This window comes from Pseudopodoces humilis, chromosome 14, assembly GCF_049639895.1.
Source record: "Pseudopodoces humilis isolate 2021_Gansu_Grassland_sample_001 chromosome 14, ASM4963989v1, whole genome shotgun sequence".
Lineage (NCBI taxonomy): Eukaryota > Metazoa > Chordata > Aves > Passeriformes > Paridae > Pseudopodoces > Pseudopodoces humilis.
This window is the reverse complement of record NC_142213.1, coordinates 17,796,002-18,024,422: the sequence shown is the minus strand read 5'-3', so window position 1 is coordinate 18,024,422 and position 228,421 is coordinate 17,796,002. Positions and strand designations below refer to the sequence as shown.

The window sequence follows — 228,421 nt, the reverse complement described above, 5'->3', positions numbered from 1 at the left end:
GCATTTATTGCTGTTTTATTGCTGCACGCAGCAGCGGACCCTGTATTCAGGTCACCGAGCAGAGCTCTCTCATTCTTATCTGTGTTTCACGCTCCTGGCTATTTGCTTTTGCAAGTGCATCGAGTTACTTGACATGTGAACCCTGTACTATGATAGTTTCTTCAGATATCTTGTAATCTTGAAGCAAGAACAAGTAATTTTGAAGCAAGAATGAGTAATTTTGGGTTCTGATGAAATCTGTGTGAATAGGAAAAACTCAGCAGGGTGGGGTGAGCCCAAGGGCTGGCGATGGCTCCAGCACACCATGCCCAAAGTCTAATGTTAAACACCTTCACCACTTCAAAATGCAGGTGGAAAACATCTCTTCCAGGGATTACAGTAGAACCGCACATGAAGTGGACATTTGAGCAACCATTAACTGAGGACAGGTCAGCGGTAGGGCAGCAATCACCTGTAAAAGATTTTACTTACATTATGTTTTATTGGCTTCGAGGCCTGGAATTGTTCCTTAGAAGCCAGCACGGGTGGACAGGGCCGGAATAACCGCAGATGGTCCCTCAGGACGACACTCCCGGGGTCGGGGGGTCCCGGTGCGGTGTCAGCCCGGCCTGTGGCGGGGCGGAGGGGCCGTGAGGAGAGCGCGGCGGGGCCGTGAGGAGAGCGCGGAGGGGCCGTGAGGAGAGCGCGGAGGGGCCGTGAGGAGAGCGCGGAGGGGCCGTGAGGAGAGCGCGGAGGGGCCGTGAGGAGAGCGCGGAGGGGCCGTGAGGAGAGCGCGGCGGGGCCGAGAACGGAGCGCGGCGGAGCCGTGAGGGGAGCGTGGCGGGGCTCTGAGGGCAGCACGGAGGGGCCGTGAGAGGAGCGTGTCGGGGTTCCGAGGAGAGCACGGCGGGGCCGAGAAAGGAGCGTATCGGGGTTCTGAGGAGAGCACGGCGGGGCCGAGAAAGGAGCGTATCGGGGTCCTGAGGAGAGCACGGCGGGGCCCAGAAAGGAGCGTGCTGTGGCCGCTCCGCCCGCCCCGCGCTGCGGCGCCGCCGCCACGTGACCGCGCGGGGCCGGCGAGCGAACATGGCTGCGGCGGCGGGGTGAGTGCGCGGCCGAGCGGGACCGGGGCCCCCGGGCCCCCCCTCCCTGCCCGGGGGCCGGCGCGGCCGCTGGGGGCTCGCGGGGGGCCCGGTGGGCCGGCGGTGGGGCCGGGCAGGCAGGGCATAGGCTGGCGCCGGACTGCGTGCGCTGCACCCGGGGTTCCCCGAAAGGATTTCGGGCTCTGCGTGGGTCGGTGAGAGCTGTGAAGGGTCCCACGGGCGGGTTGGCTCGCAGTGCCTCGTCCCTAGGCGTGCATTATCCTTTAAGTTGTCTCAGGTTTGGAAGCGATGCTTAAAGGTGACTTGGATTACACAGCACTGGGGCTTGCCCACGTTTTATAACAAAATTCAGCCATTTCTTCCCGTGCTGCAAGAAGGTGCCATTATAACCGTATCCAAACGAAGGGGGAAGATTCCAGAGTTGCCGAGCACAGGTGAGGCCGGGGCCCGGCTGTGAGCCGGGGCTTTGGGGCGGTCGCTGCCCTCCCTGTGGGTTCCCCCCGGCTCTGGAGCCCCCAGCGCTGCCCGGGCGTTCCCTGCCCCGGGAGCCCTGCGGCCGCCCTGCCCTGGGCTGCTGGCAAGGACACGGAGCGGCGCCGGGACTTCAAGCTGTCAGCTTTACAAGAAACACCGAGCTGGCTGTGAAGAAAATACCTATTTTATACCTTGAACAGCCTTAGTTGCTTTTACTGTTTGGTTGTAGCACCTGTTTCCTCGTGCTGCTGTTAGCACGGGTCTCTTGCGCTTCACATATGAGATGTAGAAACAGCACTGGAAATTGTTTAGGCTTCAGGCTGATGTTGATGAATCTGTTGTTCAAAACAAACAAACAAATAAATAAGGCCCAGTCAATGAACAAGTGATAATTTACTGAAAAGTAGTTTCAGTGGTTTCTCATCTTTTATGAAATCTGGATCCTCTCTGTGGGATCTCAATGGAACAGTAATGGCAGTCCATTAATTTTCTGCTCAAAAAACCCAGAAGTACAAAAGGTTAACTGAAAAATGGTAGGAAAACCAGAAATAAAATGGGAATTTTGGTTACCAGTGTGTTCTGGTGGTTGCTTTACAACAAATCCAAAACGTTAGATGAATCATATAGTGCCAGAATGTACGCTCTGTAAGACTTCTGAAATAAGCATTGAAAATCAGGAGCTCGAGGCAAAAGAAAAATATCCTTTGAAGAAACAGATGTAGTTTAATGTTCCTAGCTATATTTCACTTGCAGTATAATAAAATAAAAGAGCTTGTCTGTGAGCTTGGGTCTAAGTGATCATAAAAATTGTATGTGACAGCCAGCAGGAAGCTGTCAGCTACTGTGGGAGGCCTTTACCAGACTGAGCAGTGGTTGAATGCTGGTACCAGACTGGAGAAAACAAGGGAGCTGAGCTTCTCTTGGCCTGTTTTGTTCTTGCAAGTATCCACTTTTGATACCAGCTAAGGTTTATTTGCAGAAGCTTGCATAGCTTCAAAGAGGTGTGCACCACAAAGCAGTGCTTCAATCAAATATACTTCTTTGAACTTCATATGAGAGTATGGGTTGAGTTTGCGGCTGGAGGTGCCAGAGTCCTTGTGCTAACAGAAGAAACTGACCTTAAGGGACCAGCCGATGTGTTGTATTAATTCAATTCTGCTAACTCCGCTGAAGCAAGTCCAGAGGAGGCCATGACATTGATCAAAGGACTGAAGTGCCTCTTGTAAAGAAGACAAGCTGAGAAAATTGGGGCTGTTCAGTCTGGAAAGGAGAAGGCTGTGTGGAGACTCACAGCATCTTCCAGTATCTGAAGGGGCTGCAGGGAAACGAGGGGGACTGTTCATCAGGGGGTGTAGTGATAGGGCAAGGAGTAATGGGTAGAAACTGAAAGAGCAGAAATTTAGGCTGGAAGAAATTTTTAACTGTAAGAGCGATAAGATACTGGAACAGGTTTCCCAGGGAGGTTTGTGGATGCCCCAGCACTGGCGGTGTTCAAAGCCAGGCTGTGCAAAGCACAAAACCAGCTAGTGGAAGGTGTCCTTGCCCATGACAGGGACATGGGACAAGATGATCTTTAAGGTTTGTTCCTACCCAACCCATTCTATGATTTGTGTGTCTTGTGGGATATAACTGGGTGATTAGAGATCACGGACTAAAATGAAAAACTTGTAGTTTCTTCCCTAGCGAGAATTTTGTGGCAGTTTTGTTCCAAGGCAAATACCATAGTTTTACACTGCTTACACTGTAATTGCATGTGTATTTGTAGGGTTGATACACATGTGAGGCAGCTAAATATGTGTACCCTCTCAATTTACTACAAGTCACTGAACAGACAGTCCTATGTCTCACATTTTTTTTTCCCATGATCTTGAGTATTATGGGAGTTCTGTTTCCCAATTTTTATTTGCCATGGAAAGCCGGGTGTACAGCCATACACCTTTTTGTACAACTTAAATGCCCCTGTCAGTATTGTCTCTGAAAAGAGCTCTCTGTGTTAGCTGTGGAAAGCTCGTGCATGGCTCATGTGTGCCAAGTTCTCTGCAGGCAAAGCAGCACCTGTGGGTGTTCTGCCGTGTTGTCAGTCCATCCATGGGGGTGCCATCAGTTTGGTATCCGGGTGCTTGCAGGAATAAAAAGGGAACAAGAGCTATGGAGGAAGAAAACTCCTAAAATATTATAGTTGAATATTCTCTCTAAAACCTAGCTGGTTTTCTCTGCAGGATGCCAGTTGTGAAAGTAGGTCTATTTCCTGGCAAGCTCACTCTGTCTGAGGTATGAATTAACATGAGTGCTCAGCAGAGAACCTGAGAACAGAGCAGGATTTGCAGCAACACTCAGCTCAGCCCTTAGGTCCTGCAGCCCTCGCTTCAGGGTCCAGCATGCTCAGCTGTTGTGATTTCTACAGCAGCCTTAAAACAGAGACCAGGGCCATGACTTTAAAGAAACTGTGCCACTCTAAAATAACTGCAGAGGCCATGCTCTGCTGTGGATTAATATTGTGGCATCATATTCAGACAGGGAAAATGGGATCTCTTATGTCCAAGGAAGAACACACTTAGAGAACACCTAGAGAAAATGTGCACAAGAACTTCCATTTTGCACAAGAATGCATTTTAGCTTTAGCATTAAGATCCCACTAAAAGGCACAATGGAGTGGCTTAGTAAAATTACTGGTATGAATTGCTACCTGATGTAATTATTTCTCCTTGAGTCTCATTTAGATTGTCAAAGGTTTTAAATGTAATAAAAGCATTAATATTAGACTTAAGGGAGATGAAAATGTGCCTTTGTAGCAGCTTCCTATGAACTCCAGGGTGTGGGAATAGGCCTGGAGGAGAGAGGTCAGAGTTCTCTGTCTTTTTTTTTCTGTTTTTTTAAATCACAGAAAAAGATTCCCAAACTTGTGAAGCAAGTAAAATTGCAATGAATGTGACTTTCTTCCTTCCTTTGAAGCAAAACATGAGACAGGCTGTGCTACAACCTCTGCCTGTTTTGTTGGTTTTTTTTTTATCAGCAGATACAAAGGTCTGAGAACATACGGTATAAGGGTATCTGATGATGTTCTCTCCTTCTTTTATAAATGTCCTATAAGGTGAGCACATGATTTCCAGGCCTTTGCATGTATTTACTCCAAGGGACAATCATGTTTGGAGAACAGCATTTTCAGCCTCTTGTGCATTGCTGAATTACTGAGCCACAGCTTTGTACCTGGAAAGCCTTACCTGTTTTTTGTTTAAGGTTCACTATCTGACTTAGAACTTCCAGTAGCTTTTGCTAGGATTGTATGAGCGTGCTTCCTTCAGGTGTGGGTACCCCAAAACAAAAGCTTATGCTGTGCTGATGTGCTGCAATAGGTAGTCTGCAGCCCTTGTGATGACTACCTGCCTTGGTGCTGCGTTGTCAGGTGTGTGTTGGAAGAAATAAAAATAAACACTTCTTTCTGGGTTTTGTGCACCATCAGCTGAACTTGTGAGCAGAGAGTTTGAAAATTGGATTAGCAAGAACAGTCTTTTACCTTTTAAAATTACTTATGCTGTTACATCAAGTGGTTATAAGCAAGTAAAAGAAAGTATTTCATTAGCTCTTTTATGCTGTGGTTGCAGTAGGAAATTATAGGGTTTACATTTCTGAGGTTGATAAAGTCTTTTAGGAGGTTATGCAGCTATAAATCAAAGGTTACCTTTCAGATTGCCTATGAAAGCTATATAATAATTAAGATGTGGGGCTTTGCTCCTCTAAGGTTAAATCCTTTGGTGGTTGGCTCATTTCTTGTCATCTTAACATAGTGACAAGTTAACTGCACCTTTCTGGCATCTCCTGTAAAGCACAGCTGATAGAAAGTCACCATCCATTCAGTCGTGGAGAAGCTGAGGTGGAGGGAAAAATTTGGCTTAAATAATAGGATTTTATGGATAAATTTTATTGATCATCTCTAATACTGAAGCTCCAAAGCATAGCTTTGCTATATTAAGCATAAAAAACCACCTCCAAAACAAACTGCATTTAGATTATTCTCACAGGATCTGGTTAAACTCCTCCCTCTCCTCCAGATCCTAGAAAAGCTGTAGTGTTTCTACTGGTAAAGCTCTGAACAGTGCACTTGTGGACCTGAAACTAATGTGGGTGAATCAGCCACATATTCTTGAGGCACTTTCAACATCTAAAATTACTTTGTAACAGCGAGTTCTCTGCTTTTAAACTGTATCCTTGCAGTTGAAACTGTGTTGAGTACAACCTTTCAGAAACTCTGGGCAGTTTCAGCACACTTGTGTTGACTCAGGGTCGAGCTGTGGTACCCAATACATGCTCCTGTGACCACATGTTTGAGTTCACCAGCTGAAGCTGCTTGTGTGAATGCAAAAATAAACATACATACATAGAAAAGAGATGGCAGATCCTGTGTGAGTATGGGAAGTGCTGTTGTCCCGTGTTGTGCTGTGTTAGGATCGGTGAAGCATGACACAGGCTCTCTAGCTGGCAAGTTTTATTATTCCAGATCTTCTTTTATAGACAGGTCCAAGAAGGTCTGGAAAGGTAAAACTCTCATTGGTCATTAAATCAATACATCACCTTCACTGGTCAATTGGAACACCACCCCTTGACTGTTTCTTACAAATAAACAACAAGGATCCAAACAACACCTGCAAAGGTTGCTTTCCTTCTCCAAAGACTGTTTGGATTCCTCCTTATGATTTCCCAGGCCACACTTCTCAGGCCAGTCTGAGAAAGTTATGTAACTTGCTTTCACACAGGCTCAACCTAATGCCTGAAGCCTAAAAACCTCTTATTTGACCATTGTCAGTTACCACAGTCCTGTGTCTGCTGTCCATCATCTTTTCTCTCTGTTCCCTGTTTCCCAGAAGGACTTGCTAGACTTAACTCCACTTCTGGTTTCAGCAACTCGTAGCTAATTTTCTTCCCTCCTGCTCTGCCTCTCCTCAGCTGACATGGGCTGCAGTCCTTTTGTGCTGTGATACCCAAAGGGGTGTAATGAGAGATGTGCTGTGGGCTGTAGCTGCGGCCAGCCTTGTCTGTTGTTTGCACCTTTGTAATAGAGTTGAACTAAACTAATGAACACTGTGCATCTAAATTGTGCTAACCACTGTCTTTGCCTTTAATTGTCAATTGAAAAAAATCTCTTCTAGACCCTCCTTTTGGCTGGGGAATGAGACTTTGAAAGTGCCTGTAGCGCTTTTTGCCTTGAACAGAAGACGACTGTGTGAGCGCCTGAGACAGAATAAGGATGTCCAGAAGAATTCACTTGTTCTGCTGCAGGGTGGAGAAGAAACCCAGAGATACTGTACTGATACTGGTATTGTGTTTCGCCAGGTAAGAGCTGAATCAAAACTTCAAATTAAGAAACTCTCTTTGCATGAATTTTTTAAATGATATTAAATTATTTTCTCTTTGTCTCTCAGATGTCCATTGTCTTGCTTCACTTCAATAAATTGGCTTCTTTATAACATTTCTTCTTCAGTTTTGAGTTGCTCTCACTTTCAGTGCTTTAGTGCAGGCTCATTATATTTGTTATTTAAAGGGCCTTCACCTGTTGAAGGCCTTACTGCTCAGCAGTGTTTGAATCTAATCTTGAAGACAGCAGTGGAGTATTTTTTCATTTTTTCAGTCTTGTCTGTGACCCAAAAAACAACCTTATTTGTGTAATGAAATATGTTACAGTGGACCTAAGCTAAACTAATTAATAGAAAAGTATATTTCATGATACAGCAGCCTGTATCTTGAAATTTATAACATGTATCTTAAATTAGACTCTTCCTTAAGTACCCAAGTGTTCTTCTGTCATAGATAGGACTTAACATGTTCTGGGGATGTTGGTGTAAAAGAACTCAAATTATGCATATCCCATACCCTGCATGGTTTCTGCAGCACTTTGTTTTGTGAACTTAATTGAGCTGTTGTGTGTTATGAAGAAACAAACCCAGTAAATTCTAATTTAGATAGTACATATCTTAATGTAGTTATTAGTCTGGTTTTAGAGGAGATGCACTTCTCAGGGTACTAGAGCATATGCCTGTTCTTACCAAAACTAAATCCTGTATTGTTAGATGTTTTGTTGTTTGCTTGCTTGTTCTTAAAATAACTCTTGGCTAAGGGCTGTTCCTAGTGCAGCTTCCTCTTCTCTGGGGAGGGTTGGGGTTTCACTTCAGCACACTGCCTTTGGAACCCAATGAAGCTTCACTCTCCTTTTGCCTTGTCTCTTGTGACATGATTGTTTCTCCCTGATAATACATTCCCTACTTCTAGATTGGAAGAAAGTATTTTAATGTGTGGTGTATGTTTAATGTGCTGAGTTAACCTCTTTATGGTAGTTTATTAATCTCTGATCCTTTCCAGTTGCCAACAAAGGGATTTGTATTATTCTAACTTAAAACTAACCAGTCTGAAAAGGTCTAGACTTAAACCCCTCCAAAAGCAAGAGTCCTCTTCCAGATATGTGGAAATAGGAATTAATATGTACTATAGTGTATTTTTAGAGCTGGTAGAAGTAAGGTCTAAGAATATATTTTGTTTTAACCTAGGAATCTTACTTTCACTGGACTTTTGGAGTAACTGAAGCAGGCTGCTTTGGAGCAGTAGATGTTGATACTGGAAGATCTATACTTTTTGTTCCACAACTCCCTGAAAGCTATGCTGTTTGGATGGGAAAGTAAGACCTGTCTTTTAACTGCATTCTAGTGTATCTGAGTACTTTATATAATGTAACTGCCTGTAGAGCTCCAGTGTTGTGTCTTTTAATCAGAGTCCACCAAATCATGCTGTGGGAATGCTATATACATAGAGTGATATATACAAACAGAGATACAAAACATGATCAGTTGATATTGATCATGTGATATGAAATAATCTACCACCACTTGGAGCACAATACCCTTAGAATTAGAACCCATGAATCTCATGGTAGCTCTGAGAGGAAGGTGAACCATAAGGAAAAGTCAGTATCTTGTGTTAAGCCAAATCAAGTTAAATAATAAAGCAGGCTTTTTCAAGCTGTTTTGCCAGTTTGCAGCAGCTTTAGCTAATGAAGCTTTCTGAATGGCATAAGGTAGTTTAGCCTCTGATAGGGTTTTTTGAAATGAACTCACAGACAGAAAAATGTGATTTTAATGCTGTTCTGTGAGTATGCCATAAACATTTCTCCATCTTCCTTGGTAGTAAATACTGCACAGTGCCATAGTAGTGGAGGAATTGATTTATTTATGTGTTCATTTATTTTCTCAGTCTTAATTGTATTTACACCCTCTACCAAACTGTAATTTTTGTATCATCTACATTGTCTCAGAACATTGGATTGCTTCTAATTTAATCTTCTGACAAGCTGCTTCACTTCTAATTGAAGCTATCACTTATATTTTAATGCTAATTTTGGGAAAAGGAAAACAGTTGTAACTGATCCCATGTGCTGAACTGTGCCAGACCATATGGCAGGGCATGGCTGCTGTCTTCTCTGAGAGTTTATAAGAATTTCACTGTCTTAAACCTGTCTGGGGACTGAAATGGTGATGGCATAAAAATCTTCATACTGCTGTCTGAAATATTTTAGCTGTGAGCCACACCTGTCTGGGAGGGCAGGTTCTGTAAGCCCCCCATGTGTACGGAAATCAGTTCCCACTTGGTGCTTGTTCCCATTTATAGATAAAGATTTTTCCTATCTTTAAGTTCTCTTCTGCAAGTTCAAAACAGCTGTTTCGTACCCACACCGATTGTGCCTAATATAAAAAAGCTTAAAAATATTATTGAAATTTCAGCATCTCATTTTGCATTCTCAAACAAAATATTGTGGTGTTTATAACTAGTGGCCTTTTTGATTTGTTTGTGCAGCACATGTTATCTGTCCATTTACAGAATTAAGTCTAGTTAAAAGTGATTTACTGTCATTGTGTCTTGTTGCAGAGTATAACAAATGGTCTTTGTTGTTTTCTAAATTCTTCTCCTTACCCTTCCTGAATTCCTGTGTTTGAATCTTGTTTTCTCTTCTGTCAGCCGTGGTCATGTACTTTTTCTGCTTGTCAGAAGGGGGATGGGTGAATAACTCATTTGTGAGTCAGTAGCAGTTCTGCTTCATAAGTTTGTTGGCAGCGGGTGCTGCACATAGCTAGGGGTTGTGTTTCTTCCCAGAAGATTCAATTTTAACTCAAAATTAGCACTGAAAGAAAAACACAAGTAAGTATGCCTTCCATCCACTGCAGTTTATTACTACAGTTTGCCTCAGAAATGCTTACTTCATGGAAGGCACTGTTTACCCACTGGAGAAACAGTCATTTAACATCAGTGAAGCACAAATCAGTGTAATGCTTTGCGTGGTGTTTGAGAGATTGGTATCTCACAGAGGTCTGCAGCTGGGCTGCTACTTCATAGCATGGGGTGGAGTTGCTTTGTCCAGTGTCTCTTCTTGCTTTCTTATTTTTAAGACAGATGTGGGAGTCTGTGAATTTGGGCAGAAACACATAGATTCTCTTAAAATTAATGAAAAAGGCTCTTTACTACAGTTTTACCACTGCTGTACAACTAAATGTATCATTTGATGTAGCGTTGTGCCTTCACTTCTGAAGAACACATATTTGAGTTGCTTTTGAAGCATAGTGTGGATAATGTGTCATTCAGAAGGGTTCATCTTTTTGCCTTGAAGTAATACAAAAATGAGGCTTCTTGCCTCCATTCAAACTGCAGTCTTAATTTGGCCAAAGCCAGTGCAGTATCTTAGAGTGTTTGCCTGGAGACCAGCAGACTGAAAGTTTACAAATGAGACCATGAACACCAGAATTTTTCCAGCCTCACCACTGCTCTTGTTTTTCTGAGTGGTGCTGTATGCTGAGGGAGCCTGGGGACTCTGCAGAACAGGTAGACATGGAGGTGGGGAATGCACCACTCTGGGCTGGGACCAGCCCACAACACAGCACTAAGCAGTACTGGTGTTGAGGGTGACTGCCACTTTGCAAGTGTTATGGATGCTGAATGTGTGTGTGCTCTGAAGGTTGGTAAAAATAGTTGTAAGGCTACCTTTCAGGAGTCCTTCAAGCCAAAATAACCTCTGCAATTTTAAAAGAAAGGAGAGATTTAGTTTAACTCCCAGACGATGGACCTTCTCTAAAGAAACCCAAAGCCTCCCAGGTGGCAGTTGCAGAATTGTATGAGGGTAATTGTAGGACTGGTGGTCCTACATTCATGGAAGGGATTACAACAACATTGCTCTGTTTTTAAATTATGGGTATGAGCATTTCTTCAGATGTTGGGCCAGCCAATTTCTTAGTTGTTGGCTGGAAAAACCTTTCCAAGTAAGAGAACCACTTTGCATGTCTCTTGACTTGTACCTCTGCCCCTGTGCCTCCATCATTTGTAAGGCAGGCACAGAGAGAATGACTCTGAGCTTAATGGGTGGCTTTTCTGCTCCTGAATATACTTCTGTTTTTAACTTTACAAGGAAGAGTTTAAGAAATTAATCTGGTAATATAGGATAGTAAAGGCTTCAGAAGTGTAAATTTTGTAAATGTCCCTCTTTTTTGGCACAGTCTTACCTAGTCAAGTTTTTGGTGCAACAAAGCTGTTAGCCATCATTTCTATTCCTGGAAAGCATTGAGTTGGTATGACTGCATGTCTTCACAAAGACTTCAGTTTTGCTAATTAATGCTGCACCTGCCATTTACCTCCTTAATTATAAATGACAGAACTAGTCAGTGTGCTGATTAAAGATATTTTATAAAGTAAAACATACTGTACAGCAGCTGCTTTATGTGGAGAGCATGCCAGAATAACTTAATAGCCTTGCCACATAGAGTGTTTTTAATAGAAGACAAAAAAGTGTTTAACCCTTTCTTGCTCTAACTTTAGAAACACAAATGTGTTAATGGTTCAGAGAATAAAATGGTGCTGTGGTGCCTAGTTAATGGTGCAAATTGCTGTGTTTTCTCTGAAGCTCTGCTGGATGGCTGGGAAATATTGCATCTTTAATCTGACATTGCACCCACTATAAGTAATGTTTTTCCATGAATTTGATTGAGAGATGTCTGTGTGTTCAAAGTTGAACTTTGGATTAGCGCTTGGAGCTGTAATAAAGCACAGTGAAATGCTTTGCAAATGTTAGTTATTTCTCAGTGACCTAATGAGGAAGCTCTTTAAAACATTGTAATAGGTTTCAAGTAGGTTACAACCAAAATCAGCCTTTGGTTTTGATGATTACACTTGACTGACGTCAGCAAAGCTGAGTGGTTTTACTGCCTTTTGAAAAAAAAATGCAGAAGTATATGTTTGGGGTTTTTTGTTTGTTTGCTTTTTTCCTCTAAAGACTTTTGTAAAAGAAGTAGCCCCTCAGTCTGTGTGGCCTTTTACCTTCTTTTTCTTATAGACTTTTTGTGACCATGAAAATTAGAAGCTAAGAAATAGATTTCTTGATCCCATCTCTTAATGCAGATTGGTGAGATTTTGTGGCATTTGTATTTTGAATAATGGTAAGTGTTAAATCGTGCACAGCATGTTATGTTTATCTGACTGTATCATGCTGATGGAGATTGGTGCATTAATTACCCTTGTTCTGGGAACAAGAGGGCAAGGTCTGTAGAAGGGAAGCTGACAGTGGGGACAGCTCTTTGGAAAGGGAGTGGAGTGTGTGTGGGGGTTATAGGGAATGAACTCCAGATTACTTTAATTGCTCTTCTTAATGTACATTTTGCAGCTATGAAGGACATCTTCTACGGGAGTTTTATTAAGGTGGAGCATACATGTCCTCTTCTCCATAGCCTGCTCCAGAGCTGTGTGGTTTTTTGTTTCACCTTCAGAAGTGATCTGCCATCTCCTGCTATTTTTTATTGTAATTTTTTCTCTAAAATGAAATATGCTTTTCTTTTTCTGTGTCTCACAGTTTGATCTTTTACTGCAGTTTGTCACTTCCCAGTACCCACTGAATCTTTATCTTGCTGTTTAAAAAAGACAGGTTTTAATCCCTTTAGGTCATCTTATTACTGTTTTCTACCAATTGGCATTGCAATTTATCTGCAAAGTTTGTTACCACCTGGAAATGTTCTCTGTGGGTCTCAAAACATACTCAGTTCTGCTTCTGTCTGTGAGCAGTGTCAGAACTAATTTCAGTCTTTGCAGTATCCCACTAATCAAGACTTGCAGTCCATTTCTGTTTATTGCTTTAACTTCTGGGAACATCAGTTTAAATGGACACAGCACTTTTCAGTGTGGCAGTTGGAGGTTTTCCCAGCCCAGGGAGTGCTCATCTTTTTATTTATTTATTTTAATTTCTGTTTTAGGCTTTTACATTTTCCTATGATGACCAGTCATTTGGTTTCAGGTTACATTGTAGTGTTTCTGTCCAAGGCAATTTGAGTTGATTTTGGAGAGTAGCAGTCTTGAGAGAGTTTTTAGTCAAATATTTTGCTATTATTCAGGTAGTACATTTGTTGTTTTACTCTTCATTTGATCCTTTCAAACTACACAATAAAGCTGGCTGCTTTTGATTGACAAGACTTGTGCAATTTCCTGGGGTGCTTATTTTCCATGAGTCCAGTTCTCTCCTTGTACAGTGATTTCCATTTCTTGTCCCCCATTCATTTACTATTGCATTTCATAGAATCATAGAATGGCCTGGCTTGGAAGGGACTTCAAAGATCAAGTTCCAACCTCCCACCATGGGCAGGGACACCTTCCACTATCCCAGGGTGCTCCAAGCCCTGTCCAACCTGGCCTTGGACTCTTCCAGGGGTGAGGCAGCCACAGCTGCTCTGGGCAACCTGTGCCAGGAACTTAGCACCCTGACAGGGAAAAAAGTCTTTCTAATATGTAATCTAAACTACTCTATTTTAGTTTGAAGCTATTCCCCCTTGTCCTGTCTCTCCAGGCTCTTGAAAATAGACTTTCTCCATCTTTCTTTTTGGCTCCTTCTGGCAGTGGGAGGCGTCAGGTCACCCTGAAACTTCTCTTTTCCAGGCTGAACAAGCCCAGTTCTCCCAGCTCTCTGCTCATCCTGGAGCCTCCTCTGGGCTCTCTGCAGCAGCTCCAGCTCCTTGCTGTGCTGGGCCCAGGCTGGGGCAGCTCTGCAGGTGGGGTCTCACCTGAGGGCCAGAGGGGCACAATCCCCTCCCCTGCTGCCCACGCTGGCTCAGCCCAGGGCAGGGGCTTTGGGCTCCCAGCGCCCACGGCCGGGGCAGGACCAGCCCCCACTCACCAGCACCCCCAAGTCCTTCTCCCAGGGCTGCTCTTGACCTGTTCATTCCCAGCCTGGATTGATCCTGAGTGTTCTTGAGCCTGAGCACTTGGTCTTGTTAAACCTCATGAGATTCCCATGGACCAGCTCCCCAATTTCTCTGTGGATAAAAATGACTTTTTCAGAATAATTTATGTCTGGATTGCTTTTGCCACTTTACTGACAATTGTTTTACCTAAGAGCACTGCTCAAATGCTCAGACTTCTCAAATGTTCTCTTTTGTCATTGTGCCAGTATTCTTATGGTCCACAAGCCTTGCTTGGTCTGGGATGAATGTGTAATTATTTTTATAAATCTTTGCTTTGTTATGGCTTTTTCAAACAGCTTAAGTTTCTTGTTGAGAAGGCTTGAAACCCTAATAGCAATTTGTATCAATCCATTGATTGGCCATCTCTACAGCACACACCTTTAAGTGAATGCTCCAGTTGACGGTTTTATAAGCATTAAAGGTCTTCTTTTCCCTCTGCTCTGTTTGATTCAGAGATATTGAGAGAAGAACCAGCACTAAGCAAATCTGTTCGATGATGCTGCACCAGAGTTTTTTAATATCCGGATGTGGATTCAAACCATGGATTGAGATAGCACATCTCATTTTGGTGGTGCTGCAGGGAATGTTGATAGCCCCCACCAGGCATTTCTTATTTTATACTTTATGTAATGTGCTACCAGGAGTACTGAGTTCAGTGATATAAACTCCTGATAACATTTTGAAATATCAGAGAATCCAAGTTGGTTTTTTTTATCAGGCGTGCTCTGTGTTTTTTCTACAAGGACTTGGCTGCTGCTGGTAGGAAGGTGAGCTGCAGCAAAAGAAATGTCTGTGGGGGTTTGCCAGCAGTGCTCCAACAAGGATCTGCACCTCCACTCTGCCTTCTGCTGTGCCACTGCCCAGCCTGAGGGCAGAGCTCTGCTTCTTATTGCCCTGCATTTGGGAGGGCACTTCAGTGAAAAAAACCTCAAGTGAAATACCTACAGCTGTTCCTCTATTCTTGCACTTCTGAAATTCCACATTCCTAGCTCTTGATGTTATTTTCCTTAGGTTTTTCATTCCCTGTGACCTGTCTGTGTGCTCAGGAAGGACTCTCTGACAGAGTGTGGTCTCTGTTGAAAAACAAAAAAAGAAAAAACAAACCTGACTGGTCTATTAAAATATGTTAGGGAAATGTATCATTAATATTAATGCTTCTTAAAAGTTAAATGTGAGTGCAAAGTGGGCAGATTGTGTTTCACTGCTGTGTTTTGCTGGAGCTCTGGCAGTCAGAGCAGGTGGCCACAACCCCAGTCCTGGGGGACACTTCTTTGTCTGGCAGGGACAATGTGACGTCGTGAATAGGGCACTGTGAGCAAGGGTAGGTTTTGTCTTTGCTTTGTGCCCATTGATGTGGCAAGTTCATTTAATTTCTTTGTGGCTTGGCTTTCCTTACAAGTTGTAAAATGGGAATGTTATCCCTTTTCTTCTTAAAGCTGTTCATCTGATAATAATAACATCTTATAATAATATATATAATGTCTTATAGTTATTTAACATCTTAATAAGGTCATCTAATGCTGCTGTAAAAATCAGTGCTGCTTTCTCTCATTCTGTTACCGATTAATATGGGAGCTGTGAGACATGCTACTCACATTCCAGAGCTTGCTATATTGCTTTTATGTGTGGGATATTAAATATTGCTTGTTCCCCCCACCCCAGTGGTGTTTTTCCAAAGTACAAGCAGAACATCTGCTATTGGCATATTCTGTATATAACTTCCTTTGTTAAGATGCATGAACTGAGACCACTGTTTGAGTGAAACACTTACTGTATACAGTGACCTAGAAAGTACACTTAATACCTTAACCACTATAATTCTCATACTCTTTTTTTTTGAGAAGAGAGCTTTCTAATGAGTATATGTCATCAGTTTAATGCTACAAGAAATTTTTCGGGGATTTCAGTGTGTAAACATTTCCTTAATCTCAGTTCTTTCTGTATAGAGCCCTTGACTCCAAGGAAGAATTTTGTTTGCAGAGAGGAATAAAGGAAAGGTTACCAATTGCAAGTTTTCTGTGTTTTTGTTGGGTAGCTCTTGACAGTATCTCTTAAATGTCTAATTGAGACACTGCTGCTTGGGGTAAAATTTAGAAAAGTCTAAAGGCTTGTTCATCCTTTGGAAACGCCTGTGGTGGGAATAGCTAAGCAGGAGCAGTGAGACTGTACACTTGAAGCTGATGAAACAGGGAGGTCAGTGTTTGGCTTTTACTAGGACTTACTGTGAGATTCTCCTCAGTGCTTTATTTCTGATTTCCTAAGTCAAATGGCCTGTATTGCTGCTCCTAGTTATTCTGATTCTTCATGATCTGTATAGCTCTGGAAAGTTCAGTCTCACATAGCCATGCTCAGACAGATGGGGCTTCACTTACAGTCCTGCTTGTTTTCCAGTCAGATCAGCTTGAGTTGTCATCTTCATCTTGATTTCTTTTAAAGTCCATTATTTTCTCAGACTTCATCTTACTGTAGGCTGTATCAAAAGGAGCAGGGAGTCTGAGTTTGCATGTGTGCAGGTAGTTTTGTCTTTCAGAGTGTAGCAGTAATCCAGGGAGATGTGGAAAGGGAATACCATTAAGGTAGTCAAAACATTGCTGGAGGTTATCTGTGATACCAGCAAGCCCATTAGTACTGTTTTGTTTTAAATCTAGCTTGATGTCTTCTAATCTTATTTGAGATAGTGAAATTCCTTTTGGATGTAAAGGTGATGGCACTTTTTTGGACAAAATCAGGAACATCTGCTGGTGTCTTTTAAAAGTGCACTGTGTTGTTCTTCCTAGCAGTTCTTGACACCCTCTTGTTTGGTTAATGCTTTACCATCTGTTAACTTGATGATATTGTAATGAGAAGGGAGTTTATTGGTGGATCTTTGACAGCATTAAAACTTTGCATCCTTTTTCCTCTTTCAGCTCTACATATGCTGATGTATTTCTATTCTTCTGCTTTAAATTTTGCCAAGGTTGTTACTCTGTGTTTGCAGTCTCTGAAATTTATACTCTGCTTTAAGCTCATTCTAGCAAGGACTGAGAAATGAGTTGTTGACTGTGTAGAACTTCCAAGTGCTGAAGATTATGCTTGTCCAATTTTCTCCTTGTTCATGTGCCTCATTTATGTGAGGAAAAATGTAATGTAATTCATGCTGTGTGTGTGTGCTGCAGCACATGTACAGGTGCTATCTGCAGGATAATGTAGGCATTCAATTTGCTCAAGACAAAGTGATTTTGCCATAAAGTGATGTTTTATATCTGTTACTCTGAATATGAAAGTCAGGGTTAAATGGAAGAAGCAGAAAGCTTTACTGTGAAGTAAACTAGTTTTAGCCTTTCTGTCTCACTGCATCAAGAATCATCCTCTCCTGATTTTGTGACACAAACTTGGACAATTTTTTGTGTATTTTAGGCAATAAAACTTGTCAAACCTATTAGGAGAATACTGTACCCTGAACATTATTGTGTAGAAGTCTTTGTTATTGGCCCATTCTGTTAGTGTTCCAATTACGTTAATCCTTACTTTTAATTAGTGCTTGTGAAAACGTCACTTTCTGGTATCTACCAAGAGCTGTGGATCCTAAAGCCAATAAGACTTGTGGGTCTTTAATTGTAGGAGAGAGTCTTTAGCATGACATGTTGCTTTCTGTCAGTGCTTGCTGTCTTCTTCCCTGACATAGTAGGAGTTCCTCAAGATGGTTGTTGCCTGGTTATTTTGAGATTCCTACAGCTCCTTTTTAAAAAACACACCAAATTAATGCTGTTGGGTGTTGCTGATGGGTTGGTTTTTGGTTTTAGCAGTTTTTTTGTGATTTGTTTTTTTTTTTGTTTATTTGTTTGTTTTGGGGGAGGTTGTTTGTGTGTTTTTGTTTTGGTTTTGGTTTGTTTTTTCTTACTAAAGCCAGATACAGTGATTAGAAACTGTAGGTATTTCCCATTATTTGCCCTAATATACATTCAGTGATAGCATGAGTGGTCAGCCATCCAGAATACTGCTTTGTTGTCTGTGCCATTTGATATTAAATTAATATTTCATTTTGCAGAAGAGCAGTTACATCCTATTGGTTCTCATGGTAGGCTACACCTATTGCTTTCTTTTACATGAAAAATTAACTTTTAACTATTACTTCCAGAATATCTGAAAAACACAAACAAGGCCAGGTGTGAGGACTTAAGGAATTCTCTGAATCCATTCAAATCTTAACATTAAAGGTGTACAATTTGTTTAATACTCATAGTGAACATATCATTTGGAATATTTTTCCCCTAGATGAATATTCTACGTTCTAGGCTATGCAGTAAGATAACTAATCTTGAACTGGGAGCTTCAACTGAAATGCCAAAGAAAAGCTAAATAGGACTGATTCAGGAAAAGCTGAATTTCATTTTAGAGCTGATCCACTGTAAAAACTAAAAACTGAAAATCTATCCTAGAATCACTGAAACATGGAAATACAGAGCAACCTTTAGGAATAAGTGTTAAATATATTAAAGTTTGGATGAATGTTTAGATGCAAATGAAAGCATATACATAGAAATGTGTATCAGCAATTAGGCTGCAAATATATTAGCAGGTGGCTTAGATGTGTTTCTTTCAGGAATAGCTATCAGCTGTTACAAATTCTGTTCACAGTTTTTCTTTGGCATTTGTGGTTTAGATCCGTCTCATTTTACCTCTCTTCTGAATACTGTTATGAAAACTAGAACAATTTTTATCATGTTGGTATTACAGCGCTATTGCTCCAGAGTCCTTTAGCATACAAAGAAATGTTGCTTAATGGAATTCTTACAGTAATGTCAAATTTGTCCAGATCTCTTACAATTTGTGTTATGAATTCTTGTGCAATGTAATGAACAACAGGTTTAAAATGTTTTTAGAGAAGACCAAGTTTTTATTTGATTTAAAGTAGAAACACAACATGGTTGATAAACTGCTGCTAAGAAATTGTGATTTGAATTTTGTCCAAATATGTAAAAGCTTTAAAATAATTTTTGTTGTATTTATAGATATAGATATATAGATATAGATATATAGATGTATAGAACTAGGTATTCATCTTACTGATGGATAAACAGAGGAGTCAGTGTTATATTCCAGTTTGAGGATCACATCGAAGTGGAGCCAATCCTAATAATGTGGTCTGGCAAAATCTGAACTGGTGTGATTTGGTTGTAATTTGATGAAGCATCTTGGTTTTTAAACATGCCATCATATACCATGTGAATTTAATTAAGCCAAATGGAAAAGTTTATTCTAAACTTGCATTTTTTCGCTAAGAATAATAACTGACTGGGATCTGTGATTGCTAGTTTTTAATTCTGTGCTCCCTGACACTTTTACTGGTGGTTTTTGTGCTTGATAAATGTTTGTAAGAGAAATGAAATACAGTTATTGTAAGGTATTAATTTACTCTCTGACTTAATGTTTCACACTGTATTTTTACAGTGAAAGTTTTGCTGCTGCTCCCCCACCTCTTTTTTCCCATTGCTACCTGAGAAGAATTTTATTTAAAATAAAGTTGTCATTTTTTTGTCATTGAAGGATGAATCTTCAGTATTTGGTGCTTAAATAAAACCATAGCTGTTAAAATAAGGCAGTGTATAAGAATTCAAATCTTCTTAAAACATAGCTTCACATCTTTGTGCCATTTTCAGCATTTCCCAATCACTGTGAAAATCTTGGGAGTAAGAAACCAAGTGGGTGATCTAGATGGGGCAGGAAAACATGGAAGAGAGAGGAGTTTCATGAGAAGCATCAGCAGAAAGTAGACAGCTTAATGTTTAACTCCAAATAACTCAAGCTTTTTCACTGGAAATTGGGATGAATTGTAAGTAATGAACTAGAGACAGTCTCTTGTTTAAGGAATCCTTTGTGGCTGAATATAAGAAAAATGAGGACCATATTAATATAAATTAATATCATTGTAGGACTCTTAAGGTTTTCTTTCCAATGGCCATGAAGTCTGTGATGATGAATTTTTGCCTAGATGCTTGGCTGTGAGTACATGGGCATGTTCCAGGAGTTTGGAGTTGCTTATTTCCACTATAAGAGAAAGTGATGACTCCCCTTATCCTGGAAGTTAACTATTGACAATTCTAATTGACACTGGTATCTGCTTGGCTGGAGTTATAAAACTATAGGGGAAGAATATTGAGCCTTTTTAGGGCTGATATGCATTATTCTCTGTGGTTTTTTTGCCAAATTGTGTTGTCAGGGAATCTAAACAATTTTGCACACCCCAAGCCCCTGCCTGAATGCTGTAAAAATTAGGTCAAAGCTTCTGTTCACATCTGTTTACAAAAGGGTTGGGGTTTATTTTTTTTTTATAGGTAAATAGGCATGATTCAACAATATCTGGGATCATATCTTCCACTTGGGTAATCCTTCTAATTAATTTATGGCTTGCTGTGGGGTTTTTTGCACATAGTCTCTGCAGTGATTAATCAGAATTCTAAAACTGGCAGCCCATAGCAGCGTTACAGATGACAAAGCCAAACCTTAAAGTTGTAACCAGTTAACTTACTCTAGCTTCTTGAGAGTCACTTGTAGAGAGAAGTACTCCTCATCCCTGGGAAGCGTCAGATGTACTTGAAATTATGATAACTGCATGTAACTTCTGTTTTTCATTATGCCAATGAGCATTTCATGGGAGATACCCTGTGACAATGGGGATCAGTGCTAGCTTTAGCCTGTTTTGCATTCAGATTGGATGAAAATGGGTACTGAGCCCTGTATCTGCTCAGGAACTCTGCACTGGTGCTTTTTACAAAAACTGCCATGCTGTGCATAATTACCTTTTGTTGATCTCCACTGGGGAAAAAATGGAAGAGAGTAGAGAGAATATGGAAAGGACCTTAAAGATCATCAAGTTCCAACCTCCCACCATGGGTAAGGAGATCTTCCACTATCCCAGGATGCTCAGAGCCCCATCCAGGCTGGGCTTGGACACTTCAGGCATGGGGCAGCCACAGCTTCTCTGGGCACCCTGTGCCAGGGCCTGCCCACCCTGCCAGGGAGGAATTCCTTCCCAGTATCCCATCTAACCCTGCTTTCTGTCAGTTTGAAGCCATTCCCCCTTGTCCTGTCAATCCAGGCCCTTGTCAATGTCTCTCTCCACCTTTCCTGTCAGCTTCTCCAGGTACTGAAAGATCACAATTAGGTGATCCCAAAGCTTCTCCTGTGCAGGTGAACAATGGCAGCTGTGGCAGCCTTTCCTCCCAGCAGAGCTGCTCCATCCCTCTGCTCATCCTGGAGCCTCCTCTGGGCTCTCTGCAGCAGCTCCAGCTCCTTGCTGTGCTGGGCCCAGGCTGGGGCAGCTCTGCAGGTGGGGTCTCACCTGAATGGAGCAGAGGGCCAGAATTGCCTCCTTTGGCCTGTTTTTCTTCTCTTGCTTCTCCTTCTCCCTGAACTTTGGTTGCTTTCTATGCTGCTTTTCTATATGTGACAGCATAGAATTTTTTGGCTCTAATACAGACTTCATGTACACTTTTTCCTTGCACCTCTGTGGTTCTGCAATAGAGTTGGTCTTAGAGATCTTCCCAGTGGGAGAGGCAGCTTCATCACTGGAGCATCATGGCTCCCATGGGATGGGAGTTTGTGGGAAGTATACATGCATTTATTTTTCCATCTAGTTGGAGGTGCTAAATGGCTGTATAAAAAAAGTGAGGCAGAGCTGTGAGTGCTTCAGAGTGGAGCTGAGAAGTCTGGCTCTCAACTTTGTGCTAAAAGTCTTGCTGACTTTTGAGTGAGATAGCAGGAAGATGAGCGGGGAGGTACACATCTGGGAATCGTGGCAACTTGTCATTAGGTGTGATGAAGTCAAAAGTATCTCAAAGATGACCTAGTTTAACAACTGAGAGAGAGGATGGAGGATTGTGGGAAGCTGCTGTTCTGTTTCTCTTAAAGTAGAGAAAAATTCCTCAGCCTTGAAAGAATGATGAGCCACTTTTGTTCCTCAAAAGAGTCATAGTGTACATAAAAAGAGATGTTGGAGGGATTAAAGCTGGACAGATTAAAGCTGGAACAGATTAATATTAACCATAACTGAAGAATTAAATTAGTAGCTGTGTGCTGTAGGCTACACAATTATAGAAGGCAACTAGCAACAAGAGGAACAAAAAAGAAGAAAGAGCTTGTGAAAAGAAAGAAATTTTCTTATTGGAGTGATGGAAAATGAGACCTATTCTTATTTTAACTAAATTAAATGAAGTCAATAAAATCCAGCACACTTGTGGGGATATTTTTGTGAAATATTTACTTTACATTAAAGAGTTCTTTGATTTAAACAATGCAGCTAATTATAAAAAGGTGCTTTGGATGTATTGCTCTAAAGAGCATATGTTACCATAAATTACCATTGGCCATACATTAGCTGGTTTGACATTTGGGATTCTTCTGATACCAGATAAATTAGTTAAAACTGTAAAAGAGAACAACACTGGAAGGTGCTAAATCTATTCATCATGTTTCTGGATTATTAAAATATTTCAGTGTGTGAGGAATGAAGGAAAAATCAGGAGATGCCTGTAGGAGAAACAGAGTATGCAAAAGTTGGAGGTAAGGGAACTATAATATAGAAAGTATTTAAAGATAAAGATGATAATAGTGGGTTTTTAAAAATGATATGTGAAATAAGCCAGGGATAAAAGATAAATGATAATTGCTTTGAAATCTCCATCACTGATAGGAAGAGTCTGCACAAGGGGTATTGCAAAAGGGAACATATAATGAGATAGTTTTGTGTTACTTTTGAGTAGCACTTTCACAGATAATAAATTTTTTGAAATCTGTGATTTTCTGCTTGAGAATTTCATGTTGTTCATGTCACAGCCCAGTACTGTTTGGAGCATGAAGAAATGTAAATGCTAAAGGAGAAGACAAGATTAAAAACATGGACATGAGGCAGTGCTCCAGCCTCCTGGCACTGCCAGCAGCTCCCAGTGCCTGTGGTGTGGAGCAGCTCCTCAAGGTGCTGAGCTGTGTGTCCCACCACTTGTGATGCTCCTCACTGCAGGGGTTGGAAATGCTCTTTGGCCTCCAGCCTCATTTGTTCTTTCCCTGGCTGCTCTTGTGCTCTTCTTGTGTAATGTTTACACAGTTGAGGCACCTCTTGCTCTCCTGCTGTCACTCAGGAAGCAAAATGCAGGGGATCCTCCAAGCTCCAGCACTTCCAGGCTTTTTTCCTCCTGTTTTCTTTACTCTGGAAGTAAAGAAATGGTTTTTGTTTTTTTTTTTTGTTGAAGGATATAAGGCTATATAAGGATATAAACAGGGTGATTTTATTATTTTGAGATCACATTTTCAGGATTACAGAGGTTGTATTTATTTCAGTGTTATCAGAGTCTGAAATCTCCTGAATAACTGGCTGCTACCACACAGGGAAGGAATGAGCAACTGTACAGCCTCTGGTACAGAAGACAGCAGGAGAGCCCTGGAGGGACTGACTGCAAGCAGATCCTTCACGTTCCTTTTGCCTTTAGAAAAATACATCTGGCTGGGTATCAGGAGAAAAGAGTGGAAGAGATTTAATTTTGGACATGGACCTATATAGTTGCCCACTGTAGACTATGACCACATAGACTATAAAGTTGCCCACTCTGTTGGGTTAGAGTAGTGTATCTCTGGTGTCCTGAGGAATAGAGGCAGCAGACCCACATCTTAATAGCCCTCAGTCTGCTAGAGCAGTTACCAGGATAAAAAATGAATGTTTTATTTGCTCTTTGAATGTAACACAGGGCAGGCTGGTCTTTTGTTATTTCCACATCCTTCCAAATTTGGTGAATTGGAAAGTTAGATCCAAATTTACATGGCAAAAGTCATGCAAAACAAAATTTTCTTGCATGGAATGGGAAAAAAACCCACTTTCATTCTGAGGAGACCGTGCTATCTAAACATGGACTGGATTAAAGCACACAGATTTTTGTAGCCGTGGCAACTTTCTTTGTAATCTCCTATTTTGAGAAATAGAGTTAAAGGTATTCTTAATAAAATGTTCCTCATATATGATTCTATTGTTGTGGTAGTAGAGAACATTATTTCTTTGTCTCTGGCCTTACTAAATATAACAGCAAAGCTAAGCCAAAATATTTCTTTTTATTGTTTTCCAAAGGATTCATCCCCCTGAATTCTTCAAGAACAAATATGCTGTGGATGAAGCCCACTATGTGACTGAGGTGAGTTGTCTGTGTCTCTGAATATTTTTTTCTGTGAATACAAAATCAATGAGTGGCAATGATTTTGGTTAATTTTAGTCCCCTTCTTACTGGATATCTTCTAACTTGGTGGGATCTGCTCTCCCTTCCCTGTGTACTGAAAAATATCCTTTTATCTTACAAAGCACTTGCAAAAATTTTTTTTTTAAGGCTGCTCTTTTGATCTGAACACAGTTCTTAATCCAAAGACAGTCTCATAAACATGTTCTGTGCATGATGAGACCTGTCAGTGTGTGGCTTTATCCAACTGAAACATGTTGCTAAATAGAATTTTTGGAATGTCTTGGAGATTTGAGGAGATTGCCGTCAAGGAGGTTTCATGTCCTAGCTGGAACTTGGGAGCCTACATTCATTTTATGCCTCCAAAAAAACATTGGGAAAAGCTACCTGCCTCACTCTTATTTTCTACAGAATCATCCTATTACTTGAATAAGCAAATATATTCACATTTCATAGTGCAAATGCCTTTCTTAGTTAGGTTTCTGATTTAATTTCTGGGCAGATGTTTGTACACTTGTGCACCTGGCCAGCAGTTGTTTCTTTGGTAGGAAGGCTCAGCAGGTGAGGACAGTATTCCTGCCAAGCTCTGTGTGTGACTTTCATGGAGAAAGTCTTGAAGAAGACTCTTCTGATTCTTCTGTTCCCAAAGAACACTAACTCTGGCTCTGTAGACCAAAAGTTTTTTTCTCATCAGCTGTGAAGAGGTTTCATTCCATTTTCATAATGAGTTCAGCAACAAAGTAAAGCTTGATCTTTATGTCAGAAATTGGGAATGGAGTGAGCTATGGAGAGGTTTATTTTTGCTGTGTGTGAGTTGGAGTCCTGTAGTGTTCAGGTGCTCCAGTGCTCATCTGTCAGATGGTGGAAATTGCAAATGGAAAACACTTGTTTTATTTTTAAGAATCACCTTTTTAAAAATCACAGTCGCCTTAGTCGTTTTGGGTCACTTCCTATCAACGAATGTCTTTATTGCAGTTCTGTTCTCTGCTTTTTTACTGCTTAAAAACTCCACTGATAAGAAAAAGAGCTCTTTATGTGGACCAGTAAATAAATTGAAATAAATTTTGAAATGAAGGCTGCTTTCAACCTGGACTGCATGTATTGAAGTGGGAAGCTGTTGAAGCTTGCAAGATAACTGTTCAGCTCTCAACAGTTCCTTCTATAACTTTTGCCTTGTTTGCCAAGGAATTGGTTTTCCACCATCAGGACACCTGTCTATATTTTATAGAATAGCTTTATGTCAATGAATGACCAACATCTGTGTGTTATCCTAATATTTAATGAAATTAAGAAATGAAAAAATAAAGGGTGGAATAGATATTTTTGAACTTCACTGCCATATACTTTGTTTTGTTAATGTTAGTAGTGTGCTATTAAGGTGCTTCAAAGTGGATAGAATATTGCTCCATGAGGCTGTGTCATGTGTTCATTGCCTCATGATATATTAATTCAGCACCCAACTGCTGCAGCTGCTCTGAAAGCCCAGCACTCTACAAACACAGTGATTTTGTTCTCAGTTTGTGAATGTTTGAAGGAGACTGAAGAAGATAATAAAAGGATTAGTCAGTGGAAGTGACCCAGCGAGAATAACAGTAAATATTCTTTGCTAAGCATTTAGCACATTGTAACATAATAATATTAATGCAGATGTTATGTGTGCAGGATAGAGCACCCTGGTGTTCCTCATTTCTGTGACATTACAACTTTTTGGCTCCTATATTGTGTCTCCCTAATGATGACAATAGACATGAGTTATAGTTGGTATTTATATCTTTAAAGGACACAGTGAACTTCATCACTGTGTTTCTGTCAATATTTTGTATTCTGCTGTCTCTTGTTGCATATCTCAGGTAATACTACAATATCTGAAAGGTATCAGATGAACATTTCTGTCTTTGCAAGTTGTTTACTGTATATACAGTGAATATTGATGAAATTGGTATTAATGTGGTTATGTGGAAGAAAAAAAGACAAATAACAGTAATCTGAAACCTCTTTTTAGATATCCAGTGTATTGGCTTCGAAGAAACCTGCTGTACTTCTCACTTTGGTAAGTCATATTCTGAAAGTACTAAATCCCTTCAATAAAGATACCAGTTTATGGAGCATTTCTTAGCACTGGCATTCTCTAGTTTTTCCCCCCCATCTTACACCAAGTTTGAGGTCACCTGTGTATAACAATCTAGTCTTCTGGCCCCTCCATGATTTCAGCATTTGTAGCTTCTGGCCTCATCCAGCCTGCATTCTGTCTGCCTAAAGCTGTATTGGTTTTCTGGGAAAACATGACAAGCCTATCGACCGTGGTGGCCTCCAACCCACCTACACTGACTCCTTTTTCCTTTTGTGCTGTTCTGGTCATGTCATGAGCATGTTTGGGCCTTTCTGTGGGAATCCCACAAGGATTCAGGGAATACATTTTCTGCATAGAGTGGTTTAGTAAGAACAGCTTCTGGGAGGAGTGAGGCAATATTAAATGCTTGCTAAGTATTTGGAATGGAGCTTGCTTGTTTCTTGGGAAGAGGCATGAATGGGTGGAGGTGAAGACTGCAAGTTTCTCTTTCTCCATCACCTCTCTCCCAGCTGCTCCCCTGCTTTACAGGTGTTTTGTAAACTCTTACTATCTGGTTTATTGTCTCCAGTCTTTATAAAAATTATTTGCTGACTCAGAGCTTTCCCTTACAACAAATGCAGTGGCAGCTCCTGGATTTCTTGTTTTCCCATGATAGAGCCCAGACAGAAATCTTAACAAAAAAATCCCTCCATAGGAAGTTACATGGCCTCAGATCTGAATTCTTTATCCATTCAGAACAGAGACCCTAAATAGTTTTCAGTCTCTCTTTCACTTATATTTGTATACACACATAAACACTTAAAAGATGCCCCCAATGGTTTAATTTCATGTTCTTTAAGAGAAATGAGAGAACTGGAATGTTTGACCTATCTTGTGCTTCTTACTGTGCATTTCTTCACATGGAGTTGTTGAATAGTTATCACTCTGGGAGCATCCTGTTGTAATCAGGAATTTTCACATAATTTTTGGCTGAGAGGAGGGTGCTGTGGTGCTTTCACATTCCTCCCACTGCTGTGAAGAAGTATTCAGAGAAGGGAAGTGCACTTCTCTGTCTGCTGCTGAATGGAAATCTGGTCCTGTCCTCCTGTGGTCTCATTCCAGAACTGCTGCTCTGCAGGGTTCCCCAGGCACATGTCACAAGTGTTCATGGCTGTGTAGCAGCCAAAATACTCTTGCTTATGCTGCTTGCTTGAATGGAAAGCTGTAGGGGAGCAGCAAGCAAATTTAAATAGTAACATTGCCAAGGCAGGGCATAATAATTAATTTTAATATTAAATTACTTTAGAAGAAACCTTGCCTATTTTTCATTCACTTGCCCTGCATAATTATACTGTAGGTCTCACACCTCCCTCTCAAGACATAAGGGCATTAGAAATCAATGCTTGTCTTTTCCTTAAGCAGCACATCCTGGCCTGAGTTTTCTGCTGGTCTCCTATGGAACTGATTATTTCTTATATTGAACTGTATTTGAACAAACAGTCAGGGTTTTTTTATTTATAGTGATTCAGGTAAACTTACGTGTAATTTTTCCCAAATACTTACTGCAATCAAGTTGTTCCCATGAATTAAATTTTAAATATATGTGTTTGGCTCAGAATCACAATCCTTTTAATCTTTTTCCTCCCAGCGTGGTGTTAATACTGATAGTGGAAATGTCTCCAAAGAAGCTTCATTTGAGGGGATCAGCCAGTAAGTGACACAGCTTTTTTGTACATTAATTGTTACATGGTTATGTTGAATTAATTTTATATTTCAAATTAAATTCCATTCTTTCTTAATGAAAGGATGTTGAATGGCAGATCAGATGCCAAACATTTTATTTCCAAAGAAATTGTGATACATGTTTCAAATTACTTGAAATACAGTCTTTTTTTTTTTTTTTTAATCTCTCTTGCATCTAAGTTAATTCTCTTTCTCTGTGTTTATACTGTAGCTATTTAAAACCAAATAAACCCATCCTCATACATCCATTTCCACTTCTGAGACTGGAATATTTGATTTTCAGATTGAAGGAAAATTAATCTTTAAGAGTGGCCTCTTTCTCTTACTGAGTTCCTTGTACATTATTAGTCTAGATATTAGGGATTCTGGTAATGCACAGTCTTCTGAAAAAATGTTACATTCGAGGTGTAAAATAAAATCAGAAGTCACAAAAAAAGGAATAATCATTTCTCTGTCTACAGGTGAGCTTTTAGTGTCCTTAATGCTGTCCTTTTGTGAAGTTTGGCTACTAGTGAGGTAAAAATGTCTTCCTGCATGCAGTATTTTGAAAGGGCAGTAAACAGAAATACATCACAGCTTGCTCTGGGATGTGAGGATGATGGCCTCAATGTTTAATGACATACAACTGTCTGTTTTGTTATGATATCTTTTAAAGGAGATAATTTTCTGGTTTTAGCTCATGACTATGGCAAAAAAGAAGCAGACCTTCCTCATGAAAAAGCCTGTTAAAATAAACAGATGTGCTGAGATGTTGAGGCTTTTTTCTATGATTGTTGACTCCCAGTCACCCCACTATATTTTTTCCATCCTCCTCTATCAACAGCATGTTAATTCTGCAGTGAAGATGGTAAGGCACAGAATTTGCTGCAAGTCTGGGCACTCGTTTGTATAGTCTGAGCTTGCTTTCTGCTGGGATCATTTCTTTGTGTCAAGAAATCTGGAATCTGATTTCACAATTACTTAATTCTTCCCTCTGTGTCCTAAATGGGAATTTAATGGTTCTGGTCAGGGATATTGGGAACAAGGTGCTGGGCATTTAGATAATGTGAGAGATTTTGGTTTCTTCAGGGCTGAGTTTTTTTGGGATACTCCCTCATGGGGAGTTTCACTTATCTTAGTCCTGTGTCAGGAAGAATATTCTCAAGGCTCATTAGGCTCTTGTTTCTTTTGTTTATTAATATATTATTAAAAGACTTGGCAGGTCTTCTCCAGACCTGCTCAAGTTTAACCCACCATCACCTGGCTCAAATGGCACAAAATGGCCTTGAAATATGCAGTTCTTTTATTTTTATACTTATTTTCACTTAATTAACAATAAACACGTAAATTTTATTTTTAGTGACTTAATGACTCAACACTTGTGTGTTGCACTGTGGTATTTTTCATTTAATCACTTATTATTACTCAAAAACTTCTAGAAGAAGAAGATGAAAAAGAAAAGAAGGATAAGAGACAATGGTTTAATTTTTTTATCTTGTCTTCTGTTTTTTAAACTAGTTGAAACCTTAAAGTTTAACTTTCTCACTCAGTGACTTACGAAAACTTTCTAATTTATACACTTGCACTTTTAGTTTTTCTGTTTAACTTTAACATCTGTTTTCATGGTGTTATATGAAATTTAGTGCTTTCTTGGGTGTCAGAGCCAGGTGTCAGAGTTGAGGGCACACTCTCTGTGCCTCTGACTCCAACATTTAGACATCTTTTGGTACCCACTGAGTTAAATATAAAGCATTCCACAATACAGGCAAGTCACTTCTAATGAGTGTTTGGTGTCCTTTCTGCTGTTACAACCAGTGTGAGTTCTGTGGCTTTGTCCATCTTACACTCTCCACATACATTTTGGAGGTGGACTACAAAATCTGTGTGGAGCAATATCTCCAGTTTTATGATATACCTTTCTCAAGAAATATAAACAGTTATTAACTTCACTGGCAATTCTTTATTGGAATGATGTAGAAAAGTGTTTGAACTACCAGAACCCCCTTTTTTACCCTGAATTTCACTAAACTCCGTTTAAAGAGTTTAATTAGCAGCCCATTCACTGGTCAGCATTAAGCTAGGAATCCACTCCATTTAGCATTTCATATGAGATTTCAATGGAGCATCTCCTACAACACTTAATGATATTAAAGCATTGCCTTCTCAGTTAGTGCTAAACTTTCTGTCTGGGTGCTCCAGGAGTGCTTCCCCATTCCTAGCAGGGATTTCCAGCTGTTGGCAGATATTTATCTTTTGAGATTTGGCATATGTGTGTCCCTCTCCGCCCCTGAGCACCAGGTCATTCATTCTGCTGCCTTTGAAGGTCTGGTTGGTACCTTCCCCTCCCAAGCTCACAGTGTGGAAGAGCTCACTGATTTTTGTTGTTGGATCAGCTCCCCTCTTCTGACAGAGACCATGCCTTCACACCACTTGTCACTGCAGCCTTTCTTTGAGCTCCCTGATTCTGTTTGTGTCTTCTCCTGGGCTGTGGTGGCTCTGTGAGCTCATGCTTGGTCCACATGCAGGGAGTAACTAATGCTCTGGAGGAGGGGGTGAGCTTCCTTTTAAACTTTGCTTGCCTCACAATTCTGTAACTGTCTATATAAGCCAGTCCATTTTATATTTGTTTTCAATACAGACCCAAATCAATTTCAACATTCCTGTTTTCCTTCTTCTCCACCTCTCCTGTGGCAAATGTTTCCTTTATAGAAAGATACATTTCAGATGTACTAATTGTTTCCAAGAGGATTATACCCAGAGCAATGTGTTCCTTCAAACTGTGCTTCCTCCTGCCTGCCTGTGTCCTCAGCTCAGCCAGGCTCTGCCCTGCCCATGATGCTATATTTTATGCCTGTTCTCCTGTTTGTTTTGTTTTCTGGCTTCCTGGCCAAGATCTATTTTCTTGCTAGGACCATTTTGTGTTTCTCTTACTCTCATATATCTTTTTTCTCCTAGGTTGACCTGACCTGGTGGGGTTTGGGGGCATGGGGGCATCATTTACTGATGGATAATAATGAAAATAATGCCTAATTTCCTGGAAAAGTTGAATCTTTTTGCTCTCTTTGCAGGCTGTTCATCTGCTTCTGTCAGAAGCTGTCTTTTTCTTGCCCTAGTGATGTTGCTTCCCTGCCTTACTTTTTGAACCTTTTGAACTTCTTCTGGAACATTATTACCTAAGCTATTTGGTTAATTTTTCTACTGTCGTAAAAAGTCATTTGAGACAAAATGACTGCTGTGGTCTTGGGTTATTTCTGTGCCCTGAAGATGACCCTGAAGTTATTTTTGTCATGCTAGCAATAGCTAAGCTTGATCCTGTCCTGATTTTCGAGTCTATAGTGGTGGATCATTCCATGGTCTCCGTGAGTTTATGTAAGGGGTGGTGTCCTTCAGAAGAGCTGGTCTGTTGCTGCAGGCTGTGGGAGCAGAGACCAGTGGTACCGGGAAGGTTCCCTGCTCTGCCAGGGGTGGCACCGAGGGTCAGTGAGGGACCAGCCTGGGACAGGGCATGAGACAGGAGACCTGGACCATTTCCTGCTGCTGCTTCTGGTAACTCCCCTCAGGTCAGCTCTGTTTGCAGCTCTTTGGGGTCCTGCACAACTGGATTGCTCACTTGCCCCAGAAAGCCAGATAGAAGGCAGATTTCTAAAGTAGTTCTGGTGCTTTCTTTTCTAGAAACTGATATTTCTATTTGCTAATAGAGGCCAGTTCTGTGTTTGCAGGTTTTTTTCCCAATTCATGGATCCATTCTTCAGACTGGAAAATGTTCAGGATTTTCTTTAATCACGTCAGTTTTGTACCCCTTGTAAAAATGCTTTGAGAGGATGTGATTCACTATACAGAAAATGGATTTTGAATCTGTAAGGTTGAACAGTAATGTGCCATATACTTTAAAACACTGTTGAATAAATCTTTTCTCACAGTGTTGGCAGGATTTTTTTCATCTTCAGAGTCAAGTGAAGTAAATGATGGACAGTTTAGGCAATGTACCTAATGTTCAAAGCTTTGCAGTGAATTCCTCTTTCCATATTGCATAGCCAAATCAGTTCAGTAGGACAAAGACTATCCATGTTGAAGAAGAGAGAAAATTTTAACGTTGTGTATGAAAATGTTTTAGATTTTTATCATGTAGACACACACAATGTATTCATTAAACTGACAAAAAGAGGTATCATTATACAGTGCTTTTATATAGGAGGTGTAGATTTCTGGGATTGTTTTAACTAATGAATTTTTCTTGCGTGTGAAAGGACAACTGAGTATGAAATCAATTTGGACATGCCTCAAAGTGTTGTATTTCTTAGTTCTGCATTGATTAAATGAGAGCATTAATATCTTACAGATTGCAACTGTAGCACATGCCAATTTGTTTTCTTCCTCAAGACCACGTATCTCATCATCTAAGTATTGTCAATTTGCAAATTGCAGAGAAATATGGAATTAGATTGCACCGCATAATCCTCCTAACATTAGGGTAGAACATGTTTTTTTATTTTGTTGAAGAGTAAATTGTTTGCTGTCTCTTGAGATTAAAACTTTGCTGGGAGGCCATGGTCAGGGGATTTTATGTACAGGTTTGTGCACAAATTATGTGAGTTAAACACCATTTGTATACTCATACTGTTGGTGGTGAAAAGCTCTTCCTGATGAGTTGAAGCAGTGACTTTGAGGATGTGGTTGGTTTGTTTAGCTGTGTTGTTGGCAGATGTCCTGGTTCTGGCCAGGCTGGGGTTAATTTTCTGCAGTGTCTGGGAGGGGGCATGGCCAGGCCAGGTGTTGTTCTGTACCAGCTCATGTCAGTGCTGAGGGCTGGGGAAGGGACACTTTTGCTTTGGAGAAGAAGGATGTTCCTTCCTGCAGAGAAATATTTTGGGAGGAATGGTCCCATTCCATGTTTTTATTGTCAAGGGTTTTTCCATGAAAATATTTTCTTTGATTTATACCTTTTATTCTTAATTTGTTGCTGTTCCTGTTCATTTTCTTATCTCATTGCTGTTTCCAGAAAATTATTCTTGTCTCAACCCATGATCTTTGCCTTTTGTACTTCCACTTGGAGGAGGGAGGGAAGCAAGTGGCACAGTGTTCTTTTATGAGGTTCATGTTTGGCTCATTTATCTTTTGATTTCATCCATTTGTGCTTGCAGTTAGTGATCAATTCAGTTTTTTGAAATGTGGATTTTCAGAGTCAAAGTCAGCTGCCTTCTGTAACTGCTCTTCCCTGTGCTTTACCTTCTTTTGTTACTTCCCAATAACCACATAGTTTACTCCTATTTGCATAGAGCTGGTGTTGGATACTCCAGTGCTGCACTGTCTCCTTATATTTGCCTTCACTGATCAGTTTTCTGTCTGACATACTGATGACATTATTGAGAGGTTTTGTGTCTGTTGTTACAGCTGCAGCATAATTCTGTGTCTTGGTTTTCTGTGCTGATGTCAGGTGCTGTGTTCTCGAGCCACACAGGGAGCTCAGGCTTTTGGGCTATTAGAATATTCATAGATTAATTTTACTATGTGATTCATATATCTTCTTCCATATAAATTTTATTTTATTTTATTTTATTTATTTTATTGTCTCTATACTATTTTACTATCTTTTACTTCTTACTTACTACTTTACTATTTCTTTCCTTCTACTATTGTAGAATTATTTCTGCATTGGTGTACATCAGTGATAATTTTTGAGATGGTGATGATTAAATTGAAAATACACCCTTTGGATACTTTCTTGTTTCCAAGTGACCAATTTTATTACATAACAATGCATTTTTCTGTGACTGGTGGGTGACTTTTTGCCTTGAGTTGTTTTTACAGTGATTTCTCATTAATACCCAAATACTGGATACCATACAGCTTGTCCTTATTGATGTTGTAATAAGTTTTTGGTTTGTGTCTTGGTGTAAAAATATAGAGCTACTAGCCTTCTCCTTATTAGGGTTTTATAAGTTTATGAGCATCTGTTTCTGAAAAAGAGAAACATAGGGGTTTTTCTCCTGCTTTCTCAGGACACAGGGAGACCCTAACACTATTAAAAGCTAAGTAACTTTTTTTAAAATTGGATTTGTGATTTCATTGGTCCCTTCTGAGGTATAAAGAATGGTTATTAACCTGGAATAGATTTAATTTTTTCCTTCAAAAATGCAGGACAATGAAGTTGCCTCATAACATTCTTTTGAAGAGCTGTTGGGAGCTGGTAGCATTTTAATTCTCTTAAATACCCTAACTGGAGAGCCAACAGTCCTTAGAAGACCAAAAAAATCTTTGATGCAGAACACTCCTTAGACATTTAAATTGCAAACAAAAAAAACCTTGTAACAATGCTTGAAAATCCATTTGTGTTCCACCTAATTACTCAGCTCCTTAATTTATTGGCCACTGTAGTGTTATTGTTTAGAGAGCTTCAAAATCATTCCAAGAAAAACAGTGAAGTGTCAGAGGCCAAGGCAAGCTGGAAGCTTCTGTTTTGCTTCTTGTGTAGATTAGAAAAGACATGGAGAGGTCATTTTTCTTTTCACCGTCCTCTAAGCAAGCTTGTTTATCACATGGACACCTTCTGTGCACACAAAAGTGGAAAGGCAGGAAACAAAGGATGAAATCTGCAATTCACTGGGTTTAATTTCACTGAAGGGTGTTGGAGGAACAAAGTAAAAATCACAATAATTTGGAAGGAACATCTGGAGGTCAGTCTGGTTCATCTCACACTCACAGCAGTGAACTGATAATCTAACATTTAATCATTGTTAAAAGAAGCATGTCTCAAACATACTGTTACACTGGCTTCTTCACATTCTCAAAATTATGTATCTGGTTTAGTCTCACATATTTCAAAATTAAATGCATTCTTCTCTCTGGGTTCTCTATTGAATTCCTGTACAATACTTGTTTTCACTTCCTTGGGGAAGACATGGTTAAAAAGAAGGAGCATATAATCTCTGCTATTGTGTCTGGCTGCTTTTTAATATTAGTGTCTTTGGCTTTTTTTAGATTTAATGTGAACAACAAAATTCTTCATCCTGAAATTGCAGAATGGTGAGTAACATAAAGTCTTTCTCTTTGAGTAGTGTTGAACATGCTTATACCGTGCCATTGCTTCAGAGAGATTCCCTCAGCAGAAGCCTCCTGCTTTACCACAGGAGTTTTAAGTTGATTTCATGTTATGGACTGGAAATAATGTACAAATGTAACAATAGGGCTGGGTAACAGCATTGAAAACCAAAGAATTTATGTAACATTTCTTAAGCATTGTGTCTGGATAGACATTTCTCTAGGATATGTTAGGGTTTAAGTCACATTTGTGTAAATATGAATTGCATGAATGGGAAAAGAACTGAAGATAATTTATGTTCTAGCAACAGAAATCAAATGTAGATCAAAACTCTGTCTAAACAGGTAGTATTCAATTAGGTGTTATTTCTTCTCCAGGATTTGTTTGAATAGCCTTAATTTTGTTGAATTATTATTCATATACCTGTACTTTGTAGTTCTTGGGGAATTCTGCTGTAGCCTATCTGAAACAAACAAACTAGATATGTGACTAACTGCATTTTACCAGTTTTCCTCTTTTGGCCAACATTGCTGACTTTGTGCACAGGATTGCTCCATAACTAAGGCTCTCTAGTTTTCCATTTCGGAAATTACTGAAGAAAGAACATAGTGGATTTTTGTTAATGAATTAGGTTTTTAATCTAAGCTTTTTTTTTTGTGTATTCATCTAGAAATGAGGAAGCAAATCCTTAGTTAAGACAGATAAGCTTAAAATACAAAACACAGGTGCACAGTGACTACCATTGTTGTATTGTATTGCATGCTCCTACATATTATGCTTTTTAATGTTTATTTTCAGCATGTATGCTGAGAACCATCTTCTGCTGTCTCCATCTACAGCTAATTGCCAGCTTGAAAACCGTGGAGATGTTTTTTGAACATCAGTGATTTCAGAACATTTAGAATTATTAAAAGGTCACGGATCTGTTGTGGCAGATATTTTTCATTGCTTGGCAGGACATAAAGCTGCAAAAGGGAAGTGGGGAGGATTTGTGTAGAGGTTGTTCCATCCCTGAGCTGTGGTTGGGGCTGGAGCTGTGGTAGTGGACTCATTGCTCCTGCTCCTGATGAGTGTAAGAGGATCAGGAGGGTAAGAGGGGCTGCTGATTTTTAGATCTTGCCTGTTCTGTCCTTCTAGAATTTGTGTCGTTCCTTTTCCTAAACAGGGAAGTTATGCTGTAGGCTTGCTGTCTGAATTTAAGAGGGGTGAGGAAGAGGACTGGAGAGGGCCCTGTCTGACTTCCCAGCTTTGCTGTGAAGACACAGCAGGACAACAGGGACAGAGGTGGCAATTTCACCTGGAGAAGGCTTTGGAGTAGGGCTACAGACTTTTTCCCAGGGTAGCTTTCAGGTTGTTTCCATCCACCTTACCAAGGTGTCATAAGCTTTTCTCCTCTGGGGTTTCAATTAAAGGGAGATTAACTCTCCTTTATAAAGCTCAGGTATGGGCAAACATAAAGTCCATGCCCTGGAGGTTGTACTGAGAGAGGTGGAGCACTGAGGCAGTAGAAGGGCAGCACTTGGAGCCAGGGTGGAAAAAATCATCTCTTCAGTGAATTAATTGTGAGTGGCAGCCTGGAATTCTGATTTAGTTCTTCCTGCAGCCTCACAGGTGAGGGATGCTTGGTATGCACCTTCCCTACACCTGGCTTTCAAGGAAAGGGAATTCTAAATAAAAAGAGGTCAGATTTGTATTCAGAAATGTTTTAAAAGGTTTTACTGAGTTTGGTGGCTTTCATTTTAAGTCAGAAGTGTGTTAAAGGTGGTTGTTAGGACTTAAGTGTCTGGTGAAGTTAACATGTGAATGACAGGTCATGTATATTAAAGCTTACTAAAGTAGAAATCTGCTTGGAATGTCAAGTTACCTGCCAAGAAAGTTTGTTTGGAAAGCAATATTTCTAGAGTTAAGAAAATTTTTCATTTAGGAAGATGAATTCTTTTGGGTTATATTCTGGGGTAGGAAATTGCACCCTTTGAATCATCTCCTTTGCAGGGATGCATTTCATTTCAGATTTGGCAAGCTCTGAACTACTGTGTTTTACATGGTACTTGTCAGAAAAACTCTGCTCTATGCCATGCTGTCAAACTGCCAGCTAGAGATGAAATGGCTGAGCTTCCTGAAGCAGCCAGGGAGAACTGGGAGCTACAAAAGGCAGCTCTAGTATTATACAAGCTTCTAATAAAATGCAGAAAAAATGGTTCCATACTGTCAAGAGGCAAAATGTTTGTGGTTAAGGATCTGTTGCCTCTCTTGCTTACTTTTTCAAGATCTCATAATTTTTTGACTTGGTATGGAACTTAAAGATAAAACAGAAGAATTCAACCTTACACTGGATTTCAGCAGTTTGCAGATGGTGTTCTAATTTTTTTTTTTTTTCATTTTATTGAGTGGGTGTATTTCCAAACAAATTTTAAAACTTTTATTTTAAATTTAAAGGCTTCAACTCCAAATTTCATAATGAATGGATATGCTAAGTATTGATTCCAGTGTTTTGCAAAGAAAATGTCACCTAACAGAAGAAAGAATTCAAACTTGTCCAAATTATCTCCTCAGTAATCAGGAGTTTTTTTTTACTCCAACACTTAGTCAAATGGCCTTTTGTTCCTGTAATTTGCCAGTGTCTATCATAATCATGTTGTTGCTAGAAGTAAACATTTAGTAAGTGTTTTAAAATTTAAAATTTAAAATATTTAGTAAGTGTTTCTCTTTGTGCTGCATATATATATATACACACATACATACTGTATTTTCCTGTAATCTCAATGAAAATGGGATTTGATAGTTTAATGTGAAAGATTTCATATGGTCTGTATTTTGCAGTATTTTGATGGAAAGCTATAATTATTTCTTTTTGAAAACTGATCTGTATGTTAAAGTCTTAAAAGTGTGCATTCGCTTTTTGTGTTTTCAGAGGTTTTTCTATCTATGCTGTAAACCTCTCAACATTTTTTTGAACTCCTGTCTTTGGTGTTCATGCACCTGTCTTTCAGAATTGTACTGTGATGGCTCTCCTTTTCATATGTGCATTGCTCTGTTGGCTGGCTTTGATGCTAATTCAGTCTGCAAGTTTTTATGTATTGCAGAAGAACATAAATGTATAAATCGTGGTAGAGAAATTTCTGTGGATAAAATGTGGAAAGGTAACAGCAAAGGTGAGAAAGGGTAAAAATAAGGCAGGCCTGTGAAGTCTGCCCACACAGACATAATCCTTATCTATTAGGTGGTCTGTAAATCTAATATTTCCAGAAGAAAAAGGAGGAGTGGACATTCCCAGGTGTTTTCCATGTATATCACAGAAAGGAGACATTAAGGATGCACACATGGACTAAAAAGCAGCAAAACAAGCCAGCTGATAAAACACTGATCTGATAACTGGAAACAAATACTTCTGGCAGCATTATCAGAGCTGCAGAATGCACATAGAGAACCAATTTATGTATCTTTGAGGAGAGCACTGCTTTAGGAAAATACAGTTACGTGAGTTTCAGCCTCATAACTGCCTCAAATTCTATATGCTCTTGAGCACTTGATTAGGTCATGCATGTAATTTGGTATCCAGACATTTAAAATGCACAAATGCACTTTCAGGGTTGAAATGCTGCTTGTTTATATTAAAAGTTTCTCTGTCCTGTTGGATGACTGACATGTGTGAAAAGACCAGCTGCTCATATGGCTAAGTGAAAATAAAAGCAGAAAATGAGTGTAAAAGGAGAATGAGGAAGAAGAAATGTTTTTACATTCGTAAATGTAAAATGAGGGGGGAGAAAAAAAAATGAAAGTTTTAGGTCAGTTCTGACAGTCAGAGACTTGTGCCTGTATTTCAACTAGATTGCACTGAGTGACCCCCCCTGAGGAGTGCTTTACATGTGGAACCTGGACATTGTGGCAATTGCATTAGCCAGAGCCTGGCTCATTATTTGTTCCAATTATAATATTAATGCGTTTATGCAGAGGCTGTAACTGATCCAAGAGCTGTTTTTAATAGAATGTTGAAGTTCACATTCATGAAAAAAAGTGGGATTTTCTTCCTATCCTTATTTTGGAAGTGGGGGAAAACATCATGAGAGCTGTGGCATGATTGCCCTGAAGTGCCAAGCACTGCTGTAAACCTGCCTTGGGGGGTTGCTGCTTTTTGCACTGTCAAAAGAGTGAGAAGGTGGTGAAATACAGGCTTTTCTACTACCCAGACATGATGTGGGAACTCCACCAACCATACCACCCTAGCACAGGAGCCCAGTGTCTGGCGTAGGGTGAAGCTGATTCTGTTCACTGCACAACTGTACATTCTCCCTCTTCTTCCTCCTGGTGGTTGGGTTTTGTTTTTTTGGTCTCAGAATGATTTTCTGTAAAGTATTTCAGTGCCTGACCTTGTGTACATGAAGGGGTTGCATTGCATAAATAGTCTGAGGCTGAGCATGAATTTCTATATTTGAACAGATACCTGAGAAGTTGTGATCTAATACAAATACCTTGATCCTGAAGTCTTTGGCCCAAGTCAAGGAAATGGTTTCTAACACTCTTTGCACTTGCTGTGGAGCAGTTACTAACTTTTATTACTAGCAGATTCCAACAAAGAGATTAGACAACTGAATTATGAAACAACCTATTTTTTGGGCAATTGCAGATCATGGATATGTACTGTATACTGAAAGTAATATAAGGGCACATCAAACAAGTATTAAATTATCCTGCTAGCACATGCAGTCTTCCAAGGAATAGGATTTTTTTTAAAAAAATTAAAAATCTATAAGCTTTTGCTGCCTCATTCTAACTGGAATATATTTGAGCCACTCTTTTTTATGTCTTGGCTGAAAGACAGGAGTGGAAGTTTATTTCCTCACTCATGGTCAGCAGATTTTACCATCCCAGTGTAATTTCTTCACCCAGGTGTGCCTTTTAAAACCTTGTACTTCTCATTCTCAATTGCATAGTGATTATTTTGTGTCATATTCCATTTGACTTAGAAAGTCAATCCACTCCCCTCTGCAGTGTTTCTGTTTGTAGAAGCATTTTGATCAAGATGAGGATTTTACAAAGGTACCTTTACTCTTGCCATAAGAGTTGTGTTTGGAAGGGAGTGGCTGTGCTGTAGTAAAGCACCATCTGTGGGAAATGCTGTAATCTCACATCAGAGGCACTGATGGCTGAGAAGCCAGTTTCTGGACTCAATAAAACAAACTACAGAGCAGAAATACAGTAAATAGTTTTCTACAGCAGTGTGAGGAGGAGCATGTTACAATAAAAAGAGGGGTCTTGGTGGCAGTTTCAAAGTATAACAGTTATGGTTCTTTGTAACTGCTGCAAACCCTGGAGTGCAGCTTGAAAATGTGATTGAAATATTTTCATGCAATTCAATAGATGTAGTTCTGTACTTTGTAAACAGTAAGTATGTACTTCACAGCTGCCTTTGAGATGGGCATGAAAAATACTAGGAATTCAGTTTGTGTAACAGTGGAAGGAGTATGTGGTGTTTAATAGAGGTTATGGAACTGTGTCTGCTTTACTGAGCATGTCACACTCAATAGCTGCTTTTATTTGAAATGCATGATAGAAATACATGCAGAGAAGAGTTAAACAGTGTATTTTTGACATGAGTTCAGAGGAGAGTATCAAGGCACATAAACATACGTGAATTCAGTATCTCATTAGGCACAAAGAGTAGGATGGGGTTTTTAGGGCATTGGCTTGTTTAGGGTTTTATGTTTTTTGTCTTCCTTTGGAAGCATGTGAAAGAATGGACATCATGGCTTTAATTACTGCTGCTGTGGTTTCTGAATTTCATGGTTTGGGTTTTTTAATACCAAACAAAAATAGCGTTTTTTTGCACCACCCCCTGCCCACCTTTTGCAAATAGGTGGGAGTTGGGATTGTGCTGAACAGAAATTCTGGAACTCTGGGAATTTAAATATGCAAAATAGTTTTAAATTGAGTTTGAAATTAAATCAAGCATGCTTGTAGAAATGTTCCATTTGAATTATTGTTACAGTTATGGTAAATGCAGAATTGCATTGGTTTTGTTTCTAATGCATTGTAGAATGAGCTGAAAAAATGTTGGTTGAACCACTTGTTTGTAAGTATTAAATAGGGCAGGATGATGTTTGAAATTCTTGTGACTTCCCTTTGTGAGATTGTTTTGCTAATGCTGAATCAATGCCAACAATACTTTGCTGTCATGAATACTGTAATAGGTGTTTGCTCTTGAGGTGTACTTGATCTAATCTTATTATAGGCGATGCATATTATTTTCAGGGCTTTTTCATTTTGCATTCTTTAGCTGTGAAGTTGCAGTCTAACATGCTATCTGTTGTTCTTCTCTTTAAGTCGTGTCATTAAGACAGACATGGAGCTGGAAGTTCTGCGCTACACCAATAAAATCTCCAGTGAAGCTCATAAAGAGGTAATGGATCCTTTACCGTTAATAATTTTTGCTCTTAGTGTAGCAGTGGTACTCAGAAAATGTCCCCAGCAACCCAGAATTGCTTAGTAATAAAATAATGGAAAGGCTGGATAGAAATAAGAGGATAATATCCCTCCTATTACAGCCCAGTAATATACCTTGCATTGTCCTTGAACTCACTGGTGCGTTTGTGATGTGTGAGAAATGAAGTGTGGGTAGCTCACCTCAGCAGAAGGTGACCTGCTTGCAGTCTGTCTGTTCTGTGTGCACAAATACCTGTGTAACAATGGAGAAAGAGAAGATCATGATTAGTCAGGCCCATGTGCAGCTCTGAAAAGTTGAACTAGCAGGTAACTGTGCCCAGGTCCTGGTGGGCTGGGGAAGTCTTTCCATGCGCAGTGTAGGACAGGGAAGGGATTCCTCAGGGTGCTCCTCAGAGCTGGGTTTGTCCCTGGGGCAGTGCTGAGCCCTGCTGTTCTGTGGCTGCCAGTGTGACAATGACAGGTCCAGGCTCTCAGCGAGGCTGCTCAGGTTGGACCTGGCACTACACCAGGGGAGCTGCACTGCTCTCCTGGTGGTGAGGATAAAATCACCTTGGGTGTCAGTGCTGTACTCCACAGAGTGATGCAGATCTGCCCCTGCATTCTGAGAGTGGTGATGAGCAGAGGGAGCTTAGGTAAAAGTAGCTGATGAGGTCACTGGCTCAGATGTTGTCTTGGCTCCTGCTCCTCAGATATCCAAACTATGAAGTAAGAATGTTTTAAAATGAATGTTGTAAAATTGAAAATTCAAAGGATAGTCATTTTGCATTTGTACTCCTTGGTTTTTCATCATCCTTGGATAATCTTATCACATCTGAGAGTACTGTTTTCTGTAGAGCAGCTGCCTAGAACTTCTGCAATACGGAAACAGACAAGGGAGTAAAACTTTCTTAGCAAATCTGAGAACAAGGATCAGATTTAAGACTTGTAAACCAGCAGTAACTCTAGTAGTTTTCTGTTGATTCAGATTTCAAAGTATATGAGAGACTCTCCCATTGTAGGATAATCCAGTTCATAGCTTTGCTTTGCCTAAGTAGAACAAAAGGTCTTGCTGCCATGTTCACCACAGCTTTCACAACTGAACATTGGCATTTTGATGAGCTGCACTTCATTAGGATATGGTAGTTTGGCAATTAAACTTGCTTTATTACTGGAGACTGCAGGCATTTTTAAAGATTAAAGTGTTTGATTCCAGTGTAGTTTTAAAATGCATCTGCTGATGTAAATTTAAATGAAGTACAGATGATATTTTTGTAATATAGGTTTCTCTGGAGATAGTCACAAGTTGTAAATTTATAAATATGAGATTCCCTCCCACTGTGATGGTCCCATGCTAATATGTATCTTACAGGTAATGAAGGCCGTAAAAGTAGGAATGAAAGAATACGAGATGGAGAGGTAAGAGTTCTTACACTAATTATAATAAAAAAGATAATATCTCTGTACTAGGGGGAAAAACAATAGCTGAGACAATGCAGTAGCATGGATTCAGTTGAGACTGAGAGTTCATTGGTGTTTTAAGGCCATTGTAAGCATTATTTTGTTGTTTTGAGGTGGTACTTCATCTGTTTCAAACATGTATTTGATGAGGGGTGATTATTTTTTGGTTAAGCGGAGCATATCTCTCTTCCTGGAGTTACAGTAATTTACAGAAGCTTGATGAAATAGCTTTTTCATTGTTTGAAGCCATCCAATAAAATGGTGTTTATGGTTAAACATTGCCTTTAGTCTGGTTATGCTTAAAAGACTGCATGAGTGGGTGTTTAAGAGTCTTAGGAAAGGCTGTGTTCAATTATATTTTGCCTGCAATTCCAAGGCAGCAGTACCTGTGCTTAGCCTGCACAAGGAGCTCAGCTCACACGTGTGGTGAGTGTTCTACAGCTGCTGAGAAGTCAATAAGAAAGCAGCACACATCTCTTATGTTGAGGAGAACGTGCTGTACAGGCATCCAAGAGGGGTTTGGCTGGTCCTGAGACACTGATGATGTGTCAAGATCTAAAGAAAACATTGCCTCCTCTCTTGAATCAACATTTACATGAAAGCATCAGCATTTATCATATAAAGCACGGTTTTGATCATCAAGTCCATTTATTTTTAACTTGTACATGGTATTTTCAATTTTCAAAGTATTTGCATAATGAAGAAATAGAAAATAGCAGTCATATGTCAGTTACTGTTCTTTCTTGGCAGTAGTTTTTCAAAGGCTTCTAAGTAGGCTAGAGCAGCACCCAGGGAAGGGACTATAAAGAGACCACAATATTTGTCATTAGGATTTCAAGGTAGCTCAAAAGACCTTAGAACATATGTAATGTGGAGAAACTAAAGTTACATTTAAGCAGTTTAAATTTCTGCAGATACTATAGGCTCATGCCTGTAATTTTTCGGTGCCTCAAATTGCATTTACATATACCAGCAGGTGACAGGGAAAAAAGAATATATTGTTTGCATTCAGTCCTTAACTTTATTTATGAACTTTCTTTGTGTTAATTTTACTCACTGACCATGCTGTACATGCTGATAGTCAAATTTTGGCTCTGAAAGTCATTAGCAATCAAAAATTTCCCTAGAGCAGAATTTTTTCTCAGGTGCTTTTAAATGTCATGATCCTGGCAGTTTGATTTAAATGTCATACAACAACTACATATATAAACATTCTTCTGTAAGTCTACAAGGTATATTACCTTTTTTCTCCAGGACTTTCGTTCTTCCCTGGCTAGCTCCTTCCATACACATCAACCCTTTGAAAAGATTATTTGTGTCTTTCAATTGAAAATAAAGAAATAAATTAAGCAGCTACTACACCTACTTAAAATTGCCTTCTATTCTTCCATACATCTTGATGGATTACACCTCTTGAAAGAGTTTGCAGGTATTTAGCTAATGAAAGAGGTCTTGGCAGACTGCTCTACTGTGTCTGCCTTGGAGACTATAATTAGAATTTCAGTTTCTTTTACTGGTGGAACTCATCCCTGCACTCGTTCCTTTAGGGGGAAAGGGCCCTAAAAATTTAAACGCTGTCTGCTATTCTTCTGTCTGCTAGGAAGAATAATGGCAGAGATCCCAAAAGCAATTAAAATTTTCTATTACTGGATGTAAGACCAAAGTGTTGCCTTTCTTTGTCCATTTGGTTAAACACTGGTAAATGATTTTGAACCAGTAATGTGTTAATGCTGAGATATATAAAAAATAAGTGCATTTAACTGCAACTCCAATCAGCCCTGACTTCTTTTCTGGTTTGATATTATTTAAATTTAATGCGTGGTCGGTTGACTTTAAGGAGACAGCCAAGGCAATTATCTACAAACAGTAATTCACAGCATGTATAATTGCATATAGTCATTTTGGTAGGTCAGATTCTGGGCTTTCTCTGAAGCAGTTTGTTTAGTATTTGTGCTTACCTCATATTTAATTAATCTTCTTTAATTAATGGCTTTTAATTACAAAACTGCTCTGTAGCGAATGTACTGTTAAAAATATGGTAAAATGGTAAAAAAGATCTCTTCAGCTTGAGAAGTGTGTGAGTAAAATCTGTGATTTCAGCAAAGTTGTTTAAGTGTGCCTCTATAGACAAAGATGTTTTGTGTGTATATATAAACACACTGAAAGTACTAATTAGGACCTACAGTTATCTGTTTCAGAGTGCTCTGAAGGCCTGGAGATAACTTCTCTAGATCAGTGTTCATCAATTTCTATATTTCATCTGTGTATTGTTTACCAAATGAAGTGTGGAATCTTCTGTGTATTTCTTTGTTCGTTCCCTTTTTATTAGAAAGAATATTTTTAAGTTTGGGATGGCTACTTGGAATGTCATTTTGATTGGGGAATGATGTGAAAGTGTGTGCTGTAGCATCAGGTGAGTGACTTCCTGCATCATGAGTTCTGGACACACAGCTGTTGCATGCATTGCCCATTTTTGTGGGGGTTTATCCTTTTCTTAATAGCACTGAAGGTGCTGTTTTTACCAAATGTCCAAAATATCAGAATAAGACTGTCCAACACTAAAGTTGTGTTAAAGAGGGCATCATTTATTCAGGCCTGAAGTTCATGCTGGAGATCCTAACCTAATGTGGACACATGGTTCTATGAGAGTGTTACTTAGGTACAGTTGCTACCTGCATATTAAAATTTAGTCATTCCCATAAACCCCACTCCATGTTCCCAGAGATTCAGTCCTTTGAAAGCAGCTTTTGCATGCCTTGCTTCTTTGCTAAAAGCTTCACAGGTACAGTACAATGAATTAACCCTTTTGTTTGTGTCAGTGTGATAGGAGTGTGTGCACAGTCCTGAGTTCATTAAGTGATGATGTGTTTATCACAGGCAGCAAAACCAGCCCTGAACACCCATTCCCTTGTCCAACACCCCCTGGATTATGTGACTGTCTCTGAAACCTCTGTGGCTGCTGAACATGGGAGCACCTGGGGGTTGCCATGCAGATAACTGTGACTGTAGTGCCCAAAACCCGGGTCCTGATCCTGCAGAGTGGAGCCTTTTATAACAGAGCAGCAGTGGCTAGTGCACAGGGGGCAGTGGCTAGTGCACAGGGGACAGTGGCTAGTGCACAGGGGGCAGTGGCTAGTGCACAGGGGGCAGTGGCTAGTGCACAGGGGACAGTGGCTAGTGCACAGGGGACAGTGGCTAGTGCACAGGGGACAGTGGCTAGTGCACAGGGGGCAGTGGCTAGTGCACAGGGGACAGTGGCTAGTGCACAGGGGGCAGTGGCTAGTGCACAGGGGACAGTGGCTAGTGCACAGGGGGCAGTGGCTAGTGCACAGGGGACAGTGGCTAGTGCACAGGGGGCAGTGGCTAGGGCACAGGGGGCAGTGGCTAGTGCACAGGGGGCAGTGGCTAGTGCACAGGGGACAGTGGCTAGTGCACAGGGGGCAGTGGCTAGTGCACAGGGGGCAGTGGCTAGTGCACAGGGGACAGTGGCTAGTGCACAGGGGGCAGTGGCTAGTGCACAGGGGGCAGTGGCTAGTGCACAGAGCAGCCAGCGTGGGCAGCAGGGGAGGGGATTGTGCCCCTCTGGCCCTCAGGTGAGACCCCACCTGCAGAGCTGCCCCAGCCTGGGCCCAGCACAGCAAGGAGCTGGAGCTGCTGCAGAGAGCCCAGAGGAGGCTCCAGGATGAGCAGAGGGATGGAGCAGCTCTGCTGGGAGGAAAGGCTGCCACAGCTGCCATTGTTCACCTGCACAGGAGAAGCTTTGGGCTGAGCTCAGGGTGGCCTTGCAGGGCCTGAAGGAGCTGCAGCAAAGCTGGAGAGAGACAATTGCCAGGGGCTGCAGGGACAAGACAAAGGGGGAATGGCTTCAAAGTGACAGAGGGCTAGATGGGATATTAGGAAAAAATTCTTTGTTGTGAGGGGAAATAATTGTGGGGATTTTGTAGCAGTTAATACTAAATTTAAACTCTGCTCTGCTGTAACGGCAATAATTTGGGGAATAAAATGGCAAGAAAGCAGCTATAGAGGTTTTTTTCTTGTTGGTTTACAATGCTTACAGACTATTTTTACACCTTGCCTCTCTTACCAGCTGAGGCTGATAAAAGTTCTTTATCCCTATTCTTTTCAGCGCTGTCCCTGATTCCAGAGCAGAGCCTGGGCTCTGAGATGAGTTGCTTTTGTATCTGTCAGTGTTAAATTTCACTATCTGGGGAAGTCTGAGAGTGCTTTCACAGATTATGGCTCTCATCTTTCATTTTTCTCTCTCTCCTCTGCTCCAGTGGAACAAACTGACAATAAAACACACGTGTTATTTCACTAAAAAGAGAGAAAATAACCAGAATAATTTTATTTTCCTTTGGGTATTTCCTTTTAGTGAAATGCTGATCATTTTAGCTAATCAGTATTTGCCACTTACCATTTCCTCATGATTTTGCTCTTTGAATATTTTTTTCAAAAAGTCACTGTATCTGCTGCAAATGACCTTCAGAAATACTTGAGGTTTTTTTTATGACACTGGATAGAATTTTAACTCAATTAAGTAAGTCCTTCATAAAAGTGTACATAAATAGTAAATAAGAATGCCCACTGCAGCTGACAAAAATACACAGGTGAATCTTTTAGAGTTGCTTTTTGGCATGGGAATGGTGTTGAATTGTATCATGACCCTCACTGGTATTTGTGTATTTTTATTAAACTACAGACCAGCACTCTGTTAGTCTCAAGCAGCATGTCAGTCAGCATGTCAGTGCTCAGTTATTGATATATCTTTTATGTCTTTTCCTTTTTTTATTTTTATTTTTCTTTGGTTTTTTGTGGTTTTTTGGTTTTGTTTTTTTTTTGCTTTTTGTTTTTCTTTTGTTTTATTTCTGTTTTAACAGTGTTGTGCAGCCTGCAAATGGCTTGGCTGCCTTATTTCCCAAACTGCCTTGCAATTAGAGGTGATGTGTTTTTAAATGTAGAGTGCTGCTATCAAAAGGTTAGTTTTAAAACCTTTAAATACATGAGAAATGGAGAGAGAGGTGGAAGGTGACCTTTCCCTGCATTTTAAAAACCCCAGTGCAATCCACTAATCCTCATTCCTTTGTTCCTTTTGTGGTAGGAAGGGAGACTGCAGTCTGGATGCTGGTTTGGTGTAAGATGATCCTGTACCTGATACTATTTATTTGTCTATGTATCTAGTTCTAGCACCAGGGTTGAAGGAAGAAGTGGATCAGCCACAATCTGTTTTTAGCAAGAAATCCTCACTAGGCAGCAACCCAGGAGCTTCTGTTCCACGTGGATGCACTGGGGCTGGCAGGGAAGGAGTAGCTGAGCCAGTGGTTTTGTACCTGTTCCCTGTTAGGGGCAGCAGTGGTTATCCAGGACTTCCTAGAAATGGTGATATGAAATGATTTATGGTGTCCAGGGCCGGGTAGGCAGCTTAGTGCAGACAGCTCTGACAGCAAATGCTGGGTACCTGCTAATTGCTTGGTTTGAGCTGCTGAGTCTCATGTGTTCAGTGCCCAGAGGGAAGTCAGATATAATGTGTTTTCCTGGAAGAGCAACTGGATTCAGAGAGACACTTCCTGCAGCCTTCCCCTCCTGCCCACCTTCCCTGCATACAGCTGGTCCTTTGATGTTTTAAATTAGGCTGTCACCACTCATTTCCTAATCCAGCTGAAGTAAGGTTGTAAATAGTCTTTAAATAAATCTAAATTGAAAAATTGCTTTAGAAAACCCCTGAGCATTGTTTCTCTTCTGTGACATTGCACAATTGCAAATGTGTGCACACTCGACTCAGCAGAAGTGGGGGAGAGGATTAGCTGTGAGCATGGAGACCTCCTGTCTCAGCACCTCATCTGCTTTAGGAGATGTAAATCCACTGCAGAAGTTTCAGCTGCCCCAACCCTGGAAAACATACACCCATTTCCAGTTGCTCTGGTCAGTATGGTCATGGTGGTTGGTGATAGACTCCATTAGCTGCTGGGAGGCAGCAGAGCAGTTTCAGTATATTCCCAGTAACCTCTCAGCATTTTCCTTTTCCAGGAGATCCTGGGGGAAGCTCAGATGTTCTTTCAGTCACCTCCTGGTACAAAACTAATGTTTAATTGCACAGGCCCCTCTTGTGATTGAAATTCCACATAATTGAGTTTTACCTTCTACAAAAAACCTGTGAACCTGGACCACGTGAGAGATTTAAAATAAGCCCCTCTATCATCACAGAGATGCCAAAGAAGAATTACCATGCTGGTATTGGAAAATGTTTGCCTTCAGAAAGAGAGCTGTGGCAGGATGTACACCACAGGTATGCATCCAGAACTTGGCTTGTGCCATAGCAAGAGATAACCCAACTTTGAATGCTGTGTCACTGTATGTCCTCACAGGGTTAGTAATATAGTAAATGTGATAATTCATAATTATCCTTTGATTATCTTTTTGTAAATTAAAAAGTAGTAGCATTTTTATTTTGATTTTGTAACTGATGGAAAATTGCAAGCATTATTAATTCTATGGATGTTTTCTACAGTGACTTACTATTAGTCACTGCAGTGACTATTACTGTATTAAAGGAAGAACAAGCTTTCTTCTCAAATTAGCAGTGATCTCAGTTTTTACTGACTCTAGTGTGGTATTGAGATAGTGAACTAATTAACATTGCTAATGACAAGCTAAGATTGGAGATATGTGAAATGAAACTCATTGTAAAAGACAGCAGGCTGAAATTATTATTTGATGTGGATTTTGTTCATGCTTGTTCAGACAAGTCAAAAGTAAAGATTCTACCATATGTGAGGCTTTATCTGCATTGTAAGGTTTACCTCAATATTTTTTTGCTAATTACTGATGAAGCAGAGAGATGAGAACTTTGTGTTTGTTGGCCATCTTTTGATAAACAGAATTGCTCATGGTAATGATCAGAGACCAGAAGCTCAACTTGAAAGAAATGGGTAGAATACCAAGACTGTCCATTAATGTCATGATATCACACACTAACCTGAAAATTAAAGCTATTTTATACACATGAAAAGAAAAAGAACAGATTTTGTTCCTTTCCTTTGTTCCTGCTGCATAAATTCTTTTCCAAATTTGTTCTTAGAGCATCCTCATCATCATAGTGTGCAAGTGACACCTTACAGCTTATTAAGCAGCATTTCTAATGTCTGTTGGGATGGCTCTTTTGTTTGGTTGATTTTTGTTTGGTTTTCTGTTGTGTACTACAGAATTGTGTACTATTTTGGCAGGTGGTATTTTGAGTGTGTGCATTATCAGCAGTTTTGAAACATGCAAGATCAGGGTTGTCATTACAGGATGATATGTAATCACAGAATCAAGGTTGGAAGAGGCCTTAAAAATCAAGCCCAGCCATCAACCCAGCACCACCATAAACCTTACACCACTACAGCATTTCCCAGTGCCAAATCCAGATTCCTCTTAACCACCTCCAGGGGTGGTGACTCCACCTTCTTCCTGAGCAAACTATTGATTCCACCACCCAAACAGTGAAAAATATTTCTATGATGGCTAGTCTGATTCTCCCTGTCTCAGTTTAAGGCCGTTTCCTCCTGTCCTCTCACTGTAAGCAGGGCAGCAGAGACCAGCCCCAGCTCCCTGCACCCTCCTGTCAGGGCCTTGGAAAGAGTGAGCTCTGAACCTTCTCTTCTCCAGACTGACTAAACCCAGCTCCCTCAGCTGCTCCTCATGGGACATTTTCTCAACCTTTCATGAGCCTTACTGCCCTTCTCTGGACACACTCCAGCCCCTCAATGTTGTTTTTCATGAGGGGCCCAGAGCTGGGCACAGCACTCGAGGTGGGGCCTCACCAGTGCCCAGCACGGAGGGGCCGGCACTGCCCTGCTCCTGCTGCCCACACTGGTGCTGATACAGGCCAGATGCCCGTGGCCTCTTGCCCCCTTGGGCACACTCTGGCTCACTCTGAGGTGTCTGGTGACCCTCAGGATGTGGCACCTGGCCTTGTGGAACCTCAGGCCATTGTCCTTGGCCCATGGATTGAGTCTGTCCAAGTCTCACTGCAGAGCCTTCCCATCCTCCAGCAGATCCACGCTCCCACCCAACTGGGCGTCTGCAAATTTACTGAGGGTGCTCTCAATCCCCACATCCAGATGATCAGTAAAGATGGTAACCAGGACCAGCCTAAAACTGAACCCTGGGGAAGCTTCCTCAGCTTCCCTTCCCTTAAAAATTCTGACTTTCCTGCACCTGACTAAATTTGGTCCAGACATTGTCATCATAAATTGAGCGCTATAATCTTTTATTATCCTTAAGGTAGCAGGTTTGCATATCCCAAATGACAAATTACTGCCTTTTCCTCTCAGAACAGTTCAAGTATTCAAAAATCTATTGAGGGCAAATTAAGCTGTGCTGGGACACCAACGCCCTTTTAACCTAAGCCCTCACTGCATTTCTGCTTGCTCTGGGTTGTTGAACACAAGTTCAAACTTTAAATATTCAATTTGAAACTGAAAGGGAGATTATGAGGCATTAGTGATTATGTTGGCACTCTGTCACTGAACAGCACTTATGTGTTGTGTGCTATGTGGGTGGCTGTGTATTTGCTAAGAAGCGTAACTGAAGATGAAAGTTTAATTATTTCTTCAAGGCAAATCCTTTCTCCCATGGACTTAAACTTGCATAAGAAAAATGAAAATTCATAAGGAGTTTAAAAACTGACTAAAATTAAAAACGATTTATTTTTACCCTATTTATTCTTCTGAATAATAAAATTTCCCCATGGGTTTTTGGAACATATGTAGAATAATTACACTGTAGAAGTGGTGCTTTAGCTCAGCTTCTGGAGCTAGGGCAAACATTGTGATTACGCTGCAAGCTTAAATCTGGGTCTTACAGAAAATCTCAGTCAAGGCTCTGTTGCCATCAAGTGCAAAAAACTGTGACCCATGGATTGGTCCCTGTGGGAGCAATTACTCTTTGCTGAGATTTTTTTTTCCAGCACTGAATATTATGAATGTCAAAAAAAAGTTTAACCCTCAGTACCTCTAACAGAATGTTTTCATTCCTGCTGGCAAGAATAAAAAATTTTAGCTTGTATTTGCATTATTTTATGTTTGAGCCAGGATTTTTTTTAAAAGCTTTTCTTTATAAACAACTGAAAGGTAGAATTGCTGTCTTTTAAGTTGCAGTCTGCATGCCTTGGTGAAGACAAAACTGGGCTGGAGCTGCCTGATGCTGCTTAACGCAGTGCTGTGCCCAAGCCTCTCCTGATGGGGCTCGTGCACGTTGGATGCAGAGTGAATTGATGATTAAAACCTCTTGTCTGGCGGTGGCAGCAGGGGGAGAGTGTGGAGGGAGTGTGGGGTTGCTTAGGAACACGGCTGGATCTGATTCTCAGCTGCAGCCCAGGGACACGTTCGGTGCTCAGAGCAGCGCGTTCAGCCGCGGAACCGATGGGGAGTGGGAGCTGATCTTGCCTTTGGGGAAACCCACGTCCTTTGGAGGAGGTGCAACGTGGGTGTGCATTTCTGCTTCCTTAATTCCGCTGTTTGTTTAAGACTTACCAAATCAAAGCGTGTCCATTATTCCTAGCACAAATTAAAATAATATTTTTCTATTCCCCAAGTAACAGATCCAAATGCAGCAGATTTCCTACCCGTTCCCTATTTTCTCATGTGTGTTCCTTGGTGCTGGATACAGTCTGGTCATTAACTGTGACAAAACTTTGATAAAATGGATAGGACTTGCATCATGTGTTCAAAGGCTTTTGCAAAGTGACAGTATTTGTGAGATGCTAAGAAGAATGTTGTGCAGTCAGGAGCACCATTCACTCACCATAATATTGCAGTGAGACATAAAGACAAATGGGTCCCAAATATACCAACCCTGGGACAGGATGAGTCACCTTTACTTGTACTTTTTTTTCTCTGTTAGTGATTTGTATTTATCACATTGTTTGGTACTTTTCCAAATATAAAATATTGATGATACTCAAAATAGTGTCAGGCAACATTAAGTGAAGAACTTCTGGTTTTGAGACATGAAGAGAGGACCTTGCAAGTAAAAATCCATAAGTTTTTTGCTTTCTAAAGGCTGCAGATTTCATTTGTGTGGGTAGACATAAATGATATCTTTTAATTATTATGTAGAGCTTCCAGTGAAATTTAACAAGTTTTTTTTCTTCCTAGAGGTTACATTAGGTTTTGGTTCAGTTTTGCTTAGCATGCTTAAGTAATTTTAAAAGTTTTTGTGAGGCCTTCCAGCAGGTCAGAATGTCATTTCAGATTATTGTGACAAGCATTGAAAAATTTCTTCCAAAATACGGAGAAATGCCCTGCTCTCTTTTATGAACCCCATTCTGTAGCCCAGGTGACATTGCCACACCTCGGGTGGAGCTCTGTGACCTCCTGCATGTTATCCCACTTGATGTGCACAGAATATACTGCTGCTCTGCAGGCTGCACCTGCATCTGTGGCCATGATTCCTGGGGGTTATTTTTAGCTAAATTACTTTGTTGTTTGCCAGGTGTATTCATTCCTTCAGGGTTTTCTCTATACATTTAAACCTTGCTCCACTTTCCCCTCCTGCTCGGTGACAGAGGAGGGGCAGGGTTATGCCATTTGTCACTGCTTTGATGCTCTGAGGACAGCTTGGAAAAATCAAGCATGTGTAGGAAGAGACCACTGAAGGATTTCACTTGAGTCTGTGTGAGACAAAGGCTGTGTGTTACAGGTTTGTGCTGGGCCAGGTCACTTGGCTGTGGTCACTGTGGTCACTTCACTGTGGTCATTATGGTCACTGTGGTCACTTCACTGTGGTCACTGTGGTCACTTCACTGTGGTCATTATGGTCACTGTGGTCACTTCACTGTGGTCACTGTGGTCATTGTGGTCACTGTGGTCACTTCACTGTGGTCACTGGTCACTTCACTGTGGTCATTGTGGTCACTTCACTGTGGTCACTGTGGTCACTGTGGTCACTGTGGTCACTGTGGTCATTGTGGTCACTGTGGTCACTGTGGTCACTTGGCTGTGGTCGCTGTGGTCACTGTGGTCACTTCACTGTGGTCACTGTGGTCACTGTGGTCGCTGTGGTTGCTGTGGTCACTTCACTGTGGTCGCTGTGGTCACTTCACTGTGGTCACTGTGGTCATTGTGGTCACTGTGGTCACTTGGCTGTGGTCACTGTGGTCACTTCACTGTGGTCACTTCACTGTGGTCATTTGGCTGTGGTCGCTGTGGTCACTTCACTGTGGTCACTGTGGTCCCTGGGGCTGAGTGGGGACTGTGGGTGCCAGAGGGACCAGCTCAGGCATGGGGTTCTCCCTGCCAGCCAGCACTTTGCACCATGTTCATCTTGACTGTCTGCTGGTGGCTTTGCCTTAATCCTCAACCTCTGAATGGGGTGTAGGGCTCCTGGCTTCTTGCTACACATCATGGCAAATCACAGATGTGCCCATTGTCACTCCAGATAAATGCCAGATCATTGCCAGGTGCCATTCATCTTCCTGCACTGCTTCCACCTGGGCTCACTAGCCCTCAGCAGCACTCAGCACAGGTCCCCAGGTCCCAAGACACTCACACATCCCTTCAGGTGCTTCCTTACTTGCCAGGGCTTGGGTAGCAAGGCTGGGTTGCTGCCAGAGATCTGCCATTTGGAGCTGTGTTCACTGTACTAAAACAAGAGGCACAGGGCTTCTCAAAGCTGGCAGTGATGAAAACGTGGCTTAAGGTATTTGCTTTTATCTAGAATGAACATGGGTGAAGGACTAAATGCACTATTGCATGCTGAAGGACTGGAAAATGGAAGTGCTTTGTTTGAGTAGTGTCCTTCAGCAGTAGTAGAAAGAAGACTCTTGGTCTATTTCAGAGATTAAAAAAACCCAGAAAATAAAACTTTCTCTGCCATCTTTCATACATCAGGAAGAAAGTTAGAAGCTGAGAGGGGTGTGCAGGATGCTTGTGTCCTTCAATGTATTTTTTCTTGCTGAGGCATAACTTTTACAGTGGCAGCAGTACTTCTGAATTTTCTTTTTCTTGAGGAAGAAAAAATATTACTTCCCTTATTTTTCAGGTGGAGTGTAGGTAATCACAACTGGGCATGTTGGTCTACACTGGTAGACCTGCATGCACTTTCTTTGACTCTTAGACTACTTTTTTGTTTTTTGTTCACTCTGAACAAGTATTTTGAATCCATGAATCATATACCTTGGTGATTCTCTTTAGAACTGGAAGCAGGTGGAAATTCATCAAACTGTTGAAAATGGGTCTGGGAAACAATGAGTCTCAGCTGCCATGGCAGGCAGTGCACTCGCAGACATTGCCTGTGGCCTTTGGATCAAATAGCAGAGAAATAGCTTCACAGTAAAGAGCTGAGAAAATTCTAACTAGGTAATGAGTAGTGGCTTCCTTTTGATTTACAGCATAGCTTTGCAGTCAATCTATAAAGCTTTGAAGAGAAAAAATAAATCTTTAAGGAAAAGGAAAGGGCCATACAATTAGTTGCAACTGTCTGCTTACTTGTCTTCCCTAATTCCAAGAGTGTGTGGTGAAAATGGATGATAGTGTGCAAAAATCTCAACTACTGGCCAATTCCTTTGTAGTTTCAAGCTGAGATACAGTTCACATCATGCTGCTTCATGGAGAATATTCAGTTTCATCTTAGCTGTAGATTGTGTGTAGATGGGTGTAGTTGGAGGAATTTGACAAGGGTTGCATGTGTGTTGTAACTTCCAGTTCTTGTGTATCAAACTCCTGCTCTGATCTTCTTTCATCTCCAGTATGTGTCTTTCTTCACAGAATTGAATGGTGAAGTGGATGTGATAACCACAGAACCACATTCAGCAGTATTTTTTTTTACTCAAGCAAATTACTACAGTTCAGAAAACTTACTCAGTAATCTTGCCCTGGAATTTGGATTTAGAATTGCAGTTTCTAATTGTCAAGACGCCATTTGGCTGAGATTGCTCAGCCATTAATTTGTTTGAAGTTGACACTTGAGTTGAAAGACTAATAGCTGCCTTGGTGCACTGCTCAATTTTAAATCTAATCTGTTAGGGAGTTTGGGTGTGCAGCAGCTGGGGATGCAGTTTGTCATTTTAATGGCAGGGGGGCAGAGCTGTTGTTTGGGGACCTGGGGGTTTGCTGTTCACATGCACAGGAGGCTTTTTGTGGTACATTAGTAAAACTTCAACACATACAACAAAGCTGATCTTAAATCTTTTAATATGTGTATTGGAGCGATTGTTTTCTCTACTCAAAATGATTTATCTAGGATTAAAAAAGAAACACGAGAAAACTTGTGTTTTCATCATCTGAAAAATTGAAAGAATTGTTCAGATCTACAGGTGTGACTCTTGTTGTGTGCAGATTGCTGTCAGTGTTCCTGGGTTGACATGCAGATAGTATCAGGGGTTTTTACTACATGTGACAGACTTCTAGAGGGATTTTAAGCAAGGAATTGTGTGGGACTTTTTAAAAAAATGGCTACTAACTTGCAAATATGATCTTCATTTCCAAAACTGGTAACTTGTGAACTGAGGTGGGGTTTTCATTCACAGCAATCGATCTAGCTTTGTTTCTTTCTCATATTTCAAATTAATTGATTTTTTTTTATTTATAATAAAATAGGTTTTCTTAGTTCACATAGGAATATTAATTGCAATGTTAATGATGGTATAGGCATGAATTAAAATGTTTCACCACCCCAAATTAGAAAACTACTATTTCTTTATGTAGCTAAATCTTTTCTTGGTCTCTTAATTCTTCATGTTTCCCCAGTCTGGCTCCTGCTTTGCTCTGGAATGATTTTGGGCTGGCAGTAGTCAGCAGACAATTCTTTTTTATTCACAGAATAGGCAGAGTGGGACGCAGAAGGACCATCCAGTCCATCTGGGCCTGCACAGACACCTCAACAATCCCACCCTGTGCCTGGGAGTGGTGTCCAAATCTCCTGGAGCTCCGACAGCCTCGGGGCCGTGCCCATTCCCTGGGCAGCCTGGGCAGTGCCAGCCCCCTCTGGGTAGTGGTGTTGGGTGGGTTTTTTGGTTGGGTTTTGGTTTTTGTTCTCCCCTAGTACTTTCTTGCCTGCACCAATTCATTATTTCAGTGTCAGGAATAATTAAAACTCAGGGCATAAACTGTGAAATATTTGGTGTGCTGTTTTTTACATAGCTAATAGATGTACTGAATCCCCAAAATATAAATCAAATCATGTAGTCTATTACACTTTACATAGGAGAAACAAAATATGAAATACTTTACAATGCAGAAAGTGCTTTGTTGCTCCTAAGGGATACAATTTTGACAATTTTATGAGGTTGCAATTTATTTGTGCAGTGAGTTGGCACATGGTTTTGATAAAAGTAATGTTCACAGAGCATTTTGCTAACAAGAATACTTTTTTAAAGTCACTGGTCTTGCTGATTTGTATTGTACAAGCAAGCTATCTGTTAAATTCCCTGGAAGTGTGCCTGTCTGAGATATACTTATAAACCATACATGGTAATGCTTGGTCTGAGTGTGAACATCTGAATAAGCTTTCAGTCTGTGCTGAGGAACATCTTTAAGGAAAAATAGAAAAGAAGAAGCCTATTAAGAGAATTGTTACTTTTTCCCGATGCAGGCTTGATCTTACACAAAAGACCTGGAAAAACACATTGGCCTTGAGACTTTCATGCTACCCCTTGCTGTGAAAAAATGGTCTGATGTGGCAGTTTGAAGAAAGGTGCAGTTGACAGGATTGACATTTCATTGAACAAATGCTTCAAACTGTTGTCTTGCAAGATATTCTTCTATAAATATGTGTGAAATCTTACTGCACCCTGGACTCAATGTACATTGCTCAAAATTCAAAGTATGGCTTTTTCTGCATGCTGTTTTTTTCTGAATGGGATGTATAGAAAAGGTGACATGGAAATTCTGTGCCAGCTGTGATTGTGTTTCCAACAGCTGACAGAGACTGTGAAGCAGAGAGCAGAGCTCTGGTGAGGCGCCCATACACATGTAGCACTGAAGAATCATGACTGAAAATACAGCTTCTCTAGTTGCCAGAATTCAGGTGGGATTAGACATCAATTTAAACTTCCAACTACATTTTTAGCATATCTGTTTGCATATCTTGTTTCTTTGAAATTGCTTGAACACACTTAACTGGCACCAGAGAGCAAGTCAGCAAGCTCCCTTTTCCCTTTCTCTTTCCCATCTTTTAATTTTTTTTTAGTCTCTCTTCAGCCACATTAAATATAGTAAACCAAGGAAAAGTGTCTTACAGTATGTATCCCATTACTTGAGATATATGGGATATATGATGTAGAAATGTTGTGAACAGATTACAACAGGCAGTAATGAACTTGGGACAGGACAGTTCAGAAAATAGTGGTGAAAGGAATGTGTTAAAAATATCATTTATAGAGAAACTTTAAAAAAATTGAGGTCAGAGTAGAAATTAGAAATACCAGAGATCAGAATTTTGCTTGTTATCAGCCTGATATTTTGCTTGTTCCCACAGAATATTTTGTCTTTCTAAAACCATCAAGGAATGACAATACCTTATTGCAGGGAGAGCTTAAAGACTCTTTTAGAGCTGAAAACCTGTGAGTTTTGAATGGTTAAGTTCTGAAAGAAATGAGGTTGTCGGAAGTGTTTTCAAGATCTGTGTACTTGGCATGGAGCTCTGTTCAATACTGCAATGTGCTGAGAGATTCAGGAGGGCTTTCTGCAGATACAGGAGCTTGTCAAAGCCTTTGTTAATGAGGATTTATACCAGTTAGGTGGAAAGAGACCAGAAGGAATACTGATACTTTTTAAAAAGCACTAGTTAGCCTCCAAAATGCATTTTCTTCATTGGCAAAGTTACTAGATTATGGAATGTCTGAAAGGTGTGATATTGTGAAACCAGCTGCATGGGTGAAAGGATGGAACTCAGTGCTCTAGTTAGATACTGTATGTTTAAAATATTATTTGTACCTATTTCAGATTTTAGAGGATGTAAGTGTGCACACACACATGCATATCTCTCCCTACAATATTTAAAATTGCTTTAAATAAGCCCTGATGAAACACAGCATCATGTATGCTTTAGCAGCTTCAGGAGTTATTGTTACAGCTATAAAACACATCTCTCTCAAAAGACTGTGTGAGTAGCAGTGCCCTGTGGGGTTATTAGCAGCTTCTGAAGATTCTTGCATTCCTCATCCTACAGGCAGAGTTTTGGAAAGAGAAGACACATAAACTTGTCCAATTTTTTCTTGTTAAGACCCATTATTCCTCTTTTATCCATACATACGAAGCTGGCAGAGGACTGTGAAGCTCTTAAGCATCCGTACCTGCAGAGGTGAGGAGGAGAACACCAGTGACTGTGGCCATCCCTCAGTGCCTCACTCCAACCCCAGGGCTTGTCTCATGTGTCTGCAGTCCAAAAGTGTGCAATGTAGAGCCTGGGAACACTGGCTGGGCCCCTCAGCACAGCGGTGAGGACCACTGAAATGAGAAGTACCAAGCAGCACATGCCAGATTTCAGTATCAGGAAATACAGGTGGGCATTGCATATTGCAGGGTATTTGTTTGCCTCAGCAGCACACAAAAATTTAGTGTATATTTGGTGTGTTGTTCTGATCTCTTGTCACAGGAGTCTAGGCAATATTAAAGTCAGTATTTATAATCCCATTCAAAGGTCTTGATTTTTGGAGTGATTAGAGAAAGGAAGTGCTACCCTGAGTCGAAGTGCAGGATTGTGAGGAGACTTGGTTGAAAGGTGCAGAAGTCTAAAGGGATTAGGGAAGATGAATGCTTATAAGGCTACTAAACATAAAAGCAAGCAGTAAATATAGATATGATCTTTACTCAACAAAAAATTTGCAAAAAATTTTTCATGACCTCGTTGTTACTGCAAAAATCCTACACAGAGTAAATCAAAAAGTAGTAAAAATGGAAACAGATTCCTCATGTTATCAGGGTTTTTGGGAAAGAAGAGTGGGAAATAGGAAGCAAAAGGATTGCATTTTAGTTATGAGAGCTTGAGAAGCCACTAGGATTTCATCAGGTTGGCAATTTGGTGTTTGTTGTCTTTCTTGTTGGTTTATTCCTCCTTTTTAGTCAAAGAAGATTCATAGCGAGGTAATAGTTTGAGAGTTGTGGATAGCAAACTCAGAAGCTGTAAAATGGTTTATACAATCATCTGTATTCCAAATAACAACAGATAGTTCTTAGAATATTGTATACTTTATCTTTTTTCCAGCTAGGAGACTGTATCAGATTAATCATCAGTGGTATTCCCTATTCAAGGAATATATTTGTTGTGTATGAAAGTCCATAGTAAATTAATTATGAATTGGCCTGAATGTACAATTTTGTCCAAGGCTAAAGAATCCTGTTGTGTGGGTGTGGGGGAATCAAAGCACAGGGCAGACAGAACAAGAGGAAACAGCCTCGAGCTGCACATGGTGGGGTCCAGCTTGGACATCAGGAGGAATTTATTCTTAGAAAGGGTGGTCAGACATTGGCAGGGGCGGCCCAGGGAGGTTTGGAGTCCCCATCCCGGGAGGTGTCCAAGGAATGCCTGGATGTGGCACTCAGTGCTCTGGGCTGGGGACAAGGTGGGAATTTTGTACAGGTTGGACTCAGTGATCTTGGAGGGCTTTTCTAACCTTAGTGATGATATAAAGTGTAAAAAAACATCACTAAGTTCCAATTAAAGTGCTAGGCAATGCCTAGGCTGTACATCCTGAGGTATGAAAAATACTTGGGTTTTTAATCCTGTTAATACATGTAATTCATTAATGGGGCTAGATGAACTTGCCTTGCACTGAAGTTCTCATATGAGAGCAGAACAGAAAACTAGATTTATAATAAATGCTCATCTAATAGCTGAAGTCAAGAAAACTGCCAGCTGAGACACTGCCAAGTCAGCCAGCTGGGACAAGGATCAGCATATCCAGGGTAAAAATGTGTTTCCATGCTGAGCTGCTCCAGGAGATGCCAAACAAGTCTGTTGGACCACCTTATGTTTTTCCTTTCATTATTTCTTGTCTCTCTGGAGACAGAGAAACTCCAATTCTCTCTACAGTACCTGTAACAGCAAAGGACCATCCTCAGCTGGATCTCCTGTGCAGCATTCAGGTGTGCCCCCAAAACCAGCCCAGGCCTCCTTCCTGCTCAGCTGCTGCCACAGCTGTGCACCTTTGGAGTAGGAGAGTCAAATCCCAGTTTGCTGTGGAGTTATTCAGATTGCTTTTGTTATGAGGTGGGGTTTAGTTATTGGTAGTCATTAAGAGGTGAAATAAAAGCAGAACACAACTCAGGAAATTACTAATTAAAGGAGCAGTACACATGCTTTTAAAGATTCTCAGCACGAGTTAGTGAATATAAGGAGAAGAAAATTTAACTCCTGGTAAATGATGGGAATAGGAACATGAGTCTGGGTAGTCTCTAAACTGCACTTCACCCCAGTGTGGTAATTGCTGCAAGTACTGGAAGCAGCTGGAGTAAATAGGTAAAACTTTTTTATTATCTCCCAAAAGCTGGGAGTATTTGTAAATTAGTTTGGCAAGATTCTGTAGAAAACTCACTCAAGAGAAACATGATAAAATATTATAAAATTAGTAGCACAATGAAAATTTTTTTCCAGTGGGTGAGCTTTGTATATCATGGTCTTCTTTTGGCTAGCTGTGATCAAAAAGATGCTTACTGAACTTGGTAAAGATGACTTGTAGCAGTTTGAAGAGTTTTTATTGCATTGATTTTTTTGGTGGGAAAGCAAACAAAATAGTTTGGAGAACTGCAGTTTATTTCCTTATTGTGTGCATTATAATAATGACATCCCTTTCTAGTTGCTAAAAATTCAAAAAGAGAAATTTAAACTCTGCATTCTTCCCTGAGAGTAACCACAATTGTTAAATGTTATCCCTAAGCCACTCCTCTCCCATTTTTCCTAATGAAGAGCAATTGAGGTAATTCCATTCACTTACCTGGAGAAGCCTGAAGCAGCTGTGTTTTCCCAAAGGCAGGCTTGGGCTGTGCTGGGGGCTGGCGAGCTCACCTGCTGCACGAGAAGCTGCAAGTGAAATGGATTCATCTATTTTCGTTATCCAAGCTAACAGGGTATTAAAAGTAAGACTGGAGAGTGAAAAATATATTGGATTCCTTTCAGCTTAGATTATCAAAGGAGCTGCTGTTAATGTAAGGAAATACTTCAGTTTTGAAAAGAGCTCTAGTTCCTCTTCTATACCACCTTTTCAGTAGAATTTAAAGTTATAAAGGCTAGATTTTTAAGGCCAACTGGATCTTTTTGGATAGAGTAGGAATCAGTCTGTAATATTTTGGGGATATGGGCTTAAATTTCCAAGATACTTAAAGTGCTTTCTGAAAAGACCATCTTACCTTCTTGGCTATTCTTAATTTAAAAGCCTTATTGTTAATGCAAGGTGGGCATGAGGAGATGCTCCTGTTGAAAAGGAGCAGCAGAAGTTTGTGCAATCTGTGTGCCATCTTCCTCCCTAGAGCCCCAGTAAAGAAACTGGTGAGCAGCACTGGTGGTTCAGCACACAGGGCATCAGTTTGGTGCAGTGAGTGTGGGGTGACAAGGGGAGAAAGGACCTCCAAAAGGGCTGGTCCTGCCTCTGCTCCTGAGCAGGGCTGTGGGATGAGGAGAATGTCATGAAGTGGTCTCTCTTGAAGTTCATGGACTTAATTAGCATAGGAGCATAAAATACTTGAATAAAAGTAATTTTCTCTTTGTTTGTTCTATTCCAAAGCTGCAGTGCTATGGAATACAAATGTGAAATTTCAGATACCAATAAGGGAGACCTGGGAATATTAATGGTAAAGAAGAAATGACAACTTTTCTGTGATCATTTGAACTCTTTACCAGTAGCTGGTTTTGGTTGTTTGGGTTTGGAGTCTTTTTCTATTCTATATTTTCTGGGGTTTTGGTTTCATTTTGGAGATGGATATTGGCAAACATGTTAGAAATGAAAGGGAAAAGAAAGTTAAATCCTAGAATGATCTCTGTGCTTTTGTTAAACAGGATGAGGAACTGCTGTGAAACATTTCACTTTGATTCCTTTCTTCATATGAATAATACTGATGTCCTGTCTTTATCCCCAGTGGGCATTTATCCCCAACAATCCTGGAACTTGGGTATCTGCTCAATTAAGCTATTTCCATTTGACTAGTCTGTTTTAAATACAGGTGGCATAAAACCAAATGTGCTACTTTGAAATCAAACCAGCAGGAGATTCTGAGTCAGAACTACAGTTTAATAGGAAAACTAAAATAAAGGCAGAAAACACTGGCTTAAACTGCCAGAGTCAGGATACAACCTGACACCCTGTTGGTCAGGGGGGTGGTAGCAGTGTGATTGAATGGTGGCTGCAGTCCTCTCAAAGGGGGAGCTGTGGTTCTCTTGGTGATCCTGTAGAAGGATTTTATCTTCCTCTAAGGGTCCAGTGGTGGTTATGTAGATCTTTGTCCTCTGGGAATCCACCAGATAAGGCTGCTTGTGGTGTTCCAATCCTCAGATTATATCCAGGTAGGAATGATCAGCTCCTCCCCCTGGGCACAGCATCTCACAATGGGATGATGGAATTTTATGAGTTGTGTAGTGAGACTTGATGGCTCATTAACAGAGATAGCCTCTGGAATTAGCAGGGATGGGTAATGGAAGGGGTAAAGAACACTGCCCTACCTGCTTTGAGCATCTTATGAAGATGTTGCTGGAATACATGCTTTTGGTTACATCTTACACTCTAACCTAAGACACCAAAGAATGATTTGATAGCATGGGGAGAAGCAGAAAATGTTATTTAAAAGTTAGTGAACTTTCAAGCAAAGCTGCTGTATTTTCTCCTCTCCCATAGTGATTTTCTGATTAGTTCTGTGCCAATCTTCTTTGCCTCCCTCGTTCTTGTAGACCTTTGCTCCAGTACCTGTATTAAGTAATTTTAATTTATTATCATAAGCCATATACAGTTTGCAATTCAGCAAAGTCCTTGTCACTTTGCTGTAAACCATCTCATGATGTGACCTAACCAGTTCTGACAGCAGAGAGACTACAGCCACAATGTAGAATTTTAAAGTTATTTGCAGTGCTTGAAGGTCTGTCTGAGAACAGTATCCACTTAATCCAGCCTAAATCTAGGGAGCTGTCTTCTGCTCCTGCCACTCTGTCTAAAGGCTGTTAATAATAGCTGTTCTACTCACCCTGTCTCCTGACTGAAAATCTATCTAGAGCTCTTGCATCTTATGAGGCAGATCAAAATTGACATTTTTTTATTGATGTTACTGGTTTCTGCTGAATAATTGAGGACAAATAAAAGTAACTGAACTCAAAAATGAAGTGAAAAAAGAATTTGTTTGGTAGAATTACCAAAGTCATCTGACATCTGTAGTTAAGTAAGTAGTCCTTCTAAAAATGCAGGTTTTATACATTCATATATATATATATATGTATGTATGTATGCAGGTATGTAAAAATGTGTGTATATATATAAACATGGTTTCATTATTAACTTTATTAAATGAAGCCATGATACAGACAGATCTCCTGTAGCAGTTCCATTTCTTCTTCAGTGAGTATTAAAAGTGAAAAACTGCACATTTGTTCCATGAGGAAATGAATGAATATTGTTGGCTGTTACTGTGTCCTAAGTATTTTACTATCCATATGTGTATGCAATGTAGAAATTCTAAAACATGGTTTAAACTTTAGCAGATCATCTGGTTCTGATTTATACTGGGGCAGGAGGAGAGGGAGCAACCAGTAGGTGCTGCCTGGGGTTATGGATGATATCAGGCTGAATTCATGGTGAAAAAAGCTTATTTGGCAACTACAACAGTGCTGATATAAAGTTCCAGTAGCAGTGGAGAAGCATTTAATTAATTCAAATTAATGTATTATGAAGGACATCTTATTAAAGAAACCAGGATTTAATTTTTTATTTAGTTTACATTTAGTTGATAAAGTTAATTCCATGGCTTATATTTAATATATCTAGCAGTGCATTTGACTTACTCTCACACAACGTTGGGATTAGCTGTATAACCATATTAATAAGGTACACATTCAGTGAATTTAAGCTTGGCTAACTGACAGGAGTGGTTGTCAGGAACGAGTCATCTTCTAACACTTGTTCTTTTTTCACAAGTGGAGTTGCAAAGGAGATAATCTGGCAGTACCAATGTCTCAGAAGAAATTTCTAGATCTCAATAAATCATGTAGGTGTGGACCTCTGAAAGTCAGTACGTTATCAAATGGGAATTGAGCAGTAAGATCGGGATCATTTGATCAGTTGAGCCTATCAATATAATATTTTTTAAATATAAACAAGAAAGTGGTCATAAGTTTAAGAAAAAATTTAGATGAAAGCTAGAGAATAGTGCACTTGTGATCTGGAAATAATTTAAATGTGAGAGTTTGCAAACAACTGAACATGTCCTCTGTGGAGTAAGCTCTCAGAAACAGCTAATGAGGCATTTCTATGTACATCAGAACAAAGGCTTAATTACCTCAGGGGGAATGACTCTGGTCCAAGGTAATGTTTTTTGGATGTCTCACTATATTACTTCTGTGTGGAAAGTCACAGCTAATGTCTTCTAATGTTAGCTCCATTTTGAAAGTGATGGGAAATAACACTTCTTTCTTGAGAAATATGAGGGCTACACCCAGCATTATCCAAGAATAGCTGTTTTGGTACATACAGACAATTCTTTAAGGAACATTCAGGTTCTTTTGGGGGCTACTTGGGTGCTTAAACAAAAGCCCCCACATGTTTAGTATCTGTATGGTGAAGCCAGGTGACATTGAATAGAAACTGAAGGGTACAGATAAGATATAAATGATAAATAAAGGAAATGGTGAATTCTACCTGTTTACAGAATCATCACTTCTTAAGTGGAGAACCAGCTTGCTCTGGCAAAGACTTTTTTAAGAAAGGACTTAGAAGTTAAGTGTACAAGTGCATGTGTCTGATGAAACCAATGTGCAGTTCCTAACCACCCTGAATTCACAGAATTCAGCAGCCCTCACTGCTTCCTGGTGTTCCATTGTCTTCAACAATCCTGGTCTTTTGCCTCCTCTTTTTTGTGTTGGTGAGACCTGTCAAATCTGATGGTAGGAGTGACTGTGTCCATAGCCTGTTATCGGGGTTTCAACACTGATTTCATCTGTTCTCACTTTGAGAGGAATGGCAAATAAAGTCCATATTTCTGTTTATATCTGCTCAGTTTACTGAATACAGTGAAAGGTGTTTACCTCTTCTGCATACAGGCACCTCCAGAGGTGCTGAAAGGTAGAGTGTGCTAGTGAAAAGATAATTGCCAGCTGAATCAAGAGGTATTTTAGACTTTATATTCCTGGCAGAATTAGTGGCTTGTAGGCATCCTGGATGACCTGTTGGAGCCACTCACATTCCTGTTGCAGAGATTTACGTGGCAAGAAATAAGAGTTGAGAATTTCTGTAGATCAATCCACTGCTGCTTGGATGTGCCTTAGACTCTGAGAATGCTTTAAGGCAGTGTGACTGTGTAGATCTTTTTCAACCATCTTTGGGGACGTGACTTCTTCTCCAACAACACCAGCAGCAAGCACAGAAGAATTTGTGGGATTAAATGTGGGAGATGTGGTCCTGGAAGTGCTGCCTCTGTGTGTTGCCCTGTTTTTCTGTGTGCCTTCATCTTCTTGTAGGGAGAAGGGAAGGAGTTGGTGGGTAACAAATCTTCTGTGTAGAGAGAACATTTTGATGCAAGAGCTGGACTGTGCCTCCCCACAGACAGGGCTCTTCTATGCAGTTTCACATCTTGACATAAACGGTTTCAATCTTTAAGCAGACATGCAGCATCAGGACAAAAGTTCTTTACTCTTTTAACAGTTCTAGACCTTATGCTGTTAGCTAAGGACTGGAATTCTTGTTTTATTTGCTGCTGGTGTAGGCTCTGCCATGAATGGAGTAACTGAAACTCAGAGTTTTAGGCATGCAGTGAAATGTTAGGCTCTTTTATAGTTGGTTAATACTATCTTTCCAATCCTTACAGCTTTAATTCTTTCTAATAAGATCAGTACATCTGCAGAAACTGATGAACATCGAGTCAGGCAATTTTCTGTGTGCCACTTAAAAGCAGGCAAATGGATTTGTCAAGCCTTGTGTGACAGCTTGAATTGTTGAAAGTTCTGTTGAGGGTGTACTTTCCCTTCACTCTCACCCAGATGATGATTTGTACTCTGCAATATGGATTAAGGGAATCACAATCAGTATTATGGATTTCTTCTTGAGACTTCAAGAGCTTAAGAGCTGTTGGAATCATCTCTCCTGAATGCATTTCATTTTGTTCCTCAGGTCTTGCAGTGGTATTTGTTTCCCAAGTTGCAACTCCTTAGGAGTTGACAGTTTCTTTAAAGCTTTATTACAAGTTCAGCTTTGCAAAACTCTCCCTGCATGAGCAGAAAACCATGCACGTGGGAGTTTCCAGGACAGCATGGAGGGGGTGTCTCTTGACAACACTTTCTGGTTCTGTTGGATTGGATTGACTTGAATTCAGCTCCCTGCTGTGTCAGGACAGAAGATTGTTGGTGACTCAACAGATTACTCTGGACACTTTTTGCCATATAATTTTAAGGTGTTGATACATGTTTTCTTTACTCAGAGTCTTTTGCGAAGACTTATAAGTCCTCCCTAGATTTTTACAACAGATATTTCATAGCCCCAAGAGTAGATCCTTGGAGTCATCTATCTCAGGCTTGGCTCTCAGAAGAGTAATTCCACTGGATTGAAGAGGCAAGTGTTTGAAATTCAGGAGACTATAAAATTGATTCTTCCATAAAGAAGTAATTTGTGGTAAATGGTGTAGTCCTCTGGACAGCCATTCACTCATTTTATGTGACTGGGACCCTTGAAACATGGTCAGAAAGATTAGAGAAGGACATCTCTGATCTGTTATTTATCAAGCCAAGAAAACTTTCTTTCTGACGATACAGCATCTGGAAGCAGACCCAGCCAAACATACCATCTTACTCAAGACCTCTGGGACCGAGATAAATGCAGTTTTAAGAAAGTTTGGATAGTGTTTGCTAGAAGATTCTGAAATACTTAACCAGCTTTTCTATCTTTAGTTGCATTTTCTCTGCTGGGGAAGCAGCAGTGCACTGTGTTACTCCAGAAAGCACGTGGGAGATCCAGGCAGGTTTGCAGGATTCTGAATTCTGGCAAGTAAAATTGTCTGGCATGAGCCTCCTCCAAGCAAGTATCTTCCCAATAAGATGATAGTCACCTCTCAGGTGACAGCTGGCATTTACATGCTGTGTCTTTGCTCTGGCAGTCTGTGTAGACTGAGAAGGAAATCAGAACATTTACTGGCCAAAGTGCCATCTTCAAACAGAAGCAGTTACTATAGTTAGCATTTAAATGAAGCCATGCATTAAATCAAAAGTCAGACAAGCTGTCAATATATATCTGATTACCTTCTATCATAATGCTATTTCTGGTATTGGCCTTATTACTGTCCTTCCCCAGTGCTTCTAACAGCTAAAATATTTCTTCTTGAATATTTGATCTTGTTTAATATTACTGTGTGTGCAGTCCTTAAACGTATTTGTCCTTGGTCTCAGACTGCCAAGGCATTGTGAGAGACAGGAAAACCAGTAATGTGGTTGGGAGAAGAGGTGGAATGAGGTGATGCAGTCTTGGCTGTCTGCTTGTCACTTCTGTTGGCACTACAAGGCTCCTGGGGGAACAGCACTCAGGTACCATTCATAATAAGTTTTGAGGTGTGTTTTCTCTTCCAAATTACTGCAATCCTTTAAAAAGTAATGAGTGTTCTTCATAAACCTTGATAAAACTCATTGCTACGTCAGCATTTGTTCTTGTTAAATATGAGACCTTAGATATTCCAAATGACCTTTCCAGACATGTTCTTTTGAGGAGATACAGCTCATATACTCTTAATAATAAGCTGTTCTCGTTATTTCATCAGAATATAAATGGACAATGCACTTTGTAAGGTAATAAAATATATTCTCTGCCCCAAAGAGCTTGCTTATAAGCAGAAATAGTCAAAAATGGAAATGAAGAGATAGGATTTATGTAAGTCAAACTAGACAGCAGCTCAGGTCTTGTTAGGTGGTTATTTCAGTATTTGTATGTTCAGTGACTTCGTGACAGGTGCCTGTGCTGAAAACATCTTAGCCATCACAGTGTTTTAAATGTTAAATATTTTTAGAGAAAACTTGAAACAAACTGAAATACCAGCAATTTCATTGAGATATCCAAACAGTAGAAATCAACATGAAAATTCAATTTCAACATGTCTGAGTCAGAAGAAATAGTATAATATACCTTTTTTAATATTTGTAGAGTACAATATAATAGGTAAACAGGATTCTCCTACAGAGTTACTGGTTTTCTCATGTCACATTCAGATCACTACAAGCAGTGAAGCTGTAAAACAGTTTACAGTGATGTACAACTACTTGGAACATGGAGAGCTTAGAAACAAGTTTAAAAACTGTAATTTATCACATTTTAGTTTGTCATAGCTAAACAAAATCTATTGCAATAACATGCAATTTTAAATGTTGAATTGCTATGGGATATTGAGTGTTCCTGACCAGCTTTAGATAGAGATTTGCACTGAAAACTGACTTAGCCATAGTAAAGAACAGTTAAACTTTTATCACTGTCACATTTATTAAAGTGTCAGTCTCCCATTAGTGCAGGTGATGGGGAGCTGGCTGCAGCCATGACATTGTGTTCACCTACCACCCTCCCTTCCCACATGGAGGCAAGGGGATACCCTAAAGAAATGAAAATAGATGGCTCCTCCAGTAACTAAAGCCTCTCTTGGTTCTTGTTGTTTCCTAAAATTGCAAAGTAATTAAATAGGAAAATTGGTTAATTGTCACCTATTTTTTCCTAACAAGCAGGCTTTTAGTAGCCTTGTGCTCTGAGTTGAAGAAACTTGAGGAGATGCTGGTGCAATAATAAGGATAAAGCATTTCTCTTTATTATGGTCAGTTATTGCTAATCTCCTTTTAGAGTTTTAACAGGGATTTATAGGGATTCATTTGTGGTTTAGATTTGGGGATAATTAAGTACCTTTCTGCTGCAAAGAAGAAATGGAGAGAGAATTGGTTCAAAGCTAGAAAAAGCTTCTAGCTTTGTACTATCACATATATTAAACTTCCTTTTATTTGGTTGTCACCCCAATAGGAATGATTAGTAGGTTGTAAAGAAAGAAAATGTATTGCATTACATCTATTAAAGCATGTTTTATATGTAACAGTAATTAAAATATAATTGAAATTATGAGTTCTTCTAATGATTGGCTTTACATAATGCATAGTTAAAGAGTGAGCATCTATAAATGTGTCTTTTTTACACACCCAGAAATGGTTTGCTGGCAGCATTTTAATTAAAGATGGATTAGCTAAAATGCAGCTTAATCATTCTGTCATCAAAGGATTTAGACCTCGTTAATTAGCTGTTGATAAATAGGTTTAAACTACAAAAAATTTAATTTAAAATATGCCAGTTGTGATCTAGAATTATTAGAGCTGGAAATGGAGCAACGAGTCTCAGAAAAATCTGTACCATCTCTTTCCATAATATTAAATTAAATATGAAATGTAGGCCAGTACAGAACTTTGTGCTGCCTTGTTAGTAATGGATGTGATTCCAAGAGCTCTTTGGAATTGGTGAAGAATTAAAACAGAGACTCTTTTGAGTGATTGTTGCGTTGTAGTGCGGCAGCAGGATCCGTTTTCCATTTATGTATTTAGTAAAGACTGAAAACTATTTGAGAATCCTTCTGCTCTGGAAAATGGATGAAAACAAACCCTGTTCAAGAGTTTGTATCTCCTCCCTGCTGCAGAGGAGCAGAGTTAGTACAGCCAGCCTGGCAGGGGCAGGAGTGGGAAGGAGCACATGGAATGTGGGCTTGGCACAGAAGGACAAGTTCCCTCCTTCAGACTGTGTGCTGCTGGTGCCAGTGCTGAAGCTGCCAGCTGGGGAGCAGTGAAGGGACCCTTTTCCCTGCTCTGGCCAGCTGGGGAGCAGTGAAGGGACCCTTTTCCCTGCTCTGGCACTCGGGGGCCGTGGCTCTGCGGGCAGCACGATGGTTCCGTCACATCAGCTCCGTTTTGTGACCTGCGCTGCTCTAATCATAGCTGGAGTTCCAGCCACAGCCATCTCGTAGTAATGGGCTTCTCCTGCCCATTACCTGCTGGGGTTCTTGGCCTGGCTGGAGCCCTGCTGTGGGTAATTCTTATTTGTGTTCCCTCTACCAATTTGTGTTCCCTCTCCCAGCCCCTGTTAGGGCAGAGTTGGCAGCTCTGCAGGAGACACGTCCTGTGCCAGCAGAGCGCACACCTCCTGCCTCTGAGCTTCTGCTTGCCAAAAACCAGAAGGTGAGGTACATCTTGACTTACAAGTCTGTCAGAGTTGACATTAAACCCTTTTATTATGAATAACTTAATCAGCTCAATTGCTATGAAACACTAACTGTATTTCAACAGGATTGATAGTGCAAGATTTCAGTAGCGTAACAGTCATAATATTTGAATCCACAATCAACTGGGTTTTATGCAGATGAATCAAACACTTCTGACAAATGATAGGTGAATTTTCTGAGTAGAGTTAAAAGAGTTTCAGGAAAATTGTAATTTGACAACCATACCTGGAGACATTTTTAAAGGCTTCTTAAGTGTTAAAGACTAACTTAGTGAAAAGTGGTATTTACAGAGCATTCTTGGTAACTGTCCTATCTCTAGGGTTCCCATCCCGTTGTCTTGCCAATCTTCTGGAAAAGCAGCAGCTGAGTAGGAGGTTATAGGCTTACATAACCATTGTTTGCATTTGAACATTGGTAATGAAATGGCTTTGCTGAACTATTGTGAAAAAGCATAACTTGATGAATTTTCAGAGTTAGAGATGTGGCACCAGTGTAGAATGAGATGAAACACAAATTAAGTGAGAATGTCCGTATGCACTTCTTTAAAATCACATCTTTGAAAGCTCTTGCTGTTCCTTCATACTGGAAAAAGAAAAAAAATTAGATTAAACTCCAATGGTTAGAAAAAACATCAGTTTGGATGGGAGAAGGGAAAATCTTAAAACCACTGCAGTATCAGAGTCATGTCCTCTGACTCAAAAATCATCCAAAAATTCTAGATTTGCAAGTTGATGGGGAAAATTTTTCTTCATGTGGAATAGATAAAAGGAAGAGCTGTGAAATTAAAAAACAAAAAGGAAATGTCTCTGTGTGTGAGGAAAATGCAATTCCTGATTCTCTGAATTCACCAACCTGTGTAGCTTAGACAGAAAGATGAATTATCAGCTCATGTCATATAAGCTCTTCAGTTATTCTTTACATAAGACAGGTAATTTATAATTCCCAATTATGCAATTAAAATGCTAATTACCCCTCACCTAAACTCTCTGTTCTTGAACTGATATTATCAATTACCTTCAATCATTGCAAATCATGTATGACATATGTGACAGTGCTGAGTTTTGTATTATTTATGGACTTTCTGTTTTGTGTGTCTCTGGTTTCCAGGTAGTATTAATGGCTTTACCTTGATGGAGCTTGCTTCCTGAAGGAATGTTATTCTTTCTGATCTTTGTTGTTTTGTATCTTAAAATATATCTGCATTTTAGGGTAATCTTACCTGTTCTGTTCCTGCCCTGAGCTCTGGCTTGTGATGCATTTTTGTACAGAGAAGTAACACACTTAGAAATCCCAATATGAATTATTTATTTTTATTTATAGATATTTATTACAGAGGTGAGCCCACTTCTGTGCTGCTTCTACACAGCTCTTCTTCATAAATGTTCTTATTGTATTTACATTAATGTACTGCCAATTTCCTGTGTCATACCTACTTGCCAAAGTTACACTTCTTCTGTCCCTGCTGAACTCAAATAACATTGGTCACTTTTAAGGTTCTATTATTGCTACATATAATGAAAACTAACTTATTTAAAGAAAACACAGCAAAAATGAGAACAGAATCTCGATGTTAGAACTCAGAAGGATCAACATTTTTTAATAATCACATATTATTTCTGCTTGTGCATGATACAAATTAGGACAATTGTAAATAGAGATGCTTCAAAGTATAGCTCCTTTCAGTATCTCTGGTTGATAGTAAGCTTCAGCAGCTCTCCTCTGTGAGCACAGAAAATAACCCAGCCAGGGATTTGAATGTAAAATTTTCATTAGGATTGGTGTAACCAGTTAGTTTAAGAAGTCAGTGCACACAAATGGTTTTGTTTCCTGCCATTCATGGATCTGCAAGTTCTGTTCTAAACAATTTCCAGGCATAAATCATTAAATATATTGTCTCCAAGGTGTAGAATAACTTTGCTCATCTGCTCATTGTGCTGTTTTTCTTGTTTGGCTGCAAGTTAGTAGTCCACTGTTTGTTCATTAATACTAAGTTGGATTATTCCTCCTACACTTCTCCACTCTATTTTACCCTTTTGCAGTGAAGTACTGACTTTTGTTTTTGTTTAACAATACAAAACAACCTCAGAGATGTTTTGCAGTACTGCAGTGTGCTGTTGTGAACTAAATGAAAATAGGATTAGATAGGCTAAGCCTTTAAGCATCTAGTTGCCCATGGAAAATAAATTACATTAGTAGAGTAAGTGGGTTAACAAAGAAAAATGCTCTGTTTTTAAGAACCTCACTATGTTTAGTGTGGGACTAAAGAAAGCACTGCTCACCTTGCTCCTGTTATTCACTGATGGGCTGTTACTGACACCTTCTTTTCTTTCCTCTGAGCATGTTTCTTTCAGCCTAGTTTGATATTAAGTATAAATGCTTTAGTAATCATGGGCAAATTATATGTACTGTGGCTCAACACTTTTGTGGGGTTTGGGTTTATAGCTTTCTTATGTGGAGATTTTTATGTGTCTAAATGATCAAAATAATGGTTTTCAGTCCTGGTATAACTAGGGAGATCAACTTTGGAATATTTGGCCTTCTGTAAACGCTTTAGAAAGGCTTTGGAATTTAGCCTGTGTTTAGCCTGTGCTTCATATTTATACCATACAAAAGCATGAGGGCACATTCTAGTTGGAATTCAAAAGTAATTCAGTGCACAGGTAACTAATAGATTTCACCTACATCTTCCAATTGAGGTCATAAAAAAAAGAAGGAACTACAGAAAACCCTCCAGGTTCTGTCCAGAACTCCCTTAAGTTACTGTGATTTCAAATTTATAGTTCAAACCCACCTGCTTGCATTTCAAGGCAGCTCTCAAGGGCTGTGTTCAAAGTACACTATTTTTGAAGGTTTCTTTTTATTGGGAGGCAACTTTCTCAAATATGTGTTTTCAATATAAACAACATGAGATACTGACCTAAGGAGTGTCCTTGACTCTTCTGCACTCGTGTGCTTCACAGGGCAAATTGACAGCAGATCTGTCTGACACACAACCTAAAAATCAGGTTCTTGAACTCCCAGTGCCCACAGGGGTCCTAGATGCAGTATCTGGGAATAATGAACAGGATTATTCAGTGGTTTCTCATCAGGGATGAGTAATTGTTCCTCCAGCCTAAAGTGATGTGGATGTCTCATTCTGCAGCACTTTGCTGCAGTCACTGAGGGTGTGGGACTGACAGATGTCACTGAGGAATGTATTGGGCAGTGGTATAGAAACTTGGTGAAGTTTTAATTTATTTATTTTTTTTGTGTCAGACATTGCTCAGATATTCTTGCTGCTTTAATTCCTTCTGTATCTCTCTATTCTCCATGTTTATTACACTTTCTCTAACTGCATTTCTCACTGGTTTTGTAAGATACGAGTCAAAATGCTCAATTGGATTTGTATTTAAAATTGGAACCTTTTTGATCTATAAGTGTCTTGGTTTCAGGAGTGAATAGCTTAAAAATGCAAATATTGCTTTCTTAGAAATTTCTTATAGCTCAAGAAGAGCTGATGATAAGAATTAAAATTAGAGATTATTTGTGTACTTACTTTGGGGAATAAAAATAACACTGCTCAATGTATGGATATGCTGTATTCTAGTGATGAGGAAGACCTGAAAATAAGCAAAATGTGAGAGAAATCAATACAGAATGTTCTATTCCTCCTACTTTGTGTCTTTATTCTGTAAATTCCTTTAAATTAGGAAAACAGTTGACATTAAACTACCTTATTTAATGCAATTTCCATTCATAGCACACACGTGACTGTAATTGTCAGTGTGCATTAGATAGCAGTAGAAACTGGACCAAAGATGACCATAAAACACAAACATCATTGTCAGAGTGATTTTGATAATTTGTCAGAAAGACTGTAGAAGATTTTACTTTAATGGCTTTTAGGCTGTTTTGGAGTTGAGGCTCTTTAAGCATTCTGGAGATTAATTTGAAAGTATGCAGTTAATCCATAGGATCTGAAACACAGCAAGTATATACTTGTTCAGTTATTTCTACTGGTGAATAACCCATTATTTCTGAAAGGGGAGTTTTCTTCTCTCAAGTCAGCACGGTCAGTGAAGCAGCTGAGACTCAGTGAGGTTAACATCACCTTGTGCCTCAGAAAATTTGCAAGGAAGGGAAGCAGACTCGTGTCAGATTTACTTGAGTTGATGGTGACTAATACTTGTTTCTTTTTTATATTGATGGAAAAAACTGAGTTTTAAAAAAACTGCCTTAACTCTCTGCATATTGTCAGTCAAAAAAAGTGATGGTTTTGGGAAAAAAAAAGAGCACCAAACCCAGGATGTTCCTCTACACAGCAACAGCAACAAACCAATTGTGTCCAAAGCAATCCACAGCCCATGGCAGCTCTAGCAAAGCTGACAGGTGACATGTGACAGGCCAAGGCACCAGGGGTTGATCTGTGTGCACCACTGAGGCCATGCTTGCATGATGATGATACTCCTGCCTTCTGGAGAAATGCTGCACAAAACATGGCAGGAAGCTTTGAAACCCATGTGAGAAGGAGAAGAGAAAGAGCTGCTTCATTTCTGTGCCTGTGTTGGTTGCATTAAAAGCTCAGGGCAAAGCATCCAGCACCAACATCAAACTGGCTGAGCACACATCCTCCAGTCAAAAAGACCAAGAGAAATTCAGGATACAATATATGCAATGCATGCAGAGTGCCAGATTTAATTATAAACCTTCCAACTATTTCAGACTTCATACTTTCGTGTTGTTCTTATGGGTAAAGATTCTTACAGAGCGTAGACAGTGAAATCTTGGTGTGGTGAGTCCAGTGGCAGAATCTGCATTAACTTCAGTGGAACTGGGACTACCTAAAAAGTCCTGGCACCTTCTCTAATTCTACATTTACACTTTCTAGCTTTGAAAAGCCAGCCCTTGTCATCAAAGGGATATCCAGTCCTTCACTTATCCATGCCATATTATACAAGGATGTTGGCTGTCTCTGATGGAAATTTTGGATTATTTTTTCTCATTGCATGAAAAAGTAAATTCAAAAAAGTGATGTGAGTAGTTTCACTCATCACCTGGCAAAGTTGTACCATCATCAGCTCAATCACACAGATAGCCCCTTCTTTCTTAGTCTTAAAAGGAAGTCCATGATGTTTGATGAAAACAGAAACAAAATTCAGGCAGCAGCTGCATTATACAAAGCATGTCTTAATTTATTTATTGCTTTTTACTGCTAGTTGGGAAGTACTGCAAGAGATGACTACCATTACTGGCTGCATAGTTTCATATTAATTACCACCATGAATATATGTTCAGTTGTCATATGAAAAAATAAACCTTGCTCTCCTGCATCACTGATGATGGAAAGATGTTTAGAGCCTTCATTATTTCATTTTTACATTTCATTTTTAAGCTCTTTATAAGGTTACTGGAAGTTGCTGTCTAGAGGACATAGTTTATTCAATCATTTAAGGTGAAGGGCTGTAAAATGCACTAGAAGTTGCTTTCTAAAATGTAACTATACATATATAACAATATAATTATTGTGCAAAATGTTTGTGTATAGCATCATGCCTTACAGGGTAAACCTTGCCTGCAAGGAAATGTTTCCATATGAAATGTCCATTTCTGTGAAAGAATGTCTGTGTCAGAAAAATTGTCTGTTCAGGTGATATATTTTATTGGCTCAATTTGGTGATATCTCTGCTGGGTTCTCACCGTGTCAGAGTTTCTCCTCAGCTTCTCTGGCATTTGACCTACTCATTGCCATTATTCATTTACAGGCCAAAACAAGCTTAGTGTTTTCTGCCTTGTAAACCACCACAGTATTGTAAACAGGGTATCCCTCTACTGAGTCTCTAAATGGAAGCTTTTCTTTTTTCATATGTGATTAATTTGTATGCTTTCTTTTGTTTCTCTTTAAATACCATCATTTTGTGTAATTTTTAAATCCAGTTTAGATTTACAAGCATGTAATGTCTTTACTATCTTTCGAATTTGAATTGTGTTCTGTGGCTTGCTGCTGAATATGGACAAAATCACAACATCTCTATTCTTTGAATAGCACCATTATCACTCTGTGTTAATGAAATGATTTCAGTATTGCAAGAAATGAGGGTTTGGAATTCATTCAGTATTACAGGGAATTGGATTGTAACTAGAACATATTTCAAAAAGAATAAAAGGATCCATGATATGTGCTTAGCTCGTAAAGCACCTAATCCCATATTAATTGTGCTTTAGGCACATCTGCCCTCATGTGAAGGGGACTTTGAAGATGAAAATATTGTAATGTTTTTTAAGGCCAAACAGCTCCTCCAGCAGGATGGCAGTGAAAGAGGAATTCCATGGGCTGTTCTCCTTCCCTTCCTGTCCCAAGCACACACAAATACAAACAATGCTGCATTGTACTGTTCTCTGTAGGCTGCAGGAGACTTGGCCTCGTGTTACCACATGATTTTCTTGCTCTTGGGATTGAGTCTGTGTTATTTTTCTTCCCCACATTTGGACAGGGAAAGATCATAGAGGTACCACAATCTGAAATTGAGGAAGTCTTACGTTTTCTCCATGTCTGTTGTGCTACAGACAAGAAAATATGAGACTGTCCATTCCAGCCCAGACTGTGATGCAGAAAGTGCCTGGTTTTATGTGAAAGGAGGGCTCTGCTGCCTTGTCTGGAGAGGAGGGTGAACAGTGTAGTCAGATGCAGATCAGGCTTAGGGGATATTTAGTTCAGCTTCCAGCAGAAGGTGCCTGTGAGGTGGTAAAAAATGAGAGGGCTTCTGCTGAAATTACTTCGAGGAGCTTTGACCAATCTGGCAAGCTCTTTCCTCCATGAAGGGCTAGTTGGACTTCACTTTTCCTGAATCTACATGACATATATTGAGGACAGCAGGACTGAAAAGAAGGATCATGGATGTGATTGTAGCTGGAATGCAGCAATGCAGTGATTTTCTCAATTCCACTTGGGAGATTTTGGTCAGCTTTACCAGCTTCAACGTTCTAACTGTTACCATCATGTTTGTTCTGTGGTCAGATGAACTCTCTTGCTAACAGTAATTTTCCTTTTGTTAGGAAAGCAATTGCCATTTGAGGTCACAGAGCTGCACTTGAGCCCCTGTTCTCTGCTGCAGAGTTGTTTAATGGCTCTGTGGAAATCGCGTGCAGCTCTGCAGGGCTGCTGAGCTGTGATGTGGGGCAATTGGAGTGTTCAGCTGAGCAGAAATGGGCAGAGAGCCTTGTTGGGCAGCTGGGGATTTACACCAACACATCTGTACTCAAGCAGAATTTGTTTTTCTCCCTGTCTTGGGGTGATTTTGCATAAATCATTAATTACCACCTCTGTTTCTTTGCAGCCTGTTCCAGCACTACTGCTATACCCGAGGTGGTATGCGCCACACCTCCTACACTTGCATCTGTGGCAGGTAAGAGGATGATTTACACTCAACTGTGCATCTTTATGGTCAGTTTCCCCCTGTGTATTTGTAAAATTGGTCCTTTTAGGCATGTCATGCAAATGCCACCAGAGTTCCAGCCTGTTTTCACTGGAAAAGACAAGGAGAGGTAGGTGGCTACCTCTGTCTCCTGAGGACATAACTTGGTAATAGATTCTGCTGCACTCCAGAGGTTTCCCAATGACTGCTGCTGCTGCCAAGATCATGTTTGTGTTCAGCCCTGTGCTGCAGTTGGATTTTTTTTATTAAATAGCATCATGGAGAAGGCCTTTAGAGCTATTCTCTGTTGCCCAAAAATACTTTCTTTGAAAGTATTTTCTTTGAAAGTATTTACACCTTAAGTATTTCTTACCATCCTCAAAATTCTTTGTCTCAAAGATTAGGATGTAATTAAACTAATCTCTTTGGAATTTGGAATTTTTTGCTCTCCTTCTTGCTGAACAGATAGCGTTGAAGGTTCCTGTGTTGGGGAAAGTAATATAAAAGTTCTGCCTGCAGCTGTAGAGACACACAAGAGAACAGTGTGGGATACATGCTGAAGAACAGCTGTGTGTTTCATGCAGAGATTAATCTTACTTAGTGGAATTAATCTAATCAGAGATGTATGACAGATGAGCCATATATGTTGGTGTATATGTTCCACTTGTTCTGCTGCTACTCAGAAAAATTTGCCCTGCACTGAAGTCACATACACTTAGAAAAGATAATTTTTATGTTAATGACAATAATGCTATATTGCTTCAAAGGTAATAAGAACAATTAACACCTTCACTTCTTTCTGCAGTTTGCTCAATTGCTTATTTGTAAATGCAATTTTCCAATTTATATGCAAAATTGCAGCAGGAGCATGAGCAGTTTTATGGCAAATTGTGTATTCAAATTGTCTGAAAATTTGCTCACTTACTTGTTTAAGTACTGTTGTATAACTTGAGAATTGACATCCCAGTGAAATGAGACTCCATCTCTAAACTTTTGACTCACTGTTGTCATTAGGAGCTGGCATTGTATCCTACCACTAGAATTAAAAGTGCAGACAAACTTGATTAAAAACAAAATAATTACATGAGATAGCAATTTACAGACCAAAGTCTTTGTATTCTATGTTCTGACTATGAGTGATGAAGTAAGAATGAATAATAGTAACAGTTTTAAGCTAGCTCCTAATAAATGAATTAATTCAATTAACATAATAATGGCAAAAATAATGGACATTTTTTAATACTGTGAAAATGGCATGCATTGTAAATATTCCACTTAACTACATTTACAGCTAAAAATAGCTTTTGAAATTAGGATTTTTGAATGTTTTATTCTGTTCATTCACGCTGAATTTTGTATTTTTCTGAACACTTAAAATGGGCATATTTTGACAGGATCTTTCCTTTTTAGATTACAGGCCTGATTACAGTTTCCATAGAAAAGAATAATCCTTTTAAATAAAAAATCAAGTTTGTTATTCAAATTTCTGTAAAAAGATGCTGATGAAGCTGGAAATCAATTACAAGGAGTAATCAATAAGATATTCCAGTACAGAAATAAATCACTTGCCATGTGATGGGTACCTTTATTTATTATCATCCCTGTGCAGTGTTATATTCTTGAGGAGATGCTAAATGAATATTTGGTGTGACCAAAACTGCTTAATGTGCTCAGTGTTATTATGAGAATGGTAACACACATTGATGAGTGTGACAGGGTGTTACCTTCAGGATTAGCCCTGTAGTTAGTGATACTTTCAAATGCTGGCAGCTGGGGAGGGGTTTGAAGTGCAGACATCACTAAGTGCCATGAAAGGAGGAAGGGAGCATTTTTTAAGCATACTTGGATATATTTGGCATTCATTTACAAAGTGCTACTTCCAAGTGGTGTCCAAAAGCTAATGAATTATTCACTGCAGTGACTTAGGGTACCAAGGAGACATTGTTCCAAATGGGAAAACGAAGGTAATCCATTCCCAGTGTCCTGGTGATGCCAGGGTGGGTGGCATCCACTGGGGAGCAGGAGCAGAGGTTCCAGCTGGAGGTGGTGGAGGCATTGCTGTCTCTGGAGCCACCACAGAAGCCACCATCAGCTGCTGCTTGTTACTCTCTTAGACTCATGTTCAGATCTTCCTGACTGATGTCTCTGGGCAGGTGACAGCTCTCAGTTATTAAGAATAACACTGTGCAGTGAAATGTCTTCTTCCGTCTGAGGGCCACCATAAGTGAAGCTTTTTGGAGCAGATTAGGATATTTAGTGAATCTGATTTTCTTTTTTTCCACTTCAGCACAACTTTTTAAGATTTCATGCCTTAGACAAAAAAAGGGGAAAGAAGGGTTAATGCTTTCTTCTGGGTTGATTCTATGATGATTTAAGTCATGATGGAAATAGGTCCCAGATTTAGTTAATGGTCTTTCGTTGTTTCTTTAGATGCTCTTAATAAAGAGCTACTAGCTACACTTTTTGTAGTGCTTGATGCTCAGCATAGTCCTATTCTTAAAATATTGCTGACATTTCTCATCTTTCTTCTAATAATTTGTTTTCAGGGTGCTTTCTGATCTAAAATGCATCTTGGGGGATTGTTTTCCTTTGCTAGTAATCAGAATCTCTTACTGCAATTTGCATTCTCAGTGGTGTTAATTTGCAGCTCTTCTGCTGCCTCGTGCAGTCCTTTCTGTAACAAAGCATGTCTTTGACACCAGTCAGAAGCAAGTTATTAGAGGAATAAAAACAGATACACAGAAACCTCTTGGAGGATTTTTCAGGTTGGCTGCCTCAAGGTGAGCACTGGCGTCCTCGTGTGCAGTGATTTTCAGAGGTGCTGACTGAAAAGAAAGCAGTGAAGCCAGTGATCCTCACCTCCCCACAGTGCTTCATCCTAAACCCTGACTTGGCTCTAATGCTTGGCCTTGCAGCTGTTGCCTCTGAGAGAAAGAAGCAGCTTCTAGTGAAGGCTCATTTGCTTTGCCAGTGGCTGGGGTTCTGTTTAAACTGTTTTAAAGCCACCTTGAAAGGCTCACTGAATCAGTGTGAACAATTTCTGGCTAGCTGTAGCATTTACCTTGTTAGGTACACATAATTTCTGTAGCATTTCCAGAAGCATCTTCCTGCCTTCCTGCCTTCATCTCAGGACAGTGGTAAAGATGCACCCTGGGGAGGAGATGGGATATGCACCTCTTAGCAGGAACCCGCTGGAGGTTCCATATTGCTGTCATAATTTGGGTTTGCATTCCTGAGTCAGGCTCTCCCACTCATCCTCAGCTGCAGGGCCTGCTCAGAGCCAGGGATCAGTCCTGCAGTGCATGTGCTGGATTGGTTTTGGGTGAAAAGCAGTCAGGAGAGCTTTCTGGAGCTGTGGTTGTTAGTGGGTGTTGAGCCCAGGGTATCTGCCCAGAGCCAATTCCAGGGGAGCAGCCCCTCTCACACCAATAAATCCCAGCAGCCAAACCCCTGAAGTGCATATGGTGTGCAGATCTGGTCTCCAGCACCAACTGTGCTCTGTGTGCTGTGATCCCGTGTGTGTGACACAGCCAAGATGTGCCTGACAGATCAGGAGCCTCCAATGCCAAGAAAGATTGTGCCTGCTTAACGCTTCACCAACGGTGCTGAAAAACAGATCCTTCACGCAGCTCCCATCACAGTTGGTGCTGAGCTTAACAGAAATATTTTGTAAACTAAAACCTTTACATTAAAATGTGCAAAAGAAACACCTCATCTTTGTATTTGCAATGTGTTTTGTTGAAAGCATCTGTACAGTTGTCAAATTTGAGTATATGACTTATTTATGCACTGGTATGGTATATGTCACCAAGGGTGCCAGCATATCTTGGTAAGTAAATGAGCTGTCTGCAAATACATAAGCATGGAGTCATGCCCTTAAGGGTCATGATAACTTTTTAAAAGTTGACCATAAATATGTGCATGTGTTGTTTGCTTTTCCTACTTTATCCCCAGTTTGGGAGGGAGATAAGGAATAGTGTCTGCAGCTAAAATCCTGGCAAACTGCTGTGGAGTGTGACTGTGCACCCCAGCTGTTGGTGGTTTTTTATTATTTCTTGTGTTTTTCCTTAAACACCAAACAGTGTCATGCAAGGTCATTCCAGTTCCTTCCACATGCCATCCTCCCAGAATTGTGCATTCTCCAGGTGGGAATTGCTGAGGCTGGAAGTGATGCTGCCTCCCCTCCCCATGCCGATAGCACAGGGGTGGAGCAGTCTGCATCCCTGTCACCTGGGCTGGGAACACAGCTCCCCCTGCACACCGTGGGAGCACACAAGACCTTTTCTTCTGATTGCACTCCATTGCCCTATTACAGATTTCTTCTTCAGATAGAGCAAACTAATTTTGAGAGTGTCCTGGTGTGGAAAATATTCCAACAGTGCTCAGGAGACAGAGCATCTCAAAGAAGCTGATGTCTGACTTCATCTTGTATACAGGCTTTCTGGGTCCATTTTTAGCTATCTGCACAGCAGCAGAGGTTCTCAAGTCCAGCATCCAGCAAGGAAAAAGCATCCAGCCAGTGGTGAAACTGTGCTTAAGCCATTGGACCAGCATGACAAAATGAATATGTTGCAGCCTTAGTTCTGTGGGGCTTTTTAACTCTTGATTTAACAACTTTTACCTTTTCTAATTTTTCTATTTGGAGTGTGTATAATTTTATGAAGTATACTTTGTATCAGAAAATCATCCCCATGATTCTGAAATATCATCTTTCACTGTCTTAGTACATAGTGATTCTTAAGTGCTAAAAAATACTTAACAATAAATACTTACTGTTTTCAAAATATCAGTGTGGAATTATTCAGGTTGTAAAAGCCCTCTGAGATCATCCAGTCCACCCAGCACTGGCAAGTTCACTGCTAAACTGTGTGCCCAGGTGCCACAGCCACATGTCTTTCTTAATACTTCCAGGGGCACAGTCCAGCCATTTAGATTGAGAGCTTACAGAAATCTACTACTTTCAACTTCATAATCATTGTTTATGAAATGATCTGAATGACTGATGATCTGTTAAATATCCAATATCACAAGTACTTAATGTATCTTGAAGGTTATCTCTTTTTGGATACAGTGCATGCTTACTGTTTTTGTAACTGCACACATCAGAAGTCTAACATGAGAAGTGTGTCAAATGTCACATTTACTCCAGATACAACAAAAGATTGATTGAAACTGAGCCTTGGATTCCTGTCATCCAAGATACAAAGCTGTTCCAGCATCATAACTTGAAAGAACCAAATTTGAGCAGGGTGACCAATGAAAGGTTTTGATGAAAGCTGAGGTACAGACTGGCAAGTGAGCTGGAGGGGTCAGAGAGAAGCTGCAGTAACCCTGTCCCAACATGTGTATTTTTAGATGTGATATAATTCTTCCAGCTTTTTGAAGAGAAAAAGCAAGAGCATGTATCTGAAGAGAACAGTAAAGCAGGTAGAGCTTGAGATCTTTATCAGCCTCTTAACTGACATTTTATAGACCCAGAGGAATATCAGTAGGCAAGAGAGGATGCCAAGGCCAAATGTAGGTCACCTAGTGGATCATGGAACTACAGAACAACAGAACAAGTGTCCATCCTTCTCTGGAGCTGTTTTATTCTTCTGAATCAGCAGTTTACTCTGAAAGGTTTCCAGGAGTAAAACTCTTTTCTTTGCATTGTGATTTTTTTCAACAGCAGGTAAGAGGAGAGTGACAGTTTTCATACCTGCATTGTGAGCTGTGAATGTTCCCCAAGCAGTGCGTCCCCTCCAGCAGAGACCACCTGTAGCCATGCCAGAGGGGAACTGGAGCTGTTCCCTTGGACAGCTCAATTTCTCCAGTCCCAGTCATCCCTAGAGTGTTTCAAATGTCAGATTTTACTCCAGTGGAAGTTAGTTTTATGCCTTAGACTACTTAACCTCAAATAGGGAAAAAGCGCACTAAGTAATTAAAAAAAACCAACCAGAAAATAATAAATGTGTGTTAAGTGAAGAATTACTTGTGCATAATTCTTTCCTTTACACTGTCATGGAGATAGGAAATATTCATATGAACTGTGCCATGGTCCTTCTGCAGCAAGGTCCTGTCCTGCAGCCAGAGCAGCAGAATTCCTGTGCCAAGCCCATCTCTGCTGCACAAGTGGTGGGGTAGCAATTGCAGCCCACACCAGGGCAGGGCTTGTGACAGCTCTCACAGGCTGCTTTTTATGTGAATACACTGATGCTTACAGCATGCCTTCTTGTTGTGTGAATATGTGGGTTAATGTTTCTTCTTCCACTAATAGTGCTAATTTTCTTTTTGCCTGTCAGTGGGGAGAACTCATCTGTTCTGCACTATGGCCATGCTGGAGCCCCAAATGATAGGACCATTGAAGATGGAGACTTATGGTAAGTAAAGGGTTAGAGTTTGTTTAATGTTTTTGTTTTGCTACTGCTGTTTCCATACAGGAATTGTGTGCACTCTTAGGAAAAGGATGACTGCATACTGATAAAAAGTCTGAATCTTTAAAATAGAAGGTAGCTTTGCATGCCAGATAATTCTGGTTTCTTCCAAAGGTCCTGTACACCTGCATCTCCAGTTGAAAGGGAGAAGGAGATACTGTTTCAAACACTTCTGGGCCAGAGGCACTTAGAATTTAGTTTAAGGAGTGGCTGTATTCTAAGTACAAGAGCAGTTGCAAAATTCCTCATTTGAGTTTGCTCTTGGGCCTCAGATCTGAACCTCAGCTCCAAACCTGGTGGTGGGGGTGGAGGATCAGAAGAGTGCTGGCTACTTTTAGAGAATTGCATTAAATTGCAGAATGGATTAGATCTTACAAATGCCTATGTGCACACTGACACCCCAACAAGAAGTTAGAGATTAGAATGTGTGAAGAGATCAAACTCAGTTCAGGTCAGGGAAGGGTGCTTCTAGTTCTGTGTCGTGTCAAAAACTTCTATAAAGATCTACTTAGAGTTTAGTGATGTGTAATACAGCTGCAAATACCATAAAGCTTTCTCTGTGTGCACTGCATGTCCACACACTGTATCACTGCAGGTAAAAGCAGAGTGAATGGAAGCACCAAACACATTCCCATAAATTGAAAGACAGACCTGTTTGTGTGATGTGGAATATATCAGATCATGACTTTGGTGCTTCACCTCCAGAGACATGGGTCAGAAAGCCTTTGTTTATAAAAATGCAAAACTAGTTTTGGAGAAGTTAATCACTGATGTTCAGTGGAGGGATTGTTCTGGATTACCCTTGTAGCCTGTGCAGGAAGAGTGTAGGTATGTATTTTCACAGTGGAATGTAAATGTATGAAGAAAAGCAAATTAGTATTATCATCGATAAGCTCAAAACCTATTATGGAAAACAAATTGAATCTCAGAATTTAAAAAATATGCCTTGTTGGCCAAAGTTGGCACATCTTCATCTGCTGCACAGTGAATTTATGGAATTACAGATAGATAATTTCTTTATAATATTGTAAGAACTTTTTTAAGAGCTTCTTGTGCAATAGTTAATATATTATCTCATCTGTGGTTAATAGCTTACTAAACCCATCAAATGCTAAAGTTAATTTACTGCAGAGCTATAGTTTTTATTTATGATTATGTTATGTTTGAGTAGATAATAAGCTATGAGCATATTTTGTTCAGGAAGGACATACCAATATAAAAGTGCATCAGCTGTGTCATTAATTAAATATTAAAAAGAAGGTGTGTAGCATACAGGAAATCTCAGCATATGTTACTGAGAGAAGATATGCCACCATGCATTATGATACCCTATATTAAAAACTACGGTCTTTAAACAGTGAGGGAAACCTCAGGGTGAAGGATATGTGTAGGAATCTTCCACTTACAGTCTCCAAGGACAGTTTTGTGGATGGCTTCTTAAACCCCAAGAGCTCATACAAGACTTTGCAAACCCTTATTTTCTGCAGTACTGGAAAAATCTTTACAATATGTTTGGGTTTTATCAAGCTCAGGTATCTCAGTGTCAGGAAACCATAACCTACCAAACATACATCGATCACTTCAGCATTTCAAAGCTGCTGAGCAGCCTCAGCAAAGAGAGCAGGGTCTACCAGAGGTTGGAATAAGCTGGGGCTGAAGCGGTGGCACTGTGCTCCTGCTGAGAAGGTGTTTGCAGGTGCAGGGGGTGTCAGCAAAAGCTGTCCCTGCTGCTCCAGCCACTGCCCTGCCTCTCCCACAGGCTGGTACTCACTGAGCACACTCTGCTCCACACTGGCTTCTTAGCATTTATTTTATTCTTAAGGGAGAATTTAAAAAAAAAACAAACATAAGAAAAAGTGATTTAATTTCTGTAAAGACAATTTAAAAACACACCAGTTTTCCACAGTTTAAAATAGTGTTTGAGGAAAAGTCTTGAGGTGTAGCATGCATGAGCAGCCTACAAATTCTGCCACTACTCGAGTGGTTTCACTGTGTGACTTTACAAATGTCTGATTTGGGTGTAGGAGGGGGGGTGTGTGTGTGCATACAGAGGAGACATTAAAATGACAGTGTGCTGATTTGTCTGTGTCTATTAGCATTTGTATATTGGCTTTCAATTAAGCTTTTTAATAGCTATGGGGAGCCCTCTGTTGGATAGTCTTAGGAAGCCCTGAACATGGGGAAAAAATAGACTTTATTTTTGGTGAAAAAGAGGTAAGAGCATTTTATGGGTTATTTCTGTTTCTGCCAGCGTTTTGGCATAACATTAATTTAACTATTCATAGAGTTGTATGTTATAGAATTGAGAGACTGGGTATTTGGTATGATTTTTAATAAATTATTCAGTAGAATTTAATGTCTTTTTCTTAACATTACTTAGTGGGTATGAATAGTGTTCATGGGTTTTGCAGAAATGTGCTGCTCAGTTTTTCTATGTACAAAGCAGTGCAGTGCAGTAAATATCATAAATAAGTCAACTAAGCACCTGAATATTAGAAAAAATACATTTGGAAGACTGAGGCTTTGCTTCTGTGAAATGCTTGAGTGCCTGCATTGTTTGCTCTTTTAAAAGTACAAGCAATAAGGATTTAGTTGTATCAAAAGAAGATCATGGGCCAAAATATTTGTGCTGTTGCATTTTTATATCTTTTTATAAGGCTGTTATTCTGACTTCTTCATCAAAAGCTGTGGCAGGTTTAGAAAAGCCTGCCTTTATGCTGTTCTTTTTTTTTTGAATTAACCTATATCAAGTGGGTTTATTGCATCTGTAAGAAACTGGTATGGAATTGCATCTCTGATGGTGCATCATAATCCACCTTTTTTATAGGCACAGCTTCTGGTCTAAAAGATCTCAGTGCAAAACAAAGGACTATCGAGGGAATTTCTGACACTTCTTGTTAATACCCACTGTCTTGCTAAGCAGGGCTATTCTTTTCAATCTGTTAAATATTGAAATAGCTATCTAACACAAAGCACTGTGATTGACAGAGAAAGAAATCAGTATTTTTAGGGAAGTTTAGGTATTCAGGATACAGATATTTAACTGGTATGGATACTAAAAGGAAATATTCCAATAGCAGCAAGTCAGTGTTTTGTATAAATGTTTCCTGTACTATAGCATTCTGTGCTGAACATTGAAATTATCAATTGGCTCCAAACCAAACACCTTCCCTAAGCAGGTATCTGTTGTCTTTGTGGTTGGAAAAGTCATCCAGATAATCAGGAGTCACCAGTGTAGTCACTTTATTAACTTTAAATAAAATCTTCTACTTGGAATGTTGCAAATCACAGCTTGCAGTGATGATGTATGGGGCTGTTCACAAATACTGATTTTCTTCTGTCATCTTCAAACTCTGACAGTTTGGATTGGAGCTGAGCCCTGGACTGAGGAGGTTCACTGCATCCTCTCCAGGTGTTGCATTACTATTTGGATGCCAAGACCTCTTCTGTTCCTGAGGCTGTAACTGTGTTTGGTAGTAGGGAAAGTGGAGTCAGAAGCTAAAGTACTTGTTGTAGTTTGCAATCTCTTGCCTTGCACACAAAAGACTTTCAGCTTTTTGGAAAACCAAAAGCCTTTCAAAGTTTGGTGAGGAGTAGAATGAAATGAAAAGCTGCTACTCAAGGAGACAATAACCCAAATAAATGGAAGGAGCAGAGATCTGAGTCCTTTAGGTGCAAATCAAGAGCAAATGTGCAGCTGGGACTGCTGCTCATCGAATGGCAGCCCCCACATGGCTCATTCTCCTGGGCAAGTGTCTCATGAGCAGTTTTGCTTTTGTTTACACTGCAGAAAGATACTGGTTCAATGCTTAGAGGGCCCTTGTGGGAGGTGGAAACTCTGGTTTCAACTCTCCTAAATGGATCTCTGACTTTGGCTGGCAGTTTTGACTTGGCCCTGGGAAACAGCGTCCAGAACGAGTTCAGTAAGAGCCAGTGTGCTTCTATGAACAGTGATGTCCCAACAAATCAGCATCTGCCATCTGGAAAATGAAAGCTTCCATAAAAATAATGGAAGCAAATTGCCTTGGGTTCTCCTTTCTGCCTGCTGCCCTTGTGGGCAGTGCTGCAGTGTGGAGTCACACCGTGGCTGTGGAGAGAGCCAAAGGGACACTGAACACCAAAGCCATGTGCAGCAGAGGAAGCCTGGGACAGGGAAAATGGCTCTGCTCACCTTTGTGGTCTGCTGGATTCTTCTAGAAACCATCAGAGATGGGAACCTGAAGTGTATATTTTGTGTTTTGATTTGAGAAGCTTTTTGAGTAAAATTGTATTTGATCTGCAGCCTGACTTTGTGGGTCCCTGGCATTGCCACGTGCCAGATGTGTGGCAGGAGTTGATTGTTCTGTTGCAGTTGATCAGCAGGCCTCCTGCGATGTTTGGCAAATAGAAAATGCTGCTGTGATCTTAAAATAAAGGTTGATTCTTCATCATGAGGCTTACACTTAAATAATAGAAATGTAAGAAAATCAGCCTGACCCCAGATGTAACTGAAATGGATACAGATATTACCTGAGGTGTTTTTCTGCAGGTAACATGAGTTGCAGGTCTTGGTATTTTTATGACATCTGACAAATTTACCTCAGTGAAAATTCAGTACTTTGTAAACAACTCTCATTGGCAGGTTCACTGCCTCCAAGCACTTAATGATATTTTTGGGGGTTAGTAGGTCCATTTTGGCTTTGCAAAATAATGAAAATAATTGTCTATTCTGCTGGAAAAAAAGGGGCATTTTTAACATTCTGAAATATCCTCCTAAGTTATAGTGTTAATGAACAGCAGGGTCTGTTCCACACCCCGAGGAACACAGACACTCGCCTGGGCAGGGCCTGCTGCAGCACTGGCAGCTGGAAAGGGACACTGGTCCTCACTGGAGCCAGGGCCAGAGTGGAATTTATTAACAGGGCTTGTGTGAAAGCATAAATAAGGGGAGTACAGCCAGCATCAACTGCTTGGGAAGTGCAGCAGACCTAAGAGAGAATCCATTAACCTTGTATTCACAGTGGGACTATCTATTATTTATAAAATAAAACCAGCTTTTAGAAGTTTAAATAGAAGCAGGTTGGATCATTGGATGGTGTCTTTCATTTTATTTGACTGTTTCTTGTAACACTCACATAATTGCTTATTGATTACTTGTTTCATTGAAATAATTTCTTGATTTCAATGACAGCATTGGGCAGAGTTACAGTATCATTGGTGACTCAGAGTGTCTCCCACTGCTGTTCCCATGATGTGCCACCACTGCTGTGGATGACAGTGAAAGAAGTTTTACCTGGAAATAGTTTTATCGTGTTCAGGTACCAGAAAGCTTTGTTAGTGTCACAAAACCAAACACATCTGTCATAAAAGTATAATCTTAGCATAATGTTAAATGATTTAAAAGTGTCTTGGCTATTTCAACAAGCATGGGTATTTGCTGAGTCAGATGATAGAGCTGGGGATGTGGAAAACTGTCTAGTATTGCAAAAAGCCTATATCTGATTAGTTTAACTCTGAGGCATATTTTTGTTTCTGCTTCTTTCTTTAATATCCCAGTGCAAATTTAGATCATCAGAATAATGCTGACAGCAGGGGGCACTAAAATAAGAGCTGTGGAAAGAAGTGAATTTTGCCCAAGTTTTCCTATTGGTAATGTCCTTTACTTGCCAGAGCAAACAGTCAGCAGCCTTCTGGGAGCACTGCCTTTATATGCATATGTTCTGCTCAAGTTGTCAAACTTGGGTTTGTTTCCTTCCATTTGGCACTTGTACGTAGCTTTTGGTGTTTTCTTTTTATTATTACCTGTGGTGCTCTCAAAAGATCCTCCTAGCACCTCTCCTATTGTCATTTCAGAAGCTTTGTTCATCACAGGGAGTTTTTCCTGGCTGCAAGTACAGGTAGTTGTGAAAGGTTGTTCTGGATGAAGCAGAGGGATGATGTTGAATGTTTGGGGCTTTTTATTTTTGATGACTGAAAAGTGACAGTTTTCAGGCTCCCTGGAGTGGCTGGTCACCCCAAGGTGAGTGAAGAAGGAGGGTTAGGTTGGATATCAGGGAAAAGTTTTTCCCCCAGAGGTGCTGGCACTGCCCAGGCTCCCCAGGGAATGGTCCCAGCCCTGAGGCTGCCAGAGCTCCAGGAGCCTTTGGGCAGCACTGCCAGGGTGATCCTTTTGGGTCCCTTCCAACTCAGCCTATTCTGTGATTCTGTGAAGAATGTCACAAAAGAAAGTTGCTTCTTGGAAGAGCTAGCCAGATTCAGTTGTTCATGGCTAAGCCTTCTATTAGCTAAAATAAAAGATGCTTTGCTGATTTGAATTCTTTGATCTCAAAGCATAATATAAAGTTTTCTAGAATCAAAATATTTGTCAGTTCATGTATAATCTATGTGTATTTATATTTTATATATGCAGACACTATGCTTGTGCAGTACACATACTGCATTGAAATGATATTTGCATATTTTTTGTAATATTATAGAGTTTTGTTTGTAGGAAATGCACTATTCTTATCTTTGGAGGAATGAGTAAGTGTAAGACTTTCTGTGAGTACTGAGTGGCTGTCATTTTTTTCAGGAAAATATTGGAAAATTTTCAGTAAGTCAAGAAAAAATTTACATGAGTTTGAAAAAGGTATTCCAGAAAAGATGATCAAAGTTTTCTGCATCTGTTTTCCAATCTCCTTTTTGGAATTCTCAGTTTTTTATCGAGTTTTACGATATCAACCTAGAACCAAAATTCATTTGTCCAGGTGGGGGCAATGTTGCATTTAAAAAAGCAGGAACTGACCCTCTTTTTCCATCAGATAGTAGAAGTCCTTCCTTTTCAAACCCAAGTCCTTCAGTGTCTGCTGTTATAACCATCTATCCTACAGTACAAAATATTGTATTTATTACTTCTTGAAAGCACTGCTTGTAAGATCTCAGGATGTTAATGTGTCAGATGTAAATACTCAACTATTTTATGTGGGTAAGACTAGTATTTTCATTTGGCCTTGTGCACTTTTATGCATTTTGAAGTTCAGTGCTGTAATAATATGCAAAAATTATGGTTAGCTTTCAGTCTGCAGTTTTGAAACAGCTTGTTGGTAGTAATGGTTTTGTTTCTAATAATAATACAAAGTACATTGCTCCTGCTTACTGGTTGATTGCAAAATTAACTGGCTATCCATTTCTGAAATAATTCCTTTGGCTTGATTCCTCACGTTTGATTAATATTTACTGTTTTCATCAAGTGTAAGTATTTTTCATTTTGTTGTACCAATGGACTATATTAATTTTATGCTAATTCAGAAAAATTGAATTTGATTAAAAATAGAGAAATGTATTTGCTAGAATTAACAATAATTTTGCTGTAATTGAATGTGTTCTGTTTGTACTGGTTAATTCAGGCTGTGAGGTTGCTTGCTGTCAGAAATGTGTAAGCCTTTATACAAAGCCCAGATCACTAAGTATTAGTAGTGTGTTTGCTGTAACAAATTTTAGCTTTCCTTTAAGTGCTTTATTATGGTCTTCCTTGTAATATTTGCTGTCTCTAATGTATGTGAAATGTCTTTTTAATTGTCAACTGTGAGTTTTATCTGTCATAGTTTTAGCGTAGCATTTCCAGCATATTCTGAAAAAAACCTGGCTGCTGTTGGACTTGTAATCTACTTTTTGTGGTGGTCTTTAACACAAATACACATTAAGTGTGATAGAAGATGGATATTGCTTGTGTTGGGTAGGATTCAGTAGCAAAATCTTTCTCAGTGGTGTGGGGAACACAACTGGATTGGTCAAAATGCAATTTTAGTGAGAGTCTGCCTGGCTTTTAAACCACTTTATGGCTCAGAGGGAAGGTACAGTTAGCCCCCAACACAACTTCTGTGTGCTCTTCCTGAACCAGATGTAATTCCCAGTCCTTGGATTCGGGTCAGCCCTAGATCTTCTCTTGTGTGTGTGCAGAAACTCTTTTGTTACCCCGTGGCAGAGGCACAGTCTGGCAGAGCCTCAGGAGGAGCTGCTGTGGTGCTGAGCCCACTGAGGAGTTGAGGGCTGTACTTCCACTTCAGGTGCTGCCATGAACAGTGGGTGTTCCTCTCACATAGGAAAGAAATGTCCTTACAGGCAAAACAACATGCTTGGCTGGGGAATAGGCAGCCTCCTCTTTGGAAATACTCATTGCTACCTTCACTACTGTGCTCTTGGCTTGAACTTTTGGATATGTCTATGGAAATGCTAGCAGCTGTCTTCTCAGGGGTTTTTAATTCAGCTTCTGTATTCTAAAACTCCTGTCTGTTTTGTTCCATTTGAGAACTGGTAATTTGCAGGTTGCTTGAACAATCAATGAAAAAAACACAGGCTGTCAAAAAAACTTCAGTGAACCTGTGCCATTGGACACTGGCCCAGTTTTCATCATGGAAAAACATTGGAGGTGTTAGCCTTTTACTTTCATGGACACATGTGTGTGAGCATGCACATACACACATGGAAGAGAACTTGGCAGTATTTACAGTAAAACCATTAAATAAACTCTGACCCTTCAGCTGTTCAGATGCTCTCTGAGGTTGTTTGTCAAGGCTGGGCAGCACAGGTCAGAGTGTCCAGAAACAGCTGCTGGAAGGCAAAGCAGGCTTTTAGTTCTGAATGTCAGCACCCAAGAATCGTGGCCTGTATTGGAAGTATCAAACTTCCACAATTCACTTTCAGTACCTTCCACTTCTCAGTAGGATCTGGAAATGGACTGGTTTAGTCAGCTGCAGAAGTTTAGTAACTTATAAAGGGAGCTGTGCTGTTCTTACCTGTGCAGGTGAGACACTCTCTGGTGAGGAGCCAGTGAGGTTTGCTGTTGTGGTGTTGATTGGGAAGTAGTCAGCTGCCAATACAGGTTTCTCCCTGAATGCACCCCTCTCTTCCCTGCAGCTCTGACTTCTTTGCTCCTTGTTTGAGCAAGTCAGCTGCAGCCATGAGTGCCCCAGATACTGCCTTTCCAATGGGGAGGCTCCTAAAGGATGGAAACCAGCCAAAACTTGGGGTTTGCTGCCATCTCTGCTGACTTTTCAGCAAGCTGTACCTGCTGAAGAGAATACTCTGCTGAAGAGAGTAAGTTGAGAGACTTACTAAACATGCCTGTTAAAAATGAATAATAATTAGGGTAGTAAAGACAGAAAAAATAAATCATCCATTCAGCAAAAAGACAAGTCAGATAGGTAACCCTTTCATCAGAACTTCCCCTGAGCCTGCTCCTGGTCTCTGGCACACTGTCAGCATGGATCTGGCTGAGGTTTTCAGCTGCCTTCTGCATCTTGTGGAGCCCTCATTGCTGCCACCTCCTTCCCCCAACCCAGCAGCAGTGGCATGGTGTTCCCAGTACTTGTTATTCCTGTGCAGCACCTCTGAATCAGAAACATCCCTCTGCTTTAGCTGAAACCCTGAGAATTTCACCTGGGGGCAAATTTATCTATGAACAAGCCAATCACAAGATTTTTTTGTCTCTTTGCTCTGGGCAAACTTAACCTTTTAAAGAAGGCATTAATGCAAACTGCATGGGGGTAGAAGAAGGCTTATATTTGACGTGGAAATTGATTGTTTTAGCGTAGAAGCTTAAGGATCTTGTCATAGATTTCTTCAAGAGATAAATGCTGTAAGCAAGGGACTCCTTCTTAGCCTGAGTATGAAAATAGCAATCTTCCTAGTATGTGTGGGTGTTTGCTGAACCAGCTCTTACATGCAGCTCATTTGGTAGATTCAGTGAGATTTAGATTTCATATCCTATGGGAGGAATGGATCTGAAGGTCTGCTTGGCACAAATTATTGTAAGAGAGGACACTCCCACACACAGTTGTTTTTTTCTCAGCATCAGGGCTGAAGCAGCAGAGCAGGAGCACAGCTCCCTGCCAGGGTACAGCACCCACCCCCTCCACACTGCTGGTGTGATTCTGTGAGCCTGTGTTTGTGATAGTGAGGGGAAACCCTGAGCAGTGCAGGCACCAACACCTGCTGAAGCTTTTGTGTTTGGTTGCTTTCTTTTCCTTTTCCTTTTTTAATCCGGCCAGCTCCAACTTTTGTGCATTCTTGCTACAGCCACTGAAGTCTCTGTAGTTGGAATTGTAGAGATAGAGGCAGGCAATCCTCTCTCCTTCAAAATTCAGTGTAGACAGAGATATTTATTTTTGTCACACTTTCTGTCTGAGCAGAGCTTGTCATCTTCTGTGACAAAAGTTTGAGGCAAGCCTCCCATTATCTTTAAGATAGTTTGGGGAAGCCTGTGAAGTGAGACAGTGGTACAAGATGATAAAAAAGCCGTAGAGAAGGTAGTCAACATGAAAAGACACAATTGAGGAGAAACAACGGGAGTGGGACCACATGGTTACCTGACTTGCAGCTGGGTGAGAGTAGTCATGCAGCTCTACCTGCATTTACCTGTGTGGCTACAGCCTCTTCTTTTGAACAGGAGGCTTAAACAAAAGCTTGATTTCTTGTGAATACCCAGAATCAAATTTCCTGCACAAAAATTATTCTCTAACACGTTTTTAAGTGCTCTTCAGCATCTCCATGGGTGCTAATGGCAAAAACCTGGCTTTAAACCAGTGAGCCAAGCGTGGATTTGAGAGCCAGTACAAGTTCCTTGTCTGCCATATCAGATGGAAGCTGTACTGAGGCTTCTCTTAAAAAACCCCTTCCTGATCATGGTAGGACTGTACACTACACTGTCCCAATTCTCTCTTGGGGTTTGTGATGTTATCTTACCCAGTGTTGCTTTTTTTAATTGATAACTCTTGGCTAGTCAAGATGCAAGTGTATGAAAAAGTATTTGTCACTTATCTCTCTGTTTTCTTCCTTGTGATATCATTTACAATATTTCATTCTTGTGGTCTCCTATTAAACCACCCTATTTCCAAATCAGTTGGCCTGTTGCCAAAACATATCTCATAGAAATGCTGATACCTAGTTCCCTTAAGCTTGAAATTGCCCTAGAAGTGTTTAACCAAACAAACAGTTGGATTTTGTGAGTGTGTGAATACTTAAGGATTTAATTGCTGCATGAAGTGCACTCTGTGAACTCGGAGCAGAATATGCTGAGATCACACAGATAAATCTCCAGCTGGGGATGACTTGCTTTTATGGCAATAAGAGGAAGACAAGACTCTTTGTACCTGAATTCCTGCTGTCCTAAGACTGGCTGGCACCAGTTCATCTGTGTGGCTGCTCATAGGTGTGTTGCTTAATAATGGCTCAAATCCCTAAAACCTCAGTAAATGTTGCTGAGTAAAGTGCTTCAGTATTCACACCTGTTTAACCTGAGGTGTGAGGAGGGCACGGTAAGATAGGGCAATATCAGTTTTCTAATTGCTAGTCTTGCAATCCCACCCAGGGGAAGGGAAGGTTTTGTCCTCAGAATAGACTCTGGGGAGGACGTGGGTTGCAGGCAGGTGATGCTCAGGATGACACGGTGTCAGGGTGCATTGCACAAGGACATCCACCTGCACTCACCCCACTCATCGCTCTGCCACATTAACAACTGCACACAAGTAATTATTTTATAACTATCATGAGGAGATCCACTTCTGAGTGCACAGATCAAGCAGATCTGTGGAGCAGGAAGGTGACAGCTTTATGTGTTAGCTCGTGGGAGTAGATGTAGGCTTCCCAAAAAATGCCTGCGAGAGCTTGTCTTTGGGTTGGGTTGGTGGTTGGATCATAACAATTCATACACATGGCTCAGATATCCCAAATAAAGTATTGCTTCCCATTGTGATATTGGCCATAATTTGCTTCATTGCCTGGCAGTTTCAAATTATTTGACAATAAAAGTGTCAGCAAGCCTATAAAAGTAAAACACATGCTTAAAGGAAGATGATGCTTTATTTTTAAAAAATGCTATACAGTGATTTTATGAAGAAAAGAACTGTGACTCTTTATAGTCCAGTGTTCAAATCTGAAGTGTTACGCAAAGTGTTTCATGGTGCTTCACAGTCAAAGGTTAAGAAAGCTAAAATCAATATCAAAATGCTTGGCTTGGAAGCAAAAAACATAACTATAAATCTGCATTTTGTGGTGCCAATATTCTGTGAAAGTAACACAGCCATGTCTTACTCATCCATTTCATTTCAGAGGGACAGGAGGGGAAAGGAGCTTTTGTGCATCACGTCGTGTTTCAGTTCCAGCATTGACTTACAAACCTGTACTCACTTTAAAATTGACAGGACTTGAAATGGTCGCTCCAAACTTCCCTCCTGGGTTCCTGCCTGGGGAGCAGAGCCCCAGCTGGGTTGTACATGGGAGAACCGCTGCAGGGACTTGCTGGGAAGGGCTGGGGAGCTCTGTCAGGAGGGACAAGTCCAGCCAAGCCTTTCTGCAAGGCTGTGCCATGTCACACACGTTTCTTCTTCTTTTTGACTATGATACTGGTTTATGTGCAAAATTTGTGGGTTTATATTTTTCCCTGTGAAAGGAATTAAATGCTCTTAGTTAATTTTGAAGGTGATTTATGAAGCAGGCAGAAGGCAGCTTGTATTCTGACACTATTGGCTGATGTTGGATTACTGGTACATAAGCAAGGCATTCTGTCAGTAGAGAAACTGGCAGGTTATCTGATTTTTCTTACACTTTGCATTGTCCAGTTTTAGTTAGTGCCCATACTTCAGTAGTTTGTACTATTTTTGCTATGCATCTTTTATTTATGGTATAGCTTCCAAGTTCTTCTAGGAAATCAATTGAAACAGTAGCATGGGATTTTCATGGGGTGCTCAGGTCTTCTGACTGTTAAATCTCCTTTATACATCATGCACTTTTCACCCTGAAATGGAGGTGTTTGTTGCTTTTGCTCCCAGCAAAATGATGCAAAGCAAGACTAGCTTCTCTCTCAGAAGGTTTTGAAAGAGATTGAGCTGACCTTCTCAGCTTCAAGCTAAATCAGTGAACAGTTTGACATAAAACCTAATGTCTCTCTTTGGTCAGCACCACTGCTCTATTCAGCATCCCTTTCAAGTGCCTTAGAAACCTGACAGCCTCAGACATATCACCTCGTTGAAATCAGCAATTCACAATTGTGTTCTTGCTGAAAAAGGAGTGGTAAAATGGTATTTTTAGAATAAAGTTTTTCATCACTGAGCAGAAAACTGAGTTCACAGTTAATCTTTGTTGTACAAAATGTAATGTATATGCAATGTGTATGTAATGATGACACACACAGTCTGCTAGATGTGTAGCACTTAATTTATCTAAAAGGGAAATATGATAGGCTTTGGTGAATGTTTATGATATTATTGCATATGTTGATCTGTTTTAAACAGCTCTTAAGAGGTAAGCTATAGATCAAGATGCCTGTAAGGCCTATTTTCATTTTTGCATTTAATTTGTTTATATTGCTGCTAAATTTGATAACAGTCCAAATAACATTAAGTAGTTCTTTCTGTATGTGACCCTTTTAAGACTGCACTACCAGACAGGTAATTTTGTACATGCGGTTGAGAACAAACTGGAATGCACTAATAGTATCTTTTTCACTAGCAATTTACCATCTAATTCCAGGGTAAAATAAATGTATTTTTTCTAAGGAACCTTCTTTTAGAATTTTTTTTTCTGGTTAGTCAACAGGAAAAGATAGTAGCTGTCATACATTTCATTTGATATGAATGTGCTTCACCATTTCTTTTGCCTGGCAAGCAAATATATGAAACTGGGATCTTCTCAGGCTCCCATTATTTTTTTCAGTGTAACTACAATATTTGGGCTATTTCCATGTCTTGGGCAACATTTTAGCTAATGGATATGTTCCCAACTGAAGTTAAATGGAAGAGAATTCCTGGTAAAAGCCAAAATATCTCCCAGATGTCCCATTTGGTTTGGATGCTTTCTCACTGAAGCATGCAGGCTGGATGCTGTGCTGTGATCTGTGGTGGAATTTGAAAGATCATCTTCCCTCATGTCTTCTCCTGTCTGGAAGCCAAGAAACCTGAACAAATGGTACTTCCTAGCTTGTGAGCCTTGTTTTGGTGTACCATTAGCTTTGTGATATTTTTTTTTTTTCCATTGCTCAGTTCTCCAGTAACTCAAAAACTATTTAACAGCCACTTGAGTGATGAATGGGTTTGAGAAAATGCTGATAATTGTAAGGTTAAAGACATAGGTAAAATTCTGCCTCTGGTAAGTTCAGAATAACTACTTTGTAGGTAAAATTTACAATAAAATCCACAAAGCATAGCAACTTCCAGTAGACATGTACAGGTTCTCAAGTTGTTAGTCACAGCTTTCCTGTCACCATGCTGAATATGGGCATTTACACTGGTAAATGCAACAGAGTTAGGCCACAGAACTGCTGCAGAACCCACAAAGCATCTTGAAACTTGATTTGCGACTTTGAAAGGGTCAGTCTGGGGTGTGTTCAAAGATCTAGAGCGGATCTGGTTCTTGTTGGTACATTACAGCATGTAGCAGCTTCTTCCATGATTCTCAGTTGCTGCAACTCCTTTTTTGTATCTGTAGATTTTTTTATGTGTATCTCTAGTTATTTTTAGAAGTGAGTCTAACCCTAAAATCAAAACTTAGGCAGTGTTGATATGGTTTCTGTTTTTGAGGTTTGGCCAGGCTGGCTTACAGTTTCTATGTTGGCGTCCAGTTGTGATTTTTTCACCCTGTGGCTCTGACATTTGCTGCCTGTTTTATATATATTTTTTAAACTAAGAACTTTCTGGATTAAGATTCCATATTCCATATTGAAGTGACAAATGTGGTGCTGTATTAGGTGTGTACACAGCTAACTTTGCAGCTCTCTGTGGCAGAGTTTGCTCCTGCAGCTTTAAGCCTTGCACAGCTCTGCAGCCACCAGGGCTGTTCCTGATGTTCCGGTCCTGCAAGTCTCTCTGCAGCTGAACCTTGCCCAGTTTGGGGAGGTTGGCAAAGACTTCAGGCAGGGCAGAGATTCACTCAGTGCAGAGATTTGTTCATGGAGGAAATTGCAAAGTGGATTTTAAAAGTTCTTGGAGTAAATTTTCATGAGTGTGTGTCTGTGTGTGCAGTGCAGCAAGACCTAACCTAACCCTAATCCTAACCCTAACCCTAATCCTAATCCTAGCCCTGCTGCAATATTCTTCAGTTTTCTCATGGTTGCCTTTGTTTACTTGCTGTCCATTGCTTTCAGTAGCAGTTGGGCTGGAAATGGTGATCAGCTACAGCAGTGTGGTAGCACTTTTTGAGGCAGTTTATATTTATCTTTACCTAGTCACATATGCTGCTTGGGGACAGAGCTACACTGCACAGTTTTCCTAATTACTGCTGTAATTAGGACTCAGTGGCAGGGAGGGTGCCCCAGTGGAGTGTCCTGCCTTCTTCTTGTGCTCTCTGACTGACCCTGCTGTGAAAAAACAGCAAGAGGAGGAAAACTCCAAGGTTTTCAAACACAGCGAAGGAAAATCATATTTCTTATGGTGATTAGCCTCTCGTAGCTGTTTGGGGTGGTTGGAAGAAGACTTAAATTCACAGATTTCAGCTCTGACTCATTACCATAGAAATCAGGAGGTCACACAAATACTGTATCAAGATCAAAGTCTTGTATGTATAATGTGCCTTCCTGTAGTCAGTATATGATGAACCAAGGGGGTTATTTGCTCAAGTGTTGTCTGGACCAAATGATTGTTTGGTTATTTACTGATTTCTGAGCCTGCTGAAGACAGTGAAAGCCTTATCAAACAGGCTTGAGAAGCACAGCACTGCAAATGTCTTACATGGTCCTCACAAGGGTGTGGAGTCCCACTTGCTGTTCTTGTAGATTGATTTCTGGCAGCTGAGCAATCAGTGGTGAGACATTTATTCATGTATAGAATAAATGTACTTCTCAAGGGGTAAGACAGTTTTTTTGTCCCCATAAAAGAAAGCACTTCCTAATTTCTTTTTTCTGCCTCTGATGCAGAAAGCTGTACAGTGTGTACTTTTATGGTTGGATCTTTCCATAATTCTTATTCCATTAACTTTTCTTTGTTAAGCGGGGTTCTGTTTTGGATGCTGGTGCTGTATGTGGTGCTAGCATTTTTCAGGAAAGGAAAAAAGGATTTACTTTTTCTTCTGAGAAGAATTCGTAAAAACTGCCACAGAGGAACTTAAAGTGGATTCGTCATGTACTTTTTATCTTCCTTTCTGTGTTCTCTGAACATTCCCATCCTGGACCAGCACAGCCCAGAAGGGTGTCCATTTAAGCCATATGGAATGCAGATACCCTTCTGCCAGGAGATTGCAAGGGGCTGTCACCCCATTTTACTTAGAACAGTGTTCAAGTAGGGATTATGTTGGTGTTCTACCAAAATGTAGATGATTTTAAGTGCAGAGCAACAGAAAGGTCCACTATGTTCTACTACTTCTTTGGAACTAATTTTTTATTTTTTCCCCTGTGTTTCCTTTTCAGCCTGTTTGATATGGGGGGAGAATATTACTGCTATGGCTCTGACATCACCTGCACCTTCCCTGCCAATGGCAAGTTCACTGCTGACCAGAGGGCCATCTATGAGGCTGTGCTGAAGGCATCACGGGCCGTGATGAAAGCAGTCAAGCCAGGTAAAAGATCAGTGCCTGTCAGCAGGAGTTGAGAGGTTTGGTAGCAGTATTCAGGCTGCCAAATCTATTATGTTTGCATATTAGAAAGTGTTGGAAGGGAATAAGATGATAAAATTAATTTCCATGATTAAGCAGCTCCTAAAATACAGAGATAGGATACAAAACATTTTCCATACACATTTAAAGACATAACATAGAAACAATTATTAACACAATTAATAATGTCCTTTAATCTTTTTTTTTTTATTATTATTTTAATTCCCTTAATCTAAGAGTGACAGTTGTTACTCAGATGTGTCTTTACACAGACAGCCATCTTTTTAGGAATCTTATGTGAAATGCTGAAGTCAGAGTTCAAGTGAGCACAGTTGTGCTTCAGTTTGGTTTAAGCATTTGCTGTATTTTATGTGTAGGCACAATAGAAATCTTCTGTTGAAAAAGGGGATGGAGTGTGCATTTTTGGGAGGGATAATTAGCCCTAAAAAGCTTTCAAAAGCACTGGCTATTGGGTACTTCACTGTATGCCTTTAAATTGCAGGCAAACTGGTTCAACAAATACACATTTTCATTTGAAACAACTGTCTGGCTTAATGAAAGCCTTATTTTTCTCTCATTCTGCTTTCAGGGCAGCAAATAAATGTTTTAAAGCTAGCTGCTACTGTGATTTTGTCAGTGGTGAAGGTACTTGAGCATTTCTCAGTATTGCTAATGGAACATCTTTGAGAAGAATGTACTTGATGCACAAAGCCCACTTATCCTTTAAATGTGCCATATTAGTCTTCAGTCGTCAGGCCTTGAGTGCATGTGCTTTCTGCATTTCCACTTGGAACAGAAGCAATTTTCCTGCTATACAGACTGGCAGCAGCACTGTTTATTTGAGCAGCTTGCAAGGGAGTGATGCCTTAAGTTTTAGCTTTCATATTACCCAGATTCTGCACTGCATTGGTTCATAACTCTGAACTTCACATGAAGTGTCAGCGAGTTCTGCTCAGAGCTCAGGCAGACACAACAATCCTTTCCCAGCCCCAGAACCAAGGACACAGCTGCAGCTTCAGGCCCAAAAAGTACAAACAGCAAATTGAGGAGAGCAATCTGGGAGGATGGGTCTTCATCACCTGAAGCTGTAATTGGACAATTAACCCCAACGTGGAAATGGACCAAAACTTATAAAAATGTGAAAATTCATGACCTGTCATCCATCTAGGGCAGAGCCTTGGCCTGGCTCATGTACTGCCCAAGGTGTATCCTGTGAAAGCCTTTTAATAAATACCTACTTTATTCCTTTAACACTCTCTAGCCTCTCTTTTAGGTAGCCTCTCAAGGCATCAGGGGAAATAACTCTTGATGCTTATCTGCAAAATGAGACTAGATATTTTGCTATTTTAATAACAATATGCATTCTTCATCATCTGCTGTTCCTCCTCTGAAGACTCGTCCCTATTCCTCTTCACAGTTTGTATTGCATTTCAGTGTCACCTTTAATTTCATGTAACATTTTTAGCAGTATTTTATGCTAATAAAATATACTGCCTTCAGAATTTGAGAGCCAATATGATGTTGTGCTCAGGATGGCGTAGAGAATTTTTCAGTTTGCTGAACACTTTATTTACAGTGTCAGAAAATAAGGACATACTAAGTTGAGTATTTCTAAGAAGTAGTTGCAAGGGTCTTTTACAAGCTTTGGGAGCTGGAGACCCACAGACAGACAAATCATTCTTAATCTCTGGCAGAAAAAGGGACTGAACTTTCTGTTCTTATTGTTGTCATGCCTGTTTGGAAGAACAGTACAAATGCATTTACACTCTTTATGAGACCAGTAATCATGAATTTTGTATCTACAGAAAAAAGTCTGCGGACTGGTTCATTGGTTTCATTTCTTTTGTACTTCAGAGTGAATGAAATGCAACCTGGACTCTTGAGTTACAGACCCCATTGAGAGTCTGGTAACATGCAAAAATTTTCTCCATCTGAAAAGTCTGCTTTTTAGGTCCTTTCTAAAATCTCCTCAGCATTCTGAAAAAGAAGAAATGGAACCCCTGATGTTGACAGGCTGCTGAGAGACCCCAGAGCCCCTCAAGGGGCAGTTGTCAGTGTCTGTCAGTGCTGGCCAGAGGGAGATGTTTCAGGGAGAGAGGCTGCAGCCTCCTTAAACAAACCTAATTTGTGAGCTCCTTGCCTAAAGAACTAGGATCTGCTCCTGGGGGAGCCAGGTACTATCACAGAGGGGAGCAGGAAATTATGATGTGAATTCACAAGTGTCTCTTCTCCCTGTAATGCTTTGGGTCTCCAAAAGAAGAGGCAGAGGAGCTTGCAGGATTAGAGGCACTGAATTTAAATCTAAATTTAAAATCCAGAGCCATCATGTTTTAGTGAGATTTTCTGGATTATGGAGCCTATATTCATTTTGCTGTTATTTTTGCTAGGCTTCATTTCCCAGAGCTCCTAAGATCAAAGGCAGCCAAGTTGAGGTGGCAGGAGCCATTCCTGGAGCAGGCTGAGCAAGAGTGGGCACAGCACAGTCAGCAGCTGCTGGAAATGGGGTTTATCCCCAGCTGCAGAGCTGTGCCTTGTGGCAGAGGGTCACAGGGCACATCTAGAAGTTGTCATCAGGGGGTTAATGATTCCTGGGGTCCTTCTGACTGCCAGATAGGAGTGAGTACTTTAGGGAGAGTCACTGACCAAATCCTGGGTTACATAACTGTGTTTATGGAAGGACACAGCTTGCCTGCAACCTTAAACATTCTGTGTAGCTGTGTTTAATTCAGAGATTTGTACTCCTTCTTTCAGTTTGAATCTCATATGAACCTAATTAACTTTTGAGTGCAGGTAATTTCTGAGAGATAATAGACCTCCTAATACATTCTGTTTATATTTCTATGTACAAGCAGTTGCTATAATTTTAAAAATACTCCAAAACATTGTATTTCATTATAGAGAAGCATTCATCTGACTATATTCTGTGCATGGTCTGAATGTGCAAGCAGCTCTAATCACATATATGGGTCTCTTTACCTTACAATTCCAAGAGCAGAATTCCTTCTGCAAGGCAAATAATATATTCTGAAAGTTAAGAAACACTCTCTGTGGGATTACAGCCCAAGTTCAGTGCAGTTGTCACAATTTCTGCCACAAACAAAATCTGTTTAAAATAAAAGGGGAGGAAGACTTAGTCTTGCATAAGCAGCAGTTTTGAAACCACTGAACGTGGAGCACTGATGAAGACAGTGATGCTTGTCACTGAAGGGAAAGTCAATAAAGTGCACTACTGTGGCAGTGGGCTGATTGTCTTTCCTACAAAGTCAGGCCTATGATCCAAGATTTCAAAGAAGAATGTTGCATTCCTACTTAGGGGATATTCTTAATAGTCCATCTGCATTAAATTTCCTCTTCCACAGAACTAAAATACAGGGGCAGATGTGCAGAATATTGACACTTTCATTTCCTTCAGTGGCTGAGGCATCATCTGTATCTTTCTCAGAACAGTGATTTGAGAAACAATTTGCTTTACAGAGGTATGCTACATAGAAAGAATAGTTAAAAAGGGGTGAAATTGTAAAGCCATGTGTCTCAGAGTATTCCAGAAGTTAGTGTCCTAATTTGTCTCACTTCTGCATTCTTTTTAATCTCATTGGACTTGCCAAAGGTTGAGGCACATTAAGTGCAGTCCTGGAGCACATCTCCCAGTTTACTTTCATCTGAAATTAATTCAATTCCTGCACTTCAAAATTCCACTGTGTAAACAAAAACACTGTAAGTGGGGACAGCTAAGAGATTTCTCCTCCCAGGATGATTGGAATTAAATGTTCCTGTAGATAAATTCATTGTTTCTCACTTTGCTGTCTTCACACCGCACATAGAACAGCAAGAGCTGAACTAATGAGCAGCTATTCAGTAATTTAGTTTAACCTTTTGTTCTGTGCATGGCCTGGAGCTGTTTATTGCCTACTGTTCAAAACCTGCTCAGAATCCAAAATTATCAACATCCTCACCAGTTTTTCTCAGAGTGCTCATCATAACAGTTCACAGGTGCTGGGCAGGCAAGTAAGTTTGCTTGCACTGCATCTTAATGCTGTGCAAGTGTGCAGCAGTCCCCCTTGTGCAGGCAGGAGCCAGAGAAGTTAATGTAAAAGCTATTTGGGATTCCAAGATGGAAAATCATCAGACTTTTTTAAGAGAGTTGAACGTTGCTCTTGCTCAAACCCCAGCTGTTACTTCTGTTACAGCTGTTGAGTGCCCAGCCTTTCTGCAAATTGCACTCCAGACTGTCAAGCCAAACTCTGGTAAAATGAAAAAAATTGTTAATGAAAAAATGTAAAATGAATTTTACAAAAACCCTGTGTTTGAAGCAAGTTGTTTAACATCCTGCTGGGAACCTGAGTCTGGTGCAAGAAAGGTTGCTGATTACCAGAGGCAACTTTTAGGTGCATTTGCCATGCTTGCCTGCTTGTGAAGTCTCTTGGGTTTTTTCTTGCTGTTTTCAACTTTTGTAACAGATGGAAGAGGAGTTATATAATGAACAGAAATCTTCAGTGATTTATCAGGAGGTGTTCTTGTCTTGGAGGTTGGAGTCTTCTGGAAACTGGGTAGCCCTAGAAGTAGATGAACTTGCATCTTGCTGTGGATTTGCATCTTGCAGTTGGTGGCAAGCTTTGCTTGGGGTGGTGGAAGCTTTTCCACTGGTACTTCTGAGGCTCCCCTCCATGTCTGTAGTAACACATGAATGGATGTTGCACTCTTGCTGGCATGAGGTCTTCTGTCCTTTAGCCAGCATTTAACATTGCAAAACATAGCCCTGTTCCTCTGATGAGTGTCATTGGAATTTTTTTTTAATTTTTCAAGATTTTACTGCAGGACTGGAATAAGCAGCAGCATCAAAAAGGCCTAGGTACTACTGAAATCCTGTGTAAAGAAGCAGATGTTCATGTCACTAAAGGACTGAATCGTAACACGTCAGCACCAAGGGTCCAAGCAAAGCTCACACATGTCAGTTGATATTGCTCAACTCTGGAGTCCTTGATGCTATAACCATAAAATTACTGCTTTTAGTGCAGCTCTCCCCCGCCCCCATAATTGCCCAGGCTTAAAAAAAGAGAACTGTGGTGGAAAAAAGGTATTGTGTAGCACACCTTCAGTAGGCACGAGGCTGCAGAGTGCAGTGGTGAAGGGCAGGGTGCCAGATCTCAGCTCTCATGCCTGTATCACCTCCAGTGGGCTCCTCTCGTGGTAGCATTGAAAGGCTGAACTGCAGGAGCAGATTAGAGTCTTTTGTGAGCAAGTTGGGCATGTCTGTTGATAGTGGAGAGATCTGAAGGATTAGAACGGGCACCTGTGCATGGTTCCCAAACCTGTCTCAGTCCATTCTTTATTTTAGTTGCAGAAGTTTGATCCAATGTCAATGTGTTAGCTTTGTTATCCATCATTTGTCACTGGTTACACCTGGGAGAACACTATTGTTTGCTCTTTGGAATTAATATCAATCTATTTGAAAAAAAAAGTGTGAAATAATTTGTTTTGCTGTAAGTCCCTCTCTCCAACCTCAAGAAAACAATTTGTTGAAGAATCATGATCTAACTTTGAAGTTAAACCTTACTCTGAGCCAGGCCTTGGTACCCTGCTGGTATCCCCCCTAACCTGAAGCTGTGTTGTGAACCATGCCAGTGGTGGAGGCCAAGGAGATGCTGGTGAGGATCAGTGCCCGTGCCCTCAGCTGTGGCTCTGCCCAGGGCAGGTGATGCTGCAGTGTCTCTGTGCCAAGTGCAATCATTCCAGCATTGGAATGCTTCCTGGACCAAGGTGTTACATCTAATAATGTTGGGAAGGTTTCTGTGGGGTGGCTTCTCTTTTATCCTTCAGCAAATGACTGTGTATTTATACCACCTGCAGCCTCTCAGGTGATTTCTGCTATTTATTGTTCAGGTTTTTATCTTAAGCATTTAGAAATGATTTATTAATAATTTCAATTCTATAATTCCTAGTCGATGAGGACAATATGGTTGCTACATATAGAAAGTTTCTGTTTATAGAAACATTGAAGTTTCTGAAATATATTAAGTTGCTACTGTGTTGAGAAGAACTAAAAAGGAAGCATGCCAATCTCAGCTTTGCAATTAGAGCTAGTTTGCATTAATGCACTAGAGCATAAACAGAGTCTTTAAGATTAATGAGCTAAATATTGGAGCAATCACATACTTTCCATCTTCATCCTTTTGCAATTGCATCCTGGGACCTCCAAGAATTGCTCTCTGTCTTCTCTCTAGACTAATGGAAAATCACAGAAGGGGAAGGAAGGGAGCTGGTTGTGCTTATCATGCCTGGTACTACTGCAAAATCTGTGTTTAAAAAATCTTTTTTTCAATCTTTTCAGCTATATACATTAATATGTGGGGTGCAAGGAAGAAGGAATTAAAGCACCTCGTTCTGTAAGGTTTATTGTCCTAAATTCCAGTTTCAAAAAAGATCTCCTTGTCTAGCAAACTGCTCCCAAGGAACAGTTGAGTAAGGCTAGGTTGGCAGCCACTCAAGTCCCTATCTCTACATTCTTATTATTTGAAAACTTGTGTATACAGAGTCCCCACTGAATCAAAATTGCATTCAGACATTAGCTATGCAGCTGGGAATATTTGCTGATTGATGTTTGTTTGTTTCAATAAAATGAAAAATAAAAATTAGTTCCAAATATGCACAGAAGTTGTTGTTCATCACATCAGTTTATGTGCAGTGTGAATTCCTCCTTGGGATACTGACATTACCACAGGGTTTCCCTATAGAATTTGTATCTCTGCATTTTTCAAGTTGGAGCTCATCTAATATGCAGATCCCAAAGTTCTGCATTTTGCTCTCCAAGACAGTGAGTTTTGCTTTGCCTCTGGCTTTCAGGCTTTGCTTTTCCAATAAATGCTTTTGAGGAAGGTCTTGAAGGAAATCTCAGTCCCAGGGCTAACATGTCTGATAACACAAGATGGAGGTTTCTCCATCTCAGGGCTGGAAGGTTCCTTGTGTATGGTTTTCCCAGAAATCCAGTTTCACTTAAAGATGTGGGTTCTTTAAGCTCTTAAATCCTTAAATTCCAGGATCAAAGATCAGACTTTGCAGACCTCATTGATGTCAGGATTGCCATAGAATCCTTGACCAAGAAAGTGCACTCAAGTACACTTCAAGTACAGTCAAAAAAATTTCAGGCAAAGCAGTCGACCTACATGCTAAGCAAATAAAAGATCCTTTTATAAATCATGTAGATACCAGCTGATCCTCAGAGCCTACAAAAAATGGGTATCCTTTTGCTGTAGATGCTAAATAAATACAAAGAAGTAAGTAAGTTCTCAAAAGACTCAGATGTTTTGAGGTGGAGAGGCCCAGGGGAGCAGGCTGGAGCAGCCAGAGAGCCCAGACCAGCAGTGTCTGGCTCAGAAATTCTCTGTAGCTGATGCTCCCTCCTCTGTCTTTGCTCCAGGTGCCTCACTGGGTCAGGTCTGGCATTTTGTGAATTTGAGAATAGGAGAAATACCATTTCTCTAATGGTAGGAGCAACCCTTCCACTCTGGCATTTCTTTGTCATGTTCAGACAATTTTGAAATGAACAATTTGAGATACAAATTGTATAATAATAATAATAATAATAATAATAATATTTCAGAGAGGACCCCTTCTGTAGGTCTGACTTGAGGGCTATACTTTGAAGACAGGAGAAACAATCCTTGGGAGTGTCAGCCACTCCTGCTTTCCCCTTGCTAAAGAGAATATTTGTGTATTTGTAGGTGCAGGATGCAGAACAGAGTTAATCCCCTGTGGGCTTTGTCCCGTGGGCAGCTGTAACTGCACAAGGGTTGAGCTGTTCTGTGAAACTCTGGCCACTTTTTGTGCTTTTCTCCTGATTTCTTCAGGTTTTCTTTATTGGTGTAACTTCCTAACTTTGCACTGGAGGGGTTGTCTTAGCTAGTTTTCCATCTACAGCCGAGAAATGTGAAGTAGAAGGACAAAGCAAAGAAGCCACTTTATTTTCTAGTGTTTTGCCTCCTTTCTGATGCTAAAGGATTGAAGCAGTAAAGCTGGTGGGGGTAGAGGGGTAAGGCCAGGGACTTTACAGGGTGAATTATCTGTATTTCAGTACAGCAGGATGTAGATTTTGGATGGTGTGTCCTCCTTTGGTACCTAAATTCTGAGGCACAATTCTTTCAGTGAGACTGGCAAGAGGAAGTTTAGTGACCCACTACCAGTTCCATAAATAACCTATTTAGACAACAAAAAATGCTGTGATTTGAATTCAAAGCAGTGGTATGTTTCCCTGTTCTATTTTCTAGTGAAAGGCCTCTAACAGAGAAAGAATAGTGGAGAATCCAGCTTAGGTAGAATAGCACTAAGACCAAAGATGAAAATAACTCAATTAAAGAACTGTTTAATAAAAACAGTTTAATGAAAACTAATAGCTAGGGTATATATTTGGCATAGCAGATCATTTTACCAGCAGGTGTTTCTGTTATTAAGTTGAGCAGAGTTGTACTTGGCAACATATGCAAATTCAAAATTTGCAGCTTCACAGATTACTGCTTCTTTTTGTCCACAACAGTTCTCTAACTTCTTTATAATTCAGATTTATTTTTGGTTTCTAATACTGCTTTAGAGTAATTGTCACTGTATCCAACTAGGATTGAAATCTATTATACGTAAAGAAAATAACTGTAACTGTTACTAATATTTATCCTCACAGGTAGAAGGTTCTTATTCACATGCAGTGGGTGTTTTTTTGCATGGAAATAATTTTGAGTTTTATTTTGTGTCGTGCAGAGCTGTGCTTAGTGGAACACCACGTGGTCATGCTTCTCTGTTGTGCTGTATAAAAGCAGTAGCTGATTTTGGTGAATTTTTAAAAAGAAACTGGACTGTAAATTGGAATTTTTGACAATAGCACAACAGGGAAGGGAATGAGAGTGCAATCTGGTTTACAGCTTGTATAATTTCAAGATGCCCATATGAATTATTCCCGTCTAGATTGTCATATTTTAGTCAAAGCACTGCTGATCATTATTAATCTGCTGTAATATCTGCAGCAAAACAATTTTTCTCAGCAATAAAATATTAATGACAGAAGTTGAAGATTTTATTCCAGTTCCTCTGAAGAGCAAATGCTTTTAGGGCATGTTGTAACCAATATTTGATATTCACAAATCTTGCTGAATGGCATTGCAGTATTATTTTTCTCTCCTTGCAGCTCAGAATGTGTTACTGTATTGAAAGGCAGATTGGAAAGTAAATCTTGTCAATGTATATTTTTAAAAGCTATTTTGAAATCTGCTCTCTCTTCTCTATTGAATGGAGTTGGCTATACATTTTTGCTTCATTAATTGTTCATTAATTAATGAACAAACAAAAAAATTGAACAGAAGTTGAATACTGACTATCTGAGATGGACCCAGCAAAGGTAGTCCAGCTTTCTGTGGTGCTTTAATTCTGCTTTTGTCAGTAAAAATGATTCAGGCATTACTACTACTTAGGAAATAAAAGCAGAAGGCACTAAAGGATGCATAGACAATACTGTCAATCAATCTGAAATTCTTTATTCTTTCAAAATATTAAATAAAAATGGTATGCTTGATTACTGCAGCTCTCATTGCTGGTCACGTATCCTAACCTTGTGCAGCACAGCAGTAACCCATGGCAAGAGGTGAAAGAAAAGGGAATATTTTCTGCCAGCTTCAGCAGATCTGCAGACCCTCTGTGGAAGCAGCAGTCTGCTGAAATGCCAGTTCTCTGCTGCAGACCTGGGAGCTGCTCCTCTGCTTTGGACAGGAGCTGCCCCACAGACAGTGACCACTGCAGCCTTCAGAGACCTAAAATAATGCTGGGTTACTCCCAAGGGTATAAAACCAGGCATTTAAAACAGTTGGGATTTCTGTCCTGAAATCCCTCTCATCTCAAGATACCTGAGCAGAGTCTGCAGGAGCTGCCATGGTTCAGGGGCAAACCTGCAGCTTTCCAGCACAGCTTAATGTGTGGGTTTTGTCACTGCTTTCAGGGATTCTTCAAAGGTAGGGCTTGCACAAGCAAATACATTTAGATGTCTTTACAGACTCAGCTTAAATTGACTGCAGGTTTTTTAGCCTTTCTGTATTGAATATAGAAATTTTGGTTTAAGGCCGTTTTTTATCCTTTTTTTCCTAATTGTAGTTCACTGTATATTGTAACATTGTACAATTCTGGTTTTAATAGTGACTTTTGGGGAATAAGCTGCCTGTGCCTTGTCTGACTTTTAGTACCTGCACTGATTTTCTGGCAGTGTTCAGGAATTGTGCTTGCTATACGTTGTAATTTGAGTTGCTGTGTAAAGTTCACAAGTCCTTCAATCTCGACAGTGCATCAGCTGTAGCTGTCAGAGTGCAAACCTGCTAGACAGAAATTGTGCTGTTTGGCCTGAGTCTTATCTAAACAGAGCCTTTTCTGAGCTTCAAAGATTGATAAGTTTCCACACCTCAGCCACTCCATCCAAGCACTTCCTTCATCCTGTCAATCTGCCTTTTTCCTTCTTCAGCATACACCTCTTGTGGAAGGAACATGCTGTAAAATCCATAGTGCCTGCCAGCACTGCTCAATCCCAACTGCATCCAGACATGGAAAAAAATCCCTCCCCTTGCTCCACATCTGCATCTGTTTTTATTGCTTTTCTTAATGTTTCTGCATGGCAGAATGTTGTCCTGACATTGCTTCTGATGAGTGGTGCAGGGTTTATAACTGGGAGGATGGAGTCACTGCTGAAAACCTCCATCCTACTGGTGCAAAGGAATTTCACAGTACAGCTGAATAGCACAATGCTGCTCAGCCTTTTGAAGAAGCCCAAATTTCAGAGATGATGAGGATCAATCTCTACTTCCCTCCAGTAACTTCCATCCCTGTAAGGCAGGTGCATCTTTCTGGGGAAGAAAGGGATGTTGAAGGAGTCCATCCTGGTCTGGAGCTGTGGCACAGGGCAGGGTCAGGTCTAGTAATCCCTGCAGTCAGAACTGTGGGTATTTGCAGGTGTGACACAGCAGCAAATTCTGTCTGGCTCCCTTTTGGGCTAGGAAAGTTCACAGGCTCCTCTTACCTGCACTGCATCCCTCAGCTGGGCACCCATGTACCCATCTAATGCTCACCCCATGAGCCATGTGCTCATCTGCACAGTAAATGCAGCTTTGAACAGCTTCCCCAAACATTGTTAAAGTGCAGAATTTGGGGGTTTGCCCCATGGCAAAGTTGCTTTACCTGGTGCTTCAAGACACCAAGTTCAAAACCAGAGCAACCACTGAATATTTGGTGTAGTGGGCTGGAAATAAAGCATGAAAATCACTCATATGACAGCTCTTTCTCTAGCATCCAAATGAAGAGGGGAAAGAGAATTTGTTTCAGTATTTAAATTATATTTTGGTTTATTTTTTAACTGGCTCTGATTGGAATTTCTAAAGAGCTATTGTTTTATGTCTGATATGGTCTGTGCCAGTTGGCAGATTTTAATCTGTTCCAATGGGCTGCTGGCTGGCCTGGGATTGTGTGCTCTGTCTGCATTTCAGTGGCACTGCCAGGGGACATTGGGCCTTTTGCCCTTGTCTGTGGACACTTGGAAATTAAATGTAACTTAACCTTAGCACAATTTGGGGAGAAGTTACTACAACCTTGCCATGCTCGTTTTTTTTTTTAGTAAGATTGTGACATCTCTGTTGGCAAAAGACCCCCACCCAACAACAACAACAACAACAAAAAACCTGTTAAATCATTTGTGGTTTAATCATTGTCACATTACAACCACAAAGTACCCTAAGTAGTGGCCAAAAAAATCCTGTTAGGCCTTTTCAGAGCCTTAGTGTTTCTGACCAAAATGGCTAAATACCACACAGTAATTCTAAATTATTTTTGTGTGCTGTTTCTACTTTATGTTCTCAAATGGCTTCTAATAAAACTTCAGATAATAATCACTGGGATAAAAGTACCAGTGAGTTAAGAGCAACTGAGGAACAGTTTATGGTGTGATGTGTTATAGCAACTCGTCTCTTTAATTCTACTGTTTAAAAATTTATGGTATATTCATCAAAAGATAGGAATGCTTTTGATTTCTGGTTTCACTAGAAGCATTTCTTTCTTTTTGGGGTGAGGGGACAAAGAGGGAGCAAAAATCTCCTCCATTGGTGTGATCAAAGAGGTCACACATTATTGCAGAGATCCTTATATGATGTTCCAGAGTCCTTGAACTTGGTTTTATCTGAAATTTTGTGGGGTTTGGCAAACAGATATCAGAGAGGAAATATTTTCAAGGAAGTAAAACAATATTAATTTTATCTTTTTCTTTTCACAGTAATATCTAAGAGTATCAGATAATGTTTAGCTTTATGAGGATACCTTTAAAAAAAAACTTCTGGCAAATGTAATGCACTAATTTGCCATTTTTAAGTGGTACCTCAGACATCTACAAATCTCCACTGTCCTGTTCTCATGGTGTCTGAAATACAGTAACCTCCCTCATTTTCTGTTGTTTAATTAATCCATGGTCTGTTTTATTTCGTTGTTGGACATCTCCAGTATCTGGTTGCTGCTGTGGTTCGTTCACTCTGTATCTCAAGGAATCTCAGGTGCTTTGGTTGCTGTAAAAGGTGGGTTTTGACCTGGCCTCTCTCCTAGGCATGTGCTGCAAGGCAGGTAACAAATCACAGCCTAATGAGCCTTGGGAGCTGAGCTTTCCTGGGGAGCCAGGCGCTGCCTGTGACCTGTGTTACCCAGGATCTCATTTTGCAGAGAATTAAGAAGGGAGCAGACACCTCATCAGCAGATTTTCCTGAGTACAGACTCATTTTGGTACAAGCTGTCAAAGTCCAAGGACCCTCCAATCTGACTTTTTAAACCTCATCTGTCACTGGACTGTAATTGGTTTATAAATTGGCTTAAAGATAATAACAGAACTAACCTTTCTACACAAAAAGCACGTCTGCAACTATCATAAAAGTTCTTACACAAAAAAGCACGTCTGCAACTATGATAAACTTCACCAAAGCTTAAAAATAATAGTCCTGAATACTACATGAGTAAAAGAGCCTAGTGAGTGGTTGGAGGGAGGTCAGTGCCAGCCCATGTTGCAGAACAGCCACTGAAGAAACTCACACACCCCATGGTAGAGTTGTGTGTGGGGTTTGGTTGGTTTTTAACTGCTCTTTCTCCTTACCAGAGTGCTGATCTGGTGCTTGATTTCTCCTGTCAGCTTGCAGCAGGGCACAGAGGTCTCTGGACCCCCAGTAATCCAAAAGCTGAAGTGCCTGAACATGAAGGAGCCTCCATGAACTAAGGATTCTTTTTACAAAATGTTGTTCACTCGGCACTGTTTAGCCGGTTTTTCTTCACATCTGCAAGTCTGCAATCTGTTGGGCACATTGTTCCCTGGCTGCCCACAGCCTCTTCTTTGGTATTGTTTTTTTAACATGCTAAAGCTGTCCATGCTTAGATGTGTGCTCAGACATCAGAGCAGAGTATGGACACCTCTGGCCTTGAACATATTCCCACTGCAGGTCCTTGTGCCATTTCCAGATTGTTGAGTTGCACATCATGTGAGAATTCCAAAAAGTTCTGTTCATGGCTTCTTACCAAGTTGTCAGCTTGATGAAGCTGTCAACTCTGATATTTAATTTTTCCTCCTTTCCTCTGCTTTTTGCAATTATTGGAAGTTCAGTATCTACAAAGGAAAATTAGGTTAACAGAATTTAAGGACTTCTACTTTTTAAGTATACTTACTAGTTATCTAAATGACACTTGAGTGCAGGCATGCCAGTCAGTCCCAGAGACATCTGGCCTTGCACAGACCATTGTATTACAAAGATTTCAATTGCCAGATCAAACTAATACCATTTTAGTTTTAAAATAACTTTAAAGGATCATATATTTGTTTATAATAAATGTTTACAGCATATGAATATACTTCTGTATAAAATGGACAAAGACATCTTCCTTGAACTTCAGTTGTTCCTTTCTTCAGTGGAATTTTTTGTATACTTTTAAGTAGTTGCCTCAGTACTGTAAAATTTTTTCTCTTCACAAAATTAATGTTTTTAATATTAAAAGAGTGGTGAGAAATGTTTGAAGATTTGCATTTAGATCCTCTTTCTTTGTCAAATTACCTGTTAAAGAAACAGGTAGCAATCTGTTTGAGCCTTATTATTGAAGTTTATTCCTAGCATGATAGGAATCCTCTCATATCAAATAAGGCAAGGGTATCACCATTTTTTAAGTGAAGACCAGAAAAATCACTCCACTTAATTCACTGTCTCTAGTCAGCTCAAAATATCTTCCTATTTTGTCTTAGCACTCAAGTAATAGTCTGTATATGAGTGTTTTATCCAGGGCTTGTAGGTTAAGTGCCTTGGAGGGGGCTGGCCACCACCCCATAGTCATAATAAAGCATGAAGCCAGACAATAGAATAGAAAGTGCATTCTATCTATAAACCCTTTGCTTTTTAATTAAGACTATTTGAATACCTACTTATTTGTAAACCAAGATTTGTATTATTTAGCAGGGTGCCTCCAGCAGAAGTTTAATTTCCCTCTGCCCAGAGCTGCCCCAGTGCTGTCTGCAGTGGGACAGAAGTGGAGCTGAAATATTTCCTATCTCTAGCAAAGCTGGTGGCACTGGCTAGATGATAAAAGAGTGATCCAGAGTCATTTTGCTGGGCTCTGTCTGAAGCACCACCCTAGCTCCAAGAGAGCCCAAAGCTGCAGATTTTCCATCCAGCCTCATTATTTATTTCACAGTAGAGCTTTTTCTTGTCCTCAGTCTCTAATGAAACAGATAAGATGAGTAAAAACCAAAACAGACAGGGAATTAAGAGTATGGGGGAGAAGGAGAGGAGAAGTAGTTGCACTTCAAGCCAATGAGAGATAAATAAAAAGATAAGGACGAGGGAAGGAGTTCTAAGGGATTTCTCAGTGCCTAGAAACACTCAGGATTTACAACCATGGCAGTCTTTTCAGTTAGGGCAATAGTGTCATTCATTTGCTCTGTTAAACTTCTGCAGACAAATGTGCTTATGGTTTTGGTGTTTTTATTTCTGATCAGTTTGATATTTGTATCTCTTTTTGTGTCTCTTCCTCAGTTTGATAAAGGTGACTGTGTGTCATTAAGTGGAGTCTGTGGGTTTGGATTGAGACCAGCAGTACCAGCAGAGCTGCAGAGGGAAGCTGAGCTCCCCTTTGCAACAGACACCTCAGCTCCACTTCTCTGACAGCTCAGCTTGATCCAGAGCATCCAGGATATGGCTCTGTTTTGTCTTCCAGCCATGGAGTTCTGGCCTTCATTTTTAACAAGAGAGGGTGAGGCTTCAAACAGCTGAGCAGGGTCAGATGTTGTTACGTGTGGCTCTGCAGTTATGGAGGTGAAAATAGGTGACATGTAGTAATACTCAGCTAAGAAATCGTGGGAGAGATCTTGAAAGAACATTGAGTGTCCTCAGAAAGAGGATTGAAGACTTTTAGAGCAGTTGGAGTTAGCTGCAAACTGCAAAAGCTGAACCTCAACTTAGACACAGAAATGCTCTATTCGCACAATTATAAAATAAACAGGAAAGCAACTGTGGTTCAGTAATACTTTTAGTGTGATATGTATAATATTGATGTGATGGATTATAGTGATTTGTCATTCAATAGAGTGGATCCTAATGTGAGAGAGCTGTGAAACACAAGCTAGAGAAGTGAAAATTGCAATACAATCAATATTCAGAAAGATAAATAATCATAGAATATATTGAACAGTTGTTAAAGAACAGCTGGTTATAGTTGTATTGGTTCATATTGAATGAAAAATCTAAGTTCCTTTTTAAAGTAGGGAAACCATTAAAGCAGCACATTTTGAGCAGGAAGACTGCACACATTCTGTGGGTGAGCAACACTCACTGTTGGCTTTTGTGAGGAAGCAGCAGCTGAGGGTTTCTCTGTGCCTGTCCCCTGCCTTGTGGCCTTGCTTGGCAGCAGAAGCTGTGTGCAGCAGGCTGCAGGATGGATCCCTGGCTGATCTGATGGGATCTGATTGATCTGAGCTCATTGATTACACACCCAGCTGTTCCCCAGGGCTGATGGGACGGTAAAGGTGCATTGGTTTGTGAGAGGATGCACAGAACAGCAGCCACTTGCTGCTCACTTTGATTCTGATCTTTAGATCAGAGCCATAAAAGTCAGCTGAGTGCTTTATCCAAGCACTCCCATAGGATGGTTTTATTTTGGTCTTTGAAGCCTCAGTACTTTCAGCAAAAAGTGATAATGTAATTAAGATATGACATTTATGTTCACAAGACCCTAGAGCTGCATGTTTAACTGGATTAAAGCAAACAGAACTTGGTGGGAGTTTGGCCTTAAAAATCACTTATTTCTTATTTGTTTAATCATGCCAGAATTGAACAAGGAAAATATTCTTCAGCTGTACCTTAGCCCTAGTTGTCTTGACTCTGCAACTGCTGCTCTGTTGATGATGACTCAGTGCCATGGTGAACTAATTAGGACAGTACTTTGTTACTAACAAAAGAGCTGCTTTCTTCCTCCCTCCTCTCCCCAGCAGTTTGTCAAACAAAATTGTATCCTATACCAAAATAATAGCAACCTAATGTATCCTGGCACTCTGTCTCTAGTCAAACAACAGCATTTTGTAATGCTGTTTCAGTACACGTACTAGAGGAGTTGTGTTTTACACAGCCCATTAACACAAGGGAATCATTAATTTCTGGAGAGTGTCTTTGCCAGAAAGATGTGAGCTTTAAATCTTCAATGTACGTAGAAAAGCAGTTTCCATGTCAGATGTTCTAAATGGGTATGATCATTCTTGAAAATAATAGGATTTTATCTTATTTTTTTGTTCTATGGTCTGCATTTTAAATAACTGCAATCTACAGCTGCCATTCTTACAGGAGACTCACTGATGCATTTACATCTGTGTGTGCTTGCTTAGATACATCTATTAACACCTTTTCATCTGGATGTGGATTATAAGGTGCTGCTGTTTCTCTTGTTTGTAGTTTTCTGGACTTCACAGACACATTAAAATAGTTTTGTCTTGTTTAAAGCGTTTTTGTGAAAATGTAGTTGCTCTTTCCACCTTTGTTTTTTTGATATAAACAAAGGGCACATGTGTTACATCTGTTTTTTGGGAGTTGTTGTTAAAAACCTTGTAGCAATAGCTAACTGAGCTGCCTGTTTGTGCTCTCTCAGGGGTCTCCTGGCCTGATATGCACCGTCTGGCTGACAGAGTCCATCTGGAGGAGCTGACTAGAATTGGCATTCTGAAAGGCAATGTAGATGACATGGTGAAGGTTCATCTGGGTGCAATATTTATGCCACACGGACTTGGACATCTACTTGGAATCGATGTGCATGATGTTGGAGGCTACCCAGAGGTTAGTGTTAGTCCTTTCTCAACTCCCCTGCAGATTAACCCCCTCAGTTCAACCACCACTGCTCAGACTTCGTGTGTGTTACCCAGTTGCATCTCCTCAGGGGTAGAGCAGATGTGCATTTAAGTGTCTTCTCTTTTGTAAATGTGGTATTTTATGCAGTTTACTCTAAAAAATCCATTAGTTCATTGAAACATGAATTATTTATGGGAAGAAGTCAACTGATGGTGCTCTTTGGGCATTCTTCATCTGTTCAATTTGTTCTACACACATTGTGTTGTTCCTCTGTGAGTCACTGCTCTGACACACCCAAGTGCCCAGTGCTGTGGCAGAGCATCTCAGTCTACCTGAGCCCTGTACTGGCAAGCTTCACCTGCTCCATTCCAGATGTGAGGCAGCTGCAGGAGCCCCCTGCTGAACCTGGGCAGTAAATCCTGTGTCACATGGAAGCAAGCTGGCTCAGAGCCCTGTCTGTGATGCCCAGTGTCAGCATGGGCACTGGTGTGGAGGTACTGTCCAGGAGTGAGAGCAGAAAGAAGAAACACCATCAAATCTCCCAGTCTTTGCAAATGTGAAAGCATATCCTCTTGTATTCTGAGTTTCTGCAGAGAACACAGAGTGATTATCTTTTTCCTTGAATTAATTTGGTGATCTGTGACTATGATCTGAAAGCAGAACAGGTAAAATTCTGTAACCAATTAACGGCAGTCGGTCTGCAATGATAAATGAATATGCAGTGAAAAATGATAAAAGAATAAAATCTCTATGGTGAATTGTACTCAAGGTTTGAATAAAGAAGGTTTACAGCAGCTTCAGAAAGATTTCAGAAGGATTGTGTTTGTGTTAGGTTGTGGTTATTTGAGGCTAACTGTTTAAGGATTTTCAGTACAAAAATGGATCATTTGTCTCCACTCATATGTAATCTTTTCTTTTGCAAGAATCTGCAAAGGAAACTAAGAACTTTATAGGTAAGGTTTAGGCATATTTTGGTGCTTGTTCATGTTGGGTGACCAGGCTACAAAACAGTTGCAATGGCTGGTTCAGTTTTGCAGGCAGGGGAGAAACATAGAATATTTGAGGATACTTATTACATTCACAATATAATTGCAGTTGACATACAATATTGTGATAGTGATGTATCAGCATCAGCTAATAAACTTACATGCAATAAAAATGAAACAAAAATCAAAAGCATTCCTATTCTGATTGTAAGGTTTCTGCACTAGCTGATACATAAAGGATGGATGCTTGTCCCTTTGTTCCTCCAAAGTGCATTCTGTTTGTGTACAAATGGAGACATCCAGCAAAGCACAAGGACTGTGCTTACATGGAGAGTTCATAAACTTTCAAACCCAGGACCCTGCTGTTGCATGCCTTTGCTTAGGTTGTTTTCACTTGTGTTGTGAATAACCTCCCTGAATTTGATGGACTTGAAAAACCAGGAGTGTGTTCAAGACTTAGAAGGGCAAAGAGATAACTAAATTTTAGGAACAAGTGAGAAGAATTCTAAGAGTGCAAAGGACCCTTCTTGATTTTGCCTAAAAGCTGTATTCTTTAATTTTAGAGCAGGTACCTTACTGTCAAAGGAGATTTCTAGAACTGATTCTGTGTGAGTCTGGAGCAATAAACCCTGTACACCTTCCATCTCTCAGCAGATTTCAGCAGTGTGGACTACAAGCTACGGAATAATTTTCCAACAATAGTTTTTGTTTTCATTTGACTGAATTTATAATTGTTATTATGGTATATTATATAATCTAAGGGCCATTTTTTGAAAGCAAACTGATCTAGCCACAGTTTTGAAAGAGCAACCTGTTACAGATAAAAATGGATGTAGGGACTGTACTGTCAAATGAGTTAGGCTCTCCAGCTTTCTACTTATTGCGTGTAAAAATGCCAGAGCTAAACACAGAATTTTGTACCTGAAAATACTAAATTTGTTTGTGTTGGCATGCAAATGCGTTCTTACGTGAAGAATTTTTGCATGGCTAATTTACTTTCAAAATCTAATCCTAAATAGCAAATTCCTTGAATGTGAAGCACATATGAAAGCTCACGAACAAATAGTTAATGTTTTGTATTTGCATATAGAAGTGCACAGAGATGGGTGTATGCCATCACCTTAGTTTGAAAAATTATAAATTCTGCATTCTGCAGAATAAACTCTTTAATTCTTTAAACTCTCTGTGCAGCATTAATTCCATCTCTGGTGGACCCTTCACTTCTCTCTGCCCCAAAGCAGGAGGCCCTTTGGCTTTGGTGAGGTACCTGGGGGTGGGAAGGGCACACCTGAGCCTGTCAGAGCTGGATCTCCTCAGCCTTCCCCGGCCTTGAGGAGCTCACAGGACTCCTGGTCCCTGCCCAGGGTGCAGGGATGCAGGGGATGTTCTTCTGCCCCTGCTCATCTGAACACGAGCAGCTGAGCACCTTTCCTGCAAGTGTGGGACGTGTCTGGATTAAATGGGAGAAGGCTTATTGTCCATGCCTCATTGTTTCATGAAAAGGCACATTTTGAAGGCATCTAGTGCACTCTGGAGAGATTTGTGGTGCTTTTTAAATGTTTACCAGCTAGCAAGATCTTCACAAAGATTTTTATAAAGCCATTTTGGTGTTTATTGCACACTGAGCCCATGCCCATAGTATCATGTTCTTTTTTCTAGCTGGTTAAAAAGCAACTTCTTTGCTTTTGGCCAAGAGAATTTCTGGGAGTATTACAAACGATTTTTTAAAAATAAAAACTTTCCAAGTGGATATTATTCCATTATTTTCCTCAAGTGTAAACAGTTACATTTGAAATAGTACAATAAACGTTAATTTCCTAATTTTTATCCGTCAGAAAGTTTTGTGTGTTCCAAAAAAACTATTTCCAGACATTGTTAGCTTGGATTAGTTATTCATTGGTAGCCAAAGATTTCTTTTTTCAAAATTGGCAATAATAAGTTTTCATCTTTTCCAGTAAGCTGCTTTCACATGCAGCATTGAACAAGCACTTTCTTCTTCTTTGACAAATGTTGTAAATGCTTGCAGATTTTTTGTGAGCTATACTCTGAGATATCAGAAAATATAACATTTCACTTCCTATTTTTTTCTGTGATAAAGAATAATGGGTTTTGGCCAGCAATGAATGTGACAACCTGTTTTTAGGATAGTGTTCAGAGCAGCATTCACAGCAGTGTTTCCCACTGAAGGAAGTGAAGGTGCTGGATTTCAGGGGTGCTGATCAGCCAGGAGCTCCCTGGGGACCGCGATTTTCCCCACGGGAACCCGAGCTCTGCTTTGAAAATCCTCCAGTTTCCTCTGAGGGTCCGACTGCAGCTCAAGCAGCTCTCAAAACTCAGCCCCAGTGGTACTAATCACTTCAGCAAATCTGGCCCTCAGTCAGACAGAGCTTGCTTCAAAGGGTGAAAACCCCACTGGGCTTAGCTTCTGCTGGAAAATTTAATCATGGAGATGGTTTTCTCACATTCTTTCAGTTGTTTCTGGGTAAATTCGATATGGGATATAAATGAAGGTTTGTGCCTGTTGCAATGAAGAAAATGTGGTAGGTGGCCCCAAATTTTCAGACCCTGAGGTAGATGAGGCTGAAGTTTTCATTTAAATCTAGGTTCAGTGTCTCTGGATGCCTGACTTGATTCAATTTCATGCTATATTAATTGACTATAAGGCTCTAAAGAATGCTAAGTACATTTGATGACTTTCTATAATAATAAGCCAGTTAATTTAAGTTAGGTTAATAACTACTGTGATTTTCGCATCTTACGAATTAAGAGTTTAATTTTGTTTTGTTTTTTAAAATTATAAGATTTACCTTGGTTTAAATTTTTAATTCCATTCTCATGAAAAGCTGATCCTTTTGTTGTTATTCTGCATCACAAATTAAGTTTGGAGGTCTGTTTTGGAGTTCCCAAATCCTTCCATCCCTGTGCATGCTTGGGGAACATCTCTGCTGTGTCTGGCTTCAACAGAAAGCTTGCTCCCAGATCCCAGATGACTGACTGGGAATTTGAGTCACCAAACATACTGGAGAATACAGGAATAATCTTGTTCTGGCAAAAACTACTTTCCTTATGTATCCGACTATGCTGAAGCAGAAGATTTCATTTTTTTGTGGTTAGCCTTGCAAATGATGCATTAATGTTTTTTCCTTTAAGAATCAGAGGATGAAGTGAATTTACCAAGAAGCCTAAAGCTGTTATGTAGGGCCCTGGTGGTGCAAATTGCTTCACTTGCCATAACCTTGCAAAGCCTCACTCCAGCTTTGGTTACCCAGGACCTGCAAACATGAAACAACCTGTATGAAAGTCACTCAGAGTGCCTTTACTTTACAAAGAGTAAAAGGAGAAAAACTTTCCATTAGTTTTAGCTTTTGGTTTTGCAAGGGATTGTACACCTTGAGAAAAGATTAGGAGAAAAAAACCTCACTGTTTCTGCTTCATGGGATCCCCTTGAATCCTTCTTTTTTCTTTATTCTTTGAATTCCTATATAGCAAAAACATACAGCCACTGAGCAGGCAGCGTGGAGGAAGGAAACAGATGAGTGGAAACTGCCTTTCCATGCAGAGCAGCACTGAAATCCATGGTGCTTATTATTGGAGTTTGTTGCAAAAGACTTTGTGTGCTAACAGAGTTTTTATCTGAATGTTTATTGTCCAAATATTTCTGAAATTTTAGCAGCAACTGATGGAGCTTGTGTGTTTTTGAGCAATTAATTTTAGGTGTAGTAGGAGAGAAAAAACAAAACAGTAGAGTTCTGCTTTCAATTACATGAAAAAAAGTAAGGTATCATTGGTATACTTTGGGGTTTTTGCTATACAATTTTCACTAATGGTATTTAAAGATAAAACCTTTCTTTTGAGACTATTGCCTACGTCTGCTTTCTGTGTGCCACAAGAAACTTGTTCATTGGATTTTAAATGGTGCTTGTCTTGGTTTAATTTTAAAACAGTGTTGTTGGTAGCTTTTGCAGTTCTTTCTCTCATTTCTCATAAAATTCATATGAATTTCTTCTAAATATTCTCCTCATCTTCCAGGTTAATGATTTGCTATCTCTTTTTTTCTCAAACTTAGGTTCTAAGAAAAGAGGAAAAGTATAGTCCATATATTTTGTTATTTCCATTATGATAACACTGGAGCTTGGTAACATCAGAGGATCAGAAAGCAAAAATTTATATGGGGAGTTCTGCTCAGAACCATGGTGTAGTGATAGATTGAAATTCAGCTCCAGCTGAATTATGAGGCAGCAGTGCTTCAAATAAGTGGCAGATGATTTTTCCTCATTCCCTGCAATAGAGGAAAGTTATTAGGTAACTTAAACCTGATCCCATGCTTAATACATAGAAAAAGAAGAAAACACTTCAAGTGTTATACAGTCCAAATAGCCAGTTAAACATCACCAGTTCTCTATTGCCCCAATATTAACTTTGAGCTGTGTCCCAAAAGCTCCAGCTAATAATTAGATTCTCCTGCAGAAGTGGAAGCTTTGATTTGCAAATGCCACGAGTGATATGTGGTGCTTGGGGCACATTCTGCTGTAACCTGCTGCTGATTTCAAAGGCAGGACTGACAGCAGTTCCTTCAGGTGACTACAGGCAGCTCAGGCTGCTGGGGAAAAGCGGGATAGATTGAATAAACTAATCTTCATTAGCAGCACTCAGCAAGTGAAACAAGGCTTAGAGAGAAGGGAGCAGGAGACACGTGAAATGGAATTTGAGACTTTTATTTTCCTAGTTGCACAGAGCTCTGTTCTTTTTACATTAAATGAGCTAATTAGAAGTTAGGTATATGCAGTGGGAGAATAGGGAAGAGTAAAAGAGCTGAGATTTCACTTTGGCCCTCATTTCATATTATCTAAATATAATGTTAGTATTCTGATTAATTTAAATACTTGATTGCACTTAGCTTGGTAAAGTGGTTAGGGCTTCACTGTACTGGATGTGTTCCAACTGGGACAGTCTGTCAGGCTCCAAAAAGTTCTGTGATGATTTAGCTGGAAAATAGAATGTGAAACTAGATTGTGTCACTAATGAATCTTTTACTGTGGTTCAGTATTTGCAGCTTGAGTACCTCAGGTGTTTCTGCCGTGGCTGGGGTTTGTTGCCATCACTGGCATGAGGAAATTTTGGGGTGATGCCAGCTTGCAGCCCCTGGTTTTGGCAGGTTGGGTGCCCTTGTGCAGCTTTGGACAGCACCTGGGGTTTTCTTCTGATCCAAAAACAAACCCAGGATCAGGCCTGAGTGGGTCTGGAGCTGTCTCTGCTTCTGATTGCTTTGCCTGGTAGATGCTGCCTGTGGAACAAGATCCAGCATGATAGACAGTGGAGTTCTTCCATGAACTCCACTGTGTATCATGAATGGTTCATATTACCCATTGAGTTGCTTAGGAGCGAGCAGTAGTTCATCTTTATACTGAGATATTCTGGGGATATTGCAAATTCTAGTCTTCCACAGCCCTTTTTCTGGGAAATAGGCAGGTTTGCATACTTCCTAATTCCCTGCTTATTCCAAAAATAGTAATATTTTGTATTACTTTACACTTAATTTGAACTTTTATTTTGCTTACATAGTAATAAAATCAGTTTACATAATAATTCTCTTGTTCCCTTGACAGTCCTTATTGCCTAGCCATGCTGGTTTTTGTTACCTTAGATGAACCATTAATTGGAATCCAATGTTCTTGGCAGGAGTGCAGTCACAAATGACAGTGTCATACATCTGTGCTTACTGGGGGTGGAGTGTCTCAATCTTAAAATGTGAGCAGAACCTCCAAATAAAGTCAGTCTTAGAAAACAATTTCAGATATAGTCTGTTGTTGCAATATATGGGAGAATAAACAGTTATTCAAAATTTCGTTTTCACAGAATATAACTGCAAGTCACTTTTTAGATGCCTAGGCAGTAATATTTAATGGACTATTCTGTACACTTTTGGGGGGAAAAGTATCAGCTTATACTTTCTCTGTGTGCAGCACTGTGAGAAGGGTCCTGCTCAGTGGCCAGGCCTCCAGGATACAATGGTGATAGAAACAGGTACCCACACAGCTGCTGAACCAGCACTCACATTTTCACTCTTCATTTCAGCTGACAGCAAAACAACATCATGGTCATTGTTGAAAATACAGCTGGAGTTGTTCAGCTGCGAGGTGTAGGGAAGGTTCCTCCTCCAAGAAGGAAATCCACTGATGGCAGAAGATTCTCACTGACAAATAGCAGTGCAAGGTTGGCCTGTTGGGCTTTGCTCCCAAGAGAGTTTGACCTGATGAAAAATGGCAAGTCTTGTTTCAGACCCGTCATCTTCTGTTTGGGGATTGTGGTGTTTCAGTCATTAAAGAGTGCTCCATTTGTCCTGCTTTTCATAAGCACCCACAGCAGACTGAGAGTTGTCAGCCCCTGGACCTGATGGGTTTGGTGGCTACCAAGGTGGCCATGAGTGCCCAGAGATCAGATGTCACTTGGGATGCTGGAGCCACAGTCTGATGTGTGTTTTAATCCTGCACTGTCCTCAGAAGAAGGGATTTTGTCATCTGCCCAGCTTGGTCACTGGCCCCTCTCTGCTAATTTCCTGTGCCAGCTCATTTTGCCCTTCAGCCTCGCAGCAAACTGGGTTGGGGCTGTCCTCTGCTCCGAGTGTGAGTGGCCACATACAAGCCACAGCCAGAACCTGTCTCTCTTCAGCCATTTCACACATCCCCTGGTGAGCACCCTGCTAGCCTCTGTTCAAAGGGACAAGCCCACCCACTGCTGTCCTGCTTGCTTTTCAGCTCTGGAAAGCTGAGCAATGTTACCCTCTCTTTGAAGGCCTGCTAGAGATGCTTTCATGTTAGGGATACAGCTGCTTCAGTGCCTGCAGAATCCAAAGACCTGGAGAGGAAGCCTGCAGCCAGCACAACCCAGCACTGAGATAGGATGGGGGGAATAGCAAAAAGACTTAGCAAATTCCTCCCAGAGAAGTTAAAATTTTGCTTTTGGGTGAGCAGCAATATTCAGGTGCCTTGGGCAGTCTCCCTGCATTGCTGAGAGACAAATCCAAATGTGCATTTTGGGTCTTGTTCCTGAGTTGCTGTTAGTTTCTTGAAGCAAGAGCTAAAAGCAGTATCAGCCTGCAAGCAGTCTAGACAAAATGCCTGCCATTGCTTCAGCAGCTGTACATTGGTAAATAAAAGGGGCTACTCAGGCTTTATTGTCACACCTGATGTTAAACACCAATTTTTTTAAGTAAAGGCAAAAAAATAGGGATGCTGTGCCAGGGCTGCCTTTAGAGGATGTTTGCAATTGTTTTCCTCGCTCTGTATTTGTCTTTCTAGCATCTGTCTTGGATTGACTGCCTTGAAAAAGGCATTTACAAGTGGAATTGAGAAGTGTACTTAAAAGCCAAATATGGGTTGTTTGTTGTAAAGTAGCCGATAGATAGTTGGCAAGGCACCAAAAGGTCCAGACACTAATCTAATTGTTTACAGCTCATGGAGAGATTAATCCACAAGATTGGATGCCCTCATTTCCTTTACACATTACAATGAATGTGTGAAATGCCAAACCCCAAGGAGCAGTATGAGAGAAAAAATGGCTCCATTTCAGTGCAGTTATTGTTTCAAGTTCAGAAATATATTGATTTTCATTGAGTTTTGATAAGAATACAAATTCAAAATGCCTTGCTTATTATCACAGTATTCTTGTTTCCTAGGCTCAGTAAAACAAAACCATGTTTTCTTATTTTGGTGTAATATATAGTGCTCTGCAAAGTCCAAATCGAACATATGACATAAAGCATATCAAACACACAATCAAAATGGGCAAACCTATGTCCAAATGTCCAGGCTGGTTAGCTTAGAAATCTTGGCTACTGTAAGATGCTGTACATTGGACCAGAATGAGCTCTGCCAAGGGAACAAAAGCAGCCCCAGCAGTGCTTGGGTGACCAGTGAGCACAAAGCAAAGCAGAGTTTCTGTAAAACAGGCTTTCCCTGAGCTCAAAGAGGAGCAAACAGCACTGCAGGGCTGTGTCCTCTCTGAGGTGCAGGGCTGTGTCCTCTCTGAGGTGCAGGGCTGTGTCCTCTCTGAGGAGGGAATGATCCAGTAGGATAAAACATGGGTGATTTCTGCACTGGCCTGGCAGAGCCACGGGAGCTCGGCTGTGCTGCCCCAGCACCGAGGGCTGGCTTTGTCTGGGAGAAAGGGGAAGCTTCATCCTCGTCATGCCACTCATGCTGACAGTGGTGCTGACACCAGTTACCCCTTCTGCCAGCGAGGGAAAGCGCCGTGGCTGTGGCCAGAAGTGGGATTTGGGAAAGCTCCGTGGAGAGCAGATAAATAATAATGCCGTGATCTCGCAGATGTGTTAACCTCTGACTCGCTGGCTAAATGTTCCATGAGCAGAGTGTGTGTGCAGGATTGCACATTGCAATCCTCATTGCTCACTTTGGTGGGCCTGTGAGCAGTTCATGGGTCATTACCATAATTTGTTGGGGAAATTTTGCTACAGTTGCAAAGAATTTTCAAGAAACTAATGGGATTGAGATATATTTATTCTGATATTGCAATACCTGGCACATTTGAGGGGAAGAAAATTAATATCCGGAACTAGTCTTTGCAGTGTTTCTAATTCCTTGACTAAGCACATCCTCATATATCATTTTATTTTGCCAGCTTTTGGGAAGAAGAGAATGTTTTGCTAGTTCGGACTTGTTTTGACTTAACTTTTAATAACACCAGTCAGCACCGTGTTGCCTGAAAGTCTGAATCTGACAAAAGTTTAGTTTAAATGGGCTGCTTTTATGAGGTCATGTGTAGACTCATTGCTCCTGAATCAAGATCATAAATGTGTAATTTTAATAACATTTGGTGAGACCAAGTATTTGCATATCCTTGGAGAAATTGTTCTCTGCTGCATAGTTCAGCTGTTTCAGCCATGACGTGGCAGGGGCATTTCAAGATTTGCGTGTCGCTTACAATACCATACTTTGCAAGGGAGGGTAGAGCAAGGAATTCTGCCAGTCATTATTTTTGCTTTGTAGTGCAGTAGTTCTCCCAAGGTAGAGAGTAACTGCACCAAGCATATCCAAAGCCAAGATTTCTGTGGTGCAAAATACACTTGGGGTGTTGAGTTGAAAACTGGCCATTGCTCTGTGTGAAAGCTAAATGAGGACTGATGGGAGGGAGGCAATTGCATTGCTAACTTTCAGTCCTTGATGATTATTTTTTATATTTTATGTGTCTTATGGAGCAGTCAGCATAGGAGGGCTTGATATAAAGTCCTCCACGTATTGCCTTGGTGTGTCTGAGGGAGAGTGTGTGTCCTGCAGGGCGTGGAGCGCATCGAGGAGCCGGGGCTGCGGAGCCTGCGCACCGCCCGCCGCCTGCAGCAGGGCATGGTGCTCACCATCGAGCCGGGCATCTACTTCATCAACCACCTCCTGGACCAAGCCCTGCAGGACCCTGCACAGTCCTGCTTCATCAACAGCAGCGTCCTGCAGCGCTTCAGAGGCTTCGGCGGGGTGAGTCATTCCTAGCGGATGTTTTTATTCATCGCTTTTCTCTGCGTTTGCCCTCACGACGTATCTGAGGAGAAGTCTTCTGGGAGTTGTAATGCATTGCGTGTAGAGCTGTTCCTGAAGCAGCACCTTGGGTCATTTGGTCCATTTGGCTCTGCAGACAAACTGGGGGGTTTTATTCTAATTTTTCAATGTGGTTTTATACTAGTGATTAATGATAGACCCATATTTTCCCATTGACTGAAACATCCTCTGCCAGCACCATGCAGTGGCTTGCCAGGTAGGTGTTTTATCTAACATGTGAAACACGTATGTTGTGCAATATGAGACTGAGTTCTGTAGTCCAGAGTTAGCTTCCTTGACAACAGCACAGTCCAGTGCTTCCTGCCAGGGCAGAAGAGCCTGATGCTGTTTAAGCAGGGGTGGCATTAGATGAAAACAACAATAATTGCTCTTACAGGATTATTGACAGAATGGCTGTCCTGGGGGAGCCTTCCCTGTTTTCCAGAAGAATGGCTGATGGGTTTCCAGAGCACCTGTGCCCAGACAGGCTCAGGCAGCAGTGTGCACAGGAGCTAGAGGTGATCTGGGCAATCATTGCCATGCAGCAGCTGCTGGGCAAGTACAGGGGCCTTGTTTGTGCCACTCTCCATTCAAAGCCACCCTTGCAGAGCATTCAGCACTCCCAGTGGGTTTTTATTTCAGAAGGGTGCCACATTGTTCTCTGAGCCTCTGTGTTCCTGCACAGAGGAGATAGAGCAGGCAGCTGCCATGGCCCATCCTCCCCGTGGCTCCTCTGCTAAGTGTCAGTGCAGTGAGCAATCACTGGCAGTGGTGGTGATTTTCTGGTATGAAAAGTCACTCATTAGGAATTGTCTGCTGCTGCCATTGACTGATTTATCACTGTACCCCAGCCTTGAGAGGGTGATTGCTGTAGCACTTTGGTCTGGGCTGCCTTGGAACCACCAGCCCTGACAGAAAAGTTGTGTGTGCTATCCCTGGTCGTGTGAGCCAACCAGGCTCGAGGGCAGCCACCCATGATGTGGGTGCAGCCTTATTAAGAGACACAGGACTTTACCCTTGCTGGTATTTAATTCACTGCTGAGGTCTGGGGCATTATCTGTCTCTGTGTTGTTTCTTTATCAAGATTTTCCAGCCAGACAACTGAGGTTCTGGTGAACAAAAGGCAGCTAATTCTGTATTTTCTAACTGAGCACATTCTGTGCTTGTGTAGCTTGACACTGCAATGGAAACAGATTTAACTGTCTTCATTTTCCTTGTAAACATTCAGTGGGAGTTTTTCAGCAATGGAATTGATTCCTGGTGAGCTTTCCCTGAAACTGCTCAGAAAAGCCCACATTTTTCCCAAATGTGAATGTCCACTGCATTTCTGCAGCCTGAGGTGTGCCTGTGCCTGTGGCTGCACAGAGCAGGAGTGACAGCATGGGATCTCTACCTTGGTCATAAGTTGCTGGATCAGGCACTTTTGTTCCAGAGATTTCAAGCAAACTTTGTTCCCTCATTTTTGCTTAGCTTCCTGTAATGATGACTTGTAAGGAGAGCCAGCCAACAAAGTTTGCTAAAAGAAGGGGCAGCCCAAAAACGATTGAGCAAAAATCTAAATCTCTGATCCCCCTGTGAACAATACATTTTACTTAGAAGGAAAAAGTAATAATACACACGTACCCTGAGCCAGATGTTGTCACTTGATTTTGTCCAGGAGAAGAATGAAAATAAAATCTGAGACTGGAATACATCTGAATATTTCTGAATTCTTCACAAAAGCTGAATTATAATGCAACCAAAATAAGTTTTTCCATCTTTACCAATTTGACTTGATTCTGCATAAATAAAAGATTCAATTTTTGCTGTGTAGAGTGCTTAGTTATGAACAAGATGTTTCATTCTAGTTTATCCAGAGTAAGTGAGTAATTCTCACAAAAGCATTCCAGAAAACTTTCTTCCTATGGGATTAAAAAAGATCTTGTAAAGCCCAGTGTTTTTACTGACAAATATTAATAGTACAATAGCTGTACTATTAATATTTGTCAGTAAATATTCTAGCTGAAGAGTTCACTACAGCCAGTCCAGTCTTCCTTTTAGTGTAAAAGTAAAATGCATTCTACGAAAAGAAATAAGTTGCCCATTTCCCTGTGCAGGAAAGCACTATAGCTCAGCACTAATTAAAATGTTCTTAATTTGCTTTCGTGTAATTCACTTCAAAAATGAACTAACATTCACTGAAGTAACACCACTGTAATTCTAAGTCTGTCCACACAGGGAATTTGTGGATTTTTAATAAATTCACCTCGAATTCACGTCTTTTTTGGGCTTTGGATAATTTTCTTGACTACGACAAGTCTCTGCATTGAGAAGCAAAGCTCTTGTAGTGTCCCAGAAAGGGGTAGGACTGTAGGCATTTATTGCACTTCGTGCTGCCATGAAGAGATTGAGGAGCAGGGGAGAAGGGCAGGTGAGGTTTCTGTGGCTCCATCTGGCCCCAGGCTCAGCCTTCACACTGTCCCTGCTGCTCAGGGACTCCTGATCCAGGCTCTCACCAAAGCAGCTCTTCTGGGCCAGGCACAGAAGTCCCACCAGAGGGAGGCAAGCAGTGGTCAGGGGATCTTGCCCTGTCTGAAGCTCTTCACTTGACAGCTGTTGAGGTCAGGCCTTCCCAAACCTCCTCAGCCACTTTTGGGACGTTTCAGTCCTGTGTGCTTCAGCTCTCCATCTGCAAAACCAAGGTCCAGTTTCCCGAGGTCATCAGTCCTGTGGGACAGGGGCTGCTGGACGCTGGCACCGTGCTTGGCCCAGGGCACCTTTGCTCTGCCTGGACTCTGCCCCACAGGCTCCTGAACAAACACAGATGTGCAAACAGAGGGATGTGCATACATGTGTATCGCTCAGGAAAAGCAGCTGAATCCTCGGGGAAGGGGAAATGCTGACTCCAAATGCTGCCCTTTAGGGTTTGACATTTCCATTCTTCATAAGCTGATTACTGATTCATGCAGTTCATATGATGTTTTCTCAAAGACACAGTAAAGCCATTCAGTCTTTTTTTGGCCTTACACATTCAGTCTCTGTTCAGGCTTTATGTTTCCCTAGGATTTGTAGAACTAGCACTAGACTTAATATCTGAAAACGATGCAACTTAGAGAAAATGCTGAAAGACAGATGGGTGTTAAATGCATTACTTTCTTTCGTTTACAGATTGTTCTCATTTAAAAATTAAACAGATTTACAAAGCAGGAACTTGAAGATCTGCTAATATTACAATATTTTTCAAAACAATAGTACTTCCCTTACTCAGAATAAATGCTAAACCAAATAAAGAACAAGATATTTAACTGCTTCTACCTTTGGTTCAGAGGGACATATTATTGTCTCTGTCCTGATTTTTATTTTTCAGAAGATTAGGCTCTGTTTCTGAATGTATGGTGAATTTGTACTGTGAAATTAAGTTGTTTATTAGGCAATAGACATTATGCTCATCTACTTTTTAACATTGCTTATTGTATCTCAGTAATGGTGCTACACAGCATTTCTTCAAAAGTTTCATAGGAAAGCAGTTGTCACAATGTACATACTTCCTTTAAAAGTTCTTCAAGGGAAGTGATAGGTGTAGGCAACCCAAAAGCTACTGCTAGTTGCTTATAAACCTTATTTAAACCCTTGTCTAATTAACTTAATTAGGTTAGAGTAAGACCAGCTGTTTCTAACCTGTATTTAGCTTGTAGTTTAATGCTTCTTTGTGAGCCTGGATGAAGGGACTGGGCACCTGAGGCTTTTTTCCATCTGTATCAGTTAATCTAATAAAATACATTGCCTCACCCTACTAATATTGATCCTCTTCTATAAAAATGCGAACATTTAAATGTGAACATTTAAAAGGAATGTTCTCTTGACATGGGGACTTGGTTGTGAATGAAACCTGCTTGTGCCAGGAAGACTACAGCATGGGATGGGATTCACTGAGCACAGAGCCTACAGAAAACACCTTGGCATAGCCACTGTGAGTAACAAGAGCAAAGTGCCTTCCCCAGCCCTGCAGCTGGGTGTGATGTAGCAGCTCTGCCTCCTGACCAGTCCCTCTGAGATACAGAAGTCAAACTCTGCTCGTGATAAGTTTGCTCTGTTAAAAATTGTTGGTAAGTGGCTGGCTGAGTTGGAATGAGTTCCCTTGGCTCCACAAGCTGCCTCTGTAGGACAGCAGCTGTAGGAACAGAGGCACAGGTCCTCCAGCCACACGTGTGCTCGTCTCTGGATGGTCCCATGTGTGATGGCCACATCCTGTCATCATTTCCAGGCAAGTGTCCCACTCTGAGGTCTTGCAGTGATAGTGTTGCTGCTTTCCACAGCCATAACCAAACAAATGATCAATAGATTTTTTTTTTTTAAAGGAGGGCATTTCACCAGTTGCCTTTTTCGACATCTGGGATCTGTCATCATGCAAATCTGGATTATTTAATTGGCCAAAATAGTTTCTTTTGTCACAAGCCTTGTATATATATTATCATCCAAAAGAAATTAATAAGTCTTCAGCCCCATTTCCCTTGGCAGGTAGCACAGGAGGCTCTGGGGAGCGTGGCTGTGTTAGTGAGTCAGGACAAAGTGCAAGGCTGTACAGAGCTGACAGCAGCCCAGTCTTCAACTCCTGTGCTGTCCTTGGCTCTCCCCCACTTGGGGACAGAGTTGGGTCCAGTTGACACCATGAGCCACATGGGCTGTTGCTGGAGCTAGGCAGTTGTGCAATCAGATCTATCTAGACAGATCATGCCACTACCCTTGATAAGAAAAAGGCATTTTTGGAGCAGTCCTGGCATTCCTGGCCACTGCCACTTTACAGGAGTGGTTTTTCAAAGTCTGCCTTTTCACACCAAAGAAATAAAGCCTCCCCTAGGATTTTACAGAGCACCCTGAAAGCTGGGGGTGCAGTGAGCCTCACACTTCAGTGCCCAACTCCAAACCACTCTGTAGCCCTGAAGCAAGCAGTACTAATGAACAAAGAGCCTGCAAACAGGGACAGCTCTGAGAGCAAGTTTCATAACCACTGTCCCCTTCTGGGAAAGGCAGTCCCACGCCAGTGAGCCTTGCCAGGCAGATCCAGCATCTTTTGTCCATTTGGACAGAAGACAAGACCAAATGACAGGGTCTCCTATGGGGAAGGTTTTGCAGGTCCTCTGAAGCTGCCTCTTGCTGCTGCTGGGTTTAAACTCAGGGTGAAGCGTGGAGGGTGTGAAGGAAAAGAGCAAATGAAACCATTTCCTTCCCCTTGAAAGCCTGTTCCTCTGCACTCATGGTGCTTTTAGGCAAACTAAAAATTATGCATTGAAAATGGGAAATCTGACTTCTCTCTTGTGGCAAGCATCCATTTCAGGTGAGATTCATCCAGCAGAGGAAGGGTTAGATTCTGGGGAAGGAAGAGGTGTGTTCCTAGGGAGTGCTGGGTGATCCCAGGGACTGGTGGTTCTCTGTGCCTCCATCCACACCCCAGAGACCATTTGGAGGTGCTGATGCTGAGCAGGCTGATGTGAAGTACTGGCTCTCCCACTTTTCACAGCAGATGACAGCTGTGGATCCATGGTCTCCTAGCAATGCTCCTCCTGTACAAGGAGTCACTGGGCAGGGCCCTTATCCTCCTCCATTTGGTCACTCTCAGTTCCCTGCCTTTGGCAGCTCAGCCCCTGTGTGCTCTCCTCATTCAGGATGTCTCACTTCTCACCTCCACCAGCATCTCCCTACCTGGACTCCTTAATCCCAGCTCTCTTTGTGCATTACTTGTCAATCCTGTCTCATCTCACTACACTTTCCTTTCCCTGGTCCTTTCATCACTCTTAACTTTCTCAGCTCCTTCCCCACCCTGATTTTCTCATATGGCCTAGATAGAGAACAGCACCTTGCCCCACTTGTTCTTCCCCACAATGGTCCAGCTTTCATCTGCTCTGCTCTTAAGTCAGTCCATCCTCCCAAAGAGTGCAGAAGTGAAGGCATGAAACACTGGGCTGGAAAACACAAACCATTTTTCTTGCTTTTTTGCTAGTGTTGCTGGTTAAGCAGATGAATTGTAGCTGATACCTCACTGTAGCTGGGGAATTTCAGCTCAAGCAGGGGGAGCTTTGTGAAGCTGGCAGTGCTTGGGAAAAGGCTCTCTCTGTAGGCAGAGTCAGTTCTAGCTTTGGCTGGCCTTCCCTCTGCTCTCAGACTTACTTTTGCACTGTCATTTTTACTTTCCACATCACTGCTGTGTCCAGCTCCATTTACACTGCCTGGGCTTGCCAGTGTGATGCTTTGGCTTTTGCCAGGTGTGTTCCTGGATTCTGGCACTCCTGCAGGGTCAGCCTGGTACCAGCAGGTTTTTAGCAAGGTCCACCCAAGCAGGCTGTGCCCAAGATCCAGCAGGACAGGCACACAGCAGGATTTGCCTTTGGATGCAGTGGGACCCTCCTGCTGTAATCCTTGGGTTATGTTTTGCTCAGCAGTCAAATTTGAAGCAGTGAATTTCAAAGCCCATCCTGGTAAAATCTGTTCAAGTGCAGAGTCACTGCTTGTGTTGCTGATCTCTTCTGCAGCCTTTCAGGCACACTGAGCATACAGAACCTCACAGCTTTCAAATGTACAGCTGTCCAAAATAAATGTGTAAACTCAGTGGAGTTTGTTTATTTAATTCTGCTTTATAATACACTTAACTTGATACCAAGTAAAAGAAATAATCTGGCAAAGACATCATTAAACAGTTTAATAAGGACTGGATGACTCATTTTGTTTAAACAAATGGATTATTTTGCAATCAGAAGTACAAATGTTAACCAGCTTTATTTTTAGTTGAAAATGTCAAGAGGTCAGAAACAATTAAAGCAATTGTAAGGTGGGAGTACCCAGGGTTTGTGTTCTCTTGGATTTGCACCTTACTAAAATTGCTTTTATTGCAGCTTAGCAACTTAGCAACATTCTTCTGATAAGATAACGGGAATGACTGGGTAGGCACATTTACTGGAAAGAGAAGATTAGAGACAAACAGAAATGGAGCACACTTTTCATTTTAATAGGAAGGGTTGAAGACCTGAGAGGATCTGCTTTTTCCAGGATTTGAAATTTAGTGATTGTATTTTAAAGAAATGTCTGACCTGCTTAGAACTCTCTCATCAACTCAAAATTCAATGTTTGGAATATCAGCTGCAACTATTTCATATTCTAAGTTTCACTTTGAAAGTTTATTGTGTTTAGAGAAAAGTTTTAGGTGCAAAGAGAAGCCACCTGAATTGCAGTTCAGCAACAGGACAGCTTTGAGAGCAGACACTGTGGGTGTCAGGAGGCACTGTCCTGAGCAAGCCAAGTGCTAGGAAAGCTGGAGGCAAATCCAGGGAAGAATTTTACTGCTCCTGCTGTCAGGGTGCTGAGATTTACTGGCTCTGTAGAGTGACATAGCATGAACTCACTGTTGCAGCACCTTGCTCAGACTGTCCTTGGTGCACCCAGTGCAGCAGAGGCACCCGAGGGGCCACCACACACCAGGGCTCACCACCAAACTTGTGTGATCCCAGCAAGGTGCCAGGGGCCCAAGGGGAGCTGGAGCCCGCAGAGCCCCGTGCCCAGGTGCTGCTGGTGACTGACAGACCATTCCATACTGGTGCTCACAGACCATTCCCTGCTGGTGCTCACAGACCATTCCCTGCTGGTGCTCACAGACCATTCCCTGCTGGTGCTCACAGACCATTCCCTGCTGGTGCTCACAGACCATTCCATACTGGTGCTCACAGACCATTCCCTGCTGGTGACTGACAGACCATTCACTGCTGGTGCTCACAGACCATTCCCTGCTGGTGCTCACAGACCATTCCCTGCTGGTGCTCACAGACCATTCCCTGCTGGTGCTCACAGACCATTCACTGCTGGTGCTCACAGACCATTCCATACTGGTGCTCACAGACCATTCCCTGCTGGTGCTCACAGACCATTCCCTGCTGGCAGTGTGGTTCTCACAGACCATTCCCTGCTGGTTCTCACAGACCATTCCCTGCTGGTGCTCACAGACCATTCCCTGCTGGTGCTCACAGACCATTCCCTGCTGGCAGTGTGGTGCTCACAGACCATTCCATACTGGTGCTCACAGACCATTCCCTGCTGGTGCTCACAGACCATTCCCTGCTGGTGCTCACAGACCATTCCCTGCTGGTGCTCACAGACCATTCCATACTGGTGCTCACAGACCATTCCCTGCTGGCAGTGTGGTGCTCAGCCTGGCTGCTGCCCTGGCTGCTCCCCGGTAACCGTGTGCTCCCGTGCAGGTGCGCATCGAGGACGACATCGCGGTGACAGCCACGGGCATGGAGCTGCTCACGTGTGTCCCACGGACCGTGGAGGAAATAGAGGCTTTCATGGCAGAAGGCCAGAGCGGTGCCAAATCATTTGACTGCCTCTCCAGCCAAAGGCAGTAACCTCCAGGATGATACTGCCTCACCTAATCAGCCATCATTCTGACTTAATGCTGCGGCATATAAAATAAAATGCATCTAATTCTTAATAGCAAGAGAGGCAGGCAGGCTATTAGCTGGAATAATTCATGTATTAAAAATGAAGATAGAGGGCCCAGGTAACTCAACTGCTGCTTGCAGTCAGCAGTTTACCTGACCAGCTAAATATCCCTGCTGCCTTATCACTGGGGCTTGTACTTCTGTCAGATCTCAGCTCAGATGTATCTTGCAATTAAATCTGAATTTTGATGATTGGGACTCTAAAATACCAAATGGAATATCTGAAAGCTGTCAGCAATTGTAACGCTCTGAAGTTCTTTTTTAAACTTCATCACAAGTGCTGTGAAAAACAGAAATAAAAATCAGTTGTTCTCAGTGGACATAATGACACATATTTTTCTTATGGATCTATATCCACTCAGTAAGAATCAAATTTTTATTAAAATTCACCTTGGCATAATTTATGTTGGCAACTTTGTGGTCATTATGCTTTTCTGCTCCAGTTCCTGCTTCTTTATCTGACCCTACTACCAATTTGTGCTCTGCAGAGTTTGACCCTAGTCTAGCCAGAGTTTTCTGCTCTGGAGAGTGGCGGTACTGATTCCTCACACACAACCCCATGCCCATTAGATTTGTTCATCTATTTTTTCCTTAAAAACATAGATTGCTATGGTGTTTGTGACCCTTAAAAGTTGAAAGAAGGGAATATCTTTGCTGCAGGGCTCATGGTCATTCAGCAGCATATGCTGTGCAGCATGATAGAGTTGTTTTTAACAGTTCAGTGTTAAGACTGTTCAGAATGAAATCATGTAAATTTTATTTGGGTACCTTACAAACATATTAATATTGGTCACAAAATGATTTTTCACTCTTGCAAGGTTTAAATTACCAATAAAAGCTTTTCTTTACTGTAAGTATTCATCAGCTTGCAGGATAATAAATACTATGCACCATAATCATCCTTGCATCATAGAATAGCACTAGGTGCTGGTAACTACATAAAAATAATCTTTCTCACTCTACATGCACATCAGAACTGTTCAATATTCAGATTCTGCTGCAGTTTGACTGCAAAGCCACTTCAGATCATCCCTGTGCTGTGCTGGGGGGAGCTGAGGCCACAGCAGAGCATCAGAGCCTTGGGTGAGCAGAGCCTGGGTGCCACTGCCTGCCAGGTGAGGATTTCCTGAAGGGATTGGCTGGGTTGGTACCTCAGCACCTCGGTGAGAGCAGCTCAGTTCTGCTGCTCACATCAGGCCACGGTGGGGGACAGGATCCACTGAGAGCCCTGTGGGGGGCACAGCACAACACGGGCTGGGATGGGGACAGAAACCACTGCTGCCTCTGTGCCTCCCCAGGACTGGATTTAGGCCTGAAATAATTTCCTTAAAAAGCATCATATACATTGCTCTCAGAGAACTCTTTTTGCTCAGCAAGTTGGTTTGTGTGACAAGAACCTGCTCTTCATTCCAACAGCCTGGTGATCCACTGCTATGCAGGAAACTTCATGTGAGAGACCAAAGAAACATTGTGAAACCATCCAGAGGACTTCATTCATGTCACTCAATCAATAAATAAGCCTGTTTACATTTTTTTAGGGGTTTCTTGACATTGGTTTAAAAGGGGCAAGTGTAGGAATTCTTGACTTTGAAGGGAAGCAGTTTTTTTCAGGAAGGGAGGTGTGAGATTCATCAGCTGTGTACTGTTCCTGTTTGTCTTTCTCAGCAGTCTGAGTTGCTGTTTTACTTTTGGATGGGCTATCATTAAAATGTGCTGCTGCACTGAAGTTCCTGCTGTGGTGTCTGGCTTCTTCCACCTCTGAAACTTAGTGCCTGCACAAGGACATCAGGCTTTGCTTTGGTGGCCTTGCAGGTATGAACACCGAGACTATCCTGGCACTGCTCTGAACTCATCTGCCCCCAAAACTCAGGGTTTTTTCAGTGCAAAGCAGTGCTCATGGCCTCAGCCTGCTCCCTCCAGAGCCGAGTGTTTTCCCATGGCAGGCTCCCACCCAGGGGATGGCTCAGTGCTCTGGGCACTCCAAAACCTGCTCTTGCTGGGGTTCTGCAGCAGCTGCTGTTTTAGAGCAACACTGAGCAGATTTGGAGAGGAGAGCTTTGGAACTGTTTGCAGTTCATGGGCTGGCTGTGCAGGATCCCAGCAGATGTTCTGTGCTGCTGCAGAACAGGTCGGGCAGCGCAGGAGGCAGAACTGGTTCTGTTTGGGGCGCGGAGCCCGGGGAGCTCCTGCTCCGCCGGCCCGGCTGCGGATGCTCCTCGCTCTCCCATTTTCCTTCAGCAGGCCCACCAACTTGGTGAATGTAAATTTCATCCTTCGTTCCAGAAGTTTGTTCTGTAATTATGATCACTTTTATCCACTTAAGCAAAAAGTGAATTAGACCTTTTCTCCTAAATTGGGGAGGAGAGAGGGAATAAACCTTTTCTAAAAAGGCAGAGTGATATTTAATACATTAAAAAGTGGTGTTTAATAATTTAAAGTGTATTAATGGGGTGAAAGTACAGGTTATGGCAAATTTTCTTTTTGACCAAGATATTTTGTACTCTTACCATCGTGTTTTCCCAAATGCCTTTTTCCCTTGGCACAAAGAAAGAGTTGGCACCGAAATAACAGAATGTATCTTATGCTGAGCAAATTTGTACCTTTAGAAACGTCTGAGCACTTCTGAAATGATACATGTAAATTGCTTCAGCAAATTGCTTCAGCTCCCTGGGGTTGGGTGTGCTCTGGATTTACCTGCCCATGACCTGCTGCAGCCACAGAGCAGTTCAGGAGCGCTCCTGGGGGCTCCAGCAGAGCCCTTCCCCTAACGGGACAGCCAGAAAATGGGAAACAGCTCTCCTGGTGAAATGTGGGCCGCTGTAACTCTGTCAGTACTGACAGGCACTGGATTCTGTCACAGACTGGAGTTAAGAATAATGTGTCAAAAGGAAAATTTTATAGGTCTTCACTGAAATTTTCTGTGCCTTGCAGTAGAGGGGTGAGATGGAGGTACTTTGCTGCCTCACAGCCTGGGCTGCTTCTCCCTGGGGGAAACTGCCTTTGGTCCTTGCAGCTGCTTTGGCAGGTGGGGGCTTAGAATGAGTGACCCTGTTGTTGTAACCAGCCTCTTGCTGAGGGAACCTTTAAAACATTGATTTGTTGTAAATGTGGCAGTGAGGTGCTTCAGAGCCCATTGCTCCTCCCAGGCCTTGTCCTGGTGCCAGCCAAGGACAAGGATCATTGTCCTGGTGCCAGTCGAGGACAGGGATTCTTGTTCCAGTGTCAGCCAAGGACAGGGATCATTGTCCTGGTGTCACAAAGGTCAAGGATCCTTGTCCTGCTGGCCCCAAGGCCAGGGATTGCTGTCCCTGTGCCAGGCAAGGCTGTGGCTGAAGCTGTGTGGGCATGGCAGTGGGGAGAAGACAGAGGTGCTGTGCCACCATTTCTGTCCCTTCTGGTCCTGTCCTGGGGCAGGACAAATGGAGCCATTTCTGTCCCTTCTGGTCCTGTCCTGGGGCAGGATGAACAGAGCCATTTCTGTCCCTTCTGGTCCTGTCCTGGGGCAGGATGAACAGAGCCATTTCTGTCCCTTCTGGTCTTGTTCCACTCTGTTGTCATTGGTGTTGCTGCTGTCGCTGTTTGTTCTGCTCCTCTCCCCTCCCCTATAACTGCAGTATATTTTCAGTCTTAGGTTTTTTTTTTCCTTTTTGTTAAATCAGACATTTAGACAAAACTGTAATGAGTTTCTGATTGGTTCCATGCAGCAGAAACCTGAGTGGAAGAGGGGAACAGAGACTATTGCACTGATTTCTCCAAGAGAGCTGTGTGAGTTGGGCAACTCTGCACTTGAGGGAAATAGAAAAGGGACAGGAAGAATGATGCCACTACAAGCAAAACATTTTTATTAACTTCTGGTATTTCAACCCTACCAACTTAAGATGCAGTTAGAATGAAAAAACATATCTGTAAAAAGTCTACCATAATCCAAAACAATCCATTGAAGTTTTCCACGTGTATTAAAACTTTAAATTCAATAAAGAACTTTTCAAGGTTCCATTCTCTAACAGTATCTTCATAGAGATAACATCCAAGTTCTTTCCCAAGTACAGTTACAAAGCAAACAAGCATCCTCCAAAATAATCTATGGACAAAGGTAGTGTAAGAGGGAAATTAAGACAGTGTAGTAATCTACAAGACAGACACACAGGTTAAATGTGAAATAACCATACCATCAATGAAATACTTAAAAATGAAAATAAATTAAAGTTATATCAAAGTTCCTGCTTTACTTTGTTTAAACCCTCAATATAGCACATAGCACTGCATTATGGATCATGGCAAAGACTAAGCAGTAGCAATAAAAAAAGTTGCTACAGAAAAACTTCTATGGAAATAAAACAAGACTAAAGATACTCCTTCACACAGCTGTATGATGGCTGTAGAAATTCCACTGAATCAGTTATTCAGACTAGGGCCATTTATTTTTAAAATCACCAAAGAATTTCTGGAAGATTAATGTCAGGCAGCAGTGACCCATACATCCCAGCTGAACACGTGCTGTCCTGCCCCTCTCCCTGCTAAGCCAAGCTGCACTTTTTGTTCTCCCCAATTCCTCCTTCCCAACAAGAAGGCAATTTTGTGGGGCACAGTTTTTTGGTGGCATTTAGAAGTTTTCTGAAAACAAACTCTTGTTCTCGTAAGGCCCCAGTCACTATGTGAGCAATATGAACACAAACTTAAATAAGAGGCTTTGTCAGTGTGGTGCTTTGCCTCTTGTACGTGATGCTTCACGTGCCATTTGCAGGCCAACTGCCTGTATCTATCACTGGAGTATATTGTTATTTTTCTGGTGAACACTGGTAAACATCCCAGCTCACTATTACTACAACCTCCCCATTAACTCTAACTGAGCAGGAGGGACCTATGAGGTGCTTCATAGGACTTGTTCTACAGATTTCAAGTAAAAAGCAAAAATTTTCCACAGCCTTTGCAGTTTGTAATATGTAATGGAGAAAACAAAGGGCTAAAATACATTAACGGGTATTTAATTGGTTCTATCCAATTACAAGTTTCTGATACTGCAGTGAGCCATCCTGCTGGATTCCCATTATGTGAAGTCTAAAATGGTAAGTGAATATTCCTGTGAAAGTGTTATCTCCTAAATATTACATTCCTTGTTGACTAGGAGTTCAGATCTGCATAAATCCTTGAGAAGAAAAATATTTAAAACAAGTATCTAACCAGTTTCTGGTTTAATTGTTACAAATCTTCAGTGTTAAATCTAAAAGAAGAAAATCTCCACAAAACAATGAATATAGGTACAGTTTTTGCTTGGTTACTGCATGGGCACTGCAGACAAGCTGCCCCTCAACAGTTTGTTTCAGAAGGTCGCAGGTGTCTACTGTCCACTGCTTTCTGGATTTGTTGTGCTGGTCTCAGTTCCAACAGGTTGCACATTATCTGCAAAATTGTGGGCATGCTCAAGGAACAAGTCTTTCAGTACACTCAGCTCCTTGGTCAGGAGTTTAATTTTTGCCTCTAAACGTTCATTTTCTTCTTTAAGCTGGTTGACCCTTTGCAGGGTGTCTTGTGCTTTTTGCTTGCTTTTTAACCGGCTCTTTTTCACAGCCATGTTGTTTCTCTCTCTGCGCTGCCGATACTCATCGCTGTTTCTATCCACAAAGGAGTTCTTCTTTCCCTGTTTGCTTGGAGGCACAGCTTTGCCTCCACCACCAGGACTGACTGGCACCAGCTGGGGAACCTGCTGCAAACCACTGGAGTGTGCTTGGGTGTGAATCACACTTACTCCGCTCGCATCTGTGGTGGTGTTCTGTTGGGATGTCTTGCTCATTTGGACAGGCTGTTCTTGGACACAGCAGAATTTATTAGGAGACTGAAAACTCTTGGGTTTCTAGAAGGTGTTTCCAACAGATCTTCACATGGATTAAGAGCAAGGTGAACCTAGTAGGGGAAAAAAAAAGCTATTAAAGATGCTGACTTCAGCTACAATCTTATACATCACGGGCTTTAGCATAAAGTACTGATGGTACATCTGGCAGTAACACATCACAACTGTGCTGGAAGTGGACAAGCTGCCAACTGCATTTCTGAAGCCCCAAACATATTTGAATTGGATGGAACTATTACTGGGTCATCTAGTCAAGCTGTTTGAATTGTTCACTGGCTTCACTCAGTTATTCCAAAGCCATCCCTGATGGATGGGTGTCTAGCCTAGCCTCAAATATCTCCAGTTTCACAACCTCTGTCTTGGCAACGTGTTCCACTGTCTAACTTTTCCTCCAGTTATACAATTTTCTTAGTTTTCAGACTGGAGTTTGCCTTCTGTGGCTTAAACCTATTAACAGCCTGACTCTTGACCAACAGGGATATTTGATCCTTGTCCTCTTCGGACCACATCTCTGGCTGTATCCACAGACAAATTTCTCCCTGATCTCTTTTCTATGGAGCAAAGGTGCTCAGCCTGTCCACCTTTTCTCAACCGTCTCACAGCACTTGTTTTAAAGATGATGCTCAAATTGATGGCTGTCTCAAGGCCTGCTAGCACTGAGTGGAAAAATAAAGCTATGGAAAAAGGTAGCGCATTGCAAAGGCTGTTTCTGGGTGACATTCCTACCACAAGCAGCGTGCTGAGCCTCTAACAGTATGGATCGAGCAGGTGGGACAGCAACACAGGGTGAGAGCAGTGTAAATCACCACACAGAGGACTGTCACCTATCAAAAGACAGCAACCACAGCTGACTCATCCACAGATGAGGCCGCCTGCCGTAGTCTGTGCGCTGGTCATTGCCCACTCTCCGCAGACAAACCATCCTGATGAGCAAGACATCCTCTCACCTGACTCACGTCCTCCCGCTGCTGAGGTCAGCCTGCTCCTGGCCCTACTGGTGGTACAAGGAAGATTCCACCACAGCTGCAGGGCCATGGCCCTGGCAAGGCTAACAGCTGGTCCCCTTCTCATCTCACAGGATGACTTCCTAAATGGCTGGGAGAGAAGAGGGGAAGGGCAACAGGATGGTCCTAAGCTCCTGAAACACCTACCTATGGCTCCAATGAAAAACACTCTGGGCAGTCAAATCAACATGGATTTGTCATGTTGAAGAGAAGCCATTTAACCAGCACCAAACAATCCTACTCAAGGTCAGACTGCGTGGCAGCGCTGCAGCCCAGCACTGTCACACACAGGAGCAGTGTGATGCATCCTCCAGAGGGCTGGGGAAAAGCAAACAGCTGCAGCAGCACTGGGCAGTGTCCAGCCCAGGAATGAGCCTCACATCCAATAACAGCAGATGGATGGCTTCACTGCCTGCCTGATGAATGCAGGGATGTGAGAGAGGTTTGTAAGCAAGCTCATGGGTGTCATTCTAAACTCACAGGTCCATCAGCTGTGTATTGTTCCTCAGCAGTCTGAGCTACTGCTTTACTTCTGGATGGGCTATCATTAAAATGTTAAAATTCAACTGTCTAGATCAAATGCATACTTCCTTCCATGATGGAGGAGCCAGAATGAGATGCAGCTGCAGAGTGTGGTTCAATAACATTCATGGAAAAGCCCACTAAATTTGGCTTGAATGTTACTCCAAATTAACACTCTCTAACACCAAGAGGTCTTCCCACTTGTGAAAATGTATGAGTATACCCACACCCTTCCTATCAAGAAATCTTTTCATTTTCCTATTCCAGGGCAGAATGAGACCATCAGCACATTCTGACATCTGTGGAGCTGGATCTGGATACAGTATCTAACACCTTTGTGTTACTATTTTCCCAATTTCAACTCTTAAAGCAACTTTTGCAAACCCTGTTTCAGACTCAGATTGTGACCTAACAAGCAGTTTGGTTGGGCAGTTAAACTGAACATCCAGCTAACAGGGTGCTCCTGTGCACCACCACCAGACTGGCAGGGCTAGCTGTAGTAGCTGTGCACGTGTAATTGCACAGACATTTTTAGTCAAGGTCTAAGTGTATGCTCCTCTTACAGCATACACTGGCCTTGTCTGCACTTTATTTTAAAATACAGGATTTCTGCAGCCCTGTAAGCATATACAATTTTCTTAGGTTGTCTGTGACAAGTAGATTTTTGACACCTTTTCCAAATCAGAGAGAATGCTCTTCTGTCCCCTCTGATTTGACACATTTCAGTGCTTGCAAAGCTCACCTGGACAGGCCAGTTAAGTAACCCATTCCATTTTCACAATCTGATTTTTGTGCTCCATAAGCTTCTACAGAGGAGGGGGTGGCTCCTGCCCCCAAAGGAACCCAGCTGACGTAACAAGTTTCTTCACATCCCTCGGTTCCATGTGCTACTCTTCTCTACGCTATCAAAACTATTTACTACTGCTTGAACACTTCTATCAGATTTCCCTATGTTTCAATGAAAAAATAATTTGTTCCATTAAACCTAATATTAATGGAGTATTTTAACTGGGCAGTACATGGATATAAGCAGAGAAGATAACCAGTGTCACACCTCTCAAGCAAGAATTCTAGCCCTGCCTGCTAGAACTGACCTCCCTCAGCTCCTTCCCACTGGAATTGATTTGTTTTTTATTAAATTACTATTTCTTGAGTGAAAGGTGCTCTTATCTGATGATCAGAACCCTTAACTGGGACAGGTGACACCTGGATTCCTGTCCTGCTGCTCTCCAGATTTTATATGTATTCATATATATTTCAATATTTGCATATTCTGCACCAAAGAATATGCAGAGCAAGCAGCACTAACTGTACTGCATCACAGAGTTACACGAGTGCCAACAATTGAGGCTTGAAACTCATTTTTGCACCTGATTTGGAGGCTGGATGCCTATTACCAAATGTCAGAAGGCTATCCCAGACAGCAACAGGGGCATCCTTCAGCAGGTACTGCAAGGAGATTTAAAGGCAGGAGGTACGAGAAATGCAGAGGGGACTCTCAAGAAGGGTGAGGTCCCATGGTAGCTGGGAGAGGCCATGACGTGGGGAGGCAGATGGGGCTCCAGTTCCTCAGAGCCCATGCAACACAAATGCAGCTGCTCCACACCTCTGCACACAGGTTGCCTTCCTGTGACGGGGTGACAGCCCCAGCACAGCAGGAGACAACTCCTCAGAGAGCCAGCCCAGCTTCCCAGCATCTTGTTCCCATAAAGCTGCTCATGAGCTTCAGCTCAGCAACAGCCCTAGGCTGGTTCCACCCAACACATGGTACTGTTTCCAGTGGCCAGTCAGAACTGCCTGCTTCTCTCCTTGGGCCACCGACTGGCCACCCAGGAAACCAGATGGCCACCCACTACAGCATAATAGCTGCTAGCTCAAGAGGTGTCTTCTCAGGCAGAAAGATGTTTCTTACTGTCTCACAGTACTCCTCTGGGACCAGTGAAGCAATGAAGGCCTTCATTTGCTTTCACACATACAAAAAATAAAAATAAAGACGTTAAACTTCCAAATGTTTGCTTTGGCAAAAAAAAAGAAAAAGTGTTTTGTCAATTAAATCAGTTTTGCTTTTTTTTTAACTTGGTTTCTCTCTGCTCCTATCTTGATATGTGACTGTGCCGATTCTGATCTTTAGTCAGAATGAATTTATTGCACAAATTCACAAAGCTCCCTTGTCAAACGCAAAATTGGTCCCAAACTGAACAGCAATAGGTGACCTCTCTTCCCTTAGACTTCACTAGGACTCAACAGGAATCGATTCTAGGTTCCAGTGACCCTGTACTAAGGACAGTGGCCCAGGACTCAGGCACTGGAGCTTTGCTGATCACCGAGAGCCGACTCCTGCACGGTTCACTCACAGGCTTGCAGGAGCTGATGCTAACTCTCACCTACTGCAGGCTGGCCAACAGCGCTTTGGAGACCGGGCAGCTCCATCCCATCATTTCTTGCCATAGCTCACGACATCACTTTTCCACGTTTATTTCAGAATCTCCATTTTTAATACACATCTTAAAAGAAAAACGCACTCTGACATCCTTAGCAGACTGTATCAGAACACATAAAGCATGTATTTTAACACGACAGAATCCCAAACACTGGGAGGCAAGGAGGTATCAAAAGACTCTGTCTTTCGAATTAAAACGACAGCTGTGATTTCTAACGATAAACTAATTCCTTAAAGCCGAAAGTTTTGCAGATTATCAGCGCTTATACTTTCCGAAGAGGCTCTGCATGGCGCTGCTGCGGAGCTGCGGCCGCTCTTCCTGCCGGATGTCAGCGCCAAGGCCGACGCGGAGCTCCCTGCCTGCCAAGGCTCCGCTTTGGAACTCGGACAGCAGCTCTGGAAATGCGTGAGGAGCCCGGAGCATCTGCGGAGCGGCTCGGCGGGGGGCGGGCGGGTCCGCGGCCCCTCCCGGCCCGCGCTGCCCGCCCGGCCCCGCCGCCACCGCCCCCGGAGCCGCCCCGGCGCGGCCCCGCTCCCCCCCCCCGCGCCCGGGCCGGGACCGACCGCGGGCACCGGGAACCGGCCCGGCCCTCCCCGGCGGGCCCGTGGCGCCGCCGCCGCCCTCCCCGGGCCGCCCGCCCGCCGAGGCCGCGCCGCTCCTCCCCCGTCCGAGCGGAGCGCGGGGGCGCCGGCGCTGCCAAGCCGTGACTTCACCGGGGGAGGGCAGGGGAGGGAGCCGGGGCCGCCCGCCGATTGCATCACGCGCTGCCGAGCGGGGCCCGGCGGGCGGGGGCGGCCGCGGCCCCCCGGCCCCGGCGCGCGCCCCCCGCGCTTACCTGAGCGGCGCGAGCGGCGGGAGGGGCCGGGCGGGCCGCGCTCGGTACCGTGCGGGCGCGGCGAGCGCCGATTGCGACACCGCGCGGGGCCCGCCCCGGGTGATGCAACCGCACAGCGATTGGCAGCGCGCGCGGCCAATCAGCGCCCGGGGGCGGGGCCGCGGCCCGAGGCTGCGGCTGCGGCTGCCCGGGGCCCCAGAGAGCCGGGCCTGAGACAGCCCGGCCGGAGACAGCCCGGCTGTGGCCTGAGACAGCCCGGCCGGAGACAGCCCGGCTGTGGCCTGAGACAGCCCGGCCGGAGACAGCCCGGCTGTGGCCTGAGACAGCCCGGCCGGAGACAGCCCGGCTGTGGCCTGAGACAGCCCGGCCGGAGACAGCCCGGCCGTGGCCCGAGGGAGTCCGGCCCGCGGCCCGAGAGAGCCCGACCATGGTCTGAGGGAGCCTGGTTCGACAGAGCCCGGCCACGGCCGGAGATAGCACGGCTGTGGCCCGAGGGAGTCTGGCCCGTGGCCCGAGAGAGCCCGGGCACGGCCCGAGTCTGCCCGCGGCCGGGCCCTTGTCGCGGCCGCTCGCAGGGTTTGTGTCCCTGCGCTGCTGCGGCCGCGCTGTGCCCGGACCCCGGGAGCGGGGCACCGGATCGAGAGGCCGCCCCGCCCGGGCCGGGAGCTGGCGGGGAGCGAGGCGGCCGCGTCCCCGCGGCGGTGGGAACCGGGGGCCCGCCCGTACTTCCAGGAGAGTCCGGCACCCCCCACAGCCCGAAATGGCGTGTCCCGGCTGGGTTCCCTGACGGGCAGAGCCGGGAGCTCGTCCCGGGCCCGGCGGGAGGTACAGCGCGGTACGGTGTGCTCGGCCGGGCCGTGACCCGGCACCGGGCGTGGGTTCCAGCCTCGGGAGGGCTGGGCTCCCTGAGCCCTGCGGGGCTCTTCCAACTCAGAAATGTTCCCCGATTCTGGTGAAGTTGGCCGGTGCCCCACGGGCATCGAAGTTGATGGTGGCGTGTTTCTGTACTGATTGGCATCTCCTAATTGTTCCTAGGCTGCTAATTAACACCTGGCACTGTATTCCCATCTCGATCCTTGCTGCCGTGTGGTTTGCCTCCGTAGAATGTTGAGATGAATGGGAAGGAATACCAAAAACATCCCAAAAAAGTATCAACAGTTCTCTTGACAACAGAAATTATGGCAAATTTCTAAATTTCATATATTGCTGGTTAATTTTTCTTTTCTAATTTAGTATTAGAAAAGAAATCCTAAATGCTGTCAGGCTAGGAAATACCTGGTTCATAGAGTCACAGGAAGATTATGCACCATTTCACTGTTATGTTTGTTATAAAATACATCACTTTTTGTGAAAAAAAAGTTCTTTTTGCCCTTATTCGTTTCCAGACACTTTGGTGAACATCAGTTCTGCCCAAACAAGCATATAGTTACTGTGTATATACACACATATGCTCACATCTCAAGCTATGTGTGAGCAAGGTGTGTTTGCAGCTCCCTGAGTGGGAAATGTACACTTCAGTACACAGGTGTGTGTGTTTGCAGTGGGCAGGTCTGAAAATCATCTGTTTATAAAGTAGGCAAGTTTGGAACAAGTTCAAGTGTGCAGACAGTGAAAACAGTACTGTTGGAAAAGTGGGATTTTTTTTTTTTTAATGCAGAGAAAAAAGTTAACGATCTATGTTTTAGCACATAGACCTTGAAAATGTTTTATGTCTGCAAAAGGCCTGCAAAGAATTAGATTTGTAAATTCAGTTGCAGAGCTCAGTAATATAGATACAATTGTTTATGTTTACCATTTTTATGGCTGTCTGATGTTCTGGAGGGGTTTCATTTTTGTAAAGCCCAGTGGAAAATAAACTATATTTGCAGAAAAATTCTTAGAGTTAGTCTGGGCAAACAGCTTTACTCAGCTCATTTACCACAAAGATACTTTTCCTTGTCAGTCATCAAGTATTTGCTTTACCTTCTCTAATGTTTTTGTGTTTCTTAATTGAAACTGTTACATTTTTTGTGACAATGACTCACCCATCTATAGCTAGACTGAAATTCCAGGTAAGCTTTAAACATTATCCTTTGCTCACAATAGTTAAGTAAATGTGTGCTCTTAGTATGCTTTCGTAGGATTTTAGAGCACTTTATGACCATTCATTCATTAATCCTCATCAAAGATAGCTGAGGAAAATCAAATGTAGACAAACTTATTCTCACAGTCTATTTTAAACGTTAAAGCTCACACATAATTCCCTGCGTGTAAGCCACTCCAGTGCTTGCTTGGCATTATATCCTGTTAAAGGAAACCACCACACAGTTTTTGCAGGATCCTTTTTCCCTGCAATATTACAGTAAAAATAGAATATCATGGAAGTTATCTAAAAAGTAAGCACAGAAATACATGGACAACTGGGATGTGGCATTGAAATAAACACTTTACCTGCTTATGTGCAAGTTGTGCCAAGTGAGCAGTAGCTCTGGAGTCGGGTGTCACAAGCAGCCTGATCCCTGCTGGGACATAGCCCCTCTCACTCCGATTTTGGGTCTGTTTCTACAGCAACCACTAACCCATATGACTATAGATAATGCTGTAATACTATCTCATTTTCACATGCATTCTCCAGTCTCATGATTGTTTAAAGACTTTAGTCCTGGAAAAAAATGACACTGATATTCAGTGTCTTCAAGTAATCTACAGCAATTCACATTTAGAGGCAGAACAGCCGTTGAGGAAAGAGAAAGTTTGGGAACTGCAGGCAGAAGGTATAAAGGGGAGAGGAGTACAAATGTTGTACAAATGTCCCTGTTTACTGCCCATGCAGTATGTTCCTTTAACACAAAAACATTAAGAATTCCCTGGTGCCTTTCACTTAGAGCAAAAACTACTTTGTTGCCCTTGGAATAATTTCTGTTGTGTCTGATTCCTTGTTCACACGTGTTTCCTCTTATCTTCATGGGCAATTTTCTTCTTTGTCTTAAAATAAAAGCCCTACAGACTCCTGGGCTACAACCTACACATTAAAAAATGTTTCGTTCCATAAGCACTTGCCTTTTTTTTCCCTCATGATTAAGACTTTGCTGGTTTGTTTTTGATTTTTTATGCTTCAGACTTGCAGATTTCAGTTAAAAGTTTACTTTTATGATGGACATGCACATGGACACATGATGCTGCTGATTTTTTCATTCTGATCTAACAGCTATGCCTTTGAATTCTAGAGAAGAAATCACTAATTTCTCCCCAGTGATTTAGAAGAGAGAGGAATAAATATATTTGTGTATGTAGTTTACAGGTGGAAATAAATAGGCTGCTCAGGTATTGTCTTAGGCTGCAATACAAGATGTGACCAGATGTGTTCTATTCCCATCTGTTAAAACCAGCTGGGGCAGTGTTCTTTATCTCTTCCACAGCCCATCCTCCCTCCAGGGGGAAATCTTCTGTTAATGGCCATGGAGTCTCACTGCATGACTGATACAATTCCATCATCCCACTGGGAGCTGCTCCACGCAGGGGGGAGCCAAGAATTCCTGCCTGGATATAATCTGAGGATTGGAACACCACAGGCAGCCTTTTCCCATTGGATTCCCAGAGGAACACCAGACCCTTCTACATCACTACTGGACCTTCAGAGCAAAACTACACCTTCTACAGAATCACTGCTTCAACAAACCATGTCTGTCACTCCAGGAGGACTGCAGCCAGCATTCAATCAGACTGCTACCAACACCCTGACCAACGGGGTGTCAGGTGTTCTAACAATGTCAGTGTTTTTTATACTACCACATTTTATTTTAATTTTCCTATTAAGTTGGGGTTTTAAACATACTAGTGAAGAACTGATATTCCTACTCCCATATCTTTGCCTGAGAGCCCCTTGATTTCAAAATTATAATCATTTGGAGGAAGGGGATTTACATTTTCCATTTCAAGAGAAGCTCCTGCCTTCCTTAGCAAAACACATAATTCCAGGCTGCGAGGAACACTCAGATGTATTTAAGGGCAAATGCACTGAATTATACCAAAATATAACCTTTTCTTGGTAACTGTTACCCCTTTTCTTGGTAATCTCAACCTAGATTTACTCAAAACTGGAAAGATTCTCTCAATATGATTATATTCCTCATGATCACCAAGCAGATGGCATTAATTCAGGAATATCCCAGAAATACAAGGTCCGTAATAGAGGTTTTCCATAATCTTATTATTGCAAATCTCCCTTCTCTTAACAGCCCTGCATTTTGGTATTACAATAATTACTTTTCGTGTTCAGGACTGGCCTGCACCAAGACCAAAATCCTATTGTTAGAAATCTGAATTTTGCAGAGCTGAGGCTATTAAAGCTTCAGAAAGAAGAAGGATCACTGAGTTTCTTTCCTCAGGACTCTGGCTATATTAAAAAAAAATTAAAGACAGAGAGAAAAAGCAATACGAATAGCTCTGCCTATTTGTTTGAAAAAGCTTATACTTCCTAAGCACAGAGTTCAGTTTTTCACTATATTTAATAATTTAAATGACAAAAACATATCTGTCAACAGCTGATTTTTCAGAGGTAGCCTTTTTGACTAGGTGAGGAGAAAGGAGAGATTGCAGAGTGGTGATCACTATTTCAGTATCATGCTGCTAATTCTAGCACTGACTCACTACACCCTTGGAAAGTTACAGAGCTTTTGCTCTAACAAATACAAAGTAAAGAAAGGAAGCAATCTGTTCTAATAGCAAACATCCATTTTGTTGTCACATTGCCTGGAGTTCATTTGCAGGAAAAATTGAGTGCCTTTGTTCTTTCTCTCTATGCAGCTAATAAGTCTTTTAACTAAGTATTTCCAGTTTCTAGTTGTGCATCTTCCAGAACTACTCCCCTTTATTTGCAGTTATCAAAATATCCATGTTATCTATCTAGAGTTACTTCTGAAAATCAATTATCTCAATTACATGTGCAAATAAATGCAATGGTTCTCAAATGGAGGAGGACAAAACCCCCCACAGCAGACAGCTGTTCCTCACACCTTCAATGGGTGACAGCAAAAGGAACCAGGCTAACACAGAAGTCTTACAGCATCTGAAAAATATAACAGATCAATGAGATATATACATCATATAGCAGAAAACTAATGCACTGATGATTTGTGTGCTTTTATAACAAACCCAAGCTGTCACTTCTATAGGCGTTGTGAGCCATGCTTCTCCAGCTACTGCTGCTCACGTTTCCCTCTGCAGCTTTGAGGGGAATGGCAGGGTTGGTACTTCAAGCTTGATGAACTGGTTTAATCTAGGTAGAGTCTGCAGTAGTGGTGCTGTGATATTTGATTTCCTAATCGCCATATTTTTGTTTCATGCTGTTATCAGGAAGGTAACTTTTTAAATCATGAACTGTTAGCAAGCACCTTCAGAATCAGCCAACTGCACATATAAAAGTGTGCCCATTTTTACAAGTTTCACTTTTTTGTGTGGTATTCTGGTTAGTAGGTTGGGTTCTTCACAGTCACATATCAGAGTCTTTTTTCATAGCTACAAAATACTGTTGATTGTAAATTTATATTTTAATGGAACCCTTACTCAATCTGTGCTGTCATGCTGAAGAATTTGTTCTTCAATACAAGCCAGCTCAGGTTCTCCAAAACCAATGTTCCATTTCACCAGATGGTACTTTGACCTGAGAAGTGTGCCATCACAGCCATGGCTTCTTGAGGGATTTGAAGGCAGAGGGAACCTGTTACCTTTGTTACAATTCTTTGCACATAAAAATACTGTCACAACATGTGCTATTTCACAATTTAGCATATATCATCCCATCTCTTCACTGTATTTCAGAGGACTGCTTAGGAGATGACCAATGTATTCTAGGTACATAAAGATGACCAGATATACATTTGAGTTCAGTAGCTACAAGTCTCTTTGAAGTGAATGAAGCAGCTGAGACTATCTGTGACCATCTATGGAAATATCAGAACGTGGAATTAGAAGCTTTCTTGTAAGTACTTGAATTTAAAAATATATCCCTGAAGAATGCCTGGTGTGTGAGGAGGCTTCTAGGTGTGTCAACCCAAAGTGTTCACATTTCTGGAAGATCATCTAACAAAAAGAATGAACACTATACTCCTTTACAGTTTTTTTAAAGGATTTTACAAACATGTGTTTGTGTTTGAGTGTTCTCTGGCTTTGATCTGATGTCTAGTGATCCAATAAAAACCAATATAGCCTTTGTTGTGAATTTCATGGGGCTTGCCTGGAGTTTTACCCCAGCTTCTTTAGTGACTGTACTAAACAATGCAAACTGCAAGTTTTCTGGTATCTACAGAACACAACTGTGGACTTCCACTGATCATTTTGGGGGTTTGCTGCCATGTGTATGTAAAATGTTTGGTAAGATAAAGATTGCATAGCTAAAGATGAGTAAAAACAAAATAGATAAATGGATTGAAAGGAAAATGCTATTTATTGTGTGTGTGTGCACATATAAAATCTGGTTCAAAAGAGACTTGTTAGAACTGAACAAGTCTGAGCGAGAATTAATGGCCCACACCTGGGAATAAGAGGTGAATTCTCAAGTATCCAGGTTTAGTAATTGCCACACCTGTCCTATATTCCCAAAAGCATAAATGAGGCCTGCAAGGATTTAGATAGCTTAGCTTCTGAATGCACAGTGCCATGGCTCTTTTCCAAGGCATCATCAGTCACCGCGTGAAAATCCCCACCCATAATTACTAGGGCATTATTTATCACAGGGTATACTCTAGTGAAGAACTTTACCTTATTCCTATAATATCAAGAAGAGTAAATAGTTTTAGTCATTAATTTTATCCAGACTTCAAAATGGTTCAGAACAGAAGCCTGAAATAAACACCCTTCCAGAAAAGCAATGAAATTGGAGAGGCATAGCTTTGTTTATGGTCTATGGTTTTGGAAAGATGAGGACACAAACTGCATTCTTATCAATGGTTTTATTATTCCCTGCAACCAAAATGACCTCTGAAATACCATGAAAAGCTCAAGGAACAGCCATTTGAAACACAAAACTGAGAGTCTGGCACCTGGCAGAGGACACTCCAACCTGACTGTTTACTCCACCTCAATTCTGTTCATAAACATGAATAGAAAATGAATTACTTATCATTGTACAAAATATATGGGAGGACAGTTTGAGAAAATGTATTGGCAATTGCAACATATCTGTCATTGACCTCCTGCTGCTAACACCGAGTAGAATTTTGGACGAGATAATGAGTGACTGATACTTTGGTCAGGCAAGCAGACTCTATCTTTGTCCCCACCAGAAAAGAAGGCAAGTGCTTACCTCAGCAGCAGTTCCTTCCAGAACGTCAGTTCTTTGCATTTGGTGAGTTAACTGTTTCTAGTCCTGACCCCTTGGCATTTAGCTTTTATATTTTTCAGATCCTGTACTGCTTTTGTGTATAACTTTAAACTCCACAGCCTGCCAGCTGCTCATTTCCCATTTGATTCAGACAAAACAACTCCTCTCTAGGCCTGAAACTCAAGGATGCCTTATTGTCTCAGGCCCCAGGAGATGTAAACAACAGTGAACTGGGGGGGACAAACTTGGAGTAAATTACTTTATTACCTGAAATTGTAATTGGAGGATTAACCCCTGCTATGTAAATGCATCAAACTTAAAATGTAAGTTGTATGAAAAGCTTGTCACCATTGTCTGTATTGGGTGTAGTCCCTCGGAGGCTTTTGACTGCCCAAGGCGCACCTTTTGAAGCCCTTCAGTAAATACCCACTTTTATTCTCTGAACTTTGTCTAGCCTCTGTTTTAGGTAGCCACTCCAAGGCATCAGTTCTCTTGCCTCCTGAAACAGAAACGATTTCCAAAGAAACAGTGGAGAACAGCTTTCTGCTTTGGCTCTGCCAGCCTTCAAACCTAATGCAGGCTCCCAGAAAAACAGAGCATTTGCACTTGCACTTGTAGACATCCAAATATCTCTGTCATTGTGAACTTACAAGACACAGTCTGGGTTTGTATTGAATATAAATTTGCAGACCAATTTGTAGGAAAAAACCCACTTTGTAGCATAGGATGAGTGCTCACAGGTGTATGTGTACTCCTAGCAAGAATCTGCACATAGGCACCCACTTCCAGAGAGCTCCAGCTTTGAAAACTTCTGCACCACTAGCAAGATAAAGTGGGATGCTGTGCTTTAGTGGTGCCACAGGCAACTGAAAAAACTCAGTTTTTCAAAACAGATGCCAATGCCTTAAACACAGGAAGTTTGTAACACAATATTTCATTTGTGTGAACACTGATTTAATGTAGGGGTATTTATTCAACACCAGTGTATGGCATTAGGAGAGAGTACTGCAGCAATCTGAAACAGCCCATGTGTCTCTGAATTCCCTCACATGAAGGTTGTAGTTCTCATGCCAGTTCACAGTCAGCTCTGACACCTCATGCTATAGCAGCACTGGTAGCTGAGCTATGGAAACTGAAGAGCTGCATGCTTTTATTTTCTTTCTGAGTGTTTTTTAATAGATTTCTGGAAAGGTTTGCAGTCCACTTAAAATTTGGTAAGTCACACATTTGGATACTCCCCCACCAGATGGATGTGATCCAAATATGTAGATCCAAGGACTTGGAAGGATTTCAGTGCTGCAAGGGAGATCTGACTGTGTAGCTCTGAGCCCACTGCAAGAAATAGGCAAGGGGCACTGGGGCAAAGCACCCTCCTGAAGACTGAGTTTGCAGTTGATATGTCACAAGGTCTGAGCTCTTCCTGCAGCATTTTCCACAGTTTGAACATATGGCATTTCCTTTACTAGGGACACATACATTTATATGGATTGTCTTCCATGAAACACTGGCACCACTTTTTTGCATATCCAGTGGAAACAGCAGCTGAGTTTGCATAGCTGTGTACAAGAGACAACTGCAGTCAGGAGTCCCACAGTGTCTTCAACTTCCATAAAAGAGAAGGAAATGGGAGCCTCAGACTTTATCAATGACACCCTGAGCTGGGTAAGTGGTGTTTATTTCAGTTTATCTATAAAGGAGAAGAGTAATTCCCATGTGGTCCAGACCCTACCATAGATTCAAATGATCTCTTGATGATTTAAATTAAATGTAAATGGTCCATAAGCCCTGCACTTAGTCACATAAATACTTCCATCTACTAAGCCTTTCTAAAATGTCCCAGAACATCCATGCTGGTGGGGAATAGCCCCTTTTTAAAGGGAAAATGCTGCCCCACCATCAGCTGTACTGTCTTACCCAACATAAATGCCAGCTGTGTTAGCTGTGGTAACTGTCAGCAGTTGTTTCTCTGACAGGGAGCAGCAGGGTTCTGTGCCAAGTTACACTTTCCTTGTCTTCTGCAGCTGAGTGTCAGACTGCAGACAACCAGCATGGATTCAGCCTTCCTTTGCTATGGGGTCTGTGCCACGTGGGATTTTAAATCATCATATTCCTTTTAAAATCATTTATTTCAGTAAAATAAAAGCAAGAACTATAGCACCCAACACTAAAACATGTTGCATGAATTCTTTTTAGAATCATGCAACTCATGTAATTAAAAATCTGGAATTTTTACCTGCTTTAAAGAGGACAGGAGTAATTTTTCTGAAATTAAATTTTAGTTTGCCAAGTTGAATTTCACTTTATATTTACCACATTCAAGTCATAAATGGGAGCAGCTTGTACTGCTCATATTCCCCATTAATATAATTATGTAACATTAATATAATCTTGGTGTTCGTCAAGGAATGTAGAATTTATACTCATATTAACATATTACATGTAAAATTAGCATCTAGCATAATTGTTTAGGCTTGAAAGAATTATTCAAAGTGAATAATTTAGAGTCCAAAACCTTATTCCCATTTCCTATCTTTAATTACAGCAGAAGGAAAAAAATAGACATTTTTGCTGCATGGAAGCCCATTTCATAGTTTGTTCATTTTTTACTTGGAAACACAAGTATTTTGCAAGGACTTTTTGTTTGGAATTAGAAACCTCTCAGCCCTGGGCTCTCGCTGAATGATTAGCCTTGATTATATTTAGCTCCACTATTAACTATGGCCAGGTAAGTCACACGACATTGCTGCTCCCTTCTATCTGAAGGGCAGTGTCTTTTCAGCATTATTTTTGAGCATTTATATATCCAAACCTTGCAAAAAACCTAGCACTGTAACTGGCTTTTTACTTTCTGAAATATTATTGCAAACAAAATACTTTTATGATTCTATAAAATAAGTAAAAAATATGATGGATTCCATCAAAATTAATCTTCTGATTGTATTTGTATGAGTTCTGATAATATTTATTTCAAGTATTCTGTAGCTCAGATGTCAGTTGCCTTTGAGCACTAAGCAGAAGGAATGGTTTATTCCAAACATCATCATTTGAAGTAGCCAGCCCTGTTTTCCTCCAAAATTTTGAAACTTTGGATTCTAGATTTTTATCTGTCTGTGATCCTTTCAGGAAAATCCTACTGATCATTAGACTTGTTTGCTTTGTGATTAACTCTTATTTCAATTAAGTTTAAGACTTGTTTTACCTAAAGCATAAGATTCCAGTTTGAACAAAAAAAAAAGTAAATATGAAGGTTTTAAAGAACTCACGTGGTGGTGAGTAAAGACTCCTTATTTCTATTAACAGGACTGGCATGCTGAATGTTCCTGTGGGCAACTTCTCTTTCTGTGAAGGCTGAGAAGTCAGAATAGCTGTTATCCCAGCAGGCAGGAGTGCCAGGTTCTTTCTCTGGATGTCTCGAGTGACCTTGGAAATCCCTGCAGGAAAGGAGGGGCCAGTGGCCACAGGAGAGCTGCTGCTGCCCTGAGCCTGCTGCAGGTCAGCTCCATGCTCACTCCAAAGGATGAGCTGCCTCCAGCTCTGGCCTTACTCCTAGGAGGGCCAAGGAAATCCTGATGCCAGAAGTGCCACTAGGATTAGCTTGGAACTGATGACAAAACTGTGTTCCTTTTCAAGCTAGGATTGCCTCTGACTCGATTCCTTCCTTCTGTTGCTCCCCGTGCTGGTGGTTGGTTTGATCACAGCTTGGATTCTTTGGTTATGCCACCGAGTGACTCTAAGAATTTGCTGAGCTTCCTTCCTTCCTGAGCTCCCTTTCCTCTTGCTGCCATTGACATTTTGTATTTAGTAGGTCAGCTCTTGCTTGGATTACTCGTGCCAGCAATCCCTGGGCTAAGAGTGGGATAATTAAAGAAAACTGAATTTATCTCAACAAGGGGGTCAGATTTCAAGACACACAGTGACATCTGCTCTGAGCAGTAAAATTGCTTCCTCTTACTTTAGAGTCAATACTTATAGAACCTGACATTTTAAAATATGAGTTAAGTGTGTTCCCAAAACTTTCTGCCACCGAAGTTGAAAGTGTTATGACATTAATAAAAGGAGGCTTGCACCAAAAGTATATTATCTTCATATATTAAAATTTTAGTCCTTAACTCCATGGGTACTTTGAGTATCAAATATTTGCAGGCTGGCAATCAAAAACTGTGAGGTCATGGCTTATCCCAGTGTCCAACCAGTGAATCACAATATCTTCACTCTAAGAGTAGTGGAAAAAGCCCAGCAGATCCCTGAGTTCTCTGAGGGCTCTCATGCTGAAGTCTGACATGGATTTAGCAATGTCTTCATCTGTGAAACAACAGCATGAGGCTTTCAGATCCATTTTGTACTACAGAATGTAAACTTTTACCACATTTTTACTCTTTAGCCTAATCTTGATCCTTGTGACAGTCTCTCCTAAAGGGGAATAAGTTGGATGAGAACACAGAATTTAGTCCATGTGAAGGTCTAAGTTTTATGGGACAGGATGTCCCATAAATATGTACTAAAATACATAATTAAGAAATGCTATAACTATTTTAATAAACTGATCTTTCTCTTCATTTCAGTCCCATTGCTCTCACTTTTCATATTTTCTTCTGATTGTACATTCTTTGTGTAGCAAAGCATCTCTTTCTATATTTCTGAAAAATGCATAACATTTTTTGGTATTTTTGTCTTTTTTTTTTTTTTTTTTTTTCCAGAAACTCAAAAAATAATGTTTACATTGCCAGCTACTTATAAGGAGTGATCTTTTTTGAAAATCTTTAGAGAACAGCAAAATGTAACATCTAAGTCAGTGGCAAGATTCCTCCTTACTTAAGGAGTCTTCTCAAGTACTAGCTCAGCTTTGTAGATGTGCATTCTCAAAACCAGATGATTTTGGATTGACTATGGACTGCCAAAGTTATGCTTAAAAACAACCTTTTGCATGAAAAGGCCAGGTATGAATAATGTTGCAGGATGACTACATGAATATTTTCAAAGGATTAACACACAGTCACGTACAAGAGACACACAAGGGTATTTTGTTCTTTGTGTTCCCAGAGGTGTGCTGTGAAACCAATGTAGTTGTTCAGCCTTACATGCCACTTTGGGTAGTACTGCAAATTGCTGTTTTAAGGAGAAGCTCATAATCATAATGTACTCTGGGTATCAGTGAATTACTCATACAGGTGAGGAGATGCTACTGCTCTAACTAGCAGGGTTTGGTAAACACTGATGCTAACCCAGCTGAGCAGTCCTGCTGACAACATATTAAGTCGCTGTTATTTCAGCCTCTAGTTTTAGGTGCAGTTCAGGACACTGAGATTTGTAAATCTAAGTTCCCTGCACAGCTCATGTAGGCACTTTGAGAGCATCTTAATTAAATGCCAGAAGTTGGTGTCATCTAAGTGGGGGGAAAAAAAAAAGTATAATTTTTCTGGATTTTCAAGGATTTTAAATCTCTGGGTTTGGACTACCTCTTGTATAATGCCATGAAAAGTAGCTAGCCAAAGTCTAAGACATAAAATGTTCAGAGAATACTTAGAGAACACCCCTAAAAGCACAGTTGAGAATTGAGTTTGGGATAAGATACTCTTTTACTGTCCTGCTGCATAATTTATATGCCAGGTAAAGGTCTGCACAGGTTCCTACTGGGATCAGTGAGAGTTTCCAATCCAGTAGACTAGGGCTAGAGTCTAGAAGAAAATAAGCTGTATTTTCTATATGTTTCTTTCAGCATACAATGGCAAATATCAAAAAGAATGACATTTTCTTGGCAGTTCACCTCAGAGATAAATTTATTTCAGATAAAAAATTGATCTATTTACATTTAAAAAAACAACAGACAAGAGGGCACTGCATGAAAGGATTTCCTTTGTAGGAACACAGTAGTTGAACTTTTGCGTGCTCATTGGTGGTGGTATTAGAAGGCTACTATTAAGGCATAGGAGAGATAAAACACTCAGCTTTGATTTGTATTTCTTGTATGGCTTGGCAAGTCATTCCATCTCACGGCTCTCTAACTATGAAATAGAGAGTAATAAACTGCTCCATCATCCAGAGAGATGGAGAATGAACAAATTAAAGATGATGAGCCACTTATGATGAGAGAAACCATTGAAGTTTGTAAGGTAAAGACAAAAGGTTGGAAATTTAGGTGTAAAAGAAAGGAGTTTATCATTTAATCAGAGGTGAAAGACTAAAGAGTGAGAATGGGTGATTGTGGATAGGCCAAATACTGAACAAACGGATAACTGATGCATACCACCAGGAGAATTACTGTTAAACATCATAACAGTTTTTGTGGAGGTCTTAAGGCAAAGTGATGGCCCAGGACTGCAGAAGAAGCAGTACACTGAGCAGTGACGAGCAAGTGTCACTTGTTTGGGGCTTTTTTTGGTGGTATTTCAACTGTATGTTCTTTAGAACAGGATTTAATCCCGTGTCTGAAAAACATCTGCAGTGTTTTGGGCACCGTGGATGTGGGCAGTGAAATGTGGTCCTAATTATAAGAGAGGAACTGTGTATGCAATGGCTCATTAACCATGCAAAGACTGTGAATGGATAAGAAACAACTTCACAGACTGATTGGTGCAAGATTAGGGTGACAAGCTGGAAACAGACTGGGCTGTGAGGCTCATTTGAATGGAAGTGAGCAGTTATCAGGTAAATGGAAGTGAAAAGATGCCCTCGGTCACCTAGCTTGGAAATTGCAAAGGACTGAGCTCTCAGTAGAAGAGCCAGAAGTCAGAAGAGCACAAGAATACCAAGAACTGTGACATGGTCACAGACACCTTGAAAACAAGGGGAATGGTACAAAAAAGAGGAAGATACGCTATCTTCCTCAAGTGGATCTGAGTTGGTTCACCTTGGAGTTGTGTTTCTCCAAAGGTGAAAAGCTGTAATGATAAGTCATTAAATCATCTGTTGTTGGACCAAAATACACATTGAAAAATGGTAAGCAGTCCCCAGCTGCCTTTCAGAGCTGAAGAGAAGGTTTTGGTTGACTTGTCACACACTGCTGCATACTGATCTGAGCCTCCAAGGCTTTGGCATATTAAGTCTTTTCCTTTGAAAATTGTCATGTGGGGCAGCTTTTATGTGCAGTATCACGTGTCTCCTCCCTGGGGCAGAAAACACAACAGGAGAGGGGAGAAGTTTGTGTTTCAGTGTACCACAACAAGTGAGATGGTAGATTGCCAGCTCTTTATTTGCATAGGAAACCACTGCTGCTCCATCCCTGCCTACTCCCCAGGTGCACTCAGGACACAGCTGAGGATATTATCCTCTTGTCACTCCATCCTTTCTGCTCCACAGTGCCCACCCCAATCTTCTTTCCTCCCACCAGTTCTGCAAGTGGGAGAGAGGAGAGGCTGGGCTCCCATTCACCCCAAGAAGTTTTGCGTGCAGACTCCTGCCTGGAGCTTTGTCAGTAGCAACAAAATATTCTGGTTTAACAAGGTAGTAAAATAAATGTGCAGCTGCACTCTGGTTGCTAACAGGGCTGCCACATGCTATGTTGTGCACAAACTGCCAGGCTGTGGGATCAGCAGGCAGAGCACCGTCCTGCCCATATCCTGCAGCCCGTGTGGAGCCCACAGGAGTGAGAGACCTGAGAACAACACAGGAGCAGAGCTTAGGTGAAATAAAGAGACTTCAATGTTCCAGTGCAATTAAAAACTCTTAATAGTCACAAATGCACTTGGTCCCATTCCTTCTCAGTTACGTTTTTCTGCTCAGTTTCCTTCCCTGAGCAGAGATGAGTGCAGCTGAGTCGGTACAGATGACTCTTGCTGCAGTTTTGAATTTACTCGCCCTCCCTGAGCTTCTGGACAGCAAGATGTGCTTTGGGATGGAAGAATAGCACCCTCAAGAGTTGACAGCGCTGCTTCAGGGAGCCACAGTGTGCAACATGCATCCTTCCTCTCTAAGTTAATCCCCTGGTTAAGCTCCCTGGTTCATGGAACTTCAACAACAAGTTTTAGTATTTGAAATACTTTGTATTAAATATTCACTTATATCATTGCTGATATGAATGTGGAAATAAGCATTTGTGCTCGTTTGGGGATGACCAAGTTCTAAACATTTAATTTGTCTTCACCCAGGGAGGGAAAATAAAAAGACAAAGATATGTCTTTTTTATAAGGCTGGGAACTTCATTTTATACTATATTAAAATAATTTGAACAGGAATTTAGGTTTCTATGTAAAAAATAGAAGATTTAAAAGTCCTTAAATAAAAGGGGTCTATGTAAAAAAAAAACCAACAAAACTGAGCAAACCAGTCCTTAAATTGTGGGGACTTGTTCGTTAATTACAGTAATTAGGAATGGAATCTGATCCTAAATGTTCTGATTTACTTTATTTTTTTTTTTTAATATGTAGTTAGGCCTTAATTTCAGAATGATTATAAAATGTGAGAATGTTTTAAAGACGAGAGAGGTGTGGATATTGTTATTAAATTACAAACTCAGTGATACACTTCTGCTTACACTTTCTTGGTTATCCTTCTGCTGTTTCATGCAGCACTGACATTTTGTTTGAAATGTTCATGGCCTATTCCTATTTCTGCTGAAACAGAAGTTTTCAAAGTCTTTGACTTTGGAGTCAGACAAAGCCTCTTGAAAACTCTGAGCATAAACTGCTTACCAACTTTTATTCCACATGATATTTCTCCCAGCAGGCAAAAGTAGATGATATATCTCCCAGCTCTGTGTTTGTCCCATTTCTGGAAATGGGTTCATCTGAATAGAACAAGCTGAATTTGGACAGTTGGGTACAGTCAGGGACATTTTACTCTCCACTCTGAAACAGCTAAAACTCACTCCCGTCATAGACTTGAGGCTTTTCCTCTGGATCAGGACTTTGCTCAGAGTTCTTATGAGTGTTTTCATTGCTTAGGTAGTGCTGCAGCTCCCTGTGGAAGCAGCCCTGTGAGGCACTGCTACTGCATTGAAACCAAGACATATAATTTTAGAAAATACTGACTGTATATAAAAACAATTTGGGAATTTTTTTTTTCAATTGATAAAGTGTACTTTGTAATCTGTAAATTAATGTTTCCATGTTTTAATTACAGAACCCATTCTCCTGAGAGAACACTGGAGTGTGCCAGCTGACTCTGCTGGCCTTCCATTTGCTCATGAAACAGAAGTTCACACCTGCATTGTGTGAAACAAAAACATGGGGTTTTGGTGAATTGTCATTTTTGATTCCTGTTGCATCCTTGTAAATTACTTTTAATTGCAAGAAATCTCTCAAACCCTTTCTGAGGAATTTACTCAAATTTCTCAAATTTCTGTTTTACTAAAACACTCAGAACTAAGAATTGAATTTTTTTTCCTCCAGGCATCACTATGTTTGATTCATTTTCCCTGCAGATGTTTCTGGAGCAATTTTAAGCTCGCACCTGCTCCAGCGGGCTTGGCTCATCCTTTCAAGGGGACCTTCAGGACCAGGAGAGCTGAATGCCCGTGGGGCTGCCCAAGCGCAGCTGGGTGTTTGCAAGAAGGGACAGACACATCTCTTCTGCGTACTGAGAGTGATGGCAGCAAGAGGAATTCCGTGCATCCTCACCCGGCCCGAAGTGAAGTTTGGGACGGAGGCTCCTGGGGAGGCCTGTACAGCGGAGCCACATGCAGGCGCATAGCGCGGAGAGAATGGGACACGCAGGATCCTCTCCAGTCCCGCTCTCGAGGGAACACTGATCTCCTTCAAAAGCCGCAGAAAGCGAGGCTGGGCAGGCTGCTGCAGCGGGGCCGGGCACACGGCAGCACACGGGGAGACCGGGCCGCTGCAGCGCTGTGAGGGAGGCTCCGGGCCCAGCTGCGCCCGCTCGACCCCGCTCAAGGCCGGGAGGAGGCCCGTGCCCGGCACTGGTCGGGATCGCTGAGTGTGCCTTTGGGGAAATCCGGCATTAAATTTACCTGCTCCATTGCGGGGAATGAAGCGGCCCGCAGGTGACCCGGCTCGGGCTGTTCCGTGCAAGCGGGGCAGCTCCCCTGGGCTCGGGGCCGGGGCCTGGCGGCCTGGCCGATCGCCTCCGAGCCGGGGAGCCTCAGGGGCCACCGGGCCCTCCGCCCCTGTCCGCCGGGCGCCATCCCGGACAGGTCCTGGCGGCGCTGGGGGCCGGGCTCAGCGGGTCCCGCTGTGACGGGCCGAGCCCCGCGGGTGCCGCCGGTGAAGCCGGGCCGCGCTGGAATGCGGCGGGGGCGGCCTCGGTCGGCTGCTCCGAGCCGCAGGGCTCCGCCGGCAGGTAACCACCGCCGGGGAGGCAGCGCCTGGGGTCCCAAACCCGACGGGGCGAATATTCCCGACTGGGCAACTGTGTGCAAGCAGGCGCGGATGGTGAACTTTGAGACTGTCTGCGAAGGGCGGCCGGGGAGCGCTGGGCCGGAGCTCTCGGCGCGGAGGCGGGAGCGGGCGCTGGAAATGTCCCGGCCGCGTTTGGCCGCTCTGCCCCGCCGAGCGGCCCCGGCAGCGCGGGCACAAAGTCCCCGCGCCGCTCCCCGGGCCTCCGAACAGCGCCGAGCTTCCTCGGCGGGACTCATCCCGGGCTCAGCGCCCGCCGAGCTCGGGGCGGCGGCGGGAGGGGGGAAGGGGGGGCCCAGGAGTGCGGGGCACTCTCCCCGCGGTACGGCGGCTCCCGGGGGCGGGCGGGAGGTCGGCTGCGCCCGGCCGGGGCGCTGGGAGCCGGCTGCGCGACGGTCAAAGGTTCCCAGCAGGAGGCTGGACACTAGAGGGCGATCCCCGGCCCTGCTGCGGGCTGTATATATACGGCACGCAGGACCGCGGCAGCCCACTAGCAACAGGGCAGGCAGCGAGCGGAGCGGGGCTGGGCCGGGGGACGGGCTCCGGGCGCACCGAGCCGTGCCGCGCTGCGCTGTGCCGCGACATTGCTACAGCCGCCGCCGCTGCCGTCCCGTCCGAAACCTGGATTGCAGGAGCCTTTCACCATGCCCGGCAGACTGTAGTTGCTTCATGGAGCAAGCCAATTTCTACGAGGTCGATTCCCGGCCCCCGATGAGCAGCGGCCAGCATCACCAGCTCCAGACTCCCCTGCCCGGCAGCACCTACAGCTACAGAGAGGCTTCCTCGGCTGCGGCACCTGCTGCGGGCGGCGCGGAGCTCGGCGATATCTGCGAGAACGAGAACTCCATCGACATCAGCGCCTACATCGACCCCGCCGCTTTCAACGACGAGTTCCTGGCCGACCTCTTCCAGCACAACAAGCAGCAGGAGAAAGCCAAGGCCATCCTGGCCGGGGATTTCGACTTCCACACCATGCACGGGGCCGGCGCCGCCGCCTCGGCGCCGGGGCACCAGCCGCAGCACCACCAGCAGCCGCTCTTCGGCTGCGTGGCCGGCTACATGGACGGCAAGCTCGACCCCCTGTACGAGCGCATCGCCGCGCCGGGCTTGCGGCCGCTGGTGATCAAGCAGGAGCCCCGCGAGGAGGAGGAGGTGAAGTCGGCGGCCCTGTCGGCCCTCTATCCCCATCACGCGCCGCAGCAGCACCCGTCCCACCTCCAGTACCAGATCGCCCACTGCGCCCAGACCACCATGCACCTCCAGCCCGGGCAGCCCACGCCGCCCCCCACGCCCGTGCCCAGCCCGCACCACCCGCACCACCCGCACCCTCCCGGCGGCCTGCCCACCGCGGGCACCCTCAAGATGATGCCCTCGGACCACCGGAGCAAATCGAAAAAGACAGTGGACAAGAACAGCAACGAGTACCGGGTGCGCCGGGAGCGCAACAACATCGCGGTGCGCAAGAGCCGGGACAAGGCCAAGCAGCGCAATGTGGAGACGCAGCAGAAGGTGCTGGAGCTCACCACCGACAACGAGCGGCTGCGCAAGCGGGTGGAGCAGCTCACCCGGGAGCTGGAGACTCTGCGGGGCATCTTCAGGCAGCTGCCCGAGAGCTCGCTGGTGAAGGCCATGGGCAGCTGCGCCTAGCGCCGTGCCGGGACCGGCCGGGCTGCCCTGGCCGCGCATAGATACTCTATGTACCGGCGCCCGGCAAGCGCCGCGGGGAGGGGAATGGGGGGTTGTTTTGGTTTTGTTTTGTTTCGTTTGTTTTTTATCGATTCACGACCTATACCAGAAGCCAGGCAGCTCTAGTATTAAAAGGTTTGTGCCTTAGAGATGACATACGAATAAGCTGAAAACATGGTGGGTTTTCTAAGGAGGAAGGCAAGGGGAAGAAAGAATTAAAAGACCACGTGTCTACACAGGGTAAATTACAGTAATAATAATAATAATAATAACAGCAGTAATAAAGCACACGTAGCAACCCAGATGTGCCTTAAAAGCTGGCTGCAGGAGCTCTGGGGCTTACTATGCCCTCCAGCCTTGCAGGGTGCGAGGAGAAGGACAGAGGGCCGTGCAGGCTCGAGGTTTGGGGTGTCCTGCCAGACCCCTTGCAGCTGGCCTGCAGTGCAGCAGGCAGGAGCAGCTTTGGGGAAGTCAGCGATGAGGACTTGAGGCTGAGAGATGTGCAGCACTGGACGCCGTTGGGAGCACTGAGGTGTGGGGCAGCCACCAGACTGCTGCCAGGACTGTCGCAGCCTGGCTGGGCTGCCTCTGCCGAGCCCCGTCCTCTGCCTTGGCTGGGAGCAGGGCAAGGGGCCGGCACCACTGCAGGACCGATGGACAGCCTGGGACTGGTGGAGCAGCAGCTTGCAAGAGTATGGTGAGCTCTCTCTCCATCGAAAGAAAGAGCAGCAATGTCTTGTACTGTATGTCACGACGTGGCGAAGCACAAATGAATAAATACCTATTGATGCGGGTATTTACTATGAACTTTCAGTGTATTTTGCTTTATTCCAGGACATTTAGCTCTTCTCCAAGTCTCTGTCTGCCCAAACTGTGCCTCATGTAATGTGAAAGCCGTTCCGTGTACACTAGCTATACTTTATTGCCTTACTTAGATCTTTGCCATCACACAACTTTCTTATCTGGTGACAGAGACTATGCCCTTGTGCTGCAACATTATTTTATTATTTGTATGGGTGGGTGAGTATGAGTGTGTGTTGCCTTCTTCACATTGTCCTGTATTGGCTGCTGCCTCCCAACCCCAAGGCAGGAGTGCCTGGAATGGGGCATGGGTTGTGGGGCTGCAGGATGCCTGGTGTGGGGCAAGGAGGCTTGTCCCTGGTGCTGCTGCACCTTTGGACTCTGGAGCTTCTCCCAGAGTGAGAGAAAAATAAACAAACAAACAGGCCCCCTGGGCATTCTGGTAGCCATGCGGAACATTTCTTCCTTGTGTCGTAGCTGCGTAACAGTTTGCCCAACTGAAGTAAGCCTTGACAAGAGAGAACAAGGTGGATGGAGCTGTTTGGAAGCATGACAGTGAGAGCACAGTGCCGGCAGCATGTGTATGTGTGTGCAGTGTGTGTATGGTATGTATACGTGTATGTATATGCACACACATTGGTGCGTTGGTTTTTTTTTTTTTTTAATGGGGGGGGGAACTGCATATAAAATTTGTCAGAAGCCCTGGTTACCTTCATAAATAAACAGCATATATTCTACCATAATGATCCGCCTCTCTGCTTGTTTCCAGCCCTTCTCCTGTAGCAGGAGCGCAAAAGCTCTCTTCTTCCTCCAGACCAGATCTCCACCGACTTCTGCATCCCCTGCCAGGGCTGGTGACTAAAACGCGTTAATGGAGTGCAACTCCCCGGTTTTCGCCCGAGAGAAATAAATACACGGTTGCCTTTAAGAGAACGGCAATTTCCTAAACGCTTGCGGTGGCAGATGTGTGCCCGTGAGTCACGCCTCGCTTCACCCTTTACCCCGCCGCGGCCGGGCCGGGGGCCTGTGGGCGGGCTGCGGGGCCGGGAGGGACGAGGGAGGCGCCGGGTGCCGAGGACACGCAGCCCGACCGCTCCCCCGGGCCCGCCCGGCCGGGCTGCCCGTGCTCCGCCCGGGACAACGCGGGTCTCAGCGGGACAAGCCCGGGGCCTGGCGGAAAGAGGCGGCGGGCAGGCCCGGGTCCCGCTCGCCCGGCAGCACCGCCGCTGCCCGGCCCGTCCCGGCCAGACGCAGCCCTCCCCTTCCCCGGGGAGTTTCGATCCTGGGGTCGGGCCCAGAGGCACCGCCTCGGTGCCCTCGGTGCGGGCGGGACGCGGGGCAGGGCGAGGGGCAGCCGTGAGGGGAGGGGTGGCTCCGCCTGGGCCGTCCCTTCCCGGAGCTGCCCCGTGGGGGCGGCCGGCCCTGAGGTGAAATATTCCCCCTGCGTGTGGCGCAGTGCCCGGGCGTCCTGTGAGGGGCTCCCCGGGGTCTCGGGGCGCCGCCCGCCCTTCTCTTCGACGGGGCTTGGTGTCCGGGCGGGCGGCCCAGGACTGCGCTGGGACTGCGCCTCAGGCGTGCGAGGGAAAGCGGCCCCTGGCCCCCGGCAGCGCCTGGCTCCACCTTCACCCTGGAGGGGCATCCAGCCGGACAGCCGCGCTCCCCACAGCTCACTGCTCCGTGGTGTGCCCACTGCCCTCATGTTGTGTACGCGCAGCGCGGCACATCACAGCAGAAATTAAACAACCCAGAGAGAGAGAACTGCATCCACGAGTGTGTGAGCCGGCGATGCGCGAGCTGTGAGGGAGAGCCTGGGCTCCCGAAGCGCCCGAGGCTGGTGCGGCTGCAGCCCCCGCGCCCTGCTGGGCCCTGGGCTGGCTGCCGTGGGCCGAGGCTTTGCCTCTGCCAGGGGACTCATGCTGGGCCGTGAGCGGGAGCGAGGGAAGGTGAAGCTGCTTTTCCGAAATCCACTGTGATGGTGTCTGCAAGCGCTCACTGCTTGGGAGGGGTGAAAGATAAATGTAAATCGGGATCAAGGATTTCACTTTTCAGTTAAATGTGGGTGCTGGGGCCCTGAGCTAGTAATTTTCCAAGGAGAGAATTAAGTTCTAGTGGTGTTGGGCAAAAATAATGACTTTTACTTGTGCTTCCTTCCTTCCCCAGCCCTGCAGAGCTGTACACCCGTTGGGTAGGATGTGCCTTACTCAGTAATGCTGTCCAGCGTGTAAAGTGGGGAAATGCTGTTATCATTTGAGCAAAGATTATTGCAGGGTATATGTGGGAGGGACTGTAATCTAGTGGTTAGAGCATGGGAATATAGTCCTGGTTGTTTGAGTTACGTTCTGAACTGTGACTCACCATGTGTGTGTGTGTGTGTGTGTGGTTTCAGCAAATCATTTATGGCCTCACAAAGCAGATTTTTCCATTAATTTAAATGAACTGTAGATTAAACTAGTCTTCAGTGGCAGAAGAATCAGCCATTCTGTGATTCAAAAGTAAGATCACCTGTCTACCACGTAGGTGTTTCAATAGTTATATAAACACAGAATGCCCTGGAATACTATGAAGGGTAAATTATTGATAGCAGAAAAGTGTTTAGAGAACTTTCCTTAAACACAGTGCCAAAGTGAGCAGTGTTCTCTAATCCTAACCCTAACTGTAGGCTGAGCCCTCGACAAGGCCCTCAGTCATGGCTCAGACAAAACAGTTCTTACAGCACGGAGCTTTCTGCAGTTTCTACGTGCTCTTTGCGGACTGCCTTTTGCTTTGGCAGCCCCATCCCAGCCCTTCCCAGCTGCAGATCTGCATTTTCTCTTCCTTTCAAACCAAACCCTTACCCTGGCACACACAGCCGAGCCTTCAAAAAGTCCCTAAGTCATTGCTCAGATGAAAAATGTTCTGCGAGCGACATGTCCAGGAGCGAGTGCCTTAGCGCCAGGGTCAAAGCCTGCAGTCCTGCAGTGCTCCAGGCTCACATGTGACACAATGCATTGCCTGTTTCAGCACTATTTGGGCATGTACTACAGCAGCTCGATGGTGGAAAAGATTTTATGCACTGTCCACTCCAAATATCAGCAGACAGTTGGAGCTGGAAGGGACCTCTGGGGACTGTCTGGAGAAGCACTCTCGTATGAGCACAGTCTGTGCTGCTGCCGAGGATGGCAGGCAGCAAGCTCTGCAGTGGCACACACTGGTAAGTGTGGGCAGGGACTGTTCTCACATGTGGCACTTCCACTCACCCCCCTGCACACAGGCACCCTGCACCGACATTAGCCTGGCAGGGACAAAGGCTTGATGGGCTCTGGCTCTGGGAGGGTGCTGTGGGTGAATGTACTCTGCAACATTTGTCTTCATGACTGCTGGGTGGTTTTTTGGTTTTCCCACCGGGCTTGTTCCTTTTATACACAGCACAGCTGCATTGCTGCCAAGCCCGTACCCATCCTGCCTCACTAGTGGGGCTGTGCAATCCTTCCTCTTGCACCCCTGTCCCTCACCAGTCCTAGACATGGGGCTGGGGACATGGACGGGGGGTGAGGCAGGGGGTTGGGCACCGACCGAGGCTGAGCAAGTAATCACATGTTGAGGATGAAGGGAGTAGTTGTCTGCTGGCACTGTGTACAGAGTTGAGAGATTGCTCATGACCATGGCGAAGTCCTGCTGCAGGTTGGGGGGGTGGCAGAGGAATGTCATGATTTCTCAGTCTTTTAATTTTTATTGCTGCCACAAGAGAATTGCCCCTGAGGAGCTTTCCTCATCTACCTGCTTCAGGAGTTTGGAGGAAAAGAACAAATTTCTACACTTGAGTGGGGCAATGAGAGATGCTTTGCTGGCAGGAGAAAGCAGGTGTTTTGCACTTACTGATTTGGGTTTATAGGTTGAATTGGCTTTGACCCAATTCAGTGGTGAAAAGAATGGCAAATATCTGAGTAAAGGGTGGAGAAACAGGCCCACTGCCCTGTCTTGGCGTAATAAAGTAAAAAATGATGTTTTATACATTGACACCTCTGGTTTTGTGTGTGTCTTTCTTCCCCTGTAATCAAATCCATGTTTATACACATGAAATTACATGAAATACAAACATCATACAAGTATCAGTGTTACAGTGTGGTTTGCTGTATCATACATAAAATGCATACTGCGTTTTAAAGCCAAGACTTAGTAAAAATAAGCATATCACAAGCAACTTCAGAAGAACCAGAAAGTCTGTTCAGATATTCCTTCCAGTCTGTATTATATTATTATTATTTTATGGGACCATTACTCAGTCTATTAATCCAAAGAGAGAAAATCAACCCATATCTCAAAGAGTTTATACCTTTGGTGGAAAACCAGCTTATGCTTAGCTGATTGAACACCTGTATATCCAGATTAACCCAGTCTGTGTAAGTAGCCTGAAATAAAAATCAGCTGTTTGGAATACAGACTTTTTTATGTCCTTTCCACTATTAGGTTGCTCCTTAGGTTACCCCTGGTGGGGCAAAGACAGTTATGTTTACACTACCTTTATTGCCAAGTACTTTGCTAGATACTTCCACAAACTCCCCTTCTATGCAGGAGAAATGGTCTGATGCCTTCAGGGCTATTTGGGTATACCTCTTTAATTGGAAGGGAATCCTCACAAAGGGAATCTGGTTAATTTACTCCCAGTAAGTGCAATTCTCTTAGTTTAACACCATTCTGTTTTACTGCAGTATTGCATCTTGCCTCTGAAATTAATAGGTAACCACAGAGAAAGACAGGTCTGGCAGAATGGAAGTTAGGCATTATATTATCCCATGAGTCACATACATGCAGAGAACCAAACAAGTGTCAGCCAATGGCTTTGAGCCCAAAATATGTCAAAGAGGAGATGAGTATCTTCATTTGTATTAAGTAGATAGAAGGCTTGTTGCCGTTCCCATTAGACGGGTTGGAGTTGTGCCATTGACTTCAGTGGGAACAGGATTGGGCCCATGTGGTAGAAGCTGGCTCTGGTTACCTGCACTGACTGTATTTTCTGTGTGGCAGGGCAACTTCTATTTTAACAACAGTTCTTTGTCAACAGAGAGATTCAAGACCTCCCCTAGTTTTAGGCATGACTCTTTATTAGTTCGATGACTTGACTTCTACAAAATGTGAGAATGCTCAGTAGAAGGCGGTGATGAATGCTTTCCTGAGCACAGCTTCACTGACAACTAGAGAGGAATTAGCGCAGAACCTTTTCTAGAGGGGTTTTGTGATTTTTAGTTGTTTACATTTAAAATAAAGAACCACATTTAGGAATTAACCCCGCTTTACACATTCAAACTACTTTCTCTGGCAAAATCATTTTGAAGTCAGGGAAAATCTTGGCTGAAGAGAGGCCTCAAAACATTTCAGAGCTTTCTTGAATACTGTGGAAATTTTGTGTCTCAGTTTTCTCACTCTGGGTATTCTTTCTGCAGCTCCTAATGCATCTGGCTGTAGACTTGCCTCAAGAACCAAATGACTCTTGAGCTGCTATTACATATTAGAGCCACCATATGATTTGTATTCAAGTCCCTCAGGGAGGGGAGACTATGTGAATAACAGTAAGTGCACACAAACCAGCAACTCTGAGATCAGGGCTGAATGCCAGATCTGCTGTGGCCACTAAGTGTCACATATTCTAGTTCTTATATAAAAGCTTATAATCAGTTCTGTCATAAAAATCTTTCTTTCTTATATTGTTGTTTGTACATTAGGGTTTTATTTGCTGTGGTGGAGCCATGTTCAGTTTGGTGGACTGGGAATGTATCTTCCCTAACTTTTTAAAAGTTATGTTCACATTTTTATTGATATGTCAGTTCAGTTAAAATGCTGATGACAGAGTCAGGCTGAAATGAATGTTGTTGATTCATAATTGTGAAAATTAGCATTTAGACTTCTCATAATCTAATATAAAATTTAAAAGGCTATGTGCCACTGATGTTTGCTTCATTCCAGTCAGAAACCCTCCTGTGCTTACTGGAACTTATGCTAAATATCAAAAGAATGGGATTGCCAGAGTTTTCATACCAAAAATTTCTTGACCTATCTTATTATTTGTTGCAGAATTGGCTTATTCAAATTTTTTCTGGAGTTCCTGTTGACTGGAATAAAACTGGTATTTGATTCCCTAGACTGCATTCTTAAGAGTAACACTGTGTATTTGGTTTGCTAAGTGAGGAGTGTATGTAACAGCTCTAGTGGCAACATTTATTTGGAAAAGTCAGTCTATGATTTCCACAGGACAGCAATAAGTTCTGATTTTAAGTGAACATGTAGGCAATGTAAATAAATAAAGCTCCAGGTATACTGCTTTCTGTTTGCATTGTGAGTAATAACATTTACAAGTATCACATCAACAATTCTGAGTTGATAAAAACAGTCTAAAGGCAGCATTTGCTAAGGGAAATTCCAAGTGGATATTTCATGAGACCATAGCAATATATTGATTATTATATAATATGTGAAGAACACCATTCATGTTTTTAATTTATTTCATGTAATATATTATGTAATGGGATTACCAAGTGCTTTAGGAAATCTGATATTTTAGCTATCAGTAATATAACTAACTTTTATTAGCCAATTTGTATATGGATTATTTCCTTAGAATTTTAAACAGTAGCAGATATTTTTTGACAAGACTGATGTTCATCGTGACTTTTGTTCAGTAGCTGGATGTATTCCTCAGTGTTACATCAGTGATCTGAGTTATCCCTGCAAGAGCTCACGTGCAGCCATGTATCCATTTAGTAGAGTGAAATTTGCTCTTTCTCTTTCAGTAGCAGATAGAAGAAGATTTTAAGTAATGAAAACATTTTGAGGTTCAGCTGGACAGTATGTATTTTGGTATTTGTATTTTGTGCTCACAACTGAGCAATGATTTTTAGAAGCTTACATATTTTAATGCAAAATGCCCATCATGGAATACGGGTATCTTTGATTTTGCTGGGCATTCCTGGTTGGCCTGGAGGAGCTTCCTGGAAGCACGTGGAGTTGTGTCTGTCTTTTCTTTTAGGATATGCTGTTAATAGAGAGAAAGTTTACATACTGATGTGGCTGCTCCTCCTTTGCAGATGCAAATGCAGCTGACAATGATGGAAGCTGTTCTGGTGCCCTGCCTCTGCCTGTTCTCACTGCAGCAGGGACTGTGCTTAGGAATGACTGAGGAAAAAGGTCAGAGCAAATGAGCATAGAAAGACCCTTCACATGAGCCTGTCGATGCTGTCTCCAGTGCTTCTGTACGTGTAAAACACACGTGAATGAGCAGGTTTTCCTTCACCAGCGTGGTGCTACAGCACAGGTCATTACAGGCACCCACCAGCAAGCAGAAGCATAAATGTCACTGGAGACAAGGAAGAATGTATTTGGAAGAAAATGTTATACTGAGAGAAGGTTGGAGAAGACAGGAGAAAAAAAGCTGCAGTTAGGATGTGAGGCTATTTAGAGTTTAATTCTACCAGTGGCAAAATTAGCGTTGAGTTTAACTGGACTGGGAGCAAATGTTCAAGGACAAAAATCCAGGAAAAGGAGAAAAAGGGTCCAAGAGGGAGAAAATGGACATCTGCTCTTGGAGGGCCTAGCACTTGAAAAGCCTGGGCATGTCTGTGTGCTTGGTGATGGCAGGCAGGGTGTAGGCATGCTGAGCCTACTTTATTTTTTTAGCTTTCATGCTATAGAACATAATTTGTTTATTTAGAAAAGCATATTTTTGCCCCAGACAGAGTAATTTCCCATGAAAAGCAAAAGTGCTCTTGCTGGAGGACTTCTAGGTATTATGAAATATGAGAACACCAAGAAAAGTTGCAGAAAGTTTTTGAAAACATATGGGAATTCTTCCCTCCATTTCTTTCATCAACAAGAGTCCCACCCATAATTCCAATGTAATGGTAGAGCAGAGTAAGGTAATTCAGGTTTGGAGTATGTTCACATCCTGAGCACTGCTTTATGATGCACAATATGGATTATAAGAGGAGGAAACACATGGGTGTTCTTTTCCTCCACACATTAAACACATCAGACTGGCTAGAAGCTGTCACATTAACACATATCTCAAAACTGGGAAACAGGCTTTTATGGAACATTTATCAGTAAAAGTGGGCTTGTTGTCACAGGGCTTAAAATGCAAAAGTTAGCTGTGATATTGCCATTTTGGCAAACCTGTCCCACAAGCCACTGTGAATCCCAGTGATAACATTTGCATGGCTGTGTGTGTATGGTGCAGCTAATTAGTGTATATTGCTGTTACAGTTCATATGAAAATTATTCTTACAGGCTGAAAACCTGGCACATTGTTACACATGCAAATTGATCTGCTTACATCTGTGTAAGCTTTTCTGATTTGTACACACAAAAACAAGTTTTCTTGCATTATGATTAAAGTACAGGTCAAAAGATCAAAAATATTTTCAAGCCAAGTTTTATTTTCTGGGGATCAAAATGCATAAGCTGTACTAGAGTTCCTTCTAAAATAAGCCTTATATATTTCATGGGTGGCTGCATTAGCAGAGCCTATAATCTGTTGGCAGATATTGCTTATGGACCTTTGTAATTTCAGTAATTTTATGTAGTAATAAATGGCCCATAGGCAGCTCCCTCTTCTTTGCCAAAATAATAATGCTGACTGTAGAATCAGGAAGGGAGGAGAGGAGAGGAGAGGAGAGGAGAGGAGAGGAGAGGAGAGGAGAGGAGAGGAGAGGAGAGGAGAGGAGAGGAGAGGAGAGGAGAGGAGAGGAGAGGAGAGGAGAGGAGAGGAGAGGAGAGGGAGAGGAGAGGAGAGGAGAGGAGAGGAGAGGAGAGGAGGAGAGGAGAGGAGAGGAGAGGAGAGGAGAGGAGAGGAGAGGAGAGGAGAGGAGAGGAGAAAAAAGAAAAGAAAAGAAAAGAAAAGAAAAGAAAAGAAAAGAAAAGAAAAGAAAAGAAAAGAAAAGAAAAGAAAAGAAAAGAAAAGAAAAGAAAAGAAAAGAAAAGAAAAGAAAAGAAAAGAAAAGAGAAGAAAGGAAAAGAGAAAAGAAAAGAAGAAAAGATGATATTTGAGGGTTTTTTTTCCTAAAATTTATGTCTCATTCCTTTAGCTTAGTACACTTGAGCTAGGGTTTGAAATTTTGCCTGTGTTCATGATTTCTAATAAAAAAAGATATTTTTCTCAGGCCAGGAAAACATGGTTTGCCTTGAGAACTGTGATCACATGGTAAGCTGGTGATGTTGCTGAATATCACCTTGCACAGCAAGGCAGAGCTGATGTCTGAGTCAGGCAGTGCAGATGTACCTGCACTGCTGCACGTGCCCGGGGAGTCCCCAGGAGAATCAGTGCTCCTTCAGTCCATGTGCTAGATGCAAAGATTCACCATGTGTGAATGTGAGAAACTCCCAATATTTCCAAGGCAGTTCTTGTTTAGCAGTGCACAGGAGTCACTGGGAGTCAGAGGATGGGGGCAGTGTGCCAGACACCATCCAGGGCATGGGAGAGTAACAAGGCCAGACTACCTTAACTGTGAAAGAGTGACTCAGCTGTTTCTTCAAAGTTTTCAGTTTCAGCAGAATATTTTCCCACTATGCTAACAGCTTTTCCACCCACGTATTGTATATGTGGCTTTGTGCCACGGAGGTATTTTAGGATTATGAAGCCTAGTGTAAAATTATAAAGTTAGGTGTGAAAAAAAGGTGCCTTCTGGATCTTAAAATGTATAGATTGTGTAGAGTGTAGGGAGTAGGCATGCCTTTGAAAAACTCAGGATGTGCAGGAGGTGTATTCCCATCTATCATTTATCTGGTTTTATTTATTCACCAGAACCTAGTCAATTATATTTTCAGACAACCTGTATTAACAGAAATAGAATTACTGAAAAATCACCCCAAAGTTATGGCATTGTTTCTACCACGGGGCATAGTCATTCACATACTTGGTATATTCTAGTCTATTTTTGGTCCTGTGAGTGTATGGCATTCCCAAACAGTCCTGCAGGGAAAATAAGAGAGATACAAAGGGAATTAAGCCTAATAAAATAAAAAAAAAGTTTCTTAATCTGTCAAGTGTATTGCAATATTGAATGAATTACTGTACTCAGCCGAAGATGAAATTGGATGGAGTGTGCTTGTAATATTATGCCAGCACATTGAACCATTGCATGCAAATCCATCCAGTCTGCTTTGAGCAAGTCATTTGTCAGTTCTTTATGCAAGACTGTAACCCTTGCTGTCACTGTGTGACTGCTGCATGAATCAGCCATGGGAGGACAGATTGAGGAGGAAGACAGTTTGGCGCTGGGGTTGTGCTTGGTCATTTATGTCTCCAAACAACATAGCTGTGGAATCCAAAGTTTTGCTCTATTGTCACAATTCTTTTTTTTTTTCATGCCAGAAATGCTGATACAGCAGCAAAAGCCTCTATCAAGGGCCTCACCACATGATGGGACTGAAGAAGAAAAAGAGCAGAAATCCAGGGAAGCCATGCTGGTGACCAGTAACCACCAGTCAGTGACAGATCATGTTGGAAAGCAGGCAGGGCTATGGCTTCTTTTGGCTCTGTGTCAGTTGAAGGAGCAGTAATTCATGTGTGATGTCTGCAGAACTCAGTTTTCTATGGTGTTTGGATTTTGGGGTTTGGGATTGTGTTTTCTTTTGGTCCTTTATGAAGTTACTTCCAAAGAAAAGCTATAATACAAAATGACAGCATATATTAAGCATAAAAGCATCACTGTCCTCTGGGAGTTGTCAGAAAAGAAAATGCAGAACCACTGGCACCCCATCCACAGTCAGAAGGGCCCTCCAGCATGTCAGCAAATCTCTGAGATCATTGCTAGACAGATCTAAGAGAACCAAAAGGACAAGTGACTTTGTCCCTGGCTAGCAGGAGGACACCAGCCAGGGAAAAAACCTCACCCTTTGTTTCACCCTCAGGTTGCAAACAGATGAGAAAATACATCCTCCCAACACCTTGATGCTGATCATATTTTGTCCTGGGTCACAGTGGGGGAACTTGGTTTCATACAGTAGTGTTCAGAGGAAGGGGAACAGCTGGAGCCAGAGCTTGGCATAGTTTATCTCTCTAGGCTGAGTTTGGAGATTTGTGAGGCTGAAATTCAAAGTGAAACTCAGTGGATGTGCCATGGGAACCAAAGCAAGCAGGAGGTTTGCATGGATCTCCGTAGAGTTGGAGCTGCCAAGTTTCGTATGGTACTAAAAAGAAAATTAAAAACACAGTGTCTCTGGAAAAAAAAAATCTGTCTGTGTCTTGAGGCGACTGTAGGCACCTTAAGCCAGCACCTGATTCACTAGCAATAGTTACCTTCAAGGCATTTCAGCTGGCAGACACTTGTCCCAGGCGCTCTAGGCCATAAGGGCTGTTTTCAGTTTAATCTACATTTAAAGTGGCACCTTATTGCAGACTGCTGAGTTCTGGCATTCCTGAGCTGTCATGGTAATAGGATTGTGCAGTCTTACTGGCTAAAGTTTTCCACTCCAAGTGCTGTAAATTAGGTTCCTAAATCCAGATTGAGATTCCTTAACGTGGCTGACAAATCCCACATGGGGCAGTAGGAACTGGCCGTGCTCGTGGTCAGCAAGCCGTGCCATTAGGTGCATCAACCAAGTCTGGCTGCGGGCATGCAGATTGTCAGATGTGGCCATCAGAGGAATGGATTGAGCCCAGACAGCAAACAGGTATCCCCAGAGGTCAGAGAGGTTCAAGTGCAGGGTTGTGCCCCAGTGGAGCTGTTTGGAGATGAAACTTCATAGTGTGGTGACTGTGTGAACTGTGATGCAATGCACAGGGTGGCTTTCAGAGGGCAGCTTTAAAGCAGATGTTCCCCTTCCTGTCAAGGCTGCCTTTTTACCCAGAATGACTACCAAAGCTGATATGTAGGCAGGAGGCAAGGTTAGCTCAAGTGATAGTTTTTTCTGAAATTTGTAAATAGAGTGCATTCAAAATCTAGCAAGTGGCAGAGAGCAGCAGCATGCCTGTCGCTTTCATCGCCTTCCTGTCTGTGCCACTTCTCCACCCGTGATCTAACTCTGCATATTTTTACTCTACTACCTTCTTCTGCTATTTCTATTTCTAGCACCCTGCTAGACTTGTATCCAAGCCAATCCAAAATTATTCTGAAACTCCCTGTGCTAGCAGCAACATGAAAGCAGAACTCTGCAGTGGCTTCGGCAGCTCTAGCAGGGTTTCACTAAAGTTGAGTGGTGTCAATCACTTCAGCCTTTACACTGGAAATGGAAATAACACCTGCCAAGAGAAACAGCTTGCAAAAATTATGTCATATTGCCTTTTTTTTCATGGGATTATTAACCAGCACTTGCAGCTGATGCACTTTTATTGCTTTGTTTTATATGGAAAATTTGTTTTCTTATTGTTGTTATTATTACTGCAAGATAACAGATAAGGCCATTGAAAGTACTTTGCTTTCACACAGATGAGGCAGAACTTAGTGCAGTGTAAAGATTGTTCTGCTGCAGTATGAAAGTGTCATTTTTTTTCTCCTATTTTCTGTAAGGAAGGACGAAAGAAATTTTCAGAGTGTACTGTCCCACCAAAAGACAAAATATAGAAGAACCAAAACAAATTCCCATAGAAACATGTCCATTCACTAGCCAAAAACCTATAAAGCTTCAGTGAAGCACATCCTTTCACCCCAAGAGCATAGATGAAAGACAAGCCCCTGGTGCTGACGGTGCCCCCCAAGCACCCCAGTGCCCCGAGTTGTGGTGCTGACTTACTGCAAGTCAGGGTGTGGAAGGCTCAGTGTCCAAAGAGGAGGTGCCACTGTCTCTAGTCTCAAGAGCCAGACTGGTGCCAAAAGCAGCACTGCTGTGCCAAGGCTTAGCCCATGGACAGGGAGGGGACAGCAGGCCAGGCTGCTGGGATGGGCTGAAGGGGTCATGGTCCAGAGGAGTGTGTGCTCCCAAGAACAGCAATGCTATACAATGACACAGCACTTTCTCCCTCTCCTTGTCCCTCTTCAACTAAGGGCTACTTTCAGATCTAACCTAGACATTTGACACATCTTGTTCTCAAACAGTGACCATGTTTGGTGTCTGAGGGCAGACTGAAAATACAGGTGTTCCTGAAATCTTCTACTCTCCCTTCCCTGCCATTCCATCAGAGCACAGAAACCTTACTCAGGACTTAGTGCTTGAGTCCCCTAAACATTCTGATGGCATCCATCTCCCCAGGGTCAGTGCTCTTGGAGATAAGAGAGTAGAGTTCCTTCCTTCTGGTTGGTGTCTAGGTCACTGTCTTTTGTTTTAGAGCATTCACTGAGGAAGTGGGAGACCTGAGTTCAATGCCTTCCTCAATCTGAGAGTGTTTGTCTCTCACTTCCCATGAGACTGTCCAACTGCCAGCTGACCAGCTATTCTGGGTGAAGGTCTTCAGAGTGAAACCATGCCCTCCACTAATGGCATGGTTATTCCCCCTGTCCCACTGTTGGTGGGCAGCTTCTGTTTGAGAGTGAAGGGATTAGAGCTCCATGGTTTGGGGAGCCTCAGGCTGCATTTGGTGTTCTCAGAGCTGGTTTGCAACACCCCATCCCTTAGCACACTCAGAGAAGAGGTGCCTCATCTCTGGATGCCCATGGATAGTGTAAAGTGCATCTCCTTGGAGATGCTGTTCTGGCCAGGTGTGGAAACATAAAGTGTGAATGTGAGCCAAGGAGAGACCACAGAGTACAGGCACATGAGAGCAGGACCTCTGTGACCCGAGTTCAGTGCCTGAGTGCTGTTAAAATCTAGCTTTATGCACTTGAGTCCTTTATTGGTGGTAACTCCTTAAACCCAGTCTACATTTGGCTGTTTCATGTGGACAGATCCTGTCAGATCAGTCAGGATCCTTTACTGCCACTTTGATAAACATTTCCAAGGTTTATTAAATGTATTCTGTGATGTTCATTTGTGGAGAAGGTAATTTGACAGTCATCATGTGAGAAACCAAGAGTTTGCCATCTGGCCTGGCAAGACTTTTTTTTCTCCTTACTATTAATTAAACTGAGGTTATTGCAAAATTTTATTATGATGGTTTTGATTTGTCCTGTGATAACACTGGGGCTAATACTGAGGTATGAAAAGCACCTTCCATGCTGGTGATCTGAATGGGAGGTACAGCTGAGCAGTACCTCTTTGGATTCTGCTGTCAGCTCTAATAAAGTTTCAGGGTCAAATCCTACTAGCCCTATTCAGGCACCTTACCCTGGGGTGAGTTCTTCTGGTTCTGGGGGATGGTTTCACAGGGAGGAAGACTTAGCTAGGGAGGGAAGGGGACAGTATCTTGGCCACAATAGTGGCCTATAACGTGCACTGGCAGAAAACCTTACCACAGCTTTCCCTGCCTAGTGAGACTGTGATCATTCATGGGAAAGCAGATGGGCAGTAACAGATTCTTAGAGCCCAATGAGAAAAGAAAGCAGGCAGAGGCACTAGGACAAGAGCTGAAATCATCTGCAAAAACAGCTGCTGATGACAGCTGAGGTGAGAAAGGAGGAAATGAAGCTTTCCAGGTGATGTGACAGAAGGTGGCTGTAGCTGGTATGGGATAGACAGGTGCAGTATGTGGCAGCTTGGAAACCAATTTCCAATCCATGCACAGACCCGTTTCAGGGCCCTTGCGTGTCACAGGTTCTCATCCATTCTTCCATGGTCCCCAAGCTGTCACTTGGTAAATATGCTAATAATGATAGGTTTGAGTGAGTTGGCTGGGTATGAAGCTGGTGAGTAGTCTTCTCCCAGCACTAACTCTAGATATAATTCCCTTCTCTGTCAGAAACTTGAGTGTTTCACTGCTCAAAAGTAACAACTTCACAAGACATTCAATAAAGTTTATTTTTACACAAGTCCCTCAAATCTGAGGGACTGGAGACAGTATCAGTTTGTGATGAACAGCCAAGAGAAGTAAATCATTCTTGGGTCAGAGTGAACTCTCATTTGAAGCAGCCAAGATGGCAAAGATGTTAATGAATCAGCAATTTCACAGATCTCTGCCCATTTAGAGAGTCATGTGTGTAAAAAGATGCAAAACCAGCACTGGGTCACAGAGCTTTCCAGATCCTTTCTGTTTCTTTTCTACTGCTGAGGGGGACCTCCGTAGAGGAGAGGGCTGAGGGTCTGGGCACGGAGCTAAGCCTAGGGATGGTCATCCCAGACCTTCTGCAATTGTGTGACAGCCAAGGAACGGGGTGATGGTGAGACACTGTTCCCTGTTCACCTGACATCACACCCAGGTGTGCTCTTCAGGGGAGGAGACAGCCACCAACAGACCCAGTGTTTGATAAAAGAAAAGGGAAGGGGAGGGAAGGGCATGATCTGTTGCACCATTACCCTGCTGCAGGTGCAGAACAGCTCCTGGATATTTGGGTGGTATGGAGCAGGTCAGCCCCACCAGGCAGCTGCTCTTGGCAGCTGATGGAATCATGGAATTGAGGAAGAATGATGCAGAAAGCTGTGGCAACATGATCCTGCTCTTTGATACCTGCATTGGACTCGTGCCCATGAGTCTGGGACCTCAGCAACCTATTTCCTCACTGTAGTTCCACATTATGGTCCTGCTGTCTGCTTGTAGGATTGTCTGCCCTTCCCTGCTGAAGGAAATAGGGCCAGCAGTGAAGGCCACTGTGTCTGTAGAGGACAGAGCCCACAGCTGGGTGAAACAGAGCTAGGAGAAAGTGGGGTCTAATCCAGAGAGCCTCTGCCCTTAGCAAGTGGAGGTTATACACAGCTGTGCCCAGGCTGTGAACAGGAAATTCTCCCATGCAAAGGGACTGTCAGCAGACTCCAGCATCCTTCCTTTCATCCTGCCTTTGCTTATTTTATTTTCTTCTATCACAGTCACAAAAGCTCTTCAGAAAGCTCAGTGTAATTCCATGGTTCTGTGAGTGACTGCAGAGTAACTGGACAGTGTGCCATACCTTGCAGAAACTCCCAAAACTCCTGCCAGGCTTGGGGGGAAGGGGTGGGGAGTGGGGGCAGGATTCTTCCTGCCCCTCTCTGATGTTTGCCAAATATTGTGCCAGGAGAGTGCAAGACCAGCAGGGTGTGCAGAGGACCCCCACCTTGGGGTTCTGTATTCTAGGATCTGCTAGCAGGGCTCCCAGAGAGATGCAGCATCACTTCCATTCCTGCCTGAATGTAAGCCCAGAAGCTGCTTCTGCTCTGGAATAACATGTAAGTGGAGAAAGCTGGCCAAGCCAGAGACTGCCTGAATTGTTTGCCATAATTTTATGGCAAACACACAGATTGTCTATCTGGGATGAAACACAGAGCCCAGATCTTCAAAGCACTGTGTGGAATGGCAGCTATGGGGTTCTCATTAAAGTTACTGGCCATCACATGGCAGAACTTCTGTGGAATGAGTGTGGTTGTGCAGAGGAATTGCTGGGGCTGGGAAGTGGAGGAAAATGAACTCAGCCATGCCTGCAAAAGCAGGACCTCACAGGGTTTCAGCCATAGGATCAGTGTGGTTTTTTGCAAGGAGAGATTGGAGCAGGTATCACAGGAGATGTAAAGGAACATGTGAAACATAAGGATTTATTGTCAGCAAATGAGATCCTTCAAATTTATTGCAAAGGAGTAATTGGATGAATATGATGGTGAAATTGGATGAATATGATGGTGAAGTCAGAGCATCCACCTTTCCAGAGAAGAGAAGAGGTTCTCAGAGAATGTCTTCACAAGGTGTGGAGCATGAGGAGTGAGCACAGACACAGAGTAAGAAATTGCCCACCTGTCAAAGATGAGTGATTGTATCACAGAGAAGAAAATTGCATCAGTCTGGTCACAATGCTTTTTGTCTTAGAAGACACTGATGGGTGAAGAGTCAGTGTTGACAAATTTTTTTTCATCCTATTTTGACATGAACTAACTACTATTATCCTAGTTTTATGACTGGGGACAGACAGCTTATGTGACATGCTCAGGATCACATGAGCAGTCTGTGTCAGAGTGAGAAACTGCACCTGGATCTCTCACTTGTGAGGCTGTTATTCTTAGGACTTTGTCCTTCTGACTTCAAGCAAAGATTGACTTTGTCTGTGTCCAGACTGACTTTGTCTCTGTCCTTTCTGTTCCTACAAATGGTTTGAACAAATCAACAAAACATAAAAGTCACTGCTTCAAATTGTACATCCAATCATCCAAATGCTGTGGCATAAGGTACCTTAGAGGAGTCTGCAATTAGTACAAGTAATTAACCCATGTTGCAAAAACTGTTAGACATCACCTGTTAAGAATCCAGATGAAACTTTCACCTTGTTGACCAAGTATGTGATGTTTTGCTTTACAAAATGGATTTGGGTGATATCTGCAAGATAAATTAACTTCAAATCAAGATGAATTCTACAAAACTCCTTGGTGCTATTGTCATGTTTTGGCCACCTCTGGAGGTTTCATACCAGTAGAGACAAGTCAGGGAAATAATTAGGTAGGAAAAGTAGTCATCAGCTTTGCAGAGGAGTTCCTTGTGGTTGTCAGAGTTTGCCTCCTTCGTTCAAAAAAGGTTTAACACAAAAACTGACATAAAGGAGTGGATAGCCATAGCTTGTTGGGACATTTGCAGATTTCTGGGCACGTTCCTGATCTTCAGCTTCACTGAAGACCTGCAGAAGTGGGATATCCCAAAGGAGCCATTTGCTATGGATCCCAAGGCACAAGATCCCAACAGTCCCATTAGAAGCCCAGCAGCTGCTGAAACCCCAGCTCTCAGTGGGAGAACCTATCCTTTTGATTCCAGTTCCAAACCTACTACTGACTTCTGCTGCTCCAGATTTGTGCTGTGGGCTGCTGCTTTTAACCTGGCAGTGTTGCCAGAGGCACTGTGCACCTGGCATTTCATGACACCAAGGGAACAGCCATTAATTGAAATTCATCAAGGAAACTGCCACTTCTGCTTGCTGTGGCTGTTTTCAGCTCTGAAGCAAAGCTGACAATTTCTGTTGGTTTCTCAGATCTCCTGTGGAGTTTTTTTAATTAATATTTGTGAGGTACTTAGATGTTTTCAGGTTTATGGTGATCCCAAGAAGTATTATTACTGTTGTATTATTAAGACTAATAATACTGCTAATAACCTTGGTGAGCCTGGCAAAATTCAGTTTGACTGAAATCTTTGCCACAGATGGAAAAAACTAACTTCAGGGATGTGAGGGGGTACGTGACTCAGTTACCAGTAACTTCTGTTTACAAGGGGCAGGAAGAGTGTATTTGCTCAAATGAAAAAGGTCAAGGCAGAGGTCCATTTGCTGTTTGTTAATAAGTAATCTAAAGTACAGCACAGCTTTACTGTAACAAATCAGCCTGACTTAGCTTTTCTTCCATCACCATTATTTTCAGTTCTGGATTAAAATACCTGTTAAAAATAGTCCACATTCTCATAGATTATTTTCAACATCTCCAAATCTATTGAGAGGGTTTATAAGTGGGGACAACAGCAACAATAACAACAACAAAATCTTTTCCATATATCTTCCAGTGTTTGTCTCAGGACACTGTAGGCAATCAAGATTGAAATATCAGATAGAGCATTATTTATCTCCTGGGAAATTCTACTTTAGGCTCAGACCTGTGCATCTTCACTATGGAATTGTGCCAGTCAAGAGCTGTGGTGCAGCTGGCCACTAAGTTACTAATGTAATTTAAAAAAACACCTACATCATCTCTGTAGCTGGCTCACTGTCAATTCAAACAGTTAAAATTCAAACATGGGGGCTACATCACATCCTTCTTCCAACTGAGCACAAGTGCACTTTATGCATTGTGACCCGTGTTCTGTCATTGTCTTTTGCAAAAAGAAACCCAGTCATTTTCTAAGAAATATTTGTCTTTAGAGACCAAGCAGTACTCTGGAAAAGAGATGGAGTCTGTCCTTTGTGGTTCATCTACTGGCTGCAGGTAGGATTCCCTAGAGAAGGTTTTGCCATTAATACTCCCAACACCTGCCAGCTAACCGCAGCTTCTCAGCTGTAACACTTTGTGCTCCTGTCCTTCAGCTGGCCTGAGGCACATATCTACTTCCCAAGATAGGGAATGTGATGGACACGGGACTGGAGCAGCCATGACCAAAGCACAGCCAGCACAGCACGGCTGGTGAGCCCCAGGCATGGCTGTTCTCAAGGGAGGGTGGCACCTACACACACACGCGAGATCACCTTTGGAAACAGGAATCCTGCAGACTGCAGCTTACAGTTCCTAGCTCCCTGAAATGCAATTTGGAAAGGCAGTGATCCTTTGACAAACCAACAACCCCTGCTGCAGCAGCCCCAGCTGCCTGTTAACCCTGGGGGAGGGAGAGAGGTTGTGAGGAAAGGTTGTCTCTGCAGAGCAGGTCATTTTTGGATGTGAAGTCAGAGCATCTCTCAAGAGCCAAACCTTTAACAGGATCTTCTGGAGTCACAGAGGGAGCAGGGCCTGCCTCCATCCAAGGCTTGGCCCCACAAGCAGGAGAGGGAAGGAATGGCTTTGTACCAAACTGGCCCTCTGCACCGAGCAGTGCCTCAGTGAGGCTGAGCAGCAGGTTCTGGTGTGAAGGAACAGCAGAATATTCTGGAAAGAACATATGTGGAATGTGTTGTAGAGCCTTTGGAACAGGAGTAAAAGAGGATTCATGCAACTGAGCGCTCACACACATCAGGAGGAAGCACCAGTGGCTCTTTACTGCCAGGAAAGGGATATTTTGGGTGCCCCAGAGCCCTCATGTTTGCCTTAATGTGTTCTTGACAGTAGGATGGGAAGGAGGGGAGTGGAGGACACACAGTGTCCTGGGGAAGCAGGCATAGCTGGTGCTGCCCTGGTGTCTGTGCCTGCCTGATGAGCTTCAGGCTGGCAAGCAGCACAGCTCACAGATCACTGAACTGCCCTGTGTGTGCAGGATGCCCAGCCAGGAAAACCTGGTGTCAGAAACAGGGAGTTAAGTGAAACTGGTGCTTGCTTTTATGAAAACTGGCTAAGCCAGGGGTTTTGGAAAATATCTTAAGCAAGGCTAGAAGGATGGTGACAAAAAGTTCAGATCCTGTGCCTCTGTGTGCTCTGGGGGGGCACATGGCCATGCTGTACATCACATGCCATGGTAGGGAGAGCAGGAAGTGTTACTGGATGGCAGACTTTTCAGAATTGGGATGCCACATGAAAATTCACCTTACACACTAGAGATACACATTTGCTGCAGTAATATGCACCCAGTGTGGTAGCATTTTCTGTTCCTTTCCCTGGATTGTGTGCTATTTCCTCATTTTGTGCTTTCTTCTGAGTAGCATCTGTTGTTTCAAAGCTGTCTAGCAAGTTGCAGGAGTCTTTAACAACACTGATTCACAGCACTCTTTCTCTAAAAACCAGGTGATTTAATTCTTCCCCTTACAGCAGTGGAAAAACTAGGATATACCAGGATGTACTACCTGAAGCAGTGGGATTATCTAGAAAATATTAAGTATTCCCTAACCTAAGCCTGAGTATTAGTCATTACTACCATGTCACCCCTCAGTGGCATCATGGCAGTGAGCTTTGGACTGTACAGTCTCTTGCACATGAATGTGAAGCTGAAAAGTGAGCCCAGTGCTGCCAGCACCACTGTAGAGACACACACTTTGTTCTAACTGGTAGCCAGGATGCCTGGGAAAAAATGCAGGTGCTTTCAGATAATCATAAGTAGCCTATTATCACAGAGGAGAGGAGGAAGAAACCCTGGGAATTTTCCCCATGACCATCTGTTAATTTTCCCCTGAAGCCATTACTGATTTGCACAGGGAGGCCCTGCAAGCAGAGCAGAGCTGTGAATCAGAGCTCTGCACTGCCAGTGCTGGACCAGGTGAGCTCCACTCTTGGGAAGCAGAACAGTGACCTGCTTCCTCAGCTTGTGTCTTGGAGCTTCATTCACCCTGGCAGCCTCAGAGAAAGCTGTTTTCCTTTTCCAGCCCTGCAGTATCCATAGCCCTCTGTAGATAATGGTGGTCTTGGGGTTGTTTTGCTTCTGTCTTGTGCTGTGGAGGAGCCAAACTTCTTAGAGCAGCAGCTGTGGTGATGCAGAGCTCAGTCAGCTTTTAGCTGGGGAGTTGCTAATATTGCCTGTGATGGCAAAGGCAGTGGAAATCCAAAGCTGAATTGTGGCACTAGCCATGAAGTCATGGTGGAGCTTGCTTTGGCTGAAGTGCACAATTCAGAAGCATATTCCCAGCTTTCTCTTTCTTCTTTTTTCATTCTTCTGAGGTATCAGAAAGAGGTTTTGCCTCAGATCATGGTGTGAAAGCAATGTGAATGGCTTTGCTCTTCATTGTGTCATCTCAGATGGAAGCCTGAGAACATTTATGAGAAACAACTTGACCTGTGGCTCTCTCCTGGTATTTTTGGTGTGTGTACTGGGAATGCTGAGTGGTTTCCAAAGGAACTTCCTCAGCACTGCAGAAAACAGGGAAATTCACTATGGAAGAGTTCTTGAATAAGTGACACTAAGAAAAAACCTCTGCTTTGCATTTATGAGCAAGACACAGTGTTTTTCAAGGTGCTTTTTGTGTATTTGGTCCAGGGCAGAATTATCAATTTCTACCATCACAAATTTAATTTTTGTAGTAAAAATGGAAACCAACCAGACCAACCTGTACACTGTCATGAATTTGGTCCAGATGGAAGCATGTTCAGCTGAATGCTTCCTCAGAGAAATGCAATAATTTGTGCATTTTTAAGGTAAAATAATTCCTCTATGAGCAATGCAAACAGACGCTGAAATAATTTTGCTATTTAAAAAAATAAATGCAATTTCTCCCCGTTTTTAGAAGAAACAAAGCTGTTTGCTCTCCCCCACAAACAGTCCTGAATGAGACAAATGCACCACTAGTGGTTAGAGCATTATCAGGGAGGAAGCTGATGGGATATTTGGATAGGGGAATGCTGTTTCCCTGTACAATAGCAGCAGTACAGATTTTCCCAATGGCTTTCTCACTTAGCTCATGTTAATTCATGATGTACCTCATGTCAAACACCAAGACCTGAGCTCCTAGCTCGAGGATGTGGTATATCCATTTGCAGATGCAATTGCAAGTTTTTAAAGTTATACTCTGATGTCTCTGTAGTAAGCTGTGTGTTTATTTCTAGTGCCCAGCTCCTGATTTTAGAGCCAGCAGTCCCTGCAGCGTGCCTGAGGCGAGCCTGGCACTTCCACACAGGGATCAAAACATTCAGGGTGGTGACCAGAGAAATTAATAAGGAAATTTTAAGACTTAAATGCTACTGCTGCAGTGATCCAAACTTCTGGAAGCAGCCTTCAGTCACAGCAAAAATACCTAATCTGAAATGTAGATCACCAGCAGGCAGGAAGGGACAAACAGGGTCACTGTTCTCAGCTGCCACCTCCAGCACAGCACCAAGGCAGCAGAACATTGGTGGGTGAAGTGAGCATGGTGTCCTACCTCCTCTTCCAGCATCTCTAAGGGAGTTTGAGCTTCTGGACCCTACTCCCAGGACTGTTTGTGCATTGTACATGAAGCAGTCACCAGGTAACATATAATCCCTGATCAAAGCCTCGGGGCATTTAGGCAAAGCAACACCTTGTTTCTTGATCCTGATCAGACATAGGTGTGAATTGGGCCGAGCTGCTTGGCCTTGTCAGGACTAGGGCAGTTCTGGGCATGCATGAAAGTGCAAATCTAGATCTTAGGAGCTTGAAAGTATTAAAGTAAGTTGGAGACTGAAGGGGCCAGATAGTGAGAAGGACGGAGGAGCTGCAGGAGGATGTATTTGACTTTTCAATCTAAAGTGCAGATTTCAGGTAAAACATCAGGTGCTCCAGTAACAAATTCCTCTTACAGGGAAACTATCGTTCTCACAGATTCCTGAAGTGGAAACTCATTTACATAACCTTCTTATGTACTTTTAAAGAAAGGTCCCATCCTAGCCACTGCCTTTGCTCAGATTTTTTTACACTGAGCTGCATGTGCTGAGCTGCACAACGATGGCTGCCATGAATAACTTGTTATTCTTACCAAGCATGACGACTGCTGCAGTGAAATCAAGAGCAACCTGCTCTAATGTAAACTGATTTCACATTGCTCCTGGCAGTCCCCAGCTACATCACCTCTGGTTTTTGGCCAATCTTTTTCTCTTTTTCCTTTTTTTTTTTACCCCCCCCACAGAAGACACGCCCTGTGCTTTCTTCTGAGGGTGTTTTATCAGGCTGGCTGCTGCACTAGTGTCAGTGACCTGCAGATGTGCTTCTCTGGTATTGTCCTCCACACATCCCAAAGTCACTTGGGCCCTCCAGCAAATAAAGATTCCAGCTGCCTGTCCACTGCAGGGATAAGGTTTGTAGTGCCTCTGATGATTGCACCCAGGCACACTTAACCTGCAGAGCACCCCAGATGTGTGGCTGGCTCCTGATGTGGCTGCTGCATCTCTGCATGCAAACCTGCATGTTTGGAGTGCTGCAGGGCTGGATAAATGCAGACAGAGAGAAGTTTATTCAGAATGACACTTCTGCCAGGCTGAACACGTGCAGACACCCAGTGGGAAGCAGTTGTGTTGTAAGGGAGTGGGGGATGTGGGGAGTGGGTTGTGCCATGGGAGAAGCAGCCCAATTTGCTGATCACAGTTGCCAGATCATCCCACGGATGTGATACAAATTACCATCGATACATAAATACCACAACAACATTTTAATGAGGTGTTTTCAGTAGCACTTGTCCAGGCTGGTAGTGTTATATTGAGGCTGGAGAAGTATCTCCAAAACTCCTTGGCTAAACTCTGATAAGCATGGTGTCACCCAAGATCCAACTGTGGTTTGTTTGGATAAGAGGTTTTGCTTGTTAGCTTCTGAACACACTTTCAAATAAGTTTGGGCTTTTACTTCTATTTATTTATTGTTTTGTGTTGGTGTCACAAAACCCCAACTAATGCAGAGATCTGCATTCATTATTTTTAATGCACAAATCTGGTGCCTTTTCTGACAACAATAAGCTCACAGAAGGGCTGAGGAGTGGGGGGAATTTGGGTCTGTGGTGACTCACAGGAGTGATCTGTGTCTCTCCAGAGACCAGCAGGTCTGTCTATGGACTGTGTATCTCAATATCCTGGCCCATTTTTGGGTGACACACCTGGCATTGCAGGCAGTGCTTTTGGAGGTCTCCCATGCCCTAATGTTTGCAGAATGGTTCTGCTGGCACTCAGCTTTGGTTGTGGTTTTGTCACGGCATCAGCCACGATTTTCCTGAAGTTCTGACAGCCTGGGCTGCTGGACAAATGGCTGCACAGAAATAATGCACAGCCCAGAGTGCTGCCTGGGATGGAGCTGAATGCAGGTACCAACCAGGGGTGTGAGTGTGAGTGTGTGAGTGTGAGTGTGTGTGAGTGTGAGTGTGTGTGAGTGTGAGTGTGAGTGTGAGTGTGAGTGTGAGTGTGAGTGTGAGTGTGTGTGAGTGTGAGTGTGTGCAGAGCTGCTCTGTGCCACAGGCACTCCCTGTGAGTGTGAGTGTGAGTGTGAGTGTGAGTGTGAGTGTGAGTGTGAGTGTGTGCAGAGCTGCTCTGTGCCACAGGCACTCCCTGTGAGTGTGAGTGTGAGTGTGAGTGTGAGTGTGAGTGTGAGTGTGTGCAGAGCTGCTCTGTGCCACAGGCACTCCCTGTGAGTGTGAGTGTGAGTGTGAGTGTGAGTGTGTGCAGAGCTGCTCTGTGCCACAGGCACTCCCTGTGTGTCCTGCTCTGTGCAGTGGCTGAGCACTGGAAGGTTGTTTCCCGCACCCCCGAGCTCTCAGGCTGCTCCACACCGTGTGCCAGGAACAGTCTGGGAGCAGAGATGGGCTGGGGTATCTACACAAACAAATCGTGCTGGGAGGAAAATCCTGGAGCAGAGGTTTGGTTTGGAGGTGAGATCTCAGGAGCTGCTTTTAATGAAAACAATGTTTTCGTTAGAAAGCCTCTCAATGTGTTGAGTTGCCACCACAAGAATGTGAAGGCTGCATATAGCAAAACAAAGCTGGGAAATAGTCTTCTGCTAGCTCTGAACTGAGGAAGGTTTTGCAAATTTGACTCCTATGTGGAGGCAGGACATCTTTTCTGTTTAGTTTTAAGATCTGAAAAATTCAGTATCTTTGATCCTTAAACACAAAATCTCTGAAGTGAAGTCTCTTGACTGTTTGAACTTGTGATGCATAGTCAGAATTCATTCATATTATAAATAAATAATTGGCAGGTAACCACAACAGTGGTAACAGCTTCCACTCTTTCTGGGGAATCATTAACTCCAGATGAATCTCCCTACTTAGCAGCTATAAAAACAAACCTAAAAGCCCAACAAAACAGAGACAAAATAACATTGGTTGGAAGGGACATCTGGAGGCTCTACACCAACCTCCTCAAAGCAGGGCTAACCTCAACATGAGCTTAGGCTGCTCAGGGCTTTGTCCATTACATTTTTGAACTCTCTAAGGGAGATCCCCAGTGAGGATTTCACCAACCTCTCTGGGCACCTGCTCGAGTTTAGCTGCTCTTATTTTGAATACCTTCTTCTATGATGTTCATTGTGATTTCTTGTGTTCTGGTGCTGTTTCCCTCTGCAGAGAGCCTGTCTCACACAGGCCAGGGTGTCCTTGCCTGTCAGCACTGCAGAGGCACGCTGCTGACTGTCACACAGCTTTAATCTGTGTCAGCTGCAGACTTTACATCTGCCCTTGATGAATTTCAACAGATTTCTTTCAGGCTTGTCTTCCAGGTTGCTGCAAACCACCAGAATGGCTGCCTTGTCCTCTAGCATAATGACACAGAACCTCAATTCAGTGTCCTGCAGACTTGCTGAGGAACCATTATTTTCTGTCATCCAGATTTGCTGGTGAAGATTTGCCCTAGTGTTGCCACTTGAGGAATACCAACTGTTAATACCAATTAAATGTCTAAATCTTGACCATTATTATCCTGCAAGCCTTCCAGGATAGCTGTGAGTTTTTTTCAGGCAGGTTGTGGGGCATCCATTCAGGCAATGCCATCCTAGATTGGCCCATATGGGACACAATGCCAAAAACCACACTTATTTTGAAACAAAATAAGAGACATCCACTGAGTACATCATTCCAGTACAGGTGACAACCACACCAGTCAGGTGCAATTTGTCCCTATTAGAGACACACTGGCTGTTACTGTCTAGCTTCCTGGCTCTGGACATGGCTCCTTTGTGGATTTGCTCCATAAACATTGCCAGGGAAAATGTACGGATATCTTATGTCAGACATCTTCATCTTTGCTTTGGCTAATCCCTTTCAGAACAAGGGTTAATGATGTGTTGGATTCCGGAGACCTTCAGCAAGAGCCTGTGCTGTTGGTTGAGGAAATTTTTGTTAGGGAGTGGCTAAGCAGGCCAAACCCAGAAGCTAGGTACCTGGAACACTCCTGTTTCTCCTCCTCTGGGACTCCCTTTGTCCCCAGCCCCAGCACCAAGGGACAATGGTCCTGCCATTGCTGCTGTGGTCTTGGTGTTACTTCAGAGCAGGAGCCCTGCAAGGAAGAAATGGGAAGAGCAGGGGAATGAGGCCCCTGTGTGTGGTGGGTACCACAGCACAGTGTGGTGGTGCCAGATCCTGGCCCTGGAAAAGATTAAATAGTTGGAGTAAAAGGAAAAAATAGGCAGGAAGAAAGGGTAAGGTCAGCTGCATGGAGTGTTTGGGGTAGGCATGGTCCTTTCTAGAGAGCATGAGAAGTTCAGTCTACAGGAAGGGCCAGGCATTTGCCAAAAACCAGTTTGCACAATTGGCATATAGTGGTTTGAATTCAGAGACAGCACTTGAGTTTCACTGGTTATAACTTTGGTTCATGGGTATCTGAATACAGGACTGAGGTCAATGGTACTGCTGTAGAAGAGAATGGTTGAAAAGCCACCAGACTGTGGAGCCCAAGCAGGAGAAACACTGCTGTGCCAAGCTGGCTTGCATCTGGGTGGCTTGAGACTTATTGCTGCCACAGGGCCCCAGCTGCAGCCACAGCAGCTGCTCCCAGCCAGGGCAGCACCTGTGCCACCCCCTGGATCACCCCTGGTGGAAAACAAAACTCCTGGGAACACTGGTCAGTACAGAGATGGGCTGGCCTCAGGTGGTCTGCAGGCTTCATTGGGACCTTCACACCCAGAAAGACTCAGCAGAGCAGACACGTTCTTTGTGACTGAATGCCATGGAATTGCACCTGAGCAGAGAGGCAGCACAGTTGTGGCTGGTAACAGCTCTGTAGGAACACTCAGGCAAGCAGCATCAGGCATGTCTTGCTAACTGGAAGAAACATCCATAATTCTGTCATAATTTGTCATATCCATGCTAATGTGATGGTAATTTTGTGATGGACTTTTACCTGCCTTTACTAGCACATCAGAAGACTTTGCACAGAAAAGCAAAAAGGATGTTAAAAGCAAAAAGTGCTGCTTGGAGCCATGTGCACTGATAATGAAGCAGACATAGCTTAGTTTCCTCTGCATGGCAGGCTGAGGATTCCAGGGTCCCAAGGTGAGTGTGAGCAGCTGCACACTGCAGCCCTTCTGCTTTAACAAAACCTGATTTGCTGGGTCACCCTCCTGGAGTGACACAATACCATTTAAAGTTGTTTGCTTATTACAGAGATACTATCAAAAGGTGTGGTGCCCTGATTGGAGTCTAGTGAGAAAGTAACACTCTTATTCACCCTCCCACCCAGCCACCCACCTTTGCAGATGGGCTGAGGGTCTCTCCTTTGCTTCATGACTGAAAGTGCTTGATTCACCCTCACCCAGCACTAATTGTGTTGCTGCCTACTGGAAGTTCCCATGTTGGCATCAGAGTGTTGAGCCTAGAACTCACTGCTAAGGTTAATTGCAAAGTAAGAGCTTGATTTCTTGAACTGTTTTATATTCAGTTACTTTGTACTCGATATAATTTCCTTGTGATTTTTTAAATGATCATTAAAATGTTCCTAATTGCTGTTACCCTGTCATGCTCTTATTTCTCAGCAGCTGTTTGCATGCAGCCTTCCCATTAAGCTAGAAAGCAGCTCTGGTAGCAAAAAATTTATAGCATTTTTGGTTTTTCCTTTCTGTTTTATAGAGTCCCTTTTGAAATTCTAGAGCCTACTGTGTAAAACACAGCTCCTACTGTAGGGGATTTGCCATCCTGAAAACTTACAATTTCATCCCCTTATCTTTGGGACAAAATTATTCCCTTGTCAGTGCAGTTCATATCGAACCAGTCTGGCTTGGCAGGTCTCCACTCGTTTGTTTAAGGTTATTTATTTTTATATCAAAAAGGTAATAAAATTGACAAAATATGTTTATTCAGATTCTAACCATACAGTTTACACACAAGCAAAACAAAAGATCCAGCACACTACCTTTTATTAATGGCATCAGTTCTGAGCCATTACAGTACCAGCAGCAGGCAACTTTTCCTCCCTTCACCTTTTGAAACCTCTCTGGCACCAGTGTCCCACACCAAGCTCTGTAGTTGCTCAGCATCTTCCACCAACACAGGCAATTGTTGGTGTGGAGTGGAAGGTCTTTCCCAGAAGCAAGGCAAGCACGTAGGGAGTGTCCCAGCCCCAGAGTGCAGGGCTCTGCCTGGGAAGGGAGGGCAGGAGGAGCAGGGCAAGGGTCCCCAGGGCACTTGAGACACTCAGCTGGCTGCTCCACCATAGCACAGTCTGCAGGAGGGCTCATGGGAGCCCTTCTGGCTGGGCTCAGGCTCTCTGGAGCCCGTCCCACAGGGGAGATGTTCCCAAACTCTTCACCAGGACCTGTGGTAGCCTCCCCTTGCCCTGGGTCCAAGAGAGCTGTGATCAGTGACCTGTTCCACAGAGAGATGCTGAACACAGAGGCCTTACCCAGGAAGTGGGCTCACATTTAGGGGTCAGATGTAGGATCCAAACAAGCTGATAAACACACTATGGAACACGAGCAGCAATCTCTTTAGCAAGATCTGGTTTTATGTATGTTCATCTGTGAGTTGGGATCAGAGTGAGCATAGGTCCTGGGGGATGGCTGACTGTAGTTACCAAAGAAGAAAAATGTGTGGGAGGATGGAATAACACTTGAGAAGAGAAGATGCATTAAGATCTTCACTGCTTCTAGCCAGTGGACGAGGATTCTCCTGATACAAAGGTACATAGGGCTGGACAAGGCCAGTAAAATTGTCTTTTAATGTGCAAGATCAATGGAGGGAAAAGAGAAGAGGCAGCAATGGAAGCTGAAATCATTTCACTCAATATATTAATATAGGAGTTCCACAACCTCTCTAAGTACTGTAATATCAGTGTCATGTGCTACAGGCATGTGAAATGTCACCTAACAGGGATGCTGCTTACGAGGCAGGGGTTAGGCCAGCCACAGCCCTGCCGTACCCTGGAATGTTTGCTGCAGCTTCTGACCCCAGCACTGGCACTGCTCACAGACCTGGGACTGTTTTGGGGTGCCTTACTGTCCAGAGGCTCTGCTCCCCACTGAGACCATGTGTGGTCTGCAGAAGGGAACTGGGAGTTGCTGTGCCCTCCTGAGCAGGATCTCTGCTGCCAGCCGCTCCGAGAGCAGCGCAGGTTCCAGAGCCAGCCAGCGCTCCAGCTGGGCACGCTGCACCTGGCATTGCAGCTTGGTCTGGCTTTCACAAGGTTCTCCAACAGCTTGCTGTGGGAAGTGCTTCTGGAAACCAATGGCATGGGGTACCCAAATCCTTCTGGTGCTGTCAGTGTCCCTGTCTTGCTCACTTCAGGCATGTCCCGAAGGTGCTGACCACCAGCGTCAGTGCCCGTGTGCTCTCAGTGCCAGCCCTGGGAAACGTGTGGGCATCGGCTCTTGGCCCAGCAAGGATGCACAGCCTGTGTGTTCCAAGTGCCAGTGGGGGCAGCCAGAAGCTGGACTTTGGGAGCTGTGTTTTTGTTTGACTCTGCCCCATGCTTGCCCTTGAGAGCACTGCAGCTGAGGTGAGGTGACCCTGGTTTGGGGAGTCGCACCCATGCAGATGTCCCAGACATAAACAGTGTCACCTTTGTGCTGCTTCCAGCTGAACAGAGACAGAACTTTGCCTCCCCTTCATGTATCAGGAAGGTCAATCTCTGCCTTTTTTTTAATGGACTGCCTTTTTTTAAATTTATACATTAAAAGGCGTCATAAAATGCTGTACTAGGGGTGCAATTAATGACTCTTTAGAAGTGCTGTGAGATTACTGGCTCTCAGAGCAGTAAATAGAAAGCAGGAAGATTCTGGAGTTCATTTCCAAACAGGTGAATGGGAACTCTCAAACCAGGAGACAATTAATGTGTCTGCAAGTCTGGTTTCTCCTTTCCCTGAAGGTGGGCATTAGACTGAGGTGTGCAACATTCACATCATGCCTCATCTAAAATTTGCCAATATTAATTTGTTGCTTTCTACTCTTTAGCAATCAAACAGAAACATTTCAGCTGGTTCTTCCTGGGTGACAAGGTTTGAGAAATAACCTTTTAGCCACTATTGCAACTGAAGTGAAATAAGTGAAAATGTTCTTAGGTGATACAGCAGCTAGATCACCTGAGCAGAGCACATTATCTCAGAATTAGCTGTGCTCTCCAGTGTGATCCAGAGAGGTCATTAACAAGAATGTGTATTAATTCTCTGAGTGATACTGTACACAGTGCAAAGGTAATGCTGCTCAGGCTTACAGGAGTGCATTTCCCTGATACAAAAACCTTTAAACTTGCCACTGCTTTATCACCACCAGTGGCAAAAGCTGCCTTGGCTGCCGTGGGAGCAGGCCTAGGCAGTAATGTCATGTTACAAAAAAAGGGCCAGGTTGTATCACCAGCACTGGAGCTGCTCAGGAGGCTTTTGACCCTCTAGTTTTGAGCAATGAAACCTTTAAATTCCAAACTTTGCACTGTGATGTTTAACCAGTGTAAAAATGAAGGTAATGATATGTGACAGACAAAGGTATGTTTTCCCAGTGAAGCCATGTTGAGTCATTTTATATTAATAGCAAAGGAACAAACCACGTTTTTACAACAATAGTTGGCAATATTTCTATTAAATAGCATTAGCCAATAATTTCTAAAACTGCCTGTTAATTACAGCATTCAGGCCTTGCAGGCAGTTCTATTTTACGTAACTGCCATCAATGGCAGACTGCAGCCTTTTGTCATAGGCAAACAAGACCATGAGTTACCAAATTACTTTCTAGGGTAAATCCATTGACACTGGGGGATTTTTTTTTTTCCCTTTGGTTTGGTGTGTATGGGTTAGATTTTGTGGGGTTTTGTGGGTATTTTGTGTGGAGTTGTTTTTTGGGTTAGGTTTGGGGGTTTTTTTGGTTGTTTCTTTGTTAATTTTGTTTTTTCCTGACACTGACAGGTAACATTCAAATGAGACAGATTATATGGCACAATGTCACTTTTACCCGTGGCAGGCACGGTGCAGGACGTGCTGGGCTGGCTTTGGGGGAGCTGGGGTGGATGAAGAGCAGGAAGGTGGCTGCACTTTAGGATTCTCCATCAGCTCAGATTTGTCCTGTGCATCCCTTGAATACAGAACCCTGCAGCACAGTGGGCAGGAGGGCTGCAGAGCTTCACATCCTAGAACACACAGCACAGGAGCAGATAAGGATAAACCTCTGGCAGGTAACTGTGGCAGGAGAAAAGTGATATTTATTGTGTACTTATCACTGGGACTAGCTGTATTTATTATTATTATTATTATTGTTGTTAGTGCTGCTATTGCAATGTTACCTGCAGCTGCCCAGTTGGTGCTGAGCTCCAGTGTAGTTAGCTCAAATGCACCCAATCCCCTCAAAAAAACAGCTCAGAATGCAAGTGACTTACAGTGGTGAAGAGGAGGGATAAAATCAAATGGATACAATTAGCTTGGGCACAATTTAGTCATTCTTTTCTTGGTATAATTATAAAATGGACACAGGTAGCACCAACTAACCTCAAATACCCTATTAGCCATAATTAACAATATTGCATAATAATGGTGTCAGTTTAAACATTGTTTAAACCTGATGCTTTGCTCAAAATTACCGTATAGCCACATATCTTGCACAACAGACTAACACACAGCAGTGTCTTGACTTCCATTTTCTATTTCATTGTGTGATCTGTGCATAGGAAAAGCTCCTGGCCACAGAGGAGTCAGTGGTATAGTGGTAAATAAAAGTGGGTAGATTCATCTGTCTGTGGTGTGCAAGGAGCAGGTAAATACTAGAAGTGCACAGAGCAGAAGTAGCTACAAAGGGAGTGCCCTTTGCCTGAATTTACCCTTGACTACACCACTTAGAAGAATTGCATAATTGATACAATTGAACCACATCAGTCCTTTATTTATAGAACATAATGAAATGGTTTTCAACATCCTGGATCACGCTGCATGGGTGATTGCCATATATGCACCCAAGGAGAATAAATAAAAACATTTCCCTAAGGTATTATGTCTCTTCACCTTCTCTAGTTGCAGCCAGGGCTTTTTTGGAGAGCAGTTCTGTGAGGAGCGCAGCACGTAATCCTGCTGTGCTCCTGCACAGGTGTCAGTCCCAGGAGTGCTGCCGTGGGGATGCTCCATGGCGCTGGATTTTCCCTTTCCCACGTCCTCCACACAGCATTCACAGGCTGGCAAAGCTTGGGCTGTATCCAAACACACCACAGGCCTGTCCAAGCTCCACAGCTTGGATTTGACACAAATCTGCCTCACCAAGCCCTGCGGGGTCAGGCTCAAGAACCCCTCTGTGGCACCTGGAAGCTGTTTCCATGATGGCCATGAATTATTGATAAGGAAAACAACAGAGCTACTCTGAGCCTGCCCTTTGAGCCAGGGGCTCACCATCAGTGAGCCAGCCACAGCATCAGGGTGTCTGATGGTCTGGCAGCACTGCCTCTGACACCTGACTGGGAATCACCACTCTGGTCCACAACACAGGCAGGAGCATCAGGTGCCTCTGAGACTTTTATGGAAAAGTTCCATAAAATAAAACAAAGCACCAATATTCTTTTATCTGTTGTTGTTGTTGCTATTATTAGAAAAATATAGATAATTTACATGTATTTCTCTTGCTGGCTTTTTTGTCCGTCTTTATACGATGTTCTACTGCTCCTATTGCATCATTTACATTTGGCCTTTATTTATGATGCTACCTTGTTTTATGTGTACACTTTATAATTAGAAATACTAATTGCAAGCTTGCCTACTACCTTCAGTTGGCTTTTCCAGAGCATTACTTGCAAAAACCTCACAATTACTCAGTTGTTTTCAACTGCTCAATGAGTGTTTTCGTAAATAAAAAAAAATAAAAAAACCAAAAACCCAAGACTGTATTTTAATTTTTCCTATTTCTAAGTTTTACATGATGCCCAGCTGGTGCATAGAAATCAACCACATCTAAACTTGCATCTTCTTAGAAGCTGTTCAAGGATTCATCTCAAAAACCCTCTTTTTCTGAATGAAAGTAAAGTATTACCTGCCACATAGAGATACTGAGGGATTCCCACACTAATGATTATATTAAATTTTAAAATTTTTTTGACACATGAAACTTTAGCCTAGGCACATTGTCGTATTTTTGATACATTTCAAACTGAAAAAAAGTCCATTTAAGTTAATGGTTCTACCAGAGGGAGCGAGTCATTTCCATGCACTCGCTGCAAACTTTGACACAATGCTCCCATTTTATCATTTGTTATTTCAGCTTTGCTGATGATTCAGTGGTGTTATTCCACTGAAAAACTGGAGTAACACAGCAGTGAATCAGGTTCATTGGCTTTGCACCTCAGTATCTAAAATGAAAATCCACCTACAGGTAGAATACTATCACACTGCAAGTATCTCACGGACTGAAATCTGTCCTGGCTTGCCAGATCTTCATCGGAAAAGGATTGCACAGGCTCAAAATTAAAATGCATGGTGACTGTATTTTAGTCAATGGGAATACTCATGTCAACTAGATGAGCTGGTTTTGGCTTTTCTCATTACAAATTGCTCAAATCAAAAAGAGCAGAGCAGAGGGTTGCTTTTGTTTGTTGCTGCTGTTTTCATTTCCTGGCCGCCATGGATGTAGAAAGCAGCACCTCTGCCACTTGCCCAGGAGGCTGCAAAGCTGGGGCCAGGGGTCACTGGCTGTGAGTGAGCCATTGCAGCGAGGCTGAGCAGCTGCAGGGAGGCAGATCCACCTGCAAGGGTGAGTTCCTGCAGCAAGGGGAGTCACAGCAGACACTGCCACTGTTTTACTGGCAGCCACCAGCTCAGCTTCACAGCGTGACACTTCAGCCCACACCATGGCAAGGAACGACAGAAGGTGTGTGCAAGTGTGATCACCTTATTGGGTTTTGTTCCTTCAGTGTGATCATGATTTATTAAATAGTCTCTATTCAAACTACCAAATGACTTCCCCTTTCCCTTATCATTCCCTTAAGGATAGCTCATTCTTGTTTTGTTCCCTTCCCAAAATCAGTCTTTAAGTGTATCTCATAGAGAAGTACATTCTTCCTGTGCCTGCAGATGTAGCCCTCTGCCTCGAGCACAAAGCTGTGCAGTTACCTCTCGTGCCCTGTGCTTAAACTGATTGATAAAACAATGCTTCCCAGTTCCATGATGGCCCAGTCAAATGTCCATTGACTGACAAACCATCATCACAGACGTCCTGAGCAATTAAAACTGAGTGTAGAGTTCTACTTGGAGGGGAGGGGTGGAGAGGGGCTCTGCTTATGCCAGGCGATTTCATGGGACCATAACTGCAAAAGCTCTTCTGTTTCTGCCACTTGGTACAAATGTCACCTTGGGTGGCACCTCTGCTGCCTGGCAGCACTGAGTGAGCCCTCAGGCACTTTGCCTGGCATGGTTCACACCTCCAGCCTGGAACTGCAGATGCCCAGGGCACTGGGGGCTGGGAGTGCCAGGCATGAGTGGTGTCACACAGGCTGAGGTCTTAGCAGTGACATCAACACTGAGACACTGCTGCTGGGTTTCACTGGGTCAGCACAAGCTTTTTCACCCCATCAAAAGCTTTGTCTTCGTGTCTTCGACCCAAAATCCACCCAGTGTTCGTAGGGGGAGGTTGGCACTGCCTTCAGCTGGAAGGTGCTGGTGGCATCAGGCTGCAGTGGCCACTGGGTGACACCAGGAAGAGTGCCAGTGTGCTGGGGACACCAGCACTGGGAAAAGGGGGCTGTGACCTGCTGCTCCCCTGCCAAAGTCACAGTCTCCATGGCAAGGTTTGGCTGCAGCAGACAGGAGAGAAGCGCTGTGTGTGATTGCTCCCAGGAGCAGATGATGCCTTCAGTCTGCAGAGACAGCCAGCCTTGACCAGCACTGAGCTATTGAAACTGTCAGAGACACCAGATGAACCCAGGAAAAGTGAATGGCCATGAGGTAAAATGTGAAATGAGCCAAAAAGGCAGAATCTTACAATAACACTAATGTAAACACTGGTCTGTTAACAAGTCAGCCAGCTCTTATCTTGTAGCAGGGAGATTGTTCTTGAGAACCTTGCAGAGTCAAATGAATTCATGAACCTCCATACCAAGGTACAATCATTAGTCAGTAAATGAATTACACATAATTATCTGCTTTGTATTTAATTCACTTGGCTTCTAGTTTCTTACTCTTCATGCAGTGAAACTCTCTCTCCCTCTCACACAAACACACTCCATGGGCAGGAGGTTTTGGAGGGCTGCCATGGTCCTGACTCACGAATCAGACTCCATGATTTGAACGATATTTATCTAAGCCTGCAAACAAAGAAGACGGCTATGTGTCCAATGAGAGAATAATTATTGTTATTATGTTTATAGAGCAACAAAGCTGGGAGTGAGGACCCTGGGGGAAAGGCGGCAGGAAGGGTGAGCTGGGCAGAGGCAGGAGTCTGTAGGCAGAGGTTCAGGACAGGTTTGTGCCAGGGCTTTCAGGGTTCCCTGCCTCTGAGTCACCTCTGCCAGGAATGGCCCAGCAGCCAAGGGCACTGGCCAGGGGATGCCTGGCCTGGCAGAGATGCTTGCTGGGAGCTGCAAGACCACCTCCCCAAGGGTTCTTGACGTGACACCAGGGAAATACTGGCCCCGCAAGGGATTTGGCAGTGGCTGAAGGGAGCTGGGTTGGCACAGAGCCCCCAGACAGCTCTGCTGCTGTGAGGCTGAGGGTGGGGATGAGTCTGCAAGAGATCCAGCCCTGCTGCACGGGGTAGCAGCACTGCCAGAGCAGCTCCTGCTTGCAGCAGGTCCTCTGTGTTCTTTCTTCTGCAGAAGTCAGCTGTACACCTGCATCCCCAGCTCCTTTAACTTACCCACCAAGGCAAAACTCCATAGCAGAAAAAGGCTGGTTTGCAGGTAACAGCCGCTGCCACAGAAGGATGTTTAAAAATAAAAATGTCCTTTGAAATGACATGTGGGTTCTCCCTGCCCCACAGGTTGGGCAAGGGAGCCCTGCTCCCCCACTTGGGAGAGCTTTGGCCACTGTGACAGTGGCAGTGTCATGTGTGACCCAGGCTTGATCCTGCCACGTTAGTGTACTCAGAGAGGACAGTGACAGTGAAGGGTCTGCCCGTCCTTCACGACTTGTCCATGACAGGTAATAAGTTTGAAACCCATAACAATTTGAAACCCATATTTCTAAAATGCATCTAACCACTCAAATGCCTCATCTTGGCTGGGGCTTCAAGTGTCCCATGAATTTAAAAGGCACCCTGTGTCCTGTTAGAAAAGAGGATCTCTGACCTGTGGCTGTTTCCACACCACACACCTGCACAAAACTCCTGATTTTTGTTTTTTGTTGGGCCCATGGAGACACATCTGACTTCTGGTGAATCTGTACAGAGGAATAATGATTGGTAGCTTTTCATCAACTTGGTTCCAACAGGCAACAGCCTTGGCCATCACAGCTGTGGCTCTGGAGACCTTGGAGGACATCAGGCTCTGGAAATGCTTTGGTTTAGGGACACAATCAGCTGTGGTAATGGCAGGCAGCACTTCTGTCAAGAAAGCTGGAAAAAGTGGCATTTATACTTCCATTAGCTCAGCTTGAGGAGGGTAAAGTTTGAGCCACTGTTTATTTATCTCAAATCATCTTTAGGTTAACAACATACAGCCAGGGAGACTGCAGGGCAAACAGCCAGATGAAGACATTGTCTGGAAATAACAATGAGTTTAGAATGAATCCTACACAGGGAGCAAGACATCCCATTCTTGTTCTTCCAAGATCACTGAGAAACAGTTCCAAATTTTGTCCTTATTATTGGAAGGGAAGCAAAACCAATAATCTGGATAGTTATTAATGCTTAAAAAAATGCCACTAAAAATGCAAGATAAATAATTTGATGTCCCTTCCAGCCAACCCAGTTTTAGAAGCCAGTTTTATCTCATGAGATGCTTTAACTGATTATGTCTGTGTTAATATCCTAAGAAGAAAAATGGAAGGGCTTTGACAAAGGAAGACTTGCCAATGCAATGACAGACAACAACACTTTGAATCACAAAGCATTTTTTAGAGGATGGGTATTGAAGCACTGGATTTTTAAAACTGTAGATAATCTTCCCACCTTAATTCCCTTTTCAGAACAATTTAAGTTTTCTGGAGAAGGTTAAAAACACCTATGTGCCAACATTAATATCCCAAAGGCAGAAAAAGGCTTTATAGGGGAGCAATCAAAACTATTCCTGAGACAATACTGCTCACAAGAAGGAAAATGTGATTTTATGGCTTTAGTAAAAACTGGGAGCCTTGGATCAAGGCGTTCTTAGTTCCTCAAAACTGGCAGCCACCCTTAAGAGAGCCAAGGCATCTCTCACTGGAGCATTTCTGGAGCAGCAATGGGACACTGTTTGCCTCCCTGCTACCCCTGGAGAAGCAAAGGACCTTGCCCTGGTCACCTGAACTCACAGAAGCACTTAACCCATGTTTAGCATTGAAAATTGCTGCTTCTCTTGCAGGCTATTTTAAAATGGAGACAGATCTTTGTGGCCCTGCATATGTTTGTCTTAAATACCAGTTTGTTTGTCTATCAGTTGAACTAATAAAAATATCACTGCACTTCAGCAAATTGCTGTGAGGCATTTTAAGACCTTGAATGGAGGGAGAAAGCAAAGCCATATTACCAAGCAGATAGTGAAATAACTAAGATTTCATAAATATTATTGTGCATGCAGCAGCTTCCACATCTTCCTCTCTGCTACAAAGAGGGTTTATATTATTACTACATAATACATTATAATATAATAAATATATATTATAAAGATAATAATATAAAGAAAGTAGCTTACCCTGTTTACAGTCCCTGAGCAATAATGCCATAAACTGGGGGCTCAATGTGGACACCACAAATTACTCTCTCTGAGCTGACAGAAAACAATCAGAAGAGCAGGGCTATAAATCACTGCATTTGTCACTTTGTCTCACCCATTCCAGCACACCTTGGACTTGATGTGACTTTAATTCTGAATTTTTTCTAATATGACAGCATGGATGGCAGCTGGCTCTGCACACCTGAGTGTGGTGACACCATGGCATGTCCCCAGAGCTCAGGGCAGTGCTGCTGGTCCCTGGCAGAGCAGGGAGGTTTCTGGGGAGTGTTGTTCTGCAGTTGCCTGGTGTTCCCATGAGCACGGGGCGTGGTGCTGTGGAACACGGCTGTGGAGCACATCCAAGCACCACAGAGTGCCAGCAGAGCAAGTTCAGGGCTGCCTGCACCCATCTGGAGAGATGGATTTATTCAGCAAAGCACAAGAACTTGGGTCCATTTCCAGGGTGAAGGCTGTTTATTTTGGTGCAGGATCAGTATGGAAAAATACATTTCCAATTTTGAGAGAGGGATTTTCCCAGTATACAAACTTTCCCATATTTACATAGTTTTAAATTATTGTAAGTAACAAAAGAGCACAGATTCAGTAGCAGAAATAAGAATAAAGCATATGGTTCCTGGATGTCTTGGGTTGTACCAGTGAGGCCAACACAGTATTTTGCAGAATGGATTAATGGATTATGGAAATTTTACCTATTTTTGCTGAAGGTATGTAAGTAACCTTGAGTGTCCCAGCTTACCAGACCTGTGACAATTACACTGCTGAGCCACCCTCATGTGTGCTTTGGAAGGCTTAGAAGGGGAGAGGGAGAACAAATGGAAAGAACCACATCCTCCTCCAGACCACAAATCATGCCTGTTTGTACCTGAAAGACCATAAATTTATCTGTTTGCAGAGCACTGGCAGGTTGCCTGGGAACTTCCATTAAAAGATGCAGTTCTGCAATGCACCTCACAATGTCAAAGGTGGTATCTTTAGCATGAGGAGGAAAGCTCTAAGGTCATGTCTGTGATAAAAAAAATAAAAATAAAAAAGAATCTCTGGTTAATTTGGCTGCATTAATCTTTGTGTCATTTTCCTGTTGCAGTCCATGCCACTTCCCAGCTTTTATATTATTCCATTTAGTTTTGTTGCACAACCCTTGCTCTAGCTTGAACCTATGAATTCATATTTTGGTGATGTGAAGCAACCTAGCCCTGACCTTGCCACGGTTCCTTACACACACATAAAGTGTCCTCTGAAGCCAGGCAGAGTTTGGCTCTGAAAGCTGATGGCAGGACAGGTCATGTCCTTTATATTCCAGGCAGGAATGTGTGCTCATGGCTCCCAGGCCTTTCCAGCACCTTCCTGATAGGGAGGAGACTCAGCCTGGGCTCCAATGTGCAGCTTTTTGCTGTCATCACACTCTGTAAAGTCATGAGAGTCCACCCAGCACAAGTAATGGGCACAGCTGTGAAATACAACCTTTTCTCAGGAACCCATTTCTGGCCCTGCCTCCTGCTGCCCCATGCCAAAGTTATGAATTAATTCCATTTACAATTGTTTTGCTCAACATATGGGTCCCAGATAGGGAGAAACAGCAAAAATAAAAGGGCAAATTTAACTCAATATGGGCAAGTCTCCGCTGCACTGGGTGTGGGTGCTGGTGAGCTTGGCTCTACAACAGAGACAGGACAAAAAGCCAAAGAGAGGAGAAAAACTGAGCTGGGAGCAGCAGAGGAAGATTTTGTGTGTGCCTGGAGAGGAAACAATGGGACAGGGGGAAGGAATTAAGGGAACCACATCCTCCTCTGCATCACAGCCCTGCAGTTTAAGTTACTCCTCACACTGGACCAACCCCTGGTGCCCTACTCCTCACCCTGCTCCCCTGTGACTGCTGTGCTGCAGCTCCATCCCATTAGATGTGTCTCACCCAGGGACCACGAGGGCAGCAGTGCTCCTAGCATGTCAGATCACATCTCCCTCTCTCTTTGTGATGACATTTTGATGTGTTCCCCACCCATTTAGGCCTATCACAAGCCCTGAGAATCAAGCTCCAGCCCCACAACCTCTGCTGATTGTAATGTAAAAGATGTTCTTCCCTTCCCTCTGCTTCTGACCTCTCAGCCAAACTAACCCTGCTCCAGGCAGATAAGCTCTCTCTGGAGGAAGCCTTCCCACCCCCTGCTTCCCTGCATGTTTCCTGGAAAAAGCTACCCAAGGGAAGGACAAAGGCAAGATGGAATTTCCTTGCACGCTCTTGTACCTTTATCCTCTCATATCTGCTTCCACTGGGTTTCGTGGGCTCATTCTCTTGTTTATGAACTGCTGCACATCTCATGAATGCAATATCAATTCTTTTCAATTATTGCTGTATTCCACAACATTTTAATATTCAACCCTGTGCACCCTTTGTATGTGCAAAGCATTTGTAACCAGTTACTGTTTATTTGTCCTAAAAGTGGTGTGAGGGAGGCAGGGATGTCAGCATGAGAACCCCAGCGAGTGCAGAGGATGGGAGTTACCAGCAGCTGAGTGTCTTTTGCTCTGAAGAACCCAGAAATTCTCCTCCATTCCAGTTCCCTTCAGACACAGCACATGTCTGCCAGTGCCCATCCAGTGAGGCACCTTTGGAACCCTCAGTGTATAAAATGAACAAAAATGGTTTAAAAGAGGTGTGTTTATAAACACACAGACACATTTATGTGCACCTGTAGGTATGGATAGGTGGGTATACATGCAGATAAACCCCCCTAATGTGTAATGCACAGCTAAGGCAGAACTGCAAATAAACCATAAGAAATTGTATATTATGTTGTAGATATGATATATGTCATATAGGGTTTATATTATATATACACATCCCTCTGAGATATAATCAGGTTTCACTTTGCTTCAGTGAGCCTTGGGCTATGGTCAAGGTAATCTATCTGAGTATTTGGGATTCCCTCTTTGGAGGGTGAACTGTAAATGTGCAACTTCCCCAAAAGGCAGAGGAACTTTATCCATTCCTCAGAGCACCTGTGAGGGTATTGGGGATCCATCAAGAGAAGCCTAAAACAACCAGAACAGCACCATCCTCTCAGCTAAGTCCTGTTCCCCTGAGGTCACCACGATAAATAGCACTGCTGCCTGGAGAGCTGCTGCTGCTGAGAGTGTGAAGGGACAAGTTGCACTTGGAAGTGTACAGTGTCCTTCAGCATTTTTTTGTTCACTGCAGAGAGAAAGTGAGTCATGAGAAACCTTAAGGTGGAGCACTCAAAACAAGGAGTGTATAAATGATTAGCTAGCAAGGGAAGGTCAGCACTAGTCCTTCAAGTCTGAGCATGTTCCATTAATGATGGCACATAAATAATCCCAGCTGAGTGCCTGTGGCTGCAGGAGAACAGCTATCACCCTCCTAGTCTCTGACAGCTCTCTGACTCATAGACTATCATCAATGAGGCTGATCTCAGTTTTCTTTAAAAAAAAGGGTAGTTAAGGTTATAGAAGTGGTAAAAAATGGAATTTGATCAACAGATCCAGTTTCAGGATGCACACATTTTCAACAAACCAAAAAAACATCACTACATGGAGAGCCAAACGCAGAGATGGAAGATGGACCTGAATTCTATTTACACTCGTGCAAGCAATGCAATTAATCATCTTGTCAGATAGGATCCAGCTGCAGAATCTTTATTAGCAGACTGATGGAAATGAAAGAGCATACACTGCCTGTTCTCCTCAGATCACAGGCTGAATTTAAAGCATTTGGTGATAGGGAAAAAACCAGTTGACCTCACCAGTGAGCAAGAGCAACTAGTGATTCACTTGGAGGTATCTGGCAAGAACACTGAGATCTTTTTTCCTAGAATGAACCACTGATTTTATAGAAAATCCTCTGTGAATAATACACCTGAGTACACTAAGAATGTGATCCTTAAATGCACTGACAGTTGTAGCATTGCCTGATGAAGCATCTAACTACTGTCCAAAGGCTGGAGGTTCTGCTATTTTCAGCAATATCAACTGTATCAATTACCCAGGGCATTGCTGTAGTTTATTATCCAACTTATTATGCAGTTTATTATCTGTGGCTGCTTTTACACATCTCTGACACCACATCTCTTGTACAGCTACCAAGTGGCTGAGTACATTTTTCACTTGGTACCTTTTGGTTGTAAGCTTCTCTTCAGATACTCTGCAGTAATTTTTTTATCATGAGTTGAACAGGTGAGCTGTGTGACAGAGATGGGGCAAATCCTTAATGGTGCAGAGAAACAGAAGCTTCTGTGGAGTGGGAAAATAAACATTCTTACATATTTAGTCTAAAGTGCTAAAATGCACTTAAGTAATTTCACAGACTTCTGCATAAGAAAGGATTGACTGCACAGCATTGGGTGAAGTAGTAATTTTTTTCAGCATATTTCTATTTAGAAATTCAAGAACACAATCCTAACACAGCCCAGCAATTAGGAGGACTACCAGGAAAAGTGAAATATATAAATATGGCAGGCAACATAACCATCAGTCTGCCTGTTCTCAGTGAGATTCTCATGTGCATTTTTCTCTCACCTGCAGTCAGCCTGGGGCACTTTGATCCCTGTGTCCAAGCAGATATTTGGCTGAAAGAAAAGGAGCCAGGTGCCCACAGAGGTGCAAAGCCAAGGCCAAAGGTTCTCAGTGAGGTGTGGGGGATGAGGATGGGTGATGGATGCACCAGGGCAGTGAGAGCAGGGCATGCAGAGCATGGAGGTGGATCCGTGGCTCCTGTCCCAGCTGGAACAGGGCAGGTGACAGGTGGGTGATGCCACCACAAAACCTGAATGTTGGCCCATCCCTGCCCCTCCTTGCTGTCAGGCAGTGGGTGGCAGGAGTGGGGATGCTCCTGCCCTCTGACTGTAGGGAAGGATGGAGTTTCCATCCATTTGGGTAAAGGTCTGACCCTGGACACACTTTCCAGCCCCAGAGCCCTCTGATTTACCAACACTTCCTCTGCAGCCACCACTTTCTGTCTAGTTCTCAGCTCCCCAGGGTCTGGCAGAGTGTGCCTTGCTGGTGATTTAATGAACTGTAGAATTAAAATGTAATTTTTCATTTTAATGAGGTTTAACTCTATGCAGAACTGTACAAAACTCAATTAAATAATTTTGCATTGTTCCCTGAGTACATTCATGGCTATACATCTTGTCTTAATGTAATATATTTGTGGATGTGGTCCATGCATCATTTTGATGTGAGAATCTTTAAATATTTTTTAAACAAATATTATCTATGGAGTTAAAAATCCTTAATATGAAGCAATCTTACCCTTCAGCATAGCTGAGATACAGGGGAGGTGTATTCTCTTCTACACAGCAATTACATCTTTCAGGATCCCCAAAATCTGATATTGAACTGGCAAAGAAAAGAGACAAATCTCTTCCTTTGGTAACTGGATGCCAACTTCCCACCAGTCAGACGACTTTGATTAACACTTGATCATGTCTGGTTTGCAAATTTATTTATCTTTTTGCTCTCAAAATGAACTAAAATATCAGAATATGTCCTTGAAAAATAACAGCAAAGATTTCTGAAAAACAAAATTTGTTGTACAAACAAGAACAGGTGAAATTGGGAGACAGAATTTGCTTTGTTCGTGTTTGTGGGGAGTGGCAGAAGGAATCAGGACCACTGAGGAGCCATGATACCAACCTCAAGTTGTAAGATACTCTTCTAGGCCGTTTCAAGAAATGTTATATTCTGAGTTTGCAACATTTTTCTCTCCATCCTGCAGTCACAAACTCACTTGTGCAGCAGCAGCTGGGACAAGGAGCCAGAACACGATGGCCTCCTTTAGACAAACTTCTGAAAAGGTTAAAATCTAAAAGGGATTGTGAGTTCTAGGCCCACATAGATACATTTTGACTGGAAGAGTATTTTTCATGTGCATTTGTACAGGCAAAGTGAGTGCTGAGATCCTGGTGTGCAGAAATAATGAACAGCAGTGCAGGAACTGCACTGTTTTATTCTTCAACAGGTACTACAGAGGGCTGTGTTTCCAAAGCAATTGTCAGTGAAATAGTGTCCCCATCCTTCTGTGCAAAACTAAACAAGACAGAGCAGAATAAAAGTTACAAACTAATCAGAGGTGTGGAAGCTGCTGCAGATCTGCCTACATTTAAATTAATAAATAACCAACTGAACTACTAAAGCAGTGCTATCATTCTTTGTTAGTGTGACCCTCAGGCTCATGCTGGGTGTTTGAATGCTCTCATGCCAAGCAGACCAGCGTGGCAGAGAGAAGATTGGTGAATCACAATTCACCAATACAATTCACCAATACAAATCTCCTTGTAATGAACTGCACTGAAAAAGAAATTTTAAACTTGTAAGCTCTGCCTGCATCACACAGGCACATGGCTATGAGACACTGACTGGGAACACAAACAACTTCCAGATCAATTTGTAACAGAGGCCAAATCCTTATTCCCTTCAAAAGACAGGAGGAATAACCCCCCAGAGCTGTCCAAGCTATTTCTTTCTGTCCCCTTTGTTATTTTCCCAAAGTCTCTGGACCTGAGCCAAGATGCCTGCTGTCCACCCAGGCCTTCCCTCTGATTTCCCTGGGGTTGGATGGGGCTGGTTTGCTGTCAGGGTTTGGTGCTGAGCTCAGTTTGCCATCACCCAGGCTCCCAGGAACCGAGAACAGAAGACCCCAAGCAACAAGAGGAAAGAATTCAGATTAAAGTTGGCTGGGACAGGTCTCAATATGTGTTTTGAGATAACTGCTAGTTAAGACATGGCTCCAAAATCCAAACAAAGGGGAGATGTCTTGGCACAATATCCCAGTATATGGTTGAAGAGCATCCTACACCATGGAACTGAAGGCTTTGGGCAGTGCTGCTGATTTAATAATATTAAGATACAAAATGGAACTGTGATTGAATTTGAAATATGACAGTATTTCTTGTTCTCTCAACTTTTTCAGTGTATATTACTACTTCTTTTCATCTGGGAGAATAGGAAATACAGACAAACCTTGAAGGTGTAACTTTCTGCCTGGACTTGCACTGCTTCGGGCAGCTGTCTGCAAGTGGCCCAGGCACAAATCCTCTGTCATCAAGAGTGGCACAGAGGGAATCCCAGCCATCCCCAGACTTACTGGCAGTGCCTTGTCAAATCTTGCCATGCATTTGTTCCTGGCCAGAACATCCTCTAAACATTTCTCCCTGCAGAGCAGCAGCCTTTGATTCTCCCATCACCTGTGTCACCTCCTGTTATGTAAAAATCTGTAAAGCACAAGGGAAAAAAAAGTCGATGCCTGCTCCAGTTGTCTGGTAAAGCCTTGTGTGTGAGATGGAAAGGTACCAGAACAACATCAGAACACAGCTCTGTTTGAGCCCAGGGTGTTTGACTAAAATAAAATCAGGGGGGGAAAAAAATACAGGAATAAGGTTTGGTTTAATAACCACAATAAACAACTACTAACATGTAGTAATCCAGAGGTTTCCATAAAGCCATGAACTTTGCCAGGCCACTGGGGATATCCACTGCTATCTCCTCAGGTGGGAAAGCAGGGGGACCAGGGGTATTCCTCAATTCCTTTATTTAAATGCCTTTATTCACACCTAGGAAATGCCTGCTGCTGACAGCAAAGCACAGCAAGCACAAGGAGCCACCCCCTTGTCACACTCAGGGAGGGAGGGGCACCCTGTGCACCCCAAACTTTTATTTTAGGATAATAAAATCCTAAAATATTTTATTTATGGATTTTAGGAGGATTTTAGGAGGATTTTAGGAGGATCAACCATTTTCTTTGTGGATATGTTTTGCCTTCAGGAGTTCTCTGCTGTTCCTCCAGGGCTGTGACTGCGCCAGGGAAGGAGGAAAGATTATTTTTTTTTAAATCATGCTTTTAGGTTTGTGCTTTATTATGGATGGCAGTTTTTATTATCCTTTTGAAAGGGGAGGGTCCAGTGGACCTTTGAGGATTTGAGTGTTTACATTTTTGTTTGTTTTTCTGTTTGGATGAGACAGACTACAACATGGATTTGAAAATAAAGTTTGTTAATACCCTGCTAGCTTTAAAAGAGAAGGTCTGGCATAGGCATCTTCTCTTTAGGGTTTTGATTTTTTGGGTATGAGCCCCATGGAGCAGAGGAGCCAGATCATTTGGCATTAATGCCAAGTGTGGCACGGTGACACTTCTGTTCACACAAATTCAGCACACACTGAATTCTGCAGAAGCACAGGTAAATATTTCATAAAACTGTAGCTGGAGAAACTAAGACTCCAGAAATTTGAAAGGTGGCTCTGTGAGTGAAAAACTGCTCTCAACATCCTATTGCCACAGGCAGACCTGGATCACTGTGGCTCAGGAGGATGAACCCTGAGAGCTCCTGGTAACAGCAGCATGAGGTGCTTCAGCATAAAGAGCAATGGTAAATAAATAGAAATAAATGATAAGTCAACCCCAAAATATACCTAACCACTGGTCCCTCACCCCTGCATGTTGGTGACTCACCTGCTGTGCTTCTTACCCTCATCAAATTCCTGTTTTGGCTGTTTTCTGCTCTGTTTAGTAAACTCTGATGTGCTAAAGAGTGCTGTAGGTTTTTTCCTCTTTGGTGCTGCGATGGGGAGCAGTGCATTCCCTGCAATGTATGTTCCTCATGTTCTTCTTCACTCTTACAATGACTCATTATTCGCTGTGTGTTTATGTAATATCATAAATACCAATCTCTGGTATTTATGCAGCATAGTATTTACTTGGGCAAGTTGCCACATGCACTAAAGAAGTAAACAAAGAGCCATTCTTCAGAGGGTTAAAAAAATCTTAAAATTAATCCAATTTTCCTTCATAAGGCACTCCTTGTTATTTTACCTAAAGTGGCTCTTTAAGATATACAGTATGATAAAACACAATTCCTGGGAGACGTAATTATGGTTCCTAAGAGACTGGTGAATAAACAATCAGGAAAAGAGTGTTTGTTTTCCCTAGGTTTTTCTTAACTATTAATGGAAGGCATAAAAAAAAAACATTGGGGTGGAATGTGTTGGGGTTGATAAATGGTAAAAAACATGAGGAGCACACTTCCCTGAACACCCAGGATTTCTGCCTAAAAGCAGTGCTATTTTATGTGATTGCAAATAATCCCATTTTCCTAATGCATTTGCAGTGAGGGCAAATACCACAGTGGATTCTTTGGTTTTTGTTTTTTTTTTTTATATTTACTGTACTGTGCACATCAATGGCACAATGTGTGTTCTAAAGTAAAGAGCTTGCCTTGTCTCACATTACCTTTAAGCATTAACACAAACAGCTTCCTTCGACTGAAGGTGACAAAATCTGCCTTGTACAAAATGTTCTGTCTGACACAAATTCCCAAGGAATGCCAGAGGGCTCCCATCCAGTGCAAATACTTTCCTAGGAAACCAGGGACACAGCCTTACACCTGTGTGACCACTGAGAACCTAGAAGGTGGCAAAAGCTAGGCTTGAACTGAGGAAAACCTATTTGCCACAGAATGTAATGGTGTTTAATGCAGTTAATTAATTAATAAATACTGGACACGGTGTTTAATAATACTGGTCCTCATGGAGTTACTCAGGTGGTTCATCACCTAAAACCAGAGGCCACTGGTCACCTCTCTACATCAGTAAATCAGACTGATGAAACCAAGCTATTAATTCAAATTGATGGTGTGAGTCTTCAGCTTGTCATCAGCAATGTGTAAGAAAATGATGAACTTTGTTGGACCCTCAGCTTCACATCACAGATCCTGGGCTTGCACCAGCATCTGCCACTGCAGGTTTTTAATCTCATGAATATAATGAGCAGGTCTTATTAATTTAGTAGAAACAGACACAGACCTCACATTCTTCCAATGGCAAGTGGATGTCAGTGATAGTTAATACTCATTTATGATCTACTCATTTCCTTTTTTAAAAAAAAGGCAACAAAAGTATTGATAAAGTCAGTTCTGTGCCAGATCTGAAGTAAATGCCATTTCAGGCAGAAAAACACTCAGCTCATGGCTTATTGCCTAAATAATGGACATCCCTTGCCTCTTTCTATCCTGCACATACAGATTTGCAAAAATGGCTACAAGAAAAATAAATGCACAGATGAATCTGGTCAAGCTAGCACATGTTCCTGTCTTAAGAATTTATTAAAGAAGTGAATAAACGTGCTCGATGTGGTAATTAAGCCCATGTAAATAACAAATCTTGCCTCTCTGGGGTTTTGTCTGTGCTGCTGTCATTAGGGGCCATGCAGTATTTCCAAACTGGAAGCAGGCCTGAGGTTAAACCTCAGCAAATTATGGGGGAAGATGCACAAACTGGGGACCCTGGCAGGAGAACCCAATCAGCAAACCAGCCCACTCATCACTGCTTCACTTCCTTGAGAGTCCAGGGAAAGGAGAGAGAGCAGCAATAAAACACATTGAATCCTACAATCTTTGGGCAGTCTCAGCTTGGTACCCACATTTCTGTAATCTAAAAAAAAAAAAAAATAAAATACAATTTACTTCCAAGCTCTTCACTGCCAGGCTCAAGCAAAGGTTTGTCCAGCCCTCTGCTGTCCTGGCATGTATGTGCAGGGCTCAGGGCTCAGAGCTCCTTGGCCTCCCAGCTGGGTTTCCTGCTCCTCGGCCTCTGGATGCTCCAAGGCCTGCTGAAATCTACAGAAATCATTTCCCAGATTTCAGTGGGTCAGTTTAATGTTCCCAAACCAGATGCTGGAATGGACATGTAGTGGCAGTGCAGCCCTTTCTCAGGCTGAACTTCTCCTTTGGATTTAGGGTCCATCCTGCCCTGGTTTTTCTAGCAGCTAACACCATTGGTGATGGAAGCCTATTTCTAAAAGGAAATGCCTTCTCTTCTGTAACAAAGCCCTCAAATTAATTACCAGCAGTGAGATGTCTTTGAAGAAAATCTGAATTACTGCTGTAGCACTGATGGAGTGGAATTCTGAGGGGCTCAGAGATCCCTTGCTGACATCTGCTGTAGCATGCAAATGATAAACCATAGCAATAACAATCGTGTTTCTCTTCTGATCTCTCTGGTAAGGAGGTCCATCAGAGATGCCTTTCTGTCCAGGACACTTTGTCCTGGAGAAAGTTTAATTAGTGAATATCCTGCAGCCACCCAGACAGGAGCAGGCTGGAGAATCAGAGACGAGCTCCACATAGGTCAGTACTGCTTGTGAGACAAAAACACTTCTCCTCTTGTGCTACAAACCCATCTTGTCTTCTGGCTACACTGAAGAGAAAATGATCACCCAAGAAAGACAGCACAACACAGCAAAATTGAAAACACATTTAGCAATTTGCATACCTTGCGTGCCATAGAACACCCCCAAATCCTGGTGGAAATGTGCATAATGTGCCAGACATCATGAACCCAGGAACTCCCCTCCCCATAATCCCTTGGGACCAAAAACTTTCTGATTGTTCTCCAGCTTCCCCATAAAAGCTTCATTGTTACTGCAGCCCAGCCTTTACCAGGAGTCATGGCATCGGGCCACAGCCTCCAGGGACACTCTCAAGCTGCACAAAACAAGTTTTTCCAAACAGTTTAAGTATTTCCCAGCCCAGACTCTCACATTCTAGTTGTTTGTGCAGGGACAGTAACCCACCAAGCCCTGCCTAAAATACTGGTTGTTTAAACTCCACAGAGACATTTTTTTGCTAACATTCCTTACTGCTGTAACCTCTTGACCATCTAAAACTACTATTAATGGGCAGATTCCATTATAGGCCTAATGTCAAGGAGCCATGCCTGCTGGAAAAAAAAAAAAGCAGCAATCAGACAATAGATATGTAATTGCTGCTTCCTCTGGACCATCCTTGAACTCAAAGTTTCTTAGTTTAATTGGATTTTGCAGCAGTCCATGAGGTAGGTGCAGCATCCTCTGAACAGCTCTCAGCTGCAGCAGTGTTTAGAGATGAAAACAGCAAAATTTGCTCAGGGGGAGGTGGCTTGATTTGGTGGCACTGGAGGAGCTGTGTCTCTTGGAGAGGTCTGAGCCACCCCAGAGCAGCAGTGCCAGGGCTCTGTATCAGTGCTCAGCCCCTTTGCTTGGTGCCCTCAGCACCCCAGCTCACGGGCAGCTTTCCGTGGTCGTATTTTGGACAGCATTTGTCCAATTCCTGTGTAGAGATTTTACCCTCTTGTCTAATCAGGCAGCATGATAATGGGAAGAGACCATTACAAATATAATTACATTACAATACATTGCTTATTGCACTTTAATCTGTCCCCTGGGAGCCTGGGAGTGATTGTGTCAAGGACACAGGCAGGCTGGGTGCAGGGATTTGATGGCAGCAGGTGGAAGCTGGGAGGGATGAACATCACTGGGACACTCTGCAGATGCTGTGACAGTCTCTGAAGGTACCAAAAGCTTCATGATTATGGCTCAGGCTCCCCTAATCCCAGCAGAGACAGCAATGGTCTCTTCCTCTCCAGTAGAATTCTACAGAAATATCAATCCAGCATGATCCCCTGCCTGAAGCTAAAGGCTGGCTGCCTTTGGGGATGTGATCAGCATCACAGCACACAGCAGCAGCAGCCTGCCCACTCCTCCTGGCCAGCCCCAGCACAGCCAGAGCTGCACCTTCCATCCCTGCAGGACAGCAGCTCCTCTCTCCTCAATATCCCACACCTTCCCCTTCATTCTACTCCTAATCAAGCTAATCATGACATTCATTTGCTAAATTGGTACTAATTACTGAAATGCTAATTAAAAAAAGGAATGACAAACCCATGGATATTGTTCATAATGAACTTCTCTCTCAGCACTGCCATCTCTGCCCTGAGCTGAGGAGCTCAAAGCCATTGGAAACCATTCAAAGTCACAAGCACAGGTCACAGGGACACTCCAGCCACAGTGCCTTGGCTTCCCCAAACATCCTGGGGAAAAATAACACCAGTTTGAGTCACCACTCAGCACCATGGAGTGTTTGGTGTTTTTTAGTGTGGGGCCCTTCAGAGAGTGACTTCTAGGTGACTTGCTCTGCAAAGATAATAAAACAAACAGAACTGGAACTGGAGAGGAATTTCTGGAGTGCTCAACACCAGTCCTGGCTTCTGCCATGAGTCCAGGCAGGCCCTTAAATGAGCCACGGGAGGCTGGTGAGTGCCAAGTAGGCATAGCCCTTTGAGAGATGCCTAAATACACACTGCTATTTAAGGAAATAAAAATGTGTTCATTATTTCAGCCAGGTGTGCTTAAATGACTCTAGTCCATCTAACCTTTATCTCCCAGAACCTTGAGGGCTTTGGGTAGGGACACAGACACTGTACCAGCCAGCTGCCCTTCTCACATGCTGCCAAGCTTTTCACTTTGTGTCAGTGTCCCACCAGGCAGCAGCAGAAAGCAAGTGTGCAATTGCAGCTTCCTCTAATCCCTCAACTCAGTTTGTTCTAATGTGCTAACACCAGCACCATAATTATGGGTTGTGTTTAGGCATATCTCAAGAGTTCCTTGTACATGTAACAGAACAGGAGAATTCATCCAGATCTCATCAGGGAAGAGCAGTCCTAAAACATCCAGGGCCAGACACAGAGCCCTGTGTAAAATGGGAAGAGCCCCAAAGATATTTGGTAATCTGGTGCAGATCAAACTTAATGTCTGGCAAGATTCTGGTTTTGCATCTTGTCCTTGTGCCTTTGCAGCCCCACTGGGAGCTGCTGTTGAGAAGCAGAGATGCAGGAAATTCCCTCACCAGGGTGCCCAGTGCCACTCCAGTTTTCAGTGTGGGCAGTCTTCCTTGCCTTGTCTTGTTTAGGGACACCCTGGAAGCTCAAAGATGCAAAGAGGGCTCCTGTGCCATCCTCCCCAGCCTGCAGAGCACAGAGGAGACCTGGCTGTTCACACCAGGCTTCTTGCCAGCATAGCTCTGTTGCTCAGAGGTGCACCACCTTTCCCTTCCTGACCACTGTAGTTATGGCAGCAAAAATTTAAATGAAACTCAGGTGTTGGAGTTGATCCTTTTCCTTGTGTGGGCCTAATGGCAACATCTTGTGCTGTTCAATAAGCTCTGTCTTGCATCTCTCATGGCACAGACTGAGCTTTGAAGAAGTTTTTTGGATCTTGCATAAGTCCTTGGCCAGGCAATGCGCATCCCTGCAGAAGGGGCAGCCTCTCCTGCTTGTGCCCCCAGCACAGCTGAGGTTTTGCTCTGCTTCAGGTCATTTGCTGAAGATCTGCACCAAAACACCAAAACCATCCTTGTTCCAGACACCAAAACACCAAAATCATCCTTGTTCCAGACTCACTGATGCTCTCTGCTTCTGAGCACTAAGCAGGGCTCTTCACGTGCTTTAGGATGGCTTTAAACCAACGAAGAACAGCTGATACAAGTAGCTGGTGGGAAAATAAGCTCATGGCATTTTTTCACCTAGAAACTTATCTCACCTTAATGCAAATATTCCATCAGTACTCTGGTGAGCCTGTTCCCCCGGTGGATCTGCTCCTGGCGGCAGAGCAGGGTGGAGCTGTGCCCTGCAGTGGGCTCTGAAGGTGAGTGAGGTCCTGTGCAGGGCTCTGCACCCTGCTTGCTCAGTATTGAGCTGCAATGCTCCTCTCACAATGCAGTGAACTCTTGGCTTTGAGAGGGGCTGTTGTGTGTGGGCACAACGTGACGGTGACAGCTTTGCAGTGGTTTTGGTCTTTCTGGAGATGGCAGGGTGGCAGTGTTACCAGGAAGGTTGGTGCCTCTTTCCTGACGCTTTTATGGAGTTTCTGACAATAGTTTAAGACACTTAATTTATAAATTTCTCAAGAGAGGTTTTTACTTCCCAGAGGACTGAAGCATTTTGAGCTCATCACACTGAATTATTGGCCCCAGATGAAGATGAAACCACGCAGCTGCCTGGACTGTAACGCTTCCATGAGAGGATGGAGGTGATGTCAAGGGCAGGCTCTGTCCAAACCTACATCCTAAGGATCACAGCCCCAGCCTGGAGCTGCCAAGAGCCCTTCCACTGAAGGAATAACTATTTACAATTGCTCTTCCTAAAGCTCCACTTGGCCTTTTATCTGACCACCTTTGATCTTCTCCACAACCCCTGGCAGGTCTTCAGTGCATTCAGTTCTTTATATTAAAGCAATTAATCCCACATGCAACCAATTAGGTTAAGACATAGTTTGATGGCCATAATATTGTACAGAAGTTCTACCAAGTTTTCAACAAGTAAGGGTGACTCCTACATGACACTTTCTAGTGACTGCAGCTCAGAAATATCCCAAGGAAAGAAACATATTCCAGAATTACCCTCCAAGCCTGAATGTCCCACTTGCAGACAACATGCTGGCTTTGTGTACATACAATAGGGACTCAAACCCTGCTCCTTCTTGTTGGGCACAGCCTGCAAGGCAAGAATCTCGCCAGACCTGTGTGAACAGGTTTGTCATCCAATAACCTCTTCACCTGCTACTGTCATTACTAACAACCCACACCAAATGCTTTGCTTATCAGAAGCAAAGAGGCAGCAGCACATGTGAAGTCCTTTTCCCCCCAAAGTAAAGCCTCATCCCTTTTGCCCAGGTCCCTAAGGAGGGGTGAAATGCAGGAGAGCATTTGCTCTTACTGCCTTTGCTGTGAGTGCAGTGCAGCCCTCACTGCTTGTCTCTCTTAAGCTGCAGTGCTGATGCAGCTTGGCCAGCACTCCTGGTGTTCCCCAAAGCCTTCAGTCTGTCAGGCATCCTCCATCTGGTCCTGGTGTCAAATAGATCACAGTTTTACATGGATGAAAAATGAGACTCCCTTCTGCTCGGATAACCCTGGGACTGCGCAAGACTTCCAAAATTCAGCGGGGGCACTGGAAGCGTGTCACCACTGTCTCTCTTGGCCTGTGGGATACAGGCTGTTGTCACTGGTGCATGTTGAAGTGTCCTAGAGTCTGTTCTCTTGGACTTTGCTCTGCTAGTGACAGAGAAGAGGCACATTTCCTCCTTTGGGTGGTTTCCCTTCAGTGAGAGGAGCCAGCACTAATGCCCAGTGCTGGTTTGTTTGCTGGCTCTCCTGCCAGGGAGAGGATCTCTTGTGTTTGGGGGCCTGGCAGCAGCAAGAGCAGCTGTAAGATATTTCTCTCACACCTTGAGAGCTCTTTCAGAAACAGTGTTCTTTCCTTCCTGCTCACACCTTGTCAAGGACACCCATGTGGACCTTCCAGGTCTCACCACAGCACAAAAGCACAACGAGAACCCCACGAGCAGCAGCCTCACAGACCATGGCTCTGGCACTAGACTATTTGTAGAGTTTTTGTATTCCAACAAAAGGTCTGGACAATGTGGCAATAGGAATTCTAATAGACTTCAGATGGAGAATTATTTAATGGAGCAGCTTTCCTCCAAAAATGTCGTTCTGTCACAATCAAAATGCTTGTGAAACTATCATTTTGCCAACTGCTTTTCTGGGGGAAGAGAAAAAGAGAAAAAAAGACAACATTTTTTAAAATAAAACATTTAGAGTTACTCATTTTGTATAATATATGCATTTTTAAAAGCTATAATGATCTAAATAAGCCTAAACTATTTATTTTTGTGGATTTTTTTTTCTTTGTGGAGAATTTCAACATTTTGAGGTTTTGTTTTGAATTGGAATGAAAACAAATTTCAAAATCTCAAAATTGTCTGTGAAACACAATTTCCACTCTCTGGCCAGCTCAAGTTTCAGGCTAGAGCATGTATAATAGCTCCCCTGCAGGGAAGCTCTTTAGGAAAAATGACTCTGAATGAATTTACTGGTGCAAACATATAGTTTGATAGATTTGTCAATTTGTCCAAGCCGATGTGTCCGCCCTGAAAGCTCCTCCAAGTCATAAGAAGCCTCCACAAGCTCCTGAAAGACTTATTTCTGAAAGGCATTGCTAGCTTTGTAAAATTGATGGTGGTCACTTCCTGGCATTGATATTAACCAGGCAGTTACAGTTGTCACTTATGTACAACAGACCACAGAATTGATACCATAACTATTTTCTTAGTCAGCTTTAGCTGGACACCCTTTAGTAGTTTAAACTAGAGATTAAGAGCTTTCTATTACATTTCCAATGTAAGTCCTGTTTGTTCAGACTACAATATTCAATAGAACAGAATCTATATACTACAATATTTGGGTGAATTTAAATATCTACAGCCTTAGCAAATAGTTCTGCCTCAAAAAAACCCAAACTACTTGCATTTGCATGTGGAAGGGACAGAAACCTACCAGTGGACAAATTAATTATTATGAACACTAATGGAGACTTACTGTAAGCTTAATTTTCAAGTGAGTCACTTTGGATTTATGGTGACATAAATGAGCTCATGGGCCAATCTGCTCACAGCAGCTTTATATACCATGCAGGTATGAAGCAGCCTGATACTGAAACACATTAACACCAACAGCTTGTACATTTATCACACATGCTTTAAAATAAAATAAAAATAAACCCAAAACCAAACATCAACCAAGCACCCCTGCATGCCATAGAACTTTCTGCTGCCTTCTTCTGGTTGTGCTTTACTGGAGGGAAGTTGGTGTGCACTGTGCTGAGGTACTGCAGGCTTTGTGTCAAGGTGAAAGCTGAACCAAACACACACTCTGCAGTCAAAGTTTGTTTATAACTCCTGACTCTGCTGGCTCAGTTATGTGGCAGTTTCACTAAACAAACAAGTAAAACACAGGTCAATGTCCAAATATTGGAGTGCAGCTCATTTAAGCAGCTTCAATGGTCGGTAGAGGAGCAAAGCTGTGAGTGGAAACAAGCTGCCTGCCCAGGAAACAGCAGGGAATGAAAGACAGCACATCAAATCAGGCCCAGGTGTGCCTGAGGGATTTTTTTGAAGATGCCTTCCACCAACAAGCTCAGGTGATGCAGGAAGTTATTGAAAGCACGTTTGGAACTTGATGTGTTTGTTGCAGAATCAACAACACAAATCTTTCAGTCCACAGTCTTGAGTTGCTCTATTGTGTGTTAAATCATCATGAAAGGAATTGTTCTCTAAAGGACTGGAGAGGGGAAACCAAACCAAATCATGGTAAATGTACCAAGGAATGACACAGAGAAGGCCAGCTGAATCAGTACTGTATGTGTCCTTTTTCCATCCCTCAGCTCAGCAGGATATTTCCTATGATCCCACTGAGTTAGCTGTTGACCTTGCATATATAAACCACCTCCTTTTCTAGACTTCCCATCCACCTTATACCCCTCAGCACAGTGATACAATCCCCATATAAATCCCTTCCTCCTCACCCCGTGCTGTCCAAGGAACATTTGCCTGTCTCTCCTGGGATGCTGATTTGGCAGGAGCACTGCCAAGGCACCTTGTCACTCCAGCACCATGAGCTCAGCTCAACAGCAACCCTTTCCCTCTTGGAAGGGAGCTGGAAGTGAGAGGAAAGGGTCTAGCAGGGCTCCTTGCTGGGAAGGGCCTATTTGTGGTCGTCTCATGCTTGATAGTATTTCACTTGTTTGATATTAGCAAATTCATCAGCTGGAGTCTTGCTCACTTTCCTCAGTGAAAAATTTCAATATACAGACTATTGTGAGTTGGAAGGGACCCACAAAAACCCATCAACTCTTAAGTGAATGGCACTCTTGGTTTGGTTCTGCTGTGCCTGTAGAATAGATTGCCTTTAATAAGAGTAAATATAAACTAGGATTGTCTGGCTTTGAACATTCCAAACTGGAACAAAAATAGAGGACATTTGCAAAATTAAAGCAGCCATACTTATGCAGATAAATAAGGGAAGTGGGCAGAGAATTGGTCTTGGGAAGATTGCAATACAGGAATTCTTAGATTCCTAGACAAAACCTGTTTGTGGTCAATACTTGAAGCAGGCAATTGGCTCTCCCATCAGCTCTTTCAATCGAGTGATGGTGGCAGAGCTCCATGTGGCTGGCACAGGGAGCTCCTTTGTGGCTTCTGCTGCCAGTCTGGCATGTGAAGGTGTGCTAACATATTATCTGGGCACCACAGGATGGAAAACACCAGGTTTTTTTTTTATTCTACCTGCAAAATGGGTTTTTCTACTCAGCACGTAAACGTGGGCAAACAGGGACGATGGCTCAAAAATCAGCAAGCATGATTAAAATGCTGAAAGGAGAAAAGAATATTGTTCAGCTGAGCAGGAGTGAGAGGCAGGCAACTGTCCAACTTGGAGAAACAAGGAATTTGTTTGGGGAGTCACAGAAATATTTGTGTGGAAGCCATGGGAGAAAATGAAGAAATTATGGTTTATAATAAATATCAAGACCATCTTGTGTCATTAAGATTACCAGGCTAGGAAATATTTTCTTTGGGAAAGCTCTGGGCTGCAAGTCTAACAGGGATTTTCTAACAGCTAAAGAAGAAATACATGTGTGGAGTAATTAAAATAGCATTAGATTCCCATGCAGAGCAGCGAGTATTACACAGGACTAAAAACCAGTGAGAGAAATCGAAATCACTGCCCCAAAGTCAGCTCAGCTATCCATGGTCTCTAACCTGCAACTGTGTCAGCAGGAAATAATGGGGAAAATTAAATGGTTCAGTACAAAACCAATAATGAAGTAAAAGAAACACAAAATCTGTGATATAAAATCAGTATGTCACTCATTTTTTTTTGTTGTCCAGCTCCTTTTACAACGTAGGAAAAGCTGGTTTGCAGTGCCACAGCACAAGAAAAGCTCACTGCAGGCTTTCTTGCAACTTTTGAAGCAGATAATCACGAAGTCTATTTTATATTTCTATTTTATTGGTAGTAGAAGCATCAGTAGCAGTAATGGTTGTGTTACAGTAGCCTTGAGAGCCATCAACTGCATCCCCCAGCCTGATGCAAAGTGCACTCTACAAGCATATAATAACAGATGGAAGAGTTTAAAACCTTGACAGTACTTTATGCAAAGTTTTCATTTAAAATCTGCTCCTTCCCAGCAAAGATTTATTTGTGTGTTTTTCTTTACCACTGAGAGGAATGTGACTACTCACAATGTGGAAAGCAAAGCACACGCAGGATGGAAATCAGAAACAAGTACGCAAGAGAGGGGAGATGGGGAACATTAACACCCCTGAAATCTTCATTTGCCTTTGTGTCCATGAAATGTGAAGCCCTCCCACACTCAGAAATCATGGCTGAGGACCCAGAGCATAAGGCTCCCTTAAAACTTTGGGCATTTAAAAATGGCAGCATGGTTTGGCTTCTTGTTTGACATCTGGTTTCTGAGCCTTGCAGTGCATCAGGATCACATCCTCAGGCTTTCCCTGGAACTGGAAGAATTAGAAATTTATTGTTAAAAAAAATAAAATGAGAAAGTCATGTGACTGTGTGCTTCCAGAAGCTGAGACTTGAAGAAAAAGCCCACCCTAGACTCACAATAAAATCATGAATATTGAAAACAGCAGACTTAGGAAGCTCATCCAAGCTTTCTGCTGTGCATATGTAAAACCAGGGTGTTGTCAGGACTAGTTAGCTAATGTCATAAAGCACTCATAAGAACAACGTTAGTTATTATTTAGGAGGAAACCAAAGTGTAAAGTGTTTTACATATAAATCCGCCCTTTAGAAGAGCAACATTAAAAACGCAAGATTGAGCTCTGGATTACTGAAGGGTAATAAAGAGGTTTTAAACACAGCCATAACTCATTCTGCATGAAAATGACTCAGCAGTGTCTTGACCAAGTTGGAAACAGGACCTCTGGAAGTGATTAGGAGTGGACTGTCTCCTTACATGCCTTCCTGCACTGATCTGCTGGGGATGGCAGATGTGCAGAGCAGCCCAGTGAAAGGAGCAGACGATGGCTCTGCACCTCCACAGCCTCTGTCTCAGGAGCTGAGGGAAGAGTGGTGGCAGTGGCTCTTCTGGAGTGACAGGCAATGTCTTGCAAAGAAGCAGATTGTGCTGTGAAACCCATGGTGTGGCCATCCTTGTGTCCCTGCTGAGCGATTTTGGTGCTTTCGGACTATCTGCAGTTTGGCTGTGTGGACTGAACACCCCCTCTAGCAGCCACAGCCCATCCAGGGCACTCCTGGGGTGCTTTTGGGCAGAGCAATCCAGTCTGCACTGCTAAGACCATGCTGCCATGGAAGCAGATTTGGGTGAGTGGGGACAACAGCAAGATTTTCTTCAAAAGCTACTGAGGGGAACCAGCCCGCTGCCACCCGCAGCTCAGCATGGCTGGTCTAAGGAACATAACCTCCGAGGGCAGAACTGAGCCTTCTGCAAAAAACATTTGTGCCAAGTGTTTTTCTTCTTTGTCCACTTGTGGGTTCATAAAAATATTGCCAAGCCCCCTGTCGGGGGTGAGGACTTGGTGACAGCAAATGCAGTCTTGCTGACACAAGGCTCGCTTTTCCTCTGCACCTTTTGCAGGCTCTTCTGAGGATCTCCCTAGCCCAGACACCCCCAGCTAAGAATTCCTAGTCTCAGTCTTTTGGAGCAGGTCTGAGAGCAGCAGAGCTCTGTTCAGTTTGATGGCAGTGAAATAATTCACACATGTTGAAACATTCATTTCCTGGCTTTGGCTGCCTGGGAGCTGGACCTGTCCTGAGCGCTGTGACACTGCTCGGAGGGCGCTCGCTGCTCCGCTCCCCTCTCAGATGTGAAGAGAGTTCTGTTGCTTTGTTAGGAGAGAGTTTAAAACAAACAAGCCACCACCAACTGCAGTTCATGTATATGGGTATGATTTTAAATTGCAAACAGGAGGCTACTTGGCTTTGCATAGTAAGCATTGTCTGGCAGTAAATTGTCTCCTCTGATCTCCCTGAGCCTTGGATTGCTGCTGTGAGATTGTGTCACAACTAGTCATTAATTATTTCATCAAATGCTTATTTTTCT

The 228,421-nt window shown here is 42.6% G+C and overlaps 3 protein-coding genes across 7 annotated transcripts; 2 read left to right on the top strand and 1 right to left on the bottom strand.

Moving 5' to 3' along the window:
• Positions 1-1,038: 1,038 nt before the first annotated feature.
• On the top strand, positions 1,039-138,174 carry PEPD (peptidase D). Of its 2 annotated transcripts, XM_005530118.3 has the most exons (15): positions 1,045-1,082; positions 6,701-6,884; positions 8,093-8,220; positions 23,898-23,961; positions 26,003-26,050; positions 27,699-27,760; positions 34,751-34,795; positions 41,133-41,208; positions 42,601-42,647; positions 78,388-78,456; positions 84,747-84,824; positions 101,230-101,378; positions 118,575-118,759; positions 129,051-129,242; positions 137,525-138,174. In XM_005530118.3, the coding sequence occupies exons 1-15, from the start codon at positions 1,066-1,068 to the stop codon at positions 137,672-137,674; spliced, it is 1,494 nt and encodes a 497-aa protein (XP_005530175.1). In that variant the 5' UTR covers positions 1,045-1,065; the 3' UTR covers positions 137,675-138,174. The 2 variants fall into 2 exon arrangements, with proteins under 2 accessions (XP_087918376.1, XP_005530175.1); XM_088062250.1 differs by lacking the exon at positions 8,093-8,220 and having other exon boundaries at positions 1,039-1,082.
• A 3,421-nt stretch (positions 138,175-141,595) lies between these two features.
• CEBPG (CCAAT enhancer binding protein gamma) lies at positions 141,596-148,508 on the bottom strand. Of its 4 annotated transcripts, XM_088062450.1 has the most exons (3): positions 148,421-148,475; positions 144,566-144,713; positions 141,596-143,671 (listed from the first exon to the last, which is right to left on the bottom strand). In XM_088062450.1, the coding sequence occupies exon 3, from the start codon at positions 143,559-143,561 to the stop codon at positions 143,109-143,111; it is 453 nt and encodes a 150-aa protein (XP_087918576.1). In that variant the 5' UTR covers positions 143,562-143,671; positions 144,566-144,713; positions 148,421-148,475; the 3' UTR covers positions 141,596-143,108. The 4 variants fall into 4 exon arrangements, with proteins under 4 accessions (XP_087918576.1, XP_087918574.1, XP_014114367.1 ...); XM_088062448.1 differs by lacking the exon at positions 144,566-144,713 and having other exon boundaries at positions 148,421-148,508; XM_014258892.2 differs by lacking the exons at positions 144,566-144,713; positions 148,421-148,475 and adding an exon at positions 147,529-147,980.
• Positions 148,509-166,489: 17,981 nt separating this feature from the next.
• CEBPA (CCAAT enhancer binding protein alpha) lies at positions 166,490-168,952 on the top strand. Its single transcript, XM_014258891.2, has one exon. It carries the CDS (start codon positions 166,679-166,681, stop codon positions 167,654-167,656), a length of 978 nt encoding a protein of 325 aa, XP_014114366.1. The 5' UTR covers positions 166,490-166,678; the 3' UTR covers positions 167,657-168,952.
• Positions 168,953-228,421: the final 59,469 nt, after the last annotated feature.

Bases quoted from the DNA above. Each gene is read 5' to 3' on its own strand.
- PEPD (XM_005530118.3), top strand. The intron at 8,221-23,897 runs GTAAGACCTGTC...TGTTTTCCAAAG, and splicing joins TATGCTGTTTGGATGGGAAA to GATTCATCCCCCTGAATTCT. The intron at 118,760-129,050 runs GTTAGTGTTAGT...TGTGTCCTGCAG, and splicing joins ATGTTGGAGGCTACCCAGAG to GGCGTGGAGCGCATCGAGGA.
- CEBPG (XM_088062448.1), bottom strand. From the start codon at position 143,561: ATGAGCAAGACATCCCAACAGAACACCACCACAGATGCGAGCGGAGTA.
- CEBPA (XM_014258891.2), top strand. From the start codon at position 166,679: ATGGAGCAAGCCAATTTCTACGAGGTCGATTCCCGGCCCCCGATGAGC.